The sequence below is a fragment of the Papio anubis genome, chromosome 9 (assembly GCF_008728515.1).
Source record: "Papio anubis isolate 15944 chromosome 9, Panubis1.0, whole genome shotgun sequence".
In the NCBI taxonomy this organism is placed as follows: Eukaryota; Metazoa; Chordata; class Mammalia; order Primates; family Cercopithecidae; genus Papio; species Papio anubis.
In genome coordinates this window covers 107,412,633-107,692,686 of record NC_044984.1, presented here as the reverse complement: position 1 = coordinate 107,692,686, position 280,054 = coordinate 107,412,633, and the positions used below count along the sequence as shown (strand labels likewise).

The 280,054-nt window shown below is 50.6% G+C and overlaps 8 protein-coding genes and 2 long non-coding RNA genes across 28 annotated transcripts in view; 5 read left to right on the top strand and 5 right to left on the bottom strand.

Annotated features, from left to right (window-relative positions):
- The window catches only part of PLBD2 (phospholipase B domain containing 2), a 35,139-nt gene extending 12,519 nt beyond the window's left edge, over positions 1-22,620 (bottom strand). For 2 of the 3 annotated variants that reach the window (XM_017946229.3, XM_003907198.4), the window contains exons 1-6: positions 22,304-22,620; positions 13,866-13,959; positions 9,965-10,123; positions 8,107-8,207; positions 7,683-7,897; positions 2,160-2,257 (exon numbers count right to left, since the gene is read on the bottom strand). In XM_017946229.3, coding sequence (XP_017801718.1) covers positions 2,160-2,257; positions 7,683-7,897; positions 8,107-8,207; positions 9,965-10,123; positions 13,866-13,959; positions 22,304-22,593 — 957 coding nt within the window. In that variant the 5' untranslated portion in view covers positions 22,594-22,620. Of the gene's footprint in view, positions 1-2,159; positions 2,258-7,682; positions 7,898-8,106; positions 8,208-9,964; positions 10,124-13,865; positions 13,960-21,993; positions 22,242-22,303 lie in introns of those variants that run through there. The other variant, XM_031650786.1, reaches the window with a different exon arrangement.
- Positions 22,621-43,883: 21,263 nt separating this feature from the next.
- Positions 43,884-81,595, top strand: SLC8B1 (solute carrier family 8 member B1). 4 transcript variants are annotated; one of them, XM_021922980.2, is made up of 16 exons: positions 43,884-44,603; positions 46,084-46,321; positions 58,292-58,444; positions 58,532-58,584; positions 58,733-58,790; positions 58,933-59,038; positions 59,121-59,288; positions 60,554-60,661; positions 62,705-62,764; positions 63,051-63,181; positions 63,929-64,070; positions 69,075-69,196; positions 71,943-72,096; positions 73,206-73,286; positions 75,376-75,440; positions 81,213-81,595. In XM_021922980.2, the coding sequence occupies exons 2-16, from the start codon at positions 46,166-46,168 to the stop codon at positions 81,408-81,410; spliced, it is 1,755 nt and encodes a 584-aa protein (XP_021778672.1). In that variant the 5' UTR covers positions 43,884-44,603; positions 46,084-46,165; the 3' UTR covers positions 81,411-81,595. The 4 variants fall into 4 exon arrangements, with proteins under 4 accessions (XP_021778672.1, XP_021778673.1, XP_021778674.1 ...); XM_021922981.2 differs by lacking the exon at positions 69,075-69,196; XM_021922982.1 differs by lacking the exons at positions 73,206-73,286; positions 75,376-75,440 and having other exon boundaries at positions 81,213-81,379.
- Positions 81,596-82,902: 1,307 nt separating this feature from the next.
- Positions 82,903-158,911, bottom strand: TPCN1 (two pore segment channel 1). Of its 5 annotated transcripts, none has more exons than XR_635148.4 (28): positions 158,732-158,846; positions 153,362-153,598; positions 121,099-121,223; positions 115,269-115,445; positions 113,660-113,773; positions 112,735-112,865; positions 111,763-111,851; positions 108,906-108,940; positions 108,305-108,363; positions 107,932-108,031; positions 104,567-104,683; positions 104,238-104,362; positions 103,354-103,402; positions 102,754-102,817; positions 101,163-101,207; positions 96,876-96,932; positions 96,742-96,795; positions 95,565-95,637; positions 94,251-94,358; positions 93,108-93,179; positions 92,493-92,582; positions 91,094-91,280; positions 90,324-90,370; positions 89,653-89,721; positions 89,373-89,457; positions 88,308-88,447; positions 88,035-88,115; positions 82,903-85,438 (listed from the first exon to the last, which is right to left on the bottom strand). XR_635148.4 is itself a non-coding variant. In XM_003907196.4 (28 exons), exons 2-28 carry the CDS (start codon positions 153,471-153,473, stop codon positions 85,322-85,324), a joined length of 2,451 nt encoding a protein of 816 aa, XP_003907245.1. In that variant the 5' UTR covers positions 153,474-153,598; positions 158,732-158,911; the 3' UTR covers positions 82,903-85,321. The 5 variants fall into 5 exon arrangements, 4 of the variants coding, with proteins under 4 accessions (XP_003907245.1, XP_021778670.1, XP_009180032.1 ...); XM_003907196.4 differs by having other exon boundaries at positions 91,094-91,209; positions 158,732-158,911; XM_021922978.2 differs by lacking the exons at positions 153,362-153,598; positions 158,732-158,846 and adding exons at positions 117,629-117,799; positions 121,522-122,366 and having other exon boundaries at positions 91,094-91,209.
- On the top strand, positions 85,437-86,789 carry LOC110740763. The gene is made up of 2 exons (XR_002515866.2): positions 85,437-85,951; positions 86,218-86,789. It is a non-coding gene; the product is annotated as an uncharacterized LOC110740763 (long non-coding RNA).
- On the top strand, positions 158,789-183,487 carry IQCD (IQ motif containing D). 3 transcript variants are annotated; one of them, XM_003907195.5, is made up of 5 exons: positions 159,033-159,352; positions 171,519-172,331; positions 178,677-178,910; positions 181,351-181,422; positions 183,034-183,476. In XM_003907195.5, exons 2-5 carry the CDS (start codon positions 171,603-171,605, stop codon positions 183,346-183,348), a joined length of 1,350 nt encoding a protein of 449 aa, XP_003907244.1. In that variant the 5' UTR covers positions 159,033-159,352; positions 171,519-171,602; the 3' UTR covers positions 183,349-183,476. The 3 variants fall into 3 exon arrangements, with proteins under 3 accessions (XP_031506644.1, XP_021778671.1, XP_003907244.1); XM_031650784.1 differs by lacking the exons at positions 178,677-178,910; positions 181,351-181,422 and adding an exon at positions 158,789-158,869 and having other exon boundaries at positions 159,013-159,352; positions 183,034-183,482; XM_021922979.2 differs by lacking the exon at positions 181,351-181,422 and having other exon boundaries at positions 159,018-159,352; positions 183,034-183,487.
- Positions 183,488-186,859: 3,372 nt separating this feature from the next.
- Positions 186,860-193,792, bottom strand: RITA1 (RBPJ interacting and tubulin associated 1). 2 transcript variants are annotated; one of them, XM_003907193.5, is made up of 4 exons: positions 193,302-193,763; positions 193,008-193,139; positions 192,271-192,636; positions 186,860-187,902 (listed from the first exon to the last, which is right to left on the bottom strand). In XM_003907193.5, the coding sequence occupies exons 3-4, from the start codon at positions 192,570-192,572 to the stop codon at positions 187,395-187,397; spliced, it is 810 nt and encodes a 269-aa protein (XP_003907242.1). In that variant the 5' UTR covers positions 192,573-192,636; positions 193,008-193,139; positions 193,302-193,763; the 3' UTR covers positions 186,860-187,394. The 2 variants fall into 2 exon arrangements, with proteins under 2 accessions (XP_003907242.1, XP_003907243.1); XM_003907194.5 differs by lacking the exon at positions 193,008-193,139 and having other exon boundaries at positions 193,302-193,792.
- Positions 193,793-193,844: 52 nt separating this feature from the next.
- On the top strand, positions 193,845-222,241 carry DDX54 (DEAD-box helicase 54). 2 transcript variants are annotated; one of them, XM_003907191.5, is made up of 20 exons: positions 193,845-194,043; positions 198,532-198,661; positions 199,568-199,638; positions 200,237-200,425; positions 200,542-200,591; positions 202,455-202,496; positions 202,613-202,708; positions 204,387-204,508; positions 204,609-204,670; positions 204,774-204,905; positions 207,038-207,248; positions 209,677-209,811; positions 213,588-213,818; positions 213,902-213,975; positions 215,337-215,561; positions 216,346-216,488; positions 216,575-216,688; positions 217,382-217,486; positions 218,029-218,141; positions 220,302-222,241. In XM_003907191.5, exons 1-20 carry the CDS (start codon positions 193,870-193,872, stop codon positions 220,532-220,534), a joined length of 2,652 nt encoding a protein of 883 aa, XP_003907240.2. In that variant the 5' UTR covers positions 193,845-193,869; the 3' UTR covers positions 220,535-222,241. The 2 variants fall into 2 exon arrangements, with proteins under 2 accessions (XP_003907240.2, XP_009180028.2); XM_009181764.4 differs by having other exon boundaries at positions 220,299-222,241.
- CFAP73 (cilia and flagella associated protein 73) lies at positions 221,708-229,412 on the bottom strand. The gene is made up of 7 exons (XM_009181765.4): positions 229,300-229,412; positions 227,180-227,285; positions 226,312-226,416; positions 225,801-226,001; positions 224,574-224,795; positions 223,796-223,954; positions 221,708-221,807 (listed from the first exon to the last, which is right to left on the bottom strand). The coding sequence occupies exons 1-7, from the start codon at positions 229,353-229,355 to the stop codon at positions 221,730-221,732; spliced, it is 927 nt and encodes a 308-aa protein (XP_009180029.1). The 5' UTR covers positions 229,356-229,412; the 3' UTR covers positions 221,708-221,729.
- A 13,205-nt stretch (positions 229,413-242,617) lies between these two features.
- Positions 242,618-279,084, top strand: RASAL1 (RAS protein activator like 1). Of its 6 annotated transcripts, XM_021922970.2 has the most exons (23): positions 242,618-242,715; positions 242,958-243,169; positions 243,751-243,831; positions 248,245-248,301; positions 250,982-251,095; positions 251,293-251,354; positions 256,501-256,630; positions 258,734-258,815; positions 258,918-259,049; positions 261,303-261,391; positions 262,411-262,528; positions 262,673-262,826; positions 263,193-263,257; positions 263,541-263,653; positions 266,166-266,358; positions 270,473-270,610; positions 271,482-271,626; positions 272,832-273,004; positions 274,410-274,547; positions 274,635-274,770; positions 276,499-276,619; positions 277,888-277,940; positions 278,499-279,064. In XM_021922970.2, the coding sequence occupies exons 3-23, from the start codon at positions 243,767-243,769 to the stop codon at positions 278,636-278,638; spliced, it is 2,418 nt and encodes an 805-aa protein (XP_021778662.2). In that variant the 5' UTR covers positions 242,618-242,715; positions 242,958-243,169; positions 243,751-243,766; the 3' UTR covers positions 278,639-279,064. The 6 variants fall into 6 exon arrangements, with proteins under 6 accessions (XP_021778662.2, XP_021778666.2, XP_021778663.2 ...); XM_021922974.2 differs by lacking the exons at positions 242,618-242,715; positions 242,958-243,169 and having other exon boundaries at positions 243,176-243,831; positions 272,835-273,004; positions 274,494-274,547; positions 278,499-279,084; XM_021922971.2 differs by lacking the exons at positions 242,618-242,715; positions 242,958-243,169 and having other exon boundaries at positions 243,176-243,831; positions 272,835-273,004; positions 278,499-279,084.
- Positions 262,777-273,820, bottom strand: LOC110740762. The gene is made up of 4 exons (XR_002515865.2): positions 273,625-273,820; positions 270,454-270,644; positions 265,150-265,276; positions 262,777-262,887 (listed from the first exon to the last, which is right to left on the bottom strand). It is a non-coding gene; the product is annotated as an uncharacterized LOC110740762 (long non-coding RNA).
- Positions 279,085-280,054: the final 970 nt, after the last annotated feature.

Here is a 280,054-nt window from a genome sequence, read left to right as displayed (position 1 = left end):
GCCTAGGCTGGAGTGCCATCCTAGTTACTAGGGAAGCTGAGGCATGAAAATTGCTTGAACCTGGGAGACGGAGGTTGTAGTGGGCTGAGATTGCGCCACTGCACTCCAGCCTGGGCAACAGAGAGCCTATCTAAAACAAAAAACAAAAAGCAACAAAAAAAAACCCCACAAAAAACAACAACAAAAAAACCCACCATCACCACCAACAACAACAAAAAGCTGAAAACAGCTAAAAGATAGCCATATCCATAAATGTGATTTTTTTTTTTCTCTTTAAAGAGGAAAAAAAGGGCTGGGCACAGTGGCTCGGGCCTGTAATCCCAGCACTTTGGGAGGCCAAGAGGGGCAGAATGCTTGAGCCCAGGAGGTCGAGACCAGCCTGGGCAACACGGCAAAACCCGTCTCTACAAAAAATAAAAAAATTAGCCAGGCATGGTGGCAGGCACCTATAGTCCCAGCTACTTGGGAGGCTGAGATGGGAAGATCGCTTGAGGCTGGGGAGATAGAGGCTGCAGTGAGCTGTGATCATGCCACTGCACTCAGGCCTGCATGACAGTGTGAGATCCTATCTCTGAAAAAAAAAAAATCCTGAAATTTGGTATTTCCTTCCACTGTTAACGTGACACACAATGGTATTAGCAGTCACTGGGACTGTCACTATCAGAAATCACAGATGTTTTTCCATCAGATTACAAGGCTGTACATACCTTAAAGTATCATTCATGCACCTTGCTTCTTCTAACTTAACGGTATTTATCACACCTGCTATGGATCTTATTATTCAGTGTGTTAATAAAGCAGCACATATATACTAAAAGTTTACTTACGTTTTGATAACTATATTTCACTATACTTGGTTTCCTCCATAATCCTATACATTTTGGTTTATGTATCTAAAAACACTACTCTGCCAGGCACAGTGGCTCACACCTATCATCCCAGCACTTTGGGAAGCTGAGGCAGGAGGATCCCTTGAACCCAGGAGTTCAAGACTGGTCTGGGAAATATAGTGAGACCTCATCTCTACAAGAAATTTAACAATTAGCTGAACATGGTGGCATGTGCCGGTAGTCTCAGCTACTCAGGAGGCTGAGGTGGGAGGATCGCCTGAACCCAGGAGGTGGGAGGTTGCAGTGAGCTGTGATCACACCACTGCATTCCAGCCTGAGTGACAGAGCGAGACCCTATCTCTATTAAAAAAAATTAATAAATAATAAAAATTAAAACACTATTCTGAGAAGAGGGTCACCAGCTTCCTGGACTGCCCAAGGGGTTTATGGCACAAAAACAGTTAGGGACCCTGATGGAAGGGAAGTGTCCTGCCTGGACCTTTTCCTGGTAATCAGGTGGAACCATTTCATGTGTCCCTCCCCAGCTGCCTCAGTCCCCTCCCCACCTGGGCCACAGCATGGGGGTTACCTCACCCACTGCCTGGCCCTCTCTTGCCTCGTTCCACACTCAGAGAAAAGCAAGGGATCAGACGAGAAGAAGAGTGCCTGCCCCTCCCGTCCCCGCAGGGAGCTGGCATTCTCTGTGCTAAGAGTGTTTTTTAGAGTGATGTTTTTTCTCCTCTGTAGCGTTGCCCTGGAGATCAAAGGGTTCACTTTCTCAGCGAGGAGTGCCAGGGACAGATTTCTAAACAAGTCTGGACCCCAGCCAGGAAAAAAGATGAAAACAACATACTGTAAACAGCCTCTATTCAGCAAACCTGGTCAGGTCAGAGGGGCTCTGAGGAAAGCAAGAGGGAGGCAGGAGAGAGAAGCGTTGGGGATGCGGGGGCACAGTCATCCTGAATACACAAAAACAAGGGAGGTCACTGAGGTCAGGGATAGTCCCAAACATCCCCAAGTCCAGCCTTTCCTGACAACCAGGGTTACATGCAGAGTCCCAGGCCATCTGCAGGTTTTGGGGGCCCTGTGCGGGGCCTGGGGGTCTACACTTAAACACGCCCTTGTGGTAGTCCAAGTCCCCAGAGCAGGGGAAGGGCGAGTCTGGGCTCTGAATGGCAGGTGGGGCAGCGTCCACCTGGTCCTCCGCTGCACCCCTGGCTCCTACATGGCACCCAGCACTGGGCTGCAGCCTGGTCCCCACTTGCTGCAGGAATCAATCCTGCCAGCTCAGAGCCCCAGGAACGGAGGAGACGAGAGAAGGGGACTCACCAGCCCGCTGCCCAGGATGTAGAAGTCGTCGCAGGAGAAGATGGTGCCAGGGTAGGAGGAGAAGACCAGCTTGTTGCCGGGAACCAGCGGGGAGTCCCCTGTGCGGGGAGAGCGAGCCAGGGATGCTGGTCAGACAGGCCCAGGTGGAGGCCCCTGCACCCTACCTAACAAGACTCAGGTCTCAAGGTGGGGCACAGGCAGGCCTCTGAGGAAGCCCCCACTGTGTCCTTTTTGACATTTAGCAACTGAGGTCATTGGGCATAGAAAAGTGCATATGTGTGCAAGTAAAAATAAAAGCCAGCAGCAAACTTCTATAGCTGGCCCTCCACGTCCTTGGGTTCCACAGCCTTGGATTCAATTGACTGAGGACCAAAAATACTAGGAAAAAAACATGATTAAAAAGAAAAACACTAAAAGAGAATATAAATTTTTAAAATACAGTATAACAACTATTAACATAGCACTTACATTGTATTAGGTATTATAAGTAGAGATTATAGGATATGGAGGATATGCATAGGTTATATGTAAACAGTTGGCCGTGTTACAGAAGAGACCTGAGCTTCCACAAGGGCTCCTGGAGCCAACTCCCTCCCCAAAACTGAGGGACAACTCTGTGTGTGTGTGTGCATACGTGCCTGTGTGTTAAATATATACAGTCAGATACACAAACAGGTATTTTGTATTTTGTTCACTGGACCCTTTTTTTTTTTTTTTGGAGACAGAGTTTCGCTCTCATTGCCCAGGCTGGAGTGCAGTGGGGCGATCTCAGCTCACTGCAACCTCCACCTTCCAGTTGTAAGTGCTTTTCCTGCCTCAACCTCCCGAGTAGCTAGGATTACAGGCCCACCCCCTGCAGGTACCCTCACTCCTGCCCTAGAATTCCTTCTACCTGAAGCCTATCCCTTGACAAGTACTAGTCTGGTTTTACGCACTGTCTCCGGCAGGCCTACTGTGACCTCACGCTTATGCTGGAAGCTTATTACCCCTGTGATCTTGTAAATTGACTCCTTACAACCGCCCTGCATATGGGGGTAGGGAATTATCATCTCCACTTTGCAGATAAGGAAATCTGAGACTCAGAAAGGCTAAGTAACTTAGCAGAGGCCAAACAGTTAAATGGCTGAACAGGGATTTACCCAGGCCTCTTCCCTCCAGTGCTCCAGACTTCTGTGTGTAGCTCTCTGAATTATCCTTTGTGTAATTTTTTTGGTTTGTTTTTTGTTTTTCGTGTTTTTTTGTTTTGTTTTTGTTTTTGTTTTTTGAGACAGAGTCTTGCTCTGTTGCCCAGGCTAGAGTGCAGTGGGGGGATCTTGGCTCACTGCAACCTCTGCCTCCTGGGTTCAAGTGATTCTCTTGCCTCAGCCTCCTGAGTAGCTGCAATTACAGGCATCCACCGTCACGTCCAGCTAATTTTTGTATTTTTAGTAAAGACAGGGTTTTACAATGCTGGCCAGGCTGGTCTCGAACTCTGACCTCAAGTGACCCACCAGCCTCGGCCTCCCAAAGTGCTGCAATTATAGGTATGAGCCACCGCGTCCAGCCTGAATTATCTATTCTATATTAAATCTTTGCACTTTAAAAGAAAGGGACCACTAGGCCAGGCATGGTGGCTCATGCCTGTAATCCCAGCACTCTGGAAGGCCAAGGTCAGGAGGCCAGGAGTCTGAGACCAGCCTCACCAATATGGTGAAATCCCATATCATAGCCAGGCAGAGGGGTGCGTGCCTGTAGTCCCAGCTACTCAGGAGGCTGAGGTGGGAGAATAGCTTGAACCTGGGAGGTGGAGGTTGAAGTAAGCCAAGATTGTATCACTGCACTCCAGCCTGGGCAACAGAGTGAGACTCTGTCTCAATTAAAAAAAAAAAAAAGAAAAGAAAAGAAAAGGAAAAAAGCACAGTGGGACCCAGCGCAGTGGCTCACATCTGAAATCCCAGCGTTTTGGGAGACTGAGGCAGGAGTATCACCTGAGGCTAGAAGTTTGTGACTATCCTGGGTAGCACAGCAAGACCCTATCTCAAAATCAATAAATAATTTGAAAAACAAAACACGTGGTGGACCAAAAGGCAGTACCAGCAACTCTCCAAGGCAGCCTAGTGGTCAAAAGAAGGAAGTTGCAAATAATTCACATGGTATAATCTTAACTATGCTTTTTAAAAAACTCAGCAAACATTTTAGAGCAGTGAAACTACTCTGTATAATACTACAATGATGGGTATAGCTTCATTCATTCCATGCATGAAGCCCACCCTTGCAAAATTTTTTGTTTTTTTGAGACGGAGGCCCACTCTGTTGCCTAGGTTGGAGTACAGTGGCACCATCTTGGCTCACTGCAACCTCTGCCTTCACAGTTCAAGCAATTCTGGTGCCTCAGCCTCCCGAGTAGCTGGGATTACAGGTGTGCACCACCACACCGAGCTAATTTTTGTATTTTTAGTAGAGACGGGGTTTTGCCACGTTGGCCAGGCTGGTCTTGAACTCCTGGCCTCAAGTGATCTACCTGCCTCAGCCTCCCAAAGTGCTGGGTTTACAGGCATGAGCCATTGTGTCAGGCAAGGTACATTTTTTAAAGTCTAGGAGAAAACATAACCAAATGTTCACAGAAATTTTATCTTTCGGGTTGTGGAGTGTTCGAGTGATTTTCATTGTGAGAGTGTTTTGGTGGATTCTCCAATGTTCTATAACATACCTGTATGACTTACGCAGTTTTTAAAAGCTATTAAAATTTTAATGGATAAACAGCAATGAGAATGATAGATCTACAGCTACACAGTAATACAGATGAATCTCACAGACATGCAGAACAAATGAGCACACACTACACAATTCCATTCACATGACATTCAAAACCAGGCAAACCTAACCTACACTGTGAGAAATCAGGATAGGCAGTTGCATCCCTTGACGTCGGCTGTTCAAGATCAGCCTGGCCAACATGGTGAAACCCCATTTCTACTAAAAATACAAAACTTAGCTGGGTGTGGTGGTGTGTGCCTGTAATCCCAACTACTCAGGAAGCTGAGGCAGAAGAATTGCTTGAACCCAGGAGGTGGAGGTTGCAGTGAGCCGAGATTGCACTACTGCCCTCTAGTCTGGGTGACAGAGCAAGACTCTGCTTCAAAAAAAAAAAAAACCAGAAATCAGGATAGAGATGATGCTGGGGTGGGGTGTGTCTGGAAACGGATACGAGAGAAGCTTCTAGGGGCAGGGAATGTTCTGTTTCTCCAGATGGATGCTATATACAGGTGTTCCATATGCAAGAAATTCAAGTTGTACACTTACGGTGTACACGATTTCCTGTATAAATGTCAATTTAGAGTTTACTGAAATTTCAACGAATGGACATATTTGTTACCAAACCAGTGTGACAGCAGACTGGCTTATACACACTCCCCATGCAGAAGCTGAAGGGTCTCTCTAGGGACAGACTGGAGTCGGAGAATTGCTGGATCACTGGAGTGACAGATTTTGAATTTTATCAGATGCCAGCTGGATTCCTCTTAAAAGTAGCTGTGCCAATGCATACTCCCATTAGCAACGAATAAGGCTGGACACTTCCCCACCTCCTGGTCCCATCAAGTTTTTACATTTGGCCAAGAAGGAGGAACTGCAAACATTTGGCAGTGGTATCCCTGGGGTTGATGCTGGGGCCTGGGATGAAGGATATGGCACTATAGAGGACTTTGACCTTGACTGTAAACTATTTTTTTCTTTATTAGAGACCAGGTCTTGCACTGTCACCCAGGCTGGGGTGTCGTGGCGTGATCACTGTTCACTGCAGCCTCGACCTCCTGGGCTTAAGCAATCCTCCTCCTTCAAACTCCCAAGGCGCTGGGATTACAGGGATGGGCCACTGTGCCCAGCCAGTTTTCACATTTAACAGGAAGAATGTATTCATGCACTCCTTGCAATTGGTTGTTTGCAAAAACAGCTCTAATTCTTCCCATGCCTGCATCCAAGCCATGTGCAATGTGACTCTGCAGTTCCTCACAGCAAATGGTGGAGTCTTTTCTCCCATCTCTGGAGTCTGGGCTGGCCACCTGACTTGATTTGGGTAAAGAATGCTGTGTCAGCCAGGCACGGTGGCTCACATCTTTAATCCCAGTACTTTAGGAGGCTGAGGCGGCTGTATCACCTGAGGTCAGGAGTTCAAGACCAGCCTGGCCAACATGGCAAAACCCCATCTCTACTAAAAATACAAAAATTAGCCAGACACAGTGGCACATTTCTATAATCCCAGCTACTTGGGAGGCTGAGGCAGAGAATCACTTGAACCTGGGAGGCAGAGGTCACAGTGAGCTGAGATTGTGCCACTGCACTCCAGCCTAGGCGACAGAGCAAGACTCTGTCCAAAAAAAAAAAAAAAAAAAAAAAGCTGTGTCAAGCCACGTGTGGTGGCTCACACCTGTAATCCAAGCACTTTGGGAGGCCAAAGTGGGCAGATCACTTGAGGTCAGGAGTTCAAGACTAGCCTGGCCAATATGGGAAAACTCTGTTTCTACTAAAAATACAAAAATTAGCTGGGCATGGTGATGCATGCCTGTAGTCCCAGCTACTCAAGAGGCTGAGGCAGAAGAATTGCCTGAACCCTGGAGGCAGAGGTTGTAGTTAGCTGAGATCACGCCACTGCATCCCAGCCTGGGCACCAGAGCAAGATTCTGTCTCAAAATGAAAAGAATGCTGTGTCAGTTTCACCAAGGCCTCAAGAGGCCTTCACCACATCCTGCCCCCATGCCACACGAACAGGCCTGTGCTCACCTGCTGATGATGAAAGACCACATAGCCCGGCTGTCCCCATCACCCTGGCTGACAATCAACCCCAGGCAGGAGAAGAGGCCATCCCAAGCCAGCCAGCCCACCCCAGCTGACCTGCCAGCAGACTGCAGATGCATCAGTGAGCCTAGCCAAGATCAGCCCAGCCCAGCCCAGAAAACCAAAACCACCCAGCTGACCCATAGAGGCAGGAGCAAAAAAATACATAGTGGTTATTTAAGCTGCTGTTGTTTAAAATGTTGGGGTAACTTGGTAAGCAGCAATAGGTAAAATAAAAAAGGAATAAACATGTAAAACAAGATGAACTGGTTGGGTGCAGTGGCTCACATAAGTAATCCCAGTACTCTGGGAGGCCAAGTGAGGAGGATCACTTGAGCCCAGGAGTTTGAGACAAGCCTGGGCAACATAGTGAGACTCCATCTCTTAAAAATAAAAAAATAAAAAAATTAGCTGAGTGTGGTGCTACACACTTGTAGTTCCAGATACTTGGGAGGCTGAGGCAGGAGGATAACCTGAGCCTGGGAAGTCAAGGCTGCAGTGAGCCACGACTGCCACTGCACTCCAGCCTCGGCAACAGAGCAAGACCCTGACTCAAAAAGAAAAACAACAAAAACAAGATGAACTCTTGAAATATCCCTACAGTGACTCTGTGTGTTGGGAGGGTTTCCAAGGCCCACAACTCCTAGGACCACTTCCCACGTGTGTGCCCACCCACTCGTTCATCCCCCAGACACACCCACACCCACCTACCCTGGGGGCCTTCCCGGAACTGGAGCCAGTACTTCTTGATGACACGCAGCATGTGCTGGTAGTTGTTCCAGGTATTGTGGGCAACCAGGAGGTCACTCTGGCCAGGGAGCAGCTTGATGAGCGCGGAGCAGGAGCCGGAGCCCAGAGAAGGTTTGATCTTGGTCTTGTTCAGGGCCAGCTCCAGGTCTTCCAGGTCCCCAGAGAGCTGTAGCAGGCTGAGGAGGGCCAGGGCACCAGAGGGTTACCATGCCTGCTGTTTTGTACCCATTTTGCAGAGGAGAAAGCTGAGGCTCTAGGAGGTCAGCTGACTGCTCCAAGGCCACAGAGCCAGGCAGTGGCAGGGTTGACGCTGGAACCCAGGTCTGTCCGACTATGAGTGTGTAGCCCTTCTTCCCACCCTGTCCACTCTGGGGGTGGCACTTACAGGAACCCCAAGGGTTTGATGGTGAACTTCCCAGCTGGGAAGCTCACACGGCCTTCGTAGCTGTCCTCCAGGCCTTTCAGCTGCAGGAGGGTCAGCCGCACCTAGGGGAGGGGGCAGGGGCAGAGGGAGGGTGAGGCCTCTCCTCCAGGCTCACACCTTCTCCTTCAATGGGAGGGGCTCTGGCCTGGGGGTTCAGACAGAGCAGGAGGCCCAGGGGTACCCTCCAGACTCCAGCCAGCCTTGACTCCCCCAAACTACCACCCACACCTCCATGATGAGCACTCTCCTGCTTTCAAGGAATTAACTCTATGTCTCTGCCCTGTGTTAACCCCAAATCAGGCCCACTTAAGAGCCTAGTTTAAAAGCCACCTATTCTAGGACGCCTCCAAGCCTAGCCTGGCCTCCGGCCAACTGCTCGTGTTCTGAGTTCAGTTGCTGACTGTGTACTTGCCCCTCGGGGTGCCACCTCTCATGCCTGGCCTCCCATTGTCATTCTTTTGCCTCAACACCCTATAACCATGAAGTACTATCAGTGTGGCCCTCATGGGGCCTTGGCAGAACACTGGGCCTGTCAAGCATCTGCAAGATGGATGGGTGGGTTGTTGGATGGATGGGTTGGGTGGATGGATGGATGGATGGATGGATGGATGGGTAGATGGGTGATTTGACAGAAGGAGGTGGATGAAGTGGTAGGTGGGGTGGGTGGATTATATAGATGGATGAATGGATGGATGGACAGAATGGGTGAATGTCTGGATACTCCGAATGGATAGGTGGGTAAATGGATGGATGGATGGATGAATGAGTGAATGGATAATATGTAGATGAGTGGGTGTGGGTGGGTGGATGGATGGATGGATGGATGAATAGGTGGGTAAATGAATGGACGGATGGAGTGAGTGAACAGATGGATAGGTAGATGGGTGAGTGGGTGGATGGGTGGATGAATGGATGCATGGATGGATGGATGGATGGATGGATGGATGGATGGATGGATGAATGGGTGGGTAAATGAATGGACGGATGAGTGAGTGAACAGATGGATAAGTGGAATGGGTGAGTGGGTGGATGGGTGGATGAATGGATGCATGGATGGATGGATGGATGGATGGATGCATGGGTGGTGGATGTGCGGAACGGACAAGTAGATGGGTTGGTGGTAGAAAAGCCTGTCTTACAGTGTGAGTAGGTGGGTGGGCGCACCGTGAGAAGTTCTACAGAGGAAAATGGTGCACACCTGGCCTAGGCTAGGCAGACATGCTAACAGGCATTGATGGCCACTTTACAGAGACAGCCTGTCGTGTGTACCTCACAGTAAACACCTGACATTTTCCAGGGAATCCATAAGTAACTGACTGTTCCAATGAAGGCCTAGCCAGTGGCCCAAAGGCAGAGCGCCTGCCTGGGCCTCTCTGTTAGCAGCCAGCTGATCAGCAGCTCACTCAAGGAAAGAAAAACAAAATTCACCGTGTCCAGACTTGCGGGGATTTTCTGGTTTTCCCCTTCCCCTCTTTCTCATAACGTCTTTACTTGCATCCAACGTAATCAATCTACCAAGCAAGTATACAAGTAAAACGCCATAGTATGCAAGTAAAACACCATGCTAACAATTGACTATCTGTTTTTGGTCATTCTTTGACAGTAGGTAGGCTAGGATGGATGGATGGAGTTCTAGCAAGTGGACAGATGGAGACTGGGCAGATGGATGAGTGGCAGGTCGGCTAGGAGGGATGGAGATGATGATGGACACGGGGCGGCTGGGCAGCTGGACATGCCACAAGGCTGGCCAGGACAGCAGGGGACAGGATGGCTGGCCAGCTGGAAGCCCCCTCCGACCGAGCGTGGCAGCTGGGCTCACCTGGTGCCAGTAAGCTGAGTCTGGATTTGACTCCATCTCTTCCTGCATCCACTCCAGGTTGGCCTCCAGGAAGCTCTTCAGCCTCTCACAGTAGCCGACTTCGTACTCAAAGGGGCCGCAGTAATTCACCACTGTGTTCATCCAGTGCATGTAGATGAGCTGCGGGGTAGGGAGTGGGCGAGGCGGGGGTGGGCAGCTGAGGTGCTCTCTTCCCTGAGAGCCCCCCACCCAGGCTGCCCCAGAGCGGAGGCTACTGGTGTGGCCACCTGAGCCCTTGCTCATGCTGTCCTGTCCCTGGAGGCTCCTCTCCCTGCCCAGCTCTGCCCCGCTAGGGACCCCAGGCCCCTGGAAGTTGCCCTGAGAGCCTTTAGCCTGCAAAGCCTATAACTGATGGCTCCACCTCTGTTACTGGGGACCCCAATTCTATGTCACGTGTTCAGTTAATTGAAATCCAAGATGTGTTTTTTTGTTTTTGGTTTTTGGGGGCAGGTCTTGCTCTATCTGGGGCTGGAGTGCAGTGGTAGCGATCACCGGCTCACTGCAAGCTCCGCCTCCGGGTTCCATTCTCCTGCCTCAGCTCCGAGTGGCTTCTGGAACTACGAGCACTTCCACCTATTTATTTGGCTAGTTTTTGTATTTTTTTTTTTAGTAGAGACGGGGTTTCACCGTGTTAGCCAGGATGGTCTTGATCTCCTGACCTTGTGATCCGCCCATCTTGGCCTCCCAAAGTGCTGGGATTACAGGCTTGAGCCACCGCGCCCGGCCAGTCAATCCATGAATGTTTTTTCTGAGCACCTATTATGTTCCATTCTAAGCACTGAGGACACAGCAGGGAACAAAACAGCAATACCCCTGCTGACTCCACTGGGCAAGAGAATGCCGTGCCAGTTTCACCCAGACCTCATGCAGCCCTCTGCACTTCCCACTGAGATGCCACCTGCATGAGTCCAGACTCGCCTGCTAGGGGACAAAAGACCACATAGCCTGGTCATCCCCATGAGTGAGTGGCAGCACTCACTATCTCAGGATTGATGGCTTCATGACCGCTGCTCCATCACCATCTCACTGAAACACATCCAAATCCTGTTCATCCTTCAAGGCCCACTAAGACACCACCTCCTCCATGCAGGCCTGCATGACTTCCACAGCATTTCCCCACTGCCTGTCCCATACCACGTTCTGGGCTGGGATCAGGGGACATAGCTGGGGACAAGACATATTACCACCCACAACAAGCCCACAGGCTGGAGGGGGAAGCAGCAGGGCACACCAGTTAGGAGCGAGACGTGGGTTAGACAGAGCTGAGGTTGAATGGTGCCTCCTCTGCAGACAGGCTGGCTGACCTTGGGAAAGCAGCTTTACCTCTCTGGGCCCAAGCCTGCCCATCCATCCAGGGAGGTACACATACTTCCCTCAGAGGGTTAGGGTAGAGGCTCAGTGAGACATTGTGGGCAAAGTGCCTGGCACATGGGCCTGGGATTCCTGACATGAGAGCCACTTGTGCCCTTGCCTCAGTGTCCCCAGGAGGCTGTGAGCCTCTTGAGAGACTGAACCATGTCTCATTCACCACTGAGCACCCAAAACAGCCCTAGCCCAGCATCTGACCACTTTCTCAGACACTAAGGACCCAGAGGGCCACCCACAGCTGTGACTGGGTGGCAGAAGGAGCAGCGTGAGTTTTATAAAATGGTGTCCCACTGGATGCTGTCCTCCGTGATGTGCTCTTTCCCCTTTGCCTCCAGGCATCTCAGATTCATTCATTTCCACTGCTCTGTCATGCTGCACTGTGCACCTCCACCCAGTTAGCCATTCACCTGCCTGTGGTGTTTTAAGGACTCCCACTTTGGGGCTGCTTTGAGCACCTTATGCACATCCGTGGGTCACCTCTAGGGTATACACCCAAGTAGCAGGGCTGCTGGGTCCTAGGGCACATGCAGGTTCAACTCCATAAGTTGATGCCAAATTATTTTCCAACTTGGGTGACCCAATGCATGCCTCCATCTGCAGCATGGGAGACAGCTGTCACTCCACAGCTTCGCCTACTTCTTGTTTGTTTTTTTGTGTGGTTTTGTTTTGTTTTTTTGAGACAAGGTCTCATTCTGTCACAAGGCTGGAGTATAGTGGTACAATCCTAGCTCACTGCAGCCTCCAACTCCTGGGCTCAAGCAATCCTCCCTCCTCAGTCTCCCAACGTCCTGGGATTACGCCTTTGGGCTGCTGGTTAGGCCATCAGTGGAAAAGTCAGTAATTTATGCATTCCCTGGAAAATGTCAGGTGTTTACTGTGAGGTACACATGACAGGCTGTCTCTGTAAAGTCATCATCAGTGCCTGTTAGCATGTCTGGCTAGCCTAGGCCAGGTGGCTCGTACGTGTAATCCCAACACTCTGGGAAGCCGAGGCAGGCAAATCACTTGAGGTCAGGAGTTTGAGACCAGCCTGGCCAACATGGTAAAACCCCATCTCTACTGGAAATGTAAAAACTAGCCAGGCATGGTGGTGCATGCGTGTAATTCCAGCTACTCCAGAGGCTGAGGCACGAGAATCATTTGAACCCAGGGAGACAGAGATTGCAGTGAGCTGAGATTGTGCCACTGTACTCCAGCCTAGGTGACAGAGCGAGACTATGTCTCAAAAAAAAAAAAAAAAAAAAGAAAAGAAAAAGAAAATTACACTAGGTACTATCTGATACACAGAAAAAATATATAACATATTCTAAGTTATGAAGCATGATAATAAAATGAACATCCAAACTAAAACCTAGAATGTTACTGATACCATTGAGCATCCCCTAAGCCCCTGCCTCCTCTACCCCTAGAGGCACCCACCACACTAAATGTGGTAGCTTTCGAGCCCTTTCATTCATTCATTTATATTGAGATATAGTCAGCATACCATAAAATTCACCATTTAAAAATGCACAATTTCGCTGGGCACAGTGTCTCATGCCTGTAATCCCAGCACCTTGGGAGGCCGAGATGGGCAGATCACCTGAGGTCAGGAGTTTGAGACCAGCCTGGCCAACAGGGCGAAAGCCTACCTCTAATATAAATGCAAAAATTAGGTGGGCGTGGTGGTGCGCATCTGTAATCCCAGCCACTCGGGAGGCTGAGGCAGGAAAATCTGGGAAGCAGAGTTTGCAGTGAGCCGAGATCACATCACTACACCCCAGCCTGGGTGACAGAGGAAGACTCTGTCTCAAAAAAAAAAAAAGTACAATTCATGGTTTGTAATGTATTCATAAAGTTGTGCAACCATCACCACTCTCTAACTCCAGAACCTCTTCATCATCCCAGAAAGAAACCCCATATCCATCAGCAGTCATTCCCCACTCCCCACAAGTCCCTGGCACCCACTAGTCGGCTTTCTGTCTCTGTAGATTTGCTTATTCTGAACATTTTATATAAATAGAATCATACAGTATGTGCCCTTTTGTGACTGGCTTTTTTCGTTTAGCATGTTTTCAAGGTTCTTTCATGTTCTGGTATGTGTCAGCCCTTCATTCCCTTTTACAGCCGAATAAGGTTGCATTGTATGATAGATCACATTTCATGTATCCATTCATCAGCAGCGGGGCATTCCAGTTGTTTCCACTCCCTTACTTTTGTTAAGCTACTTTTACTGCATGCGATGAGTCCCTGAACAACGTATTATTTTGCTTTACTTGTTATTGAGCTTTATAAGAAGTCAGACAATATCAGAAGTGGGTGAGAGCCAGGCACAGTGGCCGGCCCCTAATGTAATTTTCTAAAGAATACGTGTCCACTTTTTTCCCCCAAATAGATGGAGGGCTATGGCAGGAGTTGGGGGGCCTACTCTGCACACATCTCAAAAGCACGTCGGGGAACACGCTGGTGGGGGTGGGGGAGGGTGGGAGCCCCATGTCCCCACCTTGGCCCTTACCTCCTCCGACACAGCAGCCTCCACCACGCCGGCTGCATAGGCCTGCAAGCTGTCATTGTATCCGCTACTCGTGCCCAGCTCCAGAAAGGCCCACCTGGAGGGGAAGGAAGGGACAATCAGCGAGTGGCAGAGGCCCCTAGCTAGACACACGGCATCTCCAGGCTTACACCATGAAAATGACACAGTGGTCAGTAGACACTCACGTGAATGTCCGTCTGTCCATCTTTGTGAGCTTGCAGGATTAAATCCCTCCAAGAGGAACTACTGGCTCAAAGGGCACATGTATTTTTGATTTTTGTAGATATTGACAAACAGCCTCCCCCAAAAATGTAGGACCCATCTACATTCCCTCACCCACAATAACACCAGCTAACATCCATTGAGGATGAGATGTTAGCTCTGTGCCAAGCCATGTTCTAGTCACTTTCATGTCTATTAACTCATTGAGTCCCTGTGATAATCCTATAATCCTATAAGGTGGGCAGAGTTATCAACCCCATCTTGTCCCTCTTGCAGAAGAGGAGGAAATTAACACACAGACTTATGTCACATACCACCCCCAACCCTATGTCCATGCCCTTTGCCAGGAGACGACAGTCCTCCACCAATGGCCAAGTATCCTTCCCTGCTCCTTCATTTGGGCTTGGTTGTGTCACGTGACCTGCTTTGGCCAATGGGATGTGGATGAAAGTGACAGCGTGCTGGTTATAAGATTAGCCTTCAGGAAGCCTCGCTTGCCCCTTTGTGCCTCTGCCATCACCATGGGAAGAACAAGCCCCAGCCAGCCCACTGGTACCAGGGATATGAGAGCCACACAAGCACACCAGGTCTGTAGAGCTGCAACATGAAGTACAGCTGCCCCAGCAGCCCCACAAATCCATGAGGATTAATGTTGTTGGTTTAAGCCCTTGGGTTGGGGCTGGTTTATCACACAGCACTGCTGCCCAATACTAGCGGATACACCTGAAAGGTCACAGAGTTGGCAGGGGCAGGATTCACTTCCAGGCAGGCTGGCTCCCACTCCTCTGAAGGAGCGCTTCTCAACCTCTGCGGCATATGCAGGTCACCTGAAGGCCTGGTTAGAAGGCAGATTCTGAACAGTTCTGCGATGGGGTCTGAGACTACATTTTTTTTTTTTTTCCTGAGACAGAGTCTGGCTGTTCCCCAGGCTGGAGGACACTGGCATGATCTCAGTTCACTGCAACTTCTGCTTCCTGGATTCAAGTGATTCTCCTGCCTAAGTCTCTGGAGTAGCTGGGATTACAGGTGTGAGTCACCACACCCAGCTAATTTGTGTATTTTTAGTAGAGACAGGGTTTCACCATGTTGACCAGGCTGATCTTAAACTCCTGGCCTCAAGAGGTCTGGCCACCTCAGCCTCCCAAAGTGCTGGGATTATAGGCACTTTGTTAAGCTACTTTACAGTAGCTTAAGGCCACTGCGCCAGGGTTTTTTGTTTGTTTGTTTGTTTTGAGACAGATCTTGCTCTGTCACCCAGGCTGGAGGGCAGTGGCATGATCTTGGCTCACTGCAGCCTCCAGCCTCCCAGGCTGGGTGTGGTGGCGCATGCCTGTAGTCCCAGCTACTCTGGTGGCTGAAGCATGAATCGCTTGAACCTGGGAGGTTACAGTAAGCTAAGATTGTGCCACTATACTCCAGCCGGGGTGACAGAGTAAGACTCTGTCTAAAAAAAAAAAATTATTCCAACAACCCTATGACATGGGTTTTATTCTCCCCATTTTACAGATGTAGGGAACCGAGGCTCCCACATAACACAGTGAGATGAAATGATTTGCCCAAGGTCACACAGCAGGTGAGCAGCAGAGCTGAGACTAACATTCATGAGTGCATGCTCTGCGCCTCTAACTCAACTCAGGTTTGCGGGGGAGTGTTGGGGGCAAGGAGGTATAGTTCTTATCAAATGCAGATGACAGCCATGAACTTCGGGCTAATGATTCACATATCACAGATAAGGACAGAAAAAAACTAAGATTTTAAATTTCAAGGACAATGGAAGACAAAGAGTTTGGGTTTGGGGTCCCTCCGACTTGGTCTGAATCCCTGGGTAGATCCCTTCTTGGTTGTGTACCTTTGGGCAAACTGCTTTACCTCTTGGGGCCTCGGTTTTCTCATCTGTAAAACGGGCAGAGTGACTCCCCCTTCAGAAGACTGCTGTGGCATGTGCCAGGAGAGAACACACATTATGCACTCACCAAGTATTTGTCTCATCAAGAATCTGAGAGGGGATGGCGCAGTGGCTCATGCCTGTAATCCCAGTGCTTTGGGAGGCCGACGTGGGAGGATCACTTGAGGCCAGGAGTATGAGACCAGCCTGGGCAACAAAGTGAGACCCCCCTCTCTACAAAAAATACAAAATAAATTAACCAGGTGTGGTGGTGCTCGCCTATAGTCACAGGAGGCTGGGGCTAAGGTGGGAGGATTGTGTAAGCCCAGGAGGTCGAGGCTGCAGTGAGCTATGATCATACCACTGTACTCCAGTCTAAGCAGTAGAGCAAGATGCTATCTCATTTAAAAAAAAAAAAAAAAATCTGAGAAGGTAGGAGTTTGAGGAGACCCGATGAATGTGATGATGGGAGGAAGATTATAACAGGGCCCAATATGCAGATCCCTCATGATAAAAGCTGGCAGTGGATTAAAGGAGACCTTGGACGAACTGCATAAAACCAAAAAAACTGTGCAGTCGCGAGCCCCAGTAGTAACTGAGTGGCCAGTGGCCTCCTCCAGGGCACACCTGGTGAGAGCTGCCCCTTCTAGCAAGGGTGGGCTCCACCAAGGCCTCGGCACTGAGGCCCCGGAGACGGGCAGCGGTTAGGGACCCATTCCCTGGCCGGATGCTCATACAGCCCTGCAGAGATGGGCATAAGGGCCCTTCTTCATAGCAGGACTTTTCTCCAAAGCCAGAAAAGATGGGCCTTCCCGAAACGCCCACTGTTAGGGGCCTGATACAATAATCACACACGCCGTGGCGGACTGATGTGCTGATGAGCAAAGAGGTCAGAGATGAAGTTCAAAAAAAAGTAGAGAAGTCCAAATGGTAGGCACAGGCCAAGCCCATATGTAAATGCATCACACACCACATATGCCTCTACATTTATATATATGGAAGAAGGTTTAGGCCTCTTTATGCATAGAAATTTCTGGAAGAACGAGCTAAAAGGCCAGGCGTGGTGGCTCACGCCTGTAATCCCAGCACTTTGGGAGGCCGAGGCGGGTTGATCACAAGGTTAGGAGATCGAGACCATCCTGGCTAACATAGTGAAACCCTGTCTCTACTAAAAATACAAAAAATTAGTCAGGTGCAGTGGCTGGCGTCTGTAGTCCCAGCTACTCGGGAGGCTGAGGCAGGAGAATGGCGTGAACCCAGGAGGCAGAGCTTGCAGTGAGCTGAGATCCCGCCACTGCACTCCAGCCTGGGCAACAGAGCAAGACTCCCCCTCAAAAAAAAAAAAAAGAAAAAAAAAGCTAAAAGTGCTTATATCTAGGAAGAATGGTAGGTAGAGGTTTTTACTTCCCATATCCCATCCCCTCTTTCTAAACTGCTAGAAATTTGTTCTGTTTTCTTTTGTTTTGTTTTGTTTGAGATAGGGTCTCACTCTGCCACCCAGGCTGGAGTGCAGTGGCGTGATCACAGCTCACTATAGCCTCACCTGGACTCAAGCAATCCTCCTGCCTCAGCTTCTGAGAGGCTGGAACTACAGGCACGCACCACCATGCCCAGCTAATTTTTTATATTTTTTGCAGAGACAGGGTCTCACCAGGTTGCCCAGGCTGGTCTCAAACTCGGCTCAAGCAATCCTCCTGCCTTGGCTTCCCAAAGTGCTGGCATTACAGGTACAAGCCACTGCGCCTGGCGAGAACACTTTAGAGCGCATCTATAACTAGATGTACTTATTAAAGACTACTCTTCGGTCAGGCACAGTAGCTCACACCTGTAATCCTAGCACTTTGGGAGGCTGAGGTGGACAGATCACTTGAGGTTAGGAGTTCAAGACCAGCCTGGCCAACATGGTGAAACCCTGTCTCTATTAAAATTACCAAAAGAAAAAAAAAATAGCCAGGTATAGTGGCACACACCTGTAATCCCAGCTACCAGGGAGGCTGAGGCAGGAAGATCACTTGAACCCGGGAGGCGGAGGTTGCAGTGAGCCAAGATCATGCCACTGCACTCCAGCCTGGGTAACAGAGCAGACTATCTCAAAAAAAATAAATCAAACGAAGACTACTCCTTATTCAGAGAGTATGTCCTTTCTGCTTGTTTGCTCTAAAATTGCCAATCTTTTATGAGATAAACACTGACAGGGGTTGATAAATATTGCTCTGCTTTGTTTTTAATGCACTTGCTTGACAAAAACTTGGCAGCAGTAGATCTGTTTCCTCAATATTTTTTTTTTCCCCTGGAAAATCTATGGGCCACACTGCAATTTCATGCCAGGGGCAGCTAATGTCTCGAAAATGACTCAAGAGTCTAATCAAGGTGCCTCTTGAAAGAAGCCACATTTGAAAAAGTCGGACCACTGACATGAGCAGGGTGCCACAAATAGCTCACAAATATCAGCACCCCACTTCCGCAGTGTAGTATGGCCTTGGACGCTCTCCATGATGTGGGATGCCCCCCGTATCTGTGTCTATCACTCCTATCTCAGCCTATTTTTTTTTTTTTTTTTTTTTGAGACAGGGTCTCACTCTGTTGCCCAGGCTGGAGTGCAGTAGCACAATCACAGCTGGCTGCAGTCTCAACTTCCCAGGCTCAAACGACTAGCTGGGACCACAGGCATGCGCCACTATACCCAGCTACTTTTTCAATTTTTTGCAGAGACAGGATTTCACCATGTGGCCCAAGCTGGTCTCAAAATCCTGGTCTCTCTCCATCTTCCTGCCTTGGTCTCCCAAAACATTGGGATTACAGGCGTGAGACACAGCGCCCGGCCTCCTTTCTCATTCTCGATGGTATAGATTCATCTCTTGTGGTTGTTCAAAGAAACAGCTGGGCCTTATTTATCCATTTTACTGGGCTGGTTTTGCCTGCTGGTTGGTGGATTTGGGATGCTTCCCCATTTACTAATTTGTTAATTCCCTCTTATTTTGATTCACTGCCTCTCTCAATGGAATGGTGATTTACTTTAAGCAACCTCATCGATAAGGTGCTGGTCAGTGGGATCAGATCAGGGAAGGAAGACAAAGTAAGGTTGGAGGATACAGCTTCCCCAGGACCAAAGCCAGAGCTAGATTGAGGCAGGTTCTGCTCCTAGGGACACCTCTGCTCTCCAAGCACCAAATCCTAAATGTTTCCAGGCTGTGTAGGGGTGTTGGCCCAAAGTCAGATATGGCACAACTGAAAGAAGGTACCGAGCACAGTGGCTCACATCTGTAATTCCAGCATTTGGGGATGCTAAGGTGAGAGGATCACTTGAGCCCAGGAGTTCAAGACCAGTCTGGGCAACATGACAAGACCCTTGTTTCTACAAAAAAAAAAATTTTTTAATTAGCCAGGCATGGGGGTGCGTATCTATAGTCTGAGCTACTTGGGAGGCCGAGGTGGGAGGATTTCTTTTTTTTTTTTTTTTTTTTTTGAGACTGAGTCTGGCTCTGTTGCCCAGGCTGGAGTGCAGTGGCCGGATCTCAGCTCACTGCAAGCTCCGCCTCCCAGGTTTATGCCATTCTCCTGCCTCAGCCTCCGGAGTAGCTGGGACCACAGGCGCCCGCCACCACGCCTGGCTAGTTTTTTGTATTTTTTAGTGGAGATGGGGTTTCACCGTGTTAGCCAGGATGGTCTCGATCTCCTGACCTAGTGATCCGCCCGTCTCGGCCTCCCAAAGTGCTGGGATTACAGGCTTGAGCCACCGCGCCCGGCCGGGAGGATTTCTTAAGCCCGGGAGTTCAAGGCTGCAGTGAGCCGTGATCACACCACCGCACTCCAGCCTGGACAACAGAGTGAGACCCTGTCTCAAAAAAAAAAAAAAGAAAAACAACAACAACAAAAACCTTTTTTAAAAAATAAAAAGACAAAGGATTATGGAGTAGGGAGAATTTATCCTGATAATCCCAGGATCCCCAGTGGCAAAATCTGGGGATTTCACCAGGAAGGAGGAGGGATCCCAATTCTGAGTGAACAGAGGCATCAAATCCCTGCCCCCACCCTCCGAAATAAGACACAGAGTCCCCCACAGATCAGAGATTCTGCTGATCAGGAGCCAGGACACCCCCTATGACTTTCTTTCATCTGACCCTGAGTCCTCAAGCAGCTGTCTCTGAGGACTTCAGTTTCCTGCCTATAAAATGGGGCTTGCTGTATGGTTTTCCCCACATCAGAGCCTCAAGTGCTGGCAAACTCAAAGGGAAAGGGGCATGTGAGCGTAAGAGGAGGGGACGAGAGAGGGTGCCGAAAACAAGCCAGAAAGGCCGAGATGGGCAGATCACCTGAGGTCAGGAGTTCGAGATCAGCCTGGCCAACATGGTGAAACCCCATCTCTACTAATAATACAAAAATTAGCCAGGCGTGGTGGCACACATCTGTAATTTCAGCTACTCGGGAGGCTGAGACACAAGAATCGCTTGAACCCAGGGGGCGGAGGTTGCAGTCAGCCAAGACTGTGTCCCTGCACTCCAGCTGGGCAACACAGTGAAACTATGTCTCAAAAAATAAAATACAAACAAAAATAAACAAACAGTGCTTTCTGTGACCCCAGTGAATTTCCATGACCCTTTTGGCCCTACCTTGAGATGAAGGAACAGGCTCAGAGAGGTGAAGGGATTTGCCCAAGGTCACACAGCAGAGGGGCTGAGCCTGGAAGAACTTTCCATCCAGCACAATCAAGGAAGCCTTCTCTCCACTTCCATGTTTACCATAGTCAAGAGCAACACAGCCCAGCAGGGGCCTCCAGAGGCCAAAGCCCCCTGCCCATGCTGGGCGTCGCTCCTGCCCCTCCTCTCCTGCACAGTTCTGTCATGCCCTCTTGATTCTGCTATGCAGGGCCAAAAACATGAGTGAGTCAGCAAATAATGGGTCACCAGATCCCAGAGTCCCGGTGGCCCCCGAGGCCAGCCATAAAGCTTCAGTTCCCTCCACAGATGCCAGCTCACTCTGTGGCCTCCTCTCTCTGGGAGCCTTCCCAGATTGACCCCCACCCAGCACCCCTGTGTCTGCAGCTAATATCTCCCCCAAATCTCACATCTGTTTGATGTGCCCCCCAAGTGCCACCAGAATGGGGGTGTCCTCGGCATCCTGTGTCTCCCCAACACCTGCAGAAGTCAATGCATGCCAGCAAAATGGATAGGGGCTGCAGTGGGAGGAGGCCCTTTCTGCTGCAGGGGGCACAGTGGTCTGAGCACAGACCACATCCTGCGCATATCCTAGTGCTAGGGTTCCCTAGCATCATCTGGGCACTAGGATATGACGGATGCACCCTGGGTTCCCTAAGATCCTCCAGCACAGCCTGGATCCAGCATCTGGGCCCTGCTGACAAGACTTTGAAGCTGATCCTTCCCACTCCCACTGACTCTGATTTCCCTTCTGTCGCTGTCTTTCCCACTGAGTAGGGACCCCCACCTTGCTCAGTTGTGTCCCTAAGGCCAACCATCTGGATAATGAATAAATGAATGGGCACAAGCCCTTGTACAGAACTTGCAGCACGTGATCACCCAACTAGAGCGCATCCTCAAAATCTGGGCCACAGATGGGGAAACGGGAGCCCAGACAGGCGGAGGAGTTAGGTGAGACTCACACATCAGAATTGCCTGCATCCCAGCAATAAAGATGGTGAGCATGGCTGCCAAACACAGCATCCAGCCAAGGACTTCCCCTTGGACTAGGACACAGAAGACAAGTGAGGAGCAGAGCCCTAGCAAGGTACTAAATGGGTCTATGTGACTTTAGGGACCCTCTGCTTTTGGACTGGCCTGGAACCCAGGTTCAGTCTTGCTGCCCTGGCACTGGAAGGGAGGCAGGGAGCTGGCACTCACAAGCAAGCCACAGCCAAGCAGGTGAGAGTTAGCCTCCTGCTGAGTTCTCATCATCCCGGAGGCCTGGGGACAGGGGCTAGCCTCCATGGGGTGAGGTGGCAAAGTCTGGGGAAGGAAGCTGGCCCCCGTGGGGATAGAAGTTACCCACCAGCCATAGACCTGGTCCAGATGCAGGCACTGCGACCTTGGTGGTGGGGAACTGGCCTCTTGAGGACAGAAGTACTGTCACCACTGGCTGAAGGCAAGGGACAGGCCCCATGAGGTGAGGGATGCCGCAGTGGCCCCCTCCCAAATAGGGGACCTGGTCCACAGGGCGGTGCTGCAGCCTCGGGAGTAGCTGACCCCCAGAGAAACGGGCCCTCCCACCTGGCAAGAGGCCGGTCCTGGGAACAGGAGACGTCCGGCGCCACGCACCCCCCTCCCCTGATGGCCCCGCGTGAGGACAGGCCAACCCTTACCCGGTCTCGCGGATGGCGTTGGTGAGGTTGGCCCAGGCCACGGCGTCAGGGTGGCGGCCGTCCACCAGAAGCAGCTGGCCCGTTGCGGCGTCCAGGAGCACCGAGCGGCTGCGGGAGGCTGGAGTGACCGGCCCATCGTGCGCCCAGCGGCCCCCCGGCGCCGGGATCGCCCCCGCCAGGCCGCTCAGGAACAGCCCTACCAGCAGCGCCAGCACCAGGGCCAGCGCCAGCGCCCGCGTCAAGGCCCGGGCCAGAGGGCTGCCAGAGGAGCAGTACATCTGACCCACCATGACGGCTCAATGCCGCGCGCCGCAGCCCGGGTCACGTGACTGCGCCCCGCCGTGGGCGGGGCCGAGGGCGGGCCGGGCTTGGGCCGAGTTTTTCCGGGGTGGGAGGGGCTGGGGTGAGGGGAGGCCTACTGGGCGGGAGCCACCTTAAAGGGCCCGGCCGCCCCTTCCACCTAAGCAAACCCAGTTTAGCACACTTCCCCCAACTTTTTTTTTTTTTTTTTGAGACAAGACAAAATCTCCATCTGCCGCCCAGGCTGGAGTGCAGTGACACGATCTCGGCTCACTGCAACCTCCGCCTCCCTGGTTCAAGCGATTCTCCTGCCTCATCCTTCTAAGTAGATGGGATGACAGGCGCGCACCACCATGCCCAGCTAATTTTTGTGTTTTCAGTAGAGACGGGCTTTCGCCATGTTGGCCAGGCTGGTCTTGAACTCCTGTCCTCAGGTGATCCGCCCGCCTCAGCCTCCCAAAGTGCTGGGATTACAGACGTGAGCCACCGCATTTGGCCAGATTTATTTAATGGTATTTGCCATTTATTTAATACAGTTATCTAATGCAGAGTCTTTATTCCGACTTTGCCTATTGTCCTTCAAGTGCCCTTTTTTACATGTGTGTGGGGAAAAAGCTGTCTAACTACTCCTCAAAACCTAGATGCCGTGGGGCGCAGTGGCTCATGCCTGTAATCCCAACACTCTGGGAGGCCAAGGTGGGCAGATTACTTGAGTTCAGGAATTCAAGACCAGCCTGGGCAATATGGTGAAACCCCATCTCTACTAAAAATACAAAAAATTAGCCGGGCGCGGTGAGGTGTGCCTATAGTCCCAGCTACTCCGGAGACTGAGATAGGAAAATCACCTGAGCCCTGGAGGTCGAGGGTGCAGAGTCGAGATTGCACCACTGTACTCCAACCTGAGCAACCAGAATGAGACCTTGCCTGCCTCAAAATAAATAAATAAATAAATAACCTAGATGCAATGAAAGATTAATGCATTTGACTGTATAATTTTTTTAACTTTTTTGTGTCAAAAAAAACTCAATAAGCAAAGTCAAAAGATATCTGACAGACTGGGAGAAAGTATTTGCAACATATATCATATTCCTAATATATCAGGAACTCTTAAAATTTGAGAGGGAAGGCCAGGTGAGTGGCTCATGCCTGTAATCACAGCATTTTGGGTGGCCAAGGTGAGAGGAATGCTTGAGCCCAGCAGTGTGAGACCAGCCTAGGAAACCTGCCAAGACTCTATCCGTATAAAATATAAAAATTAGCTGAGCTTGGTGGTGCACACCTGTAGTCCTGTTGCGGGAAACTGAGGAATGCAGAGACCAATATGAGAGAACAGGAGGATGTTTATTTTAAGGTACACACTGGCTCAGTGGATTCACATCCAAAAAGCTGAGCCTAGAGCGAAGATATTGTGGGGTTTTTATAAGCAGACTTACAAAAGTAAAACAAAAGTAGTTAATCATATAGTGGGTAACATGTGGTCTTGCATAGCTGGTGGCCTTGTAGCTGCGTCAAAAGAAAAACAAGAACTGGCTAAATAGAGACGTTTGTAAAACATAGTCATGCTTAAGAGACCAAGGAAAGGAATAACAATAAAAGAATTTGTCTTTCTCTCTTTTTTTTCCTTCAGCCTTGCTCCAGAAGCAGGCGGCAGGGTGCGGGGGTGGTGTCTGGAACCCATTCCTCTGGTCTTGGCTTTTCTGACAGCTTGTTCTTCTTCTTTTTTAACCCTTGTCTTGCCACATTCTGGGCCTTAGCTGTTACTTCTCTTGGAGTGAATACATGTAGTACGTATTATTATTATTATTATTTTAATTCCGGCCTCAGTCCCAGCTACTGGGAGGCTGAGCGGGGAGGACTGCTTGAGTCTGGGAAGTCGAGGCTACAGTGAGTTGCACTCCAGCCTGGGCGACAGAGCAAGATGTTGTGGAAGGAAGGAAGGAAGGAAGGAAGGAAGGAAGGGAGTTTGAGAGGGAAAATGTGAAAACCAGATAGAAAACATGGGCAAAAAGCATCAGCAAATAATTCATGAACAAAGATGTAGAAGTGACCATTATATTTATGAAAAATTCTTGCTTCATTCACTATAGGAGAAATGCAAATTAAAGCTACACTGAAAATAAACATTCAGAGAAATACATGATGAGAGAGCATGTACCATTCAGGGTAACATGAAGCGATGCTCCTGAGTGCCCAACCTCAAGCTTCGGGTGAAAACAAACTCATACTTAACCATTAAAAAAAGAAGGGGCCAGGTACGGTGGCTCATGTCTGCAATCCCAGCATTTTGGGAAGCCGAGGTAGGCAGATCACGTGAGGTCAGGGCTTCAAGACCAGCCTGACCAACATGGTGAAACCACATCTCTACTAAAAATACAAAATAATTAGCCGGGTGGTGGCATGTGCCTGTGGTCTCAGTTACTGGGGAGGCTGAGGCAGGAAATTCACCTGAACCTGGGAGGTGGAGGTTGCAGTGAGCCGAGATCATGCCACTGCACTCCAGCCTAGGTGACAGAGCAAGACTCTGCCCAGAAGAAGAAGAAGAAGGAGAAGTAAGAAATATACAGTGAAAACAGAGTGCATGTAAAGACTGCTGAAATCTGTATAAGGTCTGCAATTTAGTTTCTTTATTTTTGTTTTCTTGGGTTTGAGACAGGGTCTCACTTTGTCGTCCAGGCTGGGATGCAGTGGTGCAATCATAGCTCACTGCAGCCTCGATCTTTCAGGCTCAAGTGATTCTCTCACCTACGTCTCCCAGGTAGCTGGGCTACAGGCATGCACCACCACACCTGGCTAATTTTTTTTTGAGTTTTTGAAGAGATGGAGTCTTACTTTGTTGCTTGGCTGGTCTCAAACTCCTGGGCTCAAGCGATCATCCCGCCATGGCCTCCCAAAGTGCTGGGATTTGTAATTTAAAGTACCATATCAGGCCAGGTTAGGTGGCTCATGCCTGTAATCCCAACACTTTGGGAGGCCATGGTGGGAGGATCACTTGAGCTCAGGAGTTCAAGACCAGCCTGAGCAAGGCGGTGAAACCGCGTCTCTACTAAAAATCCAAAAAAAATTTAGCTAGGCATGGTGGCACACGCCTGTAATCCCAGCTACTCGGGAGGCTGAGGCACGAGAATTGCTTGAACCTGGGAGGCAGAGGTTGCAGTGAGCTGAGATTGCACCACTGCACTCTAGCCTAGGTAACAGAGTGAGACCCTGTCTCAAAAAATTTTAAAAAGTTAAAAAAAAAAAAAATTTCCATATCAAAGTCAATTTCCTGCTTTTGATGTTTATACTCTGGTTACATAAGTTGTTATCACTGGGAGAAACTAGATAAAGAGTACATGTTTTCAGAAACAAAACCTTTAAATAAGCTACACCGAGATATCATTTCTTCCTATGAGATTAGAAAAAAAAGTTTAGAAGCTTGACAACATACTCTGTTGGTGAGCCTGGAGAAACAGGCACGTGCACGTTGCTAGTGGGAATGCAGAAGGGAGGAATAGTAATGTCTAACAAAACACCATGGGCATCTACCTCTGACCCAGCAATCCCTTATCCATAAGATTATTTATTGCAGTATTGTTTGTAATGTTAAACTATTGGAAACACTCTCAAGCCCATACATAGAAGCTTCATTAAATAAACCACACAACAGCTGGGAAATGGAATACTATGCAGCTGTAAAAAAGAATGAGGCCAGATACAGTTTTACACGCCTGTAATTACATGCCCGTAATCACAGCACTTTGGGAGGCCAAGGCAGGCGGATCACAAGGTCAGGAGTTCAAGACCAGCCTGGCCAATATGAGGAAACCCTGTTTCTGCTGAAAATACAAAAATTAGCCAGGCATGGTGGTGGGTGCCTGTAGTCCCAGCTACTCTGGAGGCTGAGGCAGGAGGATCATTTGAACCCGGTAGGCGGAAGTTGAAGTGAGCCAAGATTACGCCACTGCACTCCAGCCTGGGTGACAGAGCGAGACTCTATCTGGAAAAAAAAAAAAAAAAAGAATGAAGAGGCTGGGCGCAGTGACTCATGCCTGTAATCTCAGCACTTTGGGAGTCTGAGGCAAGACGATCACTTGAGCCCAGGAGTTCAAGACCAGCCTGGGCAACATAGTGAGACCCTGTCTCTGAAAACAAACAAACAAATCCATTCAAATCAACAGAATGGAGAAAACCCCTAAAGATGAACACAAAGAGAAACAAATAAACCTGACTGTATTTAAATAAACATAAACAAACACACTAAAGGGGATGGGAGGTCTGGGGAGAAATAACCCAACTATCTTTTTTTTTTTTTTAAGACTGATCTCTGCTCACCGAGATCAGTGATCCACCTCAGGTGATCCACCCGCCTTGGCCTCCCAAAGTGCTGGGATTACAGGTGTGAGCCACCGCGCCTGGCCCCAAGTGACTTTTTAACACAGTTCTTCATCTGCATACTTTCAATCTAAGGTAGGAATGGATGGAGGGAAGGAGGAGTGGAGGGAGGGAGGGAAGAAGGGAAGGAAGGAGGGAGAGAGGGAGGAAGGAAGGACAACTGAATCTTAATTTGTTTTTTTTTTTTTTTTTTTTTTTTTTGAGATGGAGTATCGCTCTGTCACCCAGGCTAAAGTGCAATGGTGCAATCTTGGCTCACTGCAACCTCTGCCTCCTGAGTTCAAGCAATTTTCCTGCCTCAGCCTCCCAAGTAGCTGGGATTACAGGTGCCCGCCACTAATTTTGTATTTTTAGTAGAGACGAGGTTTCACCACGTTAGCCAGGCTGGTCTTGAACTCCTGACCTCAAGTGATCTGCCTGCCTCAGCCTCCCAATGTTCTGGGATTACAGGTGTGAGCCACCATGCCCAGCTTGAATCTTAAATTTTATGTCATAGGTTTGTTTTTTCCACAGTAGTATAACAAGTTTGAAACCACTCTCTTGTATTTTAGGATTAAGCAAATTAATAAATATAGTGCTGATTTGGGATCCAGGTGTATCACCATAGGAAAAGAAAAATACAAACATGGAAAGCTACAAGCCCAGGAAGAATACTGTGATATTAGGCTGGAATTGGAGGTATCAGTAGGAACTCATGACTTTTCATATTTACATGTGAAAATCTGGAAACATATCTGTCATTCCTGGCTCTGTCCACTGAGAGACACCAGGGCAATGACATCCCAGAAACAATGAGTGTAGGCCGGGTGCAGTGGCTCGCACCTGTAATCCCAGAACTTTGGGAGGCTGAGGCAGCAGGATGACTTGAGGTCAGTAACTTGAGACCACTCTGGGCACCATAGTGAGACTTTGTCTCTACCAAAAAAAAAAATCAGCCAGTGTCGTGGCATGCACCTGTAGTCTCAGCCTCTCAGAAGGCTGAAGTAAGAGAATCCTTGGGTCTGGAAGGTCATGTGTGCAGTGAGCCATGGTTGCGCCACCACACTCCACCCTGGGCAGCAGAGTAAGACACTGTTTCGGAAGAAAGAGAAAGAAAGAGGAAGGAAGGAAAGAAGGAAGGAAGGAAGGAAGGAGGAAGGAAGGAGGAAGGGAGGGAGGGAGGGAGGGAAAGAAAGAAAGAAAGAAAAGAAAAGAGGAAAGACAGAAAGAAAGGCAGAAAGCAAGGAAGGAAGGAAGGAGGGAAGGAAGGAAGGAAGGAAAGGAAAGAAGGAAGGACAGGAAGGAAGGAAAGGAAGGAAGGAAGGACAGGAAGGAAGGAAGGGAGAAAGAAAGGGAAAGAAAAAGGAAGAAAGAAAGAAAGAAGGAAAGGAAGGGAAGGAAGGAAAAGAGAGAGAGGGAGGGAGGGAAGGGGTGAGGAGGGGAGGGAAGGAAGAAAGAAAAGAGAACATAAAAAGAAACTGAATGCATCCAATGCCCAGATCCTCATTTCCACTCAAGGGATCCAGGGCTCTAGGAGAAATGGTTGACTCCAGGGTCGGAGAAAGTGCAAAGTGGGCCTGGAACATCTTGTTTTGCCCCAAAGCAAGGAGGTGCTCAAAGAATGATGGGAACGTGTCAGAAAGGCCAGCAACCAACTTGAAGAAGCTCCCACTGGCTAAAATTGGGACAGTTTGAGCATAAAAGTAACAACACTAATGCATTTAGAAACACTGACTTAAATAAAAACTTATGAGTGCTAACAGAGGATAAATAAGTAAAAGGAAAGTGATTGGCCAGGGGGTGGAGGGAGAGAATGACCCCAGGATGACTCTGTTCTTCCTTTCTGGAGAATGCCAACTATCAATATCAAAATAATGATAGTACCAGCCTGGGGAACATAGTGAGACCCCATTTCAAAAAACAAAGAAAGAAAGAAAGAAAATGATAGAGTTAGAAAAATCATTTTGCAGCCAGGCGCAGTGGCTCATACCTGTAATCCCAGCACTTTGGGAGTCTGAGGCAGGAGGATTGCTTGGGGCCAAGAGTTTGAGACTCTGTCTCTACAAACAAATTTAAAATTAGCTTGGTGTGGTGATGTGTTCCTGTAGTCCCAGCTACCGGGGAGGCTAAGGTGGGAGGATCGCTTGAGCACAGGAGTTCGAGGCTGCAGGCTATGATCACACCATTGCATTCCAGCCTGGGTGACAGAGCAAGACCCTGTCTCAGAAACAAAAAAAAAAAGAAAGAAAAGAAAAGAAAACCATTTTCCAGTTGTAGTAATGACTGATACAGCTGAGAATTGTCATGGACGCTAAATCAATTTTCATCATGACAGCCAGAGGGATCATGTTAGACTCAAGTTGGATAATGTACCTCCCCTGCCCTAAACCCTCCCATGGCTCCCCATAGCTCTAAAAACTAAAGTCCTTACCATAACCCAGGAGCCTACAGATCGGATCTCTTCTTCCTTCTCTCCGACTCAACTGCCCTCATCTCCCTATCACTTACTCTGTTCCATCTACCCTGGCCTCCTTTATGTTCTTAAAACATCCCAAGCATGGTTCTGTTGCAGGACCTTTGTACTTGCTGTCACCTTCTTTGGAAGGCCCTTCCTAACCACTCCATTACTATTATTATTATAATTTTAGAGATATGGTCTCACTCTGCCATCCAGGCTGGGATGCAGTGTCGATCATAGCCCACTGCAGCCTTGACCTATTGGTCTCAAGCAATCCTCCCACCAAAGTCTTTCAAGTAGCTGGGACTACAGCACACACAACACACCCAGCTAATTAAAAAAAAAATTTTTTTTTTTTTTTTAGAGAAAGGGTCTTGCTATGTTTCCCAGGCTGGTCTCAAACTCCTAGCCTCAAGCAATCTTCCCACCATGGCCTCCAAAGTGCTGGGATTACAGGCGTGAGCCACCAAGCCTGGCCCTGATCACCCTATTTAAAACTGAGTCTTCTCCCCTAGCTCCCAAGTGGCACACCTTACCACCCTCTACCCGCCATAATTTATTCTCTCCATAGCATCTAACACCATCTAACTCTTTACTTATCTTGTTTATTAATTTTTTTATTATCTGTTTCCCCAAAATTGAGTCTGAACTCCATGAGGCAGTGGTTTAGGGCTATGATATGCAGTGCTGTGTCCTTGGTGTCTAGACCAGGACCAGGCACACAGTAGGTGCTCCTTAAATATGTATAGAATGAACAGAGCTTTTTCATTCTGACGATGCAAAAAGACAATAAGCACATAGACAAGCTGAGATGCAATGTTGGATAAGAACAAGTGCTGAGTTAAAACAGAGCGGGCTGAGTACATTGAAATGACGGATGCTGCTCCACACAAGGCATGCACCAGCCAGGGCCCTGAACACCCAGCTGGGTTTTTGTTTTGTTTTGTTTCGTTTTGACACGGAGTCTTGCTCTGTTGCCAGGCTGGAGTGCAGTGGCATGATCTCAGCTCACTGCAACCTCTGCATCCTGCGTTCAAGGGATTCTCCTGCCTCAGCCTTCCAAGTAGCTGGGACTACAGGCGCACACCAGCACACCCCGCTAATTTTTGTATTTTTAGTACAGATGGAGTTTCACCATGTTGGCCAGGATCGTCTCCATCTCTTGAACTCAAGTGATCCGCCTGCCTCAGCCTCCCAAAGTGCTGGGATTACAGGTATGAGCCAGGGCACCCGGCCTCAGCCGGAGTTTTAAAGAACCTTTAGGGGCCAGGCGTGGTGGCTCACGCCTGTTGTAATCCCAGCACTCTGGGAGGCCGAGGTAGGTGGATCACTTGAGGTCAGGAGTTCAAGACTAGCCTGGTCAACATGGTGAAACCCCGCCGCTGCTAAAAATACAAAAAATTAGCTGGGCATGGTGGCGCCTGTAATCACAGCTACTCAGGAGGCTAAAGCAGGAGAATCACTTGAACCTGGGAGGTGGAGGTTGCAGGGAGCCAAGATCTCACCATTGTACTCCAGCCTGGGCAACAGAGTGAGACTCTTTCAAAAAAAAAAAAAGAAAGAAAAGAACAAAAACAGGTCTATGCTGTTAAGTAAAAGAGAGATTAACACGGAGGTCAAAAGAAATAGCATTTATATAGGAAACAAAGAAATACGACTCGCATACACTAAATCAGAGAGGGCTATTCAGGGCAGCCCTGAATAGCATCCCATAAGGCAAGGGCAGGAGAGGTTTTTAATAAGGGATTTCCACAAAAAGTTGTTTTCGGAGGCAGTTCATTGGCTGGGCGGAAATCTTCTATCGCAAGCCCATTCTGATTGGTTAGTTCATTAGGGTACTCCCAGCTAAGAGATGTTGAGGTGGATTCTGACTTCAGTTGTTAGCCAAACCGAGTGGCACATTCTGCGATTTGACCTTTAGCAGGTGTGAGTGCGATCCTCCCACGGTCTCCCGACTCCACTTTAGAAAGCCTTAGCTGTAGCTGCATCATTTTCTTTCACGATCTTTACATAATTCCTTCCCTCCCCTTCTCCTCCTGCACACTCACGAATGAAAGCTGGGGAAGTGCAGGGAGCTGGGGTTTTGCGGTGGGAGGTGTTGTCTCCTCCTCTGAGGCCTGAGATAACTGACAGCTGGGGCGGGACAAGGTCAGGGCCAGGTGTTGGGCAAGGTTGGGTAGGCGTCTATGTCCCTGGAGGTCAGGAAAAGAGGGAGCAAGGGAAAGAGGGAGGGGCCCGGCCTTGGAGGAGTAGGTGGAGGCCTCTGGAGATGGCCAGGGACACTGAGGAGTCACAGCTGGGCAGAGGACAGGCTGTGATCTGAGGACTGCCGAGCCAAATCCCAGCTGACCCAGCTGGCCCGGTGGCCCCAGCACTGCTGGAAGCTCTCCAGAAATCATTCCTTCCTCAGCCTCTCCTGGAGGGTGAAAGGAAACCAGATTCTCCCAGACAAGGGATGCACAGCGGTCCTCAGCTGTGCTGGTGGTCAAGAGTTGCATTGCTCCCACATTTGATGATCAAGACTTAAATTATTTTCTGGCCAGCTGCAGGGGTTCACACCTGTAATCCTAGCACTCTGCGAGGCCGAGGCAGGTGGATCATTGAGGTCAGGAGTTCAAGACCAGCTTGGCCAACATGGTGAAACCCTGTCTCTACTAAAAATACTAAAATTAGCCAGTCATGGTGGCAGGCACCTGTAATCCCAGCTACTCGGGAGGCTGAGGCATGAATATGGCTTGAACCTGGGAAGTGGAGGTTGCAGTGAGCCAAGATCGTGCCACTGTATTCCAGCCTGAGCAACAGAGACAGACACTGTCTCAAAAAATAATAATAATAAAAATAAAAATAAAAAAAAATTACCAAACAGGCTAGACACAGTGGCTCCATACCTGGAATCTCAGTGCTTTGGGAGGCTGAGGCAGGAGGATCGCTTGAGCCCAGGAGTTCAGGACCAGCCTGGGCAAGATGATGAGACTGTGTTTCTCCAAAAAAAAAAAAAAAAAAAAATTAGAAATAAAAAATAAATCACCAGCCAGAAGCAAGGGCAATCAGCATTTTCACCAGGTAGCGGTGTGGGGTGATGGTTAGGAGTGTGACAGTTGATTATATACAAAGTGAGTCATTCTTGTCATACCCAGGCAGAGAAGGCACTCAGAGCACATCACACCTGCTCCAAGAATTAAATTTTGCAGAAGCCCAGCTGCTGAAACTGCCTGTTGTTACTCTAAGACCAGTTTTATCTCATAGCTACTGAAACACCCTGCTGCAACTCTAAGAGTAGCTTTACCCACAGCTGTAATGCACCAATCACAGCTTCCAGCTCCCCAGAACTTTGCTAGTGCCAGTGAACTTTTTTCAAGACAATACATTTCCCTCCTTTTTTTTTTTTTTTTTTTTTTTTGAGACAAGGCCTTGCTCTGCTTCTCAGGTTGAACTGCAGTGGTGTGATCATAGCTTACTGCAGCCTCAACCTCCTGGACACAAGCGATCCTCCTGCTTCAGCCTCCCAAATAGTTGAGACTACTGGTGTGGGTCACCATGCCTGGCTAATTTTCATTTTTATTTTTGGTAGAGTGGGGTCTCACTGTGTTGATCAGGCTGGTCTCAAACTCCTGGGCTCAAATCATCCTCCCGCCTAGGCCCCCCACAGCACTGAGATTACAGGCATGAGTCACCAGGACCAGCCCCTTTCTCATTTTTATAAAACATCCAACCTTCTTTGTTCTTCAGACATACTGAAAACCACCCAATCTATATGTATGCCCCAAATTGCAATTCTTGCTTCCCAAATAAAATGTTAAATTCAGAGAGTCATCACTGTATTTTTATTTTGACCTCAGCAGGAGCATGGAGTTGTGGAGTCAGACAGAATTGAGTTCTAAATCCAGCTCCGTTATTTGCTGACTGTGTGACCTTAGGAAAGTGACCTTCCCTCTCTGAGCGTGGAAGAAATGAAAGCCTCTTCACACTGGCCCCTAGGTGCCACCTCCTTAGACCTTCAGCATGCTTGCAGTCGCAGACAAAGGGCAGACTTCACGTCTCAAGATCTTGGCCTGTCTACCTCCTTTCCCCAGTCCCTGTCCAGGGGCCACCCCCACTTCCAGCCAGTTTTTGAGGTCCCCACCATCCAAGGCCACCAGGCAGGCTGAGAAGATAGAGCTCCCCAGGCAGAAAGCACCCTGCATTCGTCTGTTTTCATACTGTTTTAAAGAACTGCCAGAGACTGGGTAATTTATAAAGAAAAGAGGTTTAATTGACTCACAGTTCGGCATGGCTGAGGCCTCAGGAAACTTACAATCGTGGCAGAAGGCACCTCTTCACAGGGCGGCAGGAAGGAGAAATGAATGCAGGAGGATCTACCAAACACTTATAAAACCATCAGGTCTCATGAGAACTCATGCACTATCACGAGAACAGCACGGGGGAACCAGCCCCCATGATTCCATCACCTCCACCTGGTCTCTCCCTTGACATATGGGGATTATGGGGATTACAATTCAAGATGAGATTTTGGGAGGGGACACAGCCAAACCATATCCCATGCAGACCCATGTCAGCAACCACCCACTCAGTGCTAAGTGCGTCCCACTGCTGTAACAGCATCACCCCAGGGCATGGCCTTTGACCCTCCCTTCCTTCAGATCATATGACCCCCTGTGGTCATTGCTGTGCCTCACATGTGACCAGCCGCCCAGGGTGTGCTGTGTCTGACCACTGAGCAATCTGTGTTCCCGTAGGTTCCACCCCTGAGAACAATATCTAACCTCTAGCTATTGAGCATGTATGTGTCCCAGGACCTTACTTGTACTTCCTCATTTAATCTTTACAACAACCCGAGAGACCCAGGAAATCCCTAGTCCCATTTAAAGATGGACGAGATGACATGTGACTTGCCCAAGGTCAAACTGAAGTGAGTAGTGAAACTGGGTTTAGCTCATCCAAAGACTTAATTCTTTTTTTTTTTTTGAGACAGAGTCTCACTCTGTAGCCCAGGCTGGAGTGCAGCGGTGCGATCTCCACTCACTGCAACCTCCACATCCCAGGTGCAAGCGATTCTCCTGCCTCAGCCTCCTGAGTAGCTGAGACTACAGGTGCCTACCACCTCGCCCGGCTAATTTTTATATTTTTAGTAGAGACGGGGTTTCACCATGTTGGGCAGGCTGTTCTGACCTCAGGTGATCCACCCACCCTGGCCTCCCAAAGCACTGAGATTACAGGTATGAGCCACCACATCAAGCCCCAAAGACTTAATTCTTATCCACTACATATAGGAGACCCCAAAATGAGAAATGCTCTAATGTGCGGAGTCTTCCCAAAACTGATTTAATGATTTTGTTAATGGCAACAATGGTAACAGCCCATAGAAAAGTACTCAAAGCCTGGGCGAGGTGGCTCACACCTGTAATCCCACCACTTTGGGAGCTGGTGTATTCCAGCTACCGGGAGGCTGAGGTAGGAGGATGGTTTGAGAGGCTTCAGGCCTTCTCTCAAAAAAATAAAAAATAAAAGATAAGCCGGGCGCGGTGGCTCACGCCTGTAATCCCAGCACTTTGGGAGGACGAGCCGGGCGGATCACAAGGTCAGGAGATCGAGACCACAGTGAAACCCCGTCTCTACTAAAAATACAAAAAATTAGCCGGGCGCGGTGGCGGGCGCCTGTAGTCCCAGCTACTCAGGAGGCTGAGGCAGGAGAATGGCGTGAACCCGGGAGGCGGAGCTTGCAGTGAGCCGAGATCGCGCCACTGCACTCCAGCCCGGGAGACAGAGCGAGACTCCGTCTCAAAAAAAAAAAAAAAAAAAAAAGATAAAAGAAAAGTAAACATATATACACACACACGCACACACACTTGGGATTATACTGTATAAATGAGTCTCAAATGTGATTTTTATTTATTATATATACTTTGTGTAGTTTTTTTAAAGAGATGCAGGTCTCAATATTTTGCCCTAGCTGGTCTTGAACTCCTGGGCTCAAGCTATCCTCTTCCTTCAGCCTCCCTAGTAAGCTGGGACTATAGGCTGTGCCACTGCACCTGCCACTTTGTGTAGTTTGTTTATTGGTTGTTGGTTTTTGTTTTTGTTTTCTTTTTGAGACAGTCTTCCTCTGTTGCCCAGGCTGGAGTACAGTGGCGTGATCTTGGCTCACTGCAACCCCTGCCTCCTAGGTTCAGGTGATTCTCCTGTCTCAGCCTCCAGAATAGCTGGGATTACAGGCATGCACCACCACACCTGGCTAATATTATTTATTTATTTATTTATTTAATTGAGACAGAGTTTTGCTCTGTTGCCCAGGCTGGAGTGCAATGGCGCTCTCAGTGCATTGCAACCTCTGCCTCCCAGGTGCAAGCAATTCTCCTGCCTCAGCCTTCCAAGTAGCTGGAATTACAGGCAAAGCCACCACACCTGGCTGATTTTTTGTATTTTTTTTTTTTTTTTTTTTAAATAGAGATGGGGTTTCACCAAGTTGGCCAGGCTGGTCTCAAACTCCTGACCTCATGTGATCCAGTTGCCTTGGCCTCCCAAAGTGTTGGGATTACAGGCATGAGCCACTGCGCCCAGCCACTTTGTGTGGTTTTAATGTCATTGAAACAGGGTGTTAAATGGCTGCATAGCAAAATATTTCATAGAAGGTCCCGTGAACTATTTGCTCAGCCCCTGTTGCTGAACACCTACGTTGTTTTCAACTGTTGCACAATTGTGAAGATTGCTGTGGTAAACATGCTGATGCTTAAGTCTTTTCTTTACTTTAGAAAAGCTCCAAGAGCAACATTGGTGGTGCAACGCGTACATGTGTTTTCAAGGTTCTTAAGATTGACATTTATGGCCAGGTGCGGTGGCTAACGCCTGTAATCTCAACACTTTGGGAGGCTGAGGCAGGTGGATCACCTGAGGTCAGGAGTTTGAGACCAATCTGACCAACATGGTGAAACCCCATCTCTACTAAAAATACAAAAATTAGCCGGGTGTGATGACAGGCACCTGTAATCCCAGCTACTCGGGAGGCTGGGGCGGGAGAATCGCTTGAACCTGGGAGGTGGAGGTTGCAGTGAGCCGAGATCGCACCAGTGCACTCCAGCCTGGACAACAAGTGAGACTCTGTCTCAAAAAAAAAAAAAGATTGACATTTATCAATTGCCAAGTCACCTCCCTCCCTCCCCTCCGTCCGTCCCTCCCTCCCTCCCTCCTTCCTTCCTTCCTTCCTTCCTTCCTTCCTTCCTTCCTTCCTTCCTTCCTTCCTTCCTTCCTTCCTTCCTTCCTTCCTTCTTTCTTTCCTTTCTTCCTTTCTCTGATAGAGAGCAGTCTTATTCTGTTGCCCAGGCTGGTCTGGAACTCCTGGGCACAAGCAATCCTCCAGCCTTGGTCTCCCAAAGTGTTGGCGTGAGCCGTGGCACCCAATGGCTAAGTCACTCTCCAGGAAGATTATTCCAATGGAGATGCCTGCAGGCAATGGCAATGAAAAACTCCCTCACAACTGCTCCTGTGTGCTCCTGTTAGTTGGGCTGCCATGAGAGGTAACGAGCACCCTGTCTCTGGGGGCATTCGAGCAGGTGCTGCATGAACGTTTTCCAGAGCTGCCATAATTGGGAGAGAACAAGCATTGTTGGAGGTGAGACTTGTGCTGTGTTAAGGAAACTTCCAAGTCTCTGGGCCTCTTAGACTAACACTGAAAGTTCTGATTCTCTTTCCTCTTTTGAGTTCCCCCTGAAGCTTCACTACTTCTGCTCACAATGTCCCCAGGCAATTGTGTTGTGCCCAGAGCTGCCACCCGCACCCTGGGCCTCCTGAACAGGACTGCCAATGTCGGGCAGATCTGGCCTTACCTTCAGGTGCAGCAGGGCGCTCTCCTTGTGGTGCTGAGGGGGACTCAGTTGGGGTCACTTAGACCTAGGTACAAATCCAGTCTCTGCCATTTCTCAGTGGGTGCCTCTGGGGCAGGCCATTTCATCTCCCTGAACTTAAATTTCCCATCTGTGAACTGGAGATCATTGTAGCTCTCACCCCATTGGTCTATTAAATGAGACAAGCAATTGCATACTCAAAATAAATGTAAGTCTTCAATAGTTATTTACAGCCGGTGCAATGGCTCATACCTGTAATCCCAGCACTTTGGGAGGCCAAGGCGAGCAGATCACTTGAGGCCAGGAGTTCGAGACCAGCCTGGCCAACATGACGAAACCCCATCTCTACTAAAAATACAAAAATTAGCCAGGCATGATGGCAGGCACCTGTAGTCCCAGGTATTCAGGTGGCTGAGGCACAAAAATTGTTTGAACCCGAGAACTGGAGGTTGCAGTGAGCCAAGATTGTGTCACTGCACTCCAGTCTGGGCGACAGAGCAAGACTCTGTCACGAACAAACACAACACAAATAGTAATTTGCTTTTTATTGGTTTGAGGTTTGTTCAGAGATTCTGAGGACAGGATCAGCCCACATGTGATGCTGTAGGCAAATGTCCACCCAGTGGGATTTGAGGGTCCTGGCTCTTCCTACCCCCTAAAGACAGCTCCCCTCTGCTGCCCATCATGCTGCCTAACACCCCACCATGGGTCACCTCTGTAGAGGAAGGCATGGAGGCAGATTGTATTTGGGATCTTGCTTTGTCGCCCAGGCTGGAGTGCAGTGGCAGAATCCTAGCTCCCTGCAGCCTCAAACTCCTGGGTTCAAGTGATCCTCCCACCTCAGCCTTCTGAGTAGCTGAGACTACAGGTGAGTGCCACTATGCCTGGCTAATTTTTGTATCTATTGTCAAGATGGGGGTGTTGGTATGTTGTCCAGGCTGGTCGCGAACTCCTGGCCTCAAGTGATCCTTTCACCTTGACTTCCGAAAGTGCTGGGATTATAGGCATGAGCCACGCGCCTAGCCTTATATGCTCTTCTTCTGATGAGACTGTGACAAACCTCCCACTGGGGGGGTTGGGGGGAGTGGTCTACATTTCCTCTCCTTGAATCTGGGTGGGCCTGTGACGACGGAAGATGTGACAGGAAGTGACACAGTCTCATTTCCACAATGAAGCCATACAGGGCAATACAGCTTCTGCTCTGATGTCTGGAACCCCAGAACTGGCACCCTCAGATGCCATGTAAGCAGTATGTCTGCCCTGGGATGGCCATGCTCTAAGGAAGCCCAGAAACCAGCTCGCAGGGAAAAATCCCACGCAGAAGCCCTGAGGCGACAGGAAGAACGAGAAACATCTGGGCAACCAAAGGAGAGACTTGCGCCAGAACTGCCTGGCTCAAGCCTTCCCTCAATTTTTTTTTTTTAAAGTGTATAAGAGATAAGATCTCCCTATGTTCTTTTTGTTGTTGTTGTTTGTTTCTGAGTTGGAGTTTTGCTCTTGTCGCCCAGGCTGGAGTGCAGTGGTATGGTCTCAGCTCACTGCAACCTCTGCCTCCCAGGTTCAAGTGATTCTCCTGCCTCAGCTTCCCGAGCAGCTGGGATTACAGGTGCCGGTCATCATACCCAGCTAATTTTTGTATTTTTAGTAGAGATGGAGTTTCATCATTTTGGCCAGGCTGGTCTTGAACTTCTGACCTCAGGTGACTCACCCTCCTTGGCCTCCCAAAGTGCTGGGATTACAGGTGTGAGCCACCATGCCTGTCCTCCCTATGTTGTTTTAAGGCCAAGCGATCCTCCTGCCCTGGCCTCCCGACTTCCCAAATTCTTGACCAATGGAAACTCAGATAATGAAATGCTATTGTATTAGGCCTCTAAATTTTGGCATGTTTTGTTATGCAGCAATAGGTAACTGATATAAGCACAAAATCCTTCTCAACTTTTTTTCTTTTCTCTTTTTTTTTTTTTTTTTTTTTTGAAAGGGAGTCTTGCTCTATCACCCAGGCTGGCGTGAAAGGGCACAATCACAGTTCATTGCAACTTTGACCTTCCGGGCTCAAGTGGTAGATCGACATTTAATCTACTCTCTGCCAGACACTGTATCAGGTCCTTTTACTTTCAGTAATAATAATAAATAATAACAACAGCAGCTTCAATTTATTCAGCTTTAACAAATGCCAGGCACTATGCTACGGGTTTTATTATATAATCTCCTTGTTCTTTAAAATTATAATAGTAGAGACAGGGTCTTGCTATGTTGCCCAGGCTGGTCTCAAACTCCTGGCCTCAAGCAATCCTCCCACTTCAGCCTCTCAAAGTGTGAATTACAGGTGTGAACCACTGTGCCCAGCCTACATATAAAATCTCAATCCTCACTACAGCCCAATGAGTGCCCTATAGGTGCTGTTTTCATCCCCATTTTCCAGGTGAGGAACTGAGACTCAAAAAGACAAAATAACTGGTCCAAGGTCAAATAACCGTAACTGGCAGAGCTGGGACTTGAACTCGGATCTGGATGACTTCTGAGGCTGCTCCTACCATGTTAAAATGGCCTTTCTCAGCCTGGGGAATAGGCCTTAACCCTAACCACTGTCTACCAGAGCAGGGGTGAACCAGGGGCTATCCCAGGCCCCATCTGTCTTCCTTCTCTGTCCCCAGGGGTTCCTCTCTCTGCCTGGATCTTTCCAGGAGTCTCTCAACAGATACTCATACTCTCCCCCAACACCCCTTGCCACCTGCTCTACCCCAGTCCTGGGAGACAGGGAGGTAGTAACCCATCTGCTCTGCTGACCCAGAGTGGTGATATCTAAGCCTCACCCTAGCTACCAGGATCAGGCCCCTTGGGGAAGGAGGACTTCTGTTTCAAACTCAGCAATTCTGGAGTTACCTCCTAAGCAGCAGATGACCTGGGGAAAAGCTGACCCTGGAGCAGGCTTGGAGATTGTGACACACAGACACTAGCTGCGAACGCCCCTGTGCTGGCAGCCTGGACATGGGGATGAACCTGGCCTGGTGCTGCTTCGAGGTGCTCCCAGTCTGTGGGGGACACAGAAAGGTAACTTAATGCATTGTTGTAACAATGGAATAATTTTTATTTTTTATTTTTCTTTGAGATGGAGTCTCGCTGTCACCTAGGCTGGAGTGCAGTGGCATCATCTGGGCTCACTGCAGCCTCCACCTCCCAGGTTCAAGCAATTCTCATGCCTCAGCCTCCCAAGTAGCTGAGATTGTGGGCTTGTGCCACCATGCCCAACTGATTTTTGTATTTTTTAGTAGAGATGGGTTTTCACCATGTTGGCCAGGCTAGTCTTGAACTCCTGACCTCGGGTGATCTGCCCATCTCAGCCTCCCAAAGCGCTGGGATTACAGGTGTGAGCCACCACATCCAGCCAACAATGGAATAATTAATAGGGACAATAAACCCTTCCACTGAGGGAGTGTTGGCTCAGCATCCAGCATGGGGTTTGACGCTATTCACAGTGTCCTACTTCAGCCAGGCATGGTGGCTCACGCCTGTAATCCCAGCACTTTGGGAGGACAAAGTGGGGGGACTGCATGAGCCCAGGAGTTCAGGACCAGCCTGGGCAACAGAGTGAGACCCTGTCTCTAAAATGAACAAAACCAGTCAGGCAGGGCCAGGCGCGGTGACTCACGCCTGTAATCCCAGCACTTTGGGAGGCTGAGGCAGGCAGATCATGAGGTCAGGAGATCGAGACCATCCTGGCTAACACAGTGAAACCCCATCTCTACTAAAAAATACAAAAAAAATTAGCCGAGCGTGATGGTGGGCGCCTGTAGTCCCACCTACTCGGAAGGCTGAGGCAGGAGAATGGCGTGAACCCCAGTTTGCACCACTGCACTCCAGCCTGGGCGACAGAGGGAGACTCCATCTTAAAAAAAAAAAAAAAAAAGAAATTAAAAAAACTAGCTAGGCATGGTGGCACACAACTGTAGTCCCAGTTACTTGGGAGGCTGAGGTGGGAGGATCACTTGACCCAGGAGGTCAAGGATGCAGTGAGCCAAGATCACACCACTGCACTCCAGCCTGGGTGACAGAGGGAGACCCTGTCTCAAAAAAGATAAGGGAAAACACCTGGAAGGACCTCAGGAGGTTGGTACTAGTATCACCCCCATTTCACCAAGAGGGAAACTGAGGCTCAAAGAGATGCTCTAAGTGTTTAGAGAAGGTCCTATAGAAACCTGGTGTTCTGCAATTCCAAACATCATGTTCCAGGTCACAATGTCACCTGCCCAGAGGTGGGAGTTAGAGGCAGACTCTGAAGGCGGGGAGCCCCGTGGCCATATGGAGGGGTGGGGAGGAGGGTGAAAGAGCACCCGGTGGCGGTGACCTCTGAGCTGAGCCTGACGACATGAGTAAGAGTTTGTCAGGTGGAAAAGAGAAAAGGGTGTCATCAGGGCAGGGGGCTCGGAAGGAGCAGAGGCAGGTGGCTGTGAGCAATAGGCCAACACATTCAGGAAACAGGGAGCACTTCTGGGTAGGAGGTGGAGGTAGGGGTGAAAGATGATTTCAGAAAGGTGTGCTAGGGCTGGATGCTGAAAGGCCTTGAATGCCAGGCTTGGCATTGGGCCTGGGTCCTGCCCATGACGAGGAAGCAGGTCCTACCCTGAGAATGACAGATGGGGGGATTAGATGCACAATAATGGCAGAAGCGGGGCTGCAGGCAGGAGTGGCCTGGGAGGACACGCTCCAGCCTTAAGGACCCCAGGTCCAGCCCCCATGCTCGCCTCTTCCCACTTCCCCATCCCCCCAAGCAGAAGAAATGGCAGAATGAACAGAGCTTCCCCAGGAGGCTGGGAAACTGGAAATAGCGGGAGATACTAATACATCCACCAGCAGATCACTAACTCCTCAGTCTTGATTTGTTTGCCACATTCTTTTAAAAGCGATGCTGTGTGCCCCCTTCTGCAGCACATCTACTAAAATTGGAACAATACAGAGATTAGCAAAAAGAAAAGGGAAAAAATTAAATACAAATTTTAAATATTAGAAAAAAAGGTGGTCGTGGTGGCTCACACTTGTCATCCAAGCACTTTTGTTATAGGAAAGGGGTCCTGATCCAGACCCCAAGAGAGGGTTCTTGGATCTCGCGCAAAAACGAATTCAGGGCGATTCCACAGAGTAAAGTGAAAGCAAGTTTATTAAGAAAGTAAAAGAATAAAAGAATGGTTACTTCATAGGCGGAGCAGCCCCGGGGGCTGCTGGTTGCCCATTTTTACGGTTATTTCTTGATGATGTGCTAAACAAGGGGTGGATTATCTATGTCTCCCCTTTTTAGACCATATAGGGTAGCTTCCTGATGTTGCCATGGCATTTGTAAACTGTCATGGCGCGGGTGGGAGTGCAGCAGTGAGGACAACCAGAGGTCATTCTTGTCACCATCTTGGTTTTGGTGGGTTTGGGCCGGCTCCTTTACTGCAACCTGTCTTGTCAGCAAGGTCTTTATGACCTGTATCTTGTGCTGACCTTCTATCTCAACCTGTGACTTAGAATGCCTTAACCGTCTGGGAATGCAGCCCAGTAGGTCTCAGCCTCATTTTACCCAGCCCCATTGGAGATGGAGTTGCTTTGGTTTACACAGCTCTGACGCTTTGAGAGGAAGAGGTGGAAGGATCGCTTGAGATCTAGCTACGTGGGAGGCTGAGGCGGGAGGATTGTATAAGTCCAGGAGTTCGAGACCAGTTTGGCCAACATAGTGAGACCTTTTTTTTTTTTTTTTTGAGACGGAGTCTTGCTCTGTTGCCTAGGCTGGAGTTCAGTGATATAATCTCGGCTCACTGCAAGCTCCGCCTCCCGGGTTCATGCAATTCTCCTGCCTCAGCCTCCCAAGTAGCTGGGACCACAAGTGTGTGCCTCCACACCTGGCTAATTTTTTTTGTATTTTTAGTAGAGACGGGGTTTCACCATGTTAGCCAGGATGGTCTTGATCTCCTGCCCTCGTGATCTGCCCGTCTCTGCCCCTCAAAGTGCTGGGATTACAGGCATGAGCCACCGCGCCCGGCCCATAGTGAGAACATTTTACAAAAAATGAACAAAATTAGCCGGGCGTGGTGGCACTTGCCTGTAGTCCTAGCTACTTGGGAGGCCGAGGTGGGAGGATTGTTTGAGCCTCGGAGGTTGAGGCTGCAGTGAGCCGTGACAGATGCTACTGCATTCCAACCTGGGCGATAGAGTGAGACCCTGGCTTAAAAAATTAAAATTTAAATTAAAAAAAAAAAGCTATGCTACTAGAGGGGAATGATGAACCCAGTTAGGATCTCAGAAGGATTTCAGGTGAAACCGCCCGAACTTTTGTGGGCAGGGTGGGGTTTTCTCCACTTGGGATTTTCTCAAATCCTCTTTGTCACCATTCATTACCAGGAGCAGCTTGACACCCTCTGGTCTCGGGAAATGAACCTCCTAGTTTCACCCTCTAACTATCCCTCTCCGCCTTCCTGTAGTCCTTACCCATGGGCTTGTATCTCAGTTTCAAAACTGAGGGAGAGGACGGTGGAGAGTGGGAAGACCCTGGGAAGCTCCCCGGGAGCTGTACCTTTAAGGGCAGGGGCGGGGCGAGTCTTCTGGGCGTGTCCCGAGGGGGCGTGTCCCGAGGGCGTGGCCGGGACCGGGGCAGGGCGAGCCGGGGCGGGCCCGGACGGGAAGAGTAGGAGCCCGTACGCTGCAGCAGGCGGGGCGCCCGGACTGGCGACTTCGCTGGCTGAAGGTCGGGCCGGCGGTCAGGGACCTGGAAGGCTGCGAGGACCTGCGACGTCGAGGTTCGGAGTTTGCGGGTCCCAGGCCCGGCCCGAGTAAGAAAAAGCCGCCTCCCCGCAAGGCCGGAGGACCCGGGCGCCCCGAGTTCGACTTCTCAACCTCCGTCCGGATCGGGAAACGGAGCACGGAGATGTTCCTGAGGTCTCTTCCCTGGAAAGCGCAGCCCCGATTTCCCGCCCCAGACCCTTAGCAGGTCGGCGACCATCCGAGCGCTAGACATAGGCCCACGTGTACAGAGGGCGCTCAGTAAATGCTTACTAGTGAATCAGTAAAATAAATCGGTGGCAAAGAGAGACGAGACGCATGCTGATCTTCAGGTGTTGGGGACACCAGGGAGGCGAGCATTTATTGAGCTCTTATTGTATACCCCGTCGGCCAGCATTTGTGTCCATTTTACACATGAGGAATAAGAGGCTCAGAGAGGTGAAGTGACTTCCTTAAGGCCACACAGATAGTAAGTGGCCGAGACGAATTTGAAACCAGGGGTGTCCTGTTTCAACTTGGTGCCAAATAGAGTAACTCGGACTCCACTTGGAGGGGTTCAGGAGAACCACAGAAGAGGAAGGGCCGTGTCTTCCGTGGACAGGTAAGGAACCGTGGCTGGGACAGGGGCCTTTCTGATCTCTCTTCCCCTCCCTACCTCCTCTCCCTCCCCTCAGGCTGCCAGTACATTGAGAAACACCTGTGCAGACTTAAAGAAAAAAACCGTTTTATGGGGTTTGGTTTCCTGATTGCAAAAATAAGACATACTCACCGTAGAACACATGAAAAAGCCAAAACAGGAAATTTAGTTTGCTGAGGACTTTTGTTTTTCCAGTTTAATTCCTTTGAAATAAATTGAAGCCATTTTGGCCCTAGGCTTGAGGGAAGAGGCACATGGTGGTGACCAGCCCAGCCCCACTGCTAACCAGCTGTCTCTGAGCAACTCACTTCCCTCTTGCCCTTAAGTTCCCTGTCGGAGGGGCTGTGGGCTCTGTGACCCTCTTGCTGTGTGACCTTCAGCGGGTTACAGAATTCCTCTCCTGGGCATGGTGGCTCACGCCTGTATTCCCAGCACTTTGAGAGGTCGAGGCTGGCAGATCACTTGAAGCTTGGAGTTCGAGACCAGCCTGGCCAACATGGTGAAACCCCGTCTCCATTAAAAATACAAAAATTAGCTGGGCATGATGGTGTGTGCCTGTAATCCCAGCTACTCAGGAGGCTGAGGCAGGAGAATCACTTGCATCCGGGAGGCATTGGTTGCAGTGAGCTGAGATCGTGCCACTGCACTCCAGCTTGGGTGACAGAGCAAGGCTCCATCTGAAAAAACAAAAAAACAAAACAAAACAAACAAAACTCCTCTGAGCCCCTGTCCCTGTTGTGCAGGGTGCGGGGGCGACATTTCCAGACTTGTTCTGAGGACTGGATGAGGGAGGCGTGTGCAGGGAGGAAACAAGCCTGGCTTCACCTCTCTGTGCCTCAGTTAGTTCATCTGTGAAATGGAATGGCAATGCTACCCCCTCTCGGCATGTTATGAGGATAGAATGAGGTCATCCATGTGAAGCTTGGCCCTTGTAAGACACAGAACAACAGCATTGCTTAGTGGGCTCCATAAAATGTCGTGGGCAAGCCTCTCTAGGTTTCAAACTGGTGGCCTAGAGGCCACGTCCACCCCTAGAAGTAGAGTTTTGTTTTGTTTTGTTTTGAGGGCTTCTGCAATCCCGCCCACTGCCCATTTCCCACATGTATGTCACCCAGCTGGGCCCCGAAGCCTGAGACTCTGAATCTCGGTTCAAGTCCCTAGTCCCCTGTAGCCCTGACATTCTGGCCTCAGGCTGGGGGTCAGGTGGGACAGGGTAGGTTTTCATGGGGGCTCAGGAAGAAGGGCGTATCTGATCTGCACACTGAATGGGCAGGGCCTTGGGTCCCTCCAGTGAAACTATGCAGAACACGGTTTCTCCATCAGCTTTCCTTTGCTGCTGGGAGGCAGGAAGGCAGTTCCTTAACTGAGAAAGTCTTCCGGCCCCTTTTGCTGGGTCCATGGGTTTTCAGTGACATTGTCCCCCCTTCTCACTCCCACCTTGCAGGCCACTGGAGCCGCCAGCTGTTTGGAACTGAGCTACTGCAGAAAGGGAAGTGGAGAGTGAGGGCCAGGCCCCGTGAGGGCGGATGGCCAGCAGATGGCTGGATCTGCGCTGGGCACTGAGTGTGCTTTGTGTGCTGCTAATGGCGGAGACAGTGTCTGGGGCTAGGGACTCGTCTACAGGGGCTCACATTAGCCCCCAATTTCCAGCTTCAGGTGTGAACCAGACCCCCGTGGTAGACGTGAGTATCCCGATAGGAACCTGGGGTTGGATGGGGCTGTATTCCTCCAATCGATAAATATCTGTTGAGCATCTGCTATGTGCCAGGCACTGACCACAGCCTGGGATATACCAGGGAACAACATAGACAAACCTCACTACTCTCAAGGAGCTGACAGTCTCCTGAATAGACAGATCAAGAAGTAAATGTATACACTTTGGGAGGCTGAGGCAGGCGGATCACTTGAGGCCAGGAGTTCGAGACCAGCCTGGCTATCGTGTCAAAACCCCGTATCTCCTAAAAATACAAAAACTAGCCGAGCGTGGTGGCGGACGCCTGTAATCCTCAGAACCCTGAGGCAGGAGAATTGCTTGAACCCGTGAGGTGGATGTTGCAGTGAGCCAGGATTGTGCCACTGCACTCCAGCCTGGGCGGCAAAGCAAGACTCTGTCTCAACAACAAAAAAAGAGAAGTAAGCATATACATTTCAGGTGGTGATGTGCTAAGTGCCCCGCACACAATTGCTGAAGTGGTACGGGGGAAGGCGTGAGCATTTCCAAATATTTCAGATCGAGCGGTCACAGATGGCTTCTGTGAGGAGGCGATCTTTGAGGCAAGCCACTGAATGGAGAGAGGAAACCACCTACATAGACACCCCAGGGAAGAGCATTCTGGGCAAAGGGAACAGCAAGTACAAAGATTCTGGAGCAGGAACAAGCTTAGTGTGTTCCCGGAATAGCAGGGAGGCTAGAATGGATGGAACAGAGCAAGTGAGGAGAAGAATGTTAACAGGAGGATGGAGAGGTAATGGCGGGCAGATTACAAAAGGCCTTACAGGCTGCGGCTAGGAGGTAAGAATTGTTTTGCGGTAGTGGGGAGCCAATGGAAGATTTTAAGCAGAGGGTACCAAAATCTGTGTTAGTCAGAGTTCTTTAGCGGGACAGAACTAATAGCATAGATGTATCTATAAAGGGGAGTTTTTTAAGGAATATTGACTCACATGATCACAGATGAGGTCCCACAATAGGTCATCTGCAAGCTGAAGAGCGAGGAAGTCAGTCTGAATCCCAAAACCTCAAAAGTAGGGAAACCGACAGTGCAGCCTTTAGTCTGTGGCTGAAGGTCCAAGAGTCCCAAAGTTGAAGAACTTGGAGTCTGATGTTTGAGGGCAGGAAGCATCCAGCACGGGAGAAAGATGCAGGCCGGAAGACCAAGCCAGTCTAGTCTCTCCACATTCTTCTGCCTGCTTTTATTCTGGCTGCGCTGGTGGCTGATTAGATTGTACCCACCCAGATTAAGGGTGGGTCTGCCTTTCCCAGTCCACTGACTCAAATTTTTTTTTTTTGAGAACAGTCTCCATACCCAGGCTGGAGGCAAAGGCTGGCGATCTCAGCTCACTGCAACCTCTGCCTTCCAGGTTCAAGCAATTCTCATGCACAGCCACCCGAGTAGTTGGGATTACAGGCGCACACCACCACACCTGGCTAATTTTTTTGTACTTTTAGTAGAACCAGGATTTCACCATGTTGGCCAGGCTGGTATTGAACTGCCAGCCTCTTTTTCCCAGTGGTGGGAGAAAGAGAGCAGTCGTGGGTGGCTCCAGGTTTCTGGCCTGATCAGCTGAGGGTCTGCTGGTGCTGTGATTTGGATGGGGAGCACTGAGGGAGGATCAGTGATGACGCTGGAGTTAGAGGCAAGAGGCCTCCTCCCAGGCCAGGGAGGGCACAGCCCATTGAGACGGGCTACAGAAAACTTACATCTTTCCGCTCTGATGTCTGTAAGGGGAGAAGAGGAGGTCACAGCGGATCTGGAGTGAAGGAACAAAAGCAGGGGACTGCTCAAGATGACCCCCTGGAGTCCCCTGTAACTGCCAGGGGCTGGAGTTCTCGCCATTTCTTCAGCAGGAATTCCAGACTCAAACTGATGGGCTCAACGCCCACAGCAACTTTATGAGGCTGTAAAGTGCCTTCAAGTCCACCCTCTGAAGCAGGCAACAGGCAATTAAGCCCATTTTACAGATGGGAAAGTGGTTTGTGGTTACTGTGGTTGTAAAATTGAGTACCCCCTCTTGGAGCGTGCTCCTTGGGGGCAGGAAAACTGGGAGATCATACCAGATCATTGTGCCAGATAATCTCTCCAAGTTATTGAGCACTTACGTCAGCCCTGTGCTCACAAGTCCCCCCCCCAAACCCCGTGAGGTGGGAGTGATGATCTCTGTGCTATAGATGAAGGCTCCAAGGTTCAGGGAGGTGAAGGTGGCCAGGAGGAAAGTGGCGGAGCCAGGTTGAGAACTCTTGGCTGCTTCATGCTAAATCCGTCCCCTTCCCCTCTAGTCCACCGCCTCCCAGGACAGATGGGGCAGCTGCGTTTCTGGAAGTCCCCACCATCCAGGGAGCCTGCAGGCTGGGAAAGGCCCTTCCAGCCCCTGACTTTAGGTCCTTTTCAAGTAGTCATTATGCAACAAATATTTATTGAGCACCTACTGTGTGCCAGGGCCTGTGCCACATGCTGAGGGGATAGCAGGAAGCAGAGAGACCTGGTCCCTTCCCCCCTGGAGCTTATACTCTAGTGGGGTCATGGGTGAGAAGCAAGTTGACAAATCATTCCACAGGGTGAGGGGGAAGGGGACGCTGCTCTGCTTAGGCTATCATGGAAGGCCTCCCTGAGGACAGGACATTTTGACCGAGACCTGAATGGCTTATGAAGATCCAGGGGAAGTGAGGGAACAGTAGATGCAAAGGCCCTGGGGCAGGAGCAGAATGACAGATTTTGCAGAGTGGCTGGAACAGTGAACAAGGGAGAAGGAAGACCAGGCAGGAGAGAACAGGGGACAGATCATACAGGGCCCTGGGAACCACTGCAGACTTGGCTGTCAGTGAGAGGAAGGTGGGAGCCATGGGAGGCTTTAGAGCACAGGAGGATGTAATCTAACATAAGTTTTTATAAGAATTCCAAGGCAGGCCGGGCGCGGTGGCTCAAGCCTGTAATCCCAGCACTTTGGGAGGCCGAGACGGGCGGATCACGAGGTCAGGAGATCGAGACCATCCTGGCTAACACGGTGAAACCCCGTCTCTACTAAAAAATACAAAAAACTAGCCGGGCGAGGTGGCGGGTGCCTGTAATCCCAGCTACTCGGGAGGCTGAGGCAGGAGAATGGCGTAAACCCGGGAGGCGGAGCTTGCAGTGAGCTGAGATCCGGCCACTGCACCCCAGCCTGGGCAACAGAGCGAGACTCCGTCTCAAAAAAAAAAAAAAAAGAATTCCAAGGCATTGAGTCTGTTACCCTTTCCTGTCCAGCCTGACCCCTGTGTGCACCTCTCTGGGTTTCCTGGGACTGAGTGAGTGACGCAGGAAAGAGGGTGGGAAGAACTGGAAGGAAGTGAAGTCACCCCCTCTTCCCCACACGCAGAGCAATCCCACCTTACTCTGTCTCTCTTGAGCAGAGAGCTGGGGAGGGGTCCTGAGGGACCTGGGGGAGGGCTGTGCAGCTCAGGGAGGGCGGAGCGAGACAGACTGCACAATAATGTGATTTGGGAGGCCAGATTTCAGGGAGCCGCCTTGCTGACTCACTCTGCCGTCAGCGAGATGGGGTGACACCCCGCGTCCTCCCTGGCTGACTCCGAGGACAGGGAGGAGGGAGGGGAGAAAGATAGTGAGAGGACAGGAAATGGAGGCTGCCCCTGCCCAGTTGGGCAGTTTCCTCAGGAGCTGTAGCAGGTAACTTTTAGCAGGTGGAGCTGAGTTTGGAGCCACTTCTCAGTGGTGGGCTGTGTGCTCCTGGGCAAGCCACTTTGCCTCTCTGTGCCTCAGTTTTCTCATCTGTGAAGTGGAAACAGTTGTGCCAACCTCCTGGGTCTCTGATGAAGACTGAATGAGTGACATGATTCCCAGCACAGTGTGCAGCACAACTGTTAGGAGGGCCTACTCTGCCAGGCACTGTGTGAGACTTTGGTGGGAGGGACAGATATTAAACAAGTCTATGATCCTGCCCGGGTGCGGTGGCTCACACTTGTAATCCCAGCACTTTGGGAGGCCGAGGCACGTGGATCACTTCAGGCCAGGAGTTCGAGACCAGCCTGGCCAAAACAGCAAAGCCATCTCTACTAAAATACAAAAATTACCTGGGCATGGTGGTGGGTACCTGTAATCCCAGCTACTCGGGAGGCTGAGGTAGGAGAATCTCTTGAACCCATGAGGTAGAGGTTGCAGTGAGCTGAGATCACACCACTGCCCTCCTGCCTGGGTGATGGAGTGAGACTCCATCTCAAAAAAGGAAAAAAATTAAAAGGAACTGGGAGGGCCAGCTAGGCTGGGAGTAGTCAGGGAGGGCTTCCTGCAAGAAGTATCCTGGGAACCAAGAATTGGATGGTGAACGTGGATTAACTAGAGCAAAAGGAGTCGTGGCACAAGGCAGAAGGAACAGCATGTACAAAAGCTGGACCAATGCCAGGAGGGTCTGGGCATTCCAGGACCTGACAGCTGACCAGATGAGCTTTACTGGAGACTGACAAGGGCAGAACACAGGGACCAAAAACAGGCAAAGGAGTGCTCTTCAGCAGCTGGAGGAGGGAGCACTTTAGAAAGAGCCCCTCTGGTAAGATTGGGGATAGGAGACCGAATGACAACCTCTGCAATTGTTCTTCGTGGTGGTGGAGATGGAAGGAAGGGATGAATTCAAGCATTGTTTAAGAGATAAAAATGGCCGGGCGCAGTGACTCAAGCCTGTAATCCCAGCACTTTGGGAGGCCGAGACGGGCAGATCACGAGGTCAGGAGATCGAGACCATCCTGGCTAACACGGTGAAACCCCGTCTCTACTAAAAAAAATACAAAAAACTAGCTGGGCGAGGTGGCGGGCGCCTGTAGTCCCAGCTACTCGGGAGGCTGAGGCAGGAGAATGGCGTAAACCCGGGAGGCGGAGCTTGCAGTGAGCTGAGATCCGGCCGCTGCACTCCAGCCTGGGCGACAGAGCGAGACTCAGTCTCAAAAAAAAAAAAAAAAAAAAAAGAGATAAAAATTTCTGGGCAGGCTTGGTGGCCCATCCCTGTAACACCAGCATGTTGGAAGGCCAAGGCGGGAAGATCACTTGAGCCCAGGAGCTTGAGACTAGCCTGGCCAACATGGTGAGACCCCTTCTCACAAAAATTTAAAAATTAGCCTTGTGTGATGCACACCTGTGGTGCCAGCTACTCAGGAGGCTGAGGTAGGAGACTGCTTGAGCCTGGGTGGTTGAGGCTGGAGTGAGCTGTGATCACGCCACTGCACTCCAACCTGGGTGACATAGACAGAACCTGTCTCAAAAATAAATAAATAAATAACTAATTAAAACTTAGACTTAGATGATGATAATGCAACCTTTTTTTTTTTTTTTTGGAGACATAGTTTCGCTCTTGTTGCCCAGGCTGGAGTGCAATGGTGCAATCTCAGCTCACTGCAACCTCCACCTCCCAGGTTCAAGCGATTCTCCTGCCTCAGCTTCCCAAGTAGCTGGGATTACAGGTGCCCGCCACCACACCCCCCTTTTTGTATTTTTAGTAGAGACAGGGTTTCACCATGTTGGTCAGGGTGGTCTCGAACTCCTGATCTCAGGTGATCTACCTGCCTCTGCCTCCCAAAGTGCTGGGATTATAGGTGTGACCCACCGCGCCCAGCCTATTTTTTTTTTTTCTTTTTTTGAGACAGAGTCTCACTCTGTTGCCCAGCCTGGAGTGCAGTGGTGTGATCTTGGCTCACTGCAACCTCCACCTCCCAGGTTCAAGCGATTCTCCTGCCTCTGCTTCCCAAGTAGCTGCGATTACAGGCGCCCACCACAATGCCCGGCTAACTTTTTGTATTTTTAGTAGAGACAGGGTTTTACCATGTTGATCAGGCTGGTCTCAAACTCCTGACCTCAGGTGATCCACCTGCCTTCGCCTTCCAAAGTGCTGGGATTACAGGTGTGACCCACCGTGCCTAGCCTAGTTTTTTTTTTTCTTTTTTTTGAGACAGAGTCTCACTCTGTTGCCCAGCCTGGAGTGCAATGGTGTGATCTCGGCTCACTGCAACCTCCTCCTCCTGGGTTCAGGTGATTCTCCAGCCTCAGCCTCCTGAGTAGCTGGGAACACAGGCGCACGCCACCACGCCCGGCTAATTTTTACATTTTTAGTGGAGATGGAGTTTCACCATGTTGGCCAGGCTGGTCTCAAACTCATGGCCTCAAGCACTGGGATTACAGATGCGAGCCACTATGCCTGGCCTCCATGTCCTTATCCCTTTCTTATCTAGGCATGTGGGTGTTATTGCCCCCATTGTTCAGAGGAGAAAACTGAGCTTAATTTACTCGCCCAAGATCACTCACCTCGAAGGATGCAAATTAGAATTTCAACCAGGCAGTTTCATGAGAGAGGAGGCTCCGTAGGGGGAACTGTACTGCCTCCCAATATGATTATTATTGTTCTTCCCAGAGGAGGAAATGGCAGCCCGCCTGCTTCCCTGGCCCCCATCTACTGTCCTCCCTCCTTGTGCTGGGCAGGACCCTCTTTATCAGAAAACCCTTGGGTGACTTTATCTCCCTGGGAAATTCCTGGGCCCCAGCAAAGCCACAAGCCCAGGCTTAGGGCAAGACTGAAACCCTCCCCCCAGCAGTATGGAAGGAGCCCAGCTGACTTTTGCTTTTGGGTGGGAGCTGGGGATGGGATAAGGGAATCTCAGGACAGGAACTTGAGACTTGCTTCTGCATTTTTTGGTGGGAATAGTTGATGGAGATTCCCAAGCCTGGGTTGGGATGTGCACACCGTCACTCCAGCCTGGGGCACAGACTTTTTCTGTAAAGAGCCAGATAGTAGGGCTGAGTGTGGGCTCACATTTGTAGCTCCAGCCACTTAGGAGGTTGAAGTCAGGGGAATTCCTTAAGCCCAAGAGTTTGAGGCTGCAGGGAGCTATAATCATGCTTCTGCACTCCAGCCTGGACAACAGTGAGACTTTGTCTGAAAAAAAAAAAAAAAAAAAAAAAGAGAAAAAAAAGAGACCGGGCACAGTGAACACACCTATAATCCCAGCACTTTGGAAGGCTGAGGCTGGTGGATCACTTGAGGCCAGGAGTTTGAGAGTAGCCTGGCCAACATGGTGAAACCTCATCTCTTCTAAAAATAAAAAAATTAGTCAGGCGTGGTGGCACATATCTGTGATCCCAGCTCCTCCAGAGGCTGAGGCAGGATAATCATTTGAACCCAGGAGGCAGAGGTTGCAGTGAGCTGAGATCTGACCGCTGTACTTCAGCCTGGGCAACAGAGCAAGACTCCGTCAAAGAAAGAAAGAGAGAGAGAAAAAAAAAGAGAAAAAGGAAGGAAAGGAAGGAGAGAGAAAGAGAAAAGAAAAACACAGGAACTAGACAGTAAATATTTTCAGCTTTGTGGGCCGCATGGTTTCTACAACTACTCAGTGCTCTCGCAGTGCCCAGGCAGCCACAGATTGTACGTCAATGAATGGGTGTGGCTGTGCCCCAGTAAATATTTATGGACATGGAAATTTGGATTTTATATAATTTTACATGTCATGGAAAATTCCTCTTTTGACTTAATGTCTCCCAACCATTTAAAAACGTAAGAATCATTCTTGGCTTGCAGGCTGTGCATAAGCAGATGGCGGGCTGGATGTGGTCCAGGGGCCGACGTTTGCTGACCCTTGGCTTACCCATGTGTTAAAGGGGAATCATTCCATTTGCCTCACAGGAGTGTTGGAAAGACTACACGAAATCACTTAGTCATTCAAGCAGCCATTAACTCAAATGTATTAAGCCCCTACTATGCGCCAGTCTCAGGGCAAATACAAGAATGCAGACAAAAAAAATTCAGGCCAGGTTTGGTGGTTCATGCCTATAATCCCAGCACATTGGGAGGCTGAGGTGGGAGGATGGCTTGAGGCCAGGAGTTCGAGACCAGCCTAGGCAACGTAGCGACACCTCCATCTCTACAAAAAATATATAAAAAAAAAATTAACTGGGTGTGGTGGTGTATGTCTATAGTCCCAGCTACTTGGGAGGCAAAGGCAGGAGGATCACATGCGCCCAGGAGTTCGAGGCTGAAGTGAGCCATGCATGATTGCCCCACTGCACTCCAGCCTGAATGACAAAGCACCCTGTCTCTGAAATAATAAAAATCAGTAAACAAGGAAATGAACAAAATAAAGATTGTGATAACTTCTGTGAGTGCAGAAAACTGGGTGTTAATAGTGCAGATGAGGTAATAGCTACTTTACATGGACAGTCTCTGAGGAGGGCAAATTTGAACATCTGTAATCTCATTTGATTCCTTTATCAATGGGGTTGGTATAATTAGTCCCATTTTACAAATGAGACTGAAGCTCAAAGAGAGGAAGGGAATTGCTACAGACGGTGGAGCTGGTTGGGCGCGGAGGCTCACACCTGTAATCCCAGTACTTTGGGAGGCTGAGTTAGGTGGATCACTTGAGGTCACGAGTTCAAGACCAGCCTGGCCAACATAGTGAAACCCCATCCTTACCCAAAATGCAAAAATTAGCCAGGTGTGATGTTGCTTGCATGTAGTCCCAGGTACTCAGGTGGGTGAGGCAGGAGAATCACTTGAACCCATTAGGTGGAGGTTGCAGTGAGCCAAGATTGCACTACTGCACTCCAGCCTAGGTTACAGAGGGAGACTCTGTCTCAAAGGAGAAAAAGGGGCTGGGCATGGTGGCTCATACCTGTAATCCCAGCACTCTGGGAGGCCAAGGCGGGTAGATCACTTGAGGTTAGAAGTTCGAGACCAGCCTGGCCAACGTGGTGAAACCCCATTTCTACTAAAAATACAAAAATTAGCCGGGCGTGTTGGTGGGCACCTGTAGTCCCAGCTACTCGGGAGGCTGAGGCAGGAGAATCAATTGAACCTGAGAGAGGTTGCAGTGAGCCGAGATTGTGCCATCGCACTCTAGCCTGGGCGACAGAGCGAGACTCTGTCTCAAAAAATAAAAAAAGATCTGAGTGGCTGAGTAGGTATTAAGCTCAGGTTGTCCTGATCTCAAAAAAGTTTTTTTTTGTTTTGAGATGGGGCTTGCTCTGTCACTCAGGCCGGAGAGCAGTGGTGCCATCATAGCTCACTGCAGCCTCAACCTCCCAGACTCAAGCAATCCTCTCACCTCAGCCTCCAAAGTAGCTGGGACCACAGGCGTGTGCCACCATCCCTGGCTCATTTTTTAATTTTTTTGTAGCAATGGGGTCTTACTGTGTTACCCAAGTTGGTCTCAAACTCCTGGGCTTAAGCGATCCTCCTACCTCAGCCTCCCAAAGTGTTGGGATTACAGGTGTGAGCCAGTTTACCGGGCCACGGATTTTGTCTTCCCCACTGGCGTGTGCTTTCTGAGGACGGGGCACTGTAGAAAGATTGAGGGGTTGGGGCAGAGCTGGGGGGGTTCAGTCTCTGCTCAAGGGATACTGTATGGTGGGCAGAGCTCTTAGCAAAAATTGGTGAGAAGGCCAGAGGCTCAGAGTTAAGAAATCTCACTTCCAGTCTGGTGTTGGTGGGAGTTCAGAGAGGGCTTGTGGAGGAGGTGGAACTGTGGTTTGACAAAGCATTTAAAAAATTATAATGAAATACACACAACCTAAAATTTACTTTCTTAACTTTTGTTGTTGTTGTTTTTGTTTTGAGATGGAGTCTCACTTTGTCACCCAGGCTGGAGTGCCGTGGTATGATCTTGGCTCACTGCAACCTCCGTCTCCTAGGTTCAAGTGATTCTCCTGCCTCAGCCTCCAGAGTAGCTGGGACTACAGGTGCATGTCACCATGCCCAGCTAAATTTTGTATTTTTAGTAGAGACGGAGTTTCCCCATGTTGACCAGGCTGGTCATGAATTCCTGACCTCAAGTGATCCACCTACCTCGGCCTCCCAACATGCTGGGATTACAGGCATGAGCCACCACACCTGGCCAGACTTGTAGTTTAACAATGACATTCCTATCACATTGATCTGAATAAGGCTGCTCATAGCCAGTGTTGGTGCAGGCTTATGAGAATTGCTTTTCCCATTCCTGGTGGGAGTGTATATAGGTAGAGCTTGGCCAGGGCATTTTGGCAAAATCCAGCAATGTTCAAGATCCCCTGTCAGGGTCTTGACCATTTCTTTTGGACTGTACTATTTTGTTGGGCTTTTGTTGACTTCCAGTTGCCAGTTTATTGTTCTAGAACCACTTATAAGCATAGTAGGCTAGAGGTGCTGGGGAACTAAAACCTCCATCTAGCAGTCCTCACCCAGTGGCTGATGGGAGTTGGTGTATAAATACCCCAGCTCCCTTGCCTCCTGTTTAAGCTCATGGTGGTGGTAACCGGCTCAACTCAGCCTTCATTGGCAGCTATCCCTTCTCTGTACCACTTCTTTTCTTCTATTTCTTTTATTTTTTTAATTTTGAGACAGGGTCTCACTCTGTCACCCAGGCTGGAGTGCAGTGGCACAATCATAGCTCTCTGCAACCTCGACCTTCCAGGCTCAGGTGCTCCTCCTACCTCCTTCTCCTGAGTAGTTGGGACTACAGGTGTATGCCACCAAGCCCAGCTAATTTTTTTGTATTTCTTGTGGAGATGGGGTTTTGCCATGGCTGCTCTCGAACTCCTGAGGTCAAGTGATCCTGCAGCCTTGGCCTCCAAAAATGCTGCAGTTATAGGCATCAGCACCGCACCCGGGCCCACTTCCCTTTCTCTATGTTTGTGTTCCTTAGCTCTCCCAAACATACTATGTCCCTCTCAATCTTTGTCTCTGAGTCAGCTTCTGGAGGAACCCAGATCAGGATACCCTCTGACTCAGCACTTTTACTTCTCAGATCCTCTCTGACAACATTTTTCTCACATGTGCTCAGAGAATCATGTGTGAGGAAGTTCATAGGCTATATTGAAAAATTAGGCATCCCCAAATGCCCAGAAGGGAAATGTTTACCTCAGTGATGTATCATCCATGGTACAAAATACTCTGCTGCAGTGAAAGACTCTGCGGGGAGGCAGGGGAGAACAATGGGCTCTGAGCCTCAAACTGCCTGGGTTCCAACCCTGACCCTCCCACTGAGTGCACATGGACATTGTCTCAGTCTCCTTTTCTGTTTAATGGGCATGATAATAGTTCCTTCCTCACAGATTGTTGTGCAGAGTAATTGAGATACATTTTTTTTTTTTTGATACAAGATCTCACTCTATTCCCCAGGCTAAATACGGTACTGCAGCCTCAACCTCCCGGGCTCAGGTGATCCTCCCACCTCAGTCTCCTGAGTAGCTGGGACTACAAGTGCACATTACCATGCCTAGCTAATTTTTTATTTATTTATTTTTTTTTTGCAGAGATGGGGTCTTGCTATGTTGCCCAGGCTGGTCTTGAAATCCTGGGCTCAAGCAATCCTCCCACCTCAACCTCCCAAAGTGCTGGGATTATAGGCATGAGCCACTGCCCACAGTCATCATAGAATTATTGTACAGATTAATTGAGATACATTTTAAGCTCTTAGCACTATGCTTCACATATAGAAATCACTATAGTATGTTTCGAATTTTATTATGTGTATTAAGGTATATTAATATTATCTATATATATGTAATGGTACAAGCAAATTATAGAAACAAGAGATTTGGGATGGAGCCATTTCTGTTAAAACAAAGTGTATAATAAGGTATATATACAAATGTAATTGATCTGAGAAATGTCTGTAAGGATGTGCTTCAAACTAATTATGGTGGGACCACTGGAGAGGGGGGATTACGGAGGGCAGGGATAAGAAAGCGGAATTTAGAAATCTTTATGTATTTAAAAAATATATATATATGTATTCATGAATTACTTGTGTCAATTTCAAGCAGACGTTTATTTTTTAAATTAAAAGTGCATACATAGTTGGCACCCAGAGGGTATGGTGGCCTTGGAGACCAGGCTGAAGGGATGTTATGTTTAGCTGTTTAGATGGGCCTAGTCCAGTCCTCAGGGAAGTCTCTGCCCCTGATGTCCCCCTCCCTGTCTTCCTGCAGTGTCGCAAGGTGTGTGGCCTGAATGTCTCTGACCGCTGTGACTTCATCCGGACCAACCCCGACTGCCACAGTGATGGGGGCTACCTGGACTACCTGGAAGGCATCTTCTGCCACTTCCCTCCCAACCTCCTCCCTCTGGCTGTCACCCTCTACGTGAGGCCCTGCCCCGGGGGACTGGTGAGAGGGGCTGGTGTCCCCAGCTGGACTTGACTCTCTCCTCCCTGCCGGCTCCCCACCCAGGTTTCCTGGCTGCTCTACCTGTTTCTGATTCTGGGAGTCACCGCGGCCAAGTTGTGAGTTTGGCTCTGGGCCCCGGTCTGGCTTATCAATGGGAGGAGGGGTCCCAGGAGGCTGACATCCGCTCACCCTGGGTTTGGGGGAAGGATAGGGGTCCAGGGCCAGTCATTATGGAAATGTTTCCTGTCTGCTTTTTCTCTGTAGTTTCTGCCCCAACTTGTCGGCCATTTCCACCACGCTCAAGCTCTCCCACAACGTGGCAGTATCTTTTTGTCCAGTGTCCTGCACCCTGGAGGGAGGGCAGTTGTGGGGAGGCCGGGGGATAGGGTTGTGGCTCATGGCCCAGGGAAGGCCTGGGTGGGCTGCAGCTGCGATCCTGGCCTGCCTTGACATGCTCCCCACATGGCGTCACCTTCCTGGCATTTGGGAATGGTGCACCTGACATCTTCAGTGCCCTGGTGGCCTTCTCCGACCCGCACACAGCCGGCCTGGCCCTTGGGGCACTGTTTGGTGAGAGCAGCCCCGGTCGGGGGGGCGGGGGAAGCAGCAGGAGAGGGTGCAGGGTGACTGAGCTCTGGCCTCCTCTCCCCAGGCGCTGGCGTGCTGGTTACCACGGTGGTGGCCGGAGGCATCACCATCCTACACCCCTTCATGGCTGCCTCCAGGCCCTTCTTCAGGGACATCATTTTCTATATGGTGGCTGTGTTCCTGACCTTCATCATGCTCTTCCGTGGCAGGGTCACGATGGCATGGGCTCTGGGTGAGCAGCTGTGGGGCTCAGGAGGGAGATCCCAGGGCTGATGGGCAGGAGGTTTAGGAGGTGCCTGGGACAGAGAGATGTGAGGGGTGGTCAGTGGGGGGCTTGATTTGATTACAAGTGACAGAAACCCTCCTCAAGCTGGCTTGAGCAAAAATGGGAACATGTGGGTCACATAACCAAAGAGGCCCGGCAGAGCTAGGGGCTGAGGAGGAAGTATTCAAAAGTTTCACAATTTTTTGGCCAGGCGTGATGGCTCACTCCTATCATCCCAGCAATTTGAGAGTCTGAGGCAGGAAGATCACTTTGGTTCAGGAGTTTGAGACCAGCCTGGGCAACATAGTGAGACTACATCTCTACAGAAAAGAAAAAACTTAGCTGGGCATGGTGGTGGTGCGTTCCTGTGGCCCCAGCTACTTTGCAAGCTAGGGCAGGAGGATCCCTTGAGCCTAGGAGTTCGAGACTGCAGTGACCCATGATTGCGCCACGGCACTCCAGCCTGGGCAACAAAGCAAGACTCTGTCTCAAAAAAATTTTTTTTTCATAATTTCCAATTTTAACAAGCAGTACAGGTGGGATGCTAACTGGGGCCACCTGGATCATGGCAGCATACATGTTCCATTCAGATGGCTCAAGGGGTATGAATGGAGGGACAATTTGTGCAGAAGGATAACGAAACCAACAAGGGACACTGAATTGCGAGATACCCAGGGGCCAGCAACAGTGGGAGCTGTGACCACACCTATCCCCCGTGGCAGAAGGGCAGGGAATGGGGTGGTGGGGCCCAGTGAGAGCTGGAGGGCTGGAGGCCTGGAGCTATACTGAAGAGGGTTACAGGCCCTGCCAGAGACACGCAGCAGGGAGGGAGTAGGAAGAACCACTCCAAACTCTCTCCCGCTGCTTCTGATTTCCTGTCTGGCCTCCCATTGGCTGAACCTAGTTGTAGCCAGAGCTGCAGGGCTGCCTCCTTCCGGGGCACAGAGTGGGACACCTACCCTTAGCGCTTGAATGGGGTCCTGGAGGTCACTCTGTGTGCCTGGCGTTACCTCCTCAATTGCAAGGGAGACAGGAAGGGAGATGGTCCTGGAAGGTGAGAGGAAGGAGTGGGGAGCTCAAAGAAAAGACCATTTACCCACCGGTACCAGGCCGGGCTAACACAGATGGCCACCGCTAAAATGCACCAGTGATAGATAGAACTGCCAGCCTTTGTTCTCTGGGCCTGCAGCCAGGACACCACTTGGTGACGGCCTGCACCACCCTGTCTGCAGGTTACCTGGGCTTGTATGTGTTCTATGTGGTCACTGTGATTCTCTGCACCTGGATCTACCGATGGCAACGGAGAGGATCCCTGGTCTACTCCATGCCAGTTACTCCAGGTAAGAGTCTGCATCGGACTCCAGAGAGGACCTGTGGGGACTGGGAGCCTCTGTGCCCTTCACTGCTACCGTGGGTCTCTTGAGGCCATTGTCTCCACCAAGCTCATCTCCTCTTCATGCTTTTTCTACTCATTCTGCTGAGGTCCCGCCTCCATGCTTCCACTAGTGCCCATGAGCCTCCTCATCGCCTGCTGGCTCAAGTGCACTCCTTCCTCCTCTATGCAGTTGCCAGGGCCATCTCTCTAAGAATTGCCACTGCTCCCTGCTCTGATGTTTCCCACCACTTTCAGGGTAAAACCCAAACGCTGCCGTGACAGGGACACTGAGAAATAAAAAATAAATACAAAGAAATCAGTAATATTCAAACATAGTCATATACACAAATACACGCACACACACATGCACCCAGCACACATACACAACTCACACCCATATATAAATACATGCACACATACATGCACACACATACACAAATACATGACTCACATATATGTGCACACATATACATGCACACACATACACCCAACATATACAGACAAATACATGCACACATACACAACACACACATACACAAATACATGCACACACATATACAATACACACACACAAATATGTGTACATATACAACACACACATATACAAATACATGCACACACATATACAACCCACACACACAATATACACACACACATATAAAGATACAAACCCATACACATACACATATACAAATACATGCACACACACAACACACATACGAATAGATGCGCACACACATGCAATGCACAAATACATGCACACATACACAACATGTATACACACAAATGTACACACAACACTATATGAATACATGCACACACATACACAGATACACAACACATACAAACTCTCATGCACATACAACACACACAAATATATGAGCACACATTCTACACACAGATACGTGCACACACATATACAAATATGTGGACACACGTATTTGTGTCCACATAACGCTTCCAACACACAAAAATACGTGCATACACACAACACACACATATACAAATATGTATACACAGCACACACATATGCAACACAGATACATGCATACACACATATGCAACACAAATACATGCATGCACATACACAACACACACACAAACATAAATGCATACAAATACACAACATATACACAAATTCATACACACATACACAACACACATGCATGCACACACAAATACACAGCACATAGTACACATACACAAATCCACGCACCTATACAACACACATACAAATACATGCACACACGCACAAACAAATACATGGACACAGATACATAACACACATGCAACGTACTCAGAGGCAGAATCAGGGCTAGAGCTGACTGACTTCTCACTCGAGGTGGGCCATTTTCCTTTCAGGCCCCTCCTTACAGGTCCCAGGCCTCTCAGCATCCACAGGCCTCCTGAGAAGAGAAAAATAGTATAGGTTGCAGATTCTGAAAAGGACAGCACTGAAGTCAATAAATGTTTGAGTTGTGTTTTTGAATGCCCCTATTAATTTTAGCATTATAGCTGCATGCTTACATTTGGCCATGTTTGATGAGTTAGACTTTTTCACTGTGTAAGAATTCCTGAGCACACATGCAGACTGCTAGAAATCCAAAATAAAGAGGGCCTGGACATGGCTGGGCGCAGTGGTGCATGCTTGTGATGCCATCACTTTAGGAGGCTGAGGCGGGTAGACTGCTGAGGCCAGGAGTTTGAGACCAGCCTGGCCAACATAGCAAGACTCCATCTCTAAAAAAATTTTTTTAAATTAGCTGGGCATAGTCTCAGCTACCCGGGAGGCTGAGGTGGGAGGATAGAGTGAGCCCAGGAGGTCGAGGCTGCAGTGAGCCATGATCATGCCACTGCACTCCAGCCTGGGTGACAGACAAAGATCCTGTCCCAAATAACTAAGTAAATAAGATGGCCTGAACACTTGCACCCCTAAACCTGCTCTGTCCCAGTGTGCTCCCTTGAGAACGGTCTGGGTTCTGTATGTAGCTGGGCCTCTCTCCTGCAGAGATCCTCTCAGACTCCGAGGAGGACCGGGTATCTTCTAATAGCAACAGCTATGACTACGGTGAGTCCATGCCCTGTGCCCAGCTGGGGTGGGGGTAACAGGGAAAGGCTGGGGGTGGACAGATGGGTCCCTCCAAGACCTGGGCTCCAGGAATGAGGCTCCAAATTGGCCCCACCTCTCACTGCAGCTCAAATGAGCCAAGGGCCAGGGTTGTCTGCCCTCTGCTAGGTGCTGGGCTTTGCCTCCTCCCCTAGGGCTGGGAGGACTGGTGGGATGGAGCGGGGAAGGTTTCCTGGAGACCAAGTCAGCTGCAGGCACACCTCACCACCCGGCCCCCTGCACACAGGTGACGAATACCGGCCGCTGTTCTTCTACCAGGAGACCACGGCTCAGATCCTGGCCCGGGCCCTCAATCCCCTGGATTACATGAAGTGGAGAAGGAAGTCAGCATACTGGAAAGCCCTCAAGGTCTTCAAGGTAGGAGGGGTCCTGGAGCCAGGCTCACAGCCTTGTGAGAGCGGCAAGACAGTGGTCACGCTACCCTCTCCAGCTCTATGAGGGGGAGGGCATGGGGTCCACTGAGACCCTCTCAGAATACATGACTTAGGATTTGATGGGGAAACTGAGGCATGGAGCTTGGCTGATGACTTGACCTGGGGCTCTGCCCTCTAGTGGCCCCCAAAGACATCCATATCCTAACCTCTGAAACCCGGGAATATGTTACCTTTATGGCAGAAAGGCCTTTGCAGATGTGATTAAAGATCTTGAGATGAGCCTGGCTTATATCCAGTGGGCCCAGTGTCATCACAGGGGTTGGCACAGGGAAAGAGGGAGGCAGGAGGGTCAGAGTCAGAGACTGAGAAGTGGCGACAGGAGCACAGGGTGGAATGATGTGGGGCCAGGAAGGCAGGCAGCCCCTGGAAGCTGCTGGAAGGACCCTCATTCTCCCCTAGAGCTTCCAGAAGGAACAGCCCTGCTAACAACTTGACTTCAGGACTTCTGCCCTCCAGAACTGTCCAAGAATACATTTGTGCTGTTGACAGTCGCTCTGTTTGTGGTCATTTGTCCCAGTAGCTAGAGGCAACCGGGCGCTTAGCCTGGGACCCGCACACAGTCCATGCTTCAGCAACAAACGGCCGAGCTCTTGAGTCACTGAAGTCCGTCTGTGGCATCTGGGATTCAGGCTTCCCTGCCGACACCCTCCCACCTTTGCCCCCTTGACAGCTGCCCGTGGAGTTCCTGCTGCTTCTCACAGTCCCTGTCGTGGACCCGGACAAGGATGACCGGAACTGGAAACGGCCCCTCAACTGTCTGCATCTGGTTATCAGCCCCCTGGTTGTGGTCCTGACCCTGCAGTCGGGGACCTGTGAGTATCCCCCAGCCTGGGCCAGCCCACCTTCCACCTCCTTCCCACGTTCTGGAGTTTTCTTCCACCCAGGCTGGAGTACAGTGGCACGATCTCAGCTCATTGCAGCCTTCTTCCGCCTCTCGGGTTCAAGTGATCATCCTGTCTCATCCTCCCGGGCAACTGGAATTACAGGCGTGCACTACCATGCCCGGCTAATTTTTGTATTTTTCGTAGAGACGGGATTTCACCACGATGGCCAGGCTGGTCTTAAATTCCTGACCTCAAGTGATCCGTCCATCTTGGCCTTCCGAAATGCTGGGATTACAGACATGAGCCACCATGCACGGTGGAGTTTTCTTCTCAACCACATGAGGGAGGTTTGGGCTAGAGGCAGAAACCTGGATATACAGCAGGTGCTTACTATGTGCTTGTGCCATAAGGGACACCAGCCTGGAAGTTCACCCAGGGGACCGCCTGCAGTCCGTTGATCCAATCTCGCTGGCCCCAGATGGAGGCTGCAAAACAGGTGACCCCAGGGCCAAATCCAGTCCTCTGGCTTGTTTGCCTGCATTTAAAAATTGGGGGATTTTACATTAAAATCTGGATTTTGGCTTCTCAAGATCTGGGCCACATTCCTGAAGGCAAAACTGGCTGGAGCAGAGAAGGGGCACCCCCTGTGGGGTGCCTGCGGCCTGAATCATCACAGTCCCCTCCATTGCCTGTTGGGTGCTCCGGGCTGAGCTTCCTTCCCTCGTTTGTGTTCCCTCATTTGTGTGACCTGGCTGCTCCCCACTGGCATTTGAATTTTCCCATCTGCCCCAGAATGTCCTTTTCTTTCTTGCCCTGCTCTGGCCGAGGAAATGCTCAGGCTTGTCTGTCGTCTTCTAACTCCTGCTACCCAGGTTTCTTCCTGTTGTCTAACTTTAGTATCTCATGCTGTCTGTTTCCTATCATCTAGGCTCCTCCCCCTCAGCCCAGGGGCATTGCCTGGAGGTGGGAGTAGCACTCTGGTGCAAATGCCTGGCTGGGCGTGGTGTTGTGCGCTATAACAGAGCCAGGATGAAACTCCATCGGGATGAAACAGCCTCCTTGCCACATTCCCTGTGAATTTCTCCCCTGGTTTGTGGGAGGATGCAGGCATAGAGGGAAGGAGATAGGAGGAGAGGTGATTGATAGTGACTCAGAGCCGAAAAGGGCCACCCCCTAGGGCCGTCTGGTTCATCACAGTCCTCCATTCTTCATCCATTCTCTACAGAGCGGGGAAGCCTTGCCTTTCAGGCCAGGGCAAATCCAGGGACTTGCTTTCACAAGCGATGTGGCATCTTTATTTATTTATTTATTTATTTTTATTTTATTTTATTTTATTTTATTTTGAAATGGAGTCTGACTGTCACCCAGGCGCGAGTACAGTGGCGCGATCTCAGTGCACTCTAACCTCCACCTCCAGGGCTCAAGCAATTCCCCTGCCTCAGCCTCCCGAGTAGCTGGGATTACAGGCACCTGCCACCACGCTTGACTAATTTTTGTATGTGTTGTGGCTTCTTAAAAGAGTGATTCCCACACATCAGTCATTCACAGACCGTCTTCCCAATTTTTCTCTTACTCTGTACTATTACATTTGATATTTTTCTTTGTTTTTCTTGAGACAGAATCTCACTGTCACCCAGGCTGGAGTGCAGTGGCACAATCTCGGCTCACTGCAACCACCACCTCTAGGGTAAGCAATCCTCCTGCCTCAGCCTTCTGAGTAGTTGGGACTACAAGCACCTGCCACCATGCCCAGCTGATTTTTGTATTTTTAGTAGAGATGGGGTTTCACCATGTTGGCCAGGCTGGTCTTGAACTCTTGACCTCAGGTGATCCAGCCACCTCGGCCTCCCAAAGTGCTGGGATTATAGGCGTGAGCCACTGCGCTTGGCCACATTTTATATTTTTCTTAAATCAGCTCGTTATGTTGTCCAGGCTGGTCCTGAACTTCTGGGCTCCATTGAGTAGCTGGGAGTAAGGCACGCACTATGGCACCCAGCTTCAGACTTTTTTTTTTTTTTAAAGGCAAATTTATTGAAAAGGAAACTGTGTCACCTGCATCAATAGGAAACTGTAGTAGAATTGCATCATTTCCAATAAATTTAAGGTAACTGCAAAAATAAACACAATAAATGTAAACCACCGGCAGGGCATGGTGGCTCACGCCCATAATCTCAGCACTTTGGTAGGCTGAGGCAGGAGGATCACTCGAGGTCAGGAGTTCAAGACCAGCCTGGCCAACATGACGAAACCCTGTCTCTATTAAAAATACAAAAACTAGCCAGGCATGGTGATGGGCATCTGTAATCCCAGCTACTTGGGAAGTTGAGACAGGACAATCACTTGAACCCAGGAGGCAGAGGCTGCAGTGAGCCGAGACTGTACCACTGCACTCCAGCCTGGGTGACAGAGTGAGATTCTGTCTCAAAAAAGAAAAAAAAAAAAGTAAACCGCCTTACTCGGTCCTCCTGATTCAAGACATAAGCTGGAAGCCTGTACTAGGGAGAATAGCAGGTGTCTGAGATGTTCAAGTCCTATTAGCACCAAATGGAAAGTTTCTCCTTGATACAATGATAGAACTGAAGAAGGAATCCCTTTCCTGAGAGATGGTTCTGCAGCAATAGTATCTTGACCACATGGCCTTAACACCATCTAGTGGTAGCAGGTGCATCCTGGGAAAAGACTAGTTCTGGCTAAAGCACTCTTGACCCCATCTGGGCTGAGCACTGTCTGGAGGAAACCCCTGGACTGGCTCCCAGCCCGAGGGGGTGCTGTGACTCAAGGTGAGCCTCCCCAGCAGCAGCCTCCAACTTCCCCGTCTCTAGGCCTTCCCAAGAGCCATCTTTGTAAAGTGCTGCTTTTCATATGTTGTGGTCACTCCTCCACTCAAAGACCTCCATGGCTCCCCAGTACCTCTTGGGAAAAATCCATGGCTCTCATTGCGCAGTGGTGCGATCTCGGTCCACTGTACCCTCCACTTCCCAGGTTCAAACGATTCTCCTGCCTCAGTCTCCTAAGTAGCTGGGATTACAGGCAGGTGCCACCACCCCTGGCTAATTTTTGTATTTTTAGTAGAGATGAGGGTTCACTATGTTGGCCAGGCTGGTCTTGAACTCCTGACCTTCGGCGATCCGCCGGCCTCAGCTTCCCAAAGTGCTGGGATTATAGGCGTGAGCCACCACACCCGGCCAAGGCCTCTGAGACTCTGAGCCAGCTGCCTCCTACAGCCTTTTCTGTGCTATTCCTGGCGCACGTCTGCTTGATTCCATTTTACCCAACTCCCCTCTTCTCACAGAGTCCTTGTACCCCTCTCTGCTTAACACTGAGCTCAGATCCTCAGTGTCTTCACGCCCCAGCCACCTCCTAAAATTTCTCTAGCACAGGAGTGGCAAATACATGGAAAGGGCTTCCAACCCAGGCGTCTGGATCCAAAGCCAGCACTGAGGTAAAAATCCCATGCTGGCAAAATTATCTCAGGAGCTGGGTACAGTGGCACACACCTGCAGTCCCAACTACTCAGGAAGCTGAGGTGGGAGGATGGCTTGAGCCCAGGAGTTTGAGGCTGCAGTGAGCTGTGATTGTGCCAGTGCACTCCAGCTTGGTTGACAGAACGAGACCCTATCTCAAAAAAAAAAATCCCCCTTGACAATCACTCATAACGGATTGTGTACACAATTTTGTGTATTTTGCCCACTTGCATAATTTTTTTTTTTTTTTTTTTTTGAGACAAGATCTCACTCTGTTGCCCAGGCTGGAATACAGTGGTGCAATTTAGGTTCCCTGCAACTGCCACCTCTCAGGACTCAAGTGATCCTTCCACTTTAGCCTCCCAAGTAGCTGGGACCAGAAGTGCCCACCACCACACCCAGCTAATTTTTTTTTTTTTTTTTTTTTGAGATGGAGTCTTGATCTGTTGCCCAAGCTGGAGTGCAGTGGCACGATCTTGGCTCATTGCATCCTCCACCTCCTGGGTTCAAGTGATTCTCCTGCCTTAGCCTCCTGAGTAACTGGGACTGCAGGTGTGTGCCACCACCCCCGGCTAATTTTTGTATTTTTAGTAGAGACGGGGTTTTGCCACCTTGGCCAGGCTGGTCTCGAACTCCAGACCTCAGGTGATCCGCCCGTCTCAGCTTCCCCAAGGGCTGGGATTGCAGGTGTGAGCCACCACGCCCGGTCTAATTTTTGTATTTGTTGTAGAGGTGGGGTCGCACCATGTTGCCCAGGCTGGTCTTGAACTCCTGGGCTCAAGCGATCTGCACGCTGTGGCCTCCCAAAGTGCTGGGATTATAGGCATAAATCACTGCGCCCGGCCTCCTCACGTAATTCTTAAGCCCACTGACATTTTTTAGCTAGACTAAAAAAAGAACAAACGAAGGGTCTGGATGCAGGTAGATGAGCATTTGAACCATTCATTGTCTTTAAGACCAGTACCGACTCCTAGTGGTGAAAAGGGTGATGTGTGGGGAATTCTAGAGTGTTCTCCTCACCTTAGGGTATCTCCCTTTGGTGTTTAATATGAAGCCTCTGGAACCTTCATATTTGTTAATGGATTGGATGATAGAGTGGACTTACTTGGGTACCTCTTAGTGGGGAGGCTGGGTTTGACCGTCAGGTTCATCTCATGGAGCAATGCCATCCACTGGTAATGCCTGGCTGGAGGGGGCTGCCTGGAAATGCAGTTGCATGGAAGTATTGTGCTTGATTAGTGATGTCTGCCACAGAGGTGGAAGAGGGTGATCGTGTTAGTGATTCTAGCCATTCCTATCCTAGTTCCACAGCAACAGGCTGGAGAGAGTCATTTTTGTGTGTCTCTATTGTCTTTCAAATGTGACTAACTTGAGGGCAGGGGCTGCATTTTTAATTTTTCCGTCCCCTTGAAGTGTCTAGGACAGGGCTGGGCAGATAGCAAGCATCCACCTGACATCCAAACAGTCTGTTGTAAGTGGGTGTTGAGGCAGCTGGGAAGGTACCAGGTCCCTTTCTGTCCCTTTGCAGATGGTGTCTATGAGATAGGCGGCCTCGTTCCTGTCTGGGTTGTGGTGGTGATCGCAGGCACAGCCTTGGCTTCAGTGACCTTTTTTGCCACATCTGACAGCCAGCCCCCCAGGCTTCACTGGGTAAGAAGCCCGGGCTCTCCGAGATGGGGGGAGAGGGATACTGAGGTCTCCCATGCAGATGTCCTGTCTGCATCTCTGAGGCACTTTGACCAGTTTGATCAGGAGTCACACAAAGACAGGTAACTGAACTTTAAAGCTGCTTTTGAGAGTTTTTGTTTCTGCGCAGGGTTGTTTTTTTGTTTTTTGTTTTTTTTTTTTTTTTGGTAATAGCTTAATTTTGTTGAGATGTAATTCACATACCATGCAATTTACCCATTTAAAGTATACAATTTAATGTTTTTTATTATAGTTACAGAGTTGTGTAATCATCACAGTCAATTTTAGAGAATTTCATCACCCTAAAAAGAGACCTCATGCCCATGAGTCACTCCCCGTTTCCCCACCCCCCACCTAGCCTCTGGCAACCACGACTCCACTCTCTGTCTCTGTGGGTTTGCCTATCACGGACATTTTATATAAATAGAATCCTACAATATGTGATTTCCTTTTTTTCGAGACAGGGTCTCCCTCTGCTGTCTAAGCTGGAGTTCAGTGGTGCAATCATTGCTCACTGCAGCCTCGACCTCCTGGGCCTGAAGCCATCCTCCCACCTCAGCCTCCCGAGTAGATGGGACTACAGGCGCGAGCCACCACACCCAGCTAATTTTTGTATGTTTTTTGTAAAGATGAGGTCTCACTATGTTGCCCAGACTACTCTCAAACTCCTGGCCTCAAGCAATCCTTCTGCCTCAACTTCCCAAAGTGCTAGGATTACAGGCGTGAGCCACTGCGCCTAGCCTTGGGTTTCCAAAGACATTCCAGGGATAGTATGGTATGGCCTTTGTGGGTGTCTTTTTCCATTTTCCCTAGTCTATGCACTCTAGGGAATATTTAGGGAGTTTGTCCAGAGACTTTTTCCTTAAAAGTTTACTTAATATTAAATTAGCTGGATGTGGTGGCAGGCACCTGTAATCTCAGCTACTTGGGAGGCTGAGGCAGGAGAATCACTTGAACCCAGGAGGCAGAGGTTGCAGTGAGCTGAGATCGCATCATGGCACTTCAGCCTGGGTGACAGAGTGAGACTCCGTTTCAAAAAAAAAAAAAATGTTTACTTAATATTTTTATTTTGGCTGAGCTTGGTGGCTCATACCTGTAATCCCAACACTTTGGGAGGCCGAGACGGGTGGATCACCTGAGATCAGGAGTTCTAGACCAGTCTGGCCAACATGTTGAAACCCTGTTTCTACTAAAAATAGAAAAATTAGCCGCACATGGTCGTGGGCACCTGTAATCCCAGCTACTTGGGTGGCTGAGGCAGGAGAATCGCTTGAACCCAGGAGGTGGAGGTTGCAGTGTGCCGAGATCGCGCCGCTGCATTCCAGCCTGGACAACAGAGTGAGACATCATCCTAAAAAAAAAAGTTTACTTAGAATTTTCATTTTTTAGTACTTAGTGATTTTTTTTTTTTTTTTTTTTTTGAGGAGAGGGGGTCTCGGTTCTGTTGCCCGGGCTGGATGCAGGGGGCCGATTTCCGGCCACTGCAAGCTCCGCCTCCCGGGTTCACGCCATTCTCCTGCCTCAGCCTCCCAAGTAGCTGGGACCACAGACGCCCGCCACCTCGCCCGGCTAATTTTTTGTATTTTTTAGTAGAGATGGGGTTTCACCATGTTAGCCAGGATGGTCTCAATCTCCTGACCTCGTGATCCACCCGTCTCGGCCTCCCAAAGTGCTGGGATTACAGGCTTGAGCCACCGCACCCGGCCCTTAGTGAATTTTTTAAATTTTAGTTTTTACTTTTGGAAACTCTCAGTGAATGTACCACCCGAAGGGTGTTGAATTTTCAGCAAATGGATCATTTAGGGAAGTTGCTTTTTACTACTTAGGGAAAATTGTCTTTCACTATTTTTTCAAGTACCGATGTGTGCCACAACATGGATGACCCTTGAAAACATGATGCTGAGTGAGAGAAGACTGAAGCAGAGGATCACACACTGTGGGATTCCATTGTTGTGAAATGTCCATGAGGCACATTCCGAGACAGAGAGAGCAGAGTGGTGGTCGCGCTGGGCTGGCGGGGTGGGGCTGGGGAGTGACTGCTTAGGAGTACAGGGATACTTTGGGGGATGAGGGGTGGTGTTTGGTTCATAGAGTGGAAATCTGATGAAAGTGATAGGGAACCCTTTCCAGACAAAATAATATATATTTTTTAGTATATGAAAGGGAGGATTTTTTGGTTTTGTTTTGTTTTTTGTTTTGTTTTTTTTTTTTTGAGACAGAGTCTCACTCAGTCGCCCAGGCTGGAGTACACTGGCACGATCTAGGCTCATTGCAACTTCTGCCTCCTGGCTTCAAGCGATTCTCCCACCTCAGCTTCTCGAGTAGCTGGCATTACAGGTGTGTGACACCAGCCCGACCAATTTTTGTATTTTTAGTAGAGACAAGGTTTCACCTTGTTGGCCAGGTTGGTCTTGAACTCCTCATCTCAGGTGATCTGCCCGCCTCGGCCTCCCATAGTTCTGCGATTATAGGCGTGAGCCACCATGCGTGGCCTGAAAGGGAGTTTGTTAAGGAAAAAATAAAATAATATTGAACTCAATGTTTTATTGAGCACTAACTATGTGCAGGCACCAATGCTTATAGTAATGTGTTTTATACTCATAATAAGCTCATGAGGTAGATACTGTTATCCCATTTCACAGGTGAGGAACTGAGGCTGTGTCCCTGTTGGGGCTGGCCTTGGTCCCATAGCAAACCATTCCCTCTGCAGCTCTTTGCTTTCCTGGGCTTTCTGACCAGCGCTCTGTGGATCAACGCGGCCGCCACAGAGGTGGTGAACATCTTGCGGTCCCTGGGCGTGGTCTTCCGGCTGAGCAACACCGTGCTGGGGCTCACGCTGCTGGCCTGGGGGAACAGCATTGGAGGTGACTCAGGGCTGGGTGGGATTGAGTGGGGGATCAGTGCGGCCACATCTTAGCTCTTTCCTCCCCCAGCCGGAGTCGCATCCGGGCAGGGGTGTCCCGGGTGTCTGCCCTCTGCACCTGTGCAGTGTCCCCTGTCACTGTGAAGTGGCCAGCATCGGGGTGAGATGGTCCTGACTGCAGTTGGACCAAGAAACTCTATAGAGGCTCCTGCCGCTTCCCCACCCTCTGATGCGGGGATGCTCGGTGGCTCCCAGAGTTCAGGCAGGACGTGGATCCCATTGCAGCCAGCCATGCTTGATGTGTACACGGGTGTGTGACACGCGGGCATTCACACTTACATACATACACCCTTGCCTAGCTGTAGCAGCCAGTTACGGTTGGCCAGTTTATGCACTGCTGTAGAGCATCCAGACAAGAGGATGAAGGAGCTGAAATCTAGCCCCTCCTCCACTCACCTTTTTGAGCACCTTCTTCTAATTCATGTGGAGGTGCTGTGCATGTTAGCAGCAGATGAGACTTTGAAAAATTGGTAACTGTGGTTTTTTTTGTTTTTTTGTTCTTTTTTTTTTTTGAGATGGAGTCTTGCTCTGTTGCCCAGGCTGGAGTGCAATGGTGTGATCTTGGCTCGTTGCTGCAACCTCTGCCTCCCAGGTTCAAGCAATTCTCCTGCCTCAGCCTCCTCAATAGCTGGGATTATAGGCGCCCACCACCACACCCGGCTAATTTTTGTATTTTTAGTAGAGACAGGGTTTCATCACGTTGGCCAGGCTGGTCTCGAACTCCTGACCTCAGGTGATCCATCTATGTTGGCCTCCCAAAGTGCTGGGATTACAGGCGTGAGCCACCTTACCCAGCTGGTAGCCGCGTTTTTCACACCTGCGAAGTTGTTGCTGGTGGGAAAGAGTGGGGTAAAGGAATTAAGGAGGGAAGTGTGTCTTCCAAGGTGCTGTGCCCCTTCACACAGCACCCCACCAGCTAGTGCCCAGGCACACGCGGACATCCATCTATGTTTGTTGCCTGAATGGCCGTGGGTGAGAATGAAGGCGTGGATGACCAGGGAGGGCAGGGGAAGCGACTCACCACTGCAGGCCCCTCTTGTTCCTGCGCAGATGCCTTCTCGGATTTCACGCTGGCCCGCCAGGGCTACCCACGGATGGCGTTCTCCGCCTGCTTTGGCGGTATCATCTTCAGTATCCTTTGTGGTCTGTTCTTGGCCTTAGCACTGGTGTCACAGCCATGGGTGGGGAGTGCTCCGTGCCCCACCCTGGGGATTGGCTCTCGGTGTAACACCTGGGGCAGGTAATGTGGCTGCCTGGCCCTCAGCCTCCAAGGTTTTAAAATAGGGATTTGGGGAGTGCTAACCTCCTAGGGGGGTGTTTTAAGGATCCAATAAGGTGAATGAAATTCTTGGTCCCTGGTAGGGGCTCAGCAGACAGCAGCTGTTATTATTAGGGCGGTGAATGGTGTGAGAAGCAGGCGCCCACAGGATGAGCTTACATGTTCTGTGGAAGACCCTTTCTCTCTTGCTCACAGGGACATGTCATGGTCTATGCTAGGGGTTGGCAGACGTTTTCTAAAAGGGCCAGAGAATACTGGTTTTTTTTTTTTTTTTTTTTTTTTTGGAGGCAGAGTCTCGCTCTGTCACCCAGGCTGGAGTGCAGTGGCACGATCTCGGCTCACTGCAATTTCTGCCTCCTGGGTTCAAGCAATTCTCCTGTCTTAGCCTCCCAAGTAGCTGGGACTATAGGCACGTGCCTCCATGCCCAGCTAATTTTTGTATTTTTAGTAGAGACAGGGTTTCACTATGTTGACTAGGCTGTTCTCAAACTCCTCACCTCAAATGATCTGCCGGCCTCAGCCTCCAAGTGCTGGGATTACAGGCGTGAGCCACCACACTCGGCCCAAAGAATAAATATTTTAGACTTTGGGCGCCATGGAGGCAGTTTTGCAGCTGCTCAGCTCTGCTGCTGTAGTGCATAAACAGGCACAGACAATGCATAAGTCAATGGCCATGGCTCTGTTCCAATAAAACTTTATAAAATCAGTTAGTGGGCCAAATTTGGCTGGAGGGCTGATGTTTGCCAACTTTTGATCTATATAGAAAGGATGGATATAGCCAACCTGGGGCTATGAAGAGAAAGAGCTTTGAAACCAGATGGTCGTGGGTTCCAGACAGTGCCTGGCACACGGAAGGCATTCAGCCAGCAGTGGATATTGTTGGCTGCTAAAGAAAGAAAGATGATCACAAAGCACCTGAAGGGCGGCTCTCTCCAGGCTCCATGATGACAGAGCCTCACCAGGGGCTGCGGTGTGAGCAGCTGGCTGGCAAAACAAGCTAACTGCAGGGACTGTGATGCCTGCCCTTTTAACTCCCAGGCTGAGCAGGACCCTTGGTGGCCCTTTTGTGCCCACTGAGGCCTACTTCTGGCTTTCGGGCTGCAGCCTCACCTGACCTCCCAGGTTGGCTGTGAAGGAGGGAGCCCTGAACGACCCCTAGAGATGGCCTTGGCTCATACACCATCACCAGTCCCTCTAGGGACTGGGGGCAGTCCCTTCACCTCTCCTGGCCTCTGTTTCCCCACCTACTGAGTGCTTACATGGGCCAAGCATTCCTGGCACCCTAAGGTGTTTGATCCTTAGAGACTGACTGCAACACATACTCAACACCCATCTTCTTAAAGGCCTAAATGAATAGGGTCTCCTCAGATAGGGTGTTTGGGGAAAGGGGGAGTTGGGCATAAAGAAAGCCAAGTAAGTTCATTTTTTTGTAGGTCTGGGCACGGTGGTTCATACCTGTAATCCCAGCACTTTGGGAGGCTGAGGCATGAGGATCACTTGAGCCCAGGAATTTGAGATTTGCCTGGGCAACGTAGCAAGACCCCATCTCTACAAAAAAATTTAAAAATTAGCCAGGCATATGCCTGTGATCTCAGCTACTTGGGAGGTTGAGGTGGGAGAATCACTAAGCCTAGGAGGTCGAGGCTGCAGTGAGCCGTGTTCACACCACTGCACTTGTCTTCGTCCAACCCCCACCAAATTTTTTTTTGAGACAGGTCTCACTCTATTGCCCAGGCTGGTCTCAAACTCCTGGCCTCTAGTGATCCTCCTGCCTCGGCCTCCCAAAGTGCTGGGATTATAGGTGTGAGCCACTGCACCTGGCCCAAGTTCATTCTTGCCATGGCATTCCAAGCCCCGGAGATGAACGTAGTAGGAGGAAAGGGCTATGTGGTTGGGTTATGTGCAGGTCATTCCAGCAAAGCTTCCTGAGCTGGGCTGCAGACATCCTCGTGGGCGTGGGGCTGGGCTGCCTGCTCCAGATCTCCCGGAGCCACACAGAGGTGAAGGTGAGTATTCCTTATAAGTTTACAAATGTATATAACCAAGATGTAGCTTGACATGGGAAGGGGCAGGCAGGCCCTGGGTTTGGATCTGGGTCCCATCACTTAAGTCCCTGACTGTATGACTTTGAGTGAGCTAGGGCCGGGTGTGGTAGCTCGTGCCTATAATCCCAGCACTTTGGCAGACTGAGGCAGAATATCACTTGAGGTCAGGAGTTCCAGACCAGCCTGGCCGACATGGTGAAACCCCATCTCTCCACTAAAAATACAAAAATTAGCCAGGTGTGGTGGTGCACACCTGTAATCTCAGCTATCTGGGAGGCTGAGGCAGGGGAATTACTTGAACCCAGGAGGTGGAGATCACAGTAAGCTGAGATTGCGCCACTGCACTCCAGCCTGGGCGACAGAGTGAGACTTCATCTCAGAAAAAAAAAAAATGGAGTTAGGACATCTCTGGGCCTCAATTTCCTCCCCTGTAAAATGAGATTGATGACACCAGCTGAGCTTCCTGGATAAGCATGCAGGGGGAAGGGCCGGGCTGATCACCGTATCCCAGCGCTGCCCACAGGGGAGGTGACAGAAATTGGGTGATTTGGGTGGGTAGCATGTGGCCAGATATTCCAGGTCCTCTAGAGAAGAAATCGAGATTCCTAGGTGAATTGTTTTCTATTTGAAAATCTGCCTCGCATGCAAACAAAACCCTGTGAGTGGGAGGCAGATTGGACCCCTGAGCCGCAAGCCGGCAGTCCCATTCCTGCATCTCTATTCTGGAGGACTTGAGTCCGGAGGCTCAGCAAGGAAGACGTAGGCTGGGGAGGAAGAGATGGCCTGGGGGCTGGTTTTAAGCCTCACGGTGGGAAAGCACTTGGAGTGTTATGAGGCCGAACAATGTCTCCCGTTTCTCCCAGAGGCATGAGGCACAAGTTGTTGAATAGGCTCTCAGCAGAGCCTATTAGCTGGGGGCAGGGCGGTTCTTTCACACTGGTCATGCCCACAAGCAAACAGCTACTTAGGGCTTGAAAAGTTTTCTTTTCTGAAAGGTAAACACCCTCTGCAAACTTTGTTGACCCTTTTTATCGGTTTAATAGGTTCCCTTTCATGGTAGATTCTAGGGCAGTTCCAGGTAATGAGGCTTTAGGGTTGGCCCCTCAGGGGACCTATTTCCTCTTTTCTGGGTGTGTGTGTGTGTGTGTGTGTGTGTGTGTGTGTGTGTGTGTGTTCACCGCCTTTGTGCTGAGTTTAGGAAATGTGTGTGTGTGTGTGTGAGAGTGTGTGTGTCCACTGCCTTTGTGCTGAGTTTAGGAAATGTGTGTGCCTGTGCATGTGCCCACTGCCTTTGAGCTGAGTTTAGGAAATGTGTGTGTCTGTGTGTGTCCACCGCCTTGGTGCTGAGTTTAGGAAATGCTCCTACCGTTAAATTGCATGAGACATCAACATGGAAGGATGTCCATGGTGTACCGTTGGTTGAAAACCACATGTCGCTTTGAAACACTCACCTATTGTACGGCCCCATCTCTGTTTTCAGAATTGATGCACATGTCTAGAGGGGTGTGTGTCCACAGGTGTGTGTAATATGGCACCCCATGGGGAGGGAGGGAGGATAGGCATTGGTTAAGAGCTTGCACTTAGATTTGGGCTCTGTCACTTACTCTGTCAGTTTCTTCATCTGTGGGTTGGAGATGAGAAGGATCCAGGTGGCTGGGAGGATGAAAGGCCACAGTGCCTGGAAACACCCTGCACAGTACCTCGTGTTGTCTTCCTGTGTGTTGGATGCCTGCTAAGTGTGGAAGGAAGAGAAGTGGGGAGGGGACATTCAATCCCTTTTACTCTTCTGTACTGCTTGAAAATGTGTCAGCAACCATGTGTGACATGTATACCATAGATTGTGTTAGTTCCCTAGCACTGTCATAAATGACCACAAACCAGGGGGCTGACAACAGCAAAAATTGAGTCTCTCACAGTTCTGGAGGCCAAAAGTTTGCAATAAGGCGTCAGCCGGGCAGTGCTGCCTCCAAACTCCGGGGGAGGATCCTTCCTCGCCTCTTCCAGCTGCTGGTGGCTCCGGGCGTTCCTTGCCCAGTGGGCCCATCACTGCAGTCTCTGCCTCTGTGTTCCCATGGCCATCTCTCTCTTCTTCTTACGGAGACATGAGTCATTGGATTTAGGGGCCACCCTAAGTCCAAGGTGATTGTATCTTGAAACCCTTAGCTTATTATATTTGCAATGACCCTATTCCAAGCAAGGCCACATGCTGAGCTTCTGGATGGGTGTGACTTTGTTGGGGGTGGGGCACTACTTATCCTACTGCATATATAAAAACCTGCAGCTGAAATCTGCAGGCTCCTCCCCAGTTCTAGAGAACGAGAATTGCGGTCAGCTCCTCCTTCTCCTGCAGAGGAGCCTGTCTTGTGCCTGACACTTTGGCTGTCGCTCATTCATTTCTGCTGCTACCACTCCTCTATCATTCATCCATCCCCTCCTTCACCCAGAAGGCGGCATCCTTCCAAGTTCAGAGTCAGGCTGAGGTGCCAGGCCCTGTGCTGCTGAGCACCTTGGACAAGTCAGTCAAGTCTGAGAGTCTTGGTTTCCTCATCTGTAAAATGGAGTCCATCCTAGTACCCACCATACAAGACTATTGTTAGATCAAAGACGACAGTGTCTGTTAGGCCCTTCGCACAATGCCTGGCATAGAGCAGGCACGCAATAGATACTTATAGCTGCCATTTTTTCAAAAACCTTAAGGGCTGGGTGTGGTGGTTCATGCCTGTAATCCCAGCACTTTGGGAGGCCGAGGTGGGTGGATCACTTGAGGTTAGGAGTTTAAGACCGGCCTGGCCAACATGGTAAAACCCCATCTCTACTAAAAATACAAAAAAATTAGCCAGGCATGGTGGCGGATACCTGTAAGCCCAGCTACTCAGGAGGCTGAGGCAGGAGAATCACTTGAACCTGGGAGGTGGAGGCTGCTGTGAGCCGAGATCGTGCCATTGCACTCTAGCCTGGGTGACAAGAATGAGACTCCAAGTCAAAAAAAAAAAAAAAAGCCTCATAAAGATTTTTTCCATTTTATTATGAAAACTCAAACATAGAACAGTTAAAAGACTTGTATGATAGACACATATTCCCACCACCCAGGCTCTACTGTTTACGTTTGGCTGCCTTTGCTTTGTCATCTGTTTGTCCGTGCCTGTCTGTCTATGCCTCCATCTGTTCTTTTTTTTTTTTTTTGAGATGGAGTCTTGCTCTGTCACCCAGGCTGGAGTGCAGTGGTGCAATCTTGGCTTGCTGCAGCCTCCGCCTCCCAGGTTCAAGTGATTCTCCTGCCTCAGCATCCCAAGTAGCTGGGATTACAGGCACATGCCACCGCATCTGGCTAATTTTGGCATTTTTAATAGAGATGGGGTTTCACCATGTTGGTCAGGCTGGTCTCGAACTCCTGACCTCAAGTGATCTGCCCGCTTTGGCCTCCCAAGGTGTTGGGATTACAGGCGTGAGCCACCGTTCCCGGCCTAACACATCTCTGTTGTTTCTTGATGCACTTCACAGTAAGTGGTGGACATCCGCTTGTGCATGACATTGACTAGAGTTCAGTGTTAAAAACAGAGGGAATTATAATGACATCTGACTCGAGGCAGGGGAGAGGCACCCAGGCAGGTGGACCTGGCTGAAGTTGGAAGAGAAGGTTCCCTTTCCCTGCTGCTTGTGAGTCTGAAAACTTCTGGGGCCATGTCTGGGTAACTTTAGGGTGGGGCCTGCTGTCCCACAGGGCAGGCCGGGCTGCTGCAGGCCAGTCTTCCCCAACTGGCCCCCAGCTGGTACCCTCAAACATTGTTGAGGCTGCATTGTTGTTGTTGTTATTTTTATTATTTATTTATTTTTTTGAGACAGGGTCTTACTCCGTCACCCAGGCTGGAGTACAGTAGCACGATGTCGGCTTACTGCAACCTCCACTTCCTGAGTTCAAGTGATTCTCCTGCCTCAGCCTCCCCAGTAGCACACCACCATGCCTGGCTAATTTTTGTATTTTTAGTAGATACAGGGTTTCACCGTATTGGCCAGGCTGGTCTTGAACTCCTGATCTCAGGTGATCCACCTGCCTCAGCCTCCCAAAGTGCTGAAATTACAGACATGAGCCACTGTGCTCAGCCAAATTGCATTGTTGTTGAGGCTGCATTATTGTTGAGGCTGCATTGCTGAAGATGCATTGTTGTTCAGGGTGCATTGTTGTTCAGGGTGCATTGTTGTTGAGGCTGCGTTGTTGTTGCGGTTGCATTGTTATTGAGACTGCATTGTTGAGGCTGCATTGTTGAGGGTGCATTGTTAGTGAGGCTGCATTGTTGTTGAGGGTGCATTGTTGAGGCTGCATTGTTGTTGAGGGTTCATTGCTGTTGAGGTTCCATTGCTGTTGAGGGTGCATTGTTGTTGAGGGTGCATTGTTGTTGAGGGTGCATTGTTATTGAGGCTGCATTGTTGAGGGTGCATTTTTGAGGCTGCATTGTTGTTGAGGGTGCATTGTTGTTGAGGTTCCATTGTTGTTGAGGCACATTGTTGTTGAGGGTGCATTGTTGAGGCTGCATTGTTGTTGAGAGTGCATTGTTGTTGAGGTTCCATTGTTGTTGAGGCTGCATTGTTGTTGAGGGTTCATTGTTGTTGAGGTTCCATTGTTGTTGAGGCTGCATTGTTGTTGAGGGTGCATTTTTGAGGCTGCATTGTTGAGGTTCCATTGTTGAGGCTGCATTGTTGTTGAGGGTGCATTGTTGAGGCTGCATTGTTGTTGAGGGTGCATTGTCGTTGAGGTTCCATTGTTGTTGAGGCTGCATTGTTGTTGAGGTTCCATTGTTGTTGAGGCTGCATTGTTGTTGAGGGGTGCATTGTAGAGGCTGCATTTGTTGAGGGTGCATTGTTGTTGAGGTGCATTGTTGTTGAGGCTGCATTGTTGTTGAGGGTGCATTGTTGAGGATGCACTGTTGTTGAGGTTGCACTGTCGTTGAGGGTGCATTGTTGTTGAGGCTGCATTGTTGTTGAGGGTGCATTGTTGAGGGTGCACTGTTGTTGAGGTTGCATTGTTGTTGAGGGTGCATTGTTGTTGAGGTTGCATTGTTGTTGAGGGTGCATTGTTGTTGAGAGGTTGCATTGTTGTTGGTGCATTGTTGTTGAGGTGCATTGTTGTTGAGGTTGCATTGTTGTTGAGGGTGCATTGTTGTTGAGGGTGCATTGTTGTTGAGGCTGCATTGTTGTTGAGGGTGCATTGTTGTTGAGGTTGCATTGTTATTGAGGCTGCATTGTTGTTGAGGGTTCATTGCTGTTGAAAGTGCCATTGCTGTTGAGGCTGCATTGCTGTTGAGGGAATTACATTGTTGTTGAGGGTGCATTGTTGTTAAGGGTGCATTGTTGAGGGTGCATTGTTGCTGAGGGTGCATTGTTGTTGAGGGTGCATTGTTGTTGAGGTGCATTGTTGTTGAGGGTGCATTGTTGTTGAGGGTGCATTGTTGTTGAGGGTGCATTGTTGTTGAGGCTGCATTGTTGTTGAGGTGCATTGTTGTTGAGGTTGCATTGTTGTTGAGGCTGCATTGTTGTTGAGGGTTCATTGCTGTTGAAGTGCCATTGCTGTTGAGGCTGCATTGCTGTTGGGGGTCATTGTTGTTGAGGGTGCATTGTTGTTGAGGGTGCATTGTTGAGGGTGCATTGTTGCTGAGGGTGCATTGTTATGTTGGCTGCAGATGGGACGGGGCCTGTGATGGGCAGTGACCCAGCCTCTCTCCCCTCATTCTTCCACAGCTGGAGCCAGATGGACTGCTGGTGTGGGTCCTGGCAGGCGCCCTGGGGCTCAGCCTCGTCTTCTCCCTGGTCTCAGTCCCATTGCAGTGCTTCCAGCTCAGCAGAGTCTATGGCATTTGCCTGCTCCTATTCTACCTGAACTTCCTTGTCGTGGCCCTCCTCACTGAATTTGGAGTGATTCGCCTGAAAAGCACGTGACTGAAGCTGCTTAGTGCTATGGCCTCACTGCAGGCAGGAGCCCCGCCCCTCCTGCTGGGGGAGGCCCAGGAACTGGAGCATTTCTGCAAGGCCCCTGTGGACATGAGAGCATGCCCCTTGCTGCTGGAGATCCAAGGTCACTGCTGGGAGCTGAGAGAACTGCTCTGTACTTTTTTTTTTTTTTGAGACAGAGTCTTGCTCTGTTGCCCAGGCTGGAGTGCAGTGGCATGATCTCGGCTCACTGCAAGCTCCGCCTCCCAGATTCACGCCATTCTCCTGCCTCAGCCTCCCAAGTAGCTGGGACTACAGGTGCCAGCCACCACGCCTGGCTATTTTGTATTTTTAGTAGAGATGGGGTTTCACCGTGTTAGTCAGGACAGTCTTGATCTCCTGACCTCGTGATCCGCCCGCCTCGGCCTCCCAAAGTGCTGGGATTACAGGCATGAGCCACGGCGCCCGGCCTGCTCTGTACCTCTTGCTGCCAGCATCTAACAGCCTTGCCGTGGGGACCTTGGAAACCGGGCTTTGCTCTGGACAAAGGGTTCCAGAGAGAAGCTAGAAGGCCCCCTTGAATGACCCCCAGAGCCCCTCTGAGGTCTGGAGTTTGGGGGAAGGGGACAGCTGGGTGTGTTCCAGGCCATCCTGGAGGTACCCCCGAGACACAGGCGCTGCCCATTCCCCTTGCCTGGGCTTCAGGCCTTCTGGCACCTTTTTAGGGCACAAGTGGCTGCCCAACCCTGACTCAGAGAACAAGGGTGGCTTGGACCCCTGGGAATCAGGCCGCCAAGGGCTGAGCTCCAGAGCTGCACCATCTGCCAGAAACAGAATTCAAGACGTACTTAATTTTGAATTTCTCCTTGCCACGTTAATAAAGCCAAAAGCAGCGGGTGCCATTCATGGCAATACACTTCACTGAACCCACTTGCTCCCAAAACGACGTCAGCCCGAGGCACTGCTACGCCAGCAGCTGCCACATGGGATGGCGGCTCAGGCACTCCCTCCAGGATTCTGCCCCGACTGTCCACAAACTCCTTTGTTTGTGCTGGAACTTGGGCTTCTCCAGCTGCCAAGCAGGAGTCAGTAGGACCGTGCCTGTGCCTCCCTCGGGGGGACCCTGGGCGGGGTTCCAAGGCCTGTGAGCTGGGAAAGGACAGATGAGGGGAGCTCGTGCCTTCTTACTGTCATGCAGTGACCCTGCCTTATGTTGCCGAAATAAGCAACTCTTAACGTTTGCCTGACTGCCTTATGCTGGTAAAGAAAAGGGATTCAACTGTCTTTTTTCCAAATAAAAAAAAAATTCAAAATTTCAAGTGTAGAGAAAATGATACCCCCAACTATCACCAGTTCTTCCTCACCTGGGGCCAGGGTTGAGTGGCTGAGCCCAGGGCCCAACTCAGGGTGGGGCTGAGGCAGGATCAGGAGTGGCCATGGCCTCGGATGGGACCACTCTCCCGACAATACCCAAAACCACAGAAGTCAAGAGGCAGCGACCGTGTTTACAAAGCAGAGGCTCTTTTATTAATATGCCAGAAATCCAGAGACATAGTGGGTTTTCTAGGAAACAAATCACCAATGTACAAAACCGTACAGCATTGCTCCCGTGATCCGTACAAAATGATTGTCCGCATGGTGGAGTAAGGCTGGGGTTGTGGGAGGGGAAGCGAGGAGCTGGGGAGGAGCACGGTTCTATTGCCGCCACCACCAGGCTGTGCCCCTGGCTGCCAGTGAGTGTCACTTGGGTGCACTCAACTGTGACATCAAGGACGAGAGGGCATCTGAGCTAGATCACATCCCAGGGCCCACAGAGCTCACAGCCTGTGGGGGGACCCCAACTCCCTGCTTGGTGGGGCCAGGCATAACCTGGAGATAGCTGTCCCTGGCCTCAATGACAAGGGCGCCCACCTCTGGTCTGCTAACACTGCTGCCATTAGGCATTTGTCGGGTCCTGGCCAAAACCAGGTCCTTTCTCAGGACAGGGTTGGGCGGATGGACACATTAACTTGCTCTGAACAGGGCTGAGATCCCCCTCCTCCTGCAATAGGCCTTACCACCTGGGGGCCTCGACTCCCCTGGGCAGACCCCGGGGCGCTGCTGGCCCCTCCAGGTTTCCACCCCTGGGGAGAAAAGGCTGAGGCAAGGCCCAGATGCTCAGGTCAGAGACTCACACCTTTAGAAGCTGTCCCTTGACCCTTGCTTCCAAAATGCCCATTTCAACACACAAAAGCTAAAAGGCACCCAATTGTGCAATAAAGTTCCCTCTCTGCAAAAGGGAGGGGTTCTGGCCTGGGGCTCGATGTGGAGCTCCCGGTGATGGCCCATGGCCCTCCAGAGAGGAAGAGGACAAAGCCAGTCTGACTCCCGGGGGAATCACAGTGATTCTCAATAATTTGTGATTTTCCCAAAGGGCTGTGCTTTAAAAACAAACACCCACCACTTCACCAACTCCCCTGACCTGGGAAGAGGGGAAGGAGAGAACCATGCCATGCTGGCTATGGGATCCAGTTTGGCCTTGGAGGTGAGCAGAGGTTGGGGGTCCAGGTACTGCTCCCCTGGGGTTGGGTACCACCTCGCCCATTCTGTGGCTGGGAAAAGGACAAGGCCAGAGGGAGCCTCTGTCCACCTTCCTTCTGAAGTCACAGAAAGCAGGCACCAGAGGGCCGGGGCGGCCGGGAATGCCCAGCAGCGCACTCCTTGCCCTCCGCACCCTCCATGCTGCCGCTGCAGCTCCTGCTGTGGAACCTGTGCTGTGCTCTGTTCTGTGGCCCAGGAAAGCGGAACCAAAGCAACCTCTGCACTGACCCTGCCTCTGTGGGTACTGTGGTGGGAGAGGGGGGTGGTGACGTTAACTGAGGGTTCGTCTGAACCTACTTCTGCACCAACAGCTCCTGCTACTGCAATCTCTGGTGTGAGCAGAGCCAGGGAGCGTGGCTGGGAGCTGGGTCACGGCCACAGGGCTGCTGCGTCCCACAGGGAGCATCTCCTTGTGCTGTTCGCTCCTGTTCCTAGTGCACATGTGTGAAGGACCTGGTATCAACTTAGCACAATCCTTAATCAAAATGTTGTTTTGCTCGAATGGGTAAATCACAAAAAAGGGATTTGGTCAAGAGCCCATTCCAGGAAGTGGTCTGGGTTACAGACATCGGCCCTACCTCCTGCCTCATGCCCCTTCCTCCAGGGTCTGGGTCCCCAAGGAGGCCACTGTGGAAGGATTTTTGTCAATAAGGGTTAAGCCAGAGAAGGCTGGGTGGGAGGCTTGCAGAGCCAAGAGAGGAGATTGGTCAGTGTAGTCTGTGGCCGCCTGGAACTGGCTAACTGAGCTCTGGCCACATGGGCACAGTCACCCCAATTCCGCTTCCCATTAGATCCCGGGCACTGGTCCCCGAAGAGTGTTGCATGGCGTTATCACAGAAGCGGAAATACCACCCTGGAGACCAGGAGCTCTTTCCTTCCTCAGTGGTTCTGTCCCAAAAGCAAAGCACAGACACCTGTGGCATGCCCGCAGGGAGAGGGGGTGGGGATGCCATCAGGTCGGGGGGACGTGAGCCTGAAGCAGTAGCAGTGACGGCTTTGGACATGGCCGATGGAGGCCAGCCCACGTGGGGGGCAAGCCCCGCAGGGTCGACTGGATCCAGGTGAGGGGTTTCCTTGTGAAGGGGCTTCCGGAGCCTTCCACAGTAGGAAGAGCTCAGACCTGGTGGCCACACCCCACCCCTCACCAAACTGGCTTCTGGAGTTAAGGAAAACAGGGCAGGGTGGTTATAAACCAAGCCCCATCTTGTCTGTCTTCTTTCTTCCTGTATATAAATATGTGCATATACGTGAGTATGTGTACACACACCGCAGTTCCGTACATCGCAGTAGAGTAATACTATTGTGTTATTGCATAGAAGAGATGGCTTTCGGGCACTGGGCTAGGTAACAGTCTGGGAACGCTGGCGGCTGCTGGGGGGCTGCTGGGTGGCGGGCGCTGCGCTGCTGCTGAGCTGTCGCTGCTGCTCCTGCTCCCTGGCATGCTCCTCGTACCACTCCTGGAGAAGAGAGCAGAGGGGGCGCTGAGGGCTGCACCCCACCCCGTGCCCCGCCCACCCCACAAGGTCACACAGCCCACAGCATCCAGGCTGGAGGGGGCAGGGCTGCCAGCCTCACCCAGCTGGTACTGAAACTCCCCTGTCACAGGCCCAGAAATGCTGGGAATTTTGAATATGGCCCCAGAGGCAAAAATGACAATGAAATCTTTCCCTAGTGTCTGGAGGCTTGCACACAGCAGCTCTCCAACAAGTCCAAGCAGGAACAACCCTCGCCCCTTGTTTGTGAGCATAACCCTTCACTAAAGGGTCCCCCTGAGGGACCCCTTTTGAGCTTGGCAGGAATTGTGTCCATTTCACACCTGAGATACTGAGGCTCAGAGCTGTATTGTGCTAATACTTCACCTAACTTTCACCCTCCAACAGGAATGTGAAGTCATTCTGAAAACATCCAACAGTGCACCGCCCAAGGCCATGATTATAACCTCTGACATTTTCAGGGACTGAGGTATTCAGGTAATTAAGGAATTAAGAAGTATACCCCACATTTCCTTTTTTTTTGGAGACAGAGTCTCACTGTGTGGCATAGGCTGGAGGGCAGTGGCGAGGTACAGCTCACTGCAGCCTTCCACTCCTGGGCTCAAGTGATCCTCCCGCCTCATCCTCCCAAGTAGCTGGGAATACAGGCATGCACCACCATACCCTACCCTACTTTTTAAAAGACTGAACCATAGACTTTTAGAGTTTCGAGATGGCCTAGTTCTGACCCCCTTGTTTTACAGAGGGGAAAACTGAGGCCTGGAGCAGATGGACAGGCAGAAGGGCAGAGGCCGAGGGCAGCACACCTCCCTCCGACCACACCTGAGTGGGTGCTGCTGCACAGTTGTCCGCTTGCACAGACAGGCATGGAGTGACTTGCCCAAGGTCAAACGCTTCTATTATTTCCATGTCTCTGTGATACCAAGTTCAGTGAGCCACTACACATCAGCCCAGAGAACACTGCCTGAGTCTCTTGTGTTCCTGAAGAGAATGTGTAAGCTGCTTTGGGGATGGCACCTCCTGCTTTTCAGGTGTGGACCCTGGTTGTCACCGTTTTAGTGAAACAGAAGGGCTTCGAGCTGTTAAAATGCCAGAAAACAGAGCCAAGCCACCACAGCTGGTGTAGGAGACGCTCCCCAGAGCCCTGGCAACCCTGAGGTGGTTGAGAAGACCCTGCAGGGCTCATGTGCTGGTGGCCCACGGTCTGGAAGGCACAGTGCCAAGTGCCAGCCCACATGGTGCTTTGTGAGATATTTTCCTTAGCTGCCAATATGTAGAGATTGGGAGATTGTGCAAAGAAAAGGAAAAAGAAAAACATCTGACTCTGCCTTTTTTTTTTTTTTGGAGACAGAGTCTTGCTCTGTCACCCAAGCTGGAGTGCAGTGGCGTGATCTTGGCTCACTGCAACCTCCATCTCCTGGAGTCAAGCAATTCTGCCTCAGCCTCCTCAGTAGCTGGGATTACAGGTGCACAGAACCAGGCCTGGCTAAATTGTGTATTTTTAGTAGAGACAGGGTTTCACCATGTTGGCCAGACTGGTCTTGAGCTCCTGGCATCAAGTGATCTGCCTGCCTTGGCCTCCCAAAGTGCTGGGATTACAGGCGTGAGCCACCGTGCCTGGCCTGCCTTTTCTTAAATTAGAAGCCAAGGTGGCAGGATCGCTTGAGGCCAGGAGTTTGAGACCATAGCAAGACCTCACTGCTACAAAATAAGATAATTAGGGTGTCACGGTGCACACCTGTAGTTCCAGCTGCTTGGGTAGGCTGAGTGGGGAGGATCACTTGAACCCGGGGTTGGAGGCTACAGTGAGCTATGATCGCGCCACTGGACTCCAACCTGGGTGACAGAGCAATACCATCTCTAAAAGAAAAAAAACAAACACCCAATTATGAAAAACTCCAAGCGGTCCCAGCCTGGCCAACATGGTGAAACCCCATCTCCACTAAAAATACAAAAAGTAGCCAGGTGTGGTGGCGTGTGCCTGTAATCTACTGGGGAGGCTGAGGCAGGAGAATCGCTTGAACCCAGGAGGCGGAGGTTGCAGTAAGCCTAGATCGCGCCACTGCACTCCAGCATGGGAGACGAGCGAGACTCCATCTCAAAACAAAACACCAAGCAGCCTGGCCACAGTAGACCTTCTTCCTATTGGGCAGCACTCGCTGGAGCTGGGAGGAGGCTGTGTCCCCTTTGGACAGGCACATCCTTGCCAGTTCACCACCGTCACTGCTCTTTCCTCTTTGCTCGCTGTTTCTTGCTACACGTTTGAGTTTGCAGCTGACTCAGAATAAGAGATGGAGACGAGGTTCTGGAGAATTCATAAGGGGCAGGGACATATGGCGGCAGGCAAACGGGAGAGCTGCCTCTACTGTGCACGTGTCAAGGGTTTAAGGCTAAGTGGGCCCCACTCAGGTCCCACACAACCCCAGCAGTGGTCCCGATGGACGAACCGCATCTCTCTACCAGCCTTCTCCCTCTCCTCAGAGGGCTGGGGAGCAGCTCCCTGCCCCTCCCAGGACGTAGCTCGGGGAAGGACTCGCAGCGTGGTCAGCCAGGCTCCTACCTGGATCTCTTCCTGGTACATCTTCAGGCTCAAGTCGCTCTTGGTCCTTGATCGCCGTCCCAGAAACACCATGGAACGTTGCTAAGGAAGAGCAGAGGCTGCAGGGCTGGGCTGCAGATGTTCAGGTCCCACCCCTGGTGCCACAGCTGGCCTCTCCCACTTCTCCGGCTTTTGCAACTGTGTCACTCAAAAATGTTACCAATATCTGAGGAAAGGGATCACACCATGGTGAAACCTGCCTCCCTCCTTCGGACCAGGGCCTGGGCTCCTCACCTGGTATCTCTCCATCTGGGAGAGGGTCTCCAGCAGCCGGGTGACGTCTGAGGAGGCCCCCTGTGCCTCCCGGTAGAGCTCCAGGACAGCAACCAGCTCTTCTTTGGAGATTTCCTTCTCAAGGGTGATGCCACCGTCAACTGCAGGGAGGGAGGGCAGGTGTGGGAAGGGCCTGGGGCTGGAGCTGCCAACCTGGCTGGGTCTTGTACCTCCCTGACCCCCCTCCACAAGGGGTCTTAAGGTTCCCTCTCTAAACCGACACTGCATTGGCATCCTGCTCTCCTCCTCGGCCCTCCCTTCCCTTCCCCTCCCTCTGCTGTGATGTCAGGAGTGCAGGTCTAGCCAGCAGCTGTTACAGGGCCAGAGGGTTTCAGGAAGGGGCCTCTAAACACAGAGAAAATGGTCAGACGGTCTGATACGACAGAGATCTGAGGATGAGTAGTAACAGGTGTGGGCATGGGGTATTCTGTCTGTTTGGAGAGACAGGGTCTCACTCCGCTGCCCAGGCTGGAGTGCAGTGGTGTGATCATGGTCACTGCAGCCATGACCTGCTGGGCTCAAGCAATCAAGGGCGGACAGTTTTGAATTTGGGAAGAGTGAGGCAGTCACTAAAGCCAGCACCATCCAGTTGCAGCAGGAATACGATTTGCCTGTGCTGTAAACAATGTTTACACCATTTAAATCAAGAACCGTAATGTGAACCTATTATTGAGAAATGTGGAGATGACTAACAGAAGAAATAGCTAAGAGGGAGAAGCCTCTGGAGGATGGGAGGGGGAAGGCAGGGCACGGGCTGCTGCTGCCACATAAGCCTTTCTCTACTTCTTGATTTTTCTCCAACTATGACATGCATTCTTTTTTTAAAGTTAGATCATGTCTTCTGACATTAAATATTTGAAAATCAATACAAATACAAGATCTAGAAAGACAAGCCAGATAGATAAGCTGGACAACCAGACAGCAGAAAAATGACAGCCTGATGGCTGGCTGGACGGCCACCCAGACAGACAGAGAGAGCTGGGTGGGCGGCAGACATCAAATGCCCAAGGCATCATCCCTGCAGACCTTCCGAGTCCTGGTTCTTGCGGCTGTAGTTCATTCGGAAGACAAAGGCCTCGAGGATGAAGGCGACAATGATCGTCATCACCACCTGGCCAGGGACAGGAAGGGAGGGGCAAGACAGGGGAGGAGGGTGGGTGAGTGTCCGTGGCTGCGCAGCCCACGCCCAACAGAGCCCGGCCATATGGGACCCAGCCCCACTCCCTGACGCTGCAGCCTGAAGAGCAGGGGCAGCTGGTGACATGGAAGACGAAGGACAAAGAGCGTTCTGTGGTCCGGGACCTACCATGGTCACAATGTAAAAGGTCATGAAGTAGAGGCGGCTCCAGTGGGAGGTCTGAGAGGTGACGCCTTCCTGGAGACCAAGGGAAGCAGCCAGTGAGGGGGTGCCCATGCAGGGCAGGTTCCCGTCTACACAGGCTGCTCCATGGCCCTGGCTCTTCGTAGACCCCACCCTGATTTGTGGCTGGCTGTGAGAGACGGAGGGGTGGGAGCTTGGCCCCCTGGGCCCAACACTAATTCCTGACTGCTGAAGGAGCCCTGGCTGCTCCCTTGGACGGCTGGATCCAGAACCAGGGCAGCCTTTATCTCAGTAGGGCTGGGAGTCGGGAAAGTTTAAGGAATGGAATAAAGAGATCAGCAATGCTCGCCGCATTGTCACTAGAGGGAAAAGTCATCCCTACAGTGGGCAAGAAAGGACAGAGACCCAGAATTTAAGTGCCATCTCCTGGCTGCTGGGAACATGCAGGGAGATGGGAGTGACAGCCGAGTCCAGCCAACGCTGGGAAGGGTGGCTCCCCGGGCCCAGCCATCCTGTGGCTGAACACCAACACAGCATGACTCAAGACCCCCAGCCCTGCGGCTATGGGAAGAATGATACACCCTGGGTTGGGGGGAGACCCAGGGTCGACCCCAGGACTGACAGGAAGACATCCCCAGAGGTGCCCGAGCTCTTACCATGATGATGTACCAGTTGTTGACAACTGTGAGCTCAAACAGGGTCACTGCCAGGGGAAGGGAGAAAGAAGCATTCTGATGAGGCCCCACTTCAAAGTCAACTTCGAGTGGCCTCTTGCCAGCTATCCTGGGTGCCGTGTGCTGAGATGAGGGGGTCACCATATGACCGCTTGGTTGTGAGCTCCAGGAAGGACCAGGCAAGACACTCCTAGGGCGCTGGCTCCACAGGACATTGTGGCCCAGCCCCAAGAGGACACACCCTCTGCCTCGGCAGCCTGTGCCACACGAGACCATCTGGATCTTACTGGGTGCAGATCTGGGGTGTCATGGGGGCACACCCTTTTTCTGGAGAGGCGGTTTGGCTGTGTTCGCCTCTTCATGGGGGTGGGCAGAGGGCTGTGGGCAGCCTGAGCCGGGGGGCAGTGCAGCTGCAGCAGCATTGGTGTGGCTGGGTCCCATTCTGCAAGTGGCAGTGTGATGAGGGGACCCCGCCCAGCTAAGGCTTGCAGCTCTTCTCCTCCCCAAATACTGAGAAAGTATCAGGAAAGAGTGGAATCAGGCAACCGAGTGAGCTCCGGGATCCGGCCTGGACTTCACTGCTAAGGCTGGGCAGACCATGTCCTCCACCTGGGCCGGGGAGGCTTCTAGAAAGTGTGGCCCTCGGTGCTGGAGGGAGAGGCCCAGACACTTTTGCTACAACACCTCTGGGACCCGTGGTGACAAGAGCGGGGTCCCCAGGGAATGTGCCCCCTGTGATTTTTCCCACTCACCAAAGCTGTTGAGGATGTTGTCAAAATTATTGAGATAATAGTAGCCTTCCTCCACCACGGTCCTGTTGCCCACGGTGTGGTTGCGCCAGCGGTAGGCGTCTGCCACTGTACTCGTGCTGGCCGGAGCACAAGGGAGAAAGGAGGGAGGGTCACAAGGCGATCGGTCACCTCCAGAGAGGACAGAACTCTGAAACAAACCAAAGTCTGGCCAAGGATCCTTCTGTTCTGCCCGCAGTCTCGTTTCCTGCCTAACCCTCTCCACCTCATGCCTGGGTCCCCGCTGGAGGAACGCCCTTGGCTACTCCTGCCTGCTGGGCTTGGTGGGAGCCCCTGGCCAGCCTGACCCACCTCTGTCACCTGGAAGTTCTCTGCTGCAGGCGGGGCCTTCTCTCTCACCACTGCCTGCAGGGGAGGGAGGAGAGGCAAGGGCCTCCTCTGCACCTGCCCCATCTAGGATCTGCTCTTGAGGCTGGACACTAGACCACAGCCCCAGGGAAAGAATTCCCTACTTGGGCTTCCCTGATACTTGGCCTGAGCAAGTATTTGAAAAGGTTGGCCCTGTTTTGAGGAGCTCGTATTTGCCACTTTTCTTCTAATCCTTTATGGCTGTTAATATCCATGCTAATGTTTATAGAAGTCTAGTGTCTGGGCCACCAGGGAGCCTCCTCCCACATGCACGCATCAGATGCACGGGTGAGGTCTCAAGCTTGCACTAAGCTCCCTGGTGACTGCAATGTGCTCTAAAGTCTGGGACCCACTGCTATAGGCTTCTGGTTCCAGACCAAGCTTGACACTCAAACTGGGTCTCAAAGCTACCAGTGTCTTTGTAAAACTGTTTCCTCATCAGTGCTTGAGGCTGTAAAGACCAAATGCAAGAGGACTCTGAACTGAGGATGAATGAATGGCGGTGTGCAGTGATTTCACTGTGGTGGCTCAGGAGAAAGGGAGTGGTCATGGGAGATTTCACTCTCTGCTCCCCATCCCTGAACACCATGACCTTCTTGCACGTGTCCATCTGTCTTATCCTATGATGCTGTCCCTAGAAGACTGGACTTGGCCCAGGTCCCCAGCCACTCCAGGAAAGAAGTGGGAGGAAGCCACGGCACTTGACCTCTGGACCCGGGCTACTTCAGGGGTGGTCTCCAGCCCTCGGCAGAGGGTGAGCTGATGGCTCCCGACCCTATCTGGGGGATGGGGAAACAGGGACCCTGAGTCCAGGACCCTCGTTTAGCTCACTGCACTCAACTAAGCCCTGAAAGCAAAGCAAGGTGTTTGCTCAGAGAGGAGCATCCCTGAGGACCCCAAGGCCACAAGGACACCAATCCTGGCCCTGGCCAGCCCTCTGCCCCGGAAACGCAGACTGCCTGGGGCTGGGTGGGGCCGGGCACCGCCTACTCACTTGCAGCAGTTGGGGAAGACGATCCCGCAGAAGAACTCCATGCCCACGATGGCGAAGGAGTAGTAAAAGATGAGCAGAGTGAGGCCCAGGCTGTGGGGCGACAGGGGCAGGGTGATGCGGGGCCGGCAGGAGGGGGAACGACTCCTCCATAGCCCCGGCCTCCTCGGACCCGTGGGGCTGACTGTGGGGCCACGCCCCAGGTCGGTTCACCAACTGGAAAGTGCCTGCGGGGAAGGGGCCTCGTGGGGCAGCTCTGGGGTGAAAAACGGCTCAAGTCAGGACGCTATGAACAAATGCCCCTTTCCCAGAGATTCACCCCTTACCTGTGAAGGTAGACTCACAGGTGACCCCTTACCTGTGAACGTAGACACAGGTGGTAAGCAAGTTGACAGCTCCCTGCCCTCCCTACTAAACATGTCAGACAGGTCAGTGGAGAAAAATGGTGCCCAGGAGACCTGTGGTGGTCAAGATTCCAGGCTCCTTGGAGCCCTGTCAGGCCCTCGATTGCAGTCCTTTGTGGAACTCCTTTCCCCCAACTGCCACTCGGCTCCCGCCCCCACGGGGCACCACCGCATGGCACCTGGACCTGCAGGCCAGGGTGGGGGCTGGCAGTACCTGGCCATCCGGGGCAGCAGCTCGAACATGGTGTCCAGCACGTTGCGGTAGCGCTCTTTCAACTTAAACAGCCTGAGTGAGGAGGACGCCCGTCACCTCGACACACAGGCACATGCCTCAGCCCCCGCCCTCAGAACATGCCAGCCCCGCCTTCCACACGCCACATGCTGAAGACAGGCGAGGGCATCTTCTCCACCTGCGTCTGCTCCCTTGGGCGCCACCAACCCTGAGCTTGGCCCAGGTGACTCATGCATGAAGGAAGGGACCGTGGCAGCCCCAGGACACCGGCTGGGTGGGGCCCTTCCACGACGAGGAGCAGGGCCAGGCTGCGTCTCCTTGCAGTAGAGCTGCAGGCTCAGACAGGAGCAAGGCCTGGCTCCCGGGGAAGATGGGGGAGAAGCCCGTGTGCCCCGGGGAGTAGGGGCAACGGAGCTCACCAGTGAAGAAGGGTGGCAGGGAGTGGGAGGGAGGCGGACACTCAGGGACAGCCCCAGGCCACCCCCACACGCCAAAGCGGTAGGCTTTTCCTCCATAGACGCCACCACCCCTCCCGGCACCTGCCCTGCCCATCCCGCCTTGGGAGAGGATGGGGTGGACGTGGATGGGGTTGCAGCTGGAGGGTCAGGAGGCAAACCCAGGCTCTGAGGGCAGAGAACCTCGGGACCCCTCATTAGGAAGAGACACCATCAGTGGGGCAGGCTCGCCTGGGACTTCCTCCAGTGTCCCTGGGAAATCACTGGGACCCACACAGGACTTTTCTCCACTAGAGGCTGAGCCAGAAAAGCACGAGGGGTCCCTGAAAGGCCCTTCCAAGCCTCAGACCTGTGGCTCTGTGATCTGCGACTGAGCACATGGGCTCCTGTGGCTGGTGCCATGCCACCTCGGGTGGGGTGCACATGAGTCATGGGCTGGGCTTCTCTGCCCAGAGGTGCCTGGTGCAGTGAGGGGATGGGCACAGGCAGCCTGCATACCCTCAGGGGTGGGGATGGTGACCCCATGGCACTTCTGCAGGGGGTGACATCTATGACTCTGGCTTGTGAACCTTCTGGCTCGTTCTGGGTCACTTCCTGGACCAATCCTGGGGCATTCCCGCCCTCCCTCTCTTTCTCCCTCTCCTTCTCCAGCTCTGCCCTGCCCCATCACCTCAACAGCTGGAGGGGGCGCAGGACCACGATGAAATAGAAGGGCTCCATGTTGAGGGCCAGCGCCAGCAGTCCCAGGAAGGCGAACACTGTCACGGAGAAGTCAAACCTGCAGGAGGCGAGAGGCCAAGGTCCACCCTGTGGCCCTGAGCCTCCCTGCGCCTGCTCCCCTCCCCGGCACCGTGCACAGCCACCCTCCCACGGAGCCCAGACACAGCAACACCAACAGGAACCAGCCGGCTGCGGGAAGAACTTCCTGCCACCCTGGGGCTTCAAGGTGGCCAGGCCCTGTCCCAGCATGCGTCTTGGGAGTCAGGCCTCAGTGCTCTGACCCCAGGGCCAGAAATGCCCGGGAACCCCCTCCAAAGGGCCCCGTGCTGGTCTAACGACGGGGAGGAAAGAAGCCCCGGAGTCCGTAGCCCTGGAGACAGGCCTCGTCTTCCGCTCAACAGACATCTGGCTACACACTGCAGACCAGCCTGACCCCAAGGAACTTTCTGAGGGAAGAGAGCAGGCCCTTCCAGTGAGATTCCCATTAGAACAGCTTGCCCTGCCCCAAGCCAGAGGACCCCCTCTCCTCTCCAGACACACAGGGCACACATGTGCTGTCAGCTCCTCCCAGCTCTGCTCTGCGTGTCAACCCCCTTGGCCTCGCGGCCCACTCTGCGTGTCAGCCCCGCCCTGCGGCCACTCTCGTGTCAGCCCCTGTCCCTCGCGGCCCACACTGCGTGTCCACCCCCTGCGCCCTCGCGGCCCACTCTGCGTGTCAACCCCTCGCCCTCGCGGCCCACTCTGCGTGTCCAGCCCCCTGGCCTCGCCCTCTGACCCCTGAGTGTCCAGCCCCCTGCCTCATGACCCAAGACCTCATGAGTGCAACCTGACTTCACAGGCCAGTTAACTTGAACAGGGCAGGGAAGTGACCTCCCACGCTCTGGGGAACAGGCAGAAGGGCCACGTGGGTCTCAATACTGCTGATCAAGGAAGGTGGGGGAGCATTCTTCTCTGTGGGCATTGTGGTTTTTATGGAAGAGAAAAAAGTTTAATGACTCAGGAAGAGCCAACCAGCCTGTGGCACCTCAAGAGGCCATTTCCAGAAGGACTGGCGTGGGTGGTCTGAGAGGCTTCAGACAAGGGCCTGACCCTGGGGAGTTCCTGGGCTGGGGGCAGGGCTGCTTGAGGGAGACACAGGCCTCGGCCCGTCCTCAGACCTTCCCTCTGCAATTCCAGAAATGGCCCGGGATTGGGGTGTGCAGAGAAGGGTCTGGGGCCACCATCAGAGTTTCAGCTTTGCATCAGAAACATGCTGTCCACTCACAAGTTCCATCCGGAGGACAAGTACTCCACAGGGCCCAGGCCGGCGACCTTCAGGAACAGCTCCACCCCATAGACTGCGGACAGAAGGAGTCCATCGGCAGCAGCCCCGCCACATCCTCCCCCTGCTCGGTCTCCTCTTTGAGGCTCCTCCACAGTCTGCAGCCTTCCTGCTGGCCATATGCCCTCCAGGCTGAGCCCAGGCCTCACTCATGTCCCACCGTGAGAGCAGGTGCTCCATGAGAGGGCCCAGATGGTGGGCAACTGAGTAATCTGCTTAAAAGAAACTGGCCAGGCATAGTAGTTCATGCCTATCATCCCAGCACTTTGGGAGGCCAAGAAAGGAGGACCACTTGAGCCCAGGAGTTGAAGACCAGCCTGAGCAACATAGTCAGACCCTGTCTTTACAAAAAATACAAAAATTAGCCCGGCATGGTGGCGCTGTGTGCCTATAATCCCAGCTACTTGGGAGGCTGAGGCTACTTGGGATCCCTTGAGCCCGGGAGGTTGAGGTTGCAGTGAGCTATGATCACACCACTGCACTCCAGTTTGGGCAACAGAGAAAGATCCTGCCAAAAAAAAAAAAGAGAGAGAGAAATCCTCCCTTCCTGTCTCTGGGCAGGGCCCTGCTAACCATTTGTCCATCCAACAGGTGTGTCCTGACCACCCCTTCCATCTTGGGCCTTACACTGGGTACCAGGTGTGCAACAGTGACCAGTGCAGGGCACCCCTTGGGGCAGAGAGCTTATCAGCTCGGTGGGAGAAAAGACGCCAACAGGGAATGACAGCACAGTGTGCTGAGACTTGATAGAAGGAGCAGGAAAGTCAGGAAGAGGCTGGGGGAGACGCCACCAGGCAGAGGAAACCCCTGTGCACAGCCCAGAGGCAGGCGAGAGCAGCAGGCAGCAGAGGCCACTGAGGAGGGCAACAGCGTGCAGCGGGGGACACGGCGCTGGCAAGCGAGTGGAGGGCCACACACGCCTAGGATTCTGGGCTCCATCCAGAGGGCAGTGGACAACCACGAAAGAGTTTTAAACAGGGACAACACGGAATCCGACTAAATACTCCGTCTCTTTATAGCTTCCTGTTTTAGAGAAGAACCATGAGGTTCTATACCGAATAAAAGTTCTCCCAGACAATTTTAAAACAAGCAGTCCAGCAAAGCCATGTCAGAAACTTACTAGTTAGAAAGACGAGGTAACTCCAGGGCACGTGCTTGGAGAAGAAGTTCCCACCTGTAAGGCAGAGAAGTAGCAGCTCACAGGCAAGCTGGGTGTGCCGGCTAGGACACGGCCAGTCCCCAAGCAGGGCTCACCTTTCAGCATAAACGTCTCCACAAGGATCCAGACCCCGTTGACTGCCACCACCAAGTCTGAAATACACAGGCCCGTAAAAGACAGAGAAATAACGGGGGCTTAGAAATCTGCAGGTCACAGCTGCCGTCCCTGGTTAACTTCCTGGAGCTCTACGGGATGGGGAGAACAGGGCTGCTCCACACACCCATTTGATAGGGAACGTCTTTCTGCTCAGTGCTCTTACCAAGGGAGCTAAATCAACCAGTGTTTTCACCTAGAAACAGCTACAAATTTCTAAAAACACTCCCTCTGTCACTGTGTGAATACCAGTTATGATGTAGAGATTATTCCAAATTGGTGTAAAAGATGGACAATATACAAGGCATTCAAGGATTGAAAACATGTGTTTTCCCCTAGAGACTTCTAATTTTAAAAAATTGCATGAACTCTTTAGAAAAACTGCATATGCATTAAGCCATTCGCCTAGCGATCCCACTTTCCAGAAACCATCCCAATGATGCACTGGCAAAAATGTAAGATATATCTGAAAGCTATTCACTGCAGCACTATTTGTGATAGCAAAACACTGGCAACAATCTCAATGATCATCAGTAGGGGAGTGGTTGAACTGATTATGATACGTTCATAAAGTGGCATACTTTAACCATAAAAACAAACACAGGCTGGGTACAGTGGCTCACACCTGTAATCCCAGCATTTTGGAAGGCTGAGGCAGGCAGATTGCGTTGAGCCCAGCGGCTCGAAACCAGCCTGGGCAACACAGGGAGACCACATCCCTACAAAAAATAAAAACAACTAGCCAGGTGTGGTAGTTGTGGGCCCAGCTACTCAGGAGGCTGAGGTGGGAGGACCGTTTGAACACAGGAGGTCAAGGTTGCAGTGAGCTATGCTTGTGCCACTGCACTCTAGCTTGGGTGACAGAGCAAGACCCTCTCTCTAAGAGAGAAGAAAGAAAAGAGACAAGGTACATTTCTCTTTTTTTTTTTTTTTTTTTTGGAGACGGAGTCTCGCTCTGTCGCCCAGACTGGAGTGCAGTGGCCGGATCTCAGCTCACTGCAAGCTCCGCCTCCCGGGTTCACGCCATTCTCCTGCCTCAGCCTCCCAAGTAGCTGGGACTACAGGCGCCCGCCACCTCGCCCGGCTAGTTTTTTGTATTTTTAGTAGAGACGGGGTTTCACCATGTTAGCCAGGATGGTCTCGATCTCCTGACCTTGTGATCCGCCCGTCTCGGCCTCCCAAAGTGCTGGGATTACAGGCTTGAGCCACCGCACCCGGCCGAGACGAGGTATATTTCTACATATTAATTTTTTTTTTTTTTTTTTTTTTAGACAGGGTTTTACTGTCACCCAGGCTGAAGTGCAGTGGGGCGTGATCTTGGCTCACTGCAACCTCCACCTCCTGGGCTCAAGCGATCCTCCCACCTTAGCTTCCTGAGGAGCTAGGAACACAAGTGCACACTACCACGCCAGCTAATTATTGTACTTTCTGTTGAGCTGGGGTTTTGCTACATTGCCCAGGCTGGTTTCAAACCCCTGGGCTCAAGCCATCCACCTGCCTCTGCCTTCCTAAGTGCTAGAATTACAGGTGTGAGCCACCATACCCAACCTCATTTCTACATATTACCATGAATTGGTCTCTAGGGCACATTGTTAACTGCAAAAAGCCAGGTGGCAGAAAAAAGTGCATAAAATATGCTATTGGTTAAGACAGAGATATTGATATGCATCCAACTTACAGGTTTTAAACAATGGAAGAAGCCATAAATAAAAGTTGCCCACTGTGGGAAGTGACAGGGATAGAAATGAAATTTCCTTCAATATATATATTTTTTGTAGATCTGACTTGGAACCATGTATTTTACATAATTTTTTTTGCTTTTTTTTGAGATGGAGTCTCACTGTGTCACTCAGGTTGGAGTGCAGTGGCGCCATCACAACTCACTGCAACCTCTGCCTCTCAGGATCAAGCGATCCTCCCGCCTCAGCCTCCCAAGTAACTGGGACCACAGGCGTGCATGGCTACTTTTTTCTATTTTTGGTAGAGATGGGGTTTCACCACATTGCTCAGGCTGGTCTCGAACTCCTGACCTCAAGTGATCTGCCTGCCTTGGCCTCCCAAAGTGTTGGGATTACAGGCATGAGCCACCATGCCCAGTCCTAATTTACGTAATTATGAAACAAAATTTGGGTTTTTTTTTTTTTTTTTTGAGATGGGGGATCTCACTCTGTTGCCCAGGCTGGAGTGCAGTGGTGCCATCACGGCGCACTGCAGCTTCAACCTCCCCAGGCTCGGGTGATCCTCCCACCTCAGCCTCTCAAGTAGCTGGGACTACAGGTGTGAGTTACCACACTCAGTTAACTTTTGTATTTTTTTGTAGAGATGGGGGTCTCACCATGTTGCCCAGGCTGGTCTCGAACTCTTGGGCTCAAGCAATCCAACCACCTCGGCCTCCCGAAGTGCTGGGATTTTAGGTCTGAGCCACCATGCCTGGCCATAAAATAAAATAAAATGTCAAAAGCAATCCCAAAAAATAAAAAATAACATGGCATAAAAAAATCCAAATGTATATCCCATTGGTGACATGTCCACATGGAAAGGAACTATTCCAGGTGACCTTAAAACACAAGGCCAGGCGCAGTGGCTCACACCCGTAATCCCAGCACTGTGGGAGGCCAAGGCAGGAGAATGGCTTGAGGCCAGGAGTTCGAGACCAGCCTGAGCAACATGAGGACACTCCAACTTTACAAAAAATAAAAAAATTAGCCGGGTGTGATGGTGCGCACCTGTGGTCCCAGCTACTCAGAAGACTGAGGTGGGAGGATGGATTGAGCCTGGGAAGTCAAGGCTGCCGTGAACTATGACTGTGCCATTGTTGGGGCACCAGACTAAGTCCTTGTCTCAAACAAACAAACAAAAAACCCCACAGTAATCTGAATGTACATCCCCAGACTGATGTTTCTAGGAATTATATCATTGGGATTGCGTTGCAGTCGTTATCCTGGGACTGTGAGATAAAGCAAATGAGTAACTGTGCCAGTGTAGTTAGGAACCTGGATATTTTTCTTCTTTGTTGGTGTCTGATTGTCTTCAAAGACAATCTGGATTTTAAGATTGAGAATCTAGGCCGGGCACGTGGCTCACGCCTGTAATCCCAGCACTTTGGGAGACTGAGGTAAGTGGATCACCTGAGGTCAGGAGTTCGAGACCAGCCTGGCCAACATGGTGAAACTCCATCTCTACTAAAAATACAAAAATAGCCAGGCGTGGTGGCGCACACCTGTAATTCCAGCTACTCGAGAGGCTGAGGGAGGAAAATCACTTAGAACCCGGGAGGTGGAGGTTGCAGTGAGCCGAGATCACGCTAGCCTGACAGACTGAATGAGACTCTGTCTCACAAAAAAAAAAAAAAAAAAAAAAAAGGATTGAGAATCTAGATGTGTAAGATTCATGAAATTAGTCTTACACATCTAGATTCTTAATCTTAAAATCCCTGCAGGCCTGAATGTGAAGTATCAGCATGAACTCACAACAGTTTATCTTTAAAGAAACAAAACCCTAGTTCTGTCCATGGGAAGGCCTAGAAACAATGACCAACCCAAGCAACGAGCACTCAACGCCTCGAATTGTGTCTCTAACACCATCTCCTACTAAAAGGAACCAGAGCTCCTTGGAAAGACCAAATTGGATCAAGCCTCTAGGTTAGTACTATCCAAGGGAATTTTCATGACAATGAAAATTTTCTTCTCTGCACCATCCAATTGGTAGTCATTAGCCATTTTTGGCTATTAAGCACTTGAAATGTGACTGCTAAGCTGATTTTTTCATTTTAATTAGCTTAAATGTATATGGCCGCATGTGGCCAATGGCTTCCACACCGCACAGCATAGCTCTAGATAGAACTACTAAATTCCAGGAAAGGGCAACAGAGGAACACACAAAACCCAAATCCTGCTTCCTCACCTAAATACTGCATGAGGGGAGGAAGAGGAGCCTAGAGATTAAAACAAACTCAAGAGACATATCGACCAATCAACTCTGTAGTTCTGGAATTTGCTTCCAAAAAATCTAGGGCTAGAGGGGATGATGAGCCGGAGTGAGGATACAGATGGGTGACGGGCACAGGGATGCGTGTGGTAATGTTTTCTCCAATTTTAAACATGCTGAGAATTCCCCACAGTAAAAAGTCAAACACACGATTCTAGGACCAATCTCTTGCCTCTCCTGCTTCTAGAACAGCAAAGGACTCAGGGGGAAAGTGGCCTAGAGTGGAGATATTTCATACTTACACATGAAATACTGGAAGGCCTTGGACTTCACAAGGATATTAATGCCTATTTGAAGAAAAGACTTGTTAAAATGTAAATTTATGCACTTGTTTCCCCTACCGTATCCTTCATTTTTTATTTTTTATTTTATTTTTTTGAGACGGAGTCTTGCTCTGTCGCCCAGGCTGGAGTGTAGTGGTGCGATCTCGGCTCACCACAAGCTCCGCCTCCCGGGTTCACGCCATTCTCCTGCCTCAGCCTCCCGAGTAGCTGGGACTACAGGTGCCCGCCACCACGCCCGGCTAATTTTTTGCATTTTTAGTAGAGACGGGGTTTCACCGTGTTAGCCAGGATGGTCTTGATCTCCTGACCTCGTGATCCGCTCACCTCAACCTCCCAAAGTGCTGGGATTACAGGCGTGAGCCACCGTGCCGGGCCCCATATCCTTTATTATTATTATCTCCTTCTGGGCAGGTGCGACCACCTACCACATTCTTTGTGCATGCAGGTAAGCATGGTCTTTAGCCCAGAGGTTAAGAAAGGAGGGTCCTACTCAAAGAGTGGTACCCACACTTCTGTTCAGACCCCCAGACAAGACTGCACTGACTGCAGCTGCTCTGGGGAGAGACTGAGCAACCTGGAATCGAGATAGAGCAAGACAAAGCTCTGCTGACCACTGCTGAAACTGGCATGAAATTAACGGGCAATTGTCAGGTTAATAATATGAGCACCCAATTTCAAATTTTCAAACTTTACACTACACAAGCATTATTCAAGGGGTCATGCAAAGTAAGTATACATCCTGTCATAAGAGGAAGGTAAAAATATATTACTGGGGCTGGGCATGGTGGCTCACTCCTGTAATCCCAGCACTTTGGAAGGCCAAGACAGGCAGATCACGAGGTCAGGAGTTCGAGACCAGCCTGGCCAGCATGGTGAAACCCTGTCTCTACTAAAAACACACACACACAGAATTAGCCAGGCACGGTGGCAAGTGCCTGTAGTCCCAGCTATTCAGGAGGCTGAGGCAGGAGAATCACTTGAACCTGGGAGGCGGAGGTTGCAGTGAGCTGAAATCGCACCACTGCACTCCAGCCTGGGCGACAGAGCGAGACTCCATCTCAAAAAAAAAAAAAAAAAAAAATATATATATATATATATATAATTGGATGAAAAGGTAGATAACAGAATAGAATATATAATGTCACCCTATTGTTTTAAAAATGCATAGAAAAACGGCACGGAGGGAAACACATCAGAGAATTAACAGTGGTTATCTGGGTGGTAAATTTCCATTTACTTCTAATTATCTCACTTTCAAGTTTCTTCAATGAATATCTTTGCTTTTGTATGAAAAAAGAAAAATTCCCCAAATGTCTTGGTTGGGTTAAGTTACCCATTTTGGTTGGGTTAAGTTACCCATTTCTCTCCTAATCTGCTTCCTACCACGCTTACCTCCCTGCTGGGGTAATCACGCTGTCTCTTCACACACACATTCAGACACACACACACACACACCTGTCTGAACCTCTCCTCAGATGCTCCTCTGTGGTCTCTGAAAACTTCCATCAGCCCCCAGCTGCCAACACCTGCCATATTCAAGCCCACTTACCTTTGAAGATGAGGAGCGCCGTCCTGGGAAGCTCATCAAACCAGTGCTCTCTGTTTTTCTTGGCCTGGTAGACAACAGGACCAAGAGGGAGGGTGTCAGGGCCAGGGACCAGAGCCGTGCCCTGGAGCCAGGATGCTGGCTTCCTTTCCTGTTCACCCTGCTAAACTGGGGAACAATGTTAACCTTCAGGGATCTATATGACAACACAGCCAGCCAGTGTGTACCAAGCATTTACAATGTGCCATGCAGAGGCATTATTTTAGTATAGTCCTGAAATTAGCTTTGTCAGTAGGGATTATCATTATGCCACTTCCCAGGCAAAACAAGGCTCAGAAAGGCTCAGCAACCTGCCTGATGTCACACAGTGACTAATGGGGTCTAAGTGAGATTGGGTGCTGTTAACCATGACACTATGTCACAAATGTGAGGGCAGATTTGGGGGCTGGGGGCCACCTGTGATCCCTGAAGTGTACCATGCCAAGCTGGGGGCTGAGCTGCTGTAGCAGGGAGAGAGCTGGATCTTGGGGTGTCCCTGCTTCTCACTGCCCCACTTGGGGACCTGTCTGTCTACTCCTTCTATGGTCTCAGAGGAGAACTCACCTTCCACTTCAAAGCCGCAACTTCGTAGATATCGTAAAAGTCCTTTAGGCTGCCAAAAGCAAAATAAAAAGGGACAAAATATCAGAACATAGTTCCACTGAGCTTTGCTTCTCTTACTTGCCTGCCTATGGACACCTTTACAGGGTGAGGGTAGGAGGAAGGGAGGGGACACCGTGTGAGTCCCAGCACAGCAGTGCTGGGGGATCCTTTACCTGCGATTGTTTGGATCTCCTCTGACCCTGAGGTACTACGAATACGTAATCCACTTAGTCTCCACCGACTGCACTAACTACGGACAGTGTCAGTGCCCTGGAGAGGCAGCTGCTGGAGTACTAGGATTCTTATGAGGACAGAAACTTCACCTTTTAGCAGGGGCCTTAATGTAACACCTAGGACTGCAAGCTCAGCTCAAACAGGGCTTGTTCTCAGCTCCACAGCAGGCTGCTGTGGACAGGGCTTGGTTATCAACAGCCTGGAAGACCAATCCTGCCCCTGGAGATCTAGGGTCAGTTCTCTGAGGCCGAGCCAGGTGTGTGCAGGGGATGGGGGAAGTATATTCACCCCTCTCTGTCCACCTGGCTCACATGGGACTATCCCACCCCACTGGGGGTTCGAGGGCCAGCAGCTGGACCAGTCCACTCCATGAGCTCCTTTTTTCTCAAGTCAGTTTGAACTGGATTTGTGTTGGACTTTTGTCACTTCCAAAAGGAATCCTGGTGAATCCAGTCTGTAAGTCTACATGGATAAACATCTCTGTGGAGGAAACTGAAGTCTCCGACAAGCCTATAGGCCTGCCCACCTCCACGGCCTTCACATGCCCTGGTTCACTCTAGACATGAATGCCTTGTCTGGCCACGCTGCCCCTACCAGGCACCTGCTCTTACCTGAGCAGAGGTGTGTCGTTCTGATTCAGGGCCTTGAAGGTAAGATAGCGCTCCCTGGCACTCATCCGGGGCTTGTAGAAGCGCATGAGGCCTTCAAACTGCCTGTAGGAGATGCCGGCGGGCCTCTGGGGGAGAGGGAGGAGCAGTGTGGAACCCAGACTACTCCCTTTCCCTTGGGGCACCCACTCCAGATCCACTCCAGCTCTGTTCATTCTTCCAAGGGCAGGGCTCCTGGTTTCTAAAGTCGCTGGTCTGGCCATGCTTAGGGGCTGCTCTGGGAAAGGGAGGGAGGACAGGGACCAAGCCCCTCCCTGGCCCATGGCTCCTACCCTCTGGCTGACGAGCAGGCGGTAGGCATGCTGGATGGCGGTTCGCTTGTGCAGTAGCAACGACTTGAACTTGCGTTTCTCAATGTCATTGAAGGTGTCGAACACCACAGCCAGAAGCTGTGGGAGAGAAGCACAGAGCCCTGGTTCAGGGCCATGAGTGGCTGGGGCAGGGGGTGCAGGGGGGCATGGGTTCATCATCTAGGCAGGGCTCTCATCCAGCCAACCCAGAGAGGCCCTGGGGAGACCCTTTTGCCTGCACCTCATGGGGTAGGAAGTCGGTCTCCCAAGTCTCAACAGAGGAAAGCCCTTTGTTCCTCTTGTAAATTTCCCTCTTCAGATACATGAAGGCATTGTTACTCAATCTTTCCCAGGTTCCCCTCCACTTTTCCACACTCCCTTCCCCAGTTCCAGCTTGTCCCAGGCTGGGCAGGGGCAAGCCAGGGGAGGATAGAGTAGCAAGAGGGGCGCATCTGGGTTCTGAGCCCAGTCTGACTCTGGCCAGTGGCAGGAGAAGGCTGCCTGCCCACTGCCCTCCTGACCTCCGAGCCAGAAGTACCCTTCCTCCCCCTGCCCTCTTTGTACTTCTCCTTCACTGCTTCATGTGTGGCCCAGGAAAAGGGGGAGTGAGAGGCTCTGCAAGCAAGGAAATAACGTTCTAGAGTTGGCTAATACCAAAGTTAGCTTATCAGAGGGGGATGGAAGGTGGGGGAAGAACTTGAAAGAATCCTTTTTAGAAACACTTTCTCTGTCTTTAAAAATGTTTTTTTTTTTTTTTTTTTTTTTTTTTTGAGAGGGAGTCTCGCTCTGTCGCCCGGGCTGGAGTGCGGTGGCCGGATCTCAGCTCACTGCAAGCTCCGCCTCCCGGGTTCACGCCATTCTCCGGCCTCAGCCTCCCGAGTAGCTGGGACTACAGACGCCCGCCACCTCGCCCGGCTAGTTTTTTGTATTTCTTAATAGAGACGGGGTTTCACCATGTTAGCCAGGATGGTCTCGATCTCCTGACCTCGTGATCCGCCCGTCTCGGCCTCCCAAAGTGCTGGGATTACAGGCTTGAGCCACCGCGCCCGGCCTAAAAATGTTTTAAGGGAAACTCTCTGGTCCTTTCCCTCAAACTGGTCCCCCATTTTTTCCCTGTGGATCAAAGGTCAGCACGCTTTTTCTGTAAAGGGTTCAACAGCAACTGTTTTAGGCTCTGGAGGCCAAATGATCTCTGCTGCAATTACTAACCTGTGGTCATATCATGTGATCAGCCACAGACAATACATAAACAAATGGGCATGACTGTGTCCCTGTGTATTTACAAACACAGGCTGTGGGCCAAATTTGGCCAGTAGGCCATACTTTGTTGACTGTTGCCCTAAATTCTCACAGCTCTAAATATATTGCAAATTAAATCAAACACAAAGAAGTACTCAACATATTTCTTCTTGGTTTTGAGGAATTAAAACAAGAATATATTTTCTCCTTTTTAAGACTTAATTTTGGCCAGGCGCTGTGGCTCACACCTGTAATCCCAGCACTTTGGGAGGTTGAGTCGGGCAGATCACCTGAGGTCAGGAGTTCGAGACCAGTCTGACCAACATGGCAAAACCCTGTCTCTCCTAAAAATACAAAAATTAGTCGGGTGTAGTGGCATGTGCGTATGCCTATAATCCCAGCTACTCAGGAGGCTAAGGCAGGAGAATCACTTGAACCTGGGAGGTGGAGGTTGCAGTGAGCTGAGACTGCGCCACTGTTCTCCAGCCTGGGTTACAGAGCGAGACTCCATCTCAAAAAAAAAAAAAAAAAAAAAAGGACTTAAAATTTTTTAGATTTCACATGTCTACCTGGAGAAGATGATTTTCATTTCTATACTGGGCCTGACTGTGGTGACTGGTGTGAGAATGCTCTGCGGAAGCATAAAAATAAACACAAGACTCGATCAGAAGCCTCTTCCCGTTAGTCCTGCCATGGATTGTGTGGTCTGAGCACCGGCCTAACAGCCTGGTGTCGGATGTGATTTACGATGGCTGGGACATTCCTGGCGGCTGTCTGCGCCTCCACAAATACTCTCAAAGTTCTTTGAGCACAGGCGCTTTATGTTCTCCTTCACAAACGTGTTCTATACTGGATTTTCTGATGGTTCCTGATAAATGAGGTAGAAATACACAAGACATTTCTGGCATGTGAGTGCAACTGAACAGACTGGTTAGGAACAGGGCTCTGGAATGGGCCTGGCCTGGCTACTCCAAGCTATGCAGCCGTCAGCAAATCACACTGTCACTCTGACCCTCAGTCTCTTCATCTGCACTTCGAGAACCATACTCACTACCTCCAGGGTTGTGTTTATTTATTAAATTATTTCATCCTTATATGTAAAGCACTTTGCATAGTGCCAAGTGGCTAAGGCTTACTAAATGCCAGCTTTTACAGTTATAATATAGTTGGCCTTCCATATCTGTGAGTTCTGCATCCATGGATTCAAACAACTGCAAATCAAAAATATTCCAAAAACAAAAGGATGGTTGCATCTGTACCATACATGTACAGCCTTCTTTTTCTTGTCATTATCCCCTAAACAATATAGTAAAACAATTTTTTTTTTTAATACGGAGTCTCGCTCTGTCACCCAGGCTGGAGTGCAATGGCATGATCTTGGCTCACAGTAACTTCCACCTCCTGGGTTCAAGCAATTCTTCTGCCTCAGCCTCCCGAGTAGATGGGATTACAGGCGCCCACCACCACACTCAGCTAATTTTCGCAAGTAGAGACAGGGTTTCACCATGTTGGCCAGGCTGGTCTCGAACTCCTGACTTCAAAGGATCCACCCACCTTGGCCTCCCAAAATGCTGGGATTAAAGGCGTGAGCCATCCTGCCCGGCCAGTATAACAACTATTTACATAGCTTTTACATTGTATTAGGTGTTATAGGTAATGCAGGATAATTTAAAATATATGAGAGGATGAATGTGCACAGGTTATCTGCAAATACTCTGCCATTTTAGACAAGGGACCTGAACATCTGTGGATCTTCACACCTACAAGGGGTCCTGCAAACAATCCCTGTGGACACTGAGGGTCAACTGTCTATTTCTGATGTAAGAATGCAAAGGTCCCAGGGTCGCCTGGGTTTAACATCCAGCACTATCAGCAGCAGCAGCACTGCCCTGGTGAGGACGCCACCCCCAGCAACTGGCTGAACTCCTGAAGTCCTGACAGGGCATTCCTTGCAACACTGCACCTGACTATGAGTCTGGGACTTCGTGCCCCAGCGTTCTGCCCTGAGAGGCGGAAAGCAGTCCCCACTTCTCCACTCCCATGGCGCCCAGCGCTGTGTGGGTAGGGGCAGGCTGCTTCAGCATATAGCCTGAGGCACAGTCACTCACCAGGTTCATGATGAAGTACAGCTCAATGGAGAGGTACACGATGAAGAAGACACAGGACCAGGGGTTCCGGGAGTAGGAGGGCATCATCACATCTGGGAAACTGTATTTGCAGAGGGTGACCCGGCGTGCTGTATCTGCCTGTCTCCATCCTCTCAGAGCACATGCCTTGCAGAGGACAGCTCCTTGTTCGCCTTCCCAGCCTCCAACCCCGGTTCCCCTACTCTCACCCCTGGGCTTCATGCTCAGTGGGCCAACCCCATCTCCCAACGGCACCACAGCACCTGCCTGTGCTGGGATGTGGAATATACTTTGCAGAAAAGAGGAGGAGACCCCAGGGCAGCAGCAGAGGACCAAAGGCAGAGTCTGCACTTACTTGGCTGTGGTCAGAAGGACAAACAGACTGACGATGCTGTTCTCCAGGGTGCTGAAGTACTGCAACAGAAGAGAGGGCAGAGGAGAGGTCGGGACCAGCCAAGAGCACACGGCCACCAGGAACAGGCTGTGATGGGCCACCTGGCGCACCCTGCCACGCCCGCTCTTGCATCTCTCAAGGAATCCCTGAGGGAGGCAGAGGAAAGAGCAAATACGCAGTCCAGAGGCCTCCCCTTTCCTACACCTGATGTTTCTGGCAGAAGCAGACTATTGACTTGGGGGGACTTTTTTCTAGGGAATCACATGTCTGGGCCGTTCGTCTGGCTCTCCGCCACTACTCCTCTGCCAAAATATTTCAACGGTCCAAACCTGATCCTGGCGGCACCCCTCTGAAGGACAGAAAAGGGGATCCCCAGCTCTCAAGGAAGGAAGTGGTCAAGTCTGAGTGACAGGAACTCCCACGTGCGGTGCACACACAAGCTATGATGAGAAACCAGGCAGGGCCCCCCTTCCCCACATGGCTACAGGGTCACGCTGGTGACCCTGTCTGAGGGAAAAGTCCTCCATAAAAGAAGAGACAGACAAATGTGCCAATTACTTACGGGGTCTGAAGGGTTAGGGGAGAACAAGTAGAAACCTAGAAGCGGGTGGAAACACAGATAAACAAAAGGATTAGAGCAGAGGTCCCAAAACCTGGTGTGAAAAGGACCGGGCAAATACAGGCAAATGAATGCAGCAGGTCAGGAAGAGCAGCAGGGACTGTTGGGGACCACAGCACCCCAAGAATGCATGCTGTGTTGAAAGGGAGCAGGGCTGCAGGCACCAGACGCTTGCCGCTCTACAGCAATGTGCTGGGCACTATCAGCTCTGTTCTTTCAAAAGAGGGGAAGTCTGTATTTTTGTGTAAAATCTAATTTTAAAATGCTGGCTCCAAGTTTTCAGACCAAACAAAACCCATCTGTAGGCTGGATCTGGAATCCAGGCTGCTGTTTTGCAATCTTAGGTTCTGAGATCATGACAGCTGAGTAAAATTCCAAAGGGATCCGCTGCTCCCCTGCAGCCAGGGTCCCAGGGTGGGAATGCCATTCACTTCCTCCCTTCAGGAATGGACGACTCCCTGAGTCCCTGAAATCCTGAGTGGGAAAAGGGAGGAACTCTGCCCTTAGGGGAAATCAGCCCTACCCCTGGAGAAGCACAAACAAAATTCTACCAAGAGTGGGATGGCGGGTGGGAGGAAGTGAGAGCCATGACTCAGGACAAGGCAGTCATGAGGGCCAGGAGGGGTGGGGCCTGGCTCTAGCCTCAGAGTCAGGGCTCTGGAGTCCCACTGTCTTCGCCATCTGCGGAGTCCTGGTGAAAGGACCTCGGCTTTCCCAGCTGAGTACCAGGGCTTCCAAGGTCTATGCCCTGTGACTCTGTGTGGCTATCACAGTCAGCCCCATGTGAAAAACCAAGCCCTCCTGAATGAGCAGCCTGTGACCCTGCTGTACCCAGTGAAGCTGAAGCTTGCCATCTCTCAGGGCCCAGGCAAGTGCCTTCGAGAAACTCTCAAGCGTGAGCACCAGGAAACACACAGGAGTGTTCACTGCGGTGGGATTTGTGATAAGAAAAACGTCCAACAGAAGAGCAGATTAACAAGCTTTGGCATACTTGCTCCGCTCCAGTGAAAATGAATATACGGCATCTACATGTATCAACAGGAATAAATTTCAAAAACACAGTATTGAGCGAAAGACCAATGTGTAGAAGTGGACACCCATATTATATAACCACTTAGAGACTTCTTTAAGTATGTAAAGCTTTATCATTTCTTTGTCACTTGGGGAAACATAAATGTGAAACAAAATATAAAGAAGTGCATGGGAATGATAAGCTTAGGACAGTGGGTACCTTTGGGGAAAGCGGGAATCATGATCACTAAAGGTCACAAACGTGCCTTCCATTTTATTCTAAGGCTTCATTTCCTAAACTGGATGGTAGGTCCATGGGTGTTCACGTTATTATTATTTATTTATTTTGAGACAGGGTCTTGCTCTGTCACCCAGGCTGGAACGCAGTGGCACCGTCACAGCTCACTGCAACCTCTGTCTCCCCATGCTCAGGTGATCCTCCTGCCTCACCTCCTGAGTAGCAGGGACCACAGGAGCATGTCACACACCACCATGCCCAGCTAATTCCTGTTTTTGTTTGTTTTTTTGGTAGCGATGGGGTCTCGCGCTGGTCTCGAACTCCTGGACTCAAGCGATCTGCCTGCCTCAGCCTCCCAAAATGGTGGGACAATCGGCATGAGACACCATGCCTGGCATATTTTTAAAATCTTTCTGAATTTCTGAAACTACCTGCTCTAGTCTGAATGTTTGTGTTCCCCGCCCCAATCCCTACGTTGAAATCTAATCCCCAAATTGAGGGTGTTAGGAGGTGGGGGCTGTTGGAGGTGAAGAGGTCATGAGTGTGAAGTCCCCCCGAATGGGATTAGCGCCCATATAAAAGAGGTCCCAGAGGCTGGGCGCAGTGGCCCACACCTGTAATCCCAGCACTTTGGGAGGCCGAGGCAGGCAGATCACAAGGTCAGGAGTTGGAGACCAGCCTGACCAATATGGTGAGATCCCGTCTCTGCTAAGAGTACGAAAATTAGCTGGGTGTGGTGGTGGGTGCCTGTAGTCCCAGTTACTCGGGAGGCTGAGGCAGGACAATCACTTGAACCTGGGAGGCGGAGGTTGCAGTGAGCCGAGATCGCGCCACTGCACTCCAGCCTGGGTGACAGGGTGAGACTCCATCTCAAAAAAAAAAAAAAAAAAAAAAAGAGGTCCCAGAGAGCTGCCTCTCACCCTCCACCACGTGAGGACACAGCCAGAAGGCACCACCTATGGATCAGGGAACAGGCCCTCACCAGACACCCACGGCTGGCCCTTGACCTTGGACTTCCAGATTTCACAGCCTCCAGAACAGGGAGAAACAAACTTCTGTTGTTTATAAGCCACCCAGTCAGGAAGAAATAAACTTTTGTTGTTTATAAGCCATGCAGTCTATGGCATTTTGTTATAGCAGTCCAAAAGGACTAAGGCACTGTCAAAATAATTTTTCTTCTCTTTTTTTTTTTTGAGACAAAGTCTCACTTACTCTGTTGTTGCCCAGGCTGGAAAGCAGTGGTACGATCTCAGGTCACTGCAACCTTGGCATCCCGGGTTCAAGCAATTCTCCTGCCTCAGCCTCCCAAGTAGCTGGGATTACAGGCATGTGCCACCCACGCCCAGCTAATTTTTGTATTTTTAGTAGAGACTGGATTTCACCATGTTGACCAGGCTGGCCTCAAACTCCTGACCTAGGTTATCTGCCCACCTCGGCCTCCCAAAATGCTAGGATTATAAGCGTGAGCCATTGTGCCAGGCCCAAAATAATTTTTCATCCACTGTGAACGTGCTTTTTGAGTGCGCCTAGGCCTGAGAAGTAGGAACTCACCGAGGATGGCGAAGATGATCATGAAGAACAGCAGCAGCAGGAGGATGTCCATGAAGGGCGGCAGGGACTGGAAGATCTGCCGCAGGTTGCTGGGGAGAGATGGGCCAGCTCAGGGGAGGTGCCAGCTGGGGCAGGCCGTCTGGGACTCCTCCTTGTTGAGATGGGGGCCTAGTGCTTCTGACTCGAAATACTAAACCCTGCCATACCCTGGTGTGACATCATGCTTCATTTCTTCCTAAAGTGGCTTGAGACCCCCACTTAGTGGGTGGCGGGGAAGAACTGGGGCAGGCGTAGCACACAGCCACCTCCACCTGGTGACGGCCCAAGGAGGCAAGTGCCCTGCAAGCAGGGAACAGAGCAGAAGGCCAAGGGCATCACTTTGGGCGCAAAGGTCAGTTTCCATGAGCAGGATGTGGAAGGCATGAAGACATTTCAAGGCCACTTAGTCCTGGGACACTGGGCCTGTTTCAAGGACAAGTCCTGTTTCTAGCTTTGCAGATGGGCACAAAGAATGAATTACAAGCCCACTCTCAGCAACAGTAGACCAGCCAAGAAATTTTCCAGATTGCGTCTCCCAAAATAAATCTCAGTTGAGGCTTGGTCCGGTTTGAGTTTGGTCCCACAGCCTCAGTGGAGATGGCAGGAGAGTCTGCTTGTGTCACATGGATGCTGCTGAGCTGCCTGCATTTGGGTAGATAACACGCATAGAGCGAGGAAGCAGCTCTGGAAGGCTGCAGAAAAGATGGGAAAAAGCCCTGGACCCAGAGGCCGCAAACCTACACTGCGGCAGGAAGATCGCCTTCTCCTGTGCGTGGGTGGAATGGCAGAGGGAGAGTGAGTGTGTGTGTACTCCCACCAGCATGCAGGGTCGACGTCATCACTGACTGACTCACAAGCTCTTGCCCCACCAGCCCAGAGGTCAGGCCATGCCAGGATAGTGACTGTCTGCCCAGCTTCCAACCCGGGCCTTACCGCCGGACGCCACCGCAATACCGACAGTCCACCAGGAAAATGCAGCGTAGTGCTCGGGTCACCCGCACATGGGACATCTGCCGTACCAACACCACGATGGCCTCGACAAACTGCACCACCAGCACCGAGGTCTGCGGGTGGCAGGCATGGAGCACCGTCAGGCCCTGCAGCCCAGCCGTCATCCTGCATACCTAGAATTGGGGGCTGGGGAGGCAGCGCCCACTCTGACCTCGGGAGGCCTTTTCTTCTCTCCAGCCCTCTCTCGCACTTCCTGCCAACATCAGGCAGCCCCAGAAGGAAAAAACTCCAGCTGCTGGCTCAGGTGTGTGGCACCAGGAGAATGAGCCGAAGGGAAGCATGACTGCTGGTATCCACTGAGGAGGCAAAACTGCCACTCTGCCAGGCCCCCTCGATCAGCCCTCCCTACTCACATCAGGGATCCTGGGGCCTGCAGCTCCTCTTCAGCTCCGCTTACTTGGCTACACTCTCCTAGAGTAGCACACATGCTCCACACACTACAAAGTGCCACCTTGACGTGCTCCTACTCACGCCACTCTCTGCGGCACAGAGAGAAAACGCATAACACTAGGGACAGGTGAGACCGGGCGCAGTGGGCAGAGCTGGGTGTGAACCCCATGTCTCCAGATGAATGTAAAACAGGGAGAGCAGCACACCTCTCTCCAAGGTGACTGTGCCAGTGCCTGGCAGGTACTAAACACCCCATCACGTTAGCTACTGCTGGCATCACCACAACATCTAGGGCACTGGCAAGGCTGAGGGCGTGGTCAGGACAAGGACCCTAGGGTGACACCTCTAAGCATGGACTGGGTCCATGGTGGATTCTGAATTGTACCAAAGAGACAGGTTTGAAGGTGACATGGGAGAAAAGTCTGCAAGGGGAGGGACAGATGGGCGGACACATCACCTTGACCATGGTCCGCTTGTGCCGGATGAAGGTGTGGAGGCCCAGCCAGCGTAACTTCATGCAGAGTTCAAACACTACTACCATCAGGGCGAATAGCTCCAGGGTGGCGTGGACCTGAGACCAGAGGGTGTGGGGATGTGTCATGGCCAGCCCAGCCCACGGCCACTCCTCATTGCCCAATCCTCCCAGGACCTGGAAGTGCCCCAGGACATCCTCCCAACACACACCAGAGTTACAAAAACCTGGCCCTGCATGCCTAAAGACAAAGCCTTGGTCACGGAGCCTTCCCCAAACAACTAAACATAAACTTGATATCCAGGAAACTGACATGCTGGTCCAAATGATGAAAAATCAGGAAGGAGCCTGAAGTTTGTAAGTTGTAAGAAAAACAAATTAGCTGGGCGAGGTGGCGCACACCTGTAACCCCAGCTACTCAGGAGGCTGAGGCAGGAGAATCGCTTGAGCCCAGGAGGCAGATGTTGCAGTGAGCCGAGATGGTGCCACTGCACACCAGCCTGGGCAACAGAGGGAGACTCGGTCTCAAAAAGAAAAAAAAAAAAAAGTAAGAAAAACAAGATAAGATAAAATTTAATATCTAGCCTTGTTCTAAGAGGGATTTCATGTAATTTACAAAAGATCTATGAAAGACACTAAGAAAGCATCAATTAGGAACTTAAGAAATAAAATCTGATTGTCAAAAAAACAAGGACTGTCAAGCAGAGAGCAGCCCCTAAAACTCTCATCCTCATTCTGGACAAAAGGACAAGACATGGAAAACCCTCAGCTGTAAAACCTTCCCAGCAGGGAAGTCAAGTGCTTCCGGGAAACAGACATGGGAGAGCTCCTCCTTCCGGGGGTGGGGAGGTTCGGGACCTGTGGACATTCCAGTGGGCAGGAACTGACAGAGTGAAGGGACGGGAAGATGGACTCCAGCACAGGGGACAAGAGTGGTGGAGGTGTGCAGAGGAAGAAACACAGACTGGCTGGAGCTGTGACTTTCAGGCACGAAGAAGGAGAAACAGGAAGGGAAACTGAGTCATGGAGGGCCTCAGAGGCCAGGCTGGATGAGTGCTTCCTAACTCAACAGGCACAGGCTTCCTTCCCTGCTTCCATGCCTCCCGCACACTCCTTGAGAAGGGAACAAGCACAGCTCCACACCTGCTCTGGCCCCCACTGAATGATGGCTGGGCCTAGGTGTGGGGACATCTGAGGGGCTGGAGCTGCCCAGGAAACATCTCCGCCTCCCATGGTGACCACACCCAAATGCCTTCTCCTTTGAGGCTGGAGACAGAGTAGTGGGACTATCCACTGGGTGCCCTCCCCACCCCGAGACAAGGTGTGGGCACTGGTTCTGAGCAGGGCCTGGGACACTTCCCCTCCCTGGAATGCACTGGTGGGCAGAATCCCAGAGAGACTGGCTGAAGGCCATTCACTCCAATAGGGACACCCAGGCATTTCGGCTCCCAAATCCTCTATGACCGCCTGGTATCTCTCTGTTTTAAGTCTGTTTGCAGTGTTTGTCCTCCCAGTATGTTCCTTTTTGGGGTTCTGTCGTTTGCCCTGAAAGCCGTGTCTCCCAGCCCCCCATGTGAGGAGCATGTGTGCTCACATAGATGCCGAGCCGGAGCGCGGGGACGGCGGGGGCCTCGCACAGGGAGAGCAGCAGCAGCAGCAGGGCCGTGGCCAGCTCCATCAGGTAGAAGAGGTGATTGTGTGCAAAGAGGTAGGCCGCCAGCGCCTTGGCATCCTTGGGGTGGGTGAAGAACTTGTCATTGTTCTCGCCTTCCTGAAAAGATGAGAGCAGTGTGGGCATGTGAGCCTGGAGACCTGTCCAGCACCAAGGAGGAACCATGGGCAGGGGAGGAAGGGAAGGACCCAGGCAGGCGAGGAGAGATTCAAGCCAGAGACAGAAGACGCTGGAAAATCAAAATGATCTTCGCAAAACTCATGGTGGTCAAGTCTCACTCCTGCCTGCTGATGGGCTCAAGAGACTTGCTGCTTCTTAAAAACCACTTGGAGGAACCAAAGAGTCCTGAGACAGCCAGGTGTAGTGACATCCCAGATACTCCAGAGACCAAGGCGGGAAGATCCCTTGAGCCAGGAGTTCAAGTCTAGCCTGGGCAACACAGCAAGACCCCATCTCTTAAAAAAGAGGGGAGGGGCTAGGTGCCATGGCTCATGCCTGTAATCACAGCACTTTGGGAGGCTGAGGCAGGAGGATTGCTTGAGCCCATGAGTTTGAGACCAGCCTGGGCAACAAGGTGAGACCCCTGGTGCCAGCTACTTAGGAGGCTGAGATGGGAGAATCACTTGAGCCCGGGAGGTCAAACCTGCAGTGAGCCAAGATCATGCCACTGTACTCCAACCTGGACCACAGAGCAAGATCTGGTCTCAAAAAAAAAAAAAAAAAGAAAAAGAAAAAAAAGAAGAAAGGTCCTAGGAGGAAGTAAAGTCCCCTCAGAGGCCAAGTTCTCCCTCTAGGAGTGCCCAGCAGAGTGTAAAGAGCTCAGAGGCCAGCCTCGGTGGCTCACGCCTGTAATCCCAGCACTTTGGGAGGACGAGGCGGGCGGATCACGAGGTCAGGAGATCGAGATCATCCTGGCTAACATGGTGAAACCCCGTCTCTACTAAAAATACAAACAAATTAGCCGGGCGTGGTGGTGGGCGCCCGTAGTCCCAGCTACTGAGGAGGCTGAGGCAGGAGAATGGCATGAACCCGGGAGGCGGAGCTTGCAGTGAGCCGAGATCGTGCCACTGCACTCCAGCCTGGGCGACAGAGCAAGACTCTGTCTAAAAAAAAAAAAAAAAAAATAGAGCTCAGTGTAAAGAGCCTGAGAGGAACCACATGAGCTGAGCCTTGGCTTTCTAATCCTTCCCTGAGGAATGTTGGGAAGGTTCCTTCGCCCTTGAGGCTCAGCTTCTTCAACGGTAAAGGCACTAACATTAGTGCTTCCTCCTGGGGCTGTTGTGAAGAAGAAAGGTGAGGACATTTGAAAGGCACTTAGAGTGGTGTCTGCCACACAGTCAGCTCACTACAGGTATTTGCTATTATCATAAGTTATATGAACATTACCAGAAAAAAGGAAGCCAATAACCCTGCCTAGTCAGACCCTTTAACGCCCTTCAAGAGCTACCCAGAACAGGCACAGTGGCTCATGCCTGTAATCCAGCACTTTGGGAGGCTGAGGCGCATGGATCACCTGAGGTCAGGAGTTCGAGACCAGCTTGGCCAACATGGTGAAACCTCATCTCCACTAAAAATACAAAAATTAGCCGGGTATGGTGGCATGTGCCTGTGGTCCCAGCTACTTGGGAGGCTGAGACAGGGGAATCACTTGAACACTATTATACTCTATACTCCAGCCTGGGCCCCTGTCTCCAAAAAAAAAAAGGAGCTGCACAGTGGCGTATTGCTACTATACATTTACTTAATTCAGGATTCCCCATACCCTACCTTGTTTCAATTGACAAATAATAATTGTATATGGGGTACAATGTGATATTTTGATATATTTATATGTTATGTAATATTTTTTTTCTTTTTTTTTGAGACAGAGTCTCCCTGTGTCACCCAGGCTGGAATGCAGTGGTACAATCTCAGCTCACTGCAACCTCCGCCTCCTGGGTTCAAGCAATTCTCTTGCCTCAGCCTCCTGGGTAGCTGGAATGACAAGTGCACACCACCACACCTGGCTAATTTTTGTATTTTTAGTAGAGATGGTGTTTCACCATGTGGCCCAGGCTGGTCTTGAACTCCTGAGCTCAAGTGATCCGCCCACCTCAGCCTCCCAAAGTGCTAGGATTACAAGTGTGAGCCACCATGCTCGGCCCATTCTCACAAACTTATTCTGGGAAAGGCCCTGCTTGCAGTTTGCAGAGTGACTGTGAGTGAGTTACTTCCCTGAAGCTAGATAAACTGCTCTCCTCATTAGCAAAAAATCGAGGCAAACCGCAGACCCAGCAGCAAACCTGGCAGGGTAGGCATGTCAACGGGAGCAAACACCTTGGCAGTCAACAGAGGGTAAGTTGAACATGGTTCTGTGCTCTGTGCAGGGCTGTGGTTTTCACTACCACCTCCATGGCCACGGCAGTGGGCAGGGGGCCACATACAGTGGCCTGGGAAGCTTCTGGTTTCAATAACTAAAAAAAAAAAAAATGTATTTCTTGGGCAATTTCTTCCAACAAATAGCCAGGAATGAAGGTCTCGCTAGAAGAACCACTGACATGGGGGCTCAGATTTTAACTCTAGGACTTGGAATCGTCCCAGAAGAGATGGGGGGAATGAGGTCTCCACCAACAGATGGAAATATCACCCATGGCACTGGATTCTGAAGAAAACCCAAGAGAACATCGACCCTGTTTCCTGGCTGCTGATCATAAACTAGATTTGGAAAAATAAGGAAGGCCAGTTGTAGCGACTTCTAGGCCTTTGCTGTCTGCTCCCTGGGGTCCAAGTCCACATAGAAATGAGTACTGTTTCAAAGGCACCAGGACTGCTGAGCTTGTGGCTCCAGAGGATGAGTGAATTAACAGGTAACAGATAAAATGTGGGAAGAGGGGAAACTGCAGGCACCAGACACCCTCAAAGCAGCGAGGGCCAATTATCCATGCACACCAGCAACCTGGCTCACTGCAGGACCTATAGCCTGGCTGCAAGTGTGAAAAGGCAGGCCATCTTGAGCCGGGCACAGAGGCTCACACCTGTAATCCCAGCACTTTGGGAGGCTTAAGCGGGTGGATCACTTGAGGTCAGGAGTTTGAGACCAGCCTGGCCAACATGGTGAAACCCCGTCTCTACTAAAAATACAAAAATTAGCCGGGCGTGGTGGCAGGTGCCTGTAATCCCAGTTACCTGGGTGGCTGAGGCAGGAGAATCACTTGAACCTGGAAGGAGGTTGCAGTGAGCCGAGATCGCGCCACTGTACTCCAGCGTGGGCAATAGAGTGAGAGTCTGTCTCAACAAAAACAGGCCATCTCATCCTCCAGGAACAGCTGTGAATGACTGTGACTGTTCAAAGAAATCCAAGTTTTTCTTACATTTTTTTTAAAAAATGCATTTTTGGTAAAATAATTTAAACAATTTAAATTCGTAAGGTAGTAAAAATTCCATCAACCAGAGATAATCATCTTTAATATTTAAACAACTTTCCAGATATGTATAGATATCTGTACACATACATACCCGCATGCATATGTTGCTGTATGACATCAATTTAAAATGATCATACAACACCAGCTGTTCCATAACTGCTTTTTTCCACAAATACATGGCCCATTTTCAAGGAGTTGCACACGGTCAGTTCATAAGTGATGCAACAGCACACAGAATAAAAAATATCATCTGGAGGCTAAACAGTTTAAATGTGGAGCTCTGCAACTCCCTAGCTGGGTGGCCTTGGGCATCATTTGGCCCCTCTGAGTCTCAGTCACCACATCTGTAAAGTGGGAGATGATCACTGCAGCCTCAGAGGCTTGTTACAAAGATTAGCAGGTGCCCTTTAAAGTCTCATATTTTCATTACCAATGTCCTCACCTGCTTAGGAAAAGGAGGAATGATCAGGATCCTTAGAGCTTCAGCCATTCTAAGTCTGTGTTCTGACCAATCCCACGCTCTTATCCAGCCTCAGAGAAGGCGATGTGCAAAAGACATCCTTGCTAGATCATTAACAAGCATGCCTGAGCTTGGGACAATTTTCCTAAAACATTCTGTTGCCTTAACTTGAAACAAAACACAATCGTTTAGGTGTATATGATGCTGCATGAACGTATGAGAAACAAACGATTGAACAACCATCAAACAAATGTCTAAATTTCATTACATCTTTTTTCTTTTTTTTAGACAGGGTCTCATTTTGTCACCCAGGCTGAAGTGCAGTGACACAAACATGGTTCACTGAAGCCTCAACTTCCCAGAGTCAGGCGACACCTTCACCTCAGTCTTGCAAGCAGCTGGGACTAGAGGGTACACATGCCACGCCTGGCTAATTTTTGTATTTTTTCCAGAGATGGATTTGCCATGTTGCCCAGGCTTGAATTTCACTAAATCTTTTTTAAATGACAAAACAAATACTTGCAGTGGAGAGCTGATTCAGATAAGAAAGATTAGGGAAAATTATGATGTGAATGCACTTAAGAAAAAATCTATTTCCTCATCCAAACTCTTAATGCAAACCAGAAACTGAAATCTTATAGTGACAAGATTGGCAAGATTAAGGTTAAAATGTCACCGCCAGTGGGGCCGTCAGTAAAGAGGCAATACTTCCTGTGGAGAGGATTCCATGATAAACATCAAGGACCTAAAAACTGTTGATTCCTTCTACCCGGTCATTCCATTTCTTAGACTTTCCATTTCTTTTACTTTCCTAGTAAAATAATCCTAGATGTAAGGGGGTGGGGGGTACTATGTATAGATTGTCCTTGAATTATAATTTACAATAAGGGAATATATTCAAGATTATCAGGTTAAGTAAATTAGGATAATTTACCTGATATAATTTAAAGCTATTTAAATAGCCAGGTGTGGTGGCTCATGCCTGTAACGCCAACAATTTGGGAGGCTGAGGTGGGCAGATCACCTGAGGTCAAGAGTTCAAGACCAGCCTGGCCAACATGGCGAAACCCCATCTCTACTAAAAATACAAAAATTAGCCGGGCATAGTGGCACGTGCCTGTGATCCCAGCTACTCCAGAGGCTGAGGCAGGAGACTCGCTTGAACCCGGGAGACAGAGGTTGCAAAGAGCCAAGATCAAGCCACTACAATTCAACTCCAGCCTGGGTGATGGAATGAGACTGTCTTCAAAAAAAGAAAAAAAGAAAAAAAAAAAAAGCAGAATATAAAATTGCACATACCATATGACTTTTTTGGAAAACAGATATATTATTCTTATAGCACTTTTTTTTTTTAAAACCTGGAAGGAAATAATGTTGACAGTGACTGCCTTAGGTGAATGTTTCTTCATTCTTTTTTGTATCTAAATTTATTGTAATAAGCATGTATTACTTTCACCTTTCACACAAAAATAAAAAATAAAAAAAAGAATCCTAAAATGGCAAACAGGAAAGCAGCAACAAGTTAAACAGGAATAAAGCTACAGCATTCAGTATGTAAAGAAGAATTCCCTCCTGAGAATGTGGCCTCTCAGTGTGCCCTGAGAAGAGGGAGGGTGGCAGGGAAGGCTGAGTGGACAGACTCCAGAAATTGTGGGAGTTAGCACAGCCCCAAACAGGGGCCTGAAGACAAGCTGGTGCACGGCAGTTTTCCCCTATGAGCACAGTCAGGTCAGCCAGCCCATCTTACGAACCTGAAGCTCACACACGAGCAGCAGCAGCAGCATGAACTGCCGCTGGAACTGAATTTCTGGGCACCTAACAGAGTCCTGGCTGCCCCACCCCACCAATAGGTGCAGGGAACCGCCAGGGCCTGACTGGAGATACTCACCTGGAGGTAGATTGCTGCCTCTTGGTAATTCATCTCCCAGTTGTGTGCGGGGCTGGAGGGGGAACTCCCGCCCTCAGAGCTGAGACTGGGGGCCTGGGAGTCGTGGATGGCATAGCTGCCGCCATCTGCATTGGAAGAGGAGAGAGATTCACTTGGCACCCAGGCTTAAGAGCATAAAGACACCGTTCAGCAGAAGAAAAGCCTGGCAGTCCCTTCATATGCTCACATGGACATCCCGTCATCTTCAAATCAACCTCCATGCTGTGTACTGATAACGGCAAGAATTAGCACAGCTGGTTACAAATGTTTTCCTTTCTCTTGATAAGTGAAAAAAGCAAGTACAAAATAGTACAGATAGTATGCTCTCTAATGTGTACAAAAGGGAGGAAACAAGAAAACATAAATACATCAACTTATCTTTACCAAAAGAAACACAGGAAGGAAAAATGAGAAGTCAATGAAATCAGTCGTCCTACAAGGGCTATAAGGAACAGTGTAGATGGACCCTTTTTGAATCCTTTGACTTTTGGAAGCATATTAACATCCTACTTAGTTAAAAATTAAAAACAACTGGATTTGTTCCCTGGTGAAGGGCCATCTGTTGCTCTTCCCTGCTGACAGCCACGCCCTCCTCCCCCAGCAACACTGGGCCATCTGTCTGGGTAGAACATCCCCTCCTTGCTCTCTGTCCACATTGTTTGGCTCTGGCCGACTCCACCCCTGGCTCCCAGGCAGGTGACCTGGGCCTGGCAATGAGCCCCTCGTCTCCCCTGGGCCCAGGGATTGGTTCAGGCATGGCTGCTGACCCAAGTCCGGCCAGTGACAGCTGAACTTGAAACTGTTCCTGGGCCAATTAGGAAGGAGGGGCTCTTTCCCTGTTGTTTGCTCGCGGCTGCCTCTGCCACCGCATGGGGAAAACTTGCCTGAGAAGGAAGTCAGCAGAGAACAAAACAATAACCAAGAGATAACACTAACACCAGCTGCACCTCTGGAATTCAGCTGTGCCTGAAATCTACCCCTTAATTTCCAAAATCCAAGTTGATAAAGAGATCCCATTTGAGTCTGAGTTGGGTTTGTCACAATAATCCTGAGACTCTACTGATACACACAGTAAACAACAGCATCAAGAAATGACGCATTGATTGGGAAGAAGTGAATCTGAGAGAAATCTGTAAATCTGCATTATAAATGATCCACCTGAAGGAAGATAAAGCATCTAATGTTTTGGGCTGAGCACGGTGGCTCACACCTGTAATCCCAGCACTTTGGGAGGCCAAGGTGGACGGATCACCTGAGGTCAGGTGTTCAAGACCAGCCTGGCCAACATGGTGAAACCCCATCTCTACAAAAATTAGCCGGGCATGATGGCAGATGGCCTGTAATCCCAGCTACTCAGGAGGCTGAGGCATGAGAATCGCTTGAACCTGGGAGGCGGAGGTTGCAGTGAGCCAAAATTGCGCCACCACTCTAGCCTGGGGGACAGAGCAAGACTCCGTCTCAAAAAAAAAAACAAAAAACAAAAAACTAATGTTTTGATACTGGGATTTGCACAGTTGGCAGGAAGCAAATGTGTAAGGCTTGCAACCATGCAAGGGACAGGAAACTGACAGGGCTCAAAGGCCTGCTGGGTTGCAAAAGGTCCTTCTGATCTTGAATTGCCAGTCATGAGCAACCAGGACCAGGCACATCCATTTTCCTAACAATAATGCTGCACATCTTTCCACATGTTTATTTACCATTTGTGTATCTTCTTTGAAGTGTCCAGATCTTTCACCTTTTTCTTTGTTTATTATATTATTATTATTATTATTAAATTGAGAGCTCTTTTATACACTCTGGATACAAGTCTATCAGATACATGATGATTTGCAAATCTTTTCCCCTTTGTGGTTTCTCTTCTCATTTTTTTCTAACAGCGCCTTTCAAAGGTCACTGAAACAGAAGTTTTACAAATTTTGACGAAGGCCAACTTATCCATTTATTCTTTTATGGATTAATACTTTTGATATCATGTCTAAGAAATCTTTGCCTAACTCCTGGTCATAAAGATTTCACATCAGGCCAAGGCGGGGAGGATCACTTGAGCCCAAGAGTTCAAGACTAGCCTGGGCAACACAGTGAGATCCTGTCTCTACAAAAAAATTAAAATAAAAAAGATTCCACATCAAGGCACAGTGGTGTAAGCCTGTAGTCCCAGCTGCTAAGAAGGCTGAGGTGGGAGGATCACCTTAGCCCGGTAGTTCAAGCCAGCCTGGACAACACAGAAAGACACTGTCTTTAAAAAAGAAAAATAAAAACAAAGATTTCACATCAATACCTCAAATGCCTTGATTACTGTGGCTTTACAGGTCTTAAAATCAGGTAAATGTTGGCAGGGCACAGTAGTTCACGCCTGTAATCCCAGCACTTTGGGAGGCCAAGGCGGGCGGATCACGAGGTCAGGAGATCAAGACCATCCTGGCTAACATGGTGAAACCCTGTCTCTGCTAAAAATGCAAAAAAATTAGCCTGTAGTCCCAGCTACTAGGGAGGCTGAGGCAGGAGAATGGCGTGAACCCAGGAGGCGGAGCTTGCAGTGAATGGAGATCGCACCACTGCAATCCCGCCTGGGGGACAGAGCGAGACTCTGTCTCGAAAAAGAAAAAAACAAAAAACCAGGTAGTGTTAATCCTCCAATTTTGTTCATCTTTTTTTCAAAGTTGTTTTGGCTAGCCTAGTTCTTTTGAACTTCCATATAAACTTTAGAATTAGTCGATTTCTTTGTCCCTAATCTAGGAGTCCAATCAATCAATCAATCAATAAAAACCCAGCCTGGGGAATATAGTGAGACCCTATCTCTACAAAAAAAAATTTTTTTTAAAGTAAAAAAATTAGGCATGGTGGCATGTGCCTATAATCCCAGCACTTTGGGAGGCTGAGGTGGATGGATCGCTTGAAGTCAAGAGTTAAGACCAGTCTGGGTAACATACTAAGACCTCATCTCTACAAAAAGTATAAAAATCAGCTGGGCATGGTAGCTTGCACCTATAGTCCCAGCTACTCAGGAGGCTGAGGTGGGAGGATTACTTGAGCCTGAGAGGTCAAGGCTAGAGTGAGCTATGATCATGCTACTGCATTCCAGCCTGGGTGACAGAGCAAGATCCTGTCTCAATAATAACAAGCCAGGCGCAGTGGCTCATGCCTGTAATCCTAGCAATTTGGGAGGCCAAGGCAGGTGGATCACCTGAGCTGAGGAGTTCGAGACCACCCTGGGCAACAAAGTGAAACCCCACTGGTCTCTACTAAAATACAAAAATTAGCCGGGCATGGTGTCACGCACCTGTAGTCCCAGCTACTCAGGAGGCTGAGGCATGAGACTCACATGAGCCCAGGAGGTGGAGGCTGCAGTGAGCCAAGATTATGCCACTGCACCCCAGCTTGGGCTGCAGAATGAGACACTGTCTCAAAATAAATAAATAAACAAACAAACAAATAAATAGTCAATTTCTACTTAAAAAAAAAACCTGCTGGGATTTGATTGAAATTATGCCAAATCTATGAATGAGACATCTTAAAAACTCATGAATATGGTATATCTCTCAGTTTATTTTGATCTTCTTTAATTTCTCTTAGTAATGTTTTGTAGCTTTCAGTATATGGACCTGACACATCTTTTGTTAGATTTATCACGAAGCCTTTCATATTTCCGATGCTGCTGTAAATGAAGTTGCCTTTTAATCTCAATTTCCAATTGTTTGTTGTTAGTATACAGAAATACGACTAATTTTTATATATTGGCCTTCTATCCTGCAACCTGGATAAGCTCACTTAAAAGGTCTAGTAGCCTCTTTTGTAAATGTCATGAGCTTTTCTATACAGAAGATCATGTTGTCTGAGAATAAGGACAGTTTTATTTCTTCCTTTCTAATCCAGATGCCTTTTGTTTTTCTTGCCTTATGGCACTGTTTAGAACCTCCCTTACAATACTGAATAAAAATGATAAGAAGGGATATCTTTGTCTCATTCCCCATCTTAGGGGAAAAGCATTCAGTTTTTCACCACTCAGTATGATGTAAGCTAGAAGTTTCTCGTAGATACTCTTTATCAGGCTGAGGAAATTCCTTTCTATGCCTAGTTTGTTGTGAGATCTTACCATGAATAGGTGCTGGATTTTGTCAAACACTTTGTCTACTTTGAGATGATTTCAGCTTCAGTATCCCTAATCTGAAAATCTGAAATCCAAATGCTCCAAAATTCCATACTCTTTGAGTACCAACATGACACTCAAAGAAAATGCTCACTGGAGCATTCTGGATTTCATATTTTCAGGTTAGAAATAACCAATAAATATAATGCAAATATTCCAAAATCTGAAAAAAATTAAAAATCAGAAATACTTCTGGCCCCAAGCATTTTGGAAAAGGGACAGTCAGTCTGTATATGGTTTTTCTTTCTCCTTTGGTTAATATAGTGAATTACAATGATTGGTTTTTGAACATTAACCCAACCCTGCATTCCTGAGCTAAGTCCCTCTAGTCATGATATATTATCCTTTTTATATATCATTGCATTTGCTAAAATTGTTTAAATTTTTTGCATCTATATCCACGTAGAATGTTAGTCTGATGTTTCTTTCCTTGTGATGTCTTTGCTGGTTTGGGTATCAAGGTAATGCTGGTCTCATAAAATGCGCTAGAAAATATGTCCTCCTTTTCAATTTTCTGGAAGACTTTGGGTCAAATTCGTATAATTTATTCCCTAATGTACAGCGTTCACCAGGAAAGCTATCTGGGCCTGAAGTTTTCTTTCTAGGAAAGTTTTTATTACATATTAACCTTCTTCAGTACATATAGAGCCACTCAGGTTTTCTATTCTTACTGAGAAAGCTTTGGTGGTTTGTATCTTTCAATAAATTTGTCAAGAGGTTAAGCAATCTGTCCAAGATCACACAGCTGTAAGGGCTGAACCAGGCTTTGGCCCCTAGCAGCTTGCCTCCAGAGCAGATGCACTTAACCACTATGCAGTACTACCACCCCCTTTAAGGAAGAGGAGTCGGAGATGAGGAATGCAGATGATGATTTTAATCTACTGGTAGCAAACATTTATTGAGGTTTACTATATGCCAAAACCTATCCTATGGCAGATTTTATTTTCCAAAAATGGCCACCGCATTATCTTTCACCTTCCATGCTCTTCTGGAACCTTGCCACTTTTCCACACACAGAAGCTGTCTCTCTTCCTCTTGAAATCAGGTGAGCCTTCATGACTGCTGTGACTAACAGAGAACAGGGAACCTCATGACTTCTGAGGTTATAAAAATACTTTCACCTTATTCTCTTGGGGCACTTACTTGTGGAACCAAGCGACCATTTTGTAAGGAAGCCCAAGCAGCTGGTGGAGAGAGAAGACTCAAGGTCCCAGTTCACAGCCCAGCTGAGCACCCAGCCAAGGAGTAGCACCAACTTCTCTGCCACATCAAGGAGCCATCTCAAAAATAGATCCTCCAGCCCCAGTTAAGCTGTCCAAACAGATGCTACATACAACAGCAAAAAGACAACTCCACCAAGCCCTGCGCAAACTGCAAAGTCAAGCAAAATAAATGTTGCCATCTTAAGGCACTCTGTTGGGGCAGTGATTTGTTACAAGGGCAACAGATAACTGATACCTATCTAAATACATTGTATCTATTAACCCACTTAGTTCTTACAACAACCCTGGGAAGAAGGTAATATTGTTATCAATAGATAACTGATACCTATCTAAATACATTGTATCTATCTATTAACCCACTTAGTTCTTACAACAACCTTGCTAAGTAGGTAATATTATTCCCACCTCAGACTTGAGGAAACTAAGGTGCACAGAGGCTAAGTAACCTCCCCAGGTCATGCTGCTAGCGAGAAGCAGGGCTGGGATCCCAAACTAGGCTGCCTAGCTCCCAATCGGTAGACTACTTGCCTCTCAAGAATCAGAAACTTGAAAAGGATAACAGGGTAGTTAGTGCCAAAAGGACCAAAAATACACTAGCATTTCCATCACTAGAGTGGAGTTCCAAGTAGGAGGTGGGACATCTGGGTGCGGTTTGAACTTGGTAATTCTGACCCTTGTCTTCCCAATAGCAACAGAGCAGCATTCCCTACTCTGATCCCAATGCTCATTTCTGAAAGAACTAAGCCCTAGGCAGAGACAGGAGAAGGTCAAACCACCTTCCTCAATCTGCTCCCGTGGATCAGGGAAGCACCAGCCAAAACGTGACTCCTGAGCAGAAAAAGCCACAGGCGAGCAGCTGGATGGAGCTGCGTCCTCGTGCGCTCATGCCCTGTCCTCCATGACCTCCATATGCCCCAGCAGGGGCTGGCACCAGCAACACAGCAGAGTCCTAGGTAATATAAATAACAATGATGGAGTGGGGCAGGTAGCTGCTAGCTGGCACAGATGGCAGCAGCCATTAGTGCCACCCTCCTACCCGACACTAGACAGGAGCGTCTGTGTAAGCCACTGCCATGAAGAACCCCTTTGGAGCCTTCCCACCCTTCTTCTCACACAGGGGTCTCCTTGAATTGACAGGAACTTCCTCTTTGTGCTCAGGAGCTCTCTCAACCTATTCCTGGTGGGGAGAGGACATCTGGTCCTTCTCAACAGCTCCCCCATCCCTCACCACTTATACCACAGCACCCCTGGGACCAGGTTGCCCAATGCATCCCATGGTGCAGGCCATTCCTTGCTAACAAGCCTCACTGACACTCCCAGCAACAGGTTTCTCCGGGGAGCAGGTAACCTTTGCTATCTTTAGGTGTCCTGGTTTGGGTGAGAGATAGTCCCTCTTCCCTGATACATAACCCTTCAAAGCCACAAAGGACAGTTCCATTCAGCTGAAATCCACAAGGACCACCAAGACTGGAAGGACTAGGCTTATGGCTGCCCTGGGAGGACAGTCCTCAGAGCCAGAAATCTTAATCCCATCTTCTTTTTCACTTCTCAAGGCCTGTAACTCACCAGGTCTAGAAAGGTCTCCTCCCTCCTCCCTCTCATCTCTACTCAAGAGGTCTTTGGGGCCTCTTGTCTTTCACCTAAAAGTCTGCAGCAACCTGGACTCGCTCTCATTGTCCAGGCCTTTCCTGACCACCTGACTTGGGCCCCTTGAGGCAGGATAAATCAATCTGGTAAGGCCGAAGTCTGATGGTGTCACTCTGCTACTTAAAATCCTTCCATGGCTTGCCCGCAGAAAAAGACTGACTCCTTGGAACAACAGGAGAGGATCTTTAGAGCTGGCTCCTGCTACAGCCCTCTCCCTTTTCCCTATTCCTGTACCAAACTCCTAACAGCAGAGGGGCTGGGGCCTGAGCCTCAGGGCTGGCCGCAGACAGCAACAGGTGACCATGGAGAGCCAAGGATGCAGGGAGCTGGCTGGAGTCCCCCCATGGGACAGTGAGCACCACAGAGACAAAACGTGAGCCCATGGCCACAGACCATATGTGGCTGGTGGGTGAGGGCAGACACGTGGCAGTGCTGCCAATGGTGGAACGAGGACTCAGGAATGGACTTCACAGGGTGTTTGTGCTAGATCTGAAAGGGCTTTCTAATAACTAGAAATGATGGACCATCAGAGAGGGCTTTAACTTTGTCAGGTTTGATGGATTAAAACACAGAAGTCAGTGCCATGCTTCGTTAGAACTGGGTACCTAAGTATTTGTTATTTTAATCTAAATATAATCTGTGAGTTGGAAATAAGTTTCTTTCCTTTTTTTTACTTTTTAGTTTGAGAGACAGGGTCTCACTACGTTGCCTAAGCTGGACTCAAATTCCTGGACTTGGGCGATCCTCTCTCCTTGGCTTCCATTTGGAAATAATTCTTTTTACTGAGCCCAGGATGGAGTACAGGGACACTATCATGGCTCACTGCAGCCTCAACGTTTCAGGCTCAAGCCATCCTCCCACCTCAGCCTCCAGAGTAGCTGGGACTATAGGCATGTGCCACCATGCCTGGCTAATTTTTTCTTTCTTTCTTTTTTTTTTTTTTTTTTAGAGATGGGGTCTTGCCATGTTGCTCAGGGTGGTCTCAAACTCCTAGGCTCAAGTAATCCACCTGCCTCGCCCTCCCTCCCAGAGTTCTAGGATTATAGGTGTGAGTCACTGCACCTGGCTGGAAATAATACTTTTATTTTTATTTTTAAACTTTTATGTATTTTTTCTTTTCTTTTTTTTTTTTTTTTGAGACAGAGTCTTGCTCTGTTGCCCAGGCTGGAGTGCAGTGGCACAATCTCATCTCACTACAACCTCTACTTCCCAGGTTCAAGTGATTCTCGTGCTTCAGCCTCCTGAGTAGCTGGGACTACAGGCGTGCACCACCACACCTGGCTAATTTTTGTATTTTTTGGAAGAGATGGGGTTTCACCATGTTGGCCAGGCTGGTCCCAAACTCCTGACCTTCAAGTGATCCAAATGCCTTGGCCTCCCCAAGTGCTGGGATTACAGGTGTGAGCCACCACGCCTGGCTGGGAAATAATTCTTAATGAAAATATTCTAAGACCAACAACTGGCCTGTTCATTTACTCCTTTGTTTAGCAGACATTCCCAGGGTTGTCCTTGCCCAAGGGCAGCTCCTAGGTGCTGGACCCTTAGTGGGGAATGTAGGAACTAGGTAGCCCTTGCCCTCCAGGGGCACCTGTCTGCAGAGGCAGTGGAGTACCCCATCACCACCTGGCCTCAAAAAGAGGCTCTGTAGCTACTAGTCATGGAAGTTTCAACAGCAAAAAGGTTCACCAGCCAGTGAGCAGTGGACTAGCTGCCCCTGCAGCTTGTGGCATCTAAATGTTTACAGGTATGTGGTGACTTCAAGGGGAGCAGGCAGGTGGGTGCAGATGGCTTCAGAAGGAGCTCCAAACTGCGGAGCTGCCCCAGAGGATTGGCAGTGCCACACACAGTCTGAGCAGGGCCCAGCTGCCTAGATCCTGATGGCACCAAAAGCCTTCCACAAACACTTCCTCACTGCTTAGGGAGGGCAATGGCATCTTTTTTTAGCGCATGTGTCCCTCTCCCACCTCCCGATTAACTGCAGCCCCCAAATCTAGCCCCAATTTCATCAGCTCAGCTTCAGCTACAAGAACACACACAAACACTTGTGGAGCAAATTCTGTGAGGCAGGCACTACTCTCGGCACTTTATATGTGAAATAACTTCATCCTCGCAACAACCTTAGGAAGTGGATACCATCAGTATCCCCATTTCACAGGTGATGGGACAGAAGCACAGAGATTAGTCAGTTTGTCCAGGGGCTCCCACATTTAGAAAGTGATGGAGCTGGAGAATAAATGAAGTCTGTGCCTGGAACCACTCTAACTGCGGGCGGTGTTATTCCACGTGGTCTGCACAGTCCATGAATGGTGTGCGATGGTTGGGGATGAGCACCATCCAGGAATCAGAGCCAGCGTGTAGAGGCCATCACCGCAGGTGGCACTGTGCGGCACTTCCTTTTCCTAGTACTTCGTTTCTGCTGTGTTTGATGGAAGTAGAGGTCCTCTGCCACAGAGTGTGGGAAGCCCTGCTACATAGCTCTCCGACATGCATTGTAGGCACTTTCTGCTGCTGTCTTAGGAGCAACAACTGTCAGGTCAGGAGCAGATCCTAGAGACCACCTAATTCAAGGCCCAGCTTTTAGAGATGGGGAAACTGAGGGCAGGGAATGTGATGTCTCCGTGGTATAGGGCCAACTGGTTACAGCATCAGGTCTAGCACCCAGGCCTCCTGGCTTCCCATCCAGAGCTTTCCTTCATACAAATATCTCCCACTCATCTCTCACTAGAGAAATGTAGGGGATAGCTCTGCTGACCCACTGTCTGCCGTGGGGTACACTGGCCGTTGTCTCTTCTGATGGACAGCATACAGCTGTGAGACAGGCTTAGCACCTATGACCCAAATCAAAGAGAACATGTGGCTGGTTCTCGCACAGATGGTCCCTCCATTGGCCAGGACTCTTGGGATGCACTCTTACAGGCCACAAGTGACTGGGGGGCAGGAGAAGGCCCTGGGGTGACTGAGACCACATTTTCCTGGCCGTACCGGTGCTGCATGGAACAGCTGCACCAACAGAGAATCTTGCGGCAGGAGGGGCCTCAGGAATCAGGAGGCTCCTCCCCTCCCACAATCAGCTGAAAGGCCCACATATAGGGGCTGTGCCTGGCCCACAAGACCTTGCTCTCACCAGCTCCTCTGCCACACTGTGGCCCAAACCACCTCTCCCCTGGACCAACACAATCCCTTCTCTGTGTCCCTCTCTGTTCTACCCTCTGTGGCCTATTCTTGACACCAGTCAGAGAAATCCTCTGTTGCGTGCACATGTGTGTGGGTTTTTGGCAAACTTTTTTGTTTAATATAACAATAATCCTCAAGAACACTAAGCCAAATGGTATCACTCCTCTGCCCGAAACATGCCCCAGCCTCCCTTGATCGGAAGATCTCATGGAACCTGACCCATGATCTCTCCAAGTCACTTCGTCCCGCCTGCCCCTTGCTGCTGCCATGCTGGCCTCCTTGTTCTGAAACGTGCCTGGAACACTCTGCCTTGGGGCCTCTGCCTCCCCAGTCTTTGGCTGTTTCCTCACACCTTCCAGTTTCCACCCTAACATCTTATCAAAGGCTACCCTTGGCCTCCCCTACAAGGTGAGACCACATCACTCTGTCCCCTCAAAGTGCTGAGGCTTCCTCCTGGGGCTGTCACCACCTGACAGGGTATCTGTTTACTTGTGGGCCTGTTTCCCCGCCTGGAATGTCAGCTCCAAGAGGGCAGGGACTTTTGTTTTGGTCACTGTGGTGTTCCCAGGCCCCAGAACAGCGTTGGATACAATGTGTAAGGGGTCAGCAAACATGTCTGAATTGAAGTGAAATAGAAGGCCTTGCCTGCCCTGAAGATTCCACACACCCCTGTGGGGCACTTAAGGATGGCCACAGCCTGGAGGGTGGAGAGCAAGGAGCCATCCATGGGGCCTGGCAGGCCTCAGGCAAGAGGGCGGGCTCCACCGGGGGTGCAGTGGGCATCACCAACGGGTGTTAGGAAGGCGTGTGATGTGGTAAGTTTGTATTTGTAAAAACCCTTCTTTTAATGGTCTGCTGAAGAGGGGATGTTTTGTGTAAGAGTAATTCAGGGTAGAACCTTGAAAGGGACAGGGAAGAATAAGACTCAAGAGCTAAGGTGAAAGAATAGCGAATTCTCCCCCTCCCAGGGCAGACTTTGCTCTGTGCTTCTAACCACTCAACCTCAGAAAACAGGACTTGGTGTGCTCATGTGGTCCCAAAAGGCAAAGCACGATCACTCTTTTCTCCACATGGAGAAAGGGACGAAAGGCCTGAGGTGACACTGGCCATTCAGGGGCTTTTCAAGAAAGCCACAGGTGATCGCAAAGGGCCTCCTTCACACCCAGGCACGAGCGACTGGGGTGCATATTTAGGGATTATAGAAAGGGTGCAAATGGAAGGCAAGGAGCCACAGTTCCGTTCTGTTCCTTTTGTACATGGCCTTTATGCAGCAGTGCAGCTGTGCCAGCCAAGTCCAGGGCATGGCAGGGGCTGGGTGGAGCTGGGCCACCTTGTGGGGTGCTAATCCCCTGCCCTGTCTGCTGTCTAACCCTCTTCCCCACTTATGAGGTTACAGAAGTAGCCAGAGAGGCAGTGGAAATGCTCCCACCCCGAGTGCTGCGTTGTTCCCGCAGAAGGTATGCTCCAAGGCTCGGCAGCTTCCTGAGGAGGACATTTCAGGCCCAGGAAAGAGGGAAGGCAGGGGGCAGAAGGGGCAGATCAAAGGGGACAGGGCTGATAGCCAAGTCCTGGTGAGTCAGGGTGTGAGCCGGTGAGTGCAGATGGAGTGGTGTCTGGGAGAATGAGCCCCTGCTTGCTGGGGAACCAATCCCAGCAGGTCCAGCTTCCTCGAAATGAATACCCTCCGTGCGGGAAGTAAGAGGGCGTGCAGGGGCCCCAAGCTGCCCTGAGAGGTCAGCACTATATGTGAAGCTAGAGGACAGTCTGCCCCACTGAAGCCCATTGTGCCCACCGGGTTGGCTGCAGGACCTCTACCTGGGCAGCCTTGAATGCCAACAGTTGTTCGCACCCACCTGCTCTAGTGGCCTGGTGCCTTGCTCTGACCTCCTACTGCCCACAGACCCTGGGCAGAACCTCCTGGTCAATGATTGGCACTCGCATCTTCGGAGTACCAGGCACAGAAAACACAGGAAGCGTCCTAGCCAACAAAGTGACCAGGCAGGCTCACCCTGCATCACCCCAGTCCAGCCCCTTCCTCTGTGTGCCGGGGCTGGCCCTCTCCAACTGGTGCTCATTACAGACCACGGAAGAAGCAACACCTGTGGCCTCTGACCTTGGCACTGTTCTTGCCCAGAGCAGAATGGGTTCTTCCAGGCCAGCCGGAAAGGCAGGGATCGGGGCACGCCGCAGGGGCCCAGCTCGAGGAGACAGGATGACCTCACCGTGGGGCTGTCAGGGAGCTGGCCTCCACTGCCTCCTCCAGAAGGCCAGCAGCTAGCCCTTGCCTCTGCATGTTCACCTTTCCTGGAAGGCAACCGGGCCAGATATGGGAGGGAGGGAGGGAGGGAGGGAGATGAGCAGCAGCATGGGCATGTGGGCAGGATTTGCAGTCTCCCTGGCTCCTGCAGCCAGCAGGTTTCAGAAAGGACCAGAGGAGGCTGACCAGGAACACTCTTGGAAACCAGGAAGATTGTATTCTGCATCTCTGTTCTGGGCCTCTGGGGAAAGTTCCACGAAGGGAAACATTTTGTCCTGCCCTTCTGGTGCCCTGGGCAGACAGCTCTCTTGGGAAAACCAGACCAAGAGGACAGGCACAGCCTTTCAGGCCCGCAGACTTTGGCCACTAAAGATTTATGTGGCACCAGCCCCTTAACTTCCCTCCCTGAATCCTGGCAATCAGCCCGGAGGAGAGAACATAAAACCACTCAGAGGGGAAGGAGTGGAAAGAAACAGCTGAACTGACAGGCAGGAGAATACAAAACAACAACCCAAACCCTGACTCAAAGCAGGAGAGACATCCTGGTGCACAGGACAGGCGGACAAACCAGAATGACCTGTTTGCATACATGGTAACACTCCCCCATGCTGATGTCACAGGGCCCAGACGCACCCATGAAACAGCTGGCTGATTTGCACGCCACATTGGAAATGACCCTGCGGGGGAATCCAAGGTTTCCGTTTGCTGGAGCACAGCATGCAGCAGCTTCCTGGTGGTGCCGGATAAATAGAAACAGTTTCCATATGCCGGCCATAAAGATGCACTGGGGAGGAGCAGGAAAGAGTGGGCAGGAGGGAAAGGCTTCCACAACCCACCTCCCACCCAGCAAGCGCAGGGGGCAGCCTGGGCTGCGTAAACCACTGGGGCCTTTCTTTGGTGCCTGGGCCAGAGATTGCTTTGGATAAAGGGCCCCTCCTGGGAGGAAGCTCTGATCAGAAAAAGCAGAGAATGACTGTTCTCGGGAAGGGTGATACTGAGGGGCCTACCCCGTTTCTAACCTCTCTCCTTTTCAGTCTCATTTTCTTTCTTTTTTTGGAGACAGGGTCTCACTCTGTTGCCCTGGTTGGAGTGCAGTGGTGCAATCATGGCTCACTGCAGCCTTTACCTCCTGGGTTCAAGCAATCCTCCCACCTCAGCCTCCCAAGTAGCTGGGACTACAGGCATGCATCACCATGCCCAGCTAATTTTTTGTATTTTTTTGTAAAGACAGGGTTTCATCACCATGTTCCCCAGCCTGGTCTTGAACTCCTGGGCTCAATTCATCCACCCAGCTCAGCCTCCCAGAGTGTTGGGAATACAGGCATGAGCCACCGTGCCCTGCCTCATTCTCATTTTCTTAAACACACACAACCTCACACATTCTCGAATGCACACATACACATACCCTCACACACCGTCTACGAGACAAAACGGAACCCTGGACACTCAAGATCACTTCAGCTATGCCGCCTCCCCTCCCCACAGTTCATGATCTTAATCCCCAGAGCCTCAGTTTCTTCATCCAGAAACTGGGACCGGTGCCAACCGTGCTCTAGGCATCGCAGAAACAAACGCGAATACCCACAAAGCACTCGGAGCCCTCCAGAAACCAGTGCCTACCAGAATGACAACGAGCAACCACCCCGCCGCTTGCCAGTTGTCACTGAGAGCCCCACTCCATGGGAAAGAGCTCAAAGAGACGAGGAAAATAAACCAGAGTGACACTGATGAGTTTTCCAGGCACAGCGTCGCCACCGTGCTTCTGTGCCGGCTGGCTCTTCAAAGGCCCCCAGATAAAAATCTAGCATGAGATGCTATGCCGAAAGAAAGCAAAATGCACATCCCCCTGCTCAGGCCTTCTCTCTCTGATAATTGGTTGCAAGACGGTGTAGAAGGTGGACCCGCATTATCGACACATGTTAGTAAAAGCTCCAAACCCAAGCAGAGTCCTGGGCAAATACACTGACCTCCAGAAAGGCAAGAACTGGCATGGAGCCCTCCCAGTTGAATTGCTGGCCTCCAGCCCAAAATCTGTCCTGCCAAAGGCTTAAGTCAAAGGAGAAAAGGAAAAAAGAAAGGCTCAACGGGGCAGTACCATGGGTCAAGCCCTGTTCTAGAGGGAGGGACTCTGGTGTGAAAGTCTCTGTTTCCGGCCACCTGACAGAGACCTAAGTGGCCAAGTCCAGAGGGATTCGCTGTCATCCATGAGGTCAGGCCCAGGGAGCCTGGAACTGGCAGGGGATGGGGCAAGGAAGCAGAGAACAATTCTATAAACGGAGTGCGAAAGACGTGGAAAGGCAGGAGGGGTGCAGATCAGAAACAGGCTCTTGGGAGGTAGGGGACAGGGAAGAATGTAGGCAGGGAGAGGGGCTGGGAAATGAGCACATCAAAACCACTGGGGGCAGTGACTGCAGCCTGAGATGCCCACTTCCTAACTGTCCACATGAGGAACTCACAGCAGACATTCTAAGGTTGCAAACATTGCCTCGAGAACACCTTTCTAATCTTTTTTTTTTTTTTTTTTTTTTCAGATGGAGTCTTACTCTTGTTGCTCAGGCTGGAGTGCAGTGGCACAATCTCGGCTCACTGCAACCTCCGCCTCTCAAACTCAAGTGATTCTCCTGCCTCAGCCTCCTGAGTAGCTGGGATTACAGGCGCCCGTCACCACACCCAGCTAATTTTTTGTATTTTTAGTAGAGACATGGTTTCACAAAATTGGCCAGGCTGGTCTTGAAATCCTGATGTTATGTGATCCGCCCACCTCGGCCTCCCAAAGTGCTGGGATTATAGGGATGAGCCACTCTTTCCCATGGAGTGGGGTTATAGGCATGAGTCTGTGCCCGGCCTCTAGTCTTAATAAATCACATGGTAATTTCGCAGAGAAAAAGGGAGGATGTAGTAGTTTTTTTTTTTTTTTTTTGAGACACAGTCCTGCTCTGTCGCCCAGGCTAGAGTGCAATGGCACGATCTCAGCTCACTGCAACCTCCATCTCCCAGGTTCAAGTGATTCTTGTGCCTCAGTCTCCTGAGTAGCTGGGACTACAGGTGCCTACCATCATGCCCAGCTAATTTTTGTATTTTTAGTAGAGATGGGGTTTCACCATGTTGGCCAGACTGGTCTTGAACTCCTGATATCAAGTGATCCACCCACCTCAGCCTCCCAAAATGCTGGGATTACAGGTGTGAGGCACTGCGCCCAGCCAGATGTAGTTTTAAAAGGCTGACCGCCTATATACAAACACATGTGGTTTAATTTGAGGAGACATTTATTCAGCACTTACTGTATACCAGGCATTGTGCTAGGTGCTGGATTAGAAAAGGTGAAACCATGGCCCTCACCCTCATGGAACTCTCTATCAGTGGGTGACGAAGGATCGTGACTCTGGTGCACTGAGATCTAAAACAGGCTGGGATGACAAGGGCCCTCCATGGGGGCTGGTGGCCAGTGGCAGGGAGGAACTCAGGGGACGCCAGGGCTGGCATTTCAAGGCTGAGGGATGAGGAGGTATTCACAGGGTGGACAAGGATGGGGTGAGTGGCACATTCCAGAAACAAGGATGGTCATTCAGACAGCACAGAGACTTGAACAGCAGGGCACGTCTGGGAAACTGCAGAGGGTTCCGTAATTCTGAAGCTTAAAATGCCAGAGACCAGTGACCAGGATGATGCAGTGGACAATGGTAACAGCTGCGGCTCGCACTCAGTACTTACCACACACCAGACACGGTAAGGGCTTTATGTTAATTAATTATTCTAAGCGTACAAAGGCCCTACAAACAAGACTTGATTATTATCCCCAGTTTACAGAGGGGGAAACTAAGGCCCAGAGAAGCTGAGTGACTTGCCCAAGGTCACAGAGGGAGGAAACGATGAGCAGCCAAGCCCTTGCCTTTCCCTCCACTATTTCTACAAGGCTGGGGGTGTAGGCCAGGTGGAAAGCCATGCTGAGGGCCTGGACTTGAGCCACTGGGGACTAACAGTGTGGAGCAACCTGACCAGGTGTGCTACTTGGAAAGACACAACCAAGGAGGTCAGTCCTGGCTAACTCCCTAACCCATCTGCAAACATTCTGCACAGGCAAAACCACAAGTTCCTTTTCCCAGCGGAGCCACGGCCAGCTAGTGTTCGTGAGGCAGATTAAATTGCCAGGGGCCGCCACGGTCATTTTTATTGTTTAATCCTCCTTCCTGAGATGGAGAACTATGTCTCGTCCTTACGGCATGCCCCATGGTTTGCCAGATGTCCATGGGTAATTTCTTGGTGAGGCAGGACATGACTTCTTCTTTAGTCCATGAATTTCAAGACCCAACTTGGAATTGTACTTGCTGCTCCCATGCCACTGGGTTTATTATGAAACAAAGGGCCTTCCCTGCCACTGCTCACTTACTCACTAAGTATTTATTGAGTACCCGTCATGTGTAAAGTGTTTCAGATGATTTAAAAAACATTTGTAAAGGCCCTACGCTTCCTGCTGTCACATACACACACACACACACACACACACACACACACACGCAGAGGCACGCAAACGCCACTGTTTACCCAGTGAAGAGTACAGCACCTGTGCGAACATCTGTTCCATATTCACTTGGAAGCATCTGAAATGCTAATTGTGAAACACCCAGGGACAGGGAAGGGAGCCGGAGAAGAGTAAATGGAGATTAAAGGCATTTTTCACTGTGCACTGGTGCTCTCTGGTTCCCCTGCAAGAGGTCAGCAGAAAGCCAGTGCTCAGAAGAACAAGTCTGGCTTGAGACTCAAGCTGCATGAAGGTCACTGATGTGTCAGCTGATGGCATCCACTCAGCACAGATCAAAGGTCCGCTCTAGCCCTTAACCAGGAACACCTGCAGGCTGGCTGGCCCCAGCTTCCATGAACACTGGCCACACCCCAGCACCTGGATCTGCTGCTGCTGCAGGCAGCTTTGTTCAGAAGAAGAGCAACAAGGGGTGAGGCGACCGTGAGGCACGGGCATCTTGGGGAAGTGACAGCTGGGGGATGGCTACATCCCACAGAGAGCTTGATGGCCTAGGCCTGCCACTTCTCCAGGGCCCCAAATTCCTATGCAGCCAGTGGCCAGGCACTGCTTTTAGCCTTCCCTTCCTTTTGCTTCAGTTTACCTTTCTGTCGGTGGGGAAGACAGCCCCAAAGAAGCATTGTGAATAAAGGAAAATACGATGGAAATCAAGAAGCCACCCTAAAGAATGAGCAGGAGTGGCCGGGGCAGTGGCTCACGCCTGTAATCCCAGCACTTTGGGAGGCTGAGGTGGGCGGATCACCTGAGGTCAGAAGTTCAAGACCAGCCTGGCCAACATGGTGAAACCCCATCTCTACAAAAATTAGCCGGGCATGATGGCAGATGCCTGTAATCCCAGCTACTCGGGAGGCTGAGGCAGGAGAATTGCTTGAACCTGGGAAGCCGAGGTTGCAGTGAGCCAAAATTGTGCCTCTGCACTCCAGCCTGGGCGAGAGTGAGATTCTGTCTCCAAAACAAAAAAAAAAAAAAAAAAAAAATGAGCAGGAGATAGAGCTGCTTGATTTTTAATTAATTCTCCTTGCAACACAACAGGAATGGTAGTCAAGGAAGTTAACTACCATCCCTCAACTGCTACAATACTTAAGAATATGCAAACTACCAACTCACATCCTTTAAGAGGAACCACAAGAACGTGAGAACGGAGGAAAGGTTCACATCCTCAGTGCAGAAAGTCCTTCAATAGTCTCATGGGCTGAGACCCTGACTATAGACATTCATATACTGATTTGACAGATGAAGAAATTGCAACTTAGGAAAAAACAAGCATAGCTCCTCATTCAAGGATGTTCAGCTATCAAGAGATGATGCCAGAAATTCAACCCCATCCTTTGCAGTTGACTGAGTGACACTCAGAAAATGTTTAACTGTTGTAGACACCAGCAGGTACCATCACTCCTCAGCAGACACACATTCATCACAGTCTAAGAATCTCCCGAGCCACTTCCATTTCCAGACTTCTGTGTCTCCATACACTCTGGACAGTGTCTGGTCTCCAAGAGGAAACAGAGAAAAACAACATGCAACAAAATCAAATGGGCCAACTAGGCTGGAGGCTGAGTGGACTTTAGCACTCATAAAATCTGTGCCCTGTTGAAGCTACCAGACTGGCTCCAGGCTGTGCAGTAAAAACTGCAATTCCAAACAACCAGGCAGGCCAGCCAAGTGTGAACAGCCGAGCCCGCAAGAAGACAGGCCCCTTGAGAGTCACAGAGAGAAGACATCACGCTTGTCGACGACCACCCACAAGTGAAAGGCAGCGCAGCCGGCAGCTTGGAGCAGCTCCAAGCCATTAGCCAGCACTGAGCACAGGTTGCTCTGCCCAAGCTGGTTTTCAGCAAGTGCTGAAAGAATTAGGAAAAAAATAATAAAATCCCAATCTAACAAAAAGAGAGATAAAAAAGAGAGACGGGCAGTCTACAAATGGTAGGGAGGCGACGGGGAAGCTCAGATGGAAGGAAGGTGGGGATTGAGCACCCAGGGCTAATATGGCTATTACAGGACATGTGTGGGCTCCTGGGGAGTTCAAAGCTGGAAGCAGAGACCTAAACATCTAAAAAGTAGGCTGTTCCTAGGGGCGGCAATGCCATGCCCTGCTGGGCTACTTCTGATCTGATCACATGTGAATGAATCTCCTTGTCACCCCGCAATGGCTCCAGGGGCTGGTTTAGCTGTGACAGTCACCTGGGACCCTGGATGTTTTTGGAAACCAGTGACTCACTCCCAGATATGCAACTTCTATTATGTCTATTATTGTACCCAGAGTATGTGTAGAAGAGACATGGTCCCTGCCTTTGCAAAACTTGTATTACCAGAAAGAGGCACAGTTGTGTAAAACATCAGCACCTAAAACAACAGCCATTAACACCCAGGCATTACACCAGGTTAGGCCTCTACCTTCCGGCCCTGCCCAGTCATCTTAAACAGGCATCAGGGAGACACAAGAAAGAAACTCATAAACCAGGTAAGCCCTAACTGGGGGGACCAGGATTCCCAAAACCCTGCTTGATGCTGGATAAACAGACTGGCTATGATTCACACTATGAAAGGATTATTTGCCAAACCTAGCTCTCCCACCTATATTTTATTTTGAAATATATATGTATATATGTATTTCTAGAGATAGAGTCTTACTCTGTTGCCCAGGCTGGAGTGCAGTAGTGTGATCATGGCTCACTGCAGCCTCAGACTCCTGGGCTCAAGCAATCCTCATGCCTCAGCCTCTCAAGTAGCTGAGACTACAGGTGTGCACCACCACACCTGGCTAATTTTTTTAACTTCTTTGTAGAGATGGCGTCTCACTATATTGTCCAAGCTGGTCTCAAATTCCTGGCCTCAAGAGATCCTCTTGCCTTGGTCTCCCAAAGTGCTAGGATTACAGGGTGAACCACTCGCCTGGCTCCCACCCATATTTTAAATTACCTAATTCATCAAAACTCCATTTTCTCACAATCCATCATGGCACAAAGCAAACTCTGATTCAATCATCAAATCGACTACATCCCAGTGTTGGGGAGCGAGTGGGTCTCTGTGCGGTGAAGAGCAAAGAATGAGGTGTAAACAGCATACATGGAGAAGGAGAGGCTGTGGAAACACAACCACTATTCTCAAGGGTTAGGGAAGGCTCTAAAGGCCTTCAGCTAAAGAAAACAGGAAGGGCCAGGCGTGGTGGCGCATGCCTGTAATCTCAGCACTTTGGGAGGCTGAGGCAGGTGGATAGCAAGAGATAGCACAAATGGCTCTGGGGAAGACTTGGTCATTTAAGGTAGCAAAAAAGGACACTCTAATATACAGCTACTAGATTGCCGCCAGGCAGGGGCCATACCCACGTGGCACTCACAGGACATATCTGCAAGTCTAGATATCTGCAAGTCTTCCAAATGCCACTGAAGCAGGAAGCCACCAAAACTAGGAGGTTCCCCAAACCCCTAAATCATGTTTTTAAGGGAAAAAAAGTGGCACTGCTGCTGGAGTAATATGATGCTCTCTGCTTGCTTCTACAGCTAAAATATGTGGGCAAAGAGATCAGAATATTTTTAATAATTTGTCATCCAAATACCCAAGCTGTATTCCAAGATGCCAATTCCTCAATACCAGAAGTGTGGCTATGAGGATACGTTTCTCCACTAAGTGGGAAAGGCAGAACACCGCGCTTTATCGTGAAGGAGGATGATAAAATGAGAGGTAGGCTGCCTGTCTGAACAGACTAAGAACTTCCTGATCAACCTGAGATGGGTTGTTCAGGAGAATGTGTCAGTGCACTGGAACAAAGCAGGAACTTATCTGCCGGAAACAGCCACACCTTTTTTATTCAGGAGAGTGGCCCTGGAACTTCAACGTACTTTCTGATCCTAAGAGCTGGGTGTGGTGGGATTAGGAAGGGCAAAGTGGGAGATGTGTGACAGGGCTGGGCACAGTCAAACATCTTCCTCCCATCAGCCCTGCCTTTCTTTCACTAGTTACTTCCTCCGTGCCCAATACTGCTGGGATGTTTCTCATCAAAGAGCACCCTCCTGGGCCGGGCGCCAGGCCAGGTGAGCCTGTGGAAGTCCTCATCTGTTCAGCATTGTCCAGATGCTTCCTGAGTGCATTTTAAGAAGTAAGGACTGGCCAGGCATGGTGGCTCACGCCTATAATCCCAGCATCTTGGGAGGCCGAGGCGGGCAGATCACTTGAGGTCAGGAGTTTGAGACCAGCCTGGCCAATGTGGTGAAACCCTGTCTCTACTAAAAAATACAAAAAAATTAACAGGGTGTGGTGGTGCACACCTGTAATCCCAGCTACTGGGAAGGTTGGGGCACTAGAATTGCTTCCACCCGGGAGGCGGAGGTTGCCGTGAGCCGAGACTGTGCCACTGCACTGCAGCCTGGGCGACAAAGCAAGACTCTGACTCAAGAAAAAACAAAAAAAGAAGTAGGAACTGAGCTGAGCTTCCAGGACCTGGGGAAGTTCAGTGACTGGTCAGGGAGACAGACACAGAGAGAAAAATGCCAAATCTGGCTCCTACTACTGCAGAACAGCCTGGCAGTTTCCTCTCCATCCACCTCCCAATCTCCAGGGGGAAAAGTAACCCCTATTCAGGGCTGACCCACCCCAGGGTTGCTAAGCTCAAGGTGTATCAAAGCGGCTAGAGACAGCATCCTGAGGGGGCAAGATGTCAGCAGGATGATGCTCTGTCATCAGGTACTTTCTGGCCCAAACACATTTAGCAGCTCCCATGCCCAACTCAACCAGGTCCAAACTTCTGCCATCGGCATTTTAGGCACTCCATAAAACGGATATGCCTGCTCTGACCCCTGACCCTAATTATAATGGCTGACATCCACCCAATGCTTATTCTGGTATAAGCCAGGCACTGTGCTAGTTGTGTGAGGCATGCTATCTTGTATAAACCTTAAAGCAGTCTTAAAAGGTAACACTAATATTAGTGTCATTTTACAGATGAGGAAATCAAAGCTTAGAGAGGTTACATCATCTGCCCAAAGTCCCAGCAGTAGAAGGCAGGACTGGACTCAAACTCAGTGGGTCTGACCCCAGAGTTCGTGTAACAACACCCCAAATCCAATCTGCCCCCAGCATGCTAATCTCTGACCCTGTCCAGGGTGAGAGTCTCAGAAGAGTTCCTACTTCTTTTTTTTTTTTTTTTTTTTTTTTTTTTGGTGAGACAAGGTCTTGCTCTGTCACCAGGCAGGCTGGAGTGCAGTGGCAATCTCGACTCACTGCAACCCCCTCCTTACTTCAGCCTATGTCATTTCCCCTCCCTGGGATGTTCAGTCCCTCTCCCCAGCACCCCAAACTCCCACCTCTTCCTAAGTCACACCTGTCCATAGTTGATCTTCTGCTACTCCCCTGGCTGAGCTGCGTGGTCTCCAGCCAAAGGGCTGTACCGTCAGAAGTCAACCAGGGGCTACAAACTCAAATGCCTACAGGCACCAGGCAGGTAACAAACATGGGGGCTTGGGCATGCAGACTCAGATGTCAAGCTGTATCTGCATAGCAACTATTTGGTTACGCTGCCTCTTAAAACACTGTTCAGGCAAAAACACAACGGGTACCCCGTGTCCCTGGGCCACCTCCACACTGCCTGGTCTTGCCATCATTGCCAACTGCTCTTGGCAGGGCAGTATGGATGAATTTTCAGACACTCTCTTGAAAAACAATGGTCGTTCCCCTGCTTAAAGTGCCCTGGGGCTTTTCCTCCACCCCAGGATGAAGGTCCAGCTCCTCTTCAGTATGGCTCTAGGAGTGCAGGCAAGAAGACCCTCAAGATTTGGATCCAACCTTTCTCCCCAACCCTCTGACTCAGGTGCCACCCACTCCAGCACATGTACACCTTTCCTCCTCTGTTCCTTTCTTCTGGGAGAGTCTTTCACTTCCTGTTTATCTCCTTAGACCCTCAGCACACTCAAGCTTAATCCAATCTCTAAAGCCAATCTGGATGCTACCCCAACCCCTCACCAAGCAGACCCACGCCATGTCCTCCTGCCCCCATCTTCCACCTTCTTGGGAAGCCATGCCCACCTCCCCTAAACCATTCTAGAGTTATACACCACAAAAGCAGCATGTTCTATACTCATCTCACTGCCAACCAGACCAAGCTGTAACTACATTTGACGCACTTCTTCTAACTTTCAGGGCAGCTGTTCTAAGTCCTAAATGTGCAGCCATTTTAATAACTCGACTTAGTTTTTCAGTTGACAAGGAAGTGACAATTTAGAGAAAAAAGAAGATTAGCTATTAAACCACTGTTTTTTTCCTTTTTTTTTTTAAACCATTACTTTTTAAAAAAACTTTTAATGCTCACGTGAATCTTTATTACACATCTCAAAGTCAAACCTAACAACAACCAAAAAAGGTGATAGCCGGCTGGGTGCAATGGCTCACACCTGTAATCCCAGCACTTTGGGAGGCCGAGGCGGGTGGATCACAAAGTCAGGAGATCGAGACCATCCTGGCTAACACAGTGAAACCCCATCTCTACTAAAAATACAAAAAAATTAGCAGGGCATGGTAATTTTTTACCACGGGCAGGCGCCTGTAGTCCCAGCTACTCGGGAGGCTGAAGCAGGAGAATGGCGTGAACCCGGGAGATGGAGCTTGCAGTGAGCCAAGATTGCACTGCTGCACTCTAGCCTGGGTGACAGAGAGAGACTCTGTCTCAAAAAAAAAAAAAAAAAAGGTCACAGCCCGAATCAAATCACTTTTAAAAAAAGGTAGGGGTCCAAAATGGCGTAGGATGAAGATAAGAAGGAAGAATGTAGAATGAGCACTCCCTAGACTCATGTGAACCGTAACAAAGAAGGAAAGAATCACCAGGAAAGAATGATGCAGGGTTTCCTGGGAGATGCGCCCACCTGCCCTGGCTTCAAATCTCCCTTTGCCTGGCCTGGCTTGATACCTCCACCCTCCAGCCCCAGCTTTGATTCCAAAGTCAAATGAAATCTGGTCTTTCTTTGGGTAAAGCATTTAGTGGCAAAGAGGAGACTGCCTGACCTGTTCTGATTCCCACTGGAAGCCACTGGAAGAGGAAGATAACCTCAGGGGCCATGGAGAGTTTGTTGGTTGGTTTTGTACTCTTTTCCTTAATTTGAAGTAGTCTTCTCTGAACAGAAAACAAAGGGTGAATCGGTATGTTCTATGTCAGAGAGAGCAGGGGCAGCCTACTGACCAGATTTCACTCAGCTGGCTACTTTGAAGACATATATGAATTGGTTGCCACTATTTACGAATCAAAAGACTTTTGATTAAAAATATAGGTTCTAATTTCTTTTGAAAAACTGGCAAATGTGCTAGCAATCAGCCTGTGATCCTATACGACAGCGATTAGCCAGAGTAAGTCACAGTGTCCCTTCAGAGAGTGCACACTGTCCCCAGCATGCCCATGGCCCGGCAGGCCACGTGGTGGCCCAGCTCTCAGATTTTATGCTACGACCTTATACCTCCTCTGAGTCACAGCCTCGTGACTGGGGTAGGGAAAGAACTGCACTTTTTACAAGGAGATAAATATCTCCAACAAAAAGTAAACAAGGCGTAAGGGGTATCCGGTACAAAAGGCAACACAAGCACCAGTGGCTCCAATTTGGGTATCTGGCTCAGTCCAGGGACTTCTACCAGGCAGGTCCGGATATGGGGTCACCTGCCACTGGGAGTCAACAACCTCAAGGGGTCACTGCCCACAGCAAGCCCACCTGGCCTTGGAAGTTTACCTTCATGCCCCACTCCAAACTCCTCCTCCTCATCCTTCCTCTCCCAGGCCCAAATCTTGACTCCTGAGAACTCCCATTTTCCGCCCAAATTTTCTTGTTCTAACCACCACGATGGAAAAAGCAGCCAAATGTCTCTATGCAGAGGAAGAATCGGGGAAAGGCGTGCATTGGGGAAAAGCCTAGTTTCCACAGATGGTGAGAGCGTGGCTGTCCTCTGTGGTGTGGTGTTCACTTCCCCTGTCTCGGGGCTTCTCTGGGATGATCCAACACAGCTTCACAATGAAACACCATCAGTTGTGCTATTTTTACAATATGAAAGGGAGCTCCAGGTATGGAACTCCATTTAAAATAATTGCCTTGGAGGAAATAAAAGTTTAATTTAAAAAAGGGATAAAGATAGAAACCAACTTCCTTTTGGGAAAGAAAGAGATTCAGCCTAAAATGCTACCTCTTCCACAGAGCTCTACCTCACGGGGGGCACATTAGGTAAGAGACTAGTTCTGGAGTCAGTAGACATGGGTTCAAAGGAAGTCAAAGTGGCTTCGTGACCTTGGGTAAGTTTCAACCTCTGAAAGCCTCCGTTTCCTCTTCTCTACGATGATATTGAAAGTAACGGCCTCCCAAATCTGCTGTGAGGGAGGACCAAATGATAGACAGCAGCACAAAAGTGCTTTGGGGCTGGGCGCAGTGGCTCGTCTGTAATCCCAGCACTTTGGGAAGTCGAGGCAGGCAGATCACGAGGTCAGGAAATCGAGACCATCCTGGCTAACACAGTGAAACTCCGTCTCTACCAAAACAAATACAAAAAATTAGCCAGGTGTGGTGGCGGGCACCTGTAGTCCCAGCTACTCAGGAGGCTGAGGCAGGAGAATGGCGTGAACCCAGAAAGCGGAGCTTGCAGTGAACCGAGATTTGCGCCACTGCACTACAGCCTGGGTGACAGAGCGAGACTCCATCTCAAAAAAAAAAAAAAAAGTGCTTTGGATATCGCCTGACACACAGCAAGGGCTCAACACCCACAGGCCATGATTATGACTGCACATATTCTGACCCAGGCACATACCCTCCTGCCTGGGGGCAGAAGGGTGACAGTCAGAGAATGCCTGAACCAGAGGATTCACTCCAGCCAAGGGCAAGACTGGAGAGCTGCCCGGGGCTCCTGGAGCAGGAAGGCAGCATGGGGGCTGTTTCAAGACTGATGTCACTCCAGGTTTGTTCCTGGGCTACCTTGCTGTCATTTGAAACCTCCCCGCAGAGGGCATTGCAACCAGATGCCCCCAGTGGCACGCTGCTGTGAGCCATCCAAGCCCTCCCATATTCCCTCCCCAAAGGGGAAGCTGAGAAGTTCACGGTTCTGGCTCATGAAGCGCTCTCAGAGCAAACGTGAACTCAGCCCTCCCCAAGGCGAGCGGGGAGGAGCGTGGCAGGTGCTCCAGCCTGCACCCAGCTGCCACGACTGCCATTTAGAGCGGCAGCGTCTTGTGTGCGGGGAAAGGGGGACGGGAAGAGACGGCATCTCATGGCAGGGGGCCTAAGGCAACAGACAGGATCCCTCCAATGAAGAAGCGGAGGGCTGAGGAAGTGAAAGCTCCAAGGCTCGGCTGCAAGGTTCCTGCCCAGCATGCTGGATGCTTACTCATTTTAATTGGTGCCACTGCTGGTCTGGTGACACCCAGCGCTCTGCCTTGGAAAGGCCCTGTAAAAGCCAGGGGAATGACTCCAGCGGAGCCAAATGCCCAAGCTCGGTGGGAGCCTGTGAAAATCAAATTGCTGCTTGGTCTCCAGCTGCTACATGGAGGCGTCCCAGCTCGGCAGGGGCCACCTGCTGTGCCAGGAGTGAAGCAAGAAGGATCTGAATCATGGCCTGGGTTCAGGACCTATGCTCATGGAGGATATTCCAAGAAAGCCCAGTCTCTGGCATGATAACGCCTATGACCGGCTGAGCACTGACCAGGTGATCACAATGATCTCACTCAATCCCCCGCAACGACTCTACTGGTGGATGCCATCATGGTCACATTCTACAGATGAGCAGGCTGAGGCTTGGAGTAGCTAAGCACTATACTCAGCTCAACCACTCCACCCACCATGGTATCACAAGTGACAAAAGCTGTGCAAGCCCCTTGGGCTTCTTCACTCTTTGGCAAGTATGCTGGGGCCATCTGGTCAGAGGCAGAGCTACAGTACAGATATCAGTGATGGAGTGCATGCCTCGGGGTGGATTATCTTCTGGTGCCAGCCGGTAAGGATCTCTCCCAGCTCCTCCTGGTTACAGCGGCCCTGAGGCCAACAGCTCTGGCCCACCTTGATTGAGCCTGGTGCCAACTTGCCCTGGCTGCATGAAGACCCTGAAAAGGGGACCAGGATGCAACATGGGGGCCCCTGCCAGGGGGCAGGGATCCTCCACATTGCTGAGGTTGCACTGGGTCTTAGTGAACTCCTGATGGTGTGCCAGGCATTGACGTGAAGGAGGGAGAGGGTAGGCTTTCTGTGCTGTGACCTCGGGCCTTAGCTGCAGGACCTGTCACCTGAAAACCATAAACAACCTGGCACCAAAGCAGAGACCGAGCATCCTGCTCAGACCTCAGCCAGCCCCACCGAGCCCAATCCTTCCCTCACTCAGAAGAGGCACATGGTCCAGCCCATCTTAGGCAGTGGCTGGCTTTAAAGGCAGGGAGAAGGCAGAGCTGAGTCTGACCAGAGGTACCCTGGGAAATTCCTTGGACTGCCCACTATGTTCAGACTTGTGCTGATTCCCTGAATATGGTGGGTGAGACTACCGCCTGCCACACGGTGTGGACTGTGGTCTGTCTCTAAACCGCTCTAACAGTGGCCCCACTGACTGTTCTCAAGGTTGTTCCTAGTTTCCAGGCTTTAAATACCTCTGCTCATACCTGCCTCCTTTATCAACCTGACACCGTGCTGCCTGTGAGTCATTCATTAGCACTGCAGCAGCCACGCTTAGAGCCCAAAGATGTCTGAGTCTTGGATTAAATCCACAATTGCCCATATAAGGAGAAAAACCCAAACCCTCCAATTTCCTACAGGGATAAGGCCCTCACATAGGATTAAAGGTCACAGGCAGCACAACCAGATTCCTCGGCCCCTGCCTCTGAAGAAGGGGTAGGAGTGTGATGGCCTGAACTGTGTCCCCCTCAAATTCATAGGCTGAAGTCCTAACCCCCAGTAGTTCAGAATGTGACTGTGTTTGGAGAAAGGGTCTTTAAAGGTGATTAAGGTAAAACAAGGTCATACGGATGAGCCCTAATTCAATAGGACTGGTGTCCTTATCAGAAGAGGACACACAGACTCAGGGACAATCACGTGGGGACACAGCAAGAAGGCAACCATTTGCAAACCAAGGAAAGAGGCCTCGCAAGAAACCAAACCTGCTGACACCTTGGTCTTAGACTTCCAGCCTCCAGACCCATGAGAAATTAGATTTCTGTCATTTAAGCCACCAGTTCATGGTGTTTTGTTAGGGGTGCCCAAGCAGACATGAAGCGTGGAGGTACAGTGCCGAGAAGGTCTCAGCAGCTGCTGGGCCAAAACAAATGCCAGGCTTGATGGCGACTCAGCCTTAGAAAGCTTGTGTCGTTCGGTCACTGCCAACTCCGAGGATGGCCTGCATCTGCATTCTGCCAACTCCTTAGTACTTCAAAGGTTTACAGCAACCAAAGACAAAGGTCAATGATGGCAGCCACCAGGACACTCAGCTGTGCTGAGAGCAATAGGACTCAAAGCAATGGTGAGAAGAGGCGGCAGGAAGGAGGCTGCCCACCTCTAACTTGGGTCCTGACACTGACTGCCATTCCCATGAGCTGCGAGGCCCCAGAAATCCAAGTACATTGATTCTGACCATGATTTGTTGAGTACCTGCATATTGTGGGCATTGAGCTATGTGATACAAAGATAAATGGTCCAGGTATGGTGGCTCATGCCTGTAATCCCAGTGCTTTGGGAGGCCGAGGCGGGCAGATCACTCGAGGTCAGGAATTTGAGACCAGCCTGGCCAACATGGTGAAACCCTGTCTCTACTGAAAATACAAAAATTAGCTGGGCATGGTGATGCGTGCCTGTAATCCCAGCTGCTGAGGTGGGAGGATCACTTGAACCTGGGAGGTGGAGGTTACAGTCAGCTGAGATGGTGCCACTGCACTCCAGCCTGGGCGACAGAGTGAGACTCCATCTCAAAAAAAAAAAAAAAGATGAATGGATTTCAGGGCCTAGTTGGTGATCAGATGGTTAAATGTGTAATTACTCCACCATAATCTACTTGTAATAATGGAAGCCTAATCAAGATACCGAAGCAGAAAAGGGTAGTGAGTAATTAGCTCTGTCAGGAAGGGGAAGTTCAGTGAAGGCTTCAAAGAGACGGTGTTATCAGCAGGATTTTCCAGACAGAACTGGAGGCCACGAGCAAACAAGAGGCTGAGAAAGGGATTCTAGACCGACTTGCCAGCAAGGTGGAGAGGTTTAAGAATGCACAGGGGATTCACCAAACTAAATGCAGAATGATGCTGTGGACTGAGGCAGGAAATGGGACCGGTCAAGCAAGAAGGCACTAGAACAGCAAGGCTTCATCTGCCAGCTGAAGAGCTTGCCCTCCCCAACACTCCCAGAGGGATGGGAAAGTCCCAGGAAGCTTTAAAACAGGGAAACAACCAGGGTGGGCTTGTGTTTTAGATGGACTCCTCAGGGCCAGATGCAGTGGTTCACGCCTATAATCCTAGCACTTTGGGAGGCCAAGGCAGGCAGATCACTTGAGGCCAGGAGTTCAAGACCAGCCTGGCCACCATGGTAAAACCCCCATCTCCACTAAAAATACAAAAAAATTAGCCAGGCGTGGTGGCTGATGCCTGTAATCCCAGCTACTTGGGAGGCTGAGGCAGGAGAATTGCTTGAACCCGGGAGGCGGAGGTTGTAGTGAGCCGAGATTGTGCCACTGCACTCCAGCCTGGGTAGCAGAGCGAGATTCTGTCTCAAAAAAAAGGACTGAAGGACTGCTCCTCAGACAGCAGGGACAGGGGGACACTGGGGTAGAAGGTCAAGGCCAAAATCCAAGCACAAAATAGCAAAGGCCTACTATGCTAAGGCAGAGCAGGCTTCCTCTGAAATCTCTTGTTTACTTGCACAGGTCCTACTCTTCTTCCCAGTCAGGCTTGGTGAATTATACCGAGTCATTGAGGTTTTAAAAAACCACCCAGTAAGAAGTTGAGAGAGGAAACTAAGATGCTAATGTGCTGTGCAGGAAACACAATGTCCCTGGACCCCAGCAGTTGGTTATACATTTCTTTATTCCTGAGAAACAAAAAAAAGTAAGCCACTAACTTTGCCAAGATAAAAGCAGCCTCGCTAGTGGCCTAGCCAAGGGGAGTCTTATTGTGTCTCTGGCCTATTTCCTATTCATCGATGTTCAAAACCTGATCTTGACATAGGACTGGGTTGCTCTCTTGCCACTTTCATCCCACAGGAAAGCTGGACACCCCACCATCACAACAGGCACGTTGGAGGGACTTAAAAGTGACACTCACGATGACAGCCAGGACTCCCATTTAGAATCTTGAGCCTGGCTATTTCCAGACACAAGTCACACCCTTAGTAGGCCAACCACTCTCCCTCACTAGGAAGCATTCCTCTCTAAAGCTGAAACTGAGCCACAACCACTTTCATCCCTTTCCCCAAAGCACCTTCCACTGTGGTGTGGGAGGAAAGATCAGACAGGCTTTACTGCTTGCTAGCTGTGTGACCTTGGACAAGTTACTTAACCTCTCTGAGCCTGTCTCTTCCTTTGCAAAATACAGATAATAATAACAACCCTATATTGGGGTTATATAAGGAGATAATATAAATGCTAAAGGCCTGTATTCACCTTTTATTTTTTTTGAGACAGGGTCTTGCTCTGTTGCCCAGGCTGGAAGGCAGTGGTGCAGTCATAGCCCACTGCAACCTCGAATTCCTGGGTTCAAGCGATTTTCCCACCTCAGCCTCTTGATTAGCTGGGACTACAGGCATACACCACCATACCCGGCTAAGTTTTTAATTTTTTTGCACAGCCGAGGTCTCGCTATGTTGCCCAGGTTGCTCTTGAACTCAAAATCACTGGGCTCAAGTGATCTTCCTGCCTTGGCCTCCCAAAGTGCTGGGATTAAAGGTAGGAGCCACCACGCCTGGCCTGCGCTCACATTTATTAAGGGTGGTGAAGAAAAAAGGAGAGGGAGGAGCAACTGAAGAAATAAAGGAAGGAAGAGGAGAAGGGGAAGGAATTCTGGAGTCAGATGATGCTGGGTTCAAATCTCTGCTCAACCATTTCCTGGCTGTATGACTTCAGACAAGTTACTTGACCTTTCTGACCCATAGTTTCCTCCTCTATAAAATAGAGATAATACTGCCTAACCTTGCAAAGGGATTTCAGAAAGCAAACAGACAGTCTGAAATCGGAACCACTGCTTTCTCATCCCTGAGTGGCACTTGGGGAAGAATCAGGTTTATGTTCGAATCCTCCCGGGCAGCCCAGCTCTGCCACCCTAGATGAGGGTGAACACAGTGAAGCAAAGAGAAGCCTGTTTCTAGGCAGCCAGGGCTCCCCACCACACTCACAACACTGGAAACACTGCTCTCCTTCATCAGTTCCCAGGGGAGGCCACCGAACTCCCTGCAACTCAACGAATTCTCCCTGGACAAAGGAGACGGGAGAGCCTGGCTCGTCTCTCCTTGGCCCCAAACATCTCTGCCTGGCTGGGGAGCACTGGCAGATGGTGGAACATCCATTTGCTAAGCAGACTCTAAAGCACTGTTTCCCAACGTCTTAGGACCCTCCAGAAAAGGCGAGTTATTTTAAGCCTCTCCTGAGCCCAAGGCCTGAGCAACTGAAACAAATGGCTGCGGGATGAGAACCAGAAAGGTTTTCAAGGCCTCTCATTCTGCCAGAAACACATTTAAAATTAAAAAAATTTAAAGCTCCTTGCCGCACTTGGGTTCACTTTGTGCTAGGCTTTGGTTCAGAGGAAGACAAAGCAAAACCCCAAGCCCTCAAATCAATGGATCATGACAAAACACTCGCCCTCTTCCCCGCTGTCCTGGGCAAGGGGGGACTGAGATGGAGCAAAGAGACACGGGCAGTGCTGCTTTCCTGCCAACGGTTTCAGATGGGGACAGACAGAGGCTGGTGTTGAAATCTGTTTCTTTTTTTAACAAGGAATGGGGCAGGGAAGGCAGCCAAAGCAGGTTGGCCTGAGGTCCCCGCCAAGCATCCACAGGCAGGCCAAGGTACCTCAGGTGCAAGGCAGAAAGGTGGAGAAGGGAATGAGAGCATGAAGAAGGGCAGCTAGGCCCCCAGAAACACTGCCAAGCTGGGGGTGTGGAAGGAGAAACCCACAGTCTCCCAGGAGTATTTTCTGTATCAGAACTTGGGGCTCAAACGTGGGGCCAGGCAACAAGTTACACACCCCAACTATCAGACCACAAAGCGCTTATCACCTCTCAGCCTCTGAAACAGAAAAGCTGGGCTCCCCACAGCCCACCCCACCATCTTACTTTTACTAGGTAGCTCTTCCTGGCCCAGGCCGTTGGAGGGAGCCAGTGGGGCACTGCCACCCTCGTCCAAGGTCAGGATGAGTGGCACGTCGTCATCCAAACTCACAGCCATGTTCTCTTCTCCTGTGGCCCTCAGGATATGATGTCCAGGGCTTGAAATAGTCTCTGGTTTGAGCTCCCTTTCAAAGCCACTGGGCCAGGGGTGCTGCTCAGAAATTCCTCCATTAGAGGCATCTTCTAGGGTTTGGGAATTAAAAAAACAAAAGATAATTATTAAAATACAGCCATGACTGATTAATCTATTCTGAAATTAGATAGTGGTGATGGTTGCACAACCTCGTGAATAAAAACCACTCAAGTATACTCTTTAAAATGGTAAATTAGGGTCAGGCGCAGTGGCTTACACCTATAATCCCAGCACTTTGGGAGGCCAAGGTGGGTGGATCACTTGAGCCAGGAGTTCAAGACTAGCCTGGCCAACACAGCAAAACCCTGTCTCTACTAAAAATACAGAAAATTAGCTGGGGTTGGTGGTGGGTGCCTGTAATCCCAGGTACTCGGGAAACTGAGGCATGAGAATTGCTTAAACTCGGGAGGTGGAGGCTGCAGTGAGCAGAGATTGTGCCACTGTACTCCAGCTTAAGTGACAGAGACCCTGTCTCAAAACAAATAATAAAATGGTAAATTATATCTCAATTAAATAAAATGGTAAATTATATCTTAATTTAAAAAATAATAAAACGGTAAATTATATCTCAATTAAAAAAAAAAATTGGCCGGTGGGGTGGCTCACATCTGTAACCCCAGCATTTTGGAAGGCTGTGGTGGGAAGATCAATTAAGGCCAGGAATTTGAGACCAGCCTGGGCAATACAGCAAGACCCTGTCTCTATAAAAAAATTAAAAAAAAAAAAAAGCCAGTTGGGTAAGCATACGCACAGAAAAAAAATAAAATAAATATTTAAAATACAAAAATAAATAAATAAATAAATAAAATTAGCTGGGCAGATGGCATGCACCTGTAGCCCCAGCTACTCAGGAGGCTCACTTGAGCCCAGGAGTTCAAGGCTACAGTGAGCTACAACTGCACCACTGCACTCTGGCTTGGGCAACAGAGCGAGACCCTGTCTCTTAAAAAGTAAAAGAATTAGGCCGGGTGCGGTGGCTGACACCTGTAATCCCAGCACTTTGGGAGGCCGAGGCGGGTGGATCACTTGAGGTTAGGAGTTCGAGACCAGCCTGGTCAACATGGTGAAAATCCATCTCTACTAAAAATACGAAAATTAGCTGGGCGGGGTGGCGCGTGCCTGTAATCCCAGCTACTCAGAAAGCTGAGGCAGGAGAATTGCTTGAACCCAGAAGGCGGAGGTTGCAGTGAGCCGAGATCAAGCCACTGTAGTCCAGCCTGGGCGACAGGGTGAGACTCTGTCTCAAAAAAAAAATAAATAAATAAAATAAATTTTAAAAAATAGAATAAAAGAACTATTACAGTATAATAGCCTTAAAATATGGAGGAGGGAACCCTGCAAGAACAAATACTGAAAAGTTAAGGGTAATTCTGTCTGGAGAGTGAGATTAAGGCTAATATGTTCTACCTCCACTTCTCTTTACATTTACTCGTAAGTTTTGTAAAGACTTTAAAGAAAAAAATAGGCTGGGCACAGTAGCTCCCACTTGTAATCCCAGCACTTTGGGAGGTCAAGGTGGGAGAACTGCTTGAGCCTAACAGTTCAAGACCAGCCTGGGCAAGGTAGCAAGACTCCATCTCTACAAAATAAAAAATTTAAATTAGCTTAGCATGATGACATACGCCTTTAGGCCTAGCTACTTGGGAGGCTGAGGTGGCAGAAACACTTGAGCCCAGGAGTTGGAGGTTATAGTGAGCTATGATCACACCACTGCAGTCTAGCCTGGGCAACAGAATAAGACCCCGTCTCTAAAAAATAAAATAAAATAAAATAAAAGGCCGGGTGCGGTGGCTTACGTCTGTAATCCCAGCACTTTGGGAGGCAGAGACGGGTGGATCACTTGAGGTCAGGAGTTCAAGACCAGCCTGGCCAAAATGGAGAAACCCCGCCTCTACTAAAGATACAAAAATTAGCTGGGTGTGGTGGTATGCGCCTATAATCCCAGCTATTCTGTAGGCTGAGGCAGGAGAATCACTTGAACCTGGGAGGCAGGGGTTGCAGTGAGCTGAGATGGTGCCACTGTACTGCAGCTTGGGCGACAGAGTCAGACTCCATCTCAGATAAATAACTAATAAAATAAAATAAAATAAAATGACAAAAAATACAACCATTAAAATAATAGTTAATACTCGCCCGGGCACGGTGGCTCTCGCCTGTAATCCCAGCACTTTCGGAGGCCGAGGCGGGCGGATCACGAGGTCAGGAGATCCAGACCATCCTGGCTAACACAATGAAACCCCGTCTCTACTAAAAATACAAAAAATTAGCCGGGCATAGTGGCGGGCGCCTGTAGTTCCAGCTACAGGACTCAGCTCTGGTCCCAGCTGAGGCAGGAGAATGGCGTTAACCCGGGAGGCGGAGCTTGCAGTTGAGCCCAGATCGCCACAGCACTGCAGCGTGGGCGACAGAGCGAGACTCCGTCTCAAAATAATAATAATAATAATAATAATAATAATAGTTAATACTTAATGAGTGCTTACTATGTATGAGGGACCCTACTAGCACTTCATAAGTAAAAGTTAACTGAAAATTTTTTATAGCCCCATGAGATAGGCAGGCCTATTATCCCCCCATTACAGGATGGGGGTGGTGGGTTCTTCAGGCACAGAGAGATTACGTATCCTGCCCAAGGACCCACAGCTAAAAAAAAGCCAAGCTTTCAACTATGGTGTGACTCCAAACCTGTATTCCTAGCCATTACACTATAATTCCTCGAAGTCTGGGCCATGCATTTAGGCAGCATCTAGCTCCAATCACCAATATGTACTTGCCCATATATACAGATTTAAAACACATCTTTCACTTCAGCTTTACCACGCAGCCTCTCAGGAACAGTTAGAAACATACTTCTAAAATGTGTCATTTTTATATCATTTTTATATAGGAGTTGTTCTCTTAGATTTAGGTGTCCCAGGAAGGGGAAAAGAGTATTTTTTTTTAACTGATGAGTATTTTTTAATACAGTAAAAATGCTCATCCTTAACTCTCAATTTAAAACACTCAGAGCAGCTGGGTGCAGTGGCTCATGCCTGTAATCCCAGCACTTTGAGAGGCCGAGGCAGGTGGATCACTTGAGGTCAGGAATTCGAGACCAGCCTGGCCAACATGGTGAAACCTGGTCTCTACTAAAAATATAAAAAATAGCCAGTTGGGGTGGTTCATGCCTGTAATCCCAGCTACTGGGGAGCCTGAGACAGGAGAATCACTTGAACCCAGGAGGCAGAGGTTGCAGTGAGCTGAGATCATGCCACTACACTCCAGCCTGGGCGACAGAGCGAGAATTCATCTCAAAAAATAAATAAACTAAAAATTTAAAAATAACTAAATAAGTAAAACACTCCAAGCTAGCCTGTTACAGCTCCTATTTATGCACATTCCTGTTTCCGCTGAGACGGACCAAAAAAACAAACAAAAAAAAAACACTCAGCAGATCTGACAGCAGACCTTTGAACTTGCAAACAGCAGCAAGTTCCTTCCTCAAGCAGTGGGCTCTGGGATCAACCCATTTTGCCTCCTAACTGACCTAGTCAATGGCAACTGAGCGACTGACTTCTTCCTCGAATCACTGGAACAACTCTGAGCAAATCCGCGTGCATCCACAGGGAACGGTACAACTTTTTGAAACAAGGCAGCGAAAGTAAACACCGTTCTGCTTGCCGCTAAGCCCGTAGCTCTCTGCCCAGCACACTTCCTGTGAGATTTTTTTTTTAAGTTTCCTCCAGATCTGGGGGTTTATTTTGCTTTTAAATCTCAGCAGTGGAGAGGCAGAAGAGGAAATCCCAGATGAGACACTACTATTTGGCAGTCTTAAGAATTATGGTTGTATTGTCGTTTTGGTTTAACTTTTTACCACAGACATTTTCAAACATACTCAAAAGTGCAGAGAATATATATGTGGACTTCCTTGTATCCATTACTCAGCTTTGACAATTATCTCCCATATTTACTTTGAAGGCAGGAGAATTTATTAACTCACAGAGAATAGGTTTCTTAATGTTACCATTATCATAATGGCTAGTGGTTTCTATGTTTTAACTCATGGCTGTCCAACATTTTGGCTTCCCTGGGCCACGCTGGAAGAACTGTCGTGCGCCACACATAAAATATACTAACATTAATGATGGGCTAAAAAAAAAAAAAAAAAAAGAGGCGGGGGGGCGGTTCATGCATAATTTTCATATCTGCCACCACAGATTAAAGTCCTCGCATTCAAACGCTTGGACACGGTTGTTTAACTGTTTAATACATGACTGCTTGCCTGCCTGTATTGTCTTTGCCCATTGGCTTTCAACTGGGGTGATTTTTGCCCCCACGGGGACATCAGGAATGTCTGGAGACATCTTTGTCACAACTTGGGAGTGAGGGGATTGCTGGTGGGTGGAGTCGGGGGATTATGTGGCTCAAAATGTCAATTGAGCTGCTGTTGAAAAATCCTATCTTAGCTAATATCCCCACTTTACGAATGAGGAAATTGAATCTTGGTGTGGTTAACTTGTCTCTTATAAGTTTCAACCCAGGTAGTCTGAATCAGGGAACCTTCCTGCTTAACCATGACCCTATATACACCTACGACTAGAACCAGTACCCTGATTTGAATTCAAACACGTCATTTGTCCAGCGAGACAAAAATGAGGTCCAGAGAGGGGAAGAGACTTGCCCAAGGTCACACAGTGCAGGAGCGGGGCTAGAACCCGGGACTCCTGAGTCCTGGTCCAGTGTTCCCTCCGCGGGCTTTGCTTCTGCCTCTACAGAGGACCCAAATGGCCAGCCCTGGGGAAAGGGCCTAGGGGAAGAGGGCCAGCTGCCATGCCGCTGTCCGCTCGGGCAGCCTGACCCGGGCACGAGACTCCTGCGGGGTCACCTGAGGGCGCCAGGGAGAAGAGCGAGGGAGGGAGCAAGAAGGAGGCAGGAGCGCTGGCTCCAGCTCCGCGTGCTCCCAGCCCCTGGCTGGGCGCCCACGTGAGGGTCGCCCCAAGAAGTCGGGGGCAAGGAGAGAGGGTGCAAAGCCCCGGCCCGGGCTGGACGGAGAGAAGCGCGGCGGAGACTTCCCCGCGCCCTCTCTGGGCCCATTCAGCCCACCTCCCACACCAGACTGCCGCGCCGCAACCCCTTACTCCGCGCCCTCTGACCCTGATCCCTGCCCTCTCCCTCTGGCCAAGTCCTCGCATCCCTCGGATTCTTACACGCGCCGCCCCAGCAACCCGGACCGCGCGCCGGGGTCCGCACCACGCAGCCCAGCCCGCCGGCGCCGCCGCCAAAACCCCGAGCCCGCAGCTGTTGCAGCCGCCGCAGCCGCCGCCACTTCAGCCACCGCCACCAGGGTAGCTGCGCCAGCTCTCCCATCCACCGCCTACCGTCCTCTCAACCCCGCTGGCCCCGCCCCATTTCCCCTTCACAGCGTCCTACTGGCTAACTGGGCTACCATGATGAGCTCTGATTGGTCAATTCTCACGTCTTTCCGCAGGTCTCGCCCGCAGCAGAGGCAGTACTCCCTGCCCGCCTCCTTAAGAAGGGGCGGGACGAAGAATCCACGCCCCTTTCTCCTCCCATCTTCCCCGCCTTAATCGTTGAGTCCAACCCAGAGGGAGCCCCAAGTCTTTCCATTGGTGCAAGGTCAAAATGGCGGTACTTCTGATTGGTCAGACTTCAGGAGGTGGGGACAATTGAGCGGAACAAGAAATTGAATGGTGAAAAGAAAGGTCAGTCAGACACAGAGTCCCGCCTTCTGAGATTGGCGGGTAACCTCGCAACGCTGGGACCGCGGCGGTAACTGTGGCTAGGGAAACCTGGAGCCGTCAGAGCGGGTGAGTAACCAGGTGGGAAAGGGTCGCGGATCGGGGGAGATGTGGAATGGGGTTCAGCCCGATGTCCTTTGGCTCCCTGAGAAATTGGTAGCCCCCGCTGCGATCCCGTCTCAGCTTCAGGACCCCGTCCCTCAGCCCCTGCCTCAGTCTGGACCTCTCGCTCCACAGCCTGCAGGGAGCCGGCCTCCATTCTTCCCCTTCTACCTGCCCACTTCATGGCCCCACTCCCTCATCCCTAAAACGACGAGGACACCAGTCAAGCAGAGTCACATCGTAGTTAACTTATTTCAAGTCAAACATGGGAGCTGTGGGTGGGAGGGGGGTTTATAAGTCCCCTCCCATTCCACCCAACGACCATACGTTCCTCGGTGAGCGGGCCATCTCACTTAAGTGTTTAAATTAGGTAGTTTTTGTTTGTTTGTTTTTGTTGTTGTTGTTGTTGTTTTTGCCTAGCGCGGTGACTCACGCCTGTAATCCCAGTACTTTGGGAGGCCAAGGCGGGCAGATCACTAAAGGTCAGGAGTTCTAGACCAGCCTGGCCAATATAGTGAAACCTCATCTCTACTGAAAATACAAAAATTAGCTGGGCATGGTGGTGCACCTGTAATCCCAGCTACTCGGGAGGCTAAGGCACGAGAATCACTTGAACCCGGGAGACCGAGGTTGCAGTAAGCCAAGATCGCGCCATTGCACTCCATCCTCGGCAACAGAGCAGGACTCTGTCCCAAATAAATAAATAAATTAGGTAATTTTTATTATACCACTTTTGCCTTTGTCCTAACTTTGGAATTTATTTCCCATCTCCGTCCTTAAAATGTAATCTCTTTGTACCTACTGAAGATAGAGAGTTTCTTGTGATGATTAAATGAGGCTGAGGGCTGGGCACAGTGGCTCAACCTGCAATCCCAGCAATTTGGGAGGCCGAGCAGCGGATCACCTGAGGCCAGGAGTTTGAGACCAGCCTGGCCAACATGGTGAAACCCTGTCTCTACTAAAAATACAAAAATTAGCTGGGCATGCTGGTGCATGCCTGTGATCCCAGCTACTCGGGAGGCTGAGGCAGGAGAATTTCTTGAACCCGGGTGGTGGAGGTTGCAGTGAGCCGAGATGGTGCCACTGCACTCCCGCCGGGGTGATAGAGCGAGGCTCCATCTCAATAAATAAATAAATAAATAAATAAATAAGGCTGAGGTGGAAGAATCGCTTGAACCCAAGAGGCGGAGGTTGCAGTGAGCCATGATTGCACTGCTGCACTCCAGCCTGGGCCACAGAGTGAAAAACCCTGTCTCAAAAAAATATATAAAAAAGAAAAACTTTGAGATTCAAAAGATATTTTCATAAGAAAATGAAAAGATCAGCCACAGGCACAGACATGGAGGAAATATTTGCAAATCATGTGTCTTATAATAGACTTGTATGTAGAAAATAAAAATAACTCTTATAACTCAAGAGGACAACTCAATTTTTTTAATGGGCAAAAGAGTTGAGTAGACATTTAAAAATCAAAAAGACAATCCCAAATATCATCATGTAGATAAATAAACAAACTAGCTTTCATATATTGCTGGTAGGTACAGCAGAATACCAATTGGTACCACCAATCTGAAATATAGTTGGCAGTTTTTTAAAAAGTTAAACATAGGCCAGGCACAGTGGCTCATGCCTGTAATCCCAGCACTGTGGGAGGCACAGGCAGGTGGATCACCTGAGGTCAGGAGTTCGAGACCAGCCTGGCCAACATAGCAAAACCCCATCTCTACTAAAAATACAAAAATTAGCAGGGCATGCTGGCGGGCCCCTGTATTCCCAGCTACTTGGGAGGCTGAGGCAGGAGAATTACTTGAACCTAGGAGGCGGAGGTTGCAGTGAGCCGAGATCATGCCACTGCACTCCAGCCTGGGCAATAGAGTGAGACTCTGTCTCAAAAAAAAAAGCAAATGAGTATTTCATTATTTTGATCTGAGCTTTACGATTTTTCTTTTCTTTTTTTTTGAGATGGAGTTTTGTGTTGTTGCCCAGGTTGGAGTGCAGTGGCACGAGAATTGCTTGAATCTGGAAGGTGGAGGTTGCAGTGAGCCGAGATCACACCACTGTACTCCAGCCTGGGCAACAGAGCGAGACTCAGTCTCAAAAACAAAACAACTACAACAAAAAAACGTGAGTAGAAACAGAGATCGTTTGCAGATTAGCTCATGGGAATTTGGGGGAGTGATAGAAATGTTCTAAAACAGGATTGTATCTAAAACTGATGTGGCAACTTTAGATACATTTACAAAAATAGTCATTGAGTTTTACACTTACAATGGGTGAATTTTATGGTAATGTAAATTACACCTCAATAGAGCTGTAAAAAAAAAAATACACGCGTGGTTAGTACCATGCAGGAAAGGTGAGAGAGTTTCCACAGGTTGTAAAGTGCTGTGTGTTCCTGTCTGAGAAGGGGTAGCCGTTGAGCTAAGACCTAAAGAATGAGAAATTGTTAATCCAGGGAGAAATTGTTCATGGGGGGTTGGTTTCTGACATAAAGTAACATTATACGTTAGTGCCTGAGAGCAGGAGGGGTTTGAGATAGGCTGTTTTTTGTTTGTTTTGTTTTTGAGACAGAGCCCCTCTCTGTTGCCCAGGCTGGAATGCAGTGGTTCAATCTCAGCTGACTGCAACCTACGCCTCTCGGGTCCAAGCAATTCTCCTGCCTCAGCCTACCAGGTAGCTGGGATTACAGGTGCCCGCCATCATGCGCTGCTAATTTTTGTATTTTTAGTAGAGACGGGGTTTCACCATGTTGGCCAGGCTTGGTCTCGAACTCTTTTTTTTTTTTTTTTTTTTTTTGAGACGGAGTCTTGCTCTGTCGCCCAGGCTGGAGTGCAATGGCGCAATCTTGGCTCACTGCAAGCTCCACCTCCCAGGTTCACGCCATTCTCCTGCCTCAGCCTCCCGTGTAGCTGGGACTACAGGCGCCCGCCACCGCACCCGGATAATTTTTTGTATTTTTAGTAGAGATGGGGTTTCACCGTGTTAGCCAGGATGGTCTCAATCTCCTGACCTCGTGATCCTCCCGTCTCGGCCTCCCAAAGTGCTGGGATTACAGGCGTGAGCCACTGCGCCTGGCCTGGTCTCGAACTCTTGACCTCAGGTGATCCACCCGCCTCGGCCTCCCAAAGTGCTGGGATTACAGGCGTGAGCCACCGTGCCTGACCCTGTTTCATTTATTTTTAACACTAGTCCCAGTCGGCAAATTGATTTCACTGCCCCATAAAGGGTTGCAACCTTAAGATATTATTTTTTAAGCAGTTTTAGATACACAGCAAAATTGACAGAAAGGTAGAGAGAGTTCCCATATACTCCCTATTCCATATGAACAGCCTGCACCACCATCAACCTCCCCCACCAGGGAGGTGCATTTGTTACAGCTGATGAACCTACATTGACACATCAGCAGCAGCATCCAAATTCCATAGTTTACATAACGGATAAGGGTTCACACTTGGTGTTGTACATTCTGTGAATTTGGATAAATGTATAACGATGGTATCCATCATTGTAGTAAGGTACATAGTATTTTCACTTCCCTAAAAATCCTCCCTATTCTGCCTATTCATCCCTCCCTTCCCCCAGCCCTTAGACAACACTGATCTTTTTACTGTCTCCATAGTTTTGCCTTTGCCAGAATGTCATATAGTTAGAGTGATACCATATGCAGCTTCTTCAGATTGGCTTCTTTCACTTAGTGATATGCATTTAAGTTTCTTTCATGTCTTTTCATGGCTTGACAGCTCATTTCTTTTTAACGCTGAATAATCCTGTATTCCATTGTCTGGGTGCACTACTGTTTATTTAGCTATTCAGCTCCTGAAGGACATCTTGGTTGCTCCCAAATTTTGGCAGTTGTGAATGAAGCTGCTATAAATATCCATAAGCTTTTTTTGTGTGCAGGTTTTTGTGTGGACATGCATTTTCAACTCCTTTGGGTAAACACCAAGGAGTGTGATTACTGGATCGTACAGTAAGAGCAGGTTTAAATTTGTAAGAAAACAACCGTCTTCCAAAGTGGCTGCACCATGTTGCATTCCCACCAACAATGACAGAGTTTTCTGCTTCACATCCTCACCAGCATTTGGAGTTGTCGGTGTTCTAGATTTTGGCCATTCTAATAGGTGTGTAGTAGTTAAATATTTTTTTCAAGTTGGAGAAGTTGATGGTAGAATAATCTAAATTCACTACTAGGAAATCCTTCTGTCTGAAACTGCCGAAGTGATACTGTCTACAGTTAGATATAACCAGAAATAAGCATTTCTAAAGTGACACTGTAACCAAAAGAGGAATTAAAATTCCTGATGAACTGATTGATAAGGAGGGGAGACTGGACAATAGGGAGTGATTTAAGGGAGCTCGGTCTTCTTCAGTCACTAACAGGAGAACATGAATAATGTAGAAACCAGCAAAATTAAAAACAAAATAGTAAAAAGGAGTAAAAACTGCCTCTGTTTTGGCTCTTTATAAAGCCTTTGACAAAAACATATACCATATTATTTTGTTGAAAGGTACATCTATTTTAGGAAATATTAAAGTGTTGATATTAACATATAATTTTTGAAGTAGTACTAAGAGTCATAAAAGCGTAACACTTTTGAGCAAGGATTTCATTTCATTCCCACAACAGTGCTGTGTCCCCATTTCACAGGTAGAACACCAAAGCTTGGAGAGGTTAATCGACTTACCCAAAGCCACACAGCCAGGAAGTGGTGAGACACTGGAATTGCATTCCAGATGTGTTTTTAGTTTCCACTTCAGTAATGAGGAAATGAAAGCCCAGAGGATCAAGAGGACTTGCCCAAGTCTCTATAGCTTGTGGCCAGTGGAAAGTATTTCATCATAACCAGCAACATAGAAATCTGTCCGGGGAGGGGGGCACATTCCCTCCCAACCTGAGTCACTATCCCGTGTCCTCTGTCTCCAAAGCACCAGATAATCCTAGAGCCTACAGCCACCCAGGCAGCATTACAAACAGGGTCCCATCTGTCAATACCTCCAGCTTTCACTGCTGCAGCCCTAGCCTGGGAATCTTTTACAGACCAATTATAAACCGTAAAACACAGGTTCTCAAAAAGAACGAGAGAGGAGGATTGGGTAATAGTTCAAAACTAGTCACAGAAAGACAAAAAAAGAAACTACTCAACTATGAAAAAGTAAAAACTTAATTACATTTAAATCTTTTATTTAAAAAATTTCAAGCCCTGAGTAAAGGGATGCAAAACAATTCATAGGCCAATTCTTGGCCTACAGTTTTATCATGAAAATATGACTCTCGGCCAGGCGCAGTGGCTCACGCCTGTAATCCCAGCACTTTGGGAGGCCTAGGCTGGGGATCATGAGGTCAGGAGATCGAGACCATCCTGGCTAACATGGTGAAATCTCTGGCTCTACTACAGTCATAAAAAATTAGCCAGGCGGGTGGGCGGCGGCTTCGTAGTCCTTAGGGGCACTCGGGAGGCTGAGAGGAGGATGGCGGAACTGGAGGCAGAGCTTGCAGTGAGCGGAGATTGCCATCAGAGCCTCCCCAGCCTGGGCGACAGAGCTTGTGACCGGCCTCAAAAAAAAAAAAAAAAAAAAAAAATGACTCTCTTTTCTGACTCCAATCCAGGACATATATATTTGCCAAAACAACATTATCCTATTATGCCAGCATCTCCCAGTGAGGAGACAGGCCTATTGGTAAATCTGGGTTTGCCATCTCATTTATTCAACAGTGATTTTTTCTTTTTTTTTTTTTTTTTTTTGAGACGGAGTCTCACGCTATCACCCAGGCTGGAGTGTACAGTGGTGCGATCTCAGCTCACTGCAACCTCCATCTCCCCGGTTCAAGTGATTCACCTGCCTCAGCCTCCCAAGTAGGTGGGATTAAAGGCATGTTTTACCACACCCGGCTAATTTTTGTATTTTTAGTAGAGACGGAGTTTCACCATATTGCCCAGGCTGATCTCAAACTCCTGACCTCAGGTAATCCACCTGCCTCGGCCTGCCAAAGTGCTGGAATTACAGGTGTGAGCCACCGAGCCCAACTGCAACAGTGATTTCTTTATTGAGCACCTACTGTGAAGTAGTTGCTTCAGATAGCAGGTTTCATCATGAATCTATTGCCTCTTTCTAGCCCCTCTCTTTCCCCCTCTCTAGACTTGAAAGACTCAGATAAAACATACAGAGTTCGGAAGAAAGCTAGAGGTTTGGAGGGTAGTGAGATCTTTCTGAGGCTAAAAAGAAAATTCCTCTTGAGCCCAGGAGTTCAAGACCAGCCTGGGCAACATAGCAAGACCTTGTTTTTTTTGTTTTTGTTTTTTGTTTTTTTTTTGAGACGCAATCTCACTGTGTCACCCAGGCTGTAGTGCAGTGGTGCGATATTGGCTCACTGCAACCTCCGTCTCCCAGGTTCAAGCAATTCTTCCGCCTCAGCCTCCATAGGTGCCCACCACCACACCCAGCTAATTTTTGTATTTTTAGTAGGGATAGGGTTTCACTATGTTGGCCAGGCTGGTCTCAAACTCCTGACCTCAAGTGATCAACCTGTCTTAGCCTCCCAAAGTGGTGGCATTACAGGCGTGAGCCACTGCGCCTGGCCAGAAGTCAATCTTAAAATCAAGAGACTGGACAGACTACTGCTGATGGAGTGCTGGCTCTGTCACTTCCTAGCTGTAAACTAACTAGAATCATCTAACCTCTCTCTGTCTCCCTTTCTTCATCTGTGAAATAGAGGTAATAGCACCTACCTCATAGGGTTCTTGCAAGGATTAAAGGAATTAGTTCGTATATAGCATTCAGAACAGTGTCTGCTACACAGTAACTTCTCAAGAACTTACTTAGCTAATGTTAAAATGGTATTCCTTAAAATGAGATCCGGATGAGGATGGAAAAACTACCTATCAGGTATTGTGCTTATTACCTGGGTGATGAAATAATCTGTACACCAAACCCCCATGACGTGTAATTTACCTGTATAACAAACCTGCACATGTACCCCAGAATCTAAATTAAGAGTAAATTTAAAAAGAGAGAGAGAAATCCATCTTCCACACTCCAGTTGTTTCGGGTTTTTTTTTTTTTTTTTTTTTTTTTTTTTTTTTTTTAACACCTTCTGACTTTTCCACGTGCCCGTTTGGATTTGTAGGGTAGTTGTAAGTGTTGGGTTTTTTCCTTCTCTCCAGGGGGAGAAATATATAATTTAGTTCAAATCTTTTTTTTCCTCAAAATATTCTAAGAGTGAAAGTAATAAAATATCCAACAAGCCTGTTTGAATGAAGATGAGGTATAATTTGCATGATAAAGATATATTTCCATTTATAAAGTTCATCAGCAGAATTAATGACAAATAAAGGGAATATCCAATTAAAGTTTCCCATCCATTAACAATTTGCTTCACTCTCAGGGCAGGAATTTTAAAAGGAGATGCTTAAGTTGGAAATGATTTAAATATTAAGGTTAGTGGCATTAAAAAGGACATGAAATGATCATATTAGGATTCAAGGAAAAGAGATTCTCCAGTCATTTTTGTCATCAGAGTCAGATGCATTTCCCCTCAATCCTAGTTCCACGGGCTTTTTCTTGTTCACGAAAATGAGCTGTCAAGAACTGATGGGTGTCATCATAATCAAAGAAAACAAGTTTGCCCTTTAAAGCAAAAGAGGTAATTTGGCTGAAAGCAAATTGGAAACATTTCATATAACGTTGCATTTCCAGCCGCATTCTCTGAAGAATTCAGGCGTTTTGATTTATGCCTGAGAGCTTTGGGTTACAATGGAGAGGACTGCATTCATTAACTACCTTGTTCACATTCATCCTGTGGCCATGAGCAAAGATCCTTCATCCTCGGAGAGGCTGATAAAGCTCCATGGCTGTCCCTAAAACTTTTTTTTCACTTATAAGATAGGATCTAGGCCTGGCGCAGTGGCTCACACCTGTAATCCCACCACTTTGGGAGGCTGAGGTGGGCATATCACCTGAGGAGTTCGAGACCAGCCTGGTCAACATGCTGAAACCCTGCCTCTACTAAAAATACAAAATTGGGCTAGCATGGTGGCACATGCCTGTAGTCCCAGCTACTGGGGAGGCTGAGACAGGAGACTGCTTGTACCTGGGAGGCAGAGGTTGCAGTGAGCCAACATCACACCATTGCACTCCAGCCTGGGCGACAAGAGCAAAACTCTGGCTAAAAAAAAAAAAAGAGGAGAGATAGAGTCTTGCTCTGTCACCCAGGCTGGAGTGCAGTGGTGCGATCATGGCTCACTGCAGTCTCAACCTCCCCGGCTCAAGCAGTCCTCCTGCCTCAGCTCCTCAAATAGCGGAGACTACAGGTACCTGCCACTGTGACGGCCTAATTTTTTTTTTTTTTTTTTTTAACTTTTTGTAGAGGTCTCATTTTGTTGCCCAGGCTAATCTTGAACTCCTGGGCTAAAGCAATCTTCCCTCCTTGGCCTCCCAAAGTACTGAGATTACAGGTGTGACCACCATGCCCAGCCTCCTAAAACTTTGTCTTCAGGAAAAGCCTCAAAGGATCTCATGAGATTCATTAGGGAACAGGAAGTGTGTGTGAACCAAAGTGACTGAAGATAATCCTCAGTCCTCTGCTCCCAAAGGGGCTTCTGGTTGTTTTGTTTTGTTTTGTTTTGTTTTTTTGTTTTTTTTTGTTTTTGTTTTTTTTTTAAGAGACGGCCTCACTCTGTTGCTCAGGCTGAAGTGTAGTGGCCTGATCATAGCTCACTGCAGCCTCAAACTCCTGTGCTCAAGCAATCCTCCTGCCTCAGTCTCCCAAAGTGTTGGGATTACAGGCATGAACCATGACACCTGGACTGATTTTGAATCCATTCTGCCTTGCCAAGGAACTAAACATCCTTAGCACCTGATCTGGCCTGCCTTTCTTTTTCGTTCTTAGTCACTTTAGGTGTTTCTTTGATTCCCTGCCATTCTCTTGGTGTGCTCTTTGGTTTGGTGAGTTGAAGATATCTTTGTGGCTTCAAGTGTCACTTCCTTCTCCTGGGCAACACAGCGAGACCCTATCTCTACAAAAATAAAAATACAATAATTAGCTGGGCATGGTGGCACGTGCCTATAGTACCAGCTACTCGGGAGCATGAGGCAGGAGGACTGTTTGAGCCCAGGAAGTCGAAGTTGCAGTGAGCCATGATCGTGCCACTGCACTCCAGCCTGGGTGACAGAGTGAGACCCTGTGTCAAAAAAAAAAAAAAAAAAAAAAAGAGGAAATGGATCATGGGAAGGCCAAGACACCATTGTCCACTGCAGTACGGCAACTAGAGCTCAATGAGTTTAAAAGTGAGCTCATTGTTCTCCCCTCCAAACTTCCTCTCCCAATTTCTGCCATAGTTTCTTAAGGGCCCCATCTTTCTCTACCAGTCACCCAAACTCAAAACTCTTTCACTCATCAAGTCCTAATGATTCTTTCTTCAAAACATTTCTCACATCTACAGACAATATGAAAATAAAAGTGGCACAGGTAACCTGTAAGCAGTAACTTACAGCTTTCATTGGTGCTTTACTTCTTAGGAGAGGGGGGAAAGACAGACAATAAACAAATAAACAGGTGTATATAGGGATGTCATATGCTGATACTTAACCTGGAGAACAAACAGGATAAGGGGGAAGAGAAGCAGAAGAATCATGGTGAGGGATGGGGATGTTATGGTGGGTGTCCATCTGAGACATGGTGTTGGCGGGTGGACAGACATCCTGGGCAGTAGGTGTTCTCTTTTTTTTTTTTTTTTTTTTTTTAAGAGATGAGGCCTTGCTATGTTTCCCAGGCTGGTCTTGAACTTCTGGGCTCAAGCGATCCTCCCACCTCAGCCTCTCAAAGTGCTAGGATTACAGGCATGAGCCCCTGTGCCTGGCCAAGGCAGCAGGTGTTCGTTTGATAGTTGCATCAGAAATCACTAAAGTCCTGGGCTTGGGATTCTCGTTTTCCTGTGTTAATGCTATTAGTTATTTACTGAACTTTCACAGAATGCAGGCCCTGTGCTGGAAGCTTCTCATTGATCCTGAGGACTCCTGTTTTACAGCTGAGGAAGCCCAAGCTCTGGAAGATTAAATGAGCAGCCCAGAGACCCCCAGCAAGGATTTGAACCCAAGCGGGGCTGTGCAAAGCTAGTACTTTTAGCCATGGTACTATGAAAGCAATATAAATTACTGATCTCTGCCCTACAGATTTTTCTGAAACAGTTATTTATTTACTTATCTATCTATCTTTTGAAACAGAGTCTTATTCTGTTGCCCAAGCTGGAGTACAGTGATGCAAACTTGGCTTACTGCAACTTCCACCTCCTGGGTTCAAGAGATTCTCATGCCTCAGCTTCCCAAGTAACTGGGATTAACCCAAGTAACAGGCACGCACCACCATGCCTGGCATTCTCTTGTATTTTCAGTAGAGACGGGGTTTCGCCATGTTGGCCAGGCTTGTCTTGAACTCCTGACCTCAGGTAACACGCCTGCCTTGGCCTCCCAAAGTGCTGTGATTACAGGTGTGAGCTACCAGGCCTGGCCTGAAACAGTCTTTTAGCTAAGCTTTTTACTCTGTAATAAATGTAGATTTATAGAAAAGTTGCAAAGATAGTACAGAGAGTTCCTGTATGCCCTCCATTCAGCTCCCCCTAATGTTAACATCTTAGATAAACTTGATGTGTTTGTGAAAACCACAAAATTAGGCCCGTCACGGTGGCTCATGTCTGTATTCCCAACACTAGGAGGCTAAGGTAGGAGGATTGCTTGAGCCTAGGAGTTCAAGATCAGCCTGGGCAACATAGTGGAGCTCATCCCTACAAAAAGTTAAAAAATTAGCCTGGCATCGAGTACCTGTAGTCCTAGCTACTTGAGAGGCTGAGACAGGAGGACCACTTGAGCACAGTAGGTTGAGGCTGGAGTGAGCCATGGTCACACCACTACACTCCAGCCAGGGTAACAGAGTGCCTACAAAATTAATGTTGGTACAATGCTATTAACTAAACTTTAGACTAGATTTGGATTTGGATTTGGATTTCTCCAGTTCCACTAATGTCCTTTTTCCACTCCAGAATCCAATTCAGAATGCAACATCGCATTTAGTGAAACGGTTTTTTAAATTGTATTTCAAAGTTGTATTTCACCACCATCCATGCCACCAATTTTTAAAATCAGTACTTAAAAATGGCCGGGCGTGGTGGCTCAGGCCTGTAATCTCAGCACTTTGGGAGGCAAAGGCAGGTGAATCACCTGAGGTCAGGAGTTTGAGACCAACCTGGCCAACATTGCAAAACCCTGTCTCTACTAAAAATACAAAAATTAGCCAGGCGTGGTGGTGTGCGCCTGTAGTCTCAGCTGCTCAGGAGGCTGAGGCAGGAGAATCATTTGAGCCCAGGAGGCGGAGGTTGCAGTGAGCCGAGATCGTGCCACTGTACTGCAGCCTGGGCGACAGAGCAAGACTCTGTCTCAAAAAAACCAAAAAAAAAAAAAAAAAAAAAAACTTTAAAATCAGTGAAAATGTGCCATTCCTAGTCCTGTTAGTCTTAACCACTGTCTGCCCTGTCCCTGTCCCTGTCCTGCTCAGACTTAGGCTGATGCCTGCGGTTCCATTGCCCAGGCTCCCTTGTCAGTTGGTTTCCTGCTGGTTTTGGCCAAGGGCAGTAAAAAGAGAGAAACCAGGGTATTTCTCCTCCCCCACTGCCACCGTTCTTTCACCTGCATTTCCGGCAATGTCTCTAGCTCCTCTGGGAACTGATGGCTGTAGTTCAAGCTTCCCCTGGGTGACCCTGGGCCCCAGGCTCACCACCTCTTCATGTGGTGGCTTCCTGCCATTGACAATTGTGGGATGGCTTTGTCTTCCCCTGGTTGGCCTCTCAACTCTCCCATCACTGAGGTAACCAGTCTCTGGTTTTAAATCCTTAGAATGGCATCTGTCTTCCTGGCTAGTCTCTGCCTGACACATGTGCCTGAGACGCCTCCAGGCTTGGTCTTCCTGCCCTTGTGGCCCTAACACCCTCACAAAGCTGAAAACTGCTTCCAGAGAAAGGTTCTGTGTAAAAGCGACAGAGGACCTAAGATGAACTCTTAATGTCAACAGTTGTGGTTTCTGCAGCCACACTAACCACACAGATGTCAGCACAGCTACACTCACACCTACCTCTTCCTTTTGCAGGTTGGCCAGAGACAATAAAAGCATGAGACCCAAGTAGTCTACCATCTCTGCGGACCTACAGAGGCACAGAGGGCTGCTCACAAGATGGCTTTAGACATTCTTGCCATGGCCCCTTTGTATCAGGCCCCTGCCATCACCAGAATAGGGCCAAAGACAGACCCATCTAAAAGGCCAGCTGACCCACTAAAACCCTTGGTTCCCTCTAGGACCAAACTCACCACCATTGAGGCCAAAAGGATCATGTCCATCCTGGATGAGGCGATCAACAAGGTGGAGCTGGTGACCCTGCTGTCATATGTGGCATCCAACAGAGAGGATGTGGAGGGGGTGCTGGGGGAGGACATCATGAGGGCAGTGAGAGAGCACGAGGATCTCTGCCAGGTCCTCCTGGAAAACGTCAGGTGCCTGAAGGAGAAAGAAAGGCAATTGCAGGAGCAGGAAGAGGCTGAGGAGGAAGGGTGGCTCAGAGACCGCCTCCTTTCCATAGAGCTGCAGAAATCCAGCCTCTCACCACTTACGCAGCAGATCAAAGACTCCACCAAGAATGTCCTGAGACTCTTGCTCAGCAACCCACAGGCTGCTAGGCTCCTGCAGATGCAGACGCAGAGTAGAAGTGCAGAAGCCCAGAATTTTATTGACAGCCTAATAGAGCTTCGTGGTTTCCTATTTGAAAAACTAGTCACTAGTCCCATGGAAGCGAGGCATAAGGCCCAGTTCATACAGGATATCAATAGACAGAATAGTAATAACCAACAAATCATCGATACTCTTGAAAATGAATTGGCGGAGAGAATGAAGAACAGGAATGCAGAGGTATTGTTTCATAGTACTGCTGAAATTACTGAAGGAGTGACACAAATCTTTTTTGTTGGTTGGGTTTTTCCTCAATGATTGATTTTTTTTTTTTTTTTAAGATGTAGTCTCGCTCTTTGTCCAGGGCAGAGTGCAGTGGCATGATCTCGACTCACTGCAACCTCTGCCTTCTAGGTTCAAGTGATTCTCCCACCTCAGCCTCCCAAGTAGCTGAGATTACAGACATAACGCAACCACGCCCAGCTAATTTTTGTATTTTTAGTAGAGAGGGGTTTTCGCCATGTTGGCCAGGCTGGTCTAGAATTCCTGACCTCAAGTGATCCTCCTGCCTCGGCCTCCCAAAGTGCTGGCCACTGCGCCTGGCCAATTGATTGACTGATTTTTTGATACAGGGTCTCACTCTGTCGCCCAGGCTAGAGTGCAGTGGCATGATCACAGCACACTGCAGCCTCCATCTTTCAGGCTCAAGCAATCCTCCCATCTCACCCTCCCAAGTAGCTGGGACTACAGGTGTGTGTCACCATGGCTGGCTAATTTTTTGATTGTTTGTAAGGATGGGCTCTTGCTACGTTGCCCAGGTTGGTCTCGAAATTCTGGGTTCAAGAGATCCTTCTGCCTTGGCCTCCCAAAGTGCTGGGGTTACAGGCATGAGCCACTGTGCCCGGCCTCCCCCATGATTTTTTTTTTTTTTTTTTTTTTTAAAGATGGAGTCTTGCTGTGTCACCCAGGCTAAAGTGCAGTGGCAACATCTTGGTTCACTGCAACCTCCGCCTCCTGTGTTGGGAATGCGTACTTGGTGTCACCAAAATCAACACTGAGACAAAGGATCTCTCAGCAAGGCTAGTTTACTTTCTGCAGAAAGGGTGCCACTCACTAGCAGTCTTCCCACGAGAGCACACGTGAACAAAAGAGACAGGGTCATTTATAACCTGACGCATCCACCCTCTGCTGTGTCCAGTTTCCATTGCCTGGAACGGGACCTCACATTCTGTACTCAACCCGATTGGCTAGCAACTTAGAACTTCCCAAAAGAGGCAAAAGCAGAGGGGAACAAAGGAAGAGAGGAAGTAACTTCTGGAATGCTGAGAGAGGGAAAAACACCTCCAAATAAGGAAGACGAGTAGGCTATCACCTAATGCTTGCTCAGACTGGTTCAGGTATGCCAGGGCAAATATCTAAGCTAAAATGTGGGAGCTAAGAACAGAGTATATTGATTTCTTTTGTTTTTTTATTTTTTTTTTTTTTTTGAGATGGACTGTTGCTCTGTCACCCAGGCTGGAGTACAGTGGCATGATATCGGTTCACTGCAAGCTCTGCTTCCCGGGTTAATGCCATTCTCCTGCCTCAGCCTCCCGAGTAGCTGCAACTACAGGTGCCTGCCACCATGCCTGGCTAATTTTTTTTATTTTTATTTTATTTTTATTTTTAGTAGAGACGGGGTTTCACCATATTAGCCAGGATGGTCTCGATCTCCTGACCTCGTGATCCACCCGCCTTGGCCTCCCAAAATGCTGAGATTACAGGCGTGAGCCACGGCGACTGGCCTATTGATTTCTTTATTATAGCTAGCTGAATTGAAGAATATTAGCACAGGTCTTTGAGTAAATTTTGGTTCTAAGAGAGGTTACTACCTATTCTGAATTAGACTGGGAGGAAAGTCCCTTTGAAGAGGAACCTCTATTTATTTCATTGTCTACATCCTGGGTTCAAGCAATTCTGGTTCAGCCTCCCGAGTCGCTGGGACTACAGGTGCTTGCCACAATGCCCAACTAATTTTTTTATTTTTAGTAGAGATGAGGTTTCACCATGTTGGCCAGGCTGGTCTTGAATTCCTGACCCCAAGTGATCTGCCCGCCTTGGCCTCCCAAAGTGCCGGGATCGCGCCTGGCCTAAATAGCTTTTCTTTCTTTCTTTCTTTCTTTTTTTAATTCATTTACTCCACAAAGTATTGTAAGTACTTACTAGGTACCAGGTCTTATAAATAAGCCCATGTGGTTGCAGCCTCATGGAGTTCACAGTAAGGAAGGTAGGAATTAAAAACTCATTTAATTACAGTTTTGAGAAGGACAATGTGCTATAAGGGAGTGTTACAGGAGAACTCAACTTATACCAAAAGGGTCAGGGACATTGAAGCCAAGATATGAAGAATGCGAGGGCGTGAACCAGGCAAGTACAGTGAGGAAGAACCTTCCAAGCTACGGAGTAGCAAACTTTTTTTTTTTGAGACAGTCTTAGTCTATGCCCAAGCTGGCATACAGTGGTGTGATCTCAGCTTACTGCAGCCTTCATCTCCCAGGTTCAAGTGATTCTTGTGCCTCAGCCTCCCGAGTAGCTGGGATTACAGGCATGTGCCACCATGCCTGGATGATTTTTGTATCCTTTAGTAGAGACAGAGTTTTGCCATGTTGGCCAGGCTGGTCTTGAACTTCTGGTCTCAAGTGATCGTCCCACCTCAGCCTCCCAAAGTGCTGGAATTACAGGTGTGAGCCACAGCACTTGGCCGCCAACTTTTTCTGCAAAGGGCCAGATAGTAAATACATTAGGCTTTGTGGGCCAGATGGTCTGTTGCAATTACTCAACTTAGCTCTGCTGTTATAGGGGGAAAGCAGCCACAAACAATATATAAATGAACGGGCTGTGTTCCAACAAAACTTTACTTACAAATACAAGTGACTGGCTGGATTCGACCTGTGGGCCATAGTTTGCCAACCCCTGTTCCAGGTGGAGGGTAGAGTGTACCTCAGTCATGAGATAGGAATGAGCCTGGCTAGTTCAGAAACCCAGAGAATGCCAGTGAGCTAGAGGGAAGGGGCAAAGATGGGCTGGGAAAGCAGGGGAAGGAGACAGATCACATGGGGCCTTGAGACCTAATCAAGGAATTTGGTCTCTAGAAGTTTTTAGTGTTAGAGACAAGATCTTGCTCTGTCACCCAGGCTGGAGTGCAGTGGCACGATCATAGCTCACTGTGGCCTTGACCTCCTGGGCGATTCTCCTGCCTTAGCCTTTTGAGTAGCTGAAACTACAGACATGCGCCACCACTCTTGGCTAATTTTTTAAATTTTTGTAGAGACATGGTCTCACTATGTTGCCCAGGCTGGCCTTGAACTCCTGGGCTCAAGCAATCCCCCTGGCTCAGCCTTGCAAGTAGCTGTGACTACAGGCACATGTGACCATGCCTAATTAAATTTTTTTTCTTTTTTTGGAAATGGGGTCTCTGGCCAGAAGTGGTGGCTCACACCTATAATCCCAGCACTTTGGGAAGCCGAGGTGGATGGATCACTTGAGGTCAAGAGTTCAAGACCAGCCTGGCCAACATGGCGAAACCCCGTCTCCTAAAAAAAAAAAAATACAAAAAATTAGCTGGGCACAGTGGCTAATGCCTGTAAGCCCAGCACTTTGGGAGGCCGAGGCAGGTGGACCACCTAAGGTAAGGAGTTCGAGACCAGCCTGACCAGCATGGTGAAACCCCATCTCTACTAAAAATACAAAAATTAGCTGGGCGTGATGGCGGGCACCTATAATCTCAGCTACTTGGGAGGCTGAGGCAGGAGAATCACTTGAACCCAGGAAGTGGAGGTTGCAGTGAGCTAAGATCATGCCATCATACTCCAGCCTGTGTGACAGAGTGAGACTCTGTCTCAATTAAAAGAAAGAAAGGAAGGAAGGAAAGGAAAGAAAGGGTGAGAAGAAAAGAGAAAAGAAAAGAAAGGAAAGAAATGGGGTCTTACTCTGTTACCCAGGCTGGTCTTGAACTCCTAGCTTCAAGGGATCCTCCAGCCTCAGCCTCCTGAGTAGCTAGGATTATAGGCGTATCACACCAGCTAGAAGAAATTTTAAGAAGGGAAATGGGAGTGTGGTGGCTCACGCCTGTAATCCCAACACTTTGGGAGGCCAAGGCAGGTGGATCACTTCAGCTCAGGAGTTCGAGACCAGCCTGGGCAACATGGTGAAACCCCGTCTCTACATAAAAGACAAAATTAGCTGGGTGTGGTGGTACACACCTGGAGTCCCAGCTACTCAGGAGGCTGACGTGAGAGGATCACTTGAGCCCAGAAGGCAGAGATTGCAGGGAGCTGAGATCGCACCACTGTACTCCAGCCTGGGCTACGGAGAAAGACCCTATCTCAAAAAAAAAAAGAAACGGTAGCATGATCCCAAACCTAATAATAATTGTCATATTGGAAACACAGTGTATTTGTTTTACATACATTTTCTCTCTAAATCTTTACAAAAATCCTGTGAGATGATGTGTGAGTACAGATTTGGCTGCTATAACAGAGACACCCAAAATAGATTTGGCTTAGTTAAGATGGCAATATATTTCTCCGTAGTGGAAATACCGGAGCTGGTGTGGCATCTCTGCTCCCCAAGTTGTCAGAGGTCTGGCTTCTTCGATGTGACTTTCCTGCTGACCCCACGTAGGACTTCTGCCTGTGGGCCAAGATGGCTGCTCCAGCTTTCCCCATCATGTGGCCCCCGGTCCAGCCAACAGGAAGGAGGAAAGGGGAGGAGAGGGCTTGGTTCTGCCCCTTAAGGACACATGTGGACGTGGCACACAGAACTTCCATGCACATCTGGTAGCCACACCCAGCAGAGAGAGGTGCTAGGAAGGACCCACCACCTGTCACCGGGCCGTGTTATGTTCCACATTCTACCCCACAGCCTCTCTGGGGAGAACAGACATGGGCGGTAGCCAGGCTGCACTGTCACAGGCCCTTCTGTTTCTATCCCCCACCACTGATGAGAGGTTCAAGGCCCTGGGAAGCTATTCACTACCCTCCTCCCTGGTGCTGGGTTGGGCACTTCTCATTGAATTTGTCCTTTAAAGCATTCATCTGACTTTGTTGGTAACATTCACCCAACTTTGTGGATAACATATCTGTGTGTGATATGTGTGGTCTTGAGAGGTTTGGCTCCTCCACAAGAAAAGGGGACCTTGTCTCTTTCAGCCTGCCACTGTGTCCCTAGTAAGCCTGTCCAAAGGAGGGGCATGATGTATGCTTGCTGAGTGGACAGAGGACGGGCTGCTGAGCCCTCGGGCAGTGAGGTTACTTGTAAGGTGGAAGGGGTATCATCTAGGAATAGGCAGAGGGATACAGGTGGCCATGCTGGTCTCATTCAGGTGCTAGAACCAGCTTGGGGCTTCACCTTGGACTGACCTGGGGTCAAATGCCATTTTTGCCAGGTGGACAAATTTCATGTCATTGAACCTCAGTGTACAATGAGGGGAGACACCAATCAGGCACGTGTGGGGAGTCTACAAGGAGAGCTCTGACTGCCGATCATATTCCGAGCTCCTGGTGCCTCAAGCCTTGCCTGCAGGATGGGCTTGCCCCAAAGGCGCTGCCTCCCTGCCCCCAGTGTGCAGGAGGTGAGCAGATGCCCGGCAGGCCTGCTGCCAGCTGACCCAAGCCCAAGATGGTGACGTGAGCAGCCATAGCACCACTGTGCTCAGAGGGAGACTCTAGTGTATATGAGAAGCCTTGAGGGCTTCTTTACAAAACTGTCTCATCCTCCACCCCCATTCCTGTTCGAGAATCCACCCAAGGCAGGGGACAAGCCAGGCATAGGCCCTCAGGAGAGAGCCTGGTGGTGATCCCTGCAGCCTGTGTTCATCGCACACCTTCATGCACCCCACCAAGTGTCTGCCAGCTGGGCCTCCCCTCCTGTGTCCCCAGGAGGAGGATCACTGCTGTCCCGGTCCTCCCCTGTGGCCTCCATCCAACAAGCTTGTACCCTTCATTCGTGCAAGGAAATAGAAAGTGGTGGCCAGGAACGTGGGCTCGAGGTCAGACAAACCTAGCTTCAGGCCCCCGTTGAGCTGGGCAACCCCAGACAGATGAAGCCACCTCCTTGAGCCTCAGCTTTCTTGTCTGTAATCAGGCTGTCCCTGACCTCCACTGCAGGGTTGGGGGTGTGATTAGAGAGATAATAACCCAGGTGGCATGCCTGGCCCTGAGGGAGGATGCAGTGGTGCCAGCCTCTGGTGACTGTCAGTTGGTATGGAGGGTTTTTCTTGAGATGGAGTCTCACTCTGTCACCCAAGTTACAGTGCAGTGGTGTGATATCTCCGCTTACTGCAACCTCCACTTCCCGTGTTCAAGCAATTCTCCTGCCTCAGCCTCTCGAGTAGCTGGGATTACAGGCGTGCACCACCATGCCTGGCTAATTTTTGTATTTTTAGAAGAGATGGGATTTCATCATGTTGGCCAGGCTGGTCTCAAACTACTGACCTCAGGTGATCCACCTGCCTCAACCTCCCAAAGTGTTGGGATTACAGGCGTGAGCCACTGTGCCTGGCTGGGCATGGAGGTGTTAACAGAGCCCTTTCTCTTCCTGGCTCAGGTGGAAAAGGAGAACTTTGTGATCCAAGAACTGAAAAACCACTTGCACCAGGTGCTCAAGTTCTCAGAGAACAGCCTCCTTCGCACTAAGCAGGAGGCCGAGAAGCAGCAGAAAGCCGATTTCCGGGCATCACAGGCCAGGGTAGCCAAGATCCAGCAGGAGATCCTGCAGCTGCAGTCACAGTTTTACAACCTGGTCATGGAGAACCGGGAGGCGGAGCAGGCGCTGAGGAAGGTGCCCCGGGAAGTGGGAAGTGGGAAGCGGGAAGCAGGGAAGATGGGCCGGTGGGGCCCCTGGGGCGGGGGACGGGTGGGACTGTCCCATCACTCCTGGAGGTCCAGCAGTATTGGGCAGGGCAGGGCTGCACCAGCTACTCAGGAAGTGGCGTGGTGGAGGGGAAGGGCACAGGAGCAGGGAAGGCCCAAATCCAAGCCAATGTGTCCCAGCTACTTGGGAGGCTGAGGCAGGAGGATCACTTTAGCCCAGGAGTTTGGAGGCTGCAGTGAATCACGACTGCGCCACTGCATTCCAGCCAGGGCAAAAGAGTGAAACCTTATCTCTTAAAAAAACCCAAAACCATTTGCCTTCTCCTTCATCATCTCAGCCAAGACCCAGGCCTAGCACACACCCAACTTCCAAATCTCTTTCCTCGTAAAAGGCACCCTTTTTAATACTTGTCCCCAGTCTCTTAGTGTCACACTCTTGAGCATCTGATGGAAGCCACGGGCCTCTCCCCCAGCAAGAAGGCACAGATGTACATACACATCCTAGTGGACAGTTCCCCAGGGAGCCCGGGCCCCCTGAAGCTGGCCTATCCATGGTACCCAAGCTAAGTGCTCTTGCTCTGTAGGATTAAGAGGTTGATTGATTGATTGATTTTGAGACAGGGTCTCACTCTGTCACCCATGCCAGAGTGCAGTGGCGTGATCATAGCTCACTTCAGCCTCCAGCTCCTGGGCTCAAGCGATCCTCCCATCTCAGCCCTCGTGAATAGCTGGGACTACTGGGGCATGTCACCACATCTGGCTAATTAAAAATTATTATTATTGGCCAGGCACGGTGGCTCACACCTGTAATCCCAGCACTTTGGGAGGCCGAGGCGGACGGATCTCCTGAGGTCAGGAGTTCAAGACCTGCCCGGCCAATGTGATGAAACACTGTCTCTATTAAAAATACAAAATTAGCCAGGCGTGGTGGCGTGCACCTGTAATCCCAGCTACTTGGGAGGCTGAGGCATGAGAATTGCTTGAACTCAGGAGGTGGGGTTGCAGTGAGCCGAGATCGCACCACAGCACTCCAGCCTGGGTGATAGAGTGAAACTCCATCTCAAAAGAAAAAAAATTCTTAATTTTTGTGGAATCAGGGTTTTGCTATGTTGCCCAGGCTGGTCTAGAACTTGTGGCCTCAAGCAATTCTCCTATTCCCACCACAACCTCCCAAATGGTTGGGATGAGCCACTGGCCCAGCCTGTTTATTTTTAATTTAGGTGAAACTTATATAATATGAAACCATTTTAAAATGAGCAATTCAGTGTCATTTAGTATATTCACAAAGTTGTGTGACCCCAATTCCACCACTTCTATCTAGTTCCAAAATATTATCACCTCAAAATGAAACTCCATATCCATTAAGAAGTTACTCCCCATTCTCTTCTTACCCCTGTCCCTTGCAATCACTAATGTGCTTTCTGTCTCTGTGGATTCACCTGTTCTGGACACTTCATATGAATGGAATCCTCTGTGGCAGTTGTGTCTGGAATCTTTTATTTAGCACCGTGTTTTCAAGGTTCACCCATGTTGTAGCATGGATCAGTGCTTCATTGCTTTTTATGGTGGAAATAATCTTTTAAAAACAAGATTAGATCATGTCCCTCCATTGCATCTATATCACCCTGTGGCTTTACCTCACCCTTTCCTGAGAATACAGGCTCCTCTTGCTGACACTCCCTCTGTAACACAGCCTTTCCCTTGGACCTTGTTGGGGACCACTACCCTCCTTGCCACTCCCTTCCAGCCACACTGACTCGATTTCTGTCCTTTTTTTTTTTTTTAATTTTTATTTTTTGAAACAGTCTTGCTCTGTCACCCAGGCTGGAGTGTGGTGGCGTGATCTCAGCTCACTGCAACCTCCGCCTCCTGGGTTCAAGAAATTCTCCTGCCTCAGCCTCCCAAGTAGCTGAGATTACAGACGTGCATCATCATGCCCAGCTAATTTTTGTATCTTTAGTAGAGATGGGGTTTTGGCATGTTGGCCAGGCTGGTCTCAAACTCCTGGCCTTAAGTGACCTGCCTGCCTCAGCCTCCCAAAGTGCTGGGATTACAGGCGTAAGCCACCACGCCAGGCTGATTTCTGTCCTTTAAACAACACAAACTTGTTCCTACCTCAGGGCCTTTGCACCTGCTGCTTCCTCTGCCTAGGATGTCCTGGAACCAGACTGCTGGTTTCAAATTCAGGCTCTGCCACCCATTAGCTCTGTCACCTTGGGCAAGTGAGATAGCATGTCTGAGCCTCAGTTTCCTTGCCTGTGAAATGGAGAAAAGAGAACCTCCTTGCGCGGATTCAATAGGCGAGGCATGTCAAGCACCTGCCACAGGGCCTGGTGATGCACAGAGGGCTCAGTGCTGTTGATTGTTAATATATTTCATCAAACAATGACAAATTGGATCTTTTCTAGAAGAAATATAAAGTAGAAACGGAAATCGAGAACTGGATCCAGAAATATGATACAGAGATGGGTGAGAAGCAGGTATTTGTCGCTGAATAAGTCTCTCTTGCGTGCTTTTCCCAAGACCTTCTAGGAATGGGATGAATGGGAAGAGCAGCCTTGGGATGGTCCATGGAGTGGGCAAACTTCTGAGCCTCTCTGCGGGGAACACCTGCCTCTGTTTAAAGGGTTTGTCCAGCCTGGGGCAGAATGAGAGGTGGGAAAGAAAAGAGCCAGAAGCTGCAAGGCCAGGTGTGGTGGCTTATGCCTGTAATCCCAGCACGTTGGGAGGCCGAGGTGGGAGGATCGCTTGAGCTCAGTAATTCAAGACCAGCCTGGGCAACAGAGCAAGACCCAGTCTCTATTAAAAAAAAAAAGCGACTGGCTAGAAGGGCCTGACCCTGGGCCTAATGATCGTGGCTCCATCTAGTGTCCACATCCTATACTCCTCTGGATGGGCTCCTGCCAGCACCCCCACAAGCTGGAGCTCCTCCCCACAGACTCAGATGGGAGCCTGCCTCCACCGCGTCACTCAGTCACTCAGCCAGTTTTTATTGAGCACCTGAGATGTGCCAGTTGTGTGGCCTTAAGCAAGGTACTTGACCTTCCCAAGCCCGTTTCTGCATCTGATTAGCAGAGGCAGTAATTACCATCTTGGGACTCTGGCAGGGATTGGGTGAGACACCATAGCTGCAAGTGTGTGCCCAGCATAGGGTCTGGCCTGGAGGAAGTGCTCGGGGGTGAGAACCTTCAAATCGAGACACCCCCAAACCCTTCACCCAGCACTGGGATAACATTGGTGGCCCATGGCTCCAACCCAGAGGCCAGAGAAGCCTGGGGAGCACTGGAGGTAACATGAGCCAGAGTGAGCCAAAGCCAGGTGTGCTCTTCAGAGAAGGGCAAGTCAGAATCTTGTCCTGGGCAACCGTCAGGGCCTGGAGAGGGGAGCTTTGCAGGCTGGGACTCTCGTTTCTCTGGGCCGCATGAGGGTTGTGGGTTGGTTGAGGGCAGGGACCTTGTCCACCCAGCTCTGTGTTCTCTGGCAGTGCTCTGCTTTTTGTAGATGCTGGGTAAACGTCAGTGGAAGGAAGGAAAACAGGTGTAAATGACAGCAGCAGAGGCTATGGTTAGACATAAGGAAAAACTCTGGAACTCCGTTTGAGGCTTGAGAAAGTTCCTTCTCCTCTGGTGTCTTGTGGAACAGACTGCTTTTATGGCAGCAGCCTCCATTTCTTGTGTCCCCACTGTGTGCCTGGCATCATGTCCAGTACATTGTGTCCATCGGGTCATTTAATCCTAGAAACAGCCCCTGGGTTTGGAATCATCCTCATGTTTCAGATGAGGAAAAACGAAAGCCTGAAAGGTGAAGTCAGTTGAGGTGTGGCAGAGCTGGGACTTAGAACTAAGTCTGCCCAACTCACAAGCCCGTGTTCTTTTCCTGTTCCTGAAATTATTTCAGTGGGGTCTTTCCTAGAGCTGGGATGGAGCCCATCCCCTCTCCCCATCCACCTCACTGGGACCGAGATGCTGAACAGCTTAGCTTAGGGGCATCGCTGGGGCAGAAGCCCATTTGGGAAGGGTGGGGGGCCTCAGGGAGGAGGGTGGGAGGAGGCGCTCTATGCATGGTGACCCCAGCCCCACCCCTCACCCCAGGAGGAGTTGGAGGATCTCGAAGCTGTTCACAGGGAGGAGAAGATCGCTCTGGAGGAGCTGAAGCGGAGGCACAAAGTGCTGGTGGAAGAGTTTGTGCAGATCCGGGAAGAACGAGAGATCACCTCCAAGAAAAGGATGGAGGCGGAGCAGGAGATGGTGCGCATGGTGCGGGCAGCCACGTTAATCCAGGCCTTTTGGAAGGGATACCTGGTGCGCTCCCTGCTCAGATCCAAGAAGAAGCGGGGCAAGGGCAAAGCAAAGGGCAAGGAGAAGGGCAAGCAGAAAGGCAAGGAGAAGGGCAAAGGCAAGAAATGAGCTCTCCACCCCAGCCTGCTACTGACCCTTATCCTCCCAGAGACCAGGCCAGGAAGCCACCGGGATAGAGAGCACTAGATTCATGGCTTTCATGATGTTTTTATTTAATAAATTAAAAAGTATTTGAAGCCGCATTGAAGGGAACGCTCTATGAATAAATCTCTTTACCCAGGGCTGTGGGCTGTGTGTGTCCAGCTCACAGATGGCGTTTCCACGAGGAGCGTGCAGCCTGGGGTGTCAGCCTGGAGATGATGGTTCCTTACTTCAGCCTTACTGGGCAACCAGACCCCAGCTGCAGCCCGGAAGCTGCCATGGCCATGATGGACACATCACCCACCAGGGCAGTGGGGTGTGGGTCCCAGCTGCCCATAGGGCACAGAAGCAGGCAGGGAACTCCAGGAGGGGCAGGGCCTCAGGTTTCAGGCTGCCCCCAACCCTGTTCTGGGATTAATTTGCCTGCAACTTCCCCCGCTCCAGCACTGTGAAAGCTCAGAGGGAGTCCTGAGGTCACAGCAGCCCTCAGCTTCACATTCCAGGGAGCTGAACAATTATTTAAAACAACTTTTTTTTTTAAAGCATATAAATTGATTTAATGTAAGTTTTACATGACACCGGAGCCTTCATGAGGAAATGTAGACCTGAAGAAACAGTTAAGCCTGTGTGCTTTTACGCTACATTTGATGAAGAGTAGATAGTTGTGGTGATACATAATAGGGCAGAAAAGGTATGATCTACTGGTAATAAGCTGGGGGAAATTTAGCAAGACCTGTGTGTTTAGATTCTTCTCTGTGTCCCTGTGTCTTCAGAAATAAGGATATAACTTTCCTCTGGGTATAGGGAGGGCACCTCTCACATGAGAGTCTCACGACCTGCTTCAGGAAACCGTCAGAAAATACTTTCTTTTTTTTTTAAATGTAAAAAATGTTTAGGCCAGTCATGGTTACTAACACCTGTACTCGCAGCACTTTGGGAGGCTGAGGCAGGCAGATAGATCACTTGAGCTCAGAAGTTTGAGACCAGCTTGGGAAACATGGCAAAACCCCATGTTTTATTTTTTGTCTCTATAAAAAATAAAAAAATTAGCCCAGCATGGTGGCACATGCTGGTAGTCCCAGCTACTTGGGAGGCTGAGGTAGGAGGATTGCCTGAGTCTGGGAGGGTGGAGATTGCAGTGAGCTGAGATTGTGCCACTGCACTCCAGCCTGAGTGACACAGCAAGACTAAATAAAACAAAATAAAAACAAAAAAAGGTGGCTAGAGAGACAGGGTCTCACTGTGTTGCCCAGGCTGGTCTCAAACTCCTGGCCTCAAGCAATCTTCCTGCCTAGGCCTCCCAAAGTACTGGGATTACAGGCATGAGCCATCACACCTGGCCTGGACAATTATTTTTAAATTATTTGTCGGCATTTAAAAAACTGAGGGCCACCACATAGAAATCCAGCACTCTCCCTTTCCTGGAAAAAAAATCGAATCATCCAGATATCCCAGGCTTGTACATCTTCTAGGGCTCAGCAGCAGCAGCCCCCTTTAGATGGTAGAGAGTAGGTTGCCCCCGTCCTCACCACCCCCAACTGCCTTACATACACCACAGCCTGGTGTCATTACCCTTTAGTGTTACCTTGGGCTATTGCCAGATTTTACTGTAGTTGGGAGGAAAGAGAGGTGTTTTTTTGTTTGTTTTTTTGTTTTTGAAGATCTTGCTCTGTTGCTCAGGCTGGAGTGCACTGGTTGGATCTCAGCTCACTACTGCCTCTGCCTCCCAGGTTCAAGTGATTTCTCCTGCCCCAGCCTCCCGAGTAGCTGGGATTACAGGCATGCGCCACCATGCCTGGCTAATTTTTGTATTTTTAGTAGAAACAGGGTTTTGCCATGTTTGCCAGGCTAGTCTCAAGCTCCTGACCTCAAGCGATCCACCCACCTTGGCATCCCCCTCCCAAAGTGCTGGGATTACAGGCGTGAGTCACCATGCCCAGCCAGGAAAGAGAGGTATTTCTGGCCTATGTCTATGGAAACTAAGGGGAAGATGGGAAGGCAAAAGAGAAATGGATGTTTCAGGAAAAGCTGAGTTGGGCATAAGTAACTAATTGTTTGTGAAAGTTCCAGGAAGCTTAAACATTCTATATGTTTAAAATGCACATTGCAGCTGGGCAAGGTGGCTCACACCTCTAATCTCAGCACTTTGGGAGGCTGAAGCAGGAGGATCACTTCAGGCCAGGAGTTTGAGACCAGCCCACTCGTGACTCTTTTTTTTTTTCCCCTTTTTTCTTGTTTCTTACTGGAAGGAATGAAATCCCTCTCTACAAATTTTTTTTTTTGAGATGGAGTCTCACTCTGTCACCCAGGCTGGAGTGCAGTGGCATGATCTCGGCTCACTGCAAGCTCTGCCTCCCGGGTTCACACCATTCTCCTGACTCAGCCTCCCAAGTAGCTTGGACTACAAGCGCCCACCACCACGCCCAGCTAATTTTTTGTATTTTTAGTAGAGACGGGGTTTCACCATGTTAGCCAGGATGGTCTCGAACTCCTGACCTCGTGATCCACCAGCCTCGGCCTCCCAAAATGCCGGGATTACAGGTGTGAGCCACTGCGCCCGGTCCAAAAAAATTTTTAAAACAAGTTAGCTGGGCACGGTGGCACATTCATGTAGTCCCAGCCACTCAGGAGGCTGAGCGGGAGGTCAAGTCAGTAGTGAGCTATGACCGCGCCACTGCACTCCAGCCTGGGCAAGGAAACGAGGCCCCGTGTCTTAAAAAACAAAACAAAACCAAACAAAAGAATCACCAAAAACAAACAAACATACAAACAAAAAACCAAAAAACAAAGCATGTTTACATGAGAGCGCAGTTGGCCTGCCTGACCCCACAGGCATTTCCGTGTGTCCCTGGTCCTGGGCACTGCAGATCTCCCTCCCCAGCAGTGTCCACTCTCCCTGCCCCAAGGCAGACGTACCAAACGGATGATATGGCTTCCAACTGGACTCCCTAGAATCCTGGTGCCTCCTGGAGGTGCCTTACAGGAAGACGGGGGCAAGGAGAGGCCCAGAGCCCAGCCCACACAGCCCAATCCAGATGCAATTCCATCTGTGCAAAGGCTTTGCTGCTTTTCCTAAGCCCTGGGCTGCATTCTAAGTGCTCTGCAGACACACAGGTCACTGTCTGGCTTTCTTGGACCCTCCACTTGGCATAGTCCTAGCCATTGTTTTATTTCCCACCTTAACAAACACACACACATACAAACTTAAAAACAAAACTAAAAAAATACTATTGTTTGTATTCTGAGCTCAGGAAGAGCTGGCCAACCACAAGTTAGTAGCATTAGCCAGAAGCCTATGGGAGGAAGAGTCCAGCAATTCCTGAGGCCCCGGGTTCCCAAACTTCAGTCACCCACTCACCACTGTCATGTTGTCTGCCACATCCTTGTACTACCTGTTGTATTTAACTTTGTTATTTAAATCAACTCAGGCTTAACAATGGCCTTTACCCTAAGGGGGAAAAAAAGGAACATTCATGGCTTTGATAAGCTGATATATTTAGTACATGAAAATAAATACAGAAGCATATTAAGATGAAACAATGTTCACTCAAAAATCTCCCAGTTGCCCTTGTGTTCTCCAGGCTTCACACACAGTTTGGGAAAACTCTAGGGCTTGCAGACTCAGTTGGAAACTAATCCTGAGCAGGAAGCTTGGCTTGAAGGAGAGGGGACCCTCCAGGTTGGCAATTACACCATTTATTTGCACTTGGCAGCAAGAAAATGGATGATGTGGGAGGTGCCAGGCCCCTAGGTTGGCACTAATTTGGAGTGTGGTTGAGACAGGGCTGGAGACGGCATCTTAGAGGTGGCCCCCACATCTGCAATCGGGAGAAAAAGGCAGGAATCGACTAGAGATTGTCAGGATAAAGGGAGGCATCTGCCCACCCCTGCTATGTCTGTCTGCCCCCACAGGGGCTTCATACCTGGGGTTCCCTGGGTGATGAATGTCCTCCTACCTGGCAAGGGGTTACACCTCTCGCTGTGGCCCCATAGGCAACCCTGATGAAAGAGTATCATTTCCAAGGGGGCTTTGCTTTCTGGGTGGCCCCAACTCGTCGTGGGGTAGCTGGCACTGAAATGCTAACTGAGCGAGCCCTGGAAGTCACCAGGGGGCTCCGGAAGGTCACCCCTGATGTGGAAGGCCTGAGATCCTGAGGCCCATTTGTGTGGGAGGCACTGGTGGCTGGATGACCAGTGCTGGGGACATTCAGGTGGGTGAGGGAATGGGAAAGTCCCCGCCTCAGGGGGCATGAAGAGTGTAACCCATCCATGGATAACTTCTGGGAGTCTGCCGCCGCCCCCGGCTCCGTCTTGGAGGGACCAGCTGGGTGAATGGCTCGCAGTGGGGCCTCCCTGGGGCGGGGCGAGTGGCTACCCCTGGGGGTAGCTGGTGGTGTCCAGAAGAGAGCACGGAGCTTTGCGGCATCCCCCTTCGCCATCCGTGGGGCCCCGAAGCTGGCGCCCTCAGATCGGGAGCCAAACAGCGACTCATCACAGTAAGACGGGGTGTGGCTGATCAGTCTGGCAAAGGGAAGATAAACGCCATGAGCGGGGGGGATGAACAACCCCTCAAAACTTTAACAGCTCTCCCACCCATCCCCAGGCACTGGCAGCAGCAGAGGAGGGTTCCCTGCAGATCCCAGGAGTCCCTGTCTCCCAGTCTGAAACCTATAGCGAGGCCACAGCCTTCTGTGGCACCACTGTCCCCGGTCTCCACTGATTTTACCTTGCGAAACATCCACTGCCCCTGCATCCTGACCCAATTCCCAGGCATGTGCCCCAGGCCTGGACAATTTGCATATTCCATCCTCCTGGCCACATGGACTGGTTCAGGAATGGCCAGATTGACCCAAGCCTCTCCAATCAGAATCTGCCTTAGGACCTTTGCAGAAACTACTAGGAAAGAGACGTTTTTCTGCCACCTGACTTTACTTCTTGCTAAGCTGATAGGATGTCAGCCCAAAGCAGTTTGTGGCCATCTCCTTCCTACTGGAGATTGAACGGCATGCAGGGAAAAGTAGCACTAAGGTGGAGACAGACAGTTCCAGCCACAGTTTGAGCCCCTCTTACAGGAGCCCCAAATGCCTTCTCCTGGGAAAGCCAGTTTGAATAAGTTTTCTGTCACTTGCAATCGAGAGTCACAATTAGTATAACCTTTGTCTTTAGAGCCTCCACTTTTTCTTTTTTTTTGTGAGACATGGTCTCACTCTGTCGTTCAAGTGGAGTATAGTGGCACAATCACAGATCACGGCAGTCTCAAATTCCTGGGCCCAAGCAATCCTCTCACCTTAGCCTCCCTAGTAGCTGGGACTACAGGCATGGTGCCACCAAGCCCAGCTAATTTTTTTTTTTTTTTTTTCAGTAGAGATCAGATCTCACTATGTTGCTCAGGCTGGTCTTGAATTCCTGATCTCAAGCAACCCCCTGCCTTAACGTCCCAAAGTGCTAGGATTACAGGAGTGAGCCACTGTGCCCATTTTCTTTTCTTTCTTTTTCTTTCTTTTCCGGAGACGGAGTCTCACTCTGTCACCCAGGCTGGAGTGCAGTGGTGCAATCATAGCTTACTGCAGGCGCAAACTCCTAAGCTCAAGTAATCCTCCCACTTCAGCCTCCAGAGTAGCTGGGACTACAGGTATGCGCCACCATGCCCTGCTAATATTTTTATTTTTTGTAGAGACAGGGATCTCACTATGTTGCCCAGGGTGGTCTCAAACTCCTGGGCTCAAGCGATCCTCCCACCTCAGCCTCCCAAAGTGCTGGGACTACAGGCCTGAGTCAGCCTGCCTGGCCTATTTTTTTTTTTAATTCAACAGATATTCATGGCATACCTGCAAGATTCCATGCCCATAGGTTTTGGCCAGGACTGAAAGTGTTTCTATCCCCAAACTGCAAGTCTTTGAAAGGGCAACCTTTTGCCACTTGGTTTAGCTGCTCAAACCACATTGGCTAATGCCTGCATATGTCTGGTGCCAAGGTTTTTGCTCAGTAACTTCTCTACCTCTTATGCAACCCCTCACTTGACACCCTCTACCTGTTGGCATCCAGAAGAAAATTCCATCCTCCAGGTGAGCAGGGAGTTGGCACCTCCCTTTTCATGGACACCATACTTCCGTTAATGCAGCCTATCTTTACCTCAGTGTTTTCTCAGTGTTTTCAGCCACGTTGTAGGTATCAGTGTTGCTGATCTCCACCTGACCCTGCCTTGTCTACAGAACTGGCAAAAACTGATTCTTGTTTTTATAATAGGCATCATTCCCATTCTCATTTCATTTCTGTCATCTGAAATATGTCCCTGTGGCTCAGAATGAACCTTAAATTTAGTTGGCCAGTTCTTATGGACTGAATTGTGCCCACCCAAATTCATATGTTGAAGCCCTAACCCCAAATGTCTCTATACTTGGCCTTATTCAGATTAATTAAAGGTAATTAAGGCTGGCCAGAAGCGGTGGCTCACGCCTATAATCCCAGCACTTTGGAAAGCAAGAGGCGGGCGAACCACTTGAGCTCAGGAGTTTGAGACCAGCCTGGCCAACACGGTGAAACCCCGTCTCTACTAAAAATACAAAAGTTAGCCGGGTATGGTGGCGTGCACCTGTAATCCCAGCTACTCAGGAGGCTGAGGCAGGAGAATTCCTTGAACCCGGGAGGCAAAGGCTGCAGTGATCCAAGATGGCGCCACTGCACTCCAGCCTGAGCAACAGAGCCAGACTCTGTCTCAAAAAAAAAAAAAGGTAACTAAGGCTAAATAACGTTATAAGGGTGGGGGATCCTAATCCAATAGAACTGGTGTCCTTATGAGAGGAAGAGACACCAAGGGTGTGTGTGTATACAGAAAAGGCCCTTGCATGTAATTGAAGGATTACAAAAAAAAAATGAGAAAAGGCCCTATGATGACACTGTGAGAACGTGGCCAACTGCAAGCCAATGAGAGAGGCCTCAGGAGAAACCAAACCCGCCAACACCTTGATCTTGGGCTTCCAGCCTCCAGACTGTGACAAAATAAATATGTGTTATGGCCAAGTGCAGTGGCTCACGCCTGTAATCTTGGCACTTTGGGAGGCCAAGGCAGGCGGATCACAAGATCAGGAGTTCGAGACCAGCCTGGCCAACATAGTGAAACCCCATCTCTACTAAAAATGCAAAAATTGCCAGGCGCAGTGGCTCACACCTGTAATCCCAGCACTTTGGAAGGCCGAGGCAGGTGGATCACCTGGTAGGGAGTTCAAGACCAGACTGACCAACATGGAGAAACCCCATCTCTACTAAAAATAGCCAGCATAATCCCAGCTACTCGGGAGGGTAAGGCAGGAGAATCGCTTGAACCTGGGAGGCGGAGGTTCCAGTGAGCTGAGATAGCTCCATTGCACTCCAGCCTGGGCAGCAAGAGCAAAACTCCATCTCAAAAAAAAAAAAAGTTAGCCAGGCATGGTGGTGTGTGCCTGTAGTCTTGGGAGGCTGAGGCAGGAGAGTTGCTTGAACTCGGGAGGTGGAGGTTGTGGTGAGCCAAGACCGTGCCACTGCACTCCAGCCTAGGCAACAGAGAGAGACTCTTCTCAAAAAAAAAAAAAATTTGTGTTGTTTAAGCCACCCAGTCTGTGGTATTTTGTCATGGTGGCCCTAGCCAACTACTGTGCTAATCTTCTGTCTTGTTTCTTTTTTTTTTTTTTTTTGAGATGGTGTCTCGCTCTGTCGCCCAGGCTGGAGTGCAGTGGCGCGATCTCCACTCACTGTGAGCTCCAGCTCCCGGGTTCACGCCATTCTCCTGCCTCAGCCTCCCACGTAGCTGGGACTACAGGCGCCAGCCACCACGCCCAGCTAATTTTTTTGCATTTTCAGTAGAGACAGGGTTTCACCGTGTTAGCCAGGATGGTCTCGATCTGCTGACCTCGTGATCTGCCCACCTTAGCCTCCCAAAGTACTGGGATTACAGGCGTGAACCACCACGCCCGGCCATCTTCTGTGTCTTTGTCCAAACCACTGTAAACAATAAACAGGACAGAGTCCTGTGGCTCACCACTAGACACCTCCCTCCAGGCTGATACTAATCTGAAACAGTCCAAATAATCTAATTCTAATCTAATTAATTAACAACAATGACAATTTGCATTAGTTCCTATTTTTCTAACTTGTTCATAAAAATGCAGCAAGACCCACTTTCAATTTTTTTTTTGTTTTTGTTTTTGAGACAGGGTCTCACTCTGTCACTCAGGCTGGAGTGCAGTGGCATGATCTGGGCTCACTACAATCTCTGCCTCCTGGGCTCAGGCGATCCTCCTACCTCAGCCTCCCAGGTAGCTGGGAGTACAGGCGCACACCACTACACTTGGCAAATTTTTGTATTTTTTGTAAAGACACAGTTTCACCACACTGCCCAGGCTGGTCTCAAACTCCTGAGCTCAAGTGATCCCACCTCAACCTCTAAAAGTGCTGGGATTACAGGCATGAGCTACCCCACCGAGCCAAAACCCATTTTCAGAATGACTTCAGAAACACCACATCTATGCCATTTCAAGGATCGATCATATTAATATTAATAACCTTATGCAAATTTCTCTGTGATCTTATGCATCAGTTGACTCCTCTGGGCCTCAGATGCCCAGTTTGTGACATTTGGGGATAGGGAGTCCACCATCACAACCATCAACACTACCATTTATTGACAGCTAAGTATTAGGTTACTGTGCGAAGTGCTGCAGACCCCTCTCTCATTTAATCCGTCAACAATTCCCCTAGGTAGGAATCATTGGTCCTATTTTCCACATGAGTAAACTGTGGCTCAGAGAGGTCAAGATGCTTGCCCAAGGTCACAGAGTAGGTGAACATCAGGGCTGTAACTGGAATCCAGGTGGCTGCACTGAGTACAGGATTTGTACCTCCCTACCCCATTACCTGTATTTGTTCTTCTTCCTTGGAGTGAGGGTCGGGGTGCTGCCCCTTGAGGGGGTGGCCTCACAGCTCCCCTTTGCCCCTAAGGCCTTCGATGCCTCCTTGCCCACGTCTCTGGTTCTGTTAGCCTTCTCCACCCAGGGCGGGTCAAAGTCTGGTGGGGTAGGCCGGGTGCTTGCTGGGCTGCCAAACAGAGTCTCATCCACATACGACGTTCTGGCCTGGACCCGGTAGCTACCCCGGCAGCGGTGCTGAAGGCGGAGGGTCTGCATCCCACTGACGGTGAGCCCCACAGGGTTCTTCATGCTGCCTGTGGTCCCTGGTGACAGCAGGTGTGCTCTGCCGGCCAGGCCCTGTTTCCGAGGCTCCCTGTGAGAGGTCAGAGTAGCACCCCTGAGCCACAGCAGTGCTAATGGAGGAATACTGGTAGTCTCTGAAGTTCTCATCCCAAGGGTTTAGTTCTCTCTCAACCAATATCTCAAAGGGGAGCTGTCAACTTCAGGGGGCATTTTGGAAATTTTTTTGGCTTTTTTTTTAGTTGTCAAAATGGTGGAGAAAGGGGTGCTACTGGCAATTATTTATAGAATGACTCTGGGGGTTAAGGAGAGATGACACCTGTGCCCATTTAGGCACCAACCAGAAAACGCACTATGGTGGTAGGGGAGACAGGCACATTCCTATATCCTGTGTGTACTGATGGGTGCGGGGGCAATGACAGCCAGCGTGGATTCCATGCCTACCTCCTGCAAAGAGCTTTACAAGCATTGTTTCATTTAATCCTCTCAACAGCACTGTGAAGTAGCTTCGAATTTGTCCATTTTACGGATCACAAAACTGAGGTGAAGTCACATGTGTAGGTCACACCTATAAAGCTAAAACGGTGGAAATGAAATCTGAGTCCAGAGCTTGTGTACTTGGCTACACTGCTATCGGGAGATCACCGCCGCCCCCACTGCCCCACATTCTGCGACTCCCAAATCAATGACCCGATTAAAAAATGCCCGAGGTCCCTGCATTTTTGAGCTTTCTCCTACCTGAGCATCTTGGTTCGTAGTCATCGGGGTCCTCAGGGACCCCTCCCCGCGTCTTCTTCCCACCAGATCTGGACCCCCCGGCGAGGGCGCGGGGGAGCGCGGTGCATCCGGGATCCGCGTCAATCTGCAGCCCGGAATGCCTGGGGCCCCGGACCGCCGGCAGCCCAGGCCGTGCCGGGGCACCGAGCGCGGACCAACTCACCCGAGGAGCTGGCACAGGCGACGTGTGAGCGGCGCGCGCATCCAGAAAACCAGAACCCAGCACCTAGCACCCAGCAAACAGGGAGCAGCCAGCAGCACTGCGGACGCGGCCCGGACCATTCGCGCCAAGGGATGGGGGGAGTCCGCCCAGGGGCGGGCGCCACGCCCCTGACGCCCAGGAGGTACCTAAACACGGCGAGGGGCCTCTGGTGCCACTCACTCAGGGGCTGGTGTACTAGGCCGCCCAGGGCCGCAGACACTGGCGAAAGCGCAGCCGAGGTCACATGGCCATCGCGCCTCCCCGCCCCAAGCAGTTGGTGCGCGCCGCAGGCCACGCCCCCTTTTGCGTTCCCAGCGCGAGGCCCGAATGGCGGCAGGCAGGCGCCCGGCGGCCGGCCCTCGGTCGAGAGCTGCCATGGCCCAGTGGAGGAAGAAGAAGGGGCTCCGGAAGCGCCGAGGCACGGCCTCCCAGGCCCGCGGCAGCGACTCGGAGGACGGCGAGTTTGAGATCCAGGCGGAAGATGACGCCCGCGCCCAGAAGGTAGGCGCGTGGGGCTGGGACGCACTTTGGGGCCCGAGACCCGGCTCCCGGCAGCGCCCCGAGGCCTCAGTTTCCCCAGCTGGGGAGTGGGCTCCGCAGAGAGTGAGGAGGGAGGCTGCCGGCCCGAGGACCGGTCTTGGGACCACCGGCGTGAGCACGTGTCTCGGGGCTTGTCAGGCTCAGGGTCCCGCGGCTGGAGCCTGCGGGGCCTTCCTGCCGGGTTTTGGTCGCGCGTCTCTCATTGGCTGCCTCCTGTACATGGGGCGGATCCTGGTTGCCTTTCGCCCAATGAAAAGTGCCGGTGCAGAAAATCTGACTTTGAGAGTTTGGAGCGTTCTTGGGAGGTTGAGTTAAGGGGAGGCCGGACTGCGTGGCTTGAGACAGTGACGCCCCCAAACCTCTGGGAAGCTAATTTAAAAATTAGCATGAGCCCGGCCAGTTTGTGTTTGTTGACCATTTACTATGTGCCAGGCTCCATGCTAAGAGCTGTACGAGCCTTATTATGTAATCCTCACACCAACGCTGTGCTAACACCACCGGCAACTGTCATCTTCATTTTTCCACAGGAGGAAATTGAGGCCTCGAGGGTTAAGAAATAGTCAAAGGCCTGGTGTAGTGGCTACACGCCTGTAAACCCAGCACTTAGGGAGGCTGAGGTGGGAGGATTGCTTGAGGTCAGGAGTTCAAGATCAGCCTGGGCAACATAGGGAGGCCCCCGACTCTACAAAAAATTAAAAAATGAGGATGGCCGCAGTGGCTCAAGCCTGTAATCCCAGCACTTTAGGAGGCCGAGGTGGGCGGATCACTTGAGGTGGGGAGTGCAAGACCAGCCTGGCCAACATGGTGAAACCCTGTCTCTACTAAAAATACAAAAATAGCCCGTCGTAGTGGCACGCGCCTGTAATCCCAGCTACTTGGGAGGCTGAGGCAGGAGAATCGCTTGAAACTGGGAGGCAGAGGTTGCAGTGAGCCAATATCGCACCACTGCACTCCAGCCTGGGTGACAGAGCAAGACTCTCTCAAAAGTGTAGCCTGGCGTGGTGGTGCCTGCCTGTGGTCCCAGCTCCTACAGAGGCTGACATGGGAGGATCACTTGAACCTGGGAAGCGGAGACTACAGTGAGCAGTGGCTACACACACACACACACACACACAAAAGGAGATCCCAGCTTTACAAAAAAAAGAAAGAAAGAAACTTGACCAAGACCCTACAGTTTGTGAGTACAAGAGCCAGGAGATTCAAACTTGGGACTGTCTGATTCCAAGGCCTGTGCCCTTTCCATTACTGAATGCTACATGTACACATGAGGGGACAGGTGTGAGCACCAACGGGGCAGAAGGGTTTTGCCCATTATTTCCCACAGTCCTGTTCCCAGCAGGTGCCTGGCACCAGGTAGGCTCAGGGCAAGGAGATGAGTAAGTGGGCATTTATATGAAGAGAAAGGATCAAACCCCAAGGCAGGAACTGGAGGAGACCTCATCCCACCGTCTCCCTCCCCTTCCAGCCTAGCCAGCTCCTGGCACACAGTAGGTGCTCAACAAATGTAGAGAAACTACTAAAGGTAATGAACAGCACAGGTGGGCAGAGGTAGTGAGTACCAAAGAGGAGGAGTCTGTGTGTAGTTCAGACCAAGGGCTTTCTCACGGCACCGCCCTGTGTTCAAATTTGGCCCAACCTTGCACTGGCTGTGGGACATTGGAGAGGTTGCTTAACTTCTCTGTGACTGTTTCCACATCTGTAGAAGGCAAGTAAATGATTATATATGTTTCAAAGATTGTTGGCCAGGTGCCATGGCTCATGCCTGTAATCCCAGCACTTTGGGAGTCGGAGGAGTGAGGATCACTTGATGTCAGGAGTTCAAGACCAGCCTGGGCAACATGGTGAGACTCTGCATCTACAAAAAATACAAAAATTAGCTGGGCATGGTGCTGTGTGCCTGTATTCCCAGCTACTTGGGAGACTGAGGTAGGAGGATCACCTGAGCTAGGTGAGCTGTGATTGCTCCACTGCACTCCAGCCTGGGTAACAGAGTGAAACTCTGTCTCAAAAAAAAAAAAAAAAAGTTGAAAAGACTAAAGGAGGCTGGGCGTGGCGGCTCATGCCTGTAATCTGAGCACTTTGGGATGCCAACGTGAGCGGATCACTTGAGGTCAGGAATTTGAGACCAGCCTTGCCAACATGGTGAAACCCCGTCTCTACTAAAAATACAAAAATTAACCAGGCCTGGTGGCGCGTGCCTGTAGTCCACGTGCCTGTAGTCCCAGCTAGTTGGGAGGCTGAGACAGGAGAATTGCTTGAACCTAGGAGGTGGAGGCTGCAGTGATCCAAGATCCTGCCACTGCACTCCAGCCTGGGTGACTGAATGAGACTGTCTCAAAAAAAAAAAAAAAAGACCGAAGGACATGCTGTTCATACATGCTGTTCAGTAGCTATTGCAGGTGCCTATGTGTCCCAGGCACCTTGTTTTCATGTGCTTAGAGCAGGGGTTAACCGACCTATCAAGGGCCAGATGGTAAATCTTTTTTTTAGGTTTTATTGGGCCATATAAGATTACTATGTTTTTTGTTTGATTTCTTTTTCCTTTCCTGCAACTCCTTAAAATGTAAAAACCGTTCTAAACTCGCAGACCGTTCAAGACAGGCCATGGCTCTGCCCTAGAGGATTGTAGTCAACCTTAGAGGGTCACAGTGAAAAGAACACAGTCTCTGAAGCCAGGGTTCACATCCCTCACCCACTACCTGCTGGCTGTGTGACCTTGGGCACGTCACTTTATCTCTGTGCCTCAGTTTCCTTCTCTGTAAAATGGACAGAACAATAGTACCCACTTCAGATTGTTGTGAGGATTAAGTGGGTTAATTTGTATGAATTCTCAGAGCAGCACCTAGCTTACAGTACATGGCCTTGTAAGTTTCAGCCACTCTTATGAATTGCTGCTCCTTAAATGCTTTTTTTAAAAAATTTTTTGGTAAAGATGGGGTTTTGCCATGTTGCCCAGGCTAGTCTCGAAACTCCTGGGCTCAAATAAATGATCCACCCACCTCAGCCTCCCAGTGCTGGGATTACAGGCGTGAGCCACCGCGCCTGGCCATAAATGCTATTTTTAAGAGAAAGGGGGCAGCCCTGGAGTCCAAGAAGGTTCCCCAGAGGAGGTGTCTGTATTGGATTTAGCTGTGCCAGGAGAAGTGGGTCCTGGGTGAGCAGAAAGGAGACCAGGACGAGACAGACCAGAGATCAGAAAGGAGATTGGTTGGCGACTCGTGGGGTGGGGGTAGGGGGCGGGAGAGCTTGGAAAAGTCTCGTACTTCACACGTAGTAGGCATTTTGATTGGCTCTTTAAAGTATTTAGGGGCTGGGTGTGGTGGTTCATGCCTGTAATCCCAACACTTTGGGAGGCCACGAAGGGAAGAATGCTTGAGGCCAGGAATTCAAGACTAGCCTGGGCAATGTAGTAAGACCTCATCTCTACCAAAAAAAAAAAAAATACAAAATTAAAAAATTAGCCAGGTGTGGTAGTATAACGCCTGTAGTCCCAGCTACTCAGAAGTCTAAGGTGGGAGAATCACTTGAGCCTAGGAGTTCAAGGCTGCAGTGAGCCATTACTGCACCACTGTACTCCAGCCTGGGTGACAGAGTGACACCCTGTCTCTTAAAAAAAAAAATGTGTGTTTACTTTTTTTTTTTTTTTTTGAGACAGGGTTTCTCTCACCCAGGCTACAGGTGCAAGTGACCATACCTGGCTAATTTTTATTTTTATTATTATTATTATTTTGACACAGAGTCTTGCTGTGTTGCCCAGGCTGGAGTGCAGTGGCGCGATCTCGGCTCACTGTAAACTCTACCTCCTGGGTTCAAGTGATCCTCCCACGTCCCCCTCCTGAGTAGCTGGGATTACAGGCACATACCACCATGGCTGTCTAATTTTTGTACTTTCGTAGATGGGGTTTCACCATGTTGGCCTGGCTGGTCTTGAACTCCTGACCTCAGGTGATCTGCCCATCTTGACCTCCCAGTGTTGGGATTACAGGCGTGAGCGACTGCGCCAGCCAGGTATTTAATTTTGAGGGCTTTGATGGTGGTGATGATGATAGTGATAATACCACCACGTTTCTAAGCACCTTTCTAAGTTTGACACTCACCCATATATATATATGATCTTCACAGCACCCTGGGAGGCCTCTGCTTGTTGTCCCCATTCTCCAGGTGTGGAAGCACAGGCTCAGGGAGATTAAGTCCCATCCCTCAGGTCTCACAGCTGGTAAGTGACAGGATTGGGATTCAAACCGAGACAGTCTATCTGCAGACCCCACTCCAGACTTCTGTCCTGTCCTGGCCCAGCCAAAGGAGAACTTACTAGCAAAAAAGTGACGATCTGGCGGAAGCATCATTGGCTTGAATCGGGGAGAGAGGGCAACAGCATAGCCCCCTTCCCTGCCCCCTGTGATCCCACTGTGCCTGAAATGACACTGCCTCTCTGTTCTTCCCTCCCAGCTGGGACCTGGCAGACCCCTGCCCACCTTCCCCACCTCAGAATGCACCTCAGATGTGGAGCCGGACACCCGGGAGATGGTGCGTGCCCAGAACAAGAAAAAGAAGAAATCTGGAGGCTTCCAGTCCATGGGTGGGTGCAAGTTTGGCATCGGGGACTTCGCGGGAGCGGCAGCTGGGGATCGACCCCGCCTCTGCACTCCATCACTGATGTCCACTCTGATCCCAGCACTGTGGTTGGGTAGACTAGGGTAGCAGATCTGGTCTCCCAGTCATTCAGGTCCTTCTAGTGGGGCAGTGCGCCTGACATAGGAGAGGGCAATTAGAACAGGCCTCGGGAAAGGCGATGCAGATGCAGGAACAGGCAAAGACAGTCGGGGACTTACTGCATGCAGAGGGGCATTTCAGAAGGAGGGAAAGGATGGAATAGGTTGGTGGTGTGGGGACACCTGGCTGGCCGGAATTAAAGCCTGACTGTTACTCTTTACAAATCAGTAGCAGCTAGAGCAAGGATTCAACTATCAAGACGAGTGCCGGGTACGGTGGCTCATGCTGTTATCTTAGCGTTTGGGGAGGCAGAGGTGGGATGACTTGAGGCCAGGAGTTCAAGTCCAGCCTAAGCAACAAAGCGAGCTCCCATCCATGCCCTCACCCTCTTGTCCCTCCCCACCACCTGGGTGATTCTGAAGTTTGTTCCAGACATCCTCATTGTGTCCGCACACACTTCTGAGAGGCGCAGGACCTTACCACACCTAAAACGAAGGCACAGCTTCTCAGTGTCGTCTAAGACCCCATTAGCGTTCAGAGATCCCTGCTGTCTCATGACATCAAGAGTGGGTTCACATCAGAAAAGCAAATAAGGTTCAAGTGCCCCAGTCAGATCTGTCTCCTAAGTCTCATTTCACCTTTCAGTTTCTGCTTTATTGCTTTTTTTCTTGTTGTTTATTGTTGATGAAGCTGTCATTTGTCCTGTAAAGTTCTCTGTGGTTGGTGCTGCGGGGACTCCCTTGGCCCCCTGACGGTTCCATGTCTCTCCCAGGCCTAAGCTACCCGGTGTTCAAAGGCATCATGAAGAAGGGGTACAAGGTGCCGACGCCCATCCAGAGGAAGGTGAGGGGTGGGGCGGTCGACGGGTGAGGGCCAGGGAGGATTGACATGGCCCTCTTGTCTGGCCCCTTGACAGCCACCCCTTGTCCCAGCTGTCATATCTCTTGCCCCCTTTACTCTGCTGAAGCCCCAGCTAGCGTGCCCACGTCCTCAGTGGAGAAGGTTGGGCCGAGCTGAGCAGAGACTCTGGGCCTTTCTGCCAGTTGAGCCTCCCAGAGGCTTCCCACAACTAAGCCTCAGCTCAGGCAACTCGCAGCCACCTATTATCATCCAGGGATTATGATTATTGTTCTCAGATGCTTCACCCAGTGGAAGCCATCTCTCTGGGGTGCTGAGGAGGCCTGGACAGGAGGTAGAGTCTGCTCTGCCTGAAGAAGGGTGTTCCAGCAATGGAAAGAGTTGGGGTAGTGAGCCGCTTATCCTTAGAGGCATGCTAACAGGCTTTTGAAAGAATGGGCAAGAATAGGCTTAAGGCTGGGTGACAGGTGCCTGCCCATTCACTGAGATCCGTAGCACGCCCACTCCTCAGGACCTTGAAGCTCTGGATCATGTGGTGTTTGGGAGGAGCTGACCCTGACCTTCCCTGCTTGTGCCTCTCCAGACCATCCCAGTGATCTTGGATGGCAAGGACGTGGTGGCCATGGCCCGGACGGGCAGTGGCAAGACGGCCTGCTTCCTCCTCCCCATGTTCGAGCGGCTCAAGACCCACAGTGCCCAGACTGGGGCCCGTGCCCTCATCCTCTCGCCCACCCGAGAGCTCGCCCTGCAGACCCTGAAGTTCACTAAGGAGGTGTGTGTGGGCTTGGGGAGAGGTGGGAGGCGAGGGCTGACTTGGGACCGGGCACAAAGGCCACGAGTGTGCTGTCATCTCACTCCTGCCCTCTCTCAATCACTTTCTCTTCTCAGCTAGGCAAGTTCACTGGCCTCAAGACTGCCCTGATCCTGGGTGGAGACAGGTAAGGTCCCTGCACCGCACGCCAGGGTCACCACCATGCAGGCACATCTCTGTGTCTCCAGGACATTAGTTTGATTTAGCTCTGTTGCTTATTAATAATGGCAACTTCTGTGCTCATTCAAAAAAACCAACAAGACTGGGCCCAGTGGGAAATGCCTGTAATCCCAGCACTCTGGGAGGCCGAGGCGGGCAGATCCTCTGAGGTCAGGAGTTCGAGACCAGCCTGATCAATATAGTGGAACCCTGTCTGTACTAAAAATACAAAAATTAGCTGGGCGTGGTGGTGCATGCCTGTAATCCCAGCTACAGTGGAGGCTGAGAAAGGAGAATCACTTGAACCCAGGAGGTAGAGGTTGCAGTGAGCCGAGATGGCACTACTGCACTCCAACCTGGGTGACGGAGCGAGACTCTGTCTCAAGAGAAAAAGAAAAAACAAAACAAAAACCCAACAAGGCTGGTCCAGTGGTAGCAGGTTATCAGAACTTACCAACATTAGTATCATTAAAGTTGGTGTACAACCCCTCACTGCTAAATTTGACTGGCTTAAGAAAAAAAACCAACAAAGGAAATCCTACAATAAAATGTTAAAATAAATTGTCCACAGAAGCACTGCTGCTCAGAAGTTCTGATGCTCCTGAAATAGAGTCGTCAGCTCACAGGATAGACAGGTGTATCTACTTTAATATGCCTAATTGTGGGCTTGGTTTTTGTTTTTTGTTTATTTTGAGACAAGGTCTCGCTCTGTCACCCTGGCTGGAGTGCAGTGGCGCACTCACAGCTCACAGCAGCCTCAGCCTCCTGGGCTCAAGTGATCCTCCCACGTCAGCCTCCCCAGTAGCTGGCACTACAGGTGTGCACCACCACGCCCAGCTAATTTTTGTGTTTTTTGTAGAGATGAGGTCTCGCCGTGTTGCTTAGGGTGGTCTTGAATTCCTGGGCTCCAGCGATCTGCTGCTTTGGCCTCCCAAAGTGTTAGGATTACAGGCATAAGCCACCATGCCTGGCTGTGGGCTGTTTGGAAGCAGAAAGCACAGGAATTGAGGGATATTTATAATAGCTCAGATTCGTAAGCTGTATTATCGCCTGATGTGCAGGTACCACCCTTCCTAGGTAGTAGGTGCCACACCTGTTTTACAGATGAGCAAAATGAGGAAGTGACAGGTTAGAGCCAGGCAATGATTCCGTAGTGGAGCTGGGATCGGAATCCAGTCTCCTGCCTCATTCCATGCCTTATCTCACAGTTTCTGCCTTAAAGAGCAGCCCCTTTAAGGGAGAAAGTTTAAGGATGCTGCTGTTAACACTCTTGATTCTCAGAGAGTTTGCTTTTCAGTGCTTTTGTCTCCATTGTCATTTATTCTTTCTAAAGTTTGTGATTGTCAGAAGGGCCTCCCTGGGCTAGTCCTGGCCCAGGGCTACCCTGGCTCCTATAGGTATCCCAAGGGTGCTTCAGAGGAGGACTAAAAGTAGGGATGTGTGTCCAAAGGGTTTAAGGACGAGAGCTGACAGAGATCCGGGGAACCTGAGTTCTAGTTGGAGCTGGTAGTTCCAGGGTTAGTTGCTGGAGGCGCTGTGGGTAGAAGGCAGCTTTGTTGCTATCTGGACCAACAGAAGGAGTGAATTGAGGTCTGTAGTTGAGCCCATCTCTTTGGGGGAACTCTGTTATAACCGTTCTTTTGAATATTTCAGCTTGTATCTCTTGTCAGGGCAATGCCTTTGCCTCACCTCAGCACTGGCCTTTCCTTAGTTCTAAGCCTCGGGTGTGTGTTCCTGGGGTTGGGGTGTGCAGCCTCACCTGGACGTTTGGTTATGGGAAGGGAAACCGGAGACCTGTTCTATCAAGCTAAAACCCTTCTCTCCTCTCTAGGATGGAAGACCAGTTTGCAGCCCTGCACGAAAATCCCGACATGTGAGTTTGTGGATTGGGGATGACTCCCTGAGGTCCTTTCCCAGTGGTGGGGGTGTAAGAGAACTATGGTGGTAGCCCTGGCCCTGGGGTCACCTGGCCTGTGCACCCTCTTCCAGAATTATTGCCACGCCTGGACGGTTGGTGCATGTGGCTGTGGAAATGAACCTGAAGCTGCAGAGTGTGGAATACGTGGTGTTCGATGAAGCCGACCGGTAAGGCTGCAGGTCAGCCCTGAGCACTTGTGTCTGAACTGGGAAAGCGGAGGCAGAGAGGTCAACCAGAGGAAGGCTCTGCCGGGAGAGACCCGTGTGGCCAAGATCGAAGCAATGTCTCCCCAGATGTGGGCTGCAGAACTCCTCATAAGTGGTGCTGGAGCTCATCTGTGGGGCTCTCTGACCAATATTTATAATTTTGCATTTCAGGAGTATTGAAATAAATAGTAGGACATCTAACATGGGATTTATTTATTTATTCATTTATTTTTGAGATGGAATCTCGCTTTGTCACACAGGCTAGAGTGCAATGGCACAATCTTGGCTCATTGCAACCTCCACCTCCCAGGTTCAAGTGATTCTCCTGCCTCAGCCTGTTGTGTAGCTGGGGTTACAAGCACACGCCACCATGCCCAGCTAATTTTGTATTTTTAGTAGAGATGGGGTTTCAACCATGTTGGCCAGGCTGGTCTCGAACTCCTGACCTCAGGTGATCCACCCGCCTCGGCCTCCCAAAGTACTGGGATTACAGGCACGAACCACAGTGCCCGGCCCCTAACGTGGGATTTCAAAGATATTTTTTTAAAAGCACAAAGTTGAGAGCATGGACTCAGGAGCCAGACAGGAGTGGGATCCAGTCCTAGCTCTGCGACTTCAGCTCTGAATTTGGGCAAATCACTGGGCATCTCTGGGCCTTGGCTGCTTCAACTGCAAAATGGGGATAAAGTAGCATGTACCTCCCAGGGGTGCTGTGAGGACCCGAAGACTTGATACTTGTAAAGTACTTAGAACCCTCCCTGGCAGAGTTGGGGAGGGGGAGGTGGGGAAAGAGGGGAGGGACTGCTATCATTGATTGATTGATGGTGACAGGGTCTTGCTCTGTCACCCAGTCTGGTGTGATGATGGCTCACTGCAGCCTCGACCTCCTAGGCTCCAGGGATCCACCCACCTTAGCCTCCTGAGTAGCTGAGGGTATAGGCATTCGCCACCACGCTCAGCTAATTGTTTTTTTTTGTTTGTTTCGTTTTGTTTTGTTTTGTTTTTGAGATGGAGCCTCGCTCTGTCACCCAGGCTGGAGTTTAGTGGTGCGATGTCGGCTCACTGCAGGCTCTGCCTCTCGGGTTCATGCCATTCTCCTGCCTCAGCCTCCCGAGTAGCTGGGACTACAGGCGCCTGTCACCACGCCCGGCTAATTTTTTTTTGTATTTTTATTACGGACGGGGTTTCACCATGTTAGCCAGGATGGTCTCGATCTCCTGACCTCAGGTGATCCACCTGCTTCAGCCTCCCAGAGTGCTGGGATTACAGGCGTGAGCCACCATGCCCGGCCCCAGCTAATTTTTTATTTTTTGTAGAGATGGGGTCTTGCCTAGGGTGTTCTCAAACTCCTCCTACCTTGGCCTCTCAAAGTGCTGGGATTACAGGCGTGACCCTCTGCAGTCAGCCTGGGCTGCTGTCGATTATTTCAGCATGAGTTTGTAAGAACATAACCGAGACAGATTCCAGATTTCAAGGTTATTGTTGCTTAGGATGAAGTCACGCGATAAAGTGTGAGTGGGCTGAGTTAGAGAGAGGAGCCCTGGGACACCGCAGAAGTTGTGGGGACAAGGATGGCTGAGGTTGGAACTCCAGGGAGTGGAGGCCCCCTCTGACCCGGTCTTGCCCTCTACCCGTCCAGGCTTTTTGAAATGGGCTTCGCAGAGCAGCTGCAGGAGATCATCGCCCGCCTCCCCGGGGGCCACCAGACGGTGCTCTTCTCCGCCACACTGCCCAAACTGCTGGTGGAATTTGCCCGCGCTGGTGCGTGAGCTGGGGGTGGAGATGGGGGCTGGGGGTGGGGCTGGGGCCTGGGGGTCCAGTCCCTCTGCGACACCCCCACTCTCCCCCACGTCTCCTGCAGGCCTCACAGAGCCTGTGCTCATCCGGCTTGACGTGGACACCAAGCTCAACGAGCAGCTGAAGGTGAGGCTGCACCTGTCCTGTCCCAGGAGGGTGTGTCCAGGTGGGCCCTGCAGGCTCTGGGCCAGGATCCCGAAAGCCAACTCGTGATGCCCTCTCCCCACAGACCTCCTTCTTCCTCGTGCGGGAGGACACCAAGGCTGCCGTGCTGCTCCACCTGCTGCGCAACGTGGTGCGACCCCAGGACCAGACCGTGGTGTTTGTGGCCACGAAGCACCATGCCGAGTACCTCACTGAGGTGAGCCCAGTCCTGAGTGGGACCGTCACCTCCTTCAGCTGGAGTTTGGAGCTGCAGTTCCCTATGCAGTCACTAGAGGGCAGCATGAGAGTGGACCAGGAACCTGGGCCTGGGCTCAAGATGGTCATTTTTATTTTTATTTTTATTTTTATTTTTTGAGACAGAACCTCGCTCTGCCATCCAGGCTGGAGTGCAGTGGCATAATCGCGGCTCACTGCAGCCTTGACCTTCCAGGCTCAAACAGTCCTCCCACCTCAGCCTTCCGAGTACTTGGGACTTCTGGTGCTTGTCACCATGCCCAGCTAATTTGTTACTTATTTTTGTATGTTGTAAAGACAGGTTCTCTCTCAGTTGCCCAAGCTGGTCTTGAACTTCTGGGCTCAGGTGATCCTCCCACCTTGGCCTCCCACAGTACTGGGATTATAGGTGTGAGCCATTGTGCCCAGCCTAAACTTTTTACTATGAAAACATTTCTTTTTTTTTTTTTTCCTTTGGAAATGGCATCTCACTCTGTCGCCCAGAGTGGGGTGCAGTGGCACAGTCTCAGCTCACTGCAACCTCCACCTCCCAGGTTTGAGTGATTCTCCTTCCTCATCCTCCTGAGTAGCTGAGACTTCAGGCACCACCATGCCTGTCTAATTTTTGCATTTTTCTTAGAGACGGGGTTTTGCTGTGTTGGCGAGGCGGGTCTTGAACTCCTGACCTCAAGTGATCTGCCCATCTCAGCCTCTCAAAGTGCTGGGATTACAGGTGTAAGCCACAGCGCCTGGCCTAATCTTTTTATTGTGAGAAAATTTCAAAGACATACTAAGATCAGAAAATAATATGATGAACTCCTAGGTACTCGTTATCTAGGTACAACTGTTATCAGCTCATAGCTGGTCTTGACCTTCATCCGTTATTTCCCCTTATCATCCGGGTTATTTTGAAACCTGTCCCTGCCATCCTGTCATTTTCCTGTAGATTTTTAGTGTTTGGTTTGTTTGACTTCTTAAGATTGAGGCATGACCTGCATGTAGTAAGCTGTGTGAAGTGCTGTTAGCATGTGTGAGTGGCTCAGAGTTTTTTCCTATGTATTATCCCTGTGTGACCCTCGCCTGGGTCAAAGCCTGGGGAGTCGCTGTGCCCCAGAAGGCGGGGGGCCCCTTTCTGTCAGTGCCTGCCTCCCCGTCGGCTACACCTGGGTCTGTTATCTGAGGACATGGTTCACTGGGTTTCGCTCACTCCACACACAGTTAACAACGCTTCCTCTGTGCAGCTGCTGGGGTCACCAGTGAATAAGACCAAAATAGTAATTTTTAAATAGTTTTTTTTAGAGACAAGAGTTTTGCTCCTTTGGCCAGGCTGGAGTGTAGTGGCATGATCATGGCTTACTGCAGCCTCTGCCTTCTGGGCTCAAGTGATCTACCCACCTCAGCCTCCCAAGTACCTGGGACTCTAGGCACGAGCCATGCCTGACCATGCCAGCTCATTATTTATTGATTTATTTTTATTTTTTTCTGTAGAGATGGTGTCTTGCTGTGTTACCCAGGCTAGTCTTGAGCTTCTGGGCTTAAGTGATTTTCCAGCCTTGGTCTCCTGAAATGCTGGGATTACAGGCGTGAGCCACCACGCCCAGTTTAAATAGTAATCTGTAAAGAACAGCTAGCGCCATCATGAGTGTCCCGTGTTGAGACTCTGTTCTCAGCACTGTGTATACTGACTCATGTGATCCTCATAATAAGGCTACAAAGAAGGGGCAATTATTCGTACAGATGAGGAAAATGAGGCACAGAAAGGTTTGGTAACTTGCCCAAGGTCACACAGCTTGTTTGTAGCAGAATCAGGATAAGGCCTGTGCACTGAGGTAGCATTTGCAGCTTCCCTGCACACATCATCTCTGATGAGGGCCCTCTGCACACATCATCTCTGATCCTCAGACAGCCCTGCAGAGAGGTGGGAGGTGTTGTAAGCTCCATTCCTCCCCAAACTGGCGTCACCCAGCAAGCTGGGATTCAGACCAAGGGTGCCAGACTCCAGAACCCGTGGTCTTCTCTCTGCACCTCAGTGCCTGTCCCCCACCATGGCCTGGCTTCCTTTCCTTTCTCCTCCAAGTCTCCTTCTCACTTTGTTACCATCTTTGCTCTGAGCAGCTGCTGACGACCCAGCGGGTGAGTTGCGCCCACATCTACAGTGCCCTAGACCCGACAGCCCGCAAGATCAACCTTGCCAAATTCACGCTTGGCAAGTGCTCCACCCTCATTGTGACTGACCTGGCCGCCCGGGGCCTGGACATCCCGCTGCTGGACAATGTCATCAACTATAGCTTCCCTGCCAAGGGCAAGCTCTTCCTGCACCGTGTGGGTAAGCGGCCCATGGCTGGCCCTGGGGCAGGCAGGGGTGCTGGATCCTGGCAGAAGCCAAGGGTACAAGGCTTAACTCCTGACACTGCATATGGGGTGGCTGTGGGCTTGTTTTAGAGACAGAGCCTTGCTGTATTGCTCAAGCTGGTCTCAAACTCCCTATTGTGCCACTGCACTGCAGCCTGGGTAACGGAGCAAGATCTTGTCTCAAAAAACAAAAAAAAGACCCAATTATTCAGCTTATGGTTTTTTTGACTTTACAATAGCACCCATACAACCATTCTATTTTTTTCTTTCAGTACAGATTCAATAAGTTACATGAGATATTCAACACTTTATTTTAAAATCGGCTATGTGTGGGATGATTTTGCCTAAGGATAGGCTAATGGAAGTGTTTGGAGCATGTTCAAGGCAGGCTGGCTGAGCTGTGACGTTTAGTGGGTTAGGTGCAGTGAGTGTGTTTTTGACGGCTGTTGGGTTTATTGAGATGCAGCCCTTTGTAAGTCACGGAGCAGCTGTGGTCTCATTTCAGAGATCGCTGTTCCCCATTGCTCTTTGATGACATGGCCGTCATTTTGGTGTGCATCCATTCTTCTGATGTTTCTATTTTAAGTTGTGGTAAAGTAGACATAGCATACAATTCAGCATTTTGCCATTTCCCAGTGTGCAGTGGAGTGGCATTGAGTGTGTTCACGTTGTGCAACCATCACCACCATCTGTCCCCAAAACCTTTTTTTTTTTGAGATAGAGTCTTGCTCTGTCCCCCAGGCTGGAGTGCAGTGGCATGATCTCAGCTCACTGCAACCTTCACCTCCTGGGTTCCAGCTATTCTCTTGCATCAGCCTCCCAAGTAGTTGGGATTTCAGGTGCTTGCCACCACGCCTGGCTAAGTTTTTGTGTTTTTAGTAGAGACGGGGATTTCACCATGTTGGCCAGGGTGGTCTTGAACTTCTAACCTCAAGTGATCCGCCTGCCTCAGCCTCCCAAAGTGCTGGGATTACAGGTGTGAGCCACCATGCTCAGCCCCAGAACTTTTTCATCTTGCAAAACTGAAGCTCTACCCATCAGACAAAATCTCCTTATTCCCCTCCCATAGCCCCTGGTAACTGTTACTCCACTTTCTTTGCCTTCTTTTAATTCATAAGTGTCATATGGTGGGCACACTTCCCTCTTGTTGCTGTCTGCTGTCCCCTAGTTTTCGTTGCTGTGTGGAGGGCTGGTTCTGCATGTCCCTAGAGAGGTCCCCAGGACCCCCCAAAAGGAATTTCTTGTGCCTCACAAGACCAACAGTGCCAGTCGGACAACCTCAAATGAAATCTCCAAATGTCATAACACCTTGTTTTCCCAAGATACAGACACAAGCCAGAATGTAATGCTGTGTAGGGATTTATGTATTTCATGCAAAATTGCAATCATATTGGGTGCTCTTTTTTGTAACTTGCTTTTTGTTTTTTTCTTTTTACATCACCACACATAGCGAATGTTTTTTGTTTACTATGAAATGTCATTCTGTGATGGGTTGGCACATCTTTTCTATAAGGGGCTAGACATGAAACGTTAGGCTTTGTGGACCATACTGTCCCTGTCATAACCGTTCATCTCTGCTGGTGTAGTGTGAATGCTGCCTATTCATTTACATAGACAAATGAGTGTGGCTGTGTTCCAATAAATCTTTATTTACGCAGACAAGCAAGGGGCCAGGATCTTACTCTGTTCCTTGGGCTCTAGTGCAGTGGCATGGTCATAGCTCACAGTAAGCTTGAACTCCCAGATCCAAGCAATCCTCCCAGCTTAGCCTCCCAAGTACTTAGGGCTGCAGGCACACACCACCACATTTGGCTAATTTTCATTTTTTGTAGACATGGGGTCTTACTATTTTGCCCAGGTTGTTCTTGAACTCCTGGCCTCAAGTGATTCTCCTGCCTTAGCCCCTCAAAGTGCTGTGATTACAGGCGGGTGCCACTAGCCTGGCCCTGTAGGCTGCAGTTTGCCCACTCTTTTTCTGAGCTGTTTAATTCCCCACTGTGTGGCCATCAGCTAATTCACTTAACCAGTCCTCTATCCTTGAGCCTTTAGTTCCAAACTTGGGGCTCTCCTAGTCAGGGCCATACTAAACCTCCTTGTGTGTGAATGTTTGCATCTTTGGGGGCAATTCTCAAAAGTGGGGGCACTGAAGAGTTGATCATGCTCATGAGCAGGCCTTTGCTATATTTCTGCTAGTCTCCCAGGGCACCGTGTCAGCTTGGCCACACTCTCACAGATCAACCCAGAGACCATGATTGAACTTCCCTGTGCATAGGTGGGGAGAGCAGCTATGGGAGTTCGAGGCCTGGCCAGGCTCACCCGCTCAGGATCTGGTCTGTGGGACTCATGCTGGGTCCAGGTTCCTCTAATTTGCTTAATTAAGCTTGAACGTCTCCTTGCTGCAGGCCGTGTGGCTCGGGCTGGCCGAAGTGGCACAGCCTACTCCTTGGTGGCCCCTGACGAAATTCCCTACCTGCTGGATCTGCACCTGTTCCTGGGCCGCTCCCTTGCCCTTGCCCGACCCCTCGAGGACCCCTCAGGTGAGTGGAGGCTGGGTGGGGTTAGGGGTCTCCATAGAGTTCGTGGGCCCTGTTTTGGCTGTGGGAGGAGGTGGGGCTGGGTTTGACCCCAGGAGAAGATGATTCCTTATTTTATTTTATTTTATTTTATTTTATTTTATTTTATTTTATTTTTATTTCATATTTTTTGAGACGGAGTCTCGCTCTGTTGCCTAGGCTGGGGTGCAGTGGTGTGATCTTGGCTTACTGCAACCTCTGCTTCCCAGGTTCAAGCCATTCTCTTGCCTCAGCCTCCCAAGTAGCTGGGACTACAGATGCCTAGCTAATTTTTTATTGTATTTTTAGTAGAGACAGGGTTTTACCATGTTGGCCAGGCTGGTCTCGAACTCCTGACCTCAGGTGATTCACCCACCTCCCAAAGTGCTGGGATTACAGGTGTGAATCACTGCACCCGACTGATTCCTTTTATTTTTTAATGAGACGGGGTCTTACTCTTGCCCAGGCTGGAGTGCAGTGGTGCAGTCACGGCTCGCTGCAGCGTCCAACTCCTAGGCTCAAGCAAGCCACTGTGCCTGGCTAATCCCTCTATTTTAAACTCAGGATTTCCCACAACAATCCAGATTTCTGGGATCTACTAGGAAACGGTTGGATCTGGGTGCTAAGCTGTGGCGCCCCCATTAGACAGGCTCCCTGGTCCCCTGCAGCCCCTGCCTGCCTCCCTTTCCTGTTGGTATAGCCTGCCCAGCCCCTGCAGGCATCTAGTGTGTGACCCTATACTTGACTGAGTTTTCAGGGGAGCACAGGGGGCGGGGAGGGAGGCTGAGGCACCTTTAGACCAAGCCCAAAGGACTTTTCCCTTCCCTTCCCTTCCTTCCCTTCCTTCCCTTCCTTCCCTTCCTTCCCTTCCTTCCCTTTCTTTCTTTCTTTCTTTTCTCTTCTTTTCTCTTCTTTTCTCTTCTTTTCTTTCTTTTCTTTTCTTTCTTTTCTTTCTTTCTTCAGAGTTTCGCTCTTGTTGCCCAGGCTGGAGTGCAATGGCGCAGTCTCGGCTCACCACAACATCCACGTCCTGGGTTCAAGCAATTCTCCTGCCTCAGCCTCCCGAGTAGCTGGGACTACAGGCACACACCACCACGCCCAGCTAATTTTGTGTTTTTAGTAGAGACAGGGTTTCACCATGTTGGCTAGGCTGGTCTCGAACTCCTGACCTCAGGTGATCTGCCCGCCTCGGCCTCCCAAAGTGCTGGGATTACAGGTGTGAGCCACTGTGCCCGGCCACCCACAGGACATTTCTGTATACACCCTAGAGTGGGAATGCATGGGACAGACAACAGGAATCACCATGGCCTCCATCTATGGGCCTCCAACTATGGGCTTCCACCTGCAGTCCTGCTGGTTCCCGGGCCCTGTACACATCTTGCCTCATTTGTCCATCTGTGCTGGAGGGAGGGCTGTCAGTCACCTCCGCTTCACATATGGGAGAACGGCTCTGACAGGCCTACCCACGTGCATACCGCAGGAAGGTGGGGAGCTAAGATTCAGAGCTCCGGGCCCCCTTCTCCTTGGCTGTTCACTCTTGGCAGCCAGTGGTGATCTCTGTCCAGGCTGTGGCCCCCTCAGGTGACCGTGTGGCCCTGCAGTGTCCCAGTCCATGCCTGGAGGCAGCTGGAAAGCAGACACTGCAGTGGAGAGTCTGGGGTCAGATGCAAGGGCACAGGAAAGGGCTATGGGGCCTGGCCGGGGTCAGGGGCAGCCTGTGCAGTCACTGGAGGTGGAGGCCTCAGTTGGGCGCCACACAGGGGTGAATTGGAGGGGGCATTTCAAAGCATTTTCCTGGGGGCGAAGCCGAGAGTGCAAGGGCCAAGTGAGGGAGGTGTGAGCACAGCCCCACCCAGCAACCCCAGGGGCCCGGTGACAGGCAGGAGCAGAAGGAAATGGACCCTGCACCCAGGGCCTGCTCAGGGCTAGAGGCAGCACGCAGCCCTGTGCAGGCTTTACAGATCTCCGACCTTCTGGGTTGAGAGCTGTGCATGGGTGTGGGAGGGGCAGAGGGAGGGAAGGAGCCTCCCACAATGTCCAGGCAGAAACCACCCCCGGTGCAGTTAGCTTTTAGGGAGAGACATCTTGCTTTTGCTCCAGAGCTAGCCAGGGGTCAGCAGGGCCCAGCACGTGCTTAATCTGGAGAGATGGGAAGAGGGCAGGCTCCTGACCCAGTGCAGGGTTTGGTTTCCGACCCTGACCCTCACCATGTGCCCCTGGGCCAATCTCTAAACCTCCAGGAGCCTCAGTTTCCTCATCTCTAAAATGGACTCATCAGGGCCTTTCTTGCAAGATTGGCCAAATGTTGGTAATTGACGGTGGGTGATGGGCCCATGAGGTCCATCACACTCTTCCCAAGGCTTTTTGTGTTTTCCTTTCATTGTTTTGCCTTTTTTTTTTTTTTTTTTTTTTTTTTGAGAGGGGCTCACTCTGTCACCCAGGCTGGAGTATAGTGGCATGATCACAGCTCATTGCACCCTTGACCTCCTAGGCTCAGGCAGTCCTCCTACCTCACCCTCTTGAGGAGCTGGGAATACAGGCAGGTCCACCATGCCTGGATGATTTTTTAGTTTTTGTGGAGATGGGGGTCTCACTATGTTGCCCAGCTGGGTCTTGAACTCCTGCACTCAAGTGATTCTCCATCTGTGCTGGAGGCTTCCAAAGTGCTGGGATTACAGGTGTGAGCCGCCGTGCCTAGCTTACGGTTGTAGATGTTCTGTAGTAGAAAGTCAGAACGTGACGACAAAAGAAAGCAGGTACGTTCCTCATATTTTTGGTGTGAGGTAAAGGAGATGATGATGATGAACTCAGCACAGTGCTTGCACATAGGAAGCCTCTGTCCCCGGCATCCTCTGCTCTTACTGTTGCTGTTACTTATTACCGTAAGTATCGCTGTTGCTAGTATGGACTCTTCCTAGATTGAATCCTGTCTCTGCAACTGACTCATTTGACAGTCCTGGTAGCAACTGAACCACACTAAGCCTCAGTTTTCTTATCTGTAGAACAGGGTTGCTGTGGAAATTGAATTTCTAATGCTGGAGTCAGCAAAGTTGCTGTTGGTTGTTTTTTGTTTTAGTTTTTTGTTTTTAAGAGAGACAAAGTCTTGTTCTGTCGCCCAGGCTGGAGTACAGTGGCGCTATCATGGCTTACTGCAGCCTTGGGCTCCCAGGCTCAAGTGATCCTCCTGCCTCACCCCATGAGTAATTGAGAGACTACAGGTGCACACCACCATGCCCGGCTAATTTAAAATTTTTTTTGTAGACATGGAGTGTCACTACATTGCTCAGGCTGGTCTCCAATTCCTGGCCTCAAGTGATCCTCCTGCCTCAGCCTCCGAGAACTCTGAGATTATAAGCATGAGCCACCGTGCCCGGCCAACAAAGTTTTGTTTTTAGAGCCAGATAGTACATATTCTAGACTCTGTGGGCCATGTGATCCAGGGTGGCTCTTCAACCTTGGCCTTGTAGTGCAAAAACAGCCAGAGACCATGCATCAGCGAGTAGTGCAGCTGTGCTCCCGTAGAGCCATTTACAGAAGCAGCAGGCAGCTGGCCGGCCGGCCGCGGTTTGTTGACCCCTGTCGGTGTATTCAAGTGTCTGGCTCTCTAGCTCCTCCGTAAGTGCTGGTGTTCTTTGCAGTGATTATTTTGTAGCCATTTACCTGTGATTCTGGAGCCAGGGTGAGACCCAGGAATGGTGGTCGGACAGCAGACAGGCGGGCTGGACTGAAAGACCCCTGACAAGGTGCTGTGTGGGGTGCAGGTGCGGCTGGTGTGGATGGCATGCTGGGTCGGGTGCCACAGAGTGTGGTGGACGAGGAGGACAGTGGCCTGCAGAGCACCCTGGAGGCATCGCTGGAGCTACGGGGCCTGGCCCGCGTAGCCGACAACGCCCAGCAGCAGTATGTGCGCTCACGCCCAGCGCCCTCACCCGAGTCCATCAAGAGGGCCAAGGAGCTGGACCTTGTGGGGCTGGGCCTGCACCCCCTCTTCAGTGAGTCCTTCTACAGGGTAGGGGTGGCAGGTGGGTCTTGCTGACCCCACCCACAGCCTGACACCTCACTGCTTTCCCACCAGGCTTGCGTTTTGAGGAGGAGGAGCTGCAGCGGCTGAGGCTGGTGGACAGCATCAAGAACTACCGCTCCCGGGCGGTGAGTGGGGCCGGGCGGAGACCACGCTCTGAGTCCTGGCTCAGTGGAGGCCAGAGACAGATGGCCCGTGGCCTGGGGTCACACAGTGACAACGGTGGTGCCATGACTCAGATTGCAGTCCTGACCCCCAGCAGGACCCCAGCAGGGATTTTCATCTGAGCTTATATCTTCTTAACCTGCAGCCTTGGCTCTGACAGCCTCTCTTGAGATGCCCCTTGTTCTGGAACCATCCCTGCTGGCCCACAGCAGGTGGCATGGGGCAGCCATTCCCTAGCACTTAACAGATGGTTCACAAGGGGAAGTGACATGCTCCCGGTCTGTTAGAGGCCTGAAGAGCTTGTTTTCCTGAGCTTCCTTCCCTCCTTCCCAACTGTTGACTCCCATTAGGCACCCCATCTTGTGCATATGGAAGGGGATGCACAAAAGGAAAAACCTACTCGGGAGTGAGTAAGCTTGCCAGCCAGCTGGGATCAGGAGAGGAGCTGTCATAGTTAAGAGCGCCAGTTTTGAAGTCAAATGGACTTGGGTTAACAAGCTATGGTTTTTCCTAGCATGTGACCATGGGCTGGTTACTCACCCTCTCTGGGTTTTTGTTTTTGTTTGTTTTTGAAACAGGGTCTTGCTTTGTCACCCAGGCTGGAGTGCAGTGGTGCAATCATGGCTCACTGCATCCTTGACCTCCTGGGCTCAAGTGATCCTCCTATCTCAGCCTCCTGAGTAGCTGGGACTACAGGTGCATGCCACCACACATGGCTAATTTTTTTATTTTTTGTAGAGATGAGGTCATATCATGTTGCCTAGACTGGTCTCAAACTCCTAGGCTCAGGTGATCCTCCTGCCTCAGCCTCCCAAAGTGCTGAGATTACAGGCGTGAGCCATGGTACCTGGCCTGGGTCTCTCTTTGTGTTTTTGTTTTATTTTTGAGATAGAGTCTCGCTCTGTTACCGAGGCTGGGGTGCAGTGGTACAATCTCGGCTCACTGCAACCTCTGCCCCCTGAATTCAAGTGATTCTCCTGCCTCAGCCTCATCAGTAGCTGGGACTACAGGTACCCACCACCACACCTGGCTAATATTTGTATCTTTAGCAGAGATGGGGTTTCACCATGTTGGCCAGGCTGGTGTCGAACTCCTGACCTCAAGTGATCCTCCTGCTTCAGCCTCCCAAAGTGCTGGGATTACAGGCATGAGCCACTGCGCCTGGCCTGGGTCTATCTAATTGTGAAGTGCAGATAATGAGAGTGCCCACCTTGGACACTGGGGAAGACTTGGGGAAGAATGCCAATAGGGAGCCCACCAAGTGGTAAGGGTGGGGTTAGGGGTAGGAGGCTGGTGGGCAAAGGACTGGGTGTCCCCTCCACAGACTATATTTGAGATCAACGCCTCCAGCCGAGACCTGTGCAGTCAGGTGATGCGCGCCAAGCGGCAGAAGGACCACAAGGCCATCGCCCGCTTCCAGCAGGGACAGCAGGGGAGGCAGGAGCAGCAGGAGGGCCCAGTGGGCCCAGCCCCGAGCTGCCCAGCACTGCAGGAGAAGCAGCCTGAGAAAGAGGAGGAGGAGGAGGAGGCGGCGGGAGAGAGTGTGGAGGTACAGGTTCCACCCTGGGGACCCTGGACCTGGGTACAGGGAAGGGGTGGCTAAGTCGCAGCAGCCCATGAAGCTGTTCTAGGGGCTTTGAGCAGTGGATGGAGGTGGATGCTGTCAGCTTCCCATCTGCAGAGTCGGGGTATGGTTCTTGTCCACTGTCCCTCGTTTAAAACTGGGGCCAGATCTTTAGCCTGAGAAGCTGTGTACAACATGACACCCTCAGTGGGGTCCAGGGCATCACCAGCCACCAAACACATCAGGGCTTCTGCAGTGAGACGTGCGGGTCTCACTCAGAGGGAGGACCATGAAGTGTCCCATTCACCTGGTAGGTGGGTCTTGGGCCTGCGTGTCCCCCAGGATGTCCCTCTCTCATGTTTTGTTTAGACAGAGGGTTCAGTAGCCTAGAAGACCAGTTGGAGACCCCTGACCTAGTCCACGTTGTTCAGAGCAGGCCAGGCGCAGAGAGGGGCAGGGCCGGCTGTTACACAGCCTGGAGCGCGGAGCTGGAATGGGGAGTTGGGTCTCCCCCGGCCGGCACTCTCTGCCTTACCTAGCTGTCCTGCCTCTGCTGGTCCCTGAGGCAGGGGTTGCGCTGTGTGTGCAGATGAGGAAACTGAGGGTCCCACAGGAGACACTGTCACCCAGCTAAGAAATGGCAAAGTGAAGCTTTGAAAGTCCCCGGGAAGCCACTGGCCCCTGTGGCCAGGGTGGTGGGTAGGGAGGCTGTGGGGACTCCCCAGGGGGCTACAGGCATGACGCTGGGCCTCGGTCCGTGCTCTGCCAGGACATTTTCTCAGAGGTCATGGGCCGGAAGCGGCAGCGGTCAGGACCCAACAGGGGAGCCAAGAGGCGGAGGGAGGAGGCCTGGCAGCGGGACCAGGAATTCTACATCCCCTACCGGCCCAAGGACTTCGACAGCGAGCGGGGGTGAGTGGCTGGCTGGGTCCTGGGTGGGGCAGGCAGGTCTGCTGGATCCCATCAATCCAGTTATGTCTCCCACCTTCCCTCTGCAGCCTGAGCATCAGCGGGGAAGGGGGAGCCTTCGAGCAGCAGGTGGCTGGCGCTGTCCTGGACCTGATGGGGGACGAAGCCCAGAACCTGACGAGGGGCCGGCAGCAGCTCAAGTGGTGAGTGAGCAAGTGACCCACCCATCCATGCCCCAGGTGAGTGAGCGAGTGACCCACCCATCCATGCCCCGGGTGAGTGAGCGAGTAAGCCGCCCATCCATGCCCGGGGTGAGTGAGCAAGTGAGCTGCCCCTCCATCATCCATGCCTGGGGTGAGTGAGCGAGTGAGCTGCCCCTCATGCCAGCAGGCAGGGTGAACTCCCTGACGTCCTCACTCCCATCTGATCCTGTACAGCCTGGATTATGACCTGGCTGTCCCCCATGTGACCACTCACAGCAGGTGTGATGGCCCCTGGCTGTTCTATCGCCTTGATTTGATCACACACCACAGAGATCTTGACCCCGTCTATCCTTTTTGCTGGCAAGTCTTTCTAGACAGGGCTCAGGACCCATTTGTTCAGGAGGACTCTAGCGTCTAGAGAATGTATGTGACTCAACCAAGGGTCACAGCTGGGAATGGGGAGGGGATTGGAAACCCTCCAGGAGGCCCTTGTCCCTGAGCCAGGCCCCAGTGCTGGCGGCAGTCCTCTGACCTTTATTGAGCGCCAACTGCATGCCAGACATGGCTGCACTGCTTTCTTTTAATGCTCCAACAACCTGACAAGAGGGTCGGGTGAGGAGACAGGCCCTGAGCGGGAACCGGCACTCCAAGCGTTTCCCTCCACAGCAGCCGTCCCAACTCCCTCTCCTGCAGGGACCGTAAGAAGAAGCGGTTTGTGGGAAAGTCAGGACAGGAAGACAAGAAGAAGATTAAGACAGAGAGTGGCCGCTACATCAACAGCTCCTACAAGCGAGACCTGTATCCTGAGGGGCGTGGCCGGGGAGGGGCGGGGCCGAGCAGCTTCAGCAGCAGCAGCTCCAATTAAGTGGGACCCAAAGGCCGGGATGAGGGGCCGAGCTGAGTGGCTTCCAGCAATGATTCCACAGTGGGGACCTCCGTGCTGGGGGCGGGGCCCAGCAGCTTCAGCAGCAGCATCTCCAATAAGTGGAACCTGTGCTGGGGGCGGGGCCCAGCAGCTTCAGCAGCAGCATCTCCAATAAGTGGGACCTGTGCTGGGGGTCGGCCCAGCGGCTTCAGCAGCAGCATCTCCACAGTGGGACTCCGTGCTGGGTGGGCCCAGCGGCTTCAGCAGCCGCATCTCCAGTAAGTGGGACCTGTGTGCTGGGGGCCGGCCCAGCAGCTTCAGCAGCCGCATCTCCAGTAAGTGGGACCTGTGTGCTGGGGGCCGGGCCGAGCAGCTTCAGCGGCGACTGGGATAACAGAACTGTGTCTGCTGGGGCGGTGGGAGGAGCCTTCTCCCGTCCCAGGGGCTTCACGCAGCTTCCTTAACGAGGTTTCAGCTATCAGAAGTGGAAACAGAAACAGAAGATTGATGATCGTGACTCGGACGAAGAAGGAGCATCTGACCGGCGAGGCCCAGAGCGAAGAGGTGGGAAGCGAGGCCGTGGCCAAGGTGAGAGCCAGGGGAGGGTGGGGAGTATGGGTGCACAGGTAGGAGCAGTTATGGTCAGATTAGGGTAACACTGAGGCACGGGTGCAGGGGCTACTGCAGAGCCCCAGAGCTCGGTGTGTTGGGGTATGCTGCCAAAACCCTGGGTCCTTCCATGATCCCCCCACCCAACCCCCACACCCACAGGTTCCCCCTTCCTACTATCCCGGTCTCTGATGGTCACGAGCATCACCTGACAGGCGCTGGGAAGCACCGTGCCCCTCAGGTGCCTTGTCCCCGACCTCTGTCCACTTCACAGATGAAGCCACGGGGATGACTTCTGGTAGATGCCCTGTTCACCTAATTAAGCCTATTGTCTAAAATCCTAGAGAACTCGGGAAGTGGAACCTTGTGGGAATGCTGCTATGTGGGCCATTTTCACCTGCAAAAATGGCATCTGCATGTGGTTCGACCTGACAGAGTGGGCATGAATTGAACCCCTGTGGCATCCTCAGGAGTGACGTTCTTTTTAGCAATGCTGTGGGGAAGTTCATGTCACCAAAGACGCAGTCAGAAGCAGCTTTGGTTCCGGGAGGAGGCGATCACGGGGGATGTTGAGGAAGATACTTCCTCGAAATGTGGGTTGGCAAATAGTACATTTGGTCATTTGAGGACTTCGACCTCTTTGAGCTGGCCTGGGTCCCTCAGCCAGTAAAAGGCTAAGGTGGATTTGAAGCCGGCTCTGTCTACCAGAGCCTGTGCTTAAGGGCTGCTGTCAGGGAGGGGCTCCCACTTGCTGGGTGCGGGCAGGCTGTGTCCTGGACCACACATGACCTGGGAGGCAAGGTGACTGCGAATACCCATTTTACAGGCCGGGAAACAGGTGCCTTATGAGGGCTGTGACTGAACCTGAGTCACCCAGCTGCCCAAGGCTCCCACCTGGGGCCTTCCCTGGGGAGAGGGGAGTTTGGGACCATGTCCTGGGTCTCTCTCAGATGACGTTACCCACTGCTGTGTCCCTCCACCTTCTGGGGCTGGTCACTGCCTTCTCTGGGTGTCTCTGTGAGCCTGCGTGCATTTGCCTGGGCCTGTTCTCTGTGGCTTCTCCCCCTCCAGCTCTCCCATCTGTGGGAGTGTCTCCTTGTCAGCGTGGCTGGGTGGGGACCACCCACACCTCACTTCGCAGCCTGTTTTTACCTGGGTGAAACAGCAGCTTCTGCTGTGAGCAGTGCCGTGCAGTGGGCGGGCAGGGGCTGGGGAGATGGGGGCGACCTATGGGCTTTGGGAGAAAGCAGCTGTTTTTCCTTTTTTGTCCTCATTGGAGGTGATAGGTCCTGCGAGGCACCCTGGCTCCACTGGAGACAGCTGGGAACACCCCAATGGTCATCCCTCTAGGAGCGCTGGGGAGGCTGCTGTTATGAATGGGGAGGAGGAGGAGGACACAGGACTTAGTGGGAGCCAGGGAGGGTGGTGCTTGCCTCCCGGAGAACTAGAAGAATGGACTACCTGATGCCCACCTGTCGGGCTAGGGCAGGGCCGCTGACCTCTGCTGCTGCTGCTTTGCTGTGTGATCTCAGACAAGTCCCTCTCCCTCTCTGGCCTTCTCTGATTCCTCTCCCACCTAAAGGAAGGTTCATCTACACCCTCTTTTCATCTAACAAGCCTAGAGCATGGTGTCCATGGAGACAGAGGCTGAGGTCTGTTTCGGTTACTATGGGGGGCCTCAGAGCGTGCAGTAGCAGTAGGTGTGCTGTGGAAACATACACTCCTTGGTTGGAGAATTTTTAATAGTAACAGTCATGCCTAAAAGGCTCTCACTATGGGCCAGGCCTTGTTCTGAGCACTTTATACCATGGAAATGCATTTTCTCTTCACCCATGAAGGAGGTGCTGTGATTTATAATTCACAGATGGGGAAACTGAGGCACAGAGCCGTTTACTGACTTGCCCAGGGTCCAAGAGGTCACAGCTGGGATTTGAACCCCAGCAGTTCTGGCCCCGTGTTATTGACCACTCCATGAGGCTGCCTAAAACTTTATTAGCCACCTACTGTGTACAGACACTGGGCCACAGCAATAAGCACAGAACAGGAGTAGGGACAGGGAAGGAGTCTGCGAGCTTCTGGGAGGAGGGGATTTTGGGAGTGATTCCAACAGCTGAGCTCCCTGAATCCCTGTCCCAGCAGGTGCATCCCGGCCCCACGCCCCAGGCACCCCTGCAGGCTGCGTCCGCCCGGAACTCAAGACCAAGCAGCAGATCCTGAAGCAGCGGCGCCGGGCCCAGAAGCTGCGCTTCCTGCAGCGTGGTGGCCTCAAGCAGCTCTCTGCCCGCAACCGCCGCCGTGTCCAGGAGCTGCAGCAGGGCGCCTTCGGCCGGGTCGCCCGCTCCAAGAAGGGCAAGATGCGGAAGAGGATGTGAGGACCGGGACCCAGCTCCGTGGCTCCTTGATTGGCCTTAGGGTGGGCATCGGCAGACGTTCCTGTGCACCACTGTGTGCCTGGCCCAGTGCTGGGCACTGGGGGCACTCCCTGCAGGAGCCATCGTCCGTGAAAAGGAGCACTGTATGGCCACGGAAGGGCAGCAGCTGCGTCAGCCTAAGACAGAGACATTTGAGCAGGGCCTTGAAGGGTGTGTAGGAGTTCGGCAGCAAAGCCAGGCAGGCCAAGACCTGAGTTGGCAACTCAGCTGCTGCTGCTTCCATGTGTTCTGGGTTCAGAGGTCATGGCTGCACCAGTCAGAGCCCTGAGTGCCTCAGGGTTTGGCGATGGAATTTTTAATATAATAAATCTTTGTTGAGCACTGCTGGTGGGCCAGGAGTGCAGTCTACTTGGGGAGTTGGAATGGAGAGACTCAGGTACTAAAATCCCAGCTAATGTGGCAGAGGAGTTGTGGGTCTCCCCAGGGTAGGTTCTGCTGCTGTGTCCATTTAGCGTGAGGAAATTGAGGCTCAGAGCACAAGCCAGGTGCCGGAGGTGGGAGTTGGTCCGCCTTCCTCCCACCGGGACATGGTTGCAGCTGGGAGTGGGCTGTGGGAGGGGAACAGGATGTGCAGCCCCAGGGCAAGGGCACAGCTGCTCCCCTCTGGCTATGAAGAGGTTAACTCGGCCCCTCCACACCTGGAGGTCAGAACCTGGCCTGCCCTCTGTCTTCTCACCACCCACCCCCTGTTTGAGGTTCTGAGAAGGTCAAGGGTGGCCCCAGCAGCTGAATTCTCAGGCTGGGCCCCTCACCTGGCAGAGTCCATAGTGGAGGGGCCTCGGTGATCTCTCATCTAGCATGGACCCTGCTCTGAGACCTGACAAAGAGCTTTTATCATGCCCCAGCCACCCTGGCAGGGAGGGCCTGGTCTGATCTCATTTTAGAGGCAGTTGCCCCACACATAGCCCCTTGACCTTCCCATCACCTCCTCATCAGGGCATGCACTTATTGAGTGCTTGCTATGTGCCCCTCATGGCAGGCCCACAGCACTCTGAACAGGCACAGCCCTCCCATCTTCCCAATGAGGAAACGGATTCAGGAAGAGCCACTCAGTCCACACCCCAATGGAAATGGGGGCCCTCCTATCTCAGGGTCTCTCGGGGATCCCCTCTCCCGCTACTCACCTGGGTCAGGGCTAGGAGGCAGGGGCCGCAGGCTCAGCCTGACCCAGGCCAGCCAGCATGGCAGAGAGGTCCTGCATGAACAGCTTCACCTGGAGGGGAGCCCAACACGAAGTCACATCCCAGCCCCAGAGCCACTGTCCAGCCCCCATCCCTCAACACGCGGGGAGGCCAAAAGGCAGGGTGGGGACTGGAGACCCCCTCATTAAAAGAACAGCAGTGATGGTGGTTCCCAGAGGTGGTGACTGAGATCCTAAACTGTTCTGCGTTTTAAAAGCCTCAGGCCAACCTTCCCAACTGCTGCGTGAGCAGACACCTTCACAGCTTCCTTGCTGCTGTCACCTGCACTATCCAATTAGTATTTTCATTTATATCAATCAGCTTTATTTTCTTGTACCTGGATCAGTCATATTCATTGGTTTGTGATCTACTCTTATCTCCATGGGTGGCCGTCCTTTATTGTGTTTTAATTAACTTCTTTATGAATATGAACTTAATAAATGCCATGGATCCATTGTAAAAACTAGGACTTGAGGGTGAACTTACAACCATCTGTGGGCTCCCCTCATATTCGTCATTGTATCAACAACTGAGAAAGAAACTTTATCTCCACCAAAAATGGAGAAAAATAGTTACCCCTTGTCCTAACTAGGGGGCAACTGGAAAAATAATGAAAATGCAATGAATAAATGAAGCTGTTACTGAATTGTGGCAGCCACAGGACAGTGGGAGTCCCAGGCCTGGAGGCCAGGGAGTGTTAGGGGAGGTGGGAAAAGGCATAGTGTCCCTCCATGGAGCCTTTCTCCTTGACAGGCAGAGTTGATTTTGAAAAGAGATGATCTGGTCCTAGTGCAGTGTTGTTTACAACTAATTAATTACAACCGGTTACAGATTTTGTTCCTTCTTAATTTCCACTACTCCACTTGGACTTAAAGAAAAGGGACTGACTTTTTCCTGTTTACACCAAGCCTGTGTTTCTGCTAGTCTCATGTGCCACACGGTAACCAGGTAACAGGCCAGGCTGGGAAGAACAGTGGCATTGATGCATCCAACCAACTAGGAGGGGCGAAGCAGATTCCCAGGATCCAGGTCTTGGTGTTCAGTTGGAATCCTGGCCATTGGGCAGAACAGGAATGGGAATGGGTTGGGGAAAAGGTGGGATGCCTCCCTTTACTTTGCCTCCACTTCTCAAAGGGGCCACGCTTTGGGTATACCCACTAGAAACAAGAAAGTGTTTGAAGTCTGAAATCTCCCTCCATTGTAAACCTATGTCATGCTGAGTGCGGTGGCTCACACCTGTAATCCTAGCACTTTGGGAGGCTGAGGTGGGAGGATAACTTGAGGTTGGGAGCTTGAGACCAGCCTGGCCAACATGGTGAAACCCCATCTCTACTAAAAATACAAAATTAGCCAGGTGTGGTGTGTGCTTATAATCCCAACTATTTGAGAGGCTGAGGCAGGAGAATCACCAGGAGGCAGAGGTTGCAGTGAGCCGAGATCGTGTCACTGCACTCCAGCCTGGGTGACACAGGGCTAGACTCTGTCTAAAAAAAAAAAAGCCTATGTCACATTCTACGCTACACAACTCAACCTAACCCCACCCTCACCTTCCCTGCGGAAGCTGAGGCCTCTCTGTGCAGGAAGCAGGGAGCCAGAGGGCCAGAGATTAATGAAGAGTGAGTCTGGACCTCATGATTTTTTACAGTTGTTGCCACATGTGTGGGCTGTTGGATCCTGTGAGAAAAGAGGGACTCAGCACAAACCCTGGCCTTCCTGGTAGAGGGAGGGCATTGAGACCAGCCACTTTTTTTTTTTTTTTTTCTTTTTGAGATAGTCTAGCTTCATCGCAGAGAGGGACATGGCTTTCTTCTGGCCACTGTCAGAGCCAAGACACACTCAGGAATCCATCCTAGACCTGGTGCCTGCGTGGTGATCGAGCCACGGCTGGGGCAAGGGCTCTGACCTTAGAGGGCCATGCTTAACCCAGAGAAGGTGTTGCTAACTGTGGGGTTTTAGGTACCTGATTTTTCCAAAGAGGGAGTGTTTGGGGGCTGGAGGTGCCATAAAGAGGGGTCCTCACCTGCTCTAGTTGTCCCTCCGTGTCCTCAATGTCCAGGGTGGGCGGCTGCCTCTGATGCTGGCACACTAGCTGGAACAGGTTGAGCACGGCCATCCTGCTGCGTCCCAGGAGCAGAGTCTTCTCCGCTGCTGTGTTCTGAATCTGAATCCACTTGGATTCCTGGAGAACACCCACCCTGGTCCCAATTATGGCAACTGGCCCGAGGCGGGCTGCCCTCTCTTCACAGCCACATTTTTTTTTTCTTTTTGGGATGGAGTCTAGCTTTGTTGCCCAGGCTGGAGTGCAGTGGCCTGATCTCAGCTCACTGCAACCACCGCCTCCTGGGACCTAGCGATTCTCCTCCTTCAGCCTCCCGAGTAGCTGGGACTACAGGCGCCTGCCAGTGGACCTGGCTAATTTTTGTATTTTTAGTAGAGACAGGGTTTTACCATGTTGGCCAGGCTGGTCTCGAACTCATGACCTGAGGTGATCCGCCCGTCTCGGCCTCCCAAAATGTTGGGATTACAGGCATGAGCCACAGCGCCCGGCATTCTTCCCATCCACTTCTGCCAGTCAGGCAGTCAGGTGCTCTCGGGAGAGGGTTGCAGGAGCCTCGTGCCGGCGGATAGGGCGGGGCCTCATGCCCGAAAGGGCTCGGTGATGCCTGAGATGCCTTCCTTTGCAGCGAACCCTCTGGGGTACGCATTGCCCCATCTGTCCTCATCAGCCCTGTCGCTCCTCCCCGCCCGGCTGTGGAAGCCTGGGGTCCCGAGCGCCCCCGACGGAGGGCGGGCCGTACCCACTGCAGCGTAAGCTCCCTGGCAGCCTCCAGGCGCTCCTGCAGCTGCGCCCGCCTCTGGCCCTGTGCGAGCACCTCGTCCGGCCAGGCGTCCCGCAACTGCTGCAGTCGCGATCGCGCCGCCTCCAGCTCCGCTAGCCGCTCGCGCTCCCTGAGCCTCAGTGCCGCCTGTGTCTGGGCCAGGCCGTCGAAGCGCGCCACCAGTTCCGGGACCTCTTGGAACTAGAGTTGGGGGCGGGGAAGGGACTCACATGGGCCTGCAGTCCCCTACCCTCCCCATCCCACCTGGCCGCCGGCGTTCCTTATTATTGGAATAATCTTTCTGGAAAGTGACTTAAATGTCAACCTCCGTTTGTTAGAGACAAGGTCTCGCTCTGTCACCTGGGGTGGAGTGCAGTGGCGCGATCATAGCTCACTGTCATCTCGAACTCCTGGGCTCAAGCGATCCTCCCATCTCCGCTCCAGAGTAGCTGGGATTATAGTCACACGCCACCACGCCCGGCTAATTTTTTGTAGAGACAGGGGTCACTCTATGTTACCCAGACTGGTCTCGAACTCCTGGCTTCAAGCAATCCTCCCGCCTTGGCTTCCCAAAGTGTTGGGATTACAGGCGTGAGCCACTTGCGCCCGGCCAGAGTTAGCTTTCTTCATCTTCAGTTTTCCTAGCTGTAAAATGGGGTTGACAGTTGACAATCACAGGACTCACTTCACTGGACTTTGGGGAGGATTCAAAAACAAAATGTGGGCGGTGGCTCACACCTGTAATCCCAGCACTTTGGGAGCTGAGGTGGGAGGATCGCTTGAGCCCAGGAGTTCGAAACCAGCCTGGGCAACATCGCAAGACCACTGTCTCTACTAAAAATGATAATTAAAAAAATAGCCAGGCGTGGTGGCAGGCGCCTGTGGTCCCAGCTACTTGGTAGGCAGAAGCAAGAGGATCCCTTGAGCCCAGGAAGTCGAGGCTGCAGTGAGCCGTGATCGCGCCAATGCACTCCAGCCTGGTGACAAAGCGAGACACTGTCTCAAAAATACTCCAAAACTAACAACCACAAAAACTAAAGCGTATCCCTGGCATACAGTGAGCGCTCCATAAGCGATAGTTCTTGGCATTCACGCCAAGAACTCCAGTAGTTCAGCGCTACAGTAGTTCGCCGGTCCGAAGCCGTCCCTGAGCCACTCAGCGCCGCGCGGTGGCGCCGAGCTCCCAGCCTTCTTCCCGGGACTCACCCCGGGCAGCAGCTCCAGCGCTTGCTCCAGCAGGCGCGCGCAGGGCTCCAGGCGCTTAAGCCGGCGCTGCAGCCGCGCGCGTTCTTGCCGTAGCTCCTCGAGCTGGGTCCGCAGACGCAGCGCCTCCGCCTCCCGGCGGCTCGCCTGGTGTCGCTCCTCCGCCGCCCTCCGCAGCGCGCGATTGCGCCGGGCCTCGGAGTCCTGGGGAGTAAGGTGGGGAGAAGGCGATTTTCAGGAATCGGGAGCCGGCGGGGAGTTCGGCACCTCCATCCTGCCCTGACATTCGCACGCAAAACCAGGGGCAGCCAGCAGGCCTGGCTCAGAAACTGGCTCTTCACCCAATTCCCCTGCCCGCTTTTTTTTTTTTTTTTTCTTCATCGGCGTGTGTTTCCCGCCGTTTCCTTTTGCATGACGAAAACCACTTCTTTTCTTTTTGTTACCTGCCGGGCTCCTATGGGGGTGTGAGCTGCTACCCATAGACCCCGCCCCCCCCCCAGGAGTCTCCACCTACCTGCAAAAACTTGTCAAAGCGGATGAACGACCCCTTTAGCTCCCGCTCCTTCTGTTCCAGCTGTTCCCAGCGCTGTTTCAGAGCTGCCATTCTGGTGCGGAACACCTGGGGGTGAGGAGTGGGTTGTCTGTGTGGGTTTGGGGGTCCGGGTCCTCCCATGCTCTCAGGTTCACACTTAACCCTTTCCACCTGTTGTCCCTAATCTGTGGCTGCTCCCGGCTCAACCCATCCGTGGCTCCCATCACCCAGGGATGAAGCCGAAACACCCTCCTCCAGCCCCCGAATGCCAGTGTCCCTGTGCTTCCCTCAGGCCTCATCTTACCCTCTCTCCTCCCATACTCTGTTTTCGGGCCGCTTAACCACCTGTGTGTGGTTCTTGTCTTCCAGCCAGTCTTTGTGTATGGTTTTTCTCTGCCTGTTTTTCCTTCCTTATCCCTTTCGCCTTTGCTGGATAAGCCGACTTGCCCTTCAGCAATCCCCAAGACATTACTTCCTCCAAAAAGCCCTCCTTGACCACCCCCATGGGGAGGTAGGGACTTCTTCTGGGCTCCCACAACCCCTGCCCAGTGCTTCTTCCCTGTAGCAGTCACCACCTGAACACTTACTTGTTTTCCTCTCCAGACTGTGAGCCCCACAAGGGCAGGGACCATTGTAAGACCTCCAGGTCTTAATGCAGTGCCCAGCACATACTCAATGCTCACAAATTTATTTGCACCAACAGCTGGTCTCATTTGATCCCCATTTGACAGATGAGGAAATCAAGGCTTGGAGTGGTAAAATCACTTGTCTCAGACCTTGTCACTAATAAATTGGCTCCATCACTTCCCATCCGCCGGCTCACCACCTCGTTACAGTAGTCAGGGCTCACCTCCTTCTGGGCCTGCAGGGCCTGGTCTGCATCTACCAGCTCTTGCCTCTTCTCCAGGAGACGCAGCACTGGTGGGACGTAATCCTCAGCCTGCTCTGGCAGCTTTCTGGAGGCTCAAGTAGGAGGTAGGGGTGAAGGAAGCATGTTTCAGGGCCCCACATCTCACCACTGTGTCTGGAGTGCCCCATTAGCCACCTGCTGGCTGTTTAATTTTTTTTTTTTTTTTTTTTTTGAGACTTGTTTTTGGGTGTTGCTTTGTCACCCAGGCTGGAGTGCAGTGGTATAATCATAGCTCACTTCTGAGCTTAAGCGATCCTCCCATCTCGTCTCCTGAGTAGCTGGGACTGCAGGCGTGTGCCACCACACCTGGCTAACTTTTTTTTTTTTTTGTAAAGATGAGGTCTCGCTTTATTGCCCAGGCTGGTCTTGAACTCATGACTCAAGCAATCCTCCTGCCTCAGCCTCCCAACATGTTGGGATTACAGGCATAAGCCACCATATCTGGTTGAATTATTATTATTATTATTACATATTTTTTGAGATGGAGTCTCGCTCTGTCATTCAGGCTGGAGTGCAGTGGCACGAGCTTGGCTCACCGCAACCTCTCGCCTTCCAGGTTCAAGCAATTCTCCTGCCTCAACCTCCCAAGTAGCTGGGATTACAGGTGGACGCCACCATGCCTGGCTAATTTTCGTATTTTTAGTAGAGACAAGGTTTCACCCTGTTGGCCAGGCTGATCTCCAACTCCTGACCTCATGTGATCCGCCTGCCTTGGTATCCCAAAGTGCTGGGATTACAGGCGTGAGCCACTGCAACCTGGATGAATTCTTCATTCATTGAACAAATTGTCCTGAGCACCTACTCTGGACCAGGCACCCTTGTAGGACTGGGGGTGCAGCTGTGAACAGGACAGACAAAAATCCCTGTTCCCTCATGAGCTGGCATTCTGCTGGGAGCCACAGAAAATCAAGCTAATAAATAATAATAATAATAATAATAAAGAATGACAGGACATGGTAGGCACTGAGATGAAAAATTAAGCGACTAAAGGAATCTTTCAACAGGGAGGAGGTGGCATCTGAGCAGAGACCTGGAGGAGAAGAGGGAGCAAGCCACGTGGACATCTCCAGGGAACAGATTCTAGGACCCTGGTGCAGCTAGGGTGGGTGCAGAGGAGGGAGTGAGGAGGGAAAAGATGGGAATTGGGAGCAGGGAGCGGCTGAGAATCCAACTGCGGTGGGCCATGGTGAGTGGAGACTTTGGCCTTGACTCTAAGTGAAGTGGGAGTGGAGCAGGGGATTTTGGGCAGAGGAGGGGTCCTTCTGGCTGCTGTGAGGAGCAAGGACAGTGGGCAGCTGCAGGAGACCAGTGGTGGTGCCACGGGATATTCCAGAGATAGTGTGGTTCCAAGCAGGGCAGCAGTGGCGGGAGGTGAGAGCAGAACTGATGGCGTGGGGAGGGGGATGAGAAATGGGTCAGAGGTGACCCCAGGAACCAGAAGGATGTTACTGCCAGGGCAGTCTGCAGGAGAGCAGGTCAGGTGGGGAGACCAGCTCCCTGCTATGGCCAAGCCCAAAATGCCTGATACCTCTGCAGGGAGAGGCCCAGGAGGCAGTGGGGTTCTGGAGTCCAGCGCCTCGGGAGAAAGGGAGAGCAGAATGAATGACTAATGTGTAATCATCAAGGTTTTCCCAGCCATGGTCCGGGAGGAAATCCCCCTCCCTATTTTACAGATGCTAATACTGAGGTTGGGACTTGAGGCCATGCTGCTGAACACGAAGGAGGCACAGAACAAGCTTCCTCTGTTCCTCCTGAAAATGCAGTTTTGGGGGTGGATTGGGGAGCAGGATTTCATAGAATAATTCCTTCCCAGCTTGGTTTGAATGATTTAATCTCAGCCGGATGTCAGCTAGGGGTGGGGGATCAGGAACGATCCCTGAGACCACGGTGATGTCTTGGTTTCTCCCTGAGCCTCAGTTTCCTCCTCTGTGAAGTGGGGACAGTAACCCCACTGTGATCTGCCCAAAGAAGCCAGGACGCAGGAGGTGAGGAAGAAGGGATGGGCCAGCCCACGCATTCCGCCCTCCTTCTGGCCCTCCCTCCCTCTATGTCCCACTCACGTAGACAGTTTCTCTTGCAAAGCCAGTCGGAAATACTCCTCCCAGGGCACCGCCATCCTTCTGGCAATTGCCCCAGCTTTCTTTCCACCAGCTGGAGTTTTGCACAAGCCTAGGAGACCCTGGGGGTTCTGTGGAGCGTGGTGTGGAAGCCTGCTCAGCTCTCCCAGAAGGCAGCCACCAGCAGGCTCTGGTTGCCTGGCAACCAACCACACAACATTCCATTGCCTGGCTGCGGCCAGGGGAATCCACCCTTGGAGGGAGAGGGAGGAAGCTGACGGTAAAGGAGCACCTCTGCCCCTCCTGGAGAGGCCTGTAACACCCCATCAAATCGGGTATGCAATGGAGAGGATGGGGGTCCCTTGGCCAAGAAATTGCCTCTCTTAGTGCCCCACGTTTGCCCAAGCCTCTTCCTGGTTGGGTAGGATAGCCTCACTATCAGGGCCACCCTTGTGTGTACTCAGTCAATGGCTCGAAATAATAATTCCTGGGCACCCACTGTTAGCCAGGCCCTGGGTGGAGTCATTCACTCCCAGCCCTTTGAGGCGCCACTCCCTGTCCTGGTGATGGGTGATGGGGCTCCTCTGGCTATTTCTCAGGGAGCCCCCAGACTGATTAGGGAGAGAAAGGGAGACCATCAGGACCTCCTAGACCTCACAGACCAGCTTAGAAGGGATGGTCTGGACTTGGGGGATGGGAGAAGCTGAGATAGTTTGGGTATTTATTTATTTATTTATTTATTTATTTATTTATTTATTTGACATGGAGTTTCGCTCTGTTACCTAGGCTGGAGTGCAGAGACTCGGTCTCAGCCCACTGCAACCTCTGCCTCCCAGGTTCAAGCGATTCTCATGCCTCAGCCTCACGAGTAGCTGGGATTACAGGTTCACGCCACCATGCCCGAGTAATTTTTGTATTTTTAGTAGAGATGGGGTTTTACCATGTTGGCCAGGCTGGTCTTGAACTCTTGACCTCAAGTGAGTCACCTGCCTTGGCCTCCCAAAGTGCTGGGATTACAGGCATGAGCCACCATGCCCAACCAATGGTTTGGGCTTTACTGTGGGTTGGATGCTATGCTCAGCACTCTATAGTATCTAAATTAATCCCTAAGACAGCCCTGTGGGGGGTGGGTGGTACTAGGGAAAAGTACTCAGAGTAATATGAAAAGTACCCTTGGGTTTTTCAATTCAAAGCAACAAACACTAGCATCTTGTCCTCCCTGCTCCCGGTCATTTTATTTTCCATTTTAAATAATTTATTTTCCATTCAAAGAAATGTATTTTCTTAATGTAGAGCAATGCTGTTTCAAACACCTATAGCTCCTTTTAATCCTACACTGCTTAAAAAACTCCTAAGGATTTTGTTAGAGCATGTTTTAAAAAACAGAACTAGGGCTGGGTGCTGTGGCTGATGCCTGTAATCTCAGCACTCTCTGGGAAGCCAAGGTGGGAGGATTACTTGAGCCCAGGAGTTCCAGCCCAGCCTGTGTAACATAGAGAGACCCTATCTCTACAAAAAATAATAAGATTAGCTGGGGGTAGTGGCGTGTGTCTGTAGTTCCAGCTACTCGGGAAGCTGAGGCAGGAGGATGACTTGAGCCCAGGAGGTTGCAGTTGCAGTGAGCTGTGATCACTCCACTGCACTCCAGCCTGGGCAACAGAGCAAGACCCTGTCTCAATCAATCAATCAATCAATATCTATGAAATTAAAAAGAACTAAAATAATGTACATTTTATCTTTGAGCATTTTTTAAAATTAAATTGGACACACTATCTTTCTGCACAAATTGATGTGAAGTTATAATAAGATATGATTTCTTTCTTTCTTTCTTTCTTTCTTTCTTTCTTTCTTTCTTTCTTTCTTTCTTTCTTTCTTTCTTTCTTTCTTTCTTTCTTTCTTTTTGTTTTTTGAGATGGAGTCTCGCTCTGTGACCTAGGCTGGGGTGCAGTGGCATGATCTCCTCTCACCTCAACCTCTGCCTGCTGGGTTCAAGCGGGTCTCCTGCCTCAGCCTCTGGAGTAGCTGGGGATTGCAGGTGTGTACCACTGCATCTGGCTAGTTTTTTGTGTCTTTAGTAGAGACAGGGTTTTGCCATGTTGGCGAGGCTGGTCTCGAACTCCCGACTTCAGGCGATCTGCCCACCTTGGCCTCCCAAAGTTCTGGGATTACAGGTGTGAGCCACCTTGCCTGGCTTCATTTTTTTCTTAATTTTTAAAACATAAAGGTATCTTTTACAAAAAGTAAAAGTCACTTTTTCCGTATACCGTTCTATGGGTTTTGGCAAATGCATAAAGTCATGTAATCACCACCACAATCAATATACAGAACACTTCCATCACCCCAAAAAGCCCTTGGGCCCCTTTATAATGAACCCTTCCCTCCACCCTAACCTCTGGCAATTTCTACATATTCTTTGTCCTTCGAGTTTTACCTTTTGCAGGACATCATACATGAAATTGCTATATACACTTAGTAGCTCTTTGAGTCTGTCTTCTTTCACTTAGTAATATTCATTTGAGATTCATTCATATTGATATGTGTATCAGTAGCTCATTCTTTTTTATTGCCGGGTACATTATGTTATGAATACTATAGTTTGTTGATTCATTCCCCAGATGAAAGATAGGTGAGTTGCTTCCAGTTCTGGGCACTTGCAAATACAGGCTGTATTCATGTGCAGGTTTTTGTGCAAACATAAGTTTTCATTTCACTCGTGTCAATATGTCAGAGTGGTATTGCTGTGTCGTATGGTAAGTGTATGTTTAACTGTATAAAAAACTGCAAGTTGTTATTCAAGGTGGCTGTACTATTTTTATATTCACACTAGCAATGTACAAGAGTTCTAGTTGCTCCATATCCTCACCAGCAATTGGTATTGTCAGTTTTTAAAGAAGTCATTTTATGGCTGGGTGTGTTGACTCACGCCTATAATCCCAGCACTTTGGGAGGCTGAGGCAGGTGGGTCACCTGAGGTCAGGAGTTCAAGACCAGCCCAGGCAATATGGTGAAACCCAGTTTCTACTAAAAATACAAAAATTAGCCAGGCATGGGGCCATGTGCCTGTAATCCCAGCTACTCGGGAGGCTGAGGCAGGAGGATCACTTGAACCTGGGAGGCACAGGGTGCAGTGAGCTGAGATCACACCACTGCACCCCAGCCTGGGTGATAAGAGTGAGACTCTGTCTCAAAAAAAAAAAAAAAAGTCATTTTAATAGTTGTGTTGTAGTATAAATTATGGTTTAATTTTTTTTTTTTTTTTTTTTTTTTTTTTTTTTTTTGAGACAAGGTCTGGCTCTACCACAAGGCTGGAGTGCAGTGGCACAATCTTGGCTCACTGCAACCTCTACCTCCCAGACTCAAGCCATCCTCCCACCTCAGCCTCCCAAGAAACTGGGACCTCAGTTGGGTGCCACCACGCCCTGCTAATTTTTGTATTTTTTGTAGGTGGGGTTTCACCATACTGTCCAGGCTGGTCTTGAACTTGCGTGCTCAAGCTCTCTGCCTGCCTCTGCCTCCCAAAGTGCCGAGATTACAGGTGTAAGCCACCACACCCGGCCTAGATTACATTTTAATTTTTGAGATAACTGTAGATTTACATGCAGTTTAAGGACCAATACAGAGAGATCCCATATCCCTTCCACCCGGTTTCCCCCAGTGGTAACATCTTGTGTAACTACAGTACAATATCACAATCAGAAAGCTGGCATTGGTACAACCCATTGAACTCACTCAGATTTCACCATTCTAACTCATGGGTATGTGTGTGTGTGTATATTTAGTTCTATGCAACCTTGCCACAGGTATATTTATGTGACAACCACTATAGTCAAAATACAGAACAGTTCATCACAAGGTTCACTAGAGGCATACCGGTCTCCCGCTTCTCCCCTCCCTAAGCCCTGACAACCATTCCTCTGTTCTTCATCTCTATAATTTTGACATGTCAAGGATGTTAGAGAAATGGAATTGGCCAGTCACAGTGGCCACGCCTGTAATTCCAACACTTTGAGAGGCCGAGGCAGGAGCATCGCTTGAGCCCAGGAGTTTGACACTAGCCTGGGCAACATGATGAAACCCTGTCTCTACAAAAAAAAACACACAAAAGTTATCCAGGCGTGGTGGCACATGCCTGCAGTCTCCGCTACTGGGGAGGTTGAAGTGGGAGGATCACTTGATCCTGGGAGACAGCGTCTGCAGTGAGCCATGATCCCACCAGTGCACTCCAGCCTGGGTGACAGAGCAAGACTCTGTCCCAAAAGGAAGGAAGGGGAAGGCAGGGTAGGGGTGGGGGAAAGGAGTGGAGGGGAGGGGAAGGGAGCAGAGGGGAGAGAAAGGGAATCATTCAATACGTAACCTTCTGAGATTGGCTTTTTTCACTCCGCATAATTCTCTTGAGATCCATCCTGGTTGTTGCATGTATCGATAGTTTGTTCCTTTGGATTGCTGAGCAGCATGCCATGGTATGGGTGTACCACAGTTTGTTTAACCATTCAGGCTGAAGGACATTTGGGTTGTTTCCAGTTTTTAAGAATAAAGCATAAAGCTATTAAGAGTAAAGCTGGGTCAGGTGCAGTGGCTCATGCCTGTAATCTTAGCACTTTGGGAGGCTGAAGCAGGAGGATCTCTTGAACCCAGGAGTTTAAGGCCAGTCTGGACAACATAGAGAGACCCTGTCTCTCCAAAAAAAAAAAAAAAAATTAGCTGGGTTTGGTGGCACAGGCCTGTGATCCTAGCTACTTGGGAGGCTGAGGCAGAAGCCTGTGAGGTCAAGGCTGCAGTGAGCTGTGATCACATCACTGCACTGCAGCCTGGGTGACTGAGTGAGACCCTGTCTCCAAAATATATACATATATATGTAAAATATATATACATATAAATTATATATATAAAGAATAGATAGATAGATAGATAGATAGATAGATAGATGCCATGAAGTTTCATGTACTACTTTTTGTGTGAATCTATGCCTTCATTTCTTTGGGATAAATGTCCAAGAGTGCAATTGTTGGGCTGTATGGTAAGTGACATGACATTTCGTTTTTAAAGAATCTGCCAACCAGGCACAGTGACTCGCGTCATTTTCACAGCCAGCCAGGCTGCAACAGAGTGAGCCGAGCACTTCTCCCAGCACTTTGGGAGGCTGAGATGGCCAGATCACCTAAGGTCAGGAGGAGTTTGAGACCAGCCTGGCCAACATGGTGAAAGTCCCCCATCTCTACTAAAAATACAAAAATTAACCTGGTGTGTTGGTGCACACCTGCAATCCCAGCTACTCTACTTGGGAGACTGAAGCAGAAGAATTGCTTAAACCCAGGTGGCAGAGGTTGCAGTGAGCTGAGATCGCACCACTGCACTCCAGCCTGGGGGACAGAGCAAGACTCCCTCTCAAAAAAAAAAAAATTAAATTAAAAACTAAATAAAAACTCTCATATTCTTTTGCATAGGGGCTGCACATTTTACATTTCCACCAGCAACAAATGAATGATCCAGTGTCTCTGCATCTTTGCTGTGATCACTATTTTTTTATTTTAGTCATTCTGATATGTGTGTAGTGATAGCACATTGTGTTTTTACTTTGCATTTCTTTAAAGGCTAATGAAGTTGAACATCTCTTCATGTGCTTATTTGCCATCTGTATATCCTCAGTAAAATGTATGTTCAGTTCAGTGAAACGCCTCTTGCCTATGTCTTAACTGGATTGTTTTTAACTGTTGAGTTTTTACTTATTTATTTATTTTAGAGCCAAAGTCTCACTCTGTTGCCTGGACTAAAAGCGTTCAAGCAATCCTCCCACCTCAGCCTCCTGAGTATCTGCAACTACAGGTGTGCACCACTGTACTAGGCTAAGTTTTAAAATTTTTTTTTGTGGAGATGGGGTCTTACTACATTGCCCAGGCTGGTTCTGATCTCCTGGCCTCAGGAGAGCCTCCTACTTCTGCCTCCTCCTACCTCGGTCCCCCAAAGTGTTGGGATTACAGGCGTTAGAAACAGGGTTTCACCATGTTGGCGAGACTGCTCTCGAACTCCTGACCTCAGGTGATCCACCTGCCTTGGCCCCCCAAAGTGCTGGGATTACATGCATGAGCCACCGTGTACGGCCGTAATTATTAAAATTTCTTGTAGAGATGAGGTCTTGCTATGTTGCTCAGGCTGGTCTCAAACTCCTGGGCTCAAGTGATTCTCCCACCTCAGCGTCCCAAAGTGTTGAGATTATAGGCATGAGCCACCACATCAGCAATTTCTATTCTTTTTTTTTTTTTTTTTTTTTTTTGAGACGGAGTTCCGTCTTGTTGCCCAGGCTGGAGTGCAATGGCACAATCTCGGCTCACCGCGAGCTCCGCCTCCTAGGTTCAAGTGATTCTCCTGCCTCAGCCTCCCAAGTAGCTGGGATTATAGGCATGCACCACCACGCCCAGCTAATTTTTTGTATTTTTAGTAGAGATGGAGTTTTTCCATGTTGATCAGGCTGGTCTCAAACTCCCAATCTCAGGTGATCCACCCACCTTAGCCTCCCAAAGTGTTGGGATACAGGCGTGAGCCACTGCCCCTGGCCATTATGTGGTTTTATAAGTGGTTTTTGCAAATATTTATTGAGCATCTTACCCTATGCCAGACACTGTGCTCAATGCTGAGGATATAGCAGGGGACAAGACAAAACCTGATTTCCTGGGCTTACAGGCCAGTGGAGAAGTCAGAGAAATCAAATCACCCTGCAGATATGTGATGGGTTAGGAGGAGAGGCCTAGAGAGCAAGCATGGGGGCAGGCAGGCCTCCTTGAGGAAGGGATGAGCCCAGGAGGTTGCAGTGAGCCGAGATCGTACCACTGCACTCCAGGCTGGATGACAGACAGAGACTCTATCTCAAAAAAAAGAAAAAAAAGCATTCAACTTCCCTCTCCTGAAGCTGCTCATGGCTTAAGGGAGGGGAAAAAGTCCTTGCACAAACCACTTCTCTTAGAAGGCTGGGGCTGTGGCTTCTTCTCTGCAGCCAGCCAATCCACCCGCCTACCCAGGCCTCAGCATTCCTCTCTGTTCAATGAGGTGCTGTTCCCAAGCCGTCCCTCCATGCTTCGGGGTGGGAGTCCCAGTTTCTTGCCAGCTCTGCCTCCTTCCTGCCTCTGCCCCTACCTCCTGGAGGGTGGGGACGCTGAGTGACAGCAGGACACAGCTCAGCCGGCTCTTGGCTGAAAAGCTCTGGAAATATCCCCCAACCCGCCCATCTCATGCTTCTGTGCCTTCCCCTTTTCTACTTCTCCATTCCAAGGTGGGGTGTGGGGAGAACTTTGGGGAGTGGGGCTGAGGCAGGAGGAAGTGGGGGTGCCGACTGAAAGACAGACACCTTGTTTTCAGGCCCTGGGAGGAGGGAACCTGTGGGGGGCCCTGCTTCCTCGGCAGCCAGCCTGCAGGGGGGGGTTTGGGAGTTCCTGCCCACTCCTCCCACCGATGCCTCCTGTCCTACGTGGCTCCCTGCCCAGAATCGTGCCCAGCAATCACAAACGGGGCTTTGTGTTCCTGAGACAAAGAACAACTCGTCACCCCAGCCTAGGCCGAGGCCCGTGTCTGCTCTGCCCTGGTCTTGGCCACAGAAGGGAAGGTGCCACTTCCCTGGAGGGGACACAGGCCTCCTGGCTTGGGGGTGTAGGTATACTGGGCAGGTGGTAAATTGGCAATGACGTAGCCGCCCTCCTAGGCACTGTAGGGAGGGAGGAAGTGAAAAATAATATGACTATTATCACATGAAAAGAGGCCAAGTTCCAGCCCTCCAGGGGAACTGAATTCTGTTTAACCCCGTGTGCGTGTCGTGAGTCTTTCTAATGTGCCAAGCTGTGTGGGAGGCTCAACATGAATCAGACACTGTCCCTGACATTTAGAAGGTAAGAGGAGCATGTAAATCGCCACAAAACAAGGGAGCAAGAGACCAAGGTCACACAGTGGTGCCTCCGGGGCCTAGGGTTGGGGGAGCATCTCTGCCTCCCTACTCCTCTGCAAGGGCTTCTCAGAGACTGTGGAAATACAAATAAAGGACAACTATTCCATTTATTTATGTATGGAGATGGGGTCTCAGTACATTGCCCAGTGCTGGTCTCAAAACTCCTGGGTTCAAGAGATCCTCCTTCCTTAGCCTCCGGAGTAGCTGAGGCTACAAGTGTGTGCCACCACACCCAGCGAAATTTTAATTGTTTTTTGTAGAGACAGGGTCTTGCTATGTTGCCCAGGCTGGTCTTGAACTCCTGGGCTCAAGCAATTCTCCTGTCTCGGCCTCCCAAAGTGCTGGGATTACAGGTGAGAGCCACTGCACATGGCTTAGGACAGTGGTTCTTTTAGAAGCTGGAGGGACCATGAATCCTTTTCTGATGATAAAAGAAGCACATGGGGTTGGGTGTGGTGGCTCACGCCTGTAACCCCAGCATTTTGGGAGGCTGAAGCAGGAGGATCACCTGGGGTCAGGAGTTCAAGACCACCCTGGCCAATATGGTGAAACCCCGTCTCTACTAAAAGTACAAAAATTACACTTTGGGAGAACGAGGTGGGTGGATCACAAGGTCAGGAGATTGAGACCATCCTGGCTAACATGGTGAAACCCCATCTCTACTAAAAATACAAAAAATTAGCCAGGTGTGGTGGTGGGCGCCTGTAGTCCTAGCTACTTGGGAGGTTGAGGCAGGAGAATGGAGTGAACCCAGGCGGAGGTTGCAGTGAGCTGAGATTGTGCCACTGCACTGCAGCCTGGGCGACAGAGTGAGACTCGGTCTCAAACAAACAAAACAAAACAAAACAAAAATTAGCCGGGCGTGGTGGCGGACCCCTGTAATCCCAGCTACTTGGGAGAATTGCTTGAACCCGGGAGGCAGAGGTTGCAGTGAGCCAAGATTGCCTCACTGCACTCTGGCCTGGGTGACAGATTGAAAGTCCATCTCAACAACGACAACAACAACAATACAAAAAATTAGCTGGGCGTGGTGGCACATGCCTATAATCCTAGCTACTCGGAAGGGTGAGGTGGGAGGATCATTTGAACTTAGAAGGCAGAGGTGCCACTCTACCTCCCAGTGAGCCAAGATCACTCCAGCCACCCAGGCTGCAACAGAGCGAGCCGAGATCGTGCCACTGCACTTTAGCCTGGGTGACAGAGCAAGACTTCACCTCAAGAAAAAAAAAAAAAAAAAGGACATGCTATTGTGTGTAAGGAATCCCTCCAGCTCCAGCTGTAGCCCCCACGTCTGCTCCATCATCTTCTCATAGTTCTTTACTCTCTGTGAGTATATTATTGAGCTGTGTTACTTTTGTCGCTTTCCTATTTTACTGAGAGCCCCAGGAGAGCGGCACGGGGCCGTCTTATCCCTCACTTGCACCTCGCTATATCCATACCATCTAGTACATAGTAGGCGCTCAATACATGTTTGTTCAACAAAAGATCTTATATATACATACATAGAATATTTTATGGCCTCAGACTCACACTGTGTATATGGTTGTATATACCTTTTCCTCACCATTTATGCCTTTTCAGTATTTTCCTGTTATTAAATCTTCCTTCAGAACATTTTTGAAAGAGCCATGCAGTATTCATTTACATTGATATCTGTGCTTTACTTCCCCCTACCACCATCTCTTATAATCTTTATTAACCTATTGGGAGGACTTTTGCTTATTTATTTATTTGTTTTTGAGACAGAGTCTTGCTCTGTCACCCAGGCTGGAGTGCACTGGTGCAATATCGGCTCACTGCAACCTACGTCTCCTAGGTTCAAGTAATTCTTGTGCCTTAGCCTTCCAAGTAGCTGGGATTACAGATACATGCCACCATGCCTGGCTAATTTTTATATTTTTAGTAGAGATGGGGTTTCGTCATGTTGCCCAGGCTAGTCTCTAACTCCTGAGCTCAAGTGATCTGCCCCTCTCCGCCTCCCAAAATGCTGGGATTACAGGTATGAGCCACCACACCCAGCCTTATTTACTTATTTAATTAAAAAGAATTATATAATAGAGACGAGGCCTCACTATGCTGCCCAGGCTGGTCTCAAACTCCTGAGCTCAAGTGATCCTCCTGCCTCAGCCTCCCAAAATGCTAGGATTACAAGTGTGAGCCACCATGCCCAGCCCATTTACTTATTTTTTAAGAGAGAGGGTCCTGCTATGTTGCCCAGGCTAGAGTGCAGTGACACTATCATAACTTACTACAGCTTTGAACTCCTGGGCTCAAGCCATCCTCCTGCCTCAGCCTCCTGAGTAGCTGGGACTACAGGTGCAAGCCATCACACCTCGTTAATTTTAAAATTTTCTGTAGCAATGAGGTCTTGCTGTGTTGCTCAGGCTGGTCTCAAACTCCTTGCCTCAGCGATCCTCCCATCTCAGCCTCCCAAAGTGTTGGGATTACAGGGGTGAGCCACCATGCCTGGTCCTGTAAAGGCCTTCTTGAGAGAAATGACTGATCAAACAAAGGCAGTGTGTGTTGGGGGAGCAGATTGGGAGGATATGAGAAAAGTCTTAAGGGTGTTGAATTCAGGAACGGTATCTAGAGAGCTATGTGACTAGGGATTCCTGTGCCCAGTAGTGTATTGGGAAACTGGCTCTCAGAAATAAATGTAGCTTTTGCCATTTTCCATACTGTAAATCCTACCCTAGTCAATTTCAAGTTCCCATGTGATGTGGCTAAACATGGAGTTGGAAAGTTATGAGCGCAGTCGGCTCTCCAGTGCTGATGGGAGCAGGCTCCAGGACACCCCACCATGCCCAGTCCTGATCCCTCTTCTGGGATGAGGAGCCCTCTCTCCTCCATGTCTGTGAGCCCTCCCTGGGCCCCGGGCCCAGCATCTTAGATCAAGCGAAGACTCAGCCTGTCCTGGACAGAGGGCCCATTGGGAAGGCCGGAGCCCTGACCTTGGAAGCTCTCCATCAGATTTCTCAGCCAGGATGAAAATCCTCAGATTCCCCCAGCTCAGCGATCTGGAACTGCCCTGGCCACTGAAGTGTGGGCCTTCGTCCATACCTGTAATCTGGGGCTGGACCGGCATTCCACCTGGGCAATGTCTCCAGGACCTGGCCTCAGAGCTAAGCCACCAAATGGGGCTCAGTATCAGGCACAGGACGTCCCACAATGGCCATGACATTTATTGAGTGCTTGCAGTATTCCAGGCTGTGCTAAACACCTGGCACTTATTTCTTTTCCAGCCTCATGCTCATTCTAGAGGTGGATGCTATCAGTATCCCCACTTTACGGATAAGGAAACTGAGGCACTGAGAGAGTAACTCACTTGCCCAAGAACACTTGGCTTGGAAGTGCAGGTGCCAGGGTTCAATCCCAGGTCAGCCTGATGCTAAACCTTCTTCTGGTAAACCCTGAACTCAGCATTTCTCCCCACTTAAGTCTTTATGAAGCACCTGCTGTGTGTATCTCATGGGTGTTAGACTATGGAGGGAGATGGCAAGAAGAAGGTTATGAATTTGCCTTTAAGGAGCTTGGGGATGGGGTTTGGCCATTTCTTGAGCACCTACTATGTGCCAGGAATGATGCTATGTGCCTTACTCTGCCCTCGAGATGAACTCTCATAATAACCCTGGGAGAATCACGAGCCTGCCCTCGCCCTGCCTAGCTAGATGGTCCCCCGCAGGCCACATACTCTCTCTGGTCTGCCTTTCCCACTTTGGTTCCTTGACATGGACTGCCCTAGGCAACCTCCAACTCCCTGCTAGTTTCAGGTCAGAGCTTCTCAGAACAACAGGAAATGGCTGGGCCATGTGGAAAGTTTGGGGAGTGTGGCCAGCGCCCCAGGCAAATTGTGGGGTCACACTCCAGATATTGCACAGGTGACAGAGCTGGCTTGCTGGAGGCCCAGCTGGCACAGTCTATATCCTTGGTATTTCCCCCTGGGGAGCTGGGGAAGGGTGTTTGGGTATGTAACTTCCTGCTTAGCTCTGGAAGATGGGCCAAGATTGCTGCGTGGCAGTTTGGCTGGCATCCCATGGGGGCTGTAGGAACAGGCCCCTCAGGTTCCATCATCGGGAGGTTCCAACAGGGGTCCTGGGGATCTGGAGGCCTGTCTGAGGTCTTTGCAGGCTCACAGAAGAAAAAGGCTCAAACGGTAGTTTCCACTAAATGTATGTGGTGGGGGGCGGCGGGGGTGGGGGGCAGGATTCCTGTCTTAAAGCTGCAGTTACATAGCAAATACCATAAGTACCATGCCCCTCACCACCTTAGGTGGTATCTTTTCTTTGGGGGAGGATCTGGGGTAACTGATAAAGATCACAGTGGGCCAGGCGCGGTGACTCACGCCTGTAATTCCAGCACTTCGGGAGGCTGAGGTAGGTGGATTGCTTGAGATCAGGAGTTCAAGACCAGCCTGGCCAACATGGTGATATAAAAATACAAGCTACAAAAATCTACTAACAATATAAAAATTCTCTGGGCATGGTGGTGGGTGCCTGTACTCCCAGCTACTCAGGAGGCTGAAGCAGGGACTTGAACCTGGGAGGCGGAGGTTGTAGTGAGCCAAGATGGAGCCCCTGCCCTCCAGCTGGGCTAAAAAAAAAATTACAACGGGAGGGGGTCTTTAACGACTCCTTTGGGCTATTATTGTTCTGGATCTAACCCTGGATGACCCCTCATGCCCTGCTGAGGATGTTGCAATACTTCTAAGCCTTGGAGCCTGTTCCGCTACATCCATTTCCCAGACGGGGTGAACTGAGACCCCGTCTCTGGTGGGTCAGAGACTCACCAGGCAGCCACCAGCTGGGGAAGGAATTCCAGGGCTCTGAGTTCCTCATCAGCCTGTCTGGGGTGCTGGGTGGGGAGTCAAGTAGGGAGACTGGGAAGCAGACCATTGGGCCGCTGGCAGAGCCGGGCAGGGCACTCCTGGTCCCGCCGGTCTGGGCGTCGTCTCCCGCACTCAATCTGCAGGGGCACTCCCACTGGTGCCTGGCCTTTCTAAGAGGTCTTGGGCCGGTCAACAATGAACTCACAGGGAGAAATAAGTGTCTGAACAGATCCGTCCTGGGGCAGGCCCTGCCTGTCATATTATCTCATTTAAAATCAGAGAAATGTACAAACCTGGAGCCACTGGAGCAGAGAAAAAGGAAAGAAAATCTCTGCCTGGAGTGGAAGAGCATCCTGGAAGCCTTCCCAGGAGAGGTGACGCGTGGGCCACGCCTCAAAAGACAACAATCAGAATATCAAACACTTTCTGGACGTGTATTAGGTACTTGTCATTGTCCTGAGACTTTTATCTTCATTAACTCATTTAACTCTTTCAAAATCCTGTGACTGAAATGCGATGTCATCCTCACTCAACAGATGAGAAAACCAAACCAAAGCACAGAGAGGTTGAATGGCTTACCCAAGTCCAGACAGCTACTAAATGGAGAGCCAGGATTCGAACCCAGGAAGGCAAATCAATTACTGACTGTGAGCCCTCCGCCAAGGTATTTAACCCCTCTGAACCTCAGTTTCTTTATTCATAAGCTGCGGGTAATGGGGTAATAGTGCAGCAGTGTGTAGTGTACATCTGTGAAGGCAAAAATGAGCTAATCCCAGTAAAGCGCTTAAAACAGTGCCTGGCACCCATGAAGTGTTCAAACAACTGTAGATGACTTTTTATCATCGCTGTAGTGGTTACCTTCAAGCCTTCCCCTCCCCCATCCGGCCGCGGCTTCCTCCCCCGCAGTGCCAGCCCGTGACGTTAGAGCAGAGTCTGGGTTCTGTGTTTAACTGGAAACTAGAACGAGATGGAAGAGGATGTTCGAGGCCCCTCCCTTGACTCTGAACGGACGCCCAGGGAACATGCGACCCTCTCTCGCGACGCCTCCCACCCACCGCTAATACTTGCTCCTGTACCGGGGGTGCGGAGGTTGGAGAGAGGAGGCTGGTGTCTGCATGGTAGGCAAGGAGGGGTGGGGGCGGAGAAGTGTGAATATGTTGAATGAGGGACAGGCGGGGACACAGACCATGTCTTTTGAGCCCAATGCCAACTCACCAGGAGCCAGCGGCCACGCCCATCAGGATGGGGGCCCCTCCCCACCTGGTAGTGCACCCTGGTCTCCGCCGCCCGTGCGCTCTGGCGCGCATGACTGGGGTGCCGGCAGAGGGCGCGCGAGGGGGGCCGGGGTCAGGCGGGGTACCCCATGGGAGGCGGGATTGGGGGGAGGTCCCTGGCCGCCCCTCCCGTCCCCTGCCCGCTCAGCCCGCTTGCCTGGAGCTCCAGACGCCTAGGCAAGAGCCCGCTGCACCCCCTGCGAGCTCCTCCTGCTCGCGGCACGGCTCCTACCTGTAGAGTCCGGACGGGCGCTCCCTCCCCGGGCACCTACACCTTCTCCTCCTTCGGAAGTCTCCCGTCCAGCTACCCGGGTCTTGGACAGGCGGCACCGGGACCCCGAGGCAGGGCCCCAGGCTTGAAACAGGTGACATGTAGACGTCCCCTGGTCCAACCTCGGAACCTGAGCGCCCTTCTGCCTGGAAAGTTTGTGGCTAGGCGCCATGGCCAAGAGCAGCTCGCTGAATGTTCGCGTGGTGGAGGGCCGCGCGCTGCCCGCCAAGGACGTGTGAGTACCTCTCGGGCGCTTCGGGGTGATGGGCGCGCAAGGCCTGGGGTGGGGCTGGGATCGCCCTTTCCGCGTGCCAGAGCGGGTTGGCAGGGGGGCGAGGGGTTCTTGTCTAAGACTGGTATTGGGGCAGATCCGCTTTAAAGGGGCGAGAGGCCCCATGCCCATGGCTGTCCCGGTGGCAGGGGGGCACCTAGACTTAGCAGATGCCCCGCCCCACCCCTGGGCAGGGGAGGGGATGTCTTTGTTCCTGGGATGTACTAAAGGGGGTCTTCCAGAGCTGAAGAGGGGATTAGAGGGCCAGATTCTGTCACATCTGGGAGGGAAAAAGCCGGGGGTCTCTTCCTTAGTCCAGTCATGTGTTGGAGGCGGCTCCTCCAGGCCTGAGTGGGGGCCTAGCAAGGGAACCCTGGGGAGGACCCTTGGAGGGCCTGGGATCAGATGAGCCCCAACATCCTGTGTGGATCTGGTGCTTAGGTTTGCAGAGTGTCACCAGGTGGCCCTCCAGGGTCCCTTTTACCCTAAGCCCTGAGCTCCCCAGTCTTGTGGCTCCCAGCCTCGTGTGGGCCTTCCCCGGGGGCTGAACTGCTTGAAGAGCCAACTCCCTGCTGGGAGCCCCTCCCCAGCCAGATGTGATGGGACTGGGGGACCCTACGACTCCCTTCACTACCAAGTCCCGAGATATGCTTCCCCCGGGGCTGAGTCAGCAGCTGCTGAATCAGCAGAATGTGTGTGTGGGGGGTCCCCCTCCTGCTTGGCCTAGAGCTCAGGAGGGGCTCTGAGGGCCTCAGCACCTGCGACAGGTGTGGGATCCTCCGGAGGACATGTGCTGTGTGACCTTGAACCTGCTTGTCTCTGGGCCTTGGTTTCCCATTTGGGCAATGAGAGCTCTGGACCGGAGTCCCCGTCTGGTTGCCTGGGGTCTCCCATCCAGCTGGGAGGGTGGAAGACCTGTTAGGAGTTCCCCTGTGGCCCAGGTGAGCCGGAGCATGTATTGGGAGCCTTCACCTGTGTCGAGGTTCGGTCTTAGCTCTGTGCTGATTCCCCAAGCTGTGGGTTCCCTGAGAGAACTTTCCTGCCTGATTTTATGACACTCCCAACCCCCAAAACACTGCAGCTGTGTTAAGGGGGCAGCTGTTGAGAGCAATTTTTGCCACCCTTCATCCTCATCGGCTACTCCAAATAAACACGCCCTGAATGAGAAGCAGAGTGTGTGCTGTGACAGTTCAGTGACTGGACAAGCCCCCCTCTTTCTGAGATGTCCCCTCAGAGCCCCTGGGAATGAGATAGCCTACACTGTTAGGGCATTGAGGCCAGGCTGGGAGCCTGGCAGCTGCTAGGCGGTGAAAGGAGTCCTTTCCAGAAACAGGGTTCTCACTCACCGAGCTCTGGCCCCTCCACCAGTCCGGGTGAGAGGTCATGAGGGGGCGATGGGTGTCTCCCCTGCACCTGGACACTGGCTCATGGTAACCTGCTGCTTCTCTGGAGAAGGGACTTGAGTCATTCCTGGTTCCTGCAGCTCTTGACCACCCTTCCTGCCCCCAGTTCCTGGGCCAGTGAGCTATGAAATAGGTCATGCCCTAGAGCAAGGGTGGGGAGGAGTCACTTAGCCCCAGCTGGGGGGCGGTCCAGCCACCCTGCCTCAGTTTCCCTAGCTGTCAGCACCCTTCTTCAAAGGGGCTCTTCCTGTAGGCTTCGATGCCTGGGGGCTCTTAGTTGGGCTGTGTTTATTCCCTCTTCTCCTAAGGGAAAGGGCCCAGACTCTGCCTAAAGCATTGCCAGGTTTGGGGGGCATCCATTCTGGCCTGGGAGGAGGCCTCTTCAGGTAATTTTAGAGTTTTTACTATTAAAAATAGTAGCAGTCAGTCACTGAGGGCTTAGTATGGACAGGCCCTGTGCTTAACACTTCATATAGTCCTATTGGCGTCTCTTATTTTACAAATGGGGAAACTGAGGAACAGAGCGGCAAAGTCACTTGCCTAAGATCACCCAGCTGCGATTTGAACTCTGACTACTCCATGCCCAAACCAGACTGGGCAGGCGATGGCTGAGGGGCCTGCTTTCCCAAGCTCGAGCTGAGTCAGGGACCGTGGGAGAGGCCACAGGTCTGCAGAGATCAGGGGTCTGGAAGCAGCCACCCCCTCTTGCCACTGTCGCCCTCCCTGATAGGAGTCTGATAAGGCCCTCATGCGTCAGAGCCCTGCAGCTGACTAGTGCTGAGCTCGGCTCCCAGGAGGGCCTGGAGGTCAGGCTGGTTCTGCAGGACGGGGCGTGTCTCCCAGCCCTCTGCTAGTGGGATCCCAGCCCATCTGACTCCACATCTGTAGTAGGGGAAACTGAGGAATGGGAGCCTGCATAAAGGAAGCTTGGGGTGGAGAATCCAGGGAGGGAAACTGAGACACAGGGCATTACCCAGCCACAGGTGTCTGAGGGTGAAGCCCAGATGGGGAAACTGAGGCTTCTGGGGTTACCCAGTCCAATGGATTTGGGATGGAGCCAGAAGGGGAAACTGAGGCCTGGGGCACTCCACAGAAGGATATTCAGAGGTGGGACCCACAGAAGTTCATTAAGACACTGACCATCACCTGTCTAAAGTGTTCAGGGATAGAAGCCAGGTAGGGAAATGGAGGCATTGGAGCGTCCAGCCAGAGGGGGATAAGGGAAGGAGTCTAGAGAGGGAAACTGAGGCACAGAGAAGGGCTTATCCAGCAAGATAGGTTCAGGTTGGAGCCAACTCTTAGCGCCAACATCCCTCTTTCCTGAGGCATTTGTGGATCTATACAAACTGGATGGAAAGACAGTGGCAGAGATCAAGGGAGTGGTGCTGGGGCATCGAGGGAGAGGGCCATTTGGATGGGTAGAGGTGGCATTGGTTTAAGAACGCGAGTGCGAGCCCACAAAACTGGATTCCAGTCCTATCTCCACGATTACTCCCTGCCTCCAGAGAAAGCACTCCATAAACCCAGTCATTCAGAAATAGCTCTGGAGGGCCAATGCATGCTAGATGTGGGGGCCGGGGTGGGGAAGAGGGGGACACAGACTCTCCCCAGGAGTTCACAGTTTGGAAGTGGCAGGGAGGTGGGGAGACAGATACTAAACACATAGAGAAATAAGGGAGGCTGGGCATGGTGGCTCACTCCTGTAATCCCAGCACTTTGGGAGGCCGAGGCGGGTGGATTACTGGAGGCCAGGAGGTGGAGTCCAGCCTGGCCAGCATGGTGAAACCCTGTCTGGACTAAAAATGCAAAAAATTAGCCAGGCGTGGTGGTGTGCACCTGTAATCCCAGCTACTCAGGAGGCTGAGGCAGGAGAATCGCTTGAACTTGGGAGGCAGAGATTTCTGTGAACCAAAATCGCGCCACCGTACTCCAGCCTGGGTGACAGGGTAAGACTCTGTCTCAAAAAAAAAAAAAAAAAAAAAAGGAGAAAGAAGATGATTTTAGGTAGAGGTCATTTTAGACAGGACAGTGGTGGCCAGGGACAGCCTCTCGAGGAGGTGACTTTGGACTGAGACTTGAATGGCAGGAAGGAACCAGCCATGGTAGTATCAGGGCTAAAGTGTCTTAGGCAAAGGGAACAGCAGGTGCAAAGGCCCTGAGGCTGGCCCGGGGCCTGATGAAAGACAAAGGAGGCCTGTGTGATGGGATGGAGGAGGAAATGAGGGGCCTGTTACACAGCTTGGGATTTGCAGGTGACTGTTATTATGAAGGGGGGATGGAGCTGGCCTGAATTGGCAGATGACTCACAGCTACTTAAGGGGCTGCAGCACATCTTAAGAGATTTAGAGGGTTGATTTTGAGGCCTGGGTTCCCTGGTCTTTGCCTGTAGGGAGGGTCCGCTGAGTCTGTCCCTGTGGAGGGCTGAGGAATGGGGAGTCCCCTCCCCAGGGAAGCTCCCAGTGAAATGAAAAGCTGGGGACACAGCGTTAAAGCCCCTGCAGGGGAGAGCTGGGGGCCAGACCATGATCCAGCCCCGCATTTGAGTTCCTCCAGCCCCCTAGGAGGTGTGTGTGTGAGCATCACACCTGATTTATAGAGCAGAGAAACTGAGGCCGAGAGGGAAGGGGACTTGCTGGGATGGCACAGCTAGAGGGTGGTGAAGCCAGGCATTCAAGACGCTCCCCCTGACATGCTCTGGGCCTCTGCATTGGGCTTTCGGGGCCAGGACTCTGAACCTGCTGGCCTCAGGCCTCCCGGTTCCATTTCTATGGGTGGAAGCCCAGAGCGCACAGATGTGGTGGAGACATCTGCTGCTGGTCTCCTGAGGTTCTACTTCTGAGCTGGACTTGCTGTGTGACCCTGGGCAAGTCCCCTTCTCTGTGCGTCCGTCTCCCCTGCCTGCGTCATGACGGGGACCCTCCACCCATGGCTGCCCTGTCAACCTGCTTCCTCCCTGAACCCCCTCCTTCTGCAGGTCTGGGAGCAGCGACCCCTACTGCCTAGTGAAAGTGGACGACGAGGTGGTGGCCAGGTGAGGGGTGGCGACACCAGGCCTGGGGGGAGAGGAGGAAGGGAGGGGTCTTTCTAGACCTGGGTATCTGGGACCAAGAATTCACATTTAAAGGGGTGCTTACCCTGAGGGGGACTCGCAGGCCTGAAGGGGGGTGATTTGTGCACAGCTGGGACTGCCAGCTCCTCTTCCCGACCAGCCCTACCTTCACCCTCTGGACCTGATGCTGTCCCTGCTGGCTCCCTGGGGCTGACTCAGCGCTGCCAGCCTATGCCTCCTACAGTGGCCTCCCTGGGGGCGGGCAACTCACGCTTGACTGGACTGGCTGGTTCCGGGCCTGCCGGGTGCTGCGGGCACTGGGGATGTCTGTGTGCATGGGTGCGTGCATGTGTGTCTGTGTGTGCACCTGCCCAGCTGGGCCTGCTTGTGAGTTGCAAGGGTGGGGGATGTTTCGGGGCTAGTGTGAGCGCCTGTGACCATGTGCCTATGTCCTCGTGGGTGTGCAGGGCACAGGCTCAAGTGTGTGTACCAGTGTAGTGTGTGTGTACATGCACGTGCACATGGCTGCCCTGCACACGCATGTGAACACCAGTGCCTGCCGATTTGGTCACACAGGCACTGGTGTGGACACATGTGAGGGTGTGAGGATGTTTGGGGTGTTGTGAGTCTTGCAGGGGGACATCAGGTTGGGCCTTGCTTGGCTCCCACCCCCGCAGGCCGAGGGACAGCTCTCAGGGGCCTGATGGGGGTGGGTGGGCTGGTGGGTGGCTGAGGCCTTGGTTCCTATGGAGACGGCAGGATTCAGGATGCTCCTATTCGGGTCCAGATGGGCTCAGAGCTGGGGGTGGGGAGCCTGCCTGGGGGAGGGGCCAGCTGCAGCTCCTCCCTCCACTGACTTCCCTCCACTGTCCTCCCTGTGCTCATGCTGGCGCCTTGATACAGTCCCTGACACCACCCCAACCCCACAGATTGATTTTCTGTGTGACCCCAGGCTGCTGTCTCTCCCTCTCTGGGCTGTAAGAAGCCTTTCAGCTCAGGAGCTGGGGAATGTTCAGAAGACATTTGACTGGGAAAAGGTCAGGTTGGGGGAAGAGGGTATTTGGGAGGAAGCACTGGGGGTCCATCTGAGGTTGGTGCCACTGGGCTGGAGGAAGAAGGCAGTGTGTGTGTGTGTGTGCGCGCGCGCATGCACATATGTGCACTCTTTCTTAGGGCACAGTGTGGTGAAAGGAGGGAGGAAGGGAGCAACAGGTGTGAGGACCAAACTTTGCATCCACAAATGTGGGTGTGTCTTTACTGGGCAAAGCGGAATCTTTGTTCTCTGCTGGGTAAAGGGAAGCACCCCTGCAGGGGCGCCACGGCAGAGATGCTGTGTGTGTGCACCTGCTTCTGGGCTTGTCTTGGTCCCCATTCCTCCTGTGCCTCCCTCCTGCTCACTGTGTACTTCAAAGCCCTGAGTGCTCCGTCCCTTGCTCACCTCCTGTCTCCTGGCCCCTCTCCCTCCCCCATTCCCACCAGACACCTTCCTATTCTTCAGCTCACCAAACTCATTGCTGCCACAGGGCCTTTGCCCATGCTGTTCCAGCCTTCTGGAATACTTGTCCTTGTCCTCGTTATCTCTCCCCACGCTGCCTGACTAGCTTCTACAGGAAGCCTTCCCTGATCCCCTCCGACCCTACCCCCAAGACCCAACCAGGGGCCCTTGAGCTAACTCCAATCCCAGGACTTCTCCCACCATGTCCTAATTGCTGGGAGACAGCGCCTGCCTGTGGAAGGGGGATCTGTGGGGTAAACCCTCACACCTCTTCCTCTGATCCCTGGAACTCAGCACAGGCTGGGCCCATAGTCCAAGTGAATGTGGAGTAAATGAATGAACAAATGAAGGAATGGAATTGTGTGTGTGTGTGTCAGTGACTGTGTGTTTGTATGACTCTGTGTGTGTGTGTGTCTATGTGTATCTGCTTTATATCATTGTATAAAGCTGTGTGTGTGAGTGTGTGTCTCTGGATCTCCGAGTGTGTCTCTGTGTTCCTGACATATGTCTATTTTCATGAATGTGTCTGTTTTCTGTGTGTCTCTCTGCATGTGCCTGGCGTCTGTATTTTCCAAACCCAAAGGCACATATTTTTAGGACTTTCTGAGGGTGCATATGTGTATCTGCTTATGTGTAAATGTGTCTCTGTCTCTGGCCTCCTTGATGTATCTGTGAGCGACTCTGTCTCAGTGTGAATCCGTGTGTGTATATCTGCACATATGTTTCTGCGGGTCGCTGTGCATGTCTGTTGGTCTCTGTGTATCTGGGACCTTAGTTGTGTATTGGGGCCTTGTGTGTGTGTGTGTGTGTGTAGGACCATGTGTGTGTTCTGTGTATGTGCCTCTGTGTGTGTGTGTGTTGAGATCTCTGGTGTATGTCTGATACTCTGGGTATGTGAGTGTTGGGGTGTGTGTGTGTGTCTATGCCTGGATTCATACATGCTCCAGTGTCCCTGGGTGAGTACATATCTAGGATCTTGGAGTGGCTGTCCTTGGGTGTGTGTGCGTGTCTGGGCCTCTAGCCGGGTTCGTGTGGGGGTCTCTGAGTGTGTGTGTTTGTCTGGATTTCCGTATGTGTGTGTGTGTGTGTGTGTGTGTGTCTGGGTCTCCAGGTGTCTGCCTCCTGTGTGGCCCAAGGACCCTCAGCCCCCTGCACCTCCTTTCGCAGGACAGCGACTGTCTGGAGGAGCCTGGGCCCCTTCTGGGGGGAGGAGTACACTGTGCACCTGCCTCTGGATTTCCACCAGCTGGCCTTCTACGTGCTGGACGAGGACACCGTCGGGTGTGTGGCTGGGGAAACTGGAATGTGTGGGTTGCAGACCCAAGCCTGGGCACCTGAGGGGAGAGGGGAGAGGGGATGTGGATCCACACCCCTGAGGGTGTGCCCTCCCACCCAGACCTTGACACCTGCCCCCACTTCTCTCTGGGTGGGGCAAAGAGACCCCTGACTCGGACCCTCACGTGCCCGCCTTCCTGCAGGCACGACGACATCATCGGCAAGATCTCGCTGAGCAGGGAGGCGATTACAGCTGATCCCAGAGGTGGGCGAGGGGCACGGGCAGAGGGAGGAGGGGGCCATGCCCAGGGTGAGCATTTGCAGGGGCATAGCACGTGGCACAGGGAAGCACAGAGCCTTCAGTGGAAACTTATTTCTCTTGTTGCTTTTGTCTTTACTTTTTGTTTGTTTTTAATTGTTATTGTTAGAGACAAGGTCTTGCTCTGTCACCCAGGCTGGAGTGTAGTGGTGCTATCATAGCTCACTGCAATCTTGAACCTCTGGGCTCAAGCGATCCGCCCATCTCAGCCTCCTGAGTAGCTGGGATTACAGGTGCACACCACCACACCCAGCTAATTTTTTCAGAAATATCTTGTAGACACGGAGTCTTGCTATGTTGCCCAAGTTGGTCTTGAACTCCTGGGCTCAAGCAATCCTCCCACCTTGGCCTCCCAAAGCGTTGGGAGTACAAGTGTGAGCCACTATGCCCAGCCTTGTCTTTAGTTTTTGAGCAGTTAATTTGTTTGCCTAGTTCAATATTCAGATTTTACAATAAGCACCCCAGCTACTCTGTTCCCTTCCTGACATTGTCAGCTTCTTGTGTGTCCTTCTAGAAATATTTTAAACATATATAAGCAAGTAATAGTCATAATAGCAGGCTGGGCATGGTGTGTCACACCTGTAATCCCAGCACCTTGGGAAGCAGAGGCAGAGGCAGGAGGATCGCTTGAGCCCAGGAGTCCGAGAGCAGCCTGGACAACATAGGGAGACCCCCTCGCTACTAAATATAATTTAAAAATAGTAATAGCAGCAAACATTTATATACTGTAACTATAAATATAAACATACAACATATATTTATATGTAATAAATACAAATGTATAAATATTATTCTGAACACTAAGTTCTTTACATGTATGGACTCAGTGAGGGAGGTTCATCATAACCCTGAGAGGTAGGTGCTCTAATTATTAACGCCCACTTTATAGGTGAATAAACTGAGGTACGGAGGGTTCAATGATTTGCTCAAGATTACATTATTAAGTCAGACAGCCAGGATTTGAACCAAAGTTGTCTAGTTCCAGAGTCTGTGCTTTTTTTTGTGAGACAGTGTCTCATTCTGTCACCCAAGCTGTTGTGAAGTGGTGCAATCTTGGCTCACTGCAGCCTCAACCTCCCGGGCTCAAGTGATTCTCCCACCTCAACCTCCCAAGTAGCTGGGACTACAGGTGTGCACCACTACGCCTGGCTAAGTTTTGTATTTTTTGTAGAGGCAGGGTTTCACCATGTGAAACCAGGCTGGTCTTGAACTCTTGGCCTCAAGTGATCCGCCTGCCTCGGCCTCCCAAAGTGCTGGGATAACAGGTGTGAGCCACTGCACCCAGCCGAATCTGTGCTCTTAATACTGCGTTTTTCTGGCTGGGTGCGGTGGCTCACGCCTGTAATCCCAGCACTTAGGGAGGCCAAGGCAGGCGGATCACGAGGTCAGGAAATCGAGACCATCCTGGATAACAAGGTGAAACTCTGTCTCTACTAAAAATACAAAAAATTAGCTGGGTGTGGTGGTGGGTGCCTGTAATCCCAGCTACTAGGGAGGCTGAGGCAGGAGAATGGCGTGAACACAGGAGGCGGAGCTTGCAGTGAGCCAAGATCATGCCACTGCAGTCCAGCCTGGGTGACAGAGCAAGACTCCGTCTCAAAAATTAATTAATTAACTAATTTCAGCCTTTTACACTGTACTCTGTATCTTGCCTTTAAATTTTTAAAATTAATTAATTAATTAATTTTTGAGATGGAGTCTTGCTCTGTCACCCAGGCTGGAGTGCAATGGCATGATCTTGGCTCACTGCAACTTTTGCCTCCTGGGCTCAAGCAATTCTCCTGTCTGAGTCTCATGAGTTACTGGGATCATAGGGGTCTGCCACCACACCTGGCTAATTTTTGTATTTTTAGTAGAGATGGGGTTTCACCATGTTGGTCAGGCTGGTCTCAAACTCTTGACCTCGAGTGATCCACCCGCCTCAGCCTCCCAAAGTGCTGGGATTACAGGAATGAGCCACACCACCTGGCCTGTACCTTGCCTTTTTACTTCACTAAGTATCACTGAGATCTTTCTGTAACAGTGCTGTCAGAGTTTCCGCATTCTTCGTTTGGGATGGCATCGTGGTGCTCCATTGTGTGGCTTTACCATTATTTATTTGGCTAGTTCCCTATTGATGGCATCTAGGGAGTTCATAGTCTTTCCTTGGTTCAAGCAATGCTACAATAACTAGCCTGTATAAAAAAAATTTCACACATATGTAAGTTATATCCATCAGTCAGATAAATTCCTAGAGTTGAATTAAAGAGTACACACATTTGCGTACTTGGTAGTTGTTGTTACATCACCCTCCATGGAAGAGTTAACTATTCACTCACCCCACACTCTCGCAAACAGTTATCAAACTTTTTGTGATCAATTAGTTGTAAATACTACCGCACGCAGACCAGCCAGTTATCAAACTTTTTGATCGTGTATCTGATAGGTGAAATATTGCCTCAGCATAGGTTCATTTTGCACTTCTCTCTCTCTCTCTTTTTTTTTTTTTTTGAGACGGAGTCTTGCTCTGTCACCCAAGCTGGAGTACAGTGGCATGATCTCGGATCACTGCAACCTCTGCCTTCCAGGTTCAAGCGATTCTCCTGCCTCAGCTTCCAGAGTGCACCACCACGCCTGGCTAACCTTTTTTGTATTTTCGTAGAGACAGAGTTTTGCCGTATTGGCCAGGCTGGTCTCAAACTCCTGACGTCAGGTGATCAGCTTGCCTCGGCTTCCGAAAGTTCTGGGATTACAGGTGTGAGCCACCATGCCAGGCCAAACTTCTTTACAGAATGGGAAATCCCTCAGTATTTTTTCCATCTGAAATCATGAAGCTGGGTGGGATGGCTCACGTGTGTAATCCCAGCACTTTGGGAGGCTGAGGCTGGTGGATCGCTTGAGGTCAGGAGTTCGAGACCAACCTGGCCAACATGGTGAAAACCCTGTCTACTGAAAATACAAAAATTAGATGGGCATGGTGGCAGGTGCCTGTAATCCTTGCTACTCGAGAGGCTGAGACACAAGAATCGCTTGAACCTGGGAGGCGGAGTTTGCAGTGAGCTGAGATCAGGCCATTGCACTTCAGCCTGGGTGACAGAGTGAGACTCCATCTCAAATGAAAACGAAAACAAAAACAAAAACAAAAACCATTAGCTAAAACCTAACAGGGAATGGTAAACAAAAAGCAAGGAAACCATGAAGGATTTCCTTGAAAGCAAAGGTCAATATCAATTCTACAGTCAATAAAGAGACTAAAACTTGGACTAGGGGCAAGGTGGATGTTACTCAACATAAGAATTCTCCCTTAGGCTGAGACCCTCAAGGGGTCCCAGAATAACCAACTCCTGCTCCTCTCTAGGGATAAGCATGTTCCTTAGGTTTCCCAGAGTAAGTTCAAACAAACACGACTTCACAAAGATAGCAAACACACAAGGAAATGAGACACCATGGGCAATAGTCAGCAGAAACAATAATCATCTGATTTAGACCCACAAAGACTTTAGATTCTGTAATCATAATATGCAGGATTTTTAAAAAGAATCAGATTTAAAGAAATAAAAGATGTAATCACAAGAAAGGTTGGCAACAACAGCAATAAATTACAAGTAATTACGCAGGCAGATTTTTAAAAAGAACCAAATAAAACTTTTAGAGGTAAGTGTAATTGTTGAAATAAAAAATGGAGTGGTTGAGTGAAACAGCAGATTATTCATAGTTAAAGGGAGATTTAGTGAACTGGAAGAAAGGTCTAGAGAAATTATTCAGAATTTGTTTCAGAGGAAAAGGAGAAAAAAATAAAATAGAAGTTCAGAGACATGGAAAATAACTGTGGAGGTTTAACATTTATTTAATTGGAGTTTGAGAAGGATAGAATTTTAAAAATCAGAGACAGGCAAAAATTTTAACAAAAATTGGGAAGAGGAAATAATTTTAAAAAATCAATCATCTAGAATTTTGCAGAACTAAAGGAAGGATATGATTCCATAAATAGAAGAAGCACAATCTCTACTAAGCAGGATTTTAAAAAATCTGTATCTAGACACATTGTGATGAAACTGCAGTGCATCAAAGACATAGTCCTTAGACAATAGATAGAAAAAGCTGGGCACGGTGGCTCCTGCCTGTAATCCCAGAACTTTGGGAGGCCAAGGCAGGCAGACGGCTTGAGTTTAAGAGTTTGAGACCAGCCTGAGCAACATGGCAAAACCTCACCTCTACAAAACACACAAAAAATTAGCTAGCTCTGGTGGTATACATCTGTAGTCCAAGTTACTGGGGAGGCTGAGGCAGGAGGATCACTTAAGCCTGGGAGGCTGAGGCTGTAGTGAGCTGAGATTGTACCACGGCACTCCAGCCTGGTGATGGAAAGCTAGAAGTCAGTGAAACAATGTCTTCAAAGTGTTGAGAGAAATACAGAGAGGGAGAAATGCCCAAGATTTTTTTGAGGGGAGAGTATGCTGGGATTACATGATGAAGTTCTTTCTATACCAGGGTGAAGTGTGTGATGGCACATGGCTATGAGCATTGGCCCTAGAACTAACTATACTGCCTGCATTCAAATTCTAGCTCTGCCATTTACTAGCTGTGAGACCATGGACAAAACTCTTCCTCCTTGTGCCTCATTTTCCTCATCTGAAAATGGGGATAATTACAGCACCTATACCAGAAGCCAGGGTCTTAACACATTTTTAATTTTAATTGAGGCAGGGCATAGTGGCTCATGCCTGTAACTCCAGCACTTTGGGAGGCCAAGGTGGGTGGATCGCTTGATCTTAGGAGTTTGAGACCAGCCTGGGCAACATAGTGAAACCCCATCTTTAAAAAAACAACACAAAAATTATCCAGGCATGGTGGTGCACGCCTGAAGTCCCAGTTGGTCGGGAGGGTGAGGCAGGAGAATCGCTTCAGCCCAGGAGGCAGAGGTTGCAGTGAGCCAAGATCGTGCCACTGCACTCCAGCCTGGGCAACAGAACCAGACCCAGTCTCAAATAATAATAATAATAATAATAATAATAATAATGATGATGAAAATAATGTTAATTGAATTTTTAAGTTAACACAATGCCCAGTACATGGTAGGCACTTCATAAACATTAGTGCCTGTGCCTTCCAGGGATTGACAGCTGGATTAACTTGAGCCGAGTGGACCCAGATGCAGAAGTGCAGGGTGAGATCTGCCTGTCAGTGCAGATGCTGGAGGATGGGCGGGGCCGCTGCCTTCGATGCCATGTGCTTCAGGCCAGGTATGCTCAAGGTGGAGGTGGTGTGGAGGGTGGTCTGAGAATGAGCAGGAGTCCCTTGGGTCTCCCCTGCTGCCTGGCGTTTGGGGCCTCCTCACTCCTGGCACACTTCTGGGCTGACAGTCAGGTTCCCTGTGTGGACAAACAGTCCAAGCTCACTGGGTTTTAAGTTCCTGGGGGCAAAATCCTGTTGAGTCCCCAGGGACTAGCAGCAACAGACCAGACACTCAGGATGACAGGTGACAGGTGAGTGTGGAGGTGTAGTTATTAAATTGTAACTGACAAATACCCAATTCATACTGGCTTAAGCAAAAGAGCTACGTTATTGGCTTATATGACTGACATGTAGCTTCAGGCATGGCTGGGTCCAGGTGTTCAAACGATGCCGTTAGGAATCTGTCTTTTAGCTCTGCTGGTCTCTGAGTTAGCTTCGTTCTTAGGCAACCTCTCCTCAGGTGAGAGGTGGCCCTAGCAGCTCCAGCTAGCACCCTGCCAGCTGAGCCACTCCAACAGAAAAAAACTTCTATTTCCTAGCACCCTGCCAGCTGAGCCACTCCAACAGAAAAAAACTTCTATTTCCTACCATTTCCAACCAGTGTCCTGGGATGAAGTTTTACTGGCTCAGGCTGGGGCGCATGCTGTCTCTGAACCAATTACATTGAATAATGGGTCAGGCCTGAGTGACAAGCCCATTACTGGAGCGGAGGGAGGGATTGGCCCCCACTAAGTCATGTGAGAGGGGGTAGTGAGAAGGAGATAGGTCCTGTCCCAAAGAAAAGTCAGACGCAAGATGGACGCAAGACCAGGAAAACCCACAGGTGGCCCTCTAGGTGCACCAGCTCATGGGACACCCATCTTCCCTCTTGCCTATTTGTCATGGCCATCTCCTTCTCCCTTCCTCAGCTCTCTGTCATTTTGCTCCCTCAAATATCTCCACCCTTCCCCCACTCCTCTCTCATCCTGTTTTTCTGCCTTTTTTTTTTCACCTTCCCAGCTCTCACTTTTAGGCAAATCCTTGCCCAGATCGGAGAGGACCTCCAATTTCTAGCTTGCTGTGTGACCATAAAGCCGTTCCTTGCCCTCTCTGAGCCTCTCCCACCACCTCCAGATTTTTGCTTCTGGCTTTGGCCCCAGCTGGGGCTCCCTAGAGTCTCATTGAGGGAGAACCAGGGAGGCAGGTGACAGGCTGAGGGACTCAGCAGTGGGCAGAGGCTCACTTTTGCCCATGGCCCCTTCCCCAGCCACAAGGCTGTGCAGGATCCTTGCAGGCATGAGAGGGACTGATTGCTGTCGCTTAGCAACCGGGCCAGCTCCTAGGAAACCGAAGAAGGCTTTGGATGCTGAGCAGGGGTGGGAAGGGATCAGGAGGAAGAAGGAAGCAGCCCCTGGTGTGGGGGTGGGGTGGTGGTGTGTTCCTGGGTTTGGGGAACGTCAAGAAGGAGGGATGGAGAAGCTGCCTGGAGTAAGACTTTTGGGTTGTCATGGCAACCAACGGCAAGGAGTCCCTGCCTTCTCTTGGGTCCTAGACAAGATGTGGGCATGGGTGTTTGTTGAATGAATACATGAACCGATCATCTACCACCTGCCAGGTGCTATGCTAGGCCCTTTACACACAGCATCCCATCTAACTCTTGGCTCTGTGAGGTGGGTCTGTTATTACTCCCATTTTCCAGGTGAGGAAATGAAGACTTAGAGAGGGGAAGTGACTTTCCCTAGTGTCCCCTAGCCAATGAGCACAGAGCCAGGCTTTGAACCTTTGCATCAACTTTCCCATCTGGGGCCTCCAGAGAATCTGAGGCTCTTTCTTCCCCTTCCCCGTTGCACTTCTACTTGCTGGGCTTTGTGATGTAGGATATGACCTTTTGGTGCCTCAGTTTCCTCATCTGAAAAATAGGGATATACAAGTGCCTCCTCATAGGGCAGTGACAGGAAGACACAGGGTCTGGACGGGCATGGTTAGGGGTGTCCCCAGCTGGACCGACCCCTACAATGGAACAGTTAATTTCCTTGGAAACCAGCGACATTGGAATGATATACTCTTAACAGCCTTTCCAAGGCCCAACTCGGGTGCCATGTTCCCTCACTCCTTTCCCCATCTGTCCCCAGGGACCTGGCTCCCAGAGACATCTCTGGCACATCTGACCCATTTGCACGTGTGTTTTGGGGCAGCCAGAGCTTGGAGACCTCAGTGAGTGATGGGGAATGACACCAGCAAGGAGTGGGACATTTGGTGGTGGGGCAGGGGTCCCCATCAGCTCTCCCACTCACAGACCACTTCCCTCGCCCACAGACCATCAAGAAGACTCGCTTCCCACACTGGGATGAAGTGCTGGAGCTGCGGGAGATGCCAGGTGCCCCGTCCCCACTGCGGGTGGAGCTCTGGGACTGGGACATGGTGGGCAAGAATGACTTCTTGGGCATGGTGAGCCTCACTCCCTGCAACACCCTCCATGGCTCCCCAGTGCCTCCAAGGGGGAAGGAAGATGAGATGGGCTGAGCCTCCTGGCTCTCAGAAGGGTGGATGTGCAGCTGCCTCATCAGGTTCCCCTGGTTAGGCAGGAGTGATGCAGTTACATTGCTCTGTTTTATAGGTGAGGAAACCGAGGCTGTCAAAGGTACAGCAACCTACCCAAGATCACAGGGTGGGCCCAGATTCTCATTCTGGGATGAGAGCATGACAGATGACTGTGTGCTGGCCCTGTGCAGAGTGTCCCTCCCGCAGAGCCTCATTACTTAACCTTCATGGCCACCCTATGAGGCTGGGACTGTTGCTATCCCCATTTTACAGATGGGGACATTGAGGCTCAGAGAGGCTAAGTGGCCTTTTCAAGGTCATATGGCTAAGAAAGGGCAGAGCAAAGATTTGAGTTCGGATCTTTTTGACTCCAGACCTACGCCCTTAACTCCTACTCCTAGAAGTCCTGGGCTCAGTTTCTTTCTCTTGGTTTCCCAGTCTTTGGAAACAGCCTGACAGCTCCTCAAATAGTTAAAGATAGAGTTACTCTATGACCTAGCAATTCTACTCTTAGGTACGTACCCCAAAGAAATGAAAACTTATGTTCACTAACACTACTGTTCATAGCAGCATTAGTCATAACAGCCCAAAATGGAAAAAACTCAAGTGTCCATTACAGATGAACAAAATGTGGTCTATAGATATAATGGAATATTATTCAGTCATAAAAAGGAATGAAGTACAGTAAGTCCTCATTTGATGTCATCCATAGCTTTTTTTTTTTTTTTTTTTTTTTGAGACAGAGTCTCACTCTATTGCCCAGGCTGGAGTGCAGTGGCGTGGTCTCGGCTCACTGCAACCTCCGCCTCCTGGGTTCATGCTGTTCTCCTGCCTCAGCCTCCCAAGTAGCTGGGACTATAGGTGCCCGCCACCATGCCTGGCTAATTTTTTGTATTTTTAGTAGAGATGAGGTTTCACTGTATTAGCCAGGATGGTCTTGATCTCTTGACCTCGTGATCCGCCCATCTCGGCCTCCCAAAGTGCTGAGATTACAGGCGTGAGCCACCATGCCTGGTCCATAGGTTCTTGGAAACTACAGCCTTAAGCAAAATGACATACTGTATACTGTAGGAACTTAACTCTTATTTATTTATTTATTTATTTAGGAGGAATCTCCTTCTATTGCCCAGGCTGGAGTGCAGTGGCATGAACTCAGCTCACTGCAACCTCCACCTCCTGGGTCCAAGCAACTATTTTGCCTCAGCCTCCCAAGTAGCTGGGATTACAGGTGCACACCACCACATCTGAGTAATTTTTGTATTTTTAATGGAGACGAGGTTTTCCCATTTTGGTCAGGCTGATCTTGAACTCCTGACCTTAAGTGATCTGCCTACCTCATCCTCCCAAAGTGCTGGGATTACAGGCATGAGCCACCCACCCAGCCTTAATTCTTGTTTATAGTAATTAGCTCATGGTACATTTGATTTCCTTATATGTTATGAATCAGGACTTACCGTACTGGCACATGGATGAACCATTACACTAAGTGGAAAAAGCCAGCCCCCGCAAAACACATATGATTCCATTTATATGAAATATCTAGAATAGGCAAATCTACAGACACAGAAAGTAGATTAGTGGTTGCCAGGGGCTGGGGGGCACGAAGTGACTAGTAATGAGTACGGGCTCTTTAGGGCTCATAGACAATGTTCTGGAATCAGCAGCACAACTAATTGTGGTAACTCTGTGAATATACTAAAAATCATTGAATTGTACACTTTTAAAAGGTGAATTGTTTGGGATGTGAATTACATCTCTATAAAGTTATTTAAAAAGAGAGAGAGGGTGGGGTTTGAGTGCCTCCAGGGCTGTCCTTACGCCTTTTGATAGATGAAATTTATGTGCCTAAACAGAGCTGAAAATACACTCAGTCCAGACATGCTATCTCTAGCAGCAGTGTGACCTTGGGCAAATCACTCCATGTCTCTGAGCCTCAGTTTCCTCAACTGTAAATTAAGTGTCCCTGGGAGGCCCTCGGAAGCCCTCAGTGTCCTGGCAGGAGCTAATAATTTGGGACTTGTAGGAGAGAAGGAGGGGGCCCCTGGCAGGCCATTCTGCCCCTCTGTGGGTGGGCAGTCTGTTCTTCCAGGGCTAGGTGAGACCTGAGCCCGGCAGGGCAGGCCATGACCTGGCTGAGGGTCTGTGTGTCTCTCCCAAAAGGTGGAGTTCTCTCCGAAGACCCTCCAGCAGAAGCCACCCAACGGCTGGTTCCGCCTCCTGCCCTTTCCCAGAGCCGAGGAGGATTCTGGGTAAATGTGGGTGCAGAGGGAGGCGGCCAGGCTGGAGCCATGTCGGGCAGCATCCATAGCTTGTGGGCAGAGCCCATGCCAGCCCATGCATTATAGCTGTGCCACTTCATTCATGCATTCATCCATTTAACAACCGTCTATGGAATATCTCTCAAGGTGTTTACGTAAGTCCACAGGAGTTCACTTTACACCCATTCACCTGTCCATGTGCAAACACGTTGGCTCGCACTTGATATATATTCAGAACTTTGGGTCCTTCCACACCTGTCCATACTGTTCATTCTTGAACACACTTATTTATACCATCTCCACTTGCCTGTCCTGTCTATACCCATCAATATCAGTTCACACCTGTTTATACTGGCCTCCCCTATTCACACCTGTCCACGCTTGTTCACACTGTTGACACTCATCTTCACTTGTCCACACATCCTTTACATATTTGTGCACACCGGCCACATCTATCCACTCTGGCCACACCTGTTTACGTTGTTTGTATACATTCCTATTTATGCCTGTTCACACCTGCCTACCCCTGTTCACACCTGTCCACACTTGTCTATACCTGCCTACACCTGTCTTGTTTTGCAAACTCCCGCCCTCCTCCCATATGTTCCCATTGGCCTCTCTTGGCTCTCCACACCTGCCCATGCGCTCTCCCATAAGAGCATCTTTTATTTTCTTTTCTTTCTTTCTTTTTTATTTTTTTAGACAGAGTATCGCTCTGTCATGCAGGCTGGTGGAGTGCAGCAGCACGATCTCAACCTCTGCCTGCCAGGTTCAAGTGATTCTCCTGCCTCAGCCTCCTGAGTAGCTGGGACTACAGGCATGTGTCACTACACCTGGCTAATTTTTGTATTTTTAGTAGAGATGGGGTTTCACCATGTTGGAGAGGCTGGTCACAAACTCCTGACCTCAAGTGATCTGCCCACCTCAGCCTCCCAAAATGTTAGGATTACAGGCGTGAGCCATCACATTCGGCCAGACCTTTCATTTTCTTATGATCTGATCCTGGACAGGAGAAACCTGGGTGCCCTGCGAGTGAAGGTACGCCTGATCGAGGACCGCGTCCTGCCCTCCCAGTGCTACCAGCCTCTCGTGGAGCTGCTCATGGAGTCTGTGCTGGGGCCAGCAGAGGTGGGTGCGTAGCAATGCAGTGCTACCAGGGGAGTGCCAGGGGTCTGGATCCTGGCCTCCCCCTGCCTCACGGAGCCCTATCTAGGCTCATCTGCTTTGGGGTCCCAGGGGCCGAGGTCACCTTTGTCTCCCGCCCCCATCCAGGAGGACACTGCTAGCCCCCTGGCCTTGCTGGAAGAGCTGACCTTGGGGGACTGCCGCCAGGACCTTGCCACCAAGCTGGTGAAACTCTTTCTTGGCCGGGGACTGGCTGGACCCTTTCTGGACTATCTTACCCGGCGTGAGGTGGCTCGGACCAGTGAGTTGCCTGCACAATCCCTGACATCACCGCCCTCAATGGTGGGCTTGCAGGAGGGTTCCTGGGGAGAAAAGGGGAGGCATCAGGCAGAGGGAAAGGGCTCCTTTTTCTGTGGGTCCCTGTGCTGTGCACCCCAGACAGTTGGGAGCCCAGTTGCGGCTCAGGCCCTGGTTTTGCTACTTGTGAGCTGTGTAACCTCAGGCAGTTCACTTAACCACTCTGGGCCTCTGTACTGTGAATGGGATTGATGTTTTGGGTCTTCCTGATTCTTGGGGCTGGAAGAATCATGACCCCCACCTTGGGTGAGTGGGGTGAGCTAGGTCTAGCTCCCTAAATCCCAGCAAACACTTCCTCCTGTCCTCCCAGTGGACCCCAACACCCTCTTCCGTTCTAACTCCCTGGCATCCAAGTCGATGGAACAGTTTATGAAGGTGAGTAGGTGAAGGCCTGGGGGACCGGGCACAGCTTCCTCGGGAACCTCCTTCCCAGTGCCTACCTGGCTCCCTCACTTGGCTGGCTTCAGAGGCTGAGCAGCTGAGCTGCAGTGCTGGTGGCTGGTGCCCGGCCTCGCCCTGAGTTGCACCCGGGTGTGTCCCCCACCCCAGCCCTGGCCTCTCTCTGAACCTCTTCCTGCATGGCCCCCCTGCACCCAGCTCATGGGCATGCCCTGGCCTCGCCCTCAGCCCCACCTCGTGTGGTGCTCCCTGCCCCCAGCTCGTGGGCATGCCCTATCTGCACGAGGTCCTGAAGCCCATGATTAGCCGCGTCTTTGAGGAGAAGAAGTACATGGAGCTGGATCCCTGCAAGATGGACCTGGGCCGCACCCGGTGAGCAAAGCCCGAGGACTCTGACCCTCCGACGGCCCCCTCTGGCTACCTGGAGCCTTGTCTGGGGGCTAGGTTCATGCTGACTGCCACTCACCCTGGGGCTACGACTGCTCAGGAGCTCGGTGGCTGAGCTCAAAGCCTTACACACACGTCCTTAGGTCTTCAGGCTGTGTAGTATAGGGGTTATGGCCAGGACTCTGATGCTAAGCTCCCTAGGTTCAAATGTTAGCTCTGCCACTATTGATGGACAAAGTTGCCAAAACTTCTGTTCCTTAGTGGTTAAGTTGTTTTCTTGTTTTTTTTTTTTTTTTTCAAGACAGGGTTTTACTCTGTCACCCAGGCTGGGGTGCAGTGGTATGACCACGGCTCACTGCAATGTCAACTTCCCGGGCTCAGGTAATTCTTCCACCTCAGCCTCCGGAGTAGCTGGGACTATAGGCACACACCACCACCCCCAGCTAAGTTTTTGCATTTTTAGCAGAGACAGGGTTTTGCCACATTGCCCAGGCTGGTCTCAAACTCCTGGGCTCAAGCAATCCTCCTACCTTGGTCTCCCAAAGTGCTGGGATTACAGGAGTGAACCACTGCGCCTGGCATAATCAGATTTTTTTAAGATTAAAAAACTCAAAATATTGATCCTATGTTCTTCTACTTAATGCACACACTACTTCTAAAATGTCCGTTATTCAGCTGGTGAGAATATTGTCACCTGAGAGGTGGAGCTCATGACCTCTACTCCGTTAACTGAGTCATGCATGTGCTTCACAAGCATTAGTGATCTTTATTACTGTGGTGCTGGGGGTCCCCGACATTTTGATATTTACTGCTGTGCTGCTGGCGGTCCCCTGCATTAGTGATCTTTATTAGTGTGGTGCTGGCGGTCCCTGAGTGGGCCTGCCTGCAAGGGAGATCGTGGAGTGCTCAGTGAGATTGGGAGGAAGCAGAGCAGTGGCTAGGGGGTCATTCCACCCCTCCGTGGGTTCCTCCTCCTTTCTCTCCAGAACCTTCTCCTGTCTAGCCCACAAGCCTGGGGCTATGGAAAATGGTTGCTGGGATATCCATTGGGGACCGTGGCAGAGACAGGAAAGGATCTTTCCTTGTGCTGTCCACACCTTCTGACTACCTTAGAGGCAGGCATCACGACCCCTCTTACTGATGATGCAACTGAGCCTCAGAGAGGGAAGGTCACTTGCCTAAGGTCACACAGCCAGGAAGTTACAAAGCAGGGATTTGATCTCAGGCCCTGAGCAGAAGGGCACAGTTCACCTGTGAGACTTCAAGTCGAGGGCATTTCCTAGCACACTTGATAACGATGGAGGAAACTCAATGGGCACCCATGGGGACGGGGGTATCTGGGGACCTGGGCAGGGCAGGGTGGCAGGCAGGCTGTGGACTTGGCAGTCCTGAGTTCTATTCTCAGCTGTACCATCTCCCCAGTAACCTCTCTGAGCTTCAGTTTTCTTGTCTGTTAAATGGCAACAAGTAAGGCTACTTACCCCATCAAGTTGCTGTTAGGATTAAAAGAGACCGTGCCAGAGACAAGTCCAGGGCTCAGCACATTAGGTCCAGGGAGCTGAGAACCCCCAGCTCTCAGTCTGGGTGTGGGCAAGACGGACCCTCAATCTGTAGAGAAAGAAAGGAACACAATAATTGCAGATGGAAAAATGCTGTTCTATCATCCACAAAACAAAACAGTGATTGAGTGCCAGGCTCTGGGCTGAACACTGAGGATACAGTGGGGAACAAACAGTCCCAAGTCCCTATTCTGGGGGGAGACAGATAATGAGTAACTGGAAGAAGAAGGTTTGTTTGTTTGTTTATTTATTTATTTATTTATTGAGATGGAGTCTTGCTCTGTCACCCAGGCTGGAGTGCTGTGGCATGATCTCAAATCACTGCAACCTCTACTTCCAAGGTTGAAGCGATTCTCCCACCTCAGCCTCCCGGGTAGCTGAGATTATAGGCGTGCACCACCACACTGGGCTAATTTTTGTATTTTTTGGTGGAGATGGAGTTTCACCATGTTGGCCAGGCTGGTCTTGAACTCCTGGTCTCAAGTGACCTGCCTCCTTGGCCTCCCAGAGTGCTGGGATTACAGGCATGAGCCACTGTGCCTGGTGGGAAAAAGGTTATTGAATGGGACCAGGGAATGGAAACAACGAGGGAGGGGAGAGGCCTGCAATATTCCAGAGAGTGAGGACAGGGGCAGCCTCACAGGGGAGGGGACATCTAAGCAAAGACTTGCAGGCGGTGAGGAAGGGAGTCTTGCGGAGATTTAACATTTAACGGGAGAGTGTTCTGGGGGAGGGAGATGAGCCAGTGCAAAGGCTGCAAGATGGGAATGAGCTCATCGTGTTTAAGCAACAGCAAGAAGCCCGGTGGGAAGGGGCAGGAAGGAGGCTGCGGAGGTGGGGGGAAGATGGGTCCCCTCTGAGCTCAGCGGGGCCGGTGGAGGGTTTGGGGCAGGCAGATGCTGTGTCCCGAGTCTGAGCTGCTCCGCCGGCCCCTCCAGGAGGATCTCCTTCAAAGGTGCGCCCTCGGAGGAGCAGATGCGGGAGACCAGCCTGGGGCTGCTGACGGGCTACCTGGGGCCCATCGTGGACGCCATCGTGGGCTCCGTGGGGCGCTGCCCGCCCGCCATGCGCCTTGCCTTCAAGCAGCTGCACCGGCGCGTGAAGGAACGCTTCCCCGAGCCAGAGCACCAGGTGCGCCGGGATGGGAGGCCCAGCCTGGAGACGGGCTGGAGCTTGTCCAGGGTCACTCGGAGGAGTCAGGACAGAGCTGGGACCAGAACCCAGGCTGCCTGGGGACAGCGTTCCTGGCAGGGTCCGGCTCCCAAGAATGATAATAATAATAAAAATTGCCCAGGTGCGGTGGCTCACGCCTGTAATCCCAGCACTTTGGGAGGCTGAGGAGGGTGGATCACTTGAAGTCAGGAATTTGAGACCAGCCTGGCCAACATGGTGAAACCCTATCTCTACTAAAAATATAAAAATTAGCCGGGCGTGGTGGCTCACAGCTGTAATCCTAGCTACTCCGGAGGCTGAGTCAGGAGAATCGCTTGAAGCCAGGAGACAGAGGTTGCAGTGAGCGGAGATTGCACCATTATACTCCACACTGGATGATAGAGATAGATTCTGTCTCAAAATAAATAAATAAATAAAACAAATAATAATAAATATAATAATGGCAGCTAACACTCTATAGCCTGGTAGCCTGACCATGGGCCAGATCTTGTTTTGGGTGATTTATGTATTTATTACCCTATTTAATCATCACATGCAGCCTGTGAGGTGGATACCAGGATTATTCCCATTTCACAGAGGAGGAAACTGAGGCCCAGAGAGCTTAAGTCACACAGGTAGAAAGGGGTGATATTGGGACTGGCACTCACCCAGGCAGGTTGGCTCCTGAGTCTGTGCTCGTAACCAGCAAATAATAGAGTCTGGCACCAAGTAAGTGCTTCTTAAAATTCCAGATGTGGCCGGGCGCGGTGGCTCAAGCCTGTAATCCCAGCACTTTGGGAGGCCGAGACGGGCGGATCACGAGGTCAGGAGATCGAGACCATCCTGGCTAACACGGTGAAACCCCGTCTCTACTAAAAAATAAAAAAAAATTAGCCGGGCGAGGTGGCGGGCGCCTGTAGTCCCAGCTACTCGGGAGGCTGAGGCAGGAGAATGGCGGGAACCCGGGAGGCGGAGCTTGCAGTGAGCTGAGATCCGGCCACTGCACTCCAGCCCGGGCGACAGAGCGAGACTCCGTCTCAAAAAAAAAAAAAAAAAAAAAAATTCCAGATGTAAGACAGACAGACAGAGAGAGGAAGTAAGAGAGAAGAATGCAGATCTGGCATACAGTAAGTGCTCAGAAACACCCAGAATAAAGTCTAAAAATAAATCCCCGCACATGTAGTGCTATACCAACATGGATAGAAAAGTTGAAAACTCAGATGCTGTGAGTTTCAGGCAGGTGAGGCACAAGAACAAAGTAGGTAGCGCGTGGAGTGGTAGGGAGTCATACAGACTGTGACCAACTGGAGCCCCCAGAGCTTGTCTAAAGGGGGCAGCTCCAGGGGATCACTGCTGTATAGAAATGGAAGCCCAATACTGCCAGATCTTTAGAGATTCTGGATTTTATGTGAGGTCTGTAATTTATGTATGTATGTATGTATGTATGTATGTATTTCTTACTAACTTTTGAGACGGGGTCTTGCTCTGTTGCCCAGGCTGGAGTGCAGTGGCAGGATCATAGCTCACTGCAGCCTCTATCTCCCAGGCTTGAGTGATCTTCCTACCTCAGCCTCCTGAGTTGCTGGGACTAGAGGGGTGCACAACCACACCCAGCTAATTATTTATTTTTGTAGAGACAGGATCTCACTGTGTTTCCCAGGAGGATCTCAAACTCCTGGCCTCAACCAATCCCCCTGCCTCAGCCTCCCAAAGTGCTGGGACTACAGGCATGTACCACTGTGCCCGGCCTGACCCCTTATTTTTAAAATGTCAGCATGAATTTACCTGAAAACCAAACACACAAAAGAATTTTGGGTCAAGCATTATAAAACATTTGTGGTTGGACTGGCCAGTTTGCGACCACCTGGTTGAATGCTCAGCACACCTCCCGAGGTGGCTGTCATTGTCCTCACTTGCAGATAACATCGGCTGAGATGAACTCTTATGTAGTGCTGATGTATCAGACCCAGGGTTCACTGCAGAAAGATCTGAGACCTGTCACATGTTGGCAGTGCCGTAACCCACTTCCTAGAGCCTCATTTGAGAGCTTTTGATTTATGCCACATCTCTCTCCACTTACTGTTTACAGATGGGGAAACTGAGGAACAGAGAGGTAAAACACCTTGGCCAAGGGTTTTCTAGACTCCCAGCTGGGGTCTCTCCCCTCGCCCCGGTTGAGGAGTAAGCTCTGGGCCTTGACACTGAGATGTAGCTTGGCTTGCGCCTCACCTTGCTGGGCTCTCACCTGGGCTGCCAGCAGAGGTGTTAAGTGGGGCACAGCTGTGGCAGGGAACAGGGAAGAAAGGGAGGAGGCCAGCTCCCCAGACAGCCTAGACCTTGTGTGGTGAGTCAATATCAGTGACACCCAAGTGTCCTCTAGTTCTCAGCCCCCAAGGTGGGCCTGGAGTAGGGACTTTCTCAGACCCGGGGAACCCAGGGAAGCCCCTTTCTCTGCTGCACTGACACCGGTTCTTCGCCCTCAAAAAGGAGGAAACAAATGAGCTGATGGGAAGACTAAAATGACCCTGGACTACAGATGGCGGTGGGGTGGTGGTGGCCTTGGGGGACAGTTCAGGGCCCCAGACGGAGGAGAATGTGCTCCCTCTGGGCAGTTCCAGGTAGCCAGCTCCTGCAGGGCTCACTGTCAAGGCCAAGATGCCCCAGGAAGGTGGCACATGCCCGGGGAGGGCATTGTTTCATGTGTGACTACAACCTCCAAATAAACACAGGCGCAGACTCTCAGGCTAAATATAGCCGGGCAAGTGTGAGAGGTGGGTGGGGAGCCGGTCTGGGGGGAGCAAGATGCACCCAGGATGGAGGGGCACCCTTCCCTGAGTCACCTCTGCTGGTGCCTTACCTTTAGATGGGCCAGGCCCCGGATTCACATGGAGGGGAACCATATTCTACAGTTTGTAGAGGGTAGAGGTTGGAGGTGGGGAGGTGCACACAGGACGGACTCTGGAGCCCATCAGACTGGGTTCACTACGGAGCCTCAGTTTCCTCATCTGAAAAAATGGGATAATAGCACTTATCTACCCACACGGGGTTGAGGACTAAATGTGATAATTCAGGCTTGGTTTCTAATACTTGGTGAGGGCTCCTTGGTAGCTGGTGTTGAATGGCAAGAGAGTGTGGTGAAAAACAGAGAGTTCAAATCCTTGGCTGGACAAGATGGCTCACGCCTGTAATCCTAAGACTTTGGGAGGCTGAGGTGGGTGGATCACTTGAGGTTAGGAGATCAAGACCAGCCTGGCCAACATGGTAAAACCCCATCTCTACCAAACAAACAAACAAACAAACAAAACCACAAAAAACAAAAACTGGCCAGGCGTGGTGGCGTATGCCTTTAATTCCAGCTACTCAGGAGGCTGAGGCACAAGAATCACTTGAACCTGGGAGGCGGAGGTTGCAGTGAGCAGAGATCGTGCCACTGCACTCCAGCCTGAGCAACAGAGCAAGACTCTGCCTCAAAAAAAAAAAAAAAAAAAAAAAAAAAAAAAATTCAAATCCTGCCTAAGTCCAACTCCTGCCTCTGCCACTTATAGCCGTGTAGACTTAGGTGAGGGACCTTCCCTCTCTGGGCCTCAGTTGCCTCTGCTGTAACATGGAGATATAATCCTTCCTGGGGTGAGTATTAAATAAGCAAATGTATAGAGAGGTAGCTGTCCTGCTGCTGTTATTACCATAAATCACAGATCTGGGTTTGAATCCCGACTTTGTCACTCATTAGCTGTGTGACCCTGGGCAAATCACTTGATGTCTCTGAGCTTCTGCTTCCTCATCTGTAAAATGGGAATCATGATGGTGCCTCCCTCTTAGGGCTGTGCTCTTGGCATAGTGCTTGGCACAAAGCCAACTCTGAGGACATCTGGTCAAATCTGCTTTTGTAGGATTGGTTTTGTTACTTCATTTTTCAGGTGGGAAAACTGAGGCCCAGAGAGGAAAAACTTCCTCGGTCGGCCATTGTGGCTTCCTGGTCAATTCCCCATCCCACTTCTCTTTGCACCACGAATTTCTAGTCCTTGTTGCCTCAGTTTACCCAGCTGGGAAGTGGGTTTGGGGGGCTCCTCTTACCTGCTGCTCCTCCCAGCAGGATGTGAAGTACCTGGCCATCAGCGGATTTCTCTTCTTGCGATTCTTCGCGCCCGCCATCCTTACCCCGAAGCTGTTTGACTTGCGGGACCAACACGCGGACCCCCAGACCAGCCGCTCACTGCTGTTGCTTGCCAAGGTGCCAGCCATGGGGTTCTCCCATCCTGGGTGCTCTTAGCCAGGGAAAAAAAGCATGGTAGGAGCAGAGCTGGGAGGCCAGACCCACAGAAGACCCAAAGAACACCCAAAGAAACCCAAGTCTGAAACACCACCATTAGCATTCCATCCCAAGGGTGAAGGCAGTCATTATGCACTCCAATTTCCCCTTTGGAAATGAAAACCCAACCCTTACAGAAGGAAAGTGGAAAGCAGGCTAGCACTCATTCACACCTTAGTATGAATTAGATCATCCTTTGCAAAGGGCAACAACTTGAGATTCTGCATGACAGTATGCAAGGTAGGATTGAGCAGTCCTGGCTGGGGGAGGGTCTGGGCTTTGGAGGGAACAGAATAAGGTCACTGGGGGGGGGGGGGTGCAGATTCCAAAAAGAGGAAGGGGAAACAGAAACAGATATCACCCAAGGAAGGTGTTGAGTCTTCTTATTGATTTATTTTTTTCTTTGAGACGAGTCTCACTGTGTCACCCAGGCTGGAGTACAGTGGCACGATCTTGGCTCACTGCAACCTCTGCCTCCTGGGTTTAAGTGATCCTCCCACCTCAGCTTCTGGAGTAGCTGAATTTACAAGTGTGCGCCACCGCGACTGGCTAATTTTTGCATTTTTAGTAGAGACAGGGTATCATCATGTTGGCCAGGCTGGTCTCGAACTCCAGACATCAAGTGGTCCGCTTACTTCAACCTCCCAAAGTGCTGGGATTACAGGTGTGAGCCACTGTGCCCGACAGTAAGAGTCTTCTTTTATTGAGCACTGATTTGGGAGTCAGCAGTCCACAGAGGGCCCTCCCCTCTGCTGTGACCTTGGCCCCAGCATCCCTCATTTCTTTGCTCCAGGCTGTGCAGAGCATCGGAAACCTGGGCCAGCAGCTGGGCCAGGGCAAGGAACTGTGGATGGCGCCCCTGCACCCCTTCCTGCTGCAGAGTGTCTCACGTGTGAGAGACTTCCTGGACCGGCTGGTGGATGTGGATGGGGATGAAGGTGAGTTCCTGTGGTCCTGCCACATCTGGCTTCTCAACCCAACTGGGACACCACTCAGGGACTTCCCCTTTCCCCCGCCAGCTCCTCAGCACTGAGAGTGTGAATCTGTGGGTCAGTCAAGTCAACTAACATTGCCTGACACTGTTCTAGGCCCCAGAGATGAACAGAGCTCACGTGCTGTCCTCCAGGCCATCCTAGCCAACGTGGGGATGTGGCTGTGGGCGGGATCGTGGCATGGTGTGCATGTAATTGACATCTATTAAGCGCTTACTAAATAATAGGCACAGTTCTAGGTGCTGGGGATGCAGCAGTGAACAAGACAGAGAAAATCTGATCTCACAGAGGTTTTATTTTGTTGGGGACCACAGGCCATTAGCAAGATAAATAAGCAAGTTATGTGGTATGTTAGAGAGTTGTAAGTGCTAAGGCGGAAAAAATAGAGGAGGAAAGAACAGAGACCTGAAAGGGAACAGGTAGAGAGCCGTGAGAATCCCAGGGAAGAGTGCTCGGCAGGGCACAGCATGTGCAAGGGCCCTGAGGTGGGACAGGGAGCAGCACTGAGGACACCCATGAAGAAGAGTGAAGCGGGGGCAGTGGGGAGGCAAAGAGGCAAGGCCAGAGAGGTGGGGGGCCAGATCATGTGGGGCCTCATAGGCCTTGGGAAGAATTTTAGCTTTGACTTGGAGTGAAACAGAATCACAGGATGATTTGTAGCAGAAAAGTTGTGGTTGAGTCCATACCATAATGTGGGGCTCAGATCATGACCTAGTTGGATCCCAGTCCCGTTGGAGCAACCTATCAGAACGTAGAGCCTGGTTGTAGCATGGTGGGGTCCCTGTGGTGCTGGAGTGGGGTGCCGGGGCTGCGTCCTGGCTCCCTGAGCGTGGTTAGATGCAGGACATTGCCTGGGTGGGGCCCCATAGGGTGTGGCTACCCCTGCTGGCTACCTGCACACTGTCTGCAGATTTCTCTGGTTGGAGAGAGGTCTTTAAGGGCTACTTTGCCCGCCCCCTCCTCCCGGCCTCCATGATTGCATTCCCTGTTGAGGGAGTGGAGTCTGAAGTCATCACGCTCATCCTCCCACCTCTAGGGGAGCAGAGAACCATGCCCATCCACTGAGGTCCTCCCTGGGCATGCTAGTGGAGTAAGGTAAGCCTGGATAGGGAGGGCTCGCTGTCCACCACCTCTCTTCTCCCATTTCCCAGAAGCTGGTGTCCCAGCCCGGGCCCTGTTCCCGCCCTCGGCCATTGTTCGAGAAGGCTATCTGCTGAAGCGCAAGGAGGAGCCTGCCGGCCTGGCCACGCGCTTTGCCTTCAAGAAGCGCTATGTCTGGCTCAGCGGGGAGACCCTCTCCTTCTCCAAGAGTCCTGAGTGGCAGGTGGGGTTCCCGTCCACAATGGAGGGCTTTCCAGGGGTGGCCTTTTTCAGGATGCTGCCTCTTTGTACACAGGGGGAAACTGAGTCCCACAGTGGGGCAAGGCCCCAAGGTGCCATAACAACTTAACAATGACAAACTCTCAGGACAGGCTCTGCTCACAAGTTCAGGCCAATGTGGGCACAGGACACGGACAGGCACCATCACACATCCTTCAGAATGTGCACATGCGGTGGCAGGGATATGCCTCCCAGATGTGGAGGCACACAGGACAGGGACGATGCTGAACCGCTCTCCAATGCTCTACCCGGATCTAGGGCACGTGCTAGACAGACTCATAACATTGAATGTGTTCACTAGGAACGCGTGTAGATGTTCAGGCACATTCATCCAAGCATTCATTCACTCGTTCACTCATTCAGCAAACATTGAGCCTATTATGTGTCAGTGTCCTAAGCACTAGAGATACAGGAGTGAACAAGACAGGTGAAAATCTTGCCCTTGTGGGGCTGGCGTTTGTGACTAGAATGCCCCGAGACACGTGCTGGAGTCTTCCGAATGGGGAGCTATGTGCACACCAATAGATGATGACCGCTAATGCTGGGAAGGGAGTCCACACTTACTGTTTCTATTTTATCAGGAGAAAGGAGATTCCAGGGGTCAATTCTCTGGGTTCCAATTTTGGGTCCAACCGATGAGTGACCTTGGAAGGGTCATCTATCTTCTTGCACCTCAGTTTTCTCATCTGCAGGTTGGAGAGAATAACAGAACCAACCTCAGAAGTTTGTTGTGATAATGAAATAAGTTGATCAATGTAAAGTCCCAAGCACCATAGAAGTGGTAGCTATTATTAACAAGGAAACGGATCCCCAGAGAAGTTGTCACTTAGACAGGTGGCTGGGCATGATGGCTCACGCCTGTAATCCCAGCACTTTGGGAGGCCGAGGTGGGCGGATCACTTGAGGCCAGGGGTTAGAGACCAGCCTGGCCAACATGGTGAAACCCCATCTCTACTAAAAATACAAAAAAATTAGCCTGGCGTGGTGGTGCACACCTGTAATCCCAGCCACTTGGGAGGCTGAGGCAGGAGAATAGCTTGAATCTGGTAGGCAGAGGTAGCAGTGAGCCCAGATGGTGCCACTGCATTCCAGCCTGGGCGGCAGAGCGAGACTCTGTTTAAAAACAAAACAAAACAAAACAAAACAAAAAAACAAGACAAAAAGGATAGAGCAGGACTCACCCAACAGCTCACATGGATGGATGGACAAGCACACAGAGCACAGACTTACAGGGTTGAATGTCCCGCCTCTGGGAACCCACTCCACCTGCCGCACACAACCAGACGGAAGCTGTCCCCACCCCGGCCCTAGCCCCCAGCCCATCCTGTAGCAACAATCCTCTTCCCCAGACCCGCCACTCCATCCCCGTGTCGCACATCCGCGCCGTGGAGCGCGTAGACGAGGGCGCCTTCCAACTGCCCCACGTGATGCAGGTGGTGACGCAGGACGGCGCGGGGGCGCTGCACACCACCTACCTCCAGTGCAAGGTGAGACCCCGTCGCGATGGGGAGCGGGTGGGGGTGGGGCGTCCCTCGGTTCCCACCCGCCCCCTGATCACCTCCCACCCGCTGCAGAATGTGAACGAGCTCAACCAGTGGCTCTCGGCCTTGCGCAAGGCCAGCGCCCCCAACCCGGACAAGCTGGCCGCCTGCCACCCCGGTGCCTTCCGCAGCGCGCGCTGGACCTGCTGCCTCCAGGCTGAGCGCTCAGGTGAGGGGGCAGCGCGGACTGCAGGCTCTGCCAGCCCTACCCGTCAATCAGTGGGTGTCCCACTTCCGCCTGGGCTGGCTGTGCAACCTTGGGCAAGTTACTCAACCTCTCTATGCCTCAGTCTCCTCAACTGTGAAATAAGGTTGATAACAGTGCCTTTCTCATGGAGTTGTGATAATTAAATGACTTGATTTACACAAAGAGCATGGGACGCTGCTTGGCGCATGCAAGGTGTTATTTCTACTCACTAGGTGCCAGCATCCAGTGGCGCCCAAACATCATGAGCTTGTTCTCAAGGAAGATGAGTGCATAACCCAAATTTTTTTTTTCTTTTTTTTTGAGACAGAGTCTCACTCTGTTGCAAAGGCTGGAGGGCACAATCTCGGCTCACTGCAACCTCTGCCTCCCAGGTTCAAGTGATTCTCCTGCCTCAGCCTCCTGAGTAGCTGGGTTTATAGGTGCATGCCACTGCACCTAGCTAATTTTGTATTTTTAGTAGGGACGGGGTTTCACCATGTTGGCCAGGCTGGTCTCAATCTCCTGATCTCAGGTGATAAGCCCACCTCAGCCTCCCAAAGTGTTGGGATTACAGGTGTGAGCCACCGTGCCCGGCCTTTTGTTAATACAATGTTATAAGTGCCAACATGAGGCTTTTGAGATTCCAGTGGATGCCTCTGACACAGCCTCAGGATGGGGACTCAAGGAGGGCTTCCTGGAGGAGGTGCTGCTTAAATGCGACCTGAGTAGAGCAGAAGTTAAGCAGCGACGCTGGAGACAGAACTGGGAGCTGGGGCTAAGGAAGTGTTGCAGGTGTCATGAGCAAAGGCCTGGAGGTTGGGACAAGGTAGGCTGACGGTTGGAAAAAGGTCTTTGTGACTGGAGCCTAGAATGAGAGAGGAGTACTGGGAGAGGCAAGGCTACTGCAAAAGTCTAGGGAGCAGAAGTGGGGCTGGATGAGAGTGGAGGATGTAAGATTCAAAGGAAGTAGTGGGTTTTTTAATTTTTGTTTTTGAGACAGAACCTCTCTCTGTTGCCCAGGCTGGAGTGCAGTGGTGCAATCATGGCTCCCTGCAGCCTCAAACTCCTGGGTTCAAGCAGTCCTCTCACTTCAGCCTCCCAAGCAGCTGGGACCACAGACATGTGCCCCCATGTGAGGCTAATTTTTTTTTTTTTTTTTTTTTTTGAGACAGAGTCTCACCCTTTTGCCCAGGCTGGAATGTAGTGGTGCAATCTTAGCTCACTGCAATCTGTGCCTCCCAGGTTCAAGCGATTCTCCCGCCTCAGCCTCCCAAGTAGCTGAGATTACAGGCATGAGCCACCATGCCTGGCTAATTTTTGTAGTTTTAATAGAGACGGGGTTTCACCATGCTGGCCAGGCTGGTCTGAAACTCTTGACCTCTAGTGATCCACCCACCTTGGCCTCCCAAAGTGCTGAGATTACAGGCGTGAGCCACTGCTCCGGACCCAAGGGTAATTTTTAAATTATTTGTAGAGATGAGGTCTCACTATGTTGCCCAGGCTGGTCTCGAACTCTTGGGCTCGAGTGATCCTCCCATCTCAGCCTCCAAAAGTGCTGAGATTACAGGTGTGAGCCACCCCCTGTGGCCTAGAAATAGTAGGTTTGACGAGGGATTTTAGATGAAGGAGCACGGCTTGGCGACAGCCTGGTTGTGGAGGCTTCTGGAAGGGGAGGGGGCGTTACTGATGAATGAAGCTGTGTCCCCTCAGCTGCCGGCTGCAGCCGTACACACTCAGCTGTCACCCTGGGGGACTGGAGTGACCCATTGGATCCCGATGCTGAGGCCCAGACGGTGTATCGGCAGCTGCTCCTGGGGCGGGACCAGCTCAGGTGGGTGCCCCCACCCATCCCACTTCACCTCCTATGACCAGCCGAGCCAGCCCCCCACCGTGGCCTTGCTGTGTTCATTTATTCATTCTTTCCGTGTGCATTGGTAGATCTTCCCTGGGGGCCTGGCCCAGGGTGGGGACTGGGTGTCTACACAGTCAAGGCTTGGGAAGCATCCTCGGTGGGAGGGGTCCCTCATACAGAACTGGGTCTTGGGATCTTTTAATACCTGGGGCTCCAGAGACCCTGGCACAATTCACATAAAATCCTGGCCCCCTGCACTTGCTAAATGACCTTGGATAGATCTCTTCCCCTTCCTGGCATGAGGATCGCTATCACTGTTATTCGGTGACAGAGATTTGTCCCAACTCATTATAGAGTGGGTTCTGAAGCTGACCTGCCTGGGTTCCAATCCTGACCCAGCCACTTACTAGCTGTGTGATCTTTTTTTAAAAAAAATTATACATTTATTTAGACAGAGTCTTGCTCTGTTGCCCAGGCTGGAGTGCAGTGGCATGATCTTGGCTCACTGCAACCTCTGCCTCCCGGGTTCAAGCGATTCTCCTGCTTCAGCCTCCCATGTAGCCAGGATTACAGGCACCTGCCACCACGCCTGACTAGTTTTTGTATTTTTAGTAGAGATGGGGTTTCACCATGTTGGCCAGGCTAGTCTCGAATTCCTGACTTCAAGTGATCCACTTGTCTTGCCTTTGCCCTCCCAAAATGCAGGGATTACAGGCATGAGCCACTGCACCCAACCAGGCTGTGTGATCTTAAAAAAGTTGCTTAACTTCTCTGTACTTCAGTTTCCTCGTCTGGAAAAGGGGAATAATAATGGTGGTAACCTCGTGGGTTGTCCTGAGGATCAGATGAGCTAATACAGGTGGAGCACTTTGTAGGTGCCTGGCCACATAGTTAGCTTTCAATAAGTGGTAATGATGATGATACTGATGCGGTGTGACCTTAGACAAGTTACCTAACCTCTCTGTGTCTCAGTGATCATCTGTATAATGGAGCTAATACTAAATACCTACCTCATATGAGTTTGTCATGACAATTAAATGAGTTAATACATGTAAAAGGGTTAGAATAGTATCTGACACTCTAGAAATGTTTGCTGTGTAGATGATGATGATGATGATGATGACAATGACAATGGTAGATGGTGATGGTGATGATTCAGGAAAACTAATTTCTCAGAGAATTTCTGGGGTAGGAATCAGGATTGGGAATCAGGGACCAGACTTGTCTTTCTCCCTCTCACCTTCCAGGCTGAAATTACTGGAGGATTCTAATATGGATACAGCTCTGGAGGCAGACACAGGTAAGGGCTCCTGTACCACAGAATGTAAAGGCTGGGCGCGGTGGCTCACACCTGTAATCCCAGCACTTTGGGAGGCCGAGGTGGGTGGATCACTTGAGGTCTGGAGTTCGAGATCAGCCTGGCCAACATGGTGAAACCCTGTCTCTACTAAAAATTTAAAAATTAGCCGGGTGTGGTGGTGCACACCTGTAATCCCAGCTACTGGGGTGACTGAGACGTGGGAATTGCTTGAACCCAGGAGGAGGAGGTTGCAATGAGCTGAGATCATGCCACTGAACTCCACCCTGGGCAACACAGCAACACTCTACCCCGCCCCACCAAAAAAAACCCAGTAAGCTAAGGGGTTAAGGAGGTCCTTTTTTCCTCACAGGCGCTTCCCCACTGTCTCCTGTGTTTCCAGTCCATCATCAGGCCACAGGGCTGTGTGTGGGGACTCTCAAGGATTTTAGGGTTCTCAGGGCACAAGGCACATCTGCAGCATGAGAAACCATCGGGTCCGGGTTACAGCAGCCTGCCTTGGACTGGCTGAGCCCCTGTGGCCTCTTGTCTCCCTCCTAGGGGCCTGTCCTGAGGTCCTGGCCCAGCAAAGAGCAGCAGCCGCCCGCCTGCTGGAGGTGCTCGCAGACCTGGATCGTGCCCATGAGGAGTTCCAGCAGCAAGAGCGAGGGAAGGCGGCCCTGGGCCCACTTGGCCCCTGAGGAAATGCCACAGCTAGCCCGAAAGGAGGAGCAAGGAGGTGGGGGACCCTCTCCTCAGCGCATCCTGCCCCAGGAATCTCCTGTCTCCTTGTACCTCTTTGATTCTGTGGTTTGGAGGCTCCCAGAGACGTTCCTCGTCCTGTGTGCCTTGAGTCCAGAACTCAGGGCATGGAAGCCCTTTGGCAGGGGCTGGCCTTGCACTGAGCGAATCTCGCTCTCTGGGTTGATTCAGACTGGAGTGGATAGGATAAGGAATCTGACTTATTTGACTGAGACCGGGGTCTCTGCTTCACCAAACTGGCCTCTATCCATACCAAGGAGGCCAGCCTGGCTCTGAGCTGCTGGATACAGCTGGACCTGAATTCCTGAAGCCCATGTGATGTTGTTGCCCCAGATAGGCACTAAATGGGCTCACTCCTTCCTGTTTTTGTGTCTGCTAATCCCTATAACCTCGCTGATTCTTCTGTACCCTGCCCTTGGCCTAGGACCCCAACCCCAAGCTTCCAGAATCAGGTACCCTCAGGAAGAACCAAGGCTGGGTGGGTGGGGGTCCAGTGTGCCACACGCAGACCCTTGGAGCCTGGGAGACCTTGGGCCAGGCTCTTTGTCTCTCTTTGGGGCTCAGATTACCCTGTATAAAAAGAGGAGGGAAAGTCTAGATGTGTGGTTTTCAAACTGGATTCCAATGAGGTAGTTCAGGAGCCAGGGAGGGGTTTCTGTGACTGTGGGCCAAAGACTACCCGCTAGAATGTCTGCTAGAAATGCAGATTTCTGAGGCCCAGCCAGTTACTGACTCAGAATCTGAAGGTATATGAGGGCAAGAATCAGGGTTATTTAACATATTCCTTAGGTCATTTGGAAGAGCATCAGCTTTGAGGACTATCAGCTTGGGGAGTGGGCAATTTTATTTTATCTTATTTTTACAGTCTGGGGTCTCACTCTGTTGCCCAGGCTGCAGTACAGTGGCATGATCATAGATCACTGCAGCCTCAAACTTCTGGGCTTCAGCGATCCTCCCACGTCAGCCTCCAGAGCAGCTGCGACTACAGGTGCAAGCCATCACGCCTGGCCAATTTTTAAATTTTTGTAGAGATGAGGGGTCTCGCTATGTTGCCCAGGCTGGTCTCAAGCTCCTGGCATCAAATGAGCCTCCCGCCTCGGCCTCCTTAGTTGCTGGGATTACAGGCGTGAGTCACAGTGCCTGGCTTGCAATTTTATATGCCAGGGTTTGGGTTGAGGTTTTGTCTGAGAATGAACCATGGAGTACAAATGTTTGGGAACACGTGACTGGCAGAACTGGAAGGGCCTCCAAGGACTCATTTCCGGTGTTGTGTCACTAGGGGGTGGGACAGAAACCAAAGCCTACCTGGCAGGGGATCAAGTAGACCAGGAAAGACACGGTGCTATCCCGAGGCT

What these genes read in the sequence shown, in the direction of transcription:
- IQCD (XM_003907195.5), top strand. Translation starts at nt 171,603, where the DNA reads ATGGCTTTAGACATTCTTGCCATGGCCCCTTTGTATCAGGCCCCTGCC. An exon ending in TGAAGAACAGGAATGCAGAG is followed by an intron (nt 172,332 to 178,676) that starts GTATTGTTTCAT and finishes TTCCTGGCTCAG; the next exon opens with GTGGAAAAGGAGAACTTTGT. An exon ending in CGGAGCAGGCGCTGAGGAAG is followed by an intron (nt 178,911 to 181,350) that starts GTGCCCCGGGAA and finishes GATCTTTTCTAG; the next exon opens with AAGAAATATAAAGTAGAAAC.
- DDX54 (XM_009181764.4), top strand. Translation starts at nt 193,870, where the DNA reads ATGGCGGCAGGCAGGCGCCCGGCGGCCGGCCCTCGGTCGAGAGCTGCC. An exon ending in GGGCCTGCACCCCCTCTTCA is followed by an intron (nt 213,819 to 213,901) that starts GTGAGTCCTTCT and finishes CTTTCCCACCAG; the next exon opens with GCTTGCGTTTTGAGGAGGAG. An exon ending in AGAACTACCGCTCCCGGGCG is followed by an intron (nt 213,976 to 215,336) that starts GTGAGTGGGGCC and finishes TCCCCTCCACAG; the next exon opens with ACTATATTTGAGATCAACGC.
- CFAP73 (XM_009181765.4), bottom strand. Translation starts at nt 229,355, where the DNA reads ATGGCGGTGCCCTGGGAGGAGTATTTCCGACTGGCTTTGCAAGAGAAA. An exon ending in GGGAGCTTACGCTGCAGTGG is followed by an intron (nt 223,955 to 224,573) that starts GTACGGCCCGCC and finishes GGTGTTCTCCAG; the next exon opens with GAATCCAAGTGGATTCAGAT. An exon ending in CGGAGGGACAACTAGAGCAG is followed by an intron (nt 221,808 to 223,795) that starts GTGAGGACCCCT and finishes GCTCCCCTCCAG; the next exon opens with GTGAAGCTGTTCATGCAGGA.
- RITA1 (XM_003907194.5), bottom strand. An exon ending in AGGAAGAAGAACAAATACAG is followed by an intron (nt 187,903 to 192,270) that starts GTAATGGGGTAG and finishes TCCCTTTGCCAG; the next exon opens with ACTGATCAGCCACACCCCGT.
- SLC8B1 (XM_021922980.2), top strand. Translation starts at nt 46,166, where the DNA reads ATGGCCAGCAGATGGCTGGATCTGCGCTGGGCACTGAGTGTGCTTTGT. An exon ending in AAGCCCTCAAGGTCTTCAAG is followed by an intron (nt 63,182 to 63,928) that starts GTAGGAGGGGTC and finishes CCCCCTTGACAG; the next exon opens with CTGCCCGTGGAGTTCCTGCT. An exon ending in CTGGGGGAACAGCATTGGAG is followed by an intron (nt 72,097 to 73,205) that starts GTGACTCAGGGC and finishes GTTCCTGCGCAG; the next exon opens with ATGCCTTCTCGGATTTCACG.
- RASAL1 (XM_021922970.2), top strand. Translation starts at nt 243,767, where the DNA reads ATGGCCAAGAGCAGCTCGCTGAATGTTCGCGTGGTGGAGGGCCGCGCG. An exon ending in CCACCTACCTCCAGTGCAAG is followed by an intron (nt 274,548 to 274,634) that starts GTGAGACCCCGT and finishes CACCCGCTGCAG; the next exon opens with AATGTGAACGAGCTCAACCA. An exon ending in CTGGGGCGGGACCAGCTCAG is followed by an intron (nt 276,620 to 277,887) that starts GTGGGTGCCCCC and finishes CTCACCTTCCAG; the next exon opens with GCTGAAATTACTGGAGGATT.
- TPCN1 (XM_003907196.4), bottom strand. Translation starts at nt 153,473, where the DNA reads ATGGCTGTGAGTTTGGATGACGACGTGCCACTCATCCTGACCTTGGAC. An exon ending in AGGCAGCAATCTACCTCCAG is followed by an intron (nt 115,446 to 121,098) that starts GTGAGTATCTCC and finishes TCATCTTTTCAG; the next exon opens with GAAGGCGAGAACAATGACAA. An exon ending in GTCCTTCTGACCACAGCCAA is followed by an intron (nt 108,032 to 108,304) that starts GTAAGTGCAGAC and finishes CTGCAAATACAG; the next exon opens with TTTCCCAGATGTGATGATGC.